The sequence below is a fragment of the Rhea pennata genome, chromosome 3 (assembly GCF_028389875.1).
Source record: "Rhea pennata isolate bPtePen1 chromosome 3, bPtePen1.pri, whole genome shotgun sequence".
NCBI classification, from domain to species: Eukaryota; Metazoa; Chordata; class Aves; order Rheiformes; family Rheidae; genus Rhea; species Rhea pennata.
Window position 1 is genome coordinate 68584881 of NC_084665.1, and position 288358 is coordinate 68873238.

At 37.3% G+C, this 288358-nt stretch overlaps 4 protein-coding genes across 10 annotated transcripts; 2 read left to right on the forward strand and 2 right to left on the reverse strand.

Annotated features, from left to right (window-relative positions):
• Positions 1-17227: 17227 nt before the first annotated feature.
• TMEM200A (transmembrane protein 200A) lies at positions 17228-73693 on the reverse strand. 5 transcript variants are annotated; one of them, XM_062570908.1, is made up of 3 exons: positions 71799-71856; positions 67559-67718; positions 17228-20401 (listed from the first exon to the last, which is right to left on the reverse strand). In XM_062570908.1, exon 3 carries the CDS (start codon positions 20383-20385, stop codon positions 18910-18912), a length of 1476 nt encoding a protein of 491 aa, XP_062426892.1. In that variant the 5' UTR covers positions 20386-20401; positions 67559-67718; positions 71799-71856; the 3' UTR covers positions 17228-18909. The 5 variants fall into 5 exon arrangements, 4 of the variants coding, with proteins under 4 accessions (XP_062426892.1, XP_062426893.1, XP_062426894.1 ...); XM_062570909.1 differs by lacking the exon at positions 71799-71856 and adding an exon at positions 67825-67851; XM_062570910.1 differs by lacking the exons at positions 67559-67718; positions 71799-71856 and adding exons at positions 59166-59281; positions 61498-61516.
• Positions 73694-107219: 33526 nt separating this feature from the next.
• On the forward strand, positions 107220-156450 carry SAMD3 (sterile alpha motif domain containing 3). Of its 3 annotated transcripts, none has more exons than XM_062572558.1 (11): positions 107220-107430; positions 114626-114731; positions 115459-115648; positions 120372-120479; positions 129765-129950; positions 130264-130348; positions 138306-138473; positions 152870-153073; positions 153465-153636; positions 155572-155654; positions 155928-156450. In XM_062572558.1, exons 2-11 carry the CDS (start codon positions 114653-114655, stop codon positions 156213-156215), a joined length of 1563 nt encoding a protein of 520 aa, XP_062428542.1. In that variant the 5' UTR covers positions 107220-107430; positions 114626-114652; the 3' UTR covers positions 156216-156450. The 3 variants fall into 3 exon arrangements, with proteins under 3 accessions (XP_062428542.1, XP_062428541.1, XP_062428543.1); XM_062572557.1 differs by having other exon boundaries at positions 107220-107393; XM_062572559.1 differs by lacking the exon at positions 120372-120479 and having other exon boundaries at positions 107220-107393.
• Positions 156451-158306: 1856 nt separating this feature from the next.
• Positions 158307-236492, reverse strand: L3MBTL3 (L3MBTL histone methyl-lysine binding protein 3). The gene is made up of 21 exons (XM_062570911.1): positions 236381-236492; positions 224308-224419; positions 221905-222064; positions 220749-220890; positions 218415-218499; positions 215981-216072; positions 213325-213429; positions 211531-211666; positions 207098-207189; positions 206383-206534; positions 198121-198197; positions 194714-194799; positions 192212-192322; positions 190457-190571; positions 187516-187618; positions 179632-179778; positions 178020-178184; positions 171362-171453; positions 164065-164228; positions 162949-163011; positions 158307-160107 (listed from the first exon to the last, which is right to left on the reverse strand). The coding sequence occupies exons 1-21, from the start codon at positions 236480-236482 to the stop codon at positions 159964-159966; spliced, it is 2445 nt and encodes an 814-aa protein (XP_062426895.1). The 5' UTR covers positions 236483-236492; the 3' UTR covers positions 158307-159963.
• Positions 236493-271707: 35215 nt separating this feature from the next.
• Positions 271708-283978, forward strand: TMEM244 (transmembrane protein 244). Its single transcript, XM_062570967.1, has 6 exons — positions 271708-271740; positions 278157-278242; positions 278804-278877; positions 281817-281942; positions 282999-283043; positions 283884-283978. Exons 1-6 carry the CDS (start codon positions 271708-271710, stop codon positions 283976-283978), a joined length of 459 nt encoding a protein of 152 aa, XP_062426951.1.
• The last annotated feature ends 4380 nt before the right edge of the window (positions 283979-288358 follow it).

The window sequence follows — 288358 nt, forward strand, 5'->3', positions numbered from 1 at the left end:
TCATGCTCAGAGAGGTTGTAGAAGTGGTACAAATGTTCAGTTGTCTGAGAAAATGTGGAAAAGGAGAGGAATAACAATTCCCCCCCCCCCTTTTTTTTCTTTGTCCAGTGTGTATTGCTTGAGATTCATGGTCAGGATGCTATAGATGCTGCCTAATCATGGTTAGCAGAACTAGCAAGTAGGGTCAGAAATTAAATAGCTAAAGTAGATCAGCATATGCATCCAGCTAAGCTATAAGGTCATCAACGTAGTAGCATAAGCAAACAGTGAAGAAGAGCAGTGAGGGAGCCTTTGAGAAAGGAACCCAATAGATCTATTCCCAAAAGACTGAAGGACATTTCACCATGGGAACTGCTGATCAATAGGCTATTGGTTGGGTAATCAGACTGTCTGTTACCCAGATCTCAGACATGACACTTCTGCCTTGACTGACAGGCTGAAGTTGGTTTCTCCCTTGAAGTTGAAGAGATCTCACCAGAATTCCTCCTTGATCTAGAAAAAGAACAATGATTGATACATGTAGAAGGGAAATTCTCTAATATTATGAAGCAGGCCACACAGCAACAGCCTAACACCCTCTTCGTGTTCCTTCGGGAAGGCTCTTAGTCATCAACAAGCTGTCAAGTTCTGCATACATTTAAAATGGAACCACTACCACTTTTAGTTAGTTACAGCAACCTCCCTCTTCACCTTTAAATCTGCATTTATTATAAAAAAAAATAGGCTTTGCTCTCTTTCCTATGACTTTTACTTCAACTAGCCTGCTGGAGCTCAGTCAGCCCAAGCTAACAGGCTGCTCACAGTGAAACTCTGTCTTGCAGGTTGTTTGCTACCAGATCCTGAAATGCTGCAGGAGCCAGGGCTCCACCAGGCAGGAAGGCAGCCCCCAACCTGCGGCTCCCTTTGGGATGTTTTTGCTGTTACAGCCCTCAAATGACACCAGTAGATTCCTTCTGTAACCAGCACGTTCTTTCATTCTTCATTTTGCAGGGAAAATCAAAATACAAATTCACATGTCCTGTAAGTTATGTTCTTAACGTTAGAACCATTTGAGTATCACTCACCCAAGAGACAGTACATACACAACCTTCTCTGCCCACAAGGGTTTTTCTGTGGTGGTGTTTTCCCAGCCCACTGAGGGCTGAAGGCTGTGTTGCCCTCTGAAGGCAGCACAGCACTTTGTGTGGACGAGGATGATATTCAGCAGCTCAGCTAGCAGCTGCTTAGGAACCGCTCTGTCAAATGCAAAGCAAGGGCGGGTTTTGGAGCCGTGCACGCAGAAAAGGCAGCCAGTGCATCTCTGCTCCACTCACGTCAGTCTCCAACCACCAACACAAGCTAAAGTGGACATTTGGCTTTTGAGCCAGGACAGAGGCAGAGCAGAGCCCCTTGTTTCCCAGGCTGTGGCCCCTTCACAGGCTGGCTATCTGCCCTGGGCATCAGGTAGCAATGTTATAGCAGCCCTTAGGATCCCATGTCTGACTCCAGGCAAAATTTAGCCCCAAAAATGTATAGCCATTAGTTTGCAGGGTTCCTGAGGGTTCTTGCATACCAGTTAGTGCTAATTTAAATACTGAGACATCCCACCTGAAAATCTGGTAAGGCCAAGGGTCTGTAGATATTTAAATGTTTTGGCTTATCTTTGCAACAGTGCAGACAGACCTACACCTGGGAGGTGAATGCTCTTGCCTTTTCCTAACTCACAAGTCAACTTTTCACACTCTTTTATATCAAAGAGAGTTTCAATAACTAAGGGATCAAGAATTCAAAGAAAGATGAGTCTTATGCAATGAGGGCATTCTCAGATTTCACCTTCTCTTCTGTTCCCTGCTCTGTGTTTTGATCTGGCACTTGCTGAATTAACTGGTCCTTAGTACAGATCTCCTTGGCAAGCAAATCCTGTCATCTGTCACTTCAAAGTGAAGAACCAGAGAAGTCTGAAACTCAGTCTTGAAATAAACATACTGCAGGTGTTACCGAAAGCCAGTTATCCACAACACAAGGAGAGCCACCATTTTTTTTTGTTATCTCTACACAGAATCACAGCAACTACACTATAAAATGAGACTGCTCTTCTCTTCTACCCTCCCTTCTTTGTTCTCTTATAAGAACACTTAAGAAAAATATAAGCAAGAACCAGGAGAAAAGGTGGTATAGTCAGTGTGTGTCTCCACACACACAAGAGGGTGTGTGGTCAATTCAGAGAGTGTCAAGCCAGGCTGTGCATTCAATTAGACATCGTGAATCCTGCCTGTCAGTGCTGTATGCAGCATTCAGCACATGCGTGCATCCCACAGCCAGAGGACAGAGATTCAGCATCACTGCTGGGATGCTTATAATTTTCTCCATAGTGGACAACAAGTATTTTTTTTCTTCAAGTGCATACAGCTCAACAAGTTCCTGTTTCCACAAGGAACCAATCTCCTGAAGCAGAGTTTTTTTTATAGCTAGCTCCAATTCTTTCTAGTCCAAGGTATTCAAAACTAGGTGAAGTCTAAAAAAAAAGAGACCACCTTAGAAAGTCTTGATATATTTTTCAAATAATTTTTAGTTGAATTTTAATTTTTCCATCACATTCTGTCTTCTGAGCATGTAGGGTGCTCACGCCACATGCTAGGAGCTTTTGAAGGCTAGAGGAGTTTAAGAATGAAGGGTTTTCTTGGGTTTGTTTTCTCCTGCAGTGAAAACACAAATTCTCACAAATGGCGAGAAAAACAGACTCATGAGAAGGCTTCAAATATTGCAAGATTTACAATTAAATCATCACAACTGGCCACATGGACGAAACAGTTATGGCAGATTGATATTTGGCTTCTGCTGTTCTCCAGGACTCTTCCCAATGGTCCTCAAGCCCCCACTTCCCGATGTAATTTCCATTTCTCTACTGGGTCACTGTCTTTGGCAGAGTCCCTTTAGCTCTGTTCTGGGTCAGCTTGTGCCTCTCATTTGGAAAGCCACTCCTCTGACAGCTTTCTTGCTTGCTCAGCAACCTGTCCGGTTTATTGTCACCAGCCTCCTACCCAGTTCAAAATCTAGGGCAGCCTAGACCTGAGGCACTTCTGCTATCTCTCAGTTTGAAATTGTCTGCTGACATTGGGTTGTTTCAGGCTAAGCATCTGCAATAACATGATGTAGCTTCACTGCTTGCCCAGGCTCGCTGCCTCGATGGGGGAGCCGCAGCAGGCGCGTGGGGTGTAGGGTGCAGAACCGCAGCTACACACAGACCTTCAGCCCTTGCAGGCTGAGGAAACATCAGATAGACCGAGTGACAGCTAATTCCATGTATGTAAGTCTTTGATATAAAAGGCAAACCAAACCCTGATGACTTGCAAGAATATGCCAGTTGAGCATGCCTCTTTTCAAGCGCCTTTCTTGGTTTCCAAGCTGTACATGTAGCTGTTGCTGCTGTCTGTCTCTGAGCTTCCGAGATAGAAAAGCCAGGCGAACCGTTCCCTTTCCTTCCTTTTTTCCTCAAGCACTTATTTTCTGACTTTAAGGGTGCCCCCTACTTTTAAATGAAAAGAAAAGGACATTGTTTCCTCCAGTCTGTAGATGGGTCCATTATTTTTGATCCTGTCTGGCAATTTTCCCTCCTTTTTTCTTGGCACTCTCCACACAAGAAGCTTCCCTCTTCTCAGCTGGCTGCCATTGCACTTCACGGCCAGCTCTGTCTGTGGCCTGCTTAGGCATTTATAGGAAAATGTGTATTGAGCTGAGCAAATGTATTGGCTGAAATGCAGAAGAGAAGGACATGAGACACTCAGAGCAGTGAGGATTTCTGTGCTCCTTCGCAAAGCAGAAAAATGCAAAAAAACCTGCTGAACTATTCTTTTATTTAATAGTTTTGTGTGGAACTAAAACTATAAATTAATCTCCATCCTCTCCTATTTTAAAATAGCCATTTTCACAGAAACTTCTAATTTTCAGTTATTCCATTTTGATATTTTACCATTTATTTCTCTTATTTTCACTCTTATTCTTCTCTGATTATTGTCTTATTTTCATCTAGTGAGTGAAGGAGAAGCAACAGCCCACATACTAAGTCAGCAAGGATGATTATACCAAATAGGAAAGCCAATACTGAAATAACCAACCTCTCTCTGTCCCCTGAGGTACGTATTTTCAGAGCTCTGGTCATACTCCAAAGATTAGGTCTCCTTTTTCCTCTTTGGTGTTTCTTACATTTATAATCAATACTGATAAAGAAGTTGAGGTCAGACTGTGGTACCAGTCCTGCACTGCCAGTGCTCTCCATGGGACCACTGGAGGAGAGAAGGTTGTTCCATAGGCAACTTCTTCATGACCGTTACTGAGTTTTGCTTTCTGTTTTTTTTTTTTTTTTCCTGGAAATCAGTGCCAGACAAGTCACTGCAAAGGCTCTAAATACTAAGCTAGCCAGTTTTCCTTTCATATGCAATATTTAAAGCAAACAAAAGTAAAAAATTTGAAAAATAATTGAAGAGTCTTCTGTCCTTTTATATGCAAATATGAGCAATACCCTGTTGTCTATACATAAAGCCTCTTTCTGTGACTACTTAGAAATATTCCCATTAACATTAGGTCTTGGTTTTATGAGTGTCCATGATAATATCGTTCAGTGCACCCAGTAGACACTGTTGATTTTAACATTTTCCAGGTGCTATGAAGCCACATTGCTTCTATTCATTCTTCTAAGAGCAAAATGGAATGATATTTGAGATTGTGCAGAGAGATCTGTAACAGGAACTATTTTGTTTCTCATTCTGCAAGTGCATTTCACGGCATCTTTGAGCGAAATTCTGAGGCTTGTGATCTCATGATAAAGTGTATACAGGGTAAGTAGAGATCCTAGCAACAGAGGTAGAATGACACACAAAAAAACGAGTGACTTAGCCATTCCTTGTAACTAAAAGCTGAAAAGGATTTGGGAAAGAAGTAGTCAGGGAGGAAATCAAAGAAGCATGAATCAGTCATATGCCTGTGGAGAGGGAGGTGGGATATTAAGAAGACCATGAGTATGAGAAGTAGTAGAATGGAGGTCCTAATATCAGCATAAAGTAGACCTGGAGGGTTGAATGCACTGTGCAATAGGAAATGCTAGGTAAGAGAGAAAGCACATCTTTTTTTTTTTCCACCCCTTATTTCCACAATTCCGTAAGTGGATGAAATGAAGTCATTTTTAATGAAAATGAGGAAAAAGAACTAATGGAGAAAACAGAGTGATGTAGTCACATGCTCTTCAGTGGAGAGTTAAAAGCGAACTAGCAGGCACGCTGCCCTGAGCGAGCTTTATGCAATAACCACAACCCTGATTTGGCTGCATTCCCTCAACTTCTCAGGGAATCTTTTCTCCAGTGAGTAACTAAGAATGCTGCTGTTCCTGCTGAAAATGAGTACAGTTTGGAAAGAATGTCCAAGCGGACAAGGTCAGGAGAGAATGTCACTTAGTTAAAGGATAAATATTGGAATGGCAAGTAGCTGAACTAGGAAGGATTTAGAGGGTCTGCTGGACAAAATAACTCCTCACTTTCTTTTCTGCTAACGCAAACATTCCCTGTGACACAAAACACAGAGTGGTGGCAGTGCTAAATAAAAAGATAATACAAACTTCATTTCCCACTAAGAGAAAACTGATTTTTTGTTGCTACAACTAGATAAACTATCCAACTACATATATGCTGTGGATGTTCATACACTTTTCAATATGTTATTTATGCTCCTTGGAGAAAGCAAATGTTATTTTCCTTTTAGATAATGTTACTGCAGTTATATATGTCCTCTGTCAGTATCACTTGTGTAGGAGAGAAAACAGATGGTTTCTTCATACTGAAAAAGGCGAATACTACATTCAAAGCTACAGAACGATGGCCACAAATAAGAAAAGGATCCTAAAGGAAATTATTGTAAATTGAAATATGCTGATTCAATGCAAGCGACAAGTTTAAGTGGAAATTAATATGATGGTTTTAGGGCCTGGGTCCTGCTAATTTTGTTGGCTGCATTCTATGATGCTGATCACCTTTTCCCAAAACATTAGCTAGAAAGGTAAGAAACTCACATTTTGATCAATGCTAAGAGACACTAACCATCCTTTATAAACAGTTGAATCATTTGTTGTCTCCAGGATTTGCTGGCGTTATGGCGGAGCACATGAAAACCTGTACCCAGTACCGATAAAAAGCATAGCATTCAAGAAAACTGATACTGAATAAAATTGAATAGAAGCTTCTTTCACCTTGGCAAGGTTCCTAATGTACCTAACGTTCCTAAGGTATAAATGTTGTTACTCTTGTTCAACTTGGCAGAATATGTGAAATAACTTAGTGGTAGTCAATTTGTTTTAGACTCTCCTATCATCACAATAGCTTTACTGTTAGCTTTAGTTATGCTTTCTGCCACTATTGGTGAGGAATGGAAAAAAATAATTTTTAAAAAAATTGCATTTATATCCTGGAGATAATCCATTTTAAATAGAACAAATGCGTATTGATGAACAGATATGGAGAAGCCTACATTTCTGTGAAGATATACTGTCATTTTAACTCCTCTGATCAGCTCCAAAAACCAGAAAAGAAATGTATTTCAGGCTATTATGTGCAGCAAAACATCAGCCACGACAAATTTCTTCAACAACATCTGTTCTACAAATAGGAAAAGCAGAGAAATCCTTATTTCAAACTGTTCGTATAATTTATCCCCCCTCTAAAATGACATATATCTAATTCTTTCAGCTGGTGATTTTTATGTCCACTCTGCCCAATGTGTTCAGAGTTCGTTCAGCATTGTATTTTTTTGACAAGAGATAAGAGTCCTTTAAAACTTCAGATAATTTCTGGATGTTCTGTGACAGAATTTCATCAGAAAGAAATTGGTTTTGAAAAATCATTTATTTTTTATTCATGTATGACACCATTTGCTTCTGCATCCTTGGAAAAAAAAGACTAGCTGAAGAGAGGAAATGAGAAACGACAATTAAAATATTGGCTACATTTGTGCTCAAAGAATGTACAGTTTAAGAGTGATTTATAACTTAAATTTTGATACTAGCAGATAGTCATTTAGGAAGAACTCCATCTGCAGACAATAAAAGCAAAATATTTTTCTAAACCAGTCCCTAGCTGTTTAGGGGGATATTCAGGTAAATGTTTTTGCAGGTTACATCTAAGCTGAGCTTTCTGGAAGCTTAGAAATGATCCCTTCATCCTTCCCATCACACTTAATCTGGATGACCTTAAATAGCTGCAGAGAATCTATCAGCTTCAGCAGACTGAATTTCACTTTTTAACAAAGTTAACATCCCCTTCAAACCTTCTGTCTCCTATTGTACCTGGTAGTTTGTGCTGAATCTATTGTTACGAAATACAAAGCTATTCTGAGATAGATAACACAAAGACTGAATGATGTTTTTTCTTTTCTATAGATGCTCTAACACGAACATTAATGTCAGCTGGACAATGCTCGTGACCTGTGTGCTGCCACGAGTGGTCAAACTTTGCTTATCCCAGTTCCTGTGGTGAAACTAATTTTAAGTGTCAGTATTATCGAAAGCCAGCTTGAACAACATTCTAGAACATAATGTTATACTGTGATTAATTATTTCTTCAGTTCAGTGAAAAACACGATCTTTCTTTCCTCAAACCAAGTTTTTAGCATGAGACAGGCTATTTTATGCCATAGAGTTCTGCAAGTAATCTTACTACCCTGCTTCCAGGCAGATGCATACATCTGCCGCTCAAATCTGAAAGCAAGGACTATGTCTGGGGCTCATTTGGCTGTTTTTTACAGACTTTTTTATCTTGCAAATCATTGTTTTATAATAAAATAGGTGCACTTGAGTGCCTTTGAAGAAGCCAAAGCCTAAATATGATGGTAGAACTTGGTTTCAGCGTACCTGAAAACACACATTTTCTTTATGATGATACTGTCAGGGAAGGGAAGAAAAGAAAGTAGAAAGGGTATATGATCACATAGAAAGCTTCACATTTACTTATTGTATTAACAAGTTTGTTCATTTCTACATAGTAAATCAAAATTCCTCAAGGTAATGATATTAGTGGAAAAAAGGGAGGAAAAAGGCTGATTGGCCTCCCTGTAAAAAAGAGCAGAAGTTATTCAGTCACAGATCTCTTGAGCGTATGCGTGGGTAATAGAGCAAAAAAAAAAAAAAAAAAAAAAAAAAAAAAGGCATGTAAATCTTGACTGGGGTATCTGCTTGTTGCAGTAAAAGAGGAATTCATTTAAATTGCCTAGAAGGGTATGTGTGTCAGGCACTGCATGGGCCAAGGGCCACTGCCCAGCAAGCCCATCCCTTATTTTATTACAAAAGTGACTTGGATGTCATTCTCCCAGTAGGTATTTCGGTTCTGGTCTCCTTCTGCTGGATTGTACGTAGTTGGTGCGACAGTATCCCATCACGCTTTGAGAAGAAAAGTTTGAATACAGACTCTACCACACCAGCTGATTTTCAGAAACAATTTTACTTTCATGCTGTCCCGTCTTGAGGCCTTGGTCTAGTATTTTCTTGCAGAGATTGGGCTCTGCAAGGCGTTTCAGCCCCAACCTTCTGAGATACCTGCCTCGAAAACGCTGAAAATGTATGTCATAGAGTCCAATAGCTCTCACTATTTCTGAGCCCCCGCACAAGTTCCACTCCCAAGAGGTCAAAGGAAAGAGTTACAATTTGCCCTCCTGTTTCTTTCATGCAAGTGCAGAAACATGTTTTAACAATCTTTTCCAGTGCATGCTAAAGGAGTGGGGTTTTTTGTTTGTTTTTTTTTTTTTGTTTGTTTGGTTTTTTTTTTGTTTTGTTTTTTTTTTTTTGTTTTTTTTTTTTTTTTGTAATAGTGTGTGGTAAGAGCAGAACTATGCTTTTAATGACCTGTTGAAGTCGGCCTCCACCAATAGCTCTCTTGCTGATGCAACAATCTTTTATGCTTGTTGAGGTATCGGCAGGCATCACCTTATTTTTAAAAAATCTGAGAGAACTTGATCACGTGTCAGCCTGCACTCTCTCACTTGGGATATTAGCCTCCTTTTCCATCGCTTTAGTCCCATTTCTAAGCCTTTGCATGTGATGATTTATATTGCAGTTGTCTACATTTAATCAGGGGTGAACTAAGGCAACCCAGTATTTTGGGCACAGGTATCATGCGCTCCCACTCGCTTTGCCCCATGCTGCTTGTCCCTGCTGAGTGACGAAAGTAGGTTTTCCAAACACAGAACTGAGTACTTCCAACCCAATTTCAGAACCACAGAGACCTTGAGATCCTGTGAGTGTGTCAGGGCCCAGGCAATGGCTAACAACGTACCTGTCTAGCTTTATACCCTTTTTGAGCTCCACATCTCCCCAAAACACACACTTTGAAGTAACATCCAATGAGTTCAAGGTACATACAGGTTAACAGAATGGGTAAGGTTGGAAGGCACCTCTGGAGGTCATCTAGTCCAATCTCCCAAAGATTTCCTGTTGCTTGTTCCACAGGGGCTTGAACCCAGGACCTTCAGCATGTAAAGCAGATGTGATAACCACTACACTATCCCTCTACCCTGACACACAGTTAGCACGGCTCTGACCCTTCATGGGTTTCACACCTGACCTATACAAGTATGCCATGATCATCATCTAGATCCAACTGAAAGCATCATGTGTGTATATATATGAATATGGATGTGTATATGTGTAAGAATTTTATATATATATAACACTCACTGTGAGGGTGACAGAGCACTGGAACGGATTTCCCAGAGAGGTTGTGGAGTCTCCTTCCCTGGAGATATTCAAGGCCCACCTGGATGCAACCCTGTCTAACATGTGCTAGGTGACCCTGCTTGAGCAGGGGGTTTGGACTAGATGATCTCCAGAAGTCCCATCCAACCTTACTGATTCTGTGATTCTATGATTCTGTGCTATATGACTTAACAATTGATTCAGATGAAATAACTTAATTCAAAAATAATCTTTTTAATATTTACTGGAACTGCAAAAGCTATACGAGGGCTTAAGAATATATTTTTCTCTATCTGCCTTAGATTTGGAACATTAACTCATTAAGCTCTACAGGTCTCAGAAGAGAAAGTAACTGACCATTGTAGATATGCAGCCGTAAGAAGCACCCATGCCTATCTTTAGAGTCAGAAGTGACACTGAATAAATGATTCACCAATAATAATAAATATCAAGTAAATTTATCTCTCTCCCCTATTTTCAGGAATGCATTTTGATTTCTACAGATCTTTTGGTCATTCATAGATACTCACTGAGAAACTGGATGTTTCAAACATGACAAGAGTAAATACAGAAAGAAAATTATAGAAAGACATTCCACATATTCACAGGACAGCAATGCCAAAACAGACATTAGAAACCACAGAGAGCCTGTTATGTTTCTCCAGAAACCATTAGACCGTAGTGCCATCCAGCATCATAACTCATCTGAGTCACGGTGACATTATGAAGAGGGGGGGAGTTTCACCACGAGCTTAAACCAGTCTGCTGCCAGAGCAGTCTGGCTCGTCCCTGCACAGATATGCCCTGAAGTAGCTCAGCTCCCTGATCCAGCTGAAAACTGAACCGTACGTATCTCGTAGCTGCTGTTGCTGCTTCTGTAACTGTTTCTGCTGAGCTTGTTTTCAGACGGTTACGTTCTTGATCTGGCTGACTACAGCTGCCTAAGGACCAAGTAGGAAAGGAGGGAGAGTCTATCCCTTACATTAGCACACAAGATTTAGTCATCTTAAGCCAAATAGGACAAATAGGAGACCACAGACTCCTAAAGCATCACTGTAAAGCAGAGTTGGTGCGGACATAAATGCCACAGAGTTCTTAACAACTTTGAGAAATGGCCTAATCTGTTCTGCCCGTGAAAGAAAAATGCAGATTAAAACAAAGTAAATGTGTAAAGGCAAAGCATGAAATCTTTGCAAAACTGCTAGTCTAGGTAACAGCGAGGCAGGTATCAACATTCTAAAGCATACAAATATTCATTCAAAAAGTCATTGGATAAGGAGCAAGTACATTTTCTTCCTTAGAAGAATGACCAAGATTGTCTTCTGTGACAATAAGCATCCTCCATTTCTGTGGTAGTTGTTATACCAATTTAAAAAGTATAGTTTAATGACAATTCAACATACACTTTATTAACTCCTAACCTCTTGTGTTCACCTGACTCCTCTACACAAGGATCAAAGAGCACTGCCTTTTAATTAAGTTAAATTAATTTAAAGCTAATGTTTTCCCTAGTTCCCATAAAGAGGTAATAATGAACACTTGTTTGCAGGAGATAATGCAACATGCTCATACCATATATCTGAGTGCTTCCTGTCTGTTAAAATGATAATGAAATTTCTGTAGGAGTGAGATGAGTTTAATTGTATTACACCCTCCACGTAATATAATAACCAATCTTCTCTGTATTCTTCATTCACGTATTTTTGTTTGATGGTATTGAAATCCTTGAAAAACTTGTGACAGTTTTCTAAGACAGTTTTATAAGACAGTAATAAAAATAAACACTGCTTGGAAGTGGACTTTTCACTGAACGCTGCTTGGAAGTGGTACAGAACATGTCAGAATGATAACTACTTCTGAAAAGAGCAAAGAAGCGCACACTGGAAGGAGTTATATGAAGTGCTTCTGCACTGTGATCATTTCCGAACTAACTGTGCTTACACAGACAAGGAAACCATGTCCCAGTGAGAGCAGTTCAGTGGAAATATATGTTCCACAGTTGCACTAAAAATGAAATTTTATGTACTGTATTAAGGAAATTATAAAAAAATGACACTGAAAATAGTATATTCCTTAATATAACTTAGTGTTGTGCTCTCACCTTGCATATTCAGTTTTGGCACAGTTTTCAGAAGTTTATTGCATGATATTTAAGGCCTCCAGAAAGTCAAAATAAGTAATTAAAAGGCTTTGGAATATTTTTGCCTAAGAGGACTGAATAAACAAGGAGAGGTATATTTGATTATTACTATATACATATGATTATTACTATTATTACTAGCAGAAAAATAAGTATTGTCTTCATATAAACACTGTCTTTGCCTTGTTTTCACCTTTGCCTTGTAAAAAACTTAATTTCCCAGAAAGACAGACTGTGAACAAATGGTGCTTGTGGCAGTTGCGCACAGATATCCCCAGACAGATTAGCCAACAGATGTCTACCACAAGCAATCACTGAAGCAAACACTGACTGGCGCTCGGTAAGCACTGGGTGTACCACAGACAAGATGCTCCTTGAAACTCAAATACTTATGAGCTGATTCAATTAACTTTAAATAAAAGGATAAGCTACTGTGGGACTTCAAGTACGGTGCTGACTTCAGGAGAATAAATTTTGATAATGGCAGGAAACCAGTTAACAAAATCAGTAAGACAAGAAGGTTGGGAATTTGACTCAAGTAAGCCTGGTGTTTTTTAAATCAACAGCATACACATATGCATTTCAAGTATGGGAAGCCTTTGAGGATAATGCCAGACCTAGCTGGATTAAGAACAACCTCACTGAAGCAAAACCAAGAAAAAACAGAAGCAAGGAAACAAACTGAAGAAAGGGATGCAACAGAGCACGCACTATGTGTGGGAATACGCTGAGAATTATTAACTCTCCTGTCCAGCTACACTTCAACCTAAAAACAAAACAAATCCCCTAAGAACATAAAAATTGAGAGCTGTATTCCATATAAATATATATATACATACTTATGCATGCATATATATATATATATATATATATATATATATATATATATATATAGCCTATGTGAACACTTTGACTCATTTTTCATCTAGGATAATTACATTAGAAATGTCCAAGGGGGAGGGAGGGAGAAGTGAAACAAAATGGCTAGTAGGAAAAGAAATCTGGAAATAGGAGATAGAAATGTGTGGAAAATGGAAGAAAGCAAGCATGAAAATGGAAGATGTGTAAAACCCCACCTGTAGGAAAGCTAAATTCAAACCCTGAATGCTCTCACAGTGGTGAGCCACATAATCTCCATTACAATATCTGGCAAAAATTGGCACTTGAAATGGGCATTGTAGCAAGGAATTTCAATAAATCTACAGAGCTGACAGGAAGAAGAAATGTATTAAAAATAGTCAACATTTTATATGTATTTATGAAATGGGAGTGGGAAGGAAGGGAGAAATAATCTGGCCACTTACAAGTCTGCTAGTATGATCCAAGCAGTATGGGAGGATTTAGAAAAAAAAATGCAAGGAACTAAAGACAAAAATGAAAATGGCATAGGATAAAATGCAGCGTGGATTTACCAAAGATAGATCATACTGCACAAAATTTATGTCTCTTTTTGAAATAATAATTTTCTAACATAATATGCAGTAGATCTCCTCTACTCTGACTTCAATAAAGCAGTACATGTGAAATTATTAGCTGATCTGGAAAAGAGAATTAGGAGAAAAAATGAGCTTGAGTATTAACCATGAAACAGGGATGTGATGAGCTGGGCTGGAAGGGGATGTGTCAAGCTTCAGGGAAGTAATTTGTGGAGTTCTTCAAGGCTCTGACACAGACCTAATCACGTAACATTTATTAACGAACTTAACAAAAATGTACATTTGTGCTAATGTGATCCTCAGACAACACTAAAGGTGCAGCCAAGTTAGCAGTTCTTCCAAGTCAGTAGTGTACTTCTGTCCCATGTTGGGTCACATCACTGAGCAGTGTGACAGCACACATGGGATTCCTTCCAGAGGAACATAACCCGGAAGATGTGAATGTGTGAAGAATCTTTTTTTTTTAAAAAAAAAAATAGTAACAAAAAACCCAGAAATATCTTTATATTTACTATAGATATCAGGTTAATCCTGGTATTATTAGTAGAAGAACAATTGGTTGTTGCAAGGAAATTAAAGTGCTGATAGACATTTCAAACTGATAAAGGAAGCATATTTATTGACAATTCATAATTAAGCTGCAGTTCTTTGCAAAAACAGTATTAATAAAAGGAAGGGTTTAGGGGGATTTGAAAATGAATTAGATATTCTTATGAATGCTATCATAAATAATAAAATTAGCCAGAATAAAAACTGACAACGTTTTTATGATTCTTCTTCATGGAAAACTTACAGTGATTATATTCTACAGTGATTTGGGCATTATCTGCCAAAATTAGAACCAAGACAACATACTAGGACATACAGTTTTTGATATAACACAATGGATTTTTATATTTCCACAAACTATTCTAAAATCAAAAGTAATGTAACTGTCAGATTTCCATTCTTTACCAGATTTGAGATTGCAATTCTGTCAGCTGTCACTCAGATAAGTGTATTAAAATGTGGGCTCTACTGAATGCATGAAGTACTCCGCTGAGGATAATTTGAAATACTGAGTCTTGAAATACAAAACAACTCAATACTGCCATATATAGAACACTGATGAAAGACCTAATAAATGTGAACTGAACGCTAAACATGTGACAGGTATGATAACTGGAATTAAACTGATTCTGAGTTTAATTTAAATGGTTTAAACAAAGAGCATGAACTTGCCCTTGAATAGCTAAATTATACTAATTGAAGCATTCCTGCTTTATAAGACATCATTTATACTGTTCAGCAGAATGTCCCATTTAGTAGGCAAATTTGTAAAAAAGGTAGTGCTGGGAAGACGAAGGCAGAGATTTCTGGAAAGAGTCAGAGAAAGACTTCTAGAAAGAAAGAACTTGTCTGTAAGATCAAAACAATCCAGAAACTCTACAAGCCAGCTACCTATAAAGCCATTCAGGGAGAAAACTTATGCTGGATGTTAAAACTGTTTCCCAAATTTCACCCAGCAGAAACTAAGGACTAGTAATGCTATAATTCGAGGATATAATTAAATCAGCTCTCAGTCAAAGCACTCTTGATATTGTGCACAAGAGCTATTTAACTGTGTAATACAGGAAGTCTCTCTCCAAAACTGGTATCCTCAAAAAATTTCATTTTCCTTCAAAACCAGACTGATGGTACCAGCTCACCTTTCCATCTTTCATACAGCCCAACGGTTAGAGCAGTCATCAGGATGCAGACCACCGCAGTAAAGTCCTTTTACTGCATGCCTGCACCTTCTCACCCATTGAGCGAGAGGCTGTTGAGCAACTAGGGTACTTGCTGGCCCTTCCACCAAACTCAGTATTGCTCCACATGCAAGAGTTCAGTTCACCACCTCACAGGGGACTAAATTAGGCTCTCTGGAGCAGGAGTTAAAATATCTACCTGGCAAGAATTTAGTCCTTGTGACTAATTCATGGAAAATACAGAAGCAATCTTGGAAGAGACAATGCAGCCCAGTCTCTCTGCACTAATCACTACAGACTCATGTTCCTTATTGCACCATTAATCTTGCCCAATAAATGAACACAGTGAAGTAGCTTTGCTAGGAGGGAGGGACAGAATATCACGTAAGTCAAAGACAGAGCTTGGTGATTAAGATGTTTACCTGAGAGATAAAAAAAAATGCATCTAATAGTCTTAGGCAGAGGAAGGAACTGAATTCTTTCGATGATTTCTTGACAAAATCACTGCATACTAAGGATGTGGTACCCTAAGATCTTCCTCTGGCCATGCTAGATTTAAGGTTTAATCCCCTCCCCTCCCCCCCCCCCCAAAAAAATAGCCTTATGGTGTGGCTATACAATTATTTTCTATGATGACAAGACAAGTTTAAAACTTCTGTCTTCAGCTTCTTTTTCAAGCTGTAGTGGTATCAGAGCAACTCATTGTGGAGCTGCATGGAGCATTATAACGAAAACAAATAAAATTCAAAAGAAAACAAAAAAAGTCTGTAAACTGAATCACAGAGGTGCAAAAGCTTCTTTGTCTGGCTCTGCAGCTAAAGAAAATTTTGGTGAAATTAAGTCCTAAATTTCAGGAGAGATTGAAGAAAGATGCCCTCTCCTCCTGCCTCAGGAACAGACTGTAGATAATATTTATGTCCTAAAGATATAGTTGAGGTTTAGGACACCCTCCGGTCCTCACCAGATCTGTACTGGCCAGCTGGATCCAACTCAGAAGGGTTCTATTTTGACTAGGTACTGCCATGGACCTTGCACCACTATATGTTATTTAATTCCCTACATGCTTTACAGAGGGTTCAGGTACCTTTGTCCTAATGTGATTTCTACCTTCTATATGTTAAGATTAGTGGCCTTTTGAATCTCTACTGGTATTTAATTCCCTACATGCTTTACAGAGGGTTCAGGTACCTTTGTCCTAATGTGATTTCTACCTTCTATATGTTAAGATTAGTGGCCTTTTGAATCTCTACTGGCTTTTCAAACTCAAGCTTGAGCAGGAAATACTCGAGTAATATGCAAGAATGCTAAGTCCTACATTTCCAGGGTAATCCCTAACCTTATGGTTGTGTATTTGGGCAGAAATTAAGTCATGGCCAACTTTTTTTTAATATTGAAACTCTGCCTGGACTTAGCACATTAGACTTTCTGTCTTATGAACCATTTGACATATATTTTTTAAATTTTGAGATCTGAAAATTACTGGAAGCAAAGTTATCACTTTTAAGTTTCCTCATGTTACTTAATATAGTTCTAAAATGTAGTAGATGGGCTTATTATTTCCAGAACATTCACTGTTATCCGAATGAAATGCTCCATTTTGAGGTAACTTAGGAAGGTTTTTGGAGCCAGTTTGTCAACAAAAGAATTTCATTGTATTGTGCTATTCTGATTTTTTTGCTCTGAGTCAGTAGCTTTACCTTGGTCTCCCAAATGGATAATATTTTTTTCTAAAGTGACTACATTTTTCAGTATCACATTATCTATGTTAAAATTAAAAACTCATGCCCTGCTATACTTACAAAAGGACTACTGCTCTCAGATATGATAGTACCCAAAAATAGTCTTTTAAGATAAGATTTAATTTAGTTATCCAGGAAAGAAAATCTTATATCATTCATTTTTAATAGTCCTTTCCATTTTTGTAAGCATACTTACCACCAAAAATAACAAGAATAGGGCGGTAGATTTCTGTATATCAAAATCATTTCAGAATACATTTCATATTACATACAAAAATTCAGTATTAGAACTATGTTAAAATCAGCCTTTACATGTATACCAACGTCACTGAAATCCATTAGTCATAACCAGATACCTAGAGGCAAGCTAGTATGTTAAACACGATGTTAAACGTAAGAACACAATGTTATGATACCTAATTATGCTTTTATATGGAGGATTTGAGATTATAGAGGAAAAACATGTCTTACAAAAGATATATAGATATACATTTTATTTCAAAAAATAGCAAATGTCTTAAGAACACAAACCAGAAAGTTATTAAAAGCTTCATAGCAAAATATTTAGCCAACTCTGTTACAATATACAGGCTTGAGGTTCTAACAAGTAACACTATGCCTCAATTCGCTGAGCAGGTAATGCTCCTGACACACAAACATCACGTACCTGAAACGTGGAGCTGAATAGATTAAAAAAAAACAGAGAGGGTATTTTTATCTTTGATCTTTCATGATCAACTGAAGTACGGTAATATTTTAACGTTTGATTCTTTTGGGGAAAAGCTATTAAAATAATTCCTGAGTATTTAGGTTAACTGACTATATCAAAGATGACAAATTAGACCAATATCCCGGTAGGTGAGCCATGCAACTAGAAGTCATACTCTCCAGCATGGCTATCATGGCAGTATCATGGCCTAAATGCCTTAATGAAATACAGGAAAACTTTCTGGTACACACATTCAGATTCTTATTTTCTTCAGTAATACCCTACAACTGCCAACTGCAAAGCTTGCTTCACTGAGAAAAACATTGTGTTAAATGTCACTTCCTTTTACCAAGCCTTGTAATGCAAATTACCATAGCTAAGCCTCCAGTAAGCCATCATGCTAATAATTATGTGAAATACCTAAGTCAAAATTTAGTTAAGGGGCTTGCACATTGTGTTAGTATAAATATTGAATCGTATGCTTTGTTTCATTATTTCAAACATAGATATATAATTATGTAACTTTTGGCTATTGTAGTTAGAGAGAATATATTCATTTTCCATTATTCTCTTCAGATTCATGTCATAATAGCATTTTACTATTCAGTACGTTTCTAAAATCATGTTGACATTCATCTTGTGCCTATGATTTTAGTTGAATCTGTATATTTGGATTTTAAAATTGCTACCAATCAAAATGCTTTAGATAACTAATCCCAGAAGGATTTTCAGATTTCTTATCCATGATAATTTTATATATGATTTCCTGGAATTACAATATTAAATTATAATGAATGTAGGAAGATTATCATACAAAGCATACTTAATAATTCACAACACTGGTATTCAGCTTGACCAATTACAATGAATTCACAACAAAGGTTTTAATTATGCCTACTTTTTTCTATCCACCCACCCAAAATGTAAACAAGTTTCTCACAATGATAATACCAAGTTGGTAGTTACCAAAATGCATCATAGGTAAACGACAACAGCTAGGAAACGGGCCTGAATTTGACAATTCCAGTACATACTCCTGCTCATTTTCTGCTCTAGACTGCAAGCACTGTTTTCAGAATCCTGCAATCAGAATAAACAGAACTTACAGATAAACAGCGTTTTTATTGTAATGCAGGCTTCTGGAATCAAATTGATAAAAAGTAACATGCTTCTATAGAACAGAAAAAATAGTGACTAGGAAAAAAAATGGAATCAGTGGTACCAAAACTCTCTGAGCAATGATAAGGTACAGTATTGCAGCTGTATGTTACTAAGACAAAAAAAAAAAACTCTTGCCATTGCGAAGATGAAGATCTCTGTTCACACAAGCCAGTTGTAATGTGCTATCAAGCATTTAGTTAAAATCAGGCTTGTACTAGTTTCACTGAAAAGGAAACACTTGTCAAAATGTTTTTTAAAAAATACAACATGATGTAAATTGTAATTTAAATATTAAAACTTTGTTTCAGAAGTTCCCCGTTTTAGGTTGTTACTCAAAAACTCATCATGTTCAAAACTCAAATTATTATGAGATCTTGATATCATAAGAAGCTTTTCCTTATTAGTGAAGTCCTTTTTGACTGCTGCTTGTGGCACCAGTAACCTATCCATTGGGTCCTCTTTGTTTTCTAATTTCATATACCCTTTACTGTTACTTCGATCCAGTCTGGGCCAGCTGGGATGTTTCCTTTGTTCAGCTTGGACAGTGAGTGTAGATGGACCTCTGTCCAGGTCCAGGGACTTCGAATGTGAAGACAGAAGATGCAAAGATGTGTTGGACCCAAACTGTTTTCTGGCAGCACCAGGTGATAAAAGCTTTCCTGTGCTTGGTCCAAGAGCCATAGAACATTTGAACTGATCAGATGGAGTGTCCACAAATGAATTATGTCGTGGCAGCATGGTGGTGACTGGTTTGTAGAATTCATTGGTATCAGTTAACGGAATGGCTAGAGAATCCATTGACAGATTTCTAGACCGACTTCTGGTGATCTCTGAGTCCTCGGTTATGTTATCTATACTGGGTTCATCAATAACACAGTTATTCAGTTTAATTACTGGTAGTGTGAAAGCACTAATAGAAGATGAAACAATGGATTTTGTTTCGCACTTTATAGAACTAGTATTTTTGTCATCTGAAGCCTTGCTGGAGTGGGGGCAAAGTCCAAAGACTGAACCAGATTGCTCAGTCAGCAAAGGTGGTAGAAGGCTAGTGGTGGTCCTATCTTCATTTAGGGTAATCTCATCTTCTTCAGCAGAACTATCCATTCTAAAACTACTCCTGAAGCCAGAGAAAGGCGCAATTGTGTTTGCAGCCAGTCGTGAGGCACATGAGCTCCCACTGGGCCTGAGTTCTCCTTCCCCCACCAAGCCACCGAAGGCACCACTCAGCTGCTTTTGTTCCTTGATTCTCAGGGTGTGGATGTCTATTACAGTGGAGTATATGTCTCTCATGTGTATGATTTTCGTTTCCTTGTCACGGTTTTCATGTAGAATGGCATTTGCACAAATAAAAATGAAGATTCCAATGCCCATAGTAAAAGGACCCAACATTTTCATCTTATCTGAGTGCACATGCTGTTCAAAGAAACGAAGTAAAATGTTTCCTTGGCTTCTCAGGGCCTGAGTTTCATTTATTGATAGATTATCTTCAGATCCTACAAGTTGCTCCTTTTGGGGCCAGTATCCAAGGATAGCCATTGCAATTCCCAAGAATGCAATAAGCACTCCCAAAACAAGGAAGAATCCTGATGGGGAATAAAGTCGGATTTTGCCTCTGACAATTACTACATCTGCTCTGGGCCGGCGTCTAACTGGTTTCTTCTCCTCAGCAGCTGGTGAAGTGGCAAGATTTACATGTTGCTGAGATCTGGCAGAGTCTTGCCTTTTTAAGGCAGCCAGTCCTGTTATGACTCCTCCAGTTGCTATCATAGTTCTATACTGTGCCCTGAAAAAAAGAAAAAAAATAGTAGAAATATTTATGCAAGCTTGTGTGTGGACACATGAATAACACTTGGTTAATATGTAGATATTTCTTGATAAGTAAAATATTTGTGACTTTTTAAAAGTTACCACATTTTAACTGTTCCATAAAATGGCAATTTTCATATGGCTTTTGAAAAAATCGGTCGAGTGTTTTAGCACTGTACATATAGGTAATAAATCTTCCATAAATGATACAGATATTAGCAGAAAGGCAGTTATCTTAGTGGTGGTATGTTAGGATTAGAGATAAAAATATTCAGAAGTTGTTGTATCTAGGTTACCTCTAAACAGATCACCAAGAAAGTTAATAACATATTATTATGAGCTTTACATTATTTAGGCACTTTAGCTAATAGCACTTTTTAAAACTTCTATGATATACAGTTATGATGAATACAGATCATTCCACATGTCCTCTTTAAGAGATTTTTCCTTGTAGATTTCAGCATGTTAATAAATATTTATTCTATCATTTAAAGCAGATTTTATTAAGCCTATTCAGTTCATCCAAGTCCCAACTACTTGCCTTTCCTAATAAAGCTAATCATAGAATCACTAAGGTTGGAAGGGACCTCTGGAGATCATCTAGTCCAAACCCCCTGCTCAGCAGGGTCACCTAGAGCATGATAGACAGGGTTGCATCCAGGTGGGCCTTGAAGATCTCCAGAGAAGGAGACTCCACAACCTCTCTGGGCAACCTGGTCCAGTGCTCCATCACTCTCACAGTGAAGAAATTCCCCCTCACGGTCAGGCAGAACTTCCTGTGCTTCAATTTCTGCCCATTGCCATATTCTTCTTCTCCTCCACTTGGTTTCTCATGGACTATAAAACATGTTCAGCTTAGTTTACCAGATAACAATTTTTCACCAATTTCAAGTTTGTCAAATCAAAACGTCATTATTTTATGCGGATTTTTTTTTCATTTTAGACTTACTTTCATAACTGGGTGCCTACTATATAGGAAACATTAATCAGCACGGGCTTAAAAAGAGGAAGTCATATTTGATTGTTCATTATGAGTAGGATTAACAAATCAAACAATAAAATTCAGGATTATTAAATTTTAGCATCTTATAATCAGACTCCAAAAGAGTTTCTGAGCTTTATTAATGATTACTAGAATGGATGTTATAAAGTATTACAGAGTACAATTAAGACACTATAAGGTATGAAAAAATTACATTCTCTTTGGTGGTCTCACTAGGCTCAGAGAGAAAGAATGGTTTACAATCTTTGCAGATAAAAGGGCTCTACTTCAAAGGTGGAGACAGTTTTACAGGAGGACAAATCTGAAGCTGGATAGGCTGAATAAAGTGAGAGGCAGAAAAGCAGAGGCAAAGTAAACTGGTGACTGCCTGTAAATTACAGATGAGCTATATTATGGTCTGAGAAACAAGCAGGAGGGCTGTGTATTTGGACATTACCATAAATTCCCAAAGATGCAGGTGCCACAACATATGTAAGAACAGAATTGATAAAAGCTGCCTATTGTGAACTTTACTATGAAATTAATGGAGAGTTTGAGATGTGGCCAAGCAGAAGCGCTAATCCAGAAAAAATGCATCCAGTGTTCATTACTGTCTGTTAAGCAGCAATTCAGATGAAAGACAGAAAGAGCAGCAACCCAAATTCCCCCTCTGCATCATCCTAATTAAAAGACAGAATGTTTCCCCTCTCTCTGTGAGAAATGGTTTTGATAAAAGTGAAGACCTGAGTAAAGACCTCAGGCATTGATGCATACATTATTTTCTGAATTTCTGAAAGGAAAATTCACAGGATTATTCCAAAATCTTAGAAACTTCAATTTTAGTTTGGGATTTTGTATTCCTAAACTCTTTGTTAATTCTCAAACTTTGTAATTAACTTTCATTTTTATGCTGTCTAGAGAATTTCAATAGTCCAAGACAACATTTTTAAATACAAAAGCTTAAAAATTTGCCAAAGAAGTTTATGTGAGATCGGTATTCTTTAAAAATAAAAACAAAACTTTCTCATGCCTATGTGCTTGAGGGCTACAAGCTTCTGCCAAAACAAAGGATCACTCTTCTGTAAAACAATGTTTTGAATCCCCATACTCAAATAAATAGGACTTACCTAACATAAAAGCTGTTGTATTTTTTTATGACTAAAGTAATTACTTGTCTCTATGAAATAAATCAATACAAATATAGCATCATTTTACTTAAATGAGTAGACCATTTACCATAACGTCTATGTTGTTCCATTATTCTTCTGCAGATTCCAGATCTTTCTGGGATAAGAAGTTTCCCTACTCATGTGGTATTTTACAGGTGGGCATAAACCCACTCAGTCCATTCTCAGAGCTGCAGAGAAACTGCGTAAGTACGTCAGGTGCTGAATCCAAGATCTGCCTAGCAGCACGGTGCTTATCACAGCTACCTGGATTGCACCAGCTGATGCAAAGGGTAAGTACAATAAGCACAAATCCACTTGCTAAGTATTTTAAACATTCTGCTAGTCTGAATTCTCCTCTAACTCTGAAAGTACAGACAAAAAAAATCTAAAAATTACATTTTGATGTATGCTTCTACAGCAAATTCTTCTCATTTGCAGACTTTACAAAAATTGCAGGAGAAACACATCTCAGTTTCATTAGTAACTGTTCTCCAGTAACTTTAAGGATGGAGAGAAAAGTGAAAGTGGGAACAAAAGTGAGATCCCTTAAGCCACCTGGCTTCTTCCTTCTAGTATTTCAAGCAAACAACAGATAGTTTCCCCATCCCATTGCTCCCCTGCCCACTTCACCTGTATCAGAACTTAAGACTCAGGAGAGAGACTCTGGCTGCAACAAGATGCTAGTATATTTTATACACAGAAAATGTCTCTTTTGTATTTGTAGAGGTAATATCAACATTATTACATCTCCTTTCCTTACAGCTTCTGTTAACAGCTGAATTTTGATCCCTTTTACATCTATAAAATCAATGATATTCACACAGACATATTTGTATAAGATGATTTCATATAGACAACTTTTCAGAAACTTTTTACAATGAAATGCATTTTAAAACGGGGAACCTTATTCCAGAAAATATTGTATTTAGAATAAAGTGTCATTGTAGATACACCTGAATTATTTTGCAAATCCGTTTACTTTCACCATACAACAGCCATATACCAGCGACAAATGCTGATTCTCAGTAATGAACTTAATGTAACAATTGCATATGGTTTTACTAAAAACTCTGAATTCAAACCTATGAACAAACCTTGGACGATTTTGACTCAGAAGTAAGGTAGGATTATGTTAAGAGCTCAGTCACAATCCTTTTTAGTGGCATTGTGAATGACACACTTGCTGTAAAATGAATCAAATAATGGTAAAATGGATGTGGAATACAGGAAAAAAGAAAGGCATAAGCCTATAATTCATTCTATAAAACATAATCATCTTGCTGATACAAAGGCACCACAGTTGTAAAGCTCCTTTTAAAGAACAAATGTTGAGTGTTTCCTTTAAAGCTTTTGACTCTCTAACCTTATAGCTGTTCTACTTGTTTTACCTTCAACAAGAGCATCAGTTCCAAAAGCTGAGATAGTTTATGGTTTTAGTTGTGAAAGAGACAGTGGCCCAGATTTACCTCTATGTTAACATTGCTTTGTGTTGGGCTGTTGTTACAAAGTGGCCCTGACACTAGCTCTGTCAGCCACTCAAATATCACCAAGAAAAGGCTGTCTCGGTACAGATCCAGTAAAGTAGCTCCTACTTGCTCTCTCCCTTACTCCCTTTTGTGACTAACCCCTAGAGTGGAAGAAGGTTCAGAGGGAGAAGTGGCCATGAAGTTCAGGAATAGCGTAGAATGCAGCTCATTAGTCCTCACTGTTGCACAGAGAACTGACTTTATCTCAACACAAAACGGGCCAGAGGGTGACCTTTTCCTGAGATAAGCAGCCACAGCCATTAATTGGACCAGGTGTAAATGTTTCTTCATGAGCGAATCAGAAGAGTGTGAATGTCTCCGTGAGAGCAGCCAGACCAACATGGAGAAGTGTGTATGTGGCTCAGTCCAATATAAATTGTAAAATCTCAAAAACCAGCAAAGGAATTTCAAAGGAGTCATGAGCTTGAGCTGGTTTCAACCACGTATTCCTTTCCGGCGACTGGAGATGCCCAGCATTGTGATGGTAAGCATATTACAGAGACTGGTGAAATCAATTACATTATTATTGTGATTAAACTGGATAAGCATGCAGTTGTATTATAATTTCAGTATATTGCTGAATCACTTTTCTAAATCAAAAATCCCATGTAATATCAAATATCTTCAAAAATAAACTTTAATATAAACTATTGTACTCCCTGTATGTATGGACTATCTAAAAGAACCTGATCACAGTGTACTGGACTCTTTAACACCTCTCCTCATTGCTAGCACAGAGAGAATGACTCAGGTTCTTGATGATTTAACTTCTTTAATAGCAAGATGTACTTTGCCTTTAATCCAGGCTGTAGGCTAAGCACAGTCCTGTACACCTGGAAGGCTTTCTAGGAGTTGCCATACAAGAAAACAACAAAAGATGGAGTAACAGGTCATTATGTGCCCCTTAATATAAAGCTAAACAGGACCAAGCAGCAGCTGCTACTACACAGACAGATTTATCTGACAGGAGCCTCAGTAGGGCCTGCAGAGGACAGTATGGCAAGGACAATTAAAAGGAGCCTGAGGAAAGTATTTGGATGAGACCTGGAAAGACATGGGGGGGGGAGGGTATGCAGCCATGAGAGGCTTCGATGAGCTGATGCCCATCTCAGAGGGTAATACTGGAATCAGAAGAAAAAAAAGTCATGCAAGAAAGAATGTGGAGCCCAGATGTAAAATAGATAATGATAAAAGAAGCATTAATCTGGGATTTGGAGTGAAACCTGCTTTTTTTCTTACATTACACTGGCCGCCCAAGTCAAGGCTGCCAGGGTGAGTGAAAGCGATTCTCTTTTACCATTTTTCCATATGGTGAAATGTTGCTCAAATGTTCAAGCAAAGAGTGTCATATTAAGAGAGAGGGTAAAAAAACAGCTTTCAGGAGAGTCTGTTGTAAGTAGCCACCAGATGTGCATTTACACAGAAAGAAATGAAGTGTTTTTCTAACCAAGTCAGGAAGTCAAACAACTCATACATCAACAAAGATTCACTCTGTGATACAAAGGTAAGACAGAGGTAAATTATCACAGAAAAACTGTAATTTAGCACATGTGGATCATAACCATTTTCTATTTTCTGTACTTGCATCAGTACATCAGGTTACTGCTGATGATCAGACGTAAATATGGCGTATTTACACCACTAACATTACGCATGTCTGGCTTTGCCAGCCTAGAGAAAGGAAAGGAGGCAGTAGGCAGGTAAGCTAGGGACCTTCCAGAGCAGTTGATATCTTCAGACAGCTGCAGAGTATGAGGCAACTTGAACAGTCTAGAAAAATCCACGGGCAGGTACAGCAGAGACCTTTTGAAGGTAGGAACCATCTACCCAAGCTAAGCAGATGCAGCGTGGGTGGGAGGTACCATGATGGGATCTGAAAAATGGCTCTGGGACCTCACTCAGTGATCAACCTAACTGTAAGAGACATGTCAACTGCAAGAACCTATTACAGACTGCAGATTTCTGTTTTAATAATAACTCAGACAACATCAGCTCTTAACACAAGAACTCTAATCTAGGCAGCCTAGAGAATCAAAGACGTGTGCAAAAGAGCAAAGATTCAGGGGAAGGAATTGGCTTTATAGCATCTTATAATGGCTCCTACTAACTTCTCTTGGTTCCACAAGCTATGAACGACTTATTTCTCTCTTCTCCTTAAGAGCGCATCATCTTAATACCTCTCTCTCTTCTCTCAAATCACTAGCATCACCTTATAAACTTTTTCTTGTCAGAGACTGTCTAACTAATAAGCATCTAATTGAGCTCTCAGCAACTGTTCTCAACTTGTAGTTAGCTTTGAAGCTTAATGTTTCTATTTCAGGAGCCTAAAACCTTATCTGATTTTTTCAACTATTTTGGTAAAGTATTTTGTAGATATTCCTTCTACCTACAACTTGGTCCTTTGAACACAATGAATTACACTGCGATCTTACATTTAATTTTAAATGTGTATCAGCAGCAAAGGTACGAAATAGCATGAAGAATATCAGAATAGTATTTCCTTAATATTAATTTGTTTTATTCTAGATGCATTACTTTGTTTGTATGAATACTTCTTTTACTAAAAAATGTAGAACATTTAGTGTTTGGAGATGACTAGAAGTTATTTACGTGGCATTATCAAGACTCTACATACTAAATCCCTGTGCTTTAGCTTTATGTAAAACAGCAAAGATCAAATCAGTTAAGTGCTGTAAGAAATCAAGTGTAACAGAACCTGAGTGATAATACCACAGCATCTCCTGTATTATTATTTCAGCTGATTAGGAAGCTTATTTCCTGTTAGTATTTATTCTTGCTAGTATTCATTAGAATTTAAGAGATATAATTCCAAATGTTAACAAGAGCCCAAATTTTAACATCTAGTAAAGTTTCCTCTATGCTTGATAAACCTGGAGTCCCAGAAATGAGAGAGGTTTAAGAGAGACTATTTACTCATAAAATATTTCTCAAAATCCAGAATGCAAATGATAACATAGTAAGAAAACTGGCAATGTAACAGGGCAAACAAATCAATATTAAGCTGTATTTGACAAAATACATCTATATTTTCCTACTGAATGATGTATAACATATACCTATGTGTAATCTATGCATAAAGACTGCCTTTTCTTGCAATTTGGTCTTTCTCAAAGGCAAAAATTTACTTTTAGAACAATTTTATAGACACCCAGGGATTAATCTTTCTGGTAGAGGTAACACAGTAACAGCCAAAGAGAGGGTAATTCCACAAGAAACAGAAAAATCATCCCAAATTACATTTCTATTTAGTTGTAGTTTCACAAGCAGCCCCCAAGTGTCTAATACATCAACAGGACTACCTTATCATGCATCTCTCTCCTCTTATCTATTCTTCAAAAAATGAGCTGACTGAACAGATTAGAAAGCAAAAGCAAGCAAGAAGCAGCTTTTATACTCGTTATTACAGATATTTTGAGTGTACCTTTAATTGACAACAGGTTAGATGAAAGCACATGAAACTAAATCTTCATAACCTCTGCCGAGGTTTTAAAGTCATGTAAGCAAAAGCCAAGGATAGAAAATTGCATGCCTGCTTAAAACATTAAAGCTTTGAAATTTCCAGCTGAAACAAACCCTTTGGATTCAAATTCCCTTTAATGTTGCCTCTTTTTAGGTTGTGGAAGGATAAGCTTAGGAACTAATCATGTTCTCTTAACCTCCTAGTTGCCAGTCAGATTACAGAAGTAGGCCAAATCATACAAACAGTTTCACAGCATAAAAAGAAAAAGGCAGGCAGTGCATGGGTCATGCAATGCAAGACCACCAGGGTTTCTTGTGACAGCAGTAGCAGAAGGTCAATAGCAGATATTAAAAACTGAGGTTTTCTGGATGCTGGTGCATCATGCAGCTGTATCAAATGATCTGTAGCTGCTTTAAAGTACTATATTAAATAGTAAAAACTTTGCACTCATAAATGGAAAACAAAAGCTTGGTATTAAGGATACATCACATTACTGTGATCAATTAATCTAAAAAATCTAAGCACCTTGGTCTGGCAGTGGTTTTCAAATCTGTACTGTACTGCTCCAAGCAATGCCACAGGGGTCCATCTGTTACCCCTAAAGAATCTAGGAAAGATACATAGGAAAGGCATATCAGCTCATTACGTAGAGACACTTCTATATAAAGTTAGATCTTTCACTGCTTTAAGGAATCCAGGTGTCTGCAAATTGTAAAAGACAGAAAACCACTGAACTAGAAAAGATCTGGAGGATGAACTAAATATACCTTAGGAACAAAAGGGAAGGAGCTTATTGTTCCACTATAGAAATTTGAATATTGAAACATAAACGAAAAAGAGAAAATGCATTTTTAAAAAACAAAACTAGGTTTTTATGAGAGTTATATAAGTCAACAGCTCTCATTTTGTTACATATTTCTGTAACTATGCTATCACATTTGCTTGGAGCATATGCAAAGATCTTTGACTATGTACAGAGAGCCACAGTTCCCTTTCAGGAAAGTGATTTTGACTCAGCTTTCACAAGTGGCAAGTAGCTGTTGAAGCTCCCTTCTTTTACTACAGGTAGAAACACCCAGATGGCAAAAACAGTATAAAGTCATTATTTTCATGTATTTGCTATACTCACACTGAATATAGCAAACCTCTGTTCGGGATCGCATTAACCATATTTAATTAGCAAGCCACAGCACTTCCTGTTCTGAGCTTTATGACTGTCTACTTCCTTGCCTTGAAGCAGGACTCTCTCAGCTTGGAAAGTTCAAGTATGATTGCGAATAAACCAGCTTCCTGATCTAGCCCTCCCCAAGCTATTATACCAAGTGTCTGCATAATGACTCAGTAGACAGGTTACCAAATTACTCTAGTTCACAAAAATTACAGCTAAAAAACCCTCCAATCCTCTACTAAAAAAAAAAAAAAAAAAAAAAAAAAAAAAAGAAAAAAAGGTAAACACACCAGTCTTATAAAATTACACTTTATTACAGTTACGTGAACCTCTTAAGGACGAATAGGACTTAATCCAAGGAGGAACAGGACTTAGTACTGCTACCTGAACTTTCACAACTGATCAGTGTAATTCCACAGTAATGCAAGCCTCTCTTTTCTTTGGAAAGCATACAGAAGTGAATTTGTAGAGTGCCACTAGATATTTCAAAGGAAATTTTGGAATATACCTTCCATGATAGCTGCCTCAGCAGGTCATAGCCCTGGTTCATTTGTGCAATGTGTACCTAAGATCGTAAGATCACTGGATAATTTAGGCTGGAAGGGGCCTCAGGAGATCTCTGGTCTAACCTCCTGCCCCAAGCTGGGTCAGCCCTGCAATCAGACCAGGTTGCTCAAGGCTTTTTCTAGTCAGGTCTAGAAAACCTCGAAGAACAGAGCTGGCATAACCTCAGTAGACAACCTGCTCCTCTGCCTGCCATCCTCATGGGGAGAAAGTATCTCCTTATACCCAGTCTGAACCCCTCTTAATGCAATTTATGCCTATTGTCTCTTGTCCTAATGCCATGCCCCACTGTGAAGAGCCTAGCTCCCAATTCTTGATGATCTCCTTATAGGTCCTAGGGGCTGCTGCTAGGCCCTCCAAAACCTTCTCTTCTCCAGGCTGAACCAGCCCAAGTTCCTAAGTCTCTCCTCATGTGGGGAGTGCTCCAGCCTTCAGCCACCTCCACAGAACTTGTTCCAGTCCATCAATGTCTTTCTTGTACTGAGAGGGGTCAAAACTGGAAGCAAGACACAAGAGAACTATCCTAACACTCTATTAATGTGAAATTCTGTTCTGAAATCACCTGCAATTTTATTTGGCTCTAAAATAACTTGAAAATATGAACAAAAAACTAACTATGGAATCTGAACTAAAAATTACAAACTCATTAATATTGATAAATATCATGGTAAGTTAAGTGAGGATGCCTGTCACTAACATTTGTGGAATATCATGATTACGTTCTTTCAATCACATAAACCAAAAATCCTTTTTGAATGCTTTTATCACTTCAAGTATTTGCCATACACATCAATTATTTCAATATGCCAGGATTAAAAGCAAGGTGAACACCAAGCAGTACAGCATAAAGATGAATGTCTGAGCTGCTTACTCTCTTTGCTATTATTTCTTCTTCAGCTTGATTCTTCCAGTGGACCAGATATTATAATTCTGTGCAAGATCAGCAACTTTCAGTATTGGCAGCATTACACAGAGCTCATTAGCCACTCACAAAAGCACAGAGCACACATGAAAGAGTGAAGAAAGTAACCTGAGTTTCTGTATTTTGCTTTATACTCTGTTCCATGACTTGGCCTAGATTTCTTCTACAAGCTCATGCCTGGCCCAGTTACACTCACTTTTAAATTTCTGCCTCCTTCAATTACATCTGTTGATATGCTTCAGTAAATTAGGTGTGAGGCTACAGGAGTTCCTGAATTTTAACAATGTAAAGCTGATGCAATAGGAGGTTGGCACCTGGTCTTATGCCTAGAATAACTTCTCAGTCATCATCCAATGAACCAACATGTTCTTTTCACCTGCCACAAAACACCCGTCTCATGCATGACGAGTATAAACCCACCTGCCTAACCATCTTTGCATTTGATTTCTAAAATTTGTGGCTACTCTACTCTAAGTAGCTCTACCATCTTAGCTCCTGTCTAAGAGGAGACACTAGGAAAGTACGAGTTCTCAGGAATGGGATATATATTTTTGGAATAATTACTGAAACTTCTGAATTCACTGTAATAAATTATCAATAAATTGAGAATTGTAACCTGTTTTCAGAAATGTACAGAGAACTTTCCAATTTGTGCATACAATTTTCTCTTCTTATACACTGATGTGTCATGTCGTGCTCCAAAATGCATTATAAAACTGGAAAAAAAAAATCAAAAGGGAGCTAAATAAAGACTGAAGAAACAAAAAGGAGAAGAAGCTTTCTAAGATTTCAAGAAAAGGTGCTTTAGAAGGGGAATAATGAATAAAGTTCTTGCACCATTTTCTTCCTAGAAGAAAACAATGGAATATACACTCAAGACAAATAAACCTGGATATATTTACGTATTTGCTTGTATTTGCCTGCATTTTCCATTTTGTTTGAATTCTTCTACTAAAAAACAGCTAGTCTTTTTTTTTATCCTAATTTGAGTAAGGTGATAGCTCTCTTTTATGACAAAAGTGACAAAATCCGTTTCTAAGCTATTTTAGCACTTTAGTTTGCATAAATCCATTTTCTAGTGAAAACTAGAACTGCAAATGGAAATAGACACTGGCTATTTATCCAAATATTCAAAATTGTTTTAGATATCTTTGTCCATTCACATTATTAGAGTTCATATTTAGTAACCAGAAAAGATTATTGGATTATTTATGTATACAGATGAAACAGACTATTTTAAATCTTTTAAGCCATACAACTTATCTGCTTGCAGTATGGATTGAAAGAAAACTTCTGTATTGAAAATAATCACTTTAGAAGCACAATCTAATGCAAAATATGCAGAAGAGGGATGTGGATGAGTATGTATTTATTCCAATTTGCCTTTTTTTTAAATTATTTTAGACATTACAAAGAATATGGAGAAGGAGTTTCTTTCAGGGGTAAGAAAATTAAAAGTTGCAAGATAATACTATAACCCAGCAACCTTAGAACTAAAATATAAAATGCACAAAAATAACAAGAATTTAGAGCCCAGCTTACACAATAGAGATCAGAGTGTAGATCCGGTATCAACCACAAGTCATGAAATAAATATTATAAATGACTCTATATTTCTCTGAAGGGTAGAATGTGTAGAAGTAGAATAAAAGGTTTGTTCTCTGTCTTTTACTGCAAAAGAAAGGTGTAACTAAACATTGTGGGCCTCAGTTTGCCAGAAGATGAATAAAATCAGTTTCCTAATAAAAACAAATATGAAATATGATCCAAGATGTTCATTTATATGCACTAGAACTTGCTTGTTCTTCAGTTCTTGCATGCAAAATCCCAAATAACTTTAGAGCAAAGCAGGCACTTGGTGTCCACATATAATCACAAACAGTGGTGCACTGGGCTACTGTTTATATTCACATTATCTAGCTCAACTAGCAATCTGTTAGCTTGAGATAATCAGAATCAAATTCTCCAGCTTAGACACACACTTAATGTAGGCGGTGACCAGCTGTCACGACATAAAACAAATGTCCTCATGTACAATACAAGCTTAATTAATCATGTAAATTATCATGTTCTAACAAGTACTACTTCCCAGTGCATAACAGTCCATTGACTATAAGATCAAGTAATATCAGGATCAAAGTGACACAGGTAGCTAAAAGAAGGCTTAAATAACTTACGTATGACATGAAATCAAAGCTATTTGCTCAACAACTAAAATGCCCCAGTAAATCTTTCTTTCTGACCAAGAAAATACTTCTTGTTCTGTAAAAAATGCATCTTCAAAATTGCAAGAGCTACCATTTTCTGTTTACCATTGGAGACCTATAACCAAGTTTTCATATACAGTCAACTACATGACAGTTTAACTCTGAAGAGCGCTTAGGTACCTACACCATGCAGTTCTACTTGGAAGTCTCAGCAGATGCCAGAGGTACAAAAAAGATGTTAAGTGCCTGACTTGGCAGAACTTTTGGTCTTTGTCAGGACCAAAAACGTGACTGTGAAAGCCTTCACAGCAGTAACTGCTTCAGTATAGTTATGGCCTTATGTTTATCTGGTCTGTCATTGCCTTTTGAAATCTTCTCTGACAACTATATTCAAAAGCGCCCTAAAAAACATAGGTCAGTTTTAGGGTGTTTTTTACACTAAAGATCTTTGTGCAAGTTAGCCTATTCTGCTGAAAAAACAGGTAAGTTAGCCCCCTTCTAAGGTCTCTGTTGCTACAATTAGCAACATAAGAGTATCTATGCTTTCTCATTTAAAGACAATTCCAGCATCTCTACACTTTCGGTGATTCAATGGCACAGGTAGACTCTCAGATATTCATATAACTACTTTCATCCACAGGGGCAAGAATGTATCATGCAACTGTGCATAACATTTAGGTTACCCTGTGTTAGTAAACCAATTAAACCAGGATATGTCATGGTTACTATTAGGGCATTGATAATGGAATGAAAATCTTCGAATCTCAGGAACCTCACAAAAAGAAGTAAATTGTTTAGTGATAGTCAGCAATAGTTTCAAGTGCTAGATACAGGAATTGCCTCTTGAAAAAACAAAGTGTAGCAAGCACTGTTTCATAGAGAATGGAAAACATAGTTCACAAAATACCACATTTGGCAAAAATAGTCAAAATTATCTTTGCCCACTGTTAGATGCCACAGAAATAAATCACTATTAAATATACAGTAAAATTCCACCATGTCTTCAATAGCACATTAGAGTGAACTAGCCAAACATCCACATGGGGGCATCATTAGAACTTTCAAGAATTCATACTGCTACTCTGGCTCTTGACAGGTAATCACAAGTACACATAAACAAAGTAGTTTCAAGTCATGAAAAACAACAAATCACTATTGCACACGTATAAAATTATGGAAATGTCAAAATCAAGGCTTAAATTCATTTATGCTGTGTAAATTATCCCTCACAAATAATTTCTTCTTTAACTGTCCGCATTACCATTTGTACTACAGTGACATATAATAACCACTCTCTTTGCACTGTAATGCCCAAAACTAGGGATACTGCAAACAGCAAGAATTTACAGGCAACCAAGTAACTTATCAATAATGCGATGCTAAGGAAATGGCATGCTGAAACACTGCGAATTACATTTACAGAATTTAGAATGGAGCTTTATGAGTAGAATTTATTTGTACAGATACATGATTTGCCTTGCAATTTTCTTTTTTTCTTTTACCCTGAACAATCCAACCTATGCTTAAATAGATAGTGGAGGGAAAACTATTGGCTGAAGTGGTTTACAGGTCTGTAAAGTCTATTCCTAAACATTTAGCATCTTTCTGCTTGAATTGTTAGAAAAAGTATCAGCAGCAACAGAAATCTGGAATGTGGAACCTCTGAAAGCAAAGGAGACTAGCGAAGTGTCCCATGCTTTTGTCCTGTTTCCCATATTGTGGGTATTCCCTTTCTGCTAAAACCGAACGATTCCTGGTTAGCACATAAATCCAATGAAACAGAGAAAAATAACTGCTTCCTATGCCACCTCCTTCTATTGTTTCCAGAAATTTCACGTTTTGTACAAAGAGAAGATTTCACATTTACCACAGAACTTTCTTTCCTAAGGTCTTGCTTTCATACAAGGTCTGTCTCTGTCACCTCAGACATCTACACTCCATCATATTGGCCTAAATTTCAAATACACAGCTTTGCCCTGGGGTCAAGGCCAACAAAATATGGCAGAACTGCTATTACTTCATTGTGCATCTATGAATCAGCATGTGCCTGTCCTAAAATTTGCAGAAAACCAGCTCCATTCAGTTATCACAGTTATGTCTGTGACACATTGATTCCATAACAGAGTCAGAGAAACAGTAGGCTGGAAGGCCTGAGAAAAATAAGAATATTCCTAATATATTAGGAAAGACAAATGGTTCTGCTAACCAAAGACTGATGACCTAGTTGTGGACAGCATATTAGTTTATCTAGCACTCAGTTTTAATGCTCTCCATTCATAAAGTCTACACACTTGTGTTTTAACATACTTGCACAACCCTGTGTAATTTAAAACAAGATACCAGTTGGCCATATCAGAACAGATGTCAACGTTGATTGATACTAGATAATACTTTAATTTAAACAAGGGATGCCAACTTTTATTAGCATGTATTATATGTTGCAATTTATTCACAAATTACTTGCAAAATCATATTTTCATTAGATCTCATTTTTTAGGTCCTCATTTAAAATGCTATTGCTGTATCATCTTACACTATTAATATTTTACTTAATTTTCTTTAGCCTGGGTCTGGTCACTGTTAATTACAAAGATATATGTCAGTTTTGTTTTAATGGAAATCTTCCTGACTTACACAAAACCAGCATAACATTGAGAATAAAGCTCTTTAAATATGCATGACTGAGGCACCAGTTTAGAACTTTCGGTTGATCTGTGATGCAAATATAGACAGCATAAACAACTAAGAGATTGTCTGTATAAGGAGTTAAAAGTCAAGAAAAGAGAAAATACAGAACCAATTTTTTTCCAGTTATATTTAGGTCTTATTGCTTTAGGGTCTTTTCAGCCATCACAGAGCACTTACTGGTATTGGTCAGCTTTTTTTGTCTAAATCTTTAACCCAATTTCTAGATGTATTGCTGATGAGCAAAGAAGGTCAGTAAAACTCTCTCATTAGACTACTGAGTAGCAACACATACATTGTGGGTCAATTAACTACCGGAAAATTATTCACTATGTGAAATAGGAAAAAGGACATAAATTGAAAATGTGGCTATAGGTTGAGCAGTAAGAAGCTTCCAGCAGTCCACCATACAGCTTTCATGTAAGAGTACAGGAAAAAGGGTAAAATACAATGTCACTAGTTAATTATTTTTAATAGAAGGCCAGCAATGCTTTATTAAATTGCTTTAAATATATTTATTTAGACAGCTAAAACAATACCTGAAAACAAAATGAAAAATATCCACACATAGTTGAGGACACTATTAGAAATTATTAAAAAATTGAGTATTCTTGCACTACAAACACCTATTTATGATTCTACTTGTCTCACACTTGCATTTAAACCAATTAACTGGGGCCTGACCTGCTGGAAAGCAGCTCTGCAGAGAAGGACCTGGGAGTGCTGGTGATGGACAAGTTGACTGTGAGCCAGCAATGTGCCCTTGTGGCCAAGAAAGCCAGTGGTCTCCTGGGGTGCATTGGGAAGACTGTTGCCAGCAGGTCAAGGGAGGTGATCCTGCCCCTCTACTCAGCCCTGGGGAGGCCTCATCTCCAGTCCTGTGTCCAGTTCTGGACTCCCCACTACAAGAGACATGGAGCTACTGGGCAGAGTCCAGTGTAGGGCTACAAAGATGATCAGAGGACAGGAGCACCTGCCCTCTGAGGAACAGCTGCAAGAGCTGGGCCTCTTCAGCCTGGGGAAGAGAAGACTGAGGGGGGATCTTATCAACGTGTACAAGTACCTGAAGGGAGGGTGTCAAGGAGACGAGGACAAACTCTTTTCAGTTGTCCCATATGACAGGACAAGAGGAAACAGGCAAAAACTGAGTGACAGGAAGTTCTGCCTGAATGCGAGGAGGAATTTCTTCCCTGTGAGAGTGACGGAGCACTGGAACAGGTTGCCCAGAGAGGTTGTGGAGTCTCCTTCTCTGGAGATCTTCAAGGTCTACCTGGATGCAACCCTGTCTAACATGTTCTAGGTGACCCTGCTTGAGCAGGGGGGGTTGGATTAGATGGGTCTCCAGAGGTCCCTTCCAACCTCACCAATTCTATGATTCTATGATACTGGAGCAACAACATCCAGACACAGGAAGCCAAATACATGAGACAGTGAAAGAACAAACACTATTTTTTCAAAAATGTGCCCAAGAATTTGCAGAGCAAATATTACAAGGAGAAAGCTCCATGCAACATGATTGTGAGCTTGACATTTGAAATAGTGGCTGATAGAGTTGCAAACATTAAGGACCACCCAGAGTGAATTAAAGAGGCAGAAGAGCAAGCAGAGAGATGAACCAGATCAGGCAACTATGTGCAAACAGCCTGGAATGTCAGAGATAGAATGTAATTTAGCCAATGCAAATGCCAAAAAATGAAGATAACAAATGAGAGCAGGCTAGGAGGCAAGTAAAAATCAAATGAACCAAATGACCTACACAAATGAGAAAGAAACATGACTGATAAGAATGAAACTGAAAGGAAAGGTAAAAGAAGCATCTCATCATGAGAATTGTTTGATGTGTAGGAAATATGTAGTCTGTGGGAGTTAACTAGTCAGATACACTTGCAGCTGCTGGCAGACTTGGAAGCTGATTGTATCCTCCTGTTTCAGCTGGAGGGTAAGATTTTACAGAACAAGAACCTCCTTTTCCTTTCACATCACATTGTTTTTCCTATAGGAACAACTATTATCTGTCCAGAGACTGAAAGGACCTTTTCCCAAACGTTTCTTTCAGGCTTTGCATTTCTTCCTCATTTTCCTTCTTCCTCAGTTTTCATTATCCTGGAACATCACTTAGACACCAGCAAGAAAACAACAATATAGACCTTGCTGCAATCCTCACAGAGGTCATGGAGCACTCTGTAATGATTCCGTATAACCAGTAATGGGTGGAAGAAGTACATAGCACTCTGAACTGTCCATAAGCACCTAAGCCTCAGACAACTATGTTAACTGGCTCCCTTGAAAAAGAGACTGGGTTACCCTAGTATATGCATGCTGCTTCTCCACTCTTTCTTGGTATCACAGGCTGTGATTAAACGCTAGGCACATCCAAACTGGGAGTGTTCCAAATTCCAGCCAACTCTGATGCTTTTGCCTTTCAAATAGTTGTGAATTTGAGAAAATGTTTACCACAAGTTTTTTGCTATTTTTCACAGCTGAGTTGCTGAGTGGGTGAAAGAATAGGTCAGAATAAAGGACATGCTGCTATAGCCCCTGAAAGCTAAATTTGGAACAGAAAGATCCAAAGATAAGATTCTTACCACGTAACAGAAATATAGTTGCAATGCAATCAGAAAATAAGATAGAACAGGCAGATATTTCTGTTGCTGTGGTATATCTTTATTTGTTATCATGCTTTATTGAGTATCTTTCAAAGACTTTCAGTCACTTTTAGATAGCAAACATGAAGACACCTAGCATTGCAGATCAACTTAAAGGTGTCTTTAGATATTTCATTTGGTCAGTGCCATCTCCATACAGTTCCATATCACATTCTTCCAAGTCATGGAAAGATATAGTAGAGCTCTGTTAGTTGCTCACTGATAACAAGTGGCAGCCTTTTGTGCCCCCTCCACAGGAAAAGCATTTCATATACCTAGGAGAAGTCAATGCCAGTACTGAACCTGCTTGTCTCTGAAGAGAAGTGCTGCCACTACATGCCTTTGCCATGACAATACACAACAGTCAGGTCATCACTGCCAGTCATGATAAAAGCAGGGACACAGAATTAGAACCACAGTGATTGATATTTGTTTGCCTTATTTAAGCTGACTGGAATCAGAAAACAGATATTCAACTGTGCTGTCTCACCCTAACTTTTCAGAACATAATCCATATACAGACTCACAATTTCAGCCAGAAACTCTCACAACCAAGAAGCAAAAATATGACCAATTTTATAGGAAGTATCTTTGTGTATTCCTGAGATAAAGGAGGCAGATCAGAATCTTAGTGGATTCTGTAACAGGTAAAATGAGTGCTTTGGGACCAGTGGGACAGATTCCTATATAAACCTTAGATTCGCCTAGAAGGAATTATTGCTTCTCTAGCTCCTACGTCACACTAAACAAGACTCCCATGTATACAGAACTTTCTTGACAAAAAATTCCCACTTATTACTAAAATCATTACAGAAACATCAGGAAGGAGTAATAGTGTTCATGATCCACTGGTATCTTAAATATCATGCTGTGTGATCCTGCTCTCAGAGGATCGGCATATGTGAGGCGATTCTAATTTTCTTTCTATCTGAAGTATGACATAAATCATGTAATTCCTAAAGCAGAACCATGATGTCACCTACCACTTTCAGAACTGCTAGGACATTCAGGCTGCAAGTCCTAAGACCTCTGTCAGCTAGACAGCAGAGGTGACCAGAAGCAGAAATATGAATGCGACATCTTACTCTAACTTTGCAACCCACAATCCATACAAGATGCAGCACCCTGCTCCTCCCCTGTTCTATTCTACTGCTGTTATACTCATGAATAAGTGCAGTGACACGTGTCCTTGGTGAGTGTCATATGGTCCTAACTGCATTATACCACAGTGTAGTACTTGTTCTGAAAAGGCATTACTGAAGAACATTGATGAAGTGCAATACGGTCAACAGAATACTTCTATGAAACCTTCAATTTTCTAGCACTTCCTGATTATCTTCTGATTTGAGCTGTATGACCCAGCTGAGCATTAACACTGATTTTTGAATTTAATTACAGACACTCTGGCTTGGAGAGCTGTGACATGCTGAAATTCAATTGAACTGGGCTTGCCCTGGCCTCCTCCTAATACACACTGTACTGATTAATCCAACCCTGTTCTGATTTTCTGCAGTGCAGGCTATGTTTATACTTCCTCAGTCCTTCGTACTGAGGAATGCTGTCCTCCATTTGCATCCCTGATTCAGCGCTGCCTAACCATATGCCCCAGATCAGCTTCTTATGCTTCTTTGAATCAGTTAGTTAGCATAGAAACCTATTGCTTTAAAACAGATATGGACAATAAGAAGATGATGAAGGAAGGGCACACAGGAACTCAGCATACATACTGGGGAAGGATTTACAGATTTAGATTTTTATAAGCTGTAACAGGAATATGTTATTCAGAACAACTTCATTCATCTATGTTTTTATTCCTATCCTTTCCCTTTGACAGCGTATGTGGTGATACTGAAGCTCAATTTTTAAGAACCTTTATTTCACTGATAATGTAACTAGGTTACATACATGCAGCATCAACTCTGATGACTGACATTAGCTGTGGATTAATGACAAATATTTATTTACTCTGCTGACTAAGCAAGGGATCAATAAGAGATGCTATTTCAAGCTAAGAATTCCTGATTCATGTTTTCGACCCACAATATCATGAACAGACTCCAGTATACCAGAACCTGCTTTTAGTCAGTATTACAATACAGTCATGTTACAGGATGTTCAGAATATACTTATAAAAATTATGTAATCAGAAGATTATCATCAGCAGAGTTTAAAACACTCTAAAAAGTTGAATATCCACTTCTCCCACACGGAATAATAGATGCATAAGAAAAGCTTAGGGAAAAATTTTGAAGAGTGATTCAGTACCTTTTTCAAAGGTTACCCAGAACCTTCATTCCAAATCAAACTTCAGCTCCTAAATTACTTAGAAGCTTTTGACACTTTTACCCTTAGGCCCTGAACCTGCAATTAAACAAAGGTTTAGCTTCAAGCATTTAAGCATTAGAGCTTCCCAGTTTCCAGCTATTAATTGGGCCAGTACTGTTTGGCTCTGATGCTACAGTATCCCAATCCTCTCTTCAGATTCCTATTTACTAATCATAACATAATTAAGTACCAATTGTTGCCCTTCCACAACAGACAGCTATTCCTTCCTCACACCTGCCTCACTCTCTGTATACATAAATTTTACAAAGAATTGTTTTTTATAGACTTCAGGCAAGCTTTCAACTGATGAATTCAGATCTTGCTATCTACAGAAATATTCTGTAAGGCTTAACTGTTTATCAGTCTTTGTTGATGGGAAAAGGAAAACCACTTTGAACAAAAATATGGAAGCCATACTGTTGGCTTTTCTAATCTGTTCTTATGGTGATGCCTGTCATTATTTTGAGACATCATCTTTGGCAATTTTCAGTCTTTATTTCAGCAGTCCAGTCTGTTTGAGATGTTGAACTGCACACAAAAAACAGACTTAAATTATGTCAAATGATGCCCAAGTTCAGGAATGGGAATGACTCCTTTAAATTATAGTAGGATTTATATAACAACAAAACATATAATGTATTTTTGTACATGTAAAAAATACTATTAATTTAGAAACAGTTAGCAAACCTACTATTAAAGACTTACCAGTCTTTTGCTGAGGGCCTTTTCTAATTATAAAGTCTTTCAATTTCTTTCTTTAAAAAACATGTTTCTTTGAAGCTCATAGCCTACCTTAAATGTGAAAAACTCCCATGTAGTAAATTACAGGGGAGGGGAAATAGAATAATGTATATTAAAGGTTCATGCAAAACATTCTTTAACATAAAATAGTAGAGTGACATATGGGCAACACCAATAGTTTCTCCAAAAGCTCTATGTCAGCTGAGTATTTAACTTGGTGATTTAGCATCAGTACTGTTAACATGCTTAGTAACAAGAATGCAGATACATAGATGTAAAACCAAAGGGATGATAAGTTGTATGTCTTTCTATTATCATATGAAGGATTACATAAGAAGTACATTATTGCATATACCGCACTTATATGTTTACACATAAATAAATGAATAAATGGTATAAACAAATTACACACGGTTTTGTTTGTTTTTCTCTATACAGGCTGCCTTGCTAAAACACTACAGCTGGCTGCTAGACATCATCTTCTACCACAGGTATCACTTCATGTTTTAAGTTTACTATTCTACTGCTTAGCATTAATTGCGATTTTTCTACACTCAAAATGAAAATATAACCCATTCTTTTACCATGTCAGGTAGAGCATTTTAACATTCAAAGTAACTTCTACAAATATAAATTCTTGCCTATTAGGTGAAAATGTCTCTTTGGGCTTTTTTTTAAAAGCTCTCTTATCAATGCTGTTCTTACAATCAAACTAAAATCTAGGGGGGAAATGTGGTTTCATCCCTTTAGCAGTGGTAAAGGTAGCATCATGCATTGCTTTAAAAATATAGGACTGGGAGGGATCGCTGGTTCGTTACTTTACAATCAAAACCCTTTTATACTCTCTATCAGTAAATCTCCTGCCCCTATTTTAAAGGTGAAGTGTTTTGTTCTCATCCCCCCATTGGAATCATTCTGCTCAATGCCTAGAAATCTTTTTCTCACTTCCAGCTCCCTTTTATTCCTGGATAGTTTACGCTCAGTTGTCTCATACATTTTTATGCTGACTTTGTCCTTCAGCTGACATATTTATCTTCTGAGCTTTCATTTTATTGGGCTAAATAAGCCAAGTTTTCCAAAACAGTTGAACTATTTTTGATTCAAGCTATATCTGTGATGTTGAAGCATCTCACTGTTGCTTCTCTTTATAATGAAATAATTTGTAAATGTACTTCCAGAATTCTTAGTAGCATTAAGCAGCCTAGATTCTACACTTTTTCCATTCTCTGAGCACTTGTTTGATTCACCACTGCATTTAAGTGCATGTTAAACTTTCAGAACATGAATATTGCAGCTGACCTTGACAGCATTGCTTATGTGCTTAACATTTGCTAAGCTAAAATTTGTTAAGCTCTATGTATTGTTGGGTTGAAGCATTACGCACTGCAACTTGCAGACTGAGACCAACGCAGCTGGAAATCAGGATTTGATGTGGCCAATACAAATAACAAGCACAAGAGCAGGTACAATGAGGACAGGCAAAGGGAAAGAATAACCTTTTCATTTGAAGCTCACTTTCAACATAAAAAATCTTATTTCTAAGGCCACTCTAACGATGTACATCATGTTCATATATGACGCCTTTGATGAAATAGAAATTAAAAAAGAGAAAATCACTGTACTGATACCAATCAATCATTGAGGGTTTTGCTCTTTGCAAAGTATATAAATTATTTCAAACAATATTATTTTTAAGCCAAAGTCTACTACAAAGAATAAATACAAAAATATTATTTGTGAAACATCATCCGATACTACAGGCTGAAAAAAATGCCCTATCCTATAGTGTACACTTGAATATTAAATTTCATTTATGCATTCATGCAACACAAAGCAAATATTCAAGTATCATGCTATTTCCTCTGCTCCTGCTTTCCCAAATTCTAAATATATATTTCTGTTTCTGAAATAATGATAATAATGGGAACAAGAGGTGGGCTGCAGCCTTTGGTCCCATCAAAAGTTGCAAGGAAACACAGAAACTGAATTAAAGTTTTGACAAACAAGTGAAGAATCAAATACTCAGTGTTAAAAGGGGGTGAATGTGTCCCAAGTGCATGGCCAGGGACTGGACCCTAATAATTTCCTGTTTATGTAGGTCTTTTCTGAAACGTAATCCTGCTGAAATTTGTACGTAAAAGATTCACACAGAGACGCTGAGGAGCTCATATAAGTAAGTACTGCAGGATCAGGCTGATTCATTTAAATGGACTGCAGGTTTTAAGATTTCGATCTAACAGTTCAGCACTGTTATTGTCTTCTGCTTTTTAGCAGTTTCAGAAGGATCTGCAATTTACTTTTTACTGAGAGGTGACTTTAATCCATATATGGATATTTCTGCAAATTCATGGTTCTGACCCTGCAAAACAGCTTTAAAAAGGCTTACATTTCTCATACTTTTTATCCCTGTGCTTGCTTCTGGGTTGTTTGGGGGGTTGAGATTTTTTCACAAGCTGCCCTATTTTTTCCTCACTTTCATCTCAATTAATTTTATTCAACTGTTTACATGTCTGACAACTGTAAAAAAAATGCAAAAAAAAGAATGTTAGGTTGCTCTTCCCACTTCCCAAATACTCAAGACACTGCGTACTAACAGCTAACACAGTAAGTAAGAAGAATATACAGATGTCTTCAGCAAACATTGACAGGCTCAAAGCCTTTTTCTACTCATATAGGTATAATTCCATAATAATGGAGAATATGCAACTTCTTATGTTCTAGGCTATCAGTCAACAACAACAATATTGTGAAAGCATAAATACAAGTGCTCAGCTGTGTAACAGAAAGAACATCGTTTCAAAATTTGGCTCCAGAAAGTTATCTAGATATAACAATTAAGCCAGCAGTAATTATTCAACTTAGTTATAAAGCAAGCAGACTCTTAATCATTTTCCAAAACTGCATTTGTAAAAACTGCATTGGTGAGTGATGGCAGTGGTACATCTAGTCTGTTATCCTCCCTCTGACTGGTAACACATGCCAGCAGCCTTGTGTTGTCAACTACAAGGCAAACCAACCTCAGGAAACAATGTCCTTCCCAAATGCCTTTCTCATAACAAAAAGTGCCTGGCTTAGTTTTTGCTAATATAGCTAGAAATGCTGTCAGTACATATCTAATCTTTTAAGCACATAAAGTTTTTGATTTCTAATACGAGAAATCTTATTTCCTTTGATTAATTTGTTTGGTTAATATAGCTTGGTTCTCATTTCTTTATCCTTTGTGAAAACAGTTCTTAAAAAACCTTCCCTTTGCCACTTCAACTTCTGCTTCTCAAAGTCTTTTGTCTCTTCCACTCCCAGTTGCCATCAGTATGAATTAGTAGTAGCTCAAGAGCTACATGGCAGACTGTAAACTCTATGGGGCAGGCACTCTGAACATGATTCCTTGTCTTCCACACTGTGTGGGAGTTGACACCTACACACAGCAGCGCAGAGACATCCCAATTGCCTCCCAAGCTGTGCGGGAGTTGGCATTTATGCAGAGCACGGTATGTATTTCACTACCGTTGTAATGTAGTAGGGTATTCCCTCACATTTTGCATTTTCTCAAGATGATAGCAAAGAACTAAGTTAATTAAATTTTGAAGTATTCTGAATTAAGACGATTTTTAGATGATTTCTGTTGCTAAAAACATTTCAGAAATTAAAGCAAATACTCAGAACTCATTTAGCTTTGAAACTAATTAGTGAATTCATTTGAAAACACAAAGCGAAGTTTTTCTTTCAGTTCTAGTCACTGAACAAAAGTGACCTCAGTGGAAGCATCCTGACTGACACTAACCAAATTCTGAGATCAGATTGTGTACTATACTCCTCAGGGGAACCCTCTTAAAACTAAGATAAACTTGCAGCCAATGAGATTTAAATGGACTCTTTGCTCTAGGCATAAACACAAATGTTTTCTTGAATCACTGCCTGAATCCAGATGCCCCAGATTAGCAAAACCGAATTCTCCTATCATTGCAGACAAAATACAGATAAAGAACCTGCTATGTACTCTTATAAATCAAATATCACATACTTAATAGAGAATCTGTTGCACAACAGGGAATTTAATTACTTTGTTTATCTGTGAACATATAGGTGAAGATATATATCTTCACATTTCAATCTTGACATTACTAATGAAAGTATAGTGTTGTGTCTGCAACTAATTTATTTTCATTTAATGTAGCAATGACTGATTAGTCTCATTTTCTGGTGTGGAGGACATCCTGTAACACAGTCAATGTTGTTTCAGAATCTTTGCATTTAATTTACTCCAAATAGAAGGCAGAGTAAAAAGATACGATTTTTCTCTCTTTCTCCTTTTTTTATCTCTGAAATTACCTGTCATGATTCAGAAGATTTTTTCAAAGATGTATGGTTAAGCAAATGCTACTCTTATTAGTGCACAATTCTCAACAGGAACTTTGCATTAGTAAAGCAAGTAAAATTTGATCTGGAAATGTCTATTAGGATAACGTCTACTATCATTTATTTAAACTAAATTAGAAAAAATATTCATGTACAATTAGAGGCCTGGCCCTACTTTTCTAAGTGCATATAAAATTATGATTGGCTTTTATGGAAGTTTTGAGTGTGCAAGGAATACAAAATAAGATTAAAGGACATTAAGTTGTTCATCTATCATGAAATAAGATTACGAATACGAGGTAACTTCACATTAGTCAAAAGACACTGGTGGTGAGATCTCTTGAATCTTGAGAATATAGATTTGCAAATGTGCTCTCATGGTATACAACAAATTTAGGTTCTTTAGTTCAATTTCTTAATTGTTTTATAAAGCATTCACTTTCACCTAGATGCCTGGGTGTTTTTCAGACATTCAACAGACATGAACAGGAATCTTGAATTCGAAACATTATTGACAGTAATAAATTAGGTTTGACAGCTTAATCACAAGACTCAGGATGGCCATGAGACTACACGGTAAAATCCTAATTATTAACATCGATTGCCAAATTTACATTGAACTTAACACAGCTAGAAGTTCACGTGTGAATGGAAAATTTATTTTATGAACATTCTGAAGCAATTTCTTTGCACAAAGGGAAGTTGTTACACAAAAATGGACACCACCACAGAGGAAAAGATGACACTTAAAATGCAAGAATGACTTTTCTGTAATAATGCGACAAAATTTTCAAAATCATAACTATTCTCTAGAGACACATGCTGAGTTTACACAACACATGCATAAACTCAGCATTCATAATTTTTAGTTGCCCCTGTGTTAGAAAATCTCATGCTCAGAACCCCTGCAGTGATACTAAAAATGGAATGATATGGAAAATTGTTTGGTCTTGAACACAAAAAACTTTTTGCTTTCTTAGCAAAATCATAACCAAGCAAAATTAGTTCTAGGTCAAGCAAAAGATTTTTTTCTGGGTGTTATTACCAGCTTCACAATATTTATTTTTATGATATTTGTATGGGAAGTTTGGAGTAAAAACATCCTTTTGAGAGGAAAAAAATCAAGAGGTTTCATTTCAAAAACACCAAAACAAACTGCACTGGTTGCTTCAACTTTTGTTTTTTAATTGTTGTTGTTGTTGTTATTTTAAGCCAAAACCACCTGCTGAATTCAGTAAGGATTCCCAAATCATTTTTTTGGAACTAAACTGCATTTTTGGCTAACAATATTCATTAGCAAGATGTTTTTCTGTAACACATCTAGTTACCCTCAATTTTAACTCAGTCCTCCTTCAAATTTTTGTCAGTCATTACATATAAAAGATGAACAAGAAACTATGCAGAAGCTCTTCTTTCATATTATTGTCAACACTGAGTCTGAGTGAAATGTTTCACACATAAAAGCGATTTTTTTAACCAAAATATTGCATGTACAGAATGACTCATAAATCACACAACTGCTGTCAAAAAAAAAAGAGAGAAAAAAAAACCTTTGCAGAGGAATGACATTCTTTCTTCTGGTTGAAAAGCACTAACTGTTTTTATGAAATGTGATTCTGATCTACACAGATCATACTGCTCATAAGGAACTTTCATACAACATGTAAACAATTCCATTTTCAGATACATGTATTACCAGCTGTCACGGAGCTGCAGCCAAGCTTGCCCCATGGTTTTCCAAATACTTCTCTTTGCTGAGGAACATCCTTTAAGCTTGCCAAGAGCTGGAAATTTGCTGCCCAAATACAGCAGATGTATTAGAAGAGCTGAAGATATTTATGGCAATAGCCAGTTATTTTCCCTTAATGTAGCCCATTGTTCTCTCCTTGAAAGCCTGGTTGCCAAAATTTTTGCATATTTCTATTTGCTGGGTTTATAAAGAATGGACTTTCAGACAGTAGCTACAACTACTCTATGGGTGATTTATTTTTTATACTTTAGTTTCAATGCAATTTTATGTCAGAAAGATATTTTTTATCCTAGAATGAGGCCCAGCCACGAAAACTTCCTCACAGGACATCAATTATGTACATGGCAGCCCTGTTGCATATCTCTCTCTCAGGCAGTCAGAGGATGACACACATGAAGATCCCGCTGCTATCTGGAGCCATTAGAAAAACATTCCTGGAACTCTTATGAAAACACCCTCTCTCTCCCCCTTCTTTGGGCTCCCAGCCCGGGATCACACCTGCAGAAGATCAGCAGAGAAGCAGAACAGATGGTGACAACAGATGCCACTCTAGACAGAGGTGAAGGGCTGTGCATGATCCTACAACTCACATCTTTCCCTCAGCCACTTCTAAATATTGTTACCAATACCTTTCAGCTCTGGCACCAGTTTTCTATACCTATGTAGCATCTGCTACATGTTAACATATAAAATACCATTCAGAATTGAGGTCAGTATCATTCACTGCTAGGGACATCATATGACCTCCAAGTGAAAGCAGTAGTAAAATTACCATATTAATTGGTGCAGAATCAGCCTATAAATTGCCAAGAATCAATACCGCAATGTGTTGAGCACTCTGGCTGTTAAGTACTCTGAAATAAATTTTTAGCCAGAGACACATCATCAGGAGAGAAAGTTGGCTACACTGAATCCTCAGACCTATACAAAGGCTCAAGAATCCTCTAACTCAGAGCAAGGTGAAGGCTTTGATGAGGCCTTCATTCCACGCTTAAAAATTAAGCATAGCTAATTAAAAAAAGATCTCTTTAAATATCTTCTGTTTGCTTTACTTGTTGCTGTAACAATTGGGAAGAATTAGAAAAGGGATATACTTGATTTTTTCTTAATTTTGTGGATCTTGTATATTTACCAATATTCTTTGTACAACAAGTTTCTTGGCTTCCAGTGTGGTCCTTTAGACTCTGTCATTTGTGTTTGTAACATAGGAAAAAAAAAAACAGAAAATAAAGACAAGAATAAATGTTTTGGGGAGGCACTCAAAACAACACCATTTGAAACTTACTACATTAGGTATAGGTTTTTAATACATGTTGTCTCCTGATATATTCTGTAGTACACAGGAAATATCTAAGTTAGAAGCACTTTAGAACTATTTGCTCTAGTCCTAACATTCAGCCATAAAATTTGCAATGGAAAAACAAAGTGTATTTGTCTTCCCTGAAAAGACTTTAAGATAACTCCATGATGCAGTATTAGTCTATTGAACTGCCAGCCAAAAGACAAAGATCAAATTCCTGTTTCCAGAGCCAAAATGACTTGGAAAGAATAAAAGCAAAGAAAAGGGCAAGCCATAGCACCTGTTTTTAGCTACGAAAATATTCTTATTAATTGATATTATAGATCAGTGATTTTCAAACTTCTACAGTTTATCTATAGACACCTAAATTCTTCCAGTACGATCTCCTGTAGCATTAATATATATACATTTCTTTTCCTTAGTCATCTTTCCCGGGTCTCTTATAAGTTGTTTACAGTCTCTCCCTTTCCAAGCCCCTTGTGTTGAAAGATCACATGATGAAAACCACAACTGGAAATTCAAGAACCAAATGGACTGTCTTTTAAAGATAAAAATGATTACAATCTTTTTAGAAGTTATTTTTTGAGGAAAAATTACAGGAAGGAAAAAAATATATATATATGTAGGTGTGTGTGTGTATGTATGTATATATACACACACACACACACATATATATAAAATCTTGTTTGTATGCCAGAAACAGTGCTTGCCTGTGTCCACATATTTTAGCAAATTCCCCTATCTTCCTTCCTTCTCATAGCCAAGTTCTATTGTCCTCATATAATAGTAAGTTCAGCTCTCCAAATCTCTTAGAGCCTTACTGAACTGTTACTGAAAGTTAATGGCCAAGTCTCACATTCACTGACTTCTAGAATACAGAAATAGGGAGTAGGGAGTTACCAAATCTCTCCCCATGCCTTTTATGTCTCTACTGTGAAATGCTTTAGCCTTCATGGTAAACTTATTTTCACTGCCACATGAATTAAATAGTCACACTTGAGTTGTGAAGCATATCTTCTGCAGAGACAGGTCCAAGTCCTCCAGGCTGACATTTCCTGAATCATGCATTCCTTGCACCCTTGGCTAGGAATCCCTTGGCAGTTTCTGGGGTAGCCACTTTCCTTCAGCCAGGACATATTTCATACCCATGTAAATGTTGGGAATGCTAAGATGGCAGTCTTCACTTGGCCAAAGCGGTAAAGGTTTGTCTTTACACAGTTCAAAATAATCATGGAAAATTTGAGATAGCAATTGTCACCCCATGAAATGCCAGGAGAAATCACCCCTCTTGGGCAGGGTGCAGATGGTCAGCAAAGCTATATTCTACATACAGATGTCTATACCTGTTTTCAGTCACCAGACCAAAGCTTCTCTCCCTTCTCTTCTTTTCTCTCCCATGTGTATTTCTCACAAGTTTTTCCAGTCAGCTAGTATGAATAAGTTGGGGTTTTTTTTTCCTTATCAGTTATTCTCTCAGGGGACATTTGGTGTAAAAAAACAGAAAGTCTAGAGTTCAGGTTGTTTTTCAGTGCAATTTAGAAGTAGAGATCTCTCTGTATTTTGACTTCTCCAGTTTAGCCTATCTTTGAAAAACAAAACAAAACAAACCACAGGGCTTTATGATAAGGTTTGAATGAATTCCAGTAGAGAAGACTTGGGTCGTCTTAGAAGGTCACCCTTTACCCTGTACAGAAAGAAGGCAGTTATGGTCCATAGGTCTGTGTCATCTCTGATTTGGGCCAAAATGTAATTTGGCTAGATCTGTAAACTGAGTGAAAGAATTCCATCTGTAGGCAAAGCAGTGCACAGAAGAACAAGTCGTAAGGGTGTACAAGTGCAAACATTTTCCTCCACAGTCTACACACCACCTAGCTCTTTGAATCTTGTGCAGAGAAGAAAACCAAAACTCTACCTTCCTTCTAGGATCACATTCTACCTTCATGTTAGCCTGCTCATTACTTTTAATGGTAGGAAAGCATATACTGGGGTGCTCACTATCATTTAATACAGAGCATTTATACTGCTTAATACTTTAAAGTTGCAATTTCTGATTCTGCAGGTTTTTGGAGGTCCACAGATTTAAGCAACTCTAAATTTCATTCGGGCAACAAGATTCACTTAAGTCAGCAGCAGAAACTACCTTTTGATCATATGATTAAGGGATAATATTATACTATCACAAATTAAGATCTCTGCAGAGTCAGAATAGGTATTCCTAATCAGAAGAAGCAGGAATCACAGGAATAAAATATCTGTAAACTAGTCTTGGGTTGGCTTTTCCATATAAAAAAATAGGAAAAAAATAGGTAATGTCTGTCTCTAAGTGATCTTCCTGATATTCATGGAATTTTTGAAATCTTATATATATATGCACACACATGTACACACACACACCCCATACATATATATATTTTATATATGTGTGTGTGTGTATATATATATAAATACACGCACACATGGAGTGTCTTTTGTAGAAATGTTCTCACTGGTTGCATCAGTGTTACTGATTAAGCCATAGTACCTGATTTATTATCTTCAATAATATCTCAGAATTCAAGATTCCATTCCACTTTTGTGGAATGGAAAAACATTTAGGCAACAGTATAAAAAATATCTGTGTACTGATATCAAAACAGTAACATCTGAAGATGAATTCTAAGAAGACAGGGCTGCAGATGTTCTACATTTAAAATCAACAGCTGCATTACAGATTATATACATTCTCTTTGGACATCTGTTGAAATGGAAAAAAAATACCCTATCCCAGCGAAGAAGATGATGCTGAACAAATCTTCCCTATAATAAAGGTATTAATACAGACATGGTATCATCAACTTAGAACTAAAATTTTGACTCATACATCAATAAGGGATAGATTTGCCACCTAGGTAATTCAAAGTGTGGTTTTATCTTCATCTCAAACAGTCACAGCCATTCTTTGACATAATCAGTACTTTGCTGGTTCAGATGACTCAATTCTGTTGCTGTGACTCCAAAGGAATATAATCACACTGCAGGAGAAATCCTGCTGTGATCTACATTCTGTTCCACATAGATGTATTGTAATAGCTCATAGAAAATCATTCTCTGGCCCTTATGGGTAGCAGGTAGTGCCTTACTACTTCTATTACAAACAATTCAAGTGGAACTGAGTGGGGCTACTCACTTGACTAAGATTCTATAGGATTCTAGGATGCAGTAAGTGTGCTCTTAAGTTTCTTAATACATTTTACAACATGTAGTATGATATAGATTATACTTGCAGAGTATCAAATCCTGAGACTTAAGAGAGGTCATACAAATAGCACATTTTCAGATGTTTCCTTTGAATGGCTTTTGTTGCTTCTGTAGAACAAAGTATCTCCTTACTCTACTTCCAGCTTTTAATCTCCCTATGTGTCTCCTTCCCATTAGGACCTGCCAGCATCTTCCTCCTTCCTCAAGTAGGATCTGTCTCTCAACTGGTCACTAAGGATTTCTGAAATCATATTGCCAAGGTTCCCTGTCCTCTCTATGGGGAAGAACTAGAGGTCTACACACCTCGCTTCCCTGTTTCCTGTAACCCTCCCTGTACTTGGGTTTGTGCACCTCTAATTCTCACCAGCCTACCTACGCTACAGGCTTTCTCATTCTTTCGTATCTAGGAGATGAATCATTTTTACTAGAAGGATTATAAGATCTGAGATAGAAGTCTGTTACACCAAAAATACTAGGAGCTGGCATCAACCAGCTTTGTGAACTACTACAATGTTTCCCATGCTGTGATCTGTGCATGACAGGTAAGCTGTAAGACATCAAACAGAGACTCATTTAAAAAAAACACAGATAAAACTATAAAGAAGATTAAGAAACACTGATATGTAGGGTATGTCCACAAGGTTACCAGAGCAGCCACTGGAGCTCTTAAGAGATTTAGCTTGTCCAGATTCAGTTCAACTAGGCTGAGTGTTGCTATCAGGGGAAGTGCCCTGACGCATGAATTCCAGTGGATTAAATGCTTTACCTGATGTGTCCAATTCCAGAACTTCTCAGAGCAGCCTTGTAGCATGAGAACACAATCAGCAGAACAGCAGAATCAGCAGATTCTGCAGGTTCCAATGGAATATACGAACACTTCATTTATCTTCATTAATGATTTATGCTAATATGCTAAAAAATAAACTGTAGCAACTGAGAAGCTGTCATGTGTCCCTGTATCTGCTGCTCCTGCAAAGGAGAAGAACCTTTGATAAGAAGGGAGACGAACAGCTGCAGAACTAACAAACCATGACAGCCAAATCCACCACCAATCTGGGATCTGAAACCAGAAGCACTGTCTAATTGGCCAAGTATCTATGCAACCTTGGGGGAGACTGAGTGGGATTGTTGAGCTCAAATTGCTGTCACTATCAATACCAGAGACTGTTTGCTTAAAGCTGACATAGATATGCCTTCAATCCTATGGTCATACCAATATTGGTTACATAATGCCAAGGTCTTCTTATGTATCCTATACTATACCTCCCATCAAATATATATATATATACCCATCCATATGGACAGGGCTTAGCCCAGTGATCCCTGGAACTGCCTAGAATTTTGGAATAGGTTTGGAATAGGTCTAACACGCAAAAGCAACCCACCCTATCATAAGAAGAAATAGAGAGGTACATAAAGGAATGTCATCATATTGAAGATAAGCCTACATTTTGTTTAGTAAATTAATTTTGGACTACCATATGCATTAATGTTTATCTGGGAAAAAAGTTCAGTGAAGAAGTATTGAAGCCAGCAAATCCTAGGGTTAATTTTCTTCTCCAGGTTTTCTGTCTATTCTTTATCTACATTTCCTCGAGCTCAGCATAACTTTCATGGTCATCTATCTCACCAGTTAGATATCTGAATGCCCACATATGTGCTTTGAAAGTACATAATAAGAGGTTAAATCTTATGTTCAAGCAACAGGAAGTTGCCATCAATTTAAATGGGACGAGAATGTTATACGTGATTCAGACTTTTTTTTCTCAGTAGTAACACCTAATGTGTGTCTTGCTGCTGTTTCAAAATAATTACTACCATAGTAAACTATTTATTTGCTTAGAGGAGACTTCGGAGGCTGTCCATTTCAAACCTTAAGAGATCTGTTCTCATTACTCATTCTTAAAATATTCACACTTCAGCAATAAAATGGCTTATTAAACATATAGGTAACAGTTATTATAGAACTTTAAATGTTGATCCTTGCATAAACCTGGAAAAAAAGGGCTCATTTTAGTGTACCCGCAGGAATTACAATAACTTCTTATTTCTATAGTGATATAATAACATACTATGTTTGCAAACCTTCTGCAGAGCACCCAATTTGTAAACATCTACCTACCTGCATAAAATCTCTTCATTTTAAGGGTCATAGAACCATTATAGTAAGTTTTTCAGATGTCCTGTACCTTACACGTAGATCAAAACTACAGTCTTGAAAAGTGAATGCAGAACTTGTCCATTAGTGAACTTAAGTTCCTAGAATTCCTTCCATTAAAATCAATGGGTTTTTTCAAGTGACTAAAGGTGCTAAAACGGGCAAGAATTCATACAACTAAGCCTGGATTACTACAGCTTTTCACCTGCCTGATTGTCACGTAGGGAAAAAAATCTGTCATTCCACAGAAGCTGACACAACTAATCTTATGTGTAATTTCATATGGTTTTACTTAACAATTTAACAGTTGATTATTTCTAAACCTATATTTTAGGGGCTTTTTGCAGGATCAGCATTTGATCACTCAGAAACAATTAACAGAAAACACACAGCCAAGAATTTATAAAGTTATTTTTAAAGTAGCCTTTCTGTGTAAACTTTCTTCCATCTTTAACTTCTGAAAATAGCTAATAAATTATTAAAGCAGGTAACATTCAGTAACAATAGTATCTGTTTGCTCATTCATCAATCAGAACCTTTCAGCATTAATGCTATACAAAACAAAACAGTCTCTGTCTCAAAGAGAAATATTTGTTTCTTAGATCTTAAACTCATTAATTTTCCTCACTTCTTTACAGTTATTTGTTCTTTTTATTGAACTAGTTAGGAAAACAAAACTTTTCCTTTGTTGTTTGCTCACCAAGCTTTGGATATTCCATAGAGACCAAAGCCTTTTCCTTCTCAAGGCACATCTGTATATATACTTCTCCCACAGTGAAATCTTGATGTAGTTCCCCTGAATTTCCCCCAAGTTTTCACTTTCTACTGCAAGGTATTGATTATCCTGGGACGTTCTTCCTGATGTTAAAGTTAGTGAAAAGCTGAATTCTCTAGTATATTTTGATGCTCATTTCAGTGAGCATACAGCACTTAAAACCCAAAGGAGGGTATGACCACAGAGCAAAATATTTTTTTCTGAATATTTTTTAAATCTAGGCTTTTTTTATGTTTCTGCAAACTAAAAGCCATATTTTGGCTTGTTCCTAGCCTTCTCTTGACACAAAGCCTGGACTCTCTTTGGTAGACTATCTGTATGCTACCATACATCTCCAAACTCTGGAAATAGGATTGGTTAGTTTCTTGCTTCTATAGAGCAAACATAAAAACTCATGCACTAGTTTTTACTGAAATCATCCTAAAATGCAATTAAAATAATATTCTGACTTTCTAGTGAAAGCCTCACATTGCCTATGTGGCTTAACAAACACTTTCTGTCCAAGAGCGATAATACAGGCCTCATCCAAAACAACCTTAACCCAGACGGAACACTAAAGTTACTACATGTGCATAGTGTAAAGCAGACCACATTTAAAAAAATATCACCAAGTAAAGGGAGATCATATAATGGGAAGAACAAGGACTTAGTTAAAATACTAGCTCCGTTTGGATTCTTACTAGTATCCTTAACTCTTCCTGCTTCTCTTTGTCTTTTGTTTCATGATTCCTTCACCTGTTCCAAAACTTGACTTTCATACAGCATTGTGCTGGATAGATTGGTTGGCTAAAGAGAAATCATTATTATCTTTAAATGTTAAAGCAGCTCTACTGAATTAAGGCATGCTAGAGGTGAGCAGTGGTATAGCTTTAGTAGAAATGGAAACGAATAAAACTTTGGGTTTATATTACTTCATTTTTACATTCAGTGAATACAGATATCTCATTAATAAACAAATAATGATTAAAGTAACTTTTATATAAAGCAAAAGCTTTTTAGATAAATATTTTGCAAAATATTTATTTTTACAACATAATTGGCATTTTTGATAACAATTACCTAAATGTTGTTTTTTGGCCTTTGAATAGAAATGGTCTTTAGAGAAGACCATAAAAAGTGTTTCCCACTTTCAAAAGAAGATGGAATTGCAGCCATGGGGCATAGTTGCATCATGCAATGAAGTGCAGTATGCTGAATTCTGAGCTAATGTTAACAAAACCCACAGCAAAGCACCTTCCAAAGGTGCCAGCTTGGGCCCTGAAAGCGCAGAAGCAGATCCTACTGGCTTGGTGCAAAATCACTTCTGTATTTCTTTTGCACAGGTGCTAGTTTCTCCAGATGGCATGATGCTGGTTAAACAACTTACTGAAATTTGTGTCATTGCAATGCATAGACAAAACCAGCTATGTTTTGAAGGGCTCTCATGAAAACTAACAGCCCTGCCCTTTGTGCACTGGCATCAGGGTTTGCCACTTCTCTGAGGAAGCTGCATCCTGAAGAAAGTGTAAGAGAAAATTACTCCCTATCTCTGTCCTCACATTTTGAGAGCCAGTGTTTCTCCACATTCACCCAAAGAGAGTAGTCTTTTAACACAGCTCTGTGTGATTGACATAGACTACTTTCTTATGAACACGTTGGTAGGTTGAATATGACACCAACAGTTTTAGAGGAACATCCACTGCAGGCCACTTGCTGTTCGGTCTGCTTTGACAGTAGCTTAGACTTCGGGGTACTGTATCAAGGTATCTTTGACTGCAAAGCCTAGTAATTAACTAAGAAATAAATATTTTGAAGTCTGTAGACTCTGTTCCTTCATCTAAATTATGTGCATTAAATGTAAATTCTTAGGTTTTCAGAAAAACTACATGGAAGTACGAACCTTGAATGTCTATTTTTAAATCACTGTGACAATTTTGATAGTCTCCATAATTAAGGCTGCCTGCTGTTCTCTGTAAAATCTGCTTTCTGTCATTAGCATTTTATTTAAAATGTAACCATTGTTATCACTCAGCTACAGTTAGACATACTCCAGAAGAACAGCTTTTGCAGTTAAAGTCAAACTGAGCATGATGAAATCTCCCATAGTTCATGGAAAAACATGCACACAGTATATAACTTGCTTTCCTTTCCCTGAGTATTATAATGAAGAAATGCTTATGAAAATCTGCCGTTCTTCAGCAGTTCTTGTCTACTCCCTGCTGATATTTTTGAAGATTACCCATCAAAGATATTTTGCTTCTTCAGGTTTTTTTCTCATACATCAATCTACATTGCATTACTGATACCTTTAGGCCACAGGAAAGATGAAATCTAGATCTAACAAAGTAGTTGTAGATTTAAACTTTTTCAAGTATTTTGCTTTAAAATATGTCTTGAGCTACAACTTTCAACGCTCAAAACTACTCTCATCTTTCAACTATGTGTTGGATATGAGAAAAACATGATGGCCTGACAGTATCTGATCCAGTAGTGGGTATAGCTTATTCTGCCATGGGCCAAAGGAATGACTGAATGACCCCTCAAAGTCCCTTCCTGTTTGATTTTCTACAATTCATAACAGTATTTTGTATCATTACAAAAGAAAGGGTTTCCTTTTCCAAGGTCCATTTAACTGACAAGTACAGTTGCCTTGTTACTTCCTTTGTAAATTCTTGTTTGTAATTTTGCCAGAATGGAGCAACCTTGGTCTTAAATTGAACGAGACATTCCTGTGCCCGAAGATTTCTTGAAAATTTCACCAGAAACAGATTGGGTGACCTCTGAATGAGGTTCAGGAGAAATATCTAGCAATGTTGATGTGAATATTTTTATTTGTTAATTGAAAAACTACAAGTCCTTACACACACATATATATTCTATGCACACTGTCAGTATAACTGGGACATGAGTTCTGTGATGACAATTTTTGTTCAGATTCTGCAATAACATGAGCAAACAGGATATACACACAAAAAAAGAATAATTATCTGTTCTGCTCGAAACTGTAAACTATCATTTAAAGAAGAAAAAATAGATCACAAAACCTTTCTTTACCCAATACAGATTTTGCAGATTAGCACACCAGTTCTCTGTTATTAACCACCCACCTAAATAAGAATGGGGATAATTCTGAGTGTTTCACACAATATTCTGTGAATATTTCCCATCCAAAATCTTCTCATACAATTTATCCTCTAAATAAAGGTATGTCAGAAAAAGAACTGTCCAATCATATTGAGCTGTGAAGCTGAAAAACAGCAAAGTTTGCTTCATGTTAAACCATGCAAATAAGACTCCAGGCCTGACCCTGGACTCTTTGTGAATACATAGGCTTTGGTAAAGTCCCTGAGGGTTCTGGAGAGCAAGGAGAGGGCAGGATGAACATTTAATTTATCCCAATTAATTACAAACATTAAATTCTAGTTCCGTTGATATTAACAGTCAAACTTCCAACGATTCTTTGAGACCACCATGCTATGTGGTATTTTGTGAAATGAATGAATATGAAGATATACTATCTCTTCTTCAACCTAACCTAGTAACCTAGCAAAAAAATAAGCAACACAGTAATTCGCTTTCTCAGTACTGTCAGCAGGTGCTATCTGTAAACTTTTTCAACTGGCTAATTAACCCATAAACATACCAAAACAGTTTTATCACAACATTGTCTTGTACTTTATATGTTCATCGTTAAAATAGCCAAAGCGTGATCTTGCTTAGAAAAAGTATATATTTCTGTTTAAACTGAGCTATTTATTAAGACAATATTTATGAGATATTAGAGGGATTTAGTGTGTTTTAAAGTATTTCATTCATAGTTATCCAGATCACATCGTCAGCTAATTTGGACCTTTTAGACAACTGTCATGTCTAACCTTTTACCTCCTAAGTCTTCCAAATTGCACACAGAAGAAAATTTGCATTTGGAATAGCCCAGTAAATCACCAAGAACAAAATATGTATGTCATAATGCCCTTCTTCCAAGAAGCCATGAACACCCCTCCTCCAAAAACATAATCCGTAGCCATCACTGCCTGAGACAATCTCCAAACCTCACATCTGAGGCTTACCAGGAGACAAGATCAACCATAGTTACTCAGCCCACCAAGGCAGCCTGTAAGAAGCACAGGCAGAAGGAAAGGCAACCCCTTAGGGCAACACTCCTACCTCCAGGGAGCCCCTCCAGGCACAGAGCTAGCAAGAGTGCTAGCCTGCTCGCCACTGTAACACAGCCAGATCACAGGGAGATTTCCCCAGGGCAGGAGGAGAGCTCCCTCACTGACTGCCCTGCCTTTGCCATAAGCCAAACCAGCCCTACAGCACAGAGGGTGTCTCCCTGCCTTCCCAGTCCAACTTGTCCTCAGAGTTTCATGGAAGTACTAAACCTTATCATCTGAAATCTCTGACGTTTGACATTGTGATGATAAAATATACTCTATAATATTTCATCACAGATTTATTCATGAAAGACGAGTCTGGCAGTTAGTCATGCAGTGGTTCTAGCACTGGTAACTCTTTCCTGAACAGTATTATTTTTCTAAACAAGCTGAGCAAGTAACTATTACCTGTTACTGGCAGGTGTCTTCTGATAGCGACCTCTTTCCTTTTCAGTCAAACTTCAAGCCAGGGGATGTAATACAAAGACCACACATGATGCTCTATCTATCAAAAGCTATGGGTAAGGTAGTCCTGATGGACTTCAGGCAATATTAGATAAAACTAGGCATGAAAATACCTACAAGAGGTTTTAAGACACGGAAGAAGTGCCCACCTTTGGGCTATTGTTCCTTAAGTTCCAAGGAGGAGTCAGGATTCATCCTTCCAGATAAACTTCTGAGAATACGGAACTCAGGCAGCAGCTCACTTTCACAGAGCAGAAGTCACAACCTTCACAGAAGTGAGGCACAGACAAGCCAGTGAGTGAGTTCACAGACTCCTCCACATTTGGAATGACATGCTAATCCTCTCTCTCCAACTATGTAGCCCTGAAGCATGCAAATTCATTCTTACAGGGAAATCAAAAACATTTATTTTTAAATCACAGAATTATAGAATGATTTATGTAGGAAGAGACCTCTAGAGGTCATCTAGACCAACCTCTTGAACAGTGCATGGCTAACTCGATTAAACACGTAATTTAGGTTAATTTTACTATAGTCTGCAAAGGAAGACAAAAGAAGAAAGATTATTAATCCAATTTATAAACAGTTCAGAAAATGCTGAAATGATCCAATCATGTATCATATGAGACACACAAATTCATATAGTTGTTCAAGCCATCAAAAATACTACCAAAGTCTTTGCGTGCAGCATTGTACATGAAACCTTGTTCAAGGCAACTGGTGGCATGTCAACTGCTTCTGAGTTCCTAGGATTTGTCTAAATTTTGCAGTCCCACAGAGAGACATCTAGCTTATCCAGACTACGCTTGTAATAGCATGAGGTTCTACCCAGGCTAACCAATCCCACTGAGAGTATCACGTAACTGCAGCCACCCATGGTGCACATATTAGCTCACATATTGAAATTTTTAGGCAAACTCACTGATATTAGTATTTTGTCACACAAATATTGCACTGAAGGCACAGAACATCTCTGGAATGTTACACCTACTTAGATACATTTGTTCCATTCACTACACGCTCCACGCAAAATCTAAATTTTATCCAAGGAGTTGCATGCTGGGGAACAGCATTCTCCCTTCAGCATCAATCTTTCCAATAGCTCTTTATCAATACACCTGGAAATACTTGCCTAAAATAAACATGTAGCCCATTATGTTAGTCAAAATAACAAGCTTACGTTACACATTTTAAACTAATAGCTTTGATGGAATTTAAATCTCTCTAGAGAAAAGTATTATTTAGCTGCAAACATATGACTACTTACTACATAGTTCTACCAAAAAATAAAAATAAAAATAATAAAAAGGGATATTTTAGGCCAGAAAAGACCTTTGTAGTCTGAATGCCACATACCTAACCACAGAAATTCACCTGTAATTTCTGCATCAAGCCTGCAGAAGAAATCAAGCCTACTTCTCCCTAAGTTAGGGCAGGTATTTTAGAAAAATAGTCTTGATTTTAAGTAAAAGACAGACAACTCAGCTCTTGAAAGCTACTCTAAGAATTAATTCTTCACACTGTCAAAATACGTCCAAGTTAAATTGTGATTTTATTTTCAGTTCAAATATTCCAGTTTCTAATACACTTTGGTGTATTAAAGTATATTCTGCCATCAAATTTGCTTCAAGTGCCAACATTCACAAAATGCTTTTACTCAGAGTATATAATACTGATTTGGTTTCATATAGAATCTTTCGTTCAAAGATCTCAGAAAAGCCTTGTGAGCATTTATGAGTGTTAATCCTCATATGAAATTCTCTCTATTTTGCAGATAAGCAAACTGCGGGAAAAGAGACTAAAGAATGTATCACCCAATGGGATGAAGATAATACTGGAATGAGGTGTATACGCATTTTTGGGAAGCCAGAATCGGGAAAGTCACACAGTATTTGTGGCAGAGCCAAGAACAAAACCTTCATCATCTGGTTCTTATGCCTGTGTTTCTTTAAGAAGACTGCTATGATTGACTATATCATTATCTAGATACCCTTGTATTAGGTTTTGGCATACAAGTCTGTACCAACAGCTAAGAAATACCCTAAAAATTTAGCTCATTTCTATTACCTTAACAGTACAAACTGTCTAGCCCGGGAATGCAAGTCTTTATATTGCTTAAACAACCGGCTATTCTCACTCCATTTGAAACAATAGGACACTTTAGGTCTAGTGAATCACAAACACTGATGTTCACAGAAAGCCCATATTCACCTTGTAAGCTATTGAAATTCTTACCTGTGGCACAGACAGTAATAACTTCACACAAGCAGTTCAGTACCCAGTGACACCATGTTAGTGGAAGAGTGCATGCTCAGCTATTTGTTTTCACATCCAAACTTGGGAAAAAGTTTTTTTTTTTTTCCTTCTGGATCACTGAACATTACTGAGTAAGTGAAAAATTTAATAGGTTTTCTTCAAAACAGACCTAATGGCTATCACAGCACATTCTGAGGGAAGCCTTATTAGGCACAGATCTCTTACCCTCACTTGAATCAGCAGGTCAGGCCATACAAAGTGGCAGAAAATTACAGCATTTCCCATCCCAGCAGAAGGGATTGAACAGCTAGAAAAAGAAAAAAAGTTAAATTTTCAGCACATTTATATAACCTTTCCTAACTCTCCCAGCTTACTGTTCAAGCATACTGGGATGTAAAGGTTATTGAAATTTTACTATTATTGTTTGAAGTGAGAAATATGGGCTTTCATGAATGGTCAGCTTTTTGCAGAATGAACATCCAACCTTCTGAGATTCACTGGCTTCAGAAAGCCTTTCATATCTGCATTGAGTCATTTTATTTAAAAAATATTTATGCTGGACTGGAAGAGACATGTTCCCCATTATGTTCCCATTAACAGTTTGAATACCACAAGTAACAAAATTGAAATTATCTGCTAGATAATTTCTAAATAATCTAACATGTCTGACTAGAATGAACTTTGAGATCAGGAAAGACTTCCATCTAATTTCTTTGATTATATTCTAATATAATGTTAAGAAAGCATATGATAGGTTAATCAAGTTAATCAAGATATGAAATAGAAGTTCATCTAACAGACTTTTTAAAATCCAAATGATAAAAAGCCTAAGTTTAAGGACATCAAAACAACAATAAAAGCAACAAAAACATTTTAATATGGCTTAGATAAACTGGAATGTCTCTTTTTGGAGAAAATACATTCTCAAAAGCTTTGGGGGTTTGCAGGATGGTAGCTTATTAACTGAAACTGTCACAGCTTTGAACTAACCTTTTAGCTCCTCTGAGTTGTTTTGCCCTATTTGTGTAATAAAGGCATGATTCACAGAAAATATCTTTGACATTTTTGGGCCATGTAAAAGCCAGCATACTGTATTTGCTAGGTCCGTGACTAGCTAGTATACCGAATTAAATCCTAATCTTATTGAAATAAATGGGAATTCTGCTTTTGATTTCTGTCATCAGGATCTCAACACACTTTCAACAGCAAGAGTCAGCAAACAGAAAGTCTCTATTTACAATGTTCTTGAGATCAAAGTAGGAAGAGAATTTTTGGCCTGCATCATCTGTAATTCTTAGTCTGTAATATCTAATCCTCCACCAGTTTTATGATATATATTAAAACACATTGAGATCAAGGAGTTAAACTGATACAAAAAGTGAGCAATGACAGCAGACAATCCAAGCCCTTATGTCTTTGCTGACTTGCTTACGTTAAACAGCTTTTGAAAATAATTTTGTAGGAGCCATTTAGTCAGCACTGTTCCTGGCTGTGTAAAGCCAAGAGAGAAGTTAATCTAAATAGTATTCTTAAGCATTTACTTCTCTGACACAGGAAAAAAACAAAAAGGGAGAAATCAAGCACAGGAGAAAAGAATGGACCTCCTACAATACGGAAAAAGAGGGAATAGAGCATTATAGGCACACAGAAAGCCTTAAGGATTTAAAAGTCTATTTCAGAGAGAAATATAAGTGAGCTGTTATCAGACCTTTTAGGTAACATCCTCTCCATAAGACTCTTAATGTGGGAATACATACTGGTATCTTGTCTGTCTGTATCTATATGATGAAGGGGTGCCTCGTGTTCACATCATAAAGTAGGGCCACAGCATTAAGGTGCTTCTAGTAATATTCATTGCAGCACTGGACACAACTACAGTCTAGAAATCTACATAAAAGGCAAATCCACTACTCTATTTTGTACATAAAGAGGGGAAACAGGTCCGTGTCCATAAATCACCCACTCTCCTCCCAAGATAATATTTAAGAAAAAGACAGGTTTTCGTAAGGAAAACAGAAATGACTGTCAGACCAGCCAGAAGAGCCATAGTAGATTCAGACAAACATCAGAATTATGCAATACTAGCTTGGCTAAAAGCATAGCCACGCTTTTTTCCATGCTCCTTCTTCGTGAACTATCTGGACAGAAGGGGGAGAGTTTCTGCACTATGAACATGTAGTGTCTGTCTTAGTAAAAATAAATAAAACCTATGCTGAGAATGAGCAATAAAAACAGTTTGACAATAAAGTACACTGGAAATGAAAACATAAGCCAAATACAAAATGGTCAACATAAGCCATTCATCAGGTTCAATTTTATCATTCTTCCCAAGCCATGACATTAATTCCTATAATCTTTTGTTTTTTCAGGCGATAAAATCCAGGATGGGTTCTTTGGCTGTTTTTCAGATCTCTGCTGTCGCTCTCATTACGTGTCTTTACAGTTTGGTCACCATGATTGATAGTTCTCCTAAAAAGTCTGTATAAAGCAAGTCATACTCAATAAAGTTCATTCTCTAGCTTTTGCACACAATGAGTTTGTTTAATTCCAGCCCCGTGACATTACACACGATGTGTATGTAAGCAATTTTAAATACTTTTAAAACAATTTCTATTGTTCTGAACTAATCTATGGTCTCAAATTATATTTCTTAAAGAAAACCTCACTGCATTCAACAGTTAGATATGTATCAGATAGAATCTGTAGACATTCCATATCACATTCGTCTCACTGACGTTCCCATTTGAGAAGTTCATTTGCTACCAAGGTGGGATTTTAGGAACAAGCTCTAGGCACCTGCCCAGAACCTCAACTTCAAGATTGAGGTCTACCAATCATGCAATGATGTACTCTGTTTTTAAAAGCTGATATTCTAACTGTTTTAAGATCTTTAACAAAAATCTTGAAAAACTGATCTTAGTGTCCTTGTCAACAACCTCTGCTATAATCCCTTCCTCCTGTCTCTCTTCCATAATGTGAACTAGCATATGTGGGCTGGAGCTTGGCTGGAACATACTCCAGGGCAAAGCATCCTGTTAGCACATCACCAAGTATATTACAGTTTAAAAGCTACATGCAAGGCAGAAGCATGGCCAAAATGCAGACTGGCAAGAAGTTGTATACGCAACCACATGACCATGCCAAGAGCAATCTTTCAGTGCAATGGAGCTGTTGACAGAGAAGTCTTTCCGCTGTGTGTTTTGCAAAAAGTATCAAAAGACACACATTCTTGGAAAACAGCATGCACAAAAGCAGACCAGATCCATTCCCTGGGGCCCTTCCAACGCTATACTTTAAAAGTCTCTGCTGTCACTGCTGAAGCCTTGATTGTTACCAGTGCCATTCTTTCTCTGCTAAACAAGTAGCCATGGCAAATGTCAACAGCTGGCCTCATCATTTCCTGTGGATTTACCAAAAGAAGAGAAAGAAAATACACAAGTTTGTTAATGTCACATGTGCTCCTAGTCACATAACATGGTAGATCCACTTGTTTACCTCCTGCTATTTAGATGAGAAGATATGTCTCCCGACTTCTCATCTAAGACTAATTTGCAAATATGTGGGGCTTTCACATACATAGTAATTGATGTCTGTGGTTGCTGGTATTGTACTGACCTCTCTTCTTCTCTACATTTTGACTTCATAGAATGATCATATTTGCAGTCCTGAAGTTGTCAAGAAATGAACCATGTCTGCCCATATAAAATTTTAAATAAAACAAAGGAAGTGTAATATACTCTGTTAGAGTCTTATGTCCACAGCATAGTCACTCAATGTGTACAGCTGCATGGAATCCAGGCAGCTAGGCACAACTCAGTAACAAGGTAACTAATATAAAATATAAAGCAATGGAAGAATCTGCACATTAACATTACTAAAATCTCCAAGCAAGAGGTCCAGACTAAAAATCTCCAAATTCCTAAATACTAGAAGAGTTTCAGCCACACACTCTTGGGAATATGGGTATTCCCAAACACAGTCTCACTCTGCGAAGGACAACATCCTCAACTAATTCCAGAGCAAATGACTCATCACAAAAATCTTCCCATCCAAATTTTCCATAACATCCACACCCTCTCTGAGGGCCACCACTCTTCCAGACTCAGTTTTTAACCAGCCTGTCTCTCTCCCTCCCCATCTGATTTCATAGCTTGCTGCACTGGACCTTCTTTCTTTTCTAATTTTTCTTCCCCTAGCTTCTTCAACTGTGCAACAAGAAGTACTGGATTAGGAAAGGAATCCTGGAACAGAATTCTGAAGTCCATCTCTTAAAAACTACATATATATAATCTGAGCTCTGTGCTGATATTGGCTTCCCAAAGGAATATTAAGCAATGTGTCAGGCCTTATTTTCAAAGCACTCAATACTCTGGATTGAAAATAACCAAAAGGTTCTTTCAAGGCTCAAACCTGAAAAACGTGACAAGCCTTGTTCTAAATGAAACTTTTTCTAGAAACAATTAGGAATATTTCCACAAAAAAAATTAAGTTTCCTCTGGGACTAGGTCAAAACTCTGGAAGTAATGACTGCAGAATCTAAGGATCATATAGACTTGACTCATTTTCTGCTATAGGTGTTCCCTTTTTGGACTTTTATTCTCTCTAACATGGAGCAAATACCTACTAACATGGATACTGACAAAAATGGCCACAAAAACAACTGTTAGCTATTCTCAAAATTCTTTGGCGAGGATAAGGAAAGCAATGAACTTCGTATATCATGAAGTTATGTCACAATACACAATGATAATGTACTTGCATGCTATGATGGCAGCCTAAGAACCTTTTATATTGGTAAAATATGTAGAAAATATTAACAGAAATACTGCTGTCTCTGGGCTCAGCCCCTCATATTCCAATTCTGATTCTGTAGTAAGTGCATCGCTTTTACAAGAATAAGAATATGTATACAATGGTATCTAGTCCTAATCTCCAGATGCTACAGGAAAAATACTAACCAAACGATAAAATCATTAAGGACTAAAATGAAAAAGAACCACAGTTATAGCTCCAATCTGTTTTCCATATCACCATTTCAACTATAAAGCCAATAACTAAGGTAATGCAAAACTACAAACCGAAATTCTGTAAAACACAACATTGCTTGTTCTAAACTAGTAAATGCTTCTGTGTGTAATATTATTGGTATGTATATTGTTTGCAGGTTTGTATTGGAAAACAGTAACTCGCATCTTTCTAATATAATACAGCCTATTGAATTTCCGCAATGTTTTGTAGGACCTTGTAGATATTCTACCATAGGCGCCACTAATGAGACCACGTACTACAAAAAAGAAAATTGAATTAGGAAAAGAATGGAAATAAACTAAGAATAGGGGCCTGCAAAGTAATTTGAAAATAATTTTCTTTTCTTCCTGGCAAAGCACAAGGCAAATACTTTGTAGGGTCATAAGGAGGGTTTGGGGAAAACAGTTTGGCAGTGAAGTGACTTTACTGCTCTAAAGTCTGTAAACTCTAATAACAGTCAAGCCTTTACTTCCACAGGAGAGTCAGTCAGGCCTCTGGAGTTCTGTCATTAATATCTGCTAGTGATTTTTGCAGCAAGCTACTATTACATTCCCAATAATTTTAACATTAACAAACTGTCATCTAGAAATTTATTTTGTGCATGAGTTTTGTGTGTGAGTGCCTCATTAGGTTACTAACACTAATACAGCAAAAACATACCAGAAGTAAAAATCTGTGCAAGTATGGTAGCTAAGCATTCACTTGAACAGAATCAACTATCAGTTATCCATCATTTTGAAGGAACAGTTCCCCTTCCACTTTATTGTGCTTATTAGTCCTTTATGAGACAACAACAGATTAGATAAATCTGTGAAGTGGTAATCTTTCGCTTCAGATTATTAGTTTGTTTGTAAAAGGAAACAATAGCTCACCTAACTTGCAAGTACTCCAGAAGGCAATAAAACACATGCTTTTAAGAGTTTCTATCTTGGTGAGCAAAGCATATTCCCCAGCTCCCTTTCTTCCTATTGTGTCAGTATTTGAACTCATTTGTTTACAGGATGTCATCTTAAGAACTGTTAAACATCATTTTGCAGGTCAGTGTATTCTGATACACCATAAAGACAAAATAAACCATGTAAAAGGAATATCAAGGAGACAAAAAATAATTTCTTCATTTTCCAGTTCATTTTCCAGAGTCAAAGGATGGGAATATCTGGAAAAAGAAGAATCAGTACATATTTGGGTCAGAATTTATTATTTGAATTTATATGGTTTAAATCATTGAGTGTAATTCAGCCTTAAAAAAATTACTTACTCTCTCTTTCTTTTCTGCCTTTTTTTCTTAATGTTTCTTTTGTCATCTATTCTTTCTTCTTTCTGTCCCTTCACTTTTTCCCTTCTTCCTTGCCTTCTTCCTTATTCCTCTTTGCCTGTTAGCTGTCATTTAACTTCTTTCTACAGAAATATATCCGTACCTTAGGTGAAAACAAGACAACTATTAAACAGACTGTAATTTATAACAAGAAGTTCACACCTGCTAAGTCTCGCACATTGTGTCAAGCTTATTCATTTGACCCTCACCTTAAACAATCCTACTGTGATAACCATGTCTCAAGGACAGCACAGTTCCATGGAACATCTCTTCTCAGTCCAGCAGGCTGCCTGGTATCTTGTAACTAAGGGCACCTAGCACAAGATCATGCAAAAAACAGAAACTAAAGACAATAAATTGTGCACATCTTGTGGTAGAGCCCCTTGCGTGTGCTCCAAGGAGTACTTCCACAGGGAAGCTCCTCAGCTGCAGCAAAATGCTGTTCTAACACATGACAACCTCAACCTTCTCCGTGACGTAACACATCAGATATGCATGTCACTACAGAGTCAACACATGACAGATTTCATATCTTAGCATGAGAAAAGGACACATAGATAGACTGTGTGTGTGTTCATGCGTATGTTTATTTAGAGAAAGGAAAAGGAATCAAGTCGATGACTAGGCTAGCACAGTCTTGCCTAAGAATCCTGCAGACTTGCATGAGTTACCACTACAAACTAATTCTTGATTATAGATTTTCCAGTGCAAGGAAAGATGGCTTAATATCCATCCTACTAAACAGGTTTAGAGCTATTCATTTATCTGCAGTTTCTCACTTGCTGAATCCTAACAAATCAAAAATAAGATGCATTTTGGTAATAGCATACAAAAAGTTAGAAACTGCAACTTATTTTTATTATAACATACCTTTTGGTGTATTTCTTGTGTACTTTGGTGTATTGTATTACACAAAGCAGGAGAGAAAACTCCATTGTTTTGGGCTGCAATTCTATACAATCAACTAGATGAATGGGCAAGGTAATGGTATAAGTGACTTTTTAAATTCAACATTTAGCAAAATGAAAGTGATAACATTAATTGGATACAAATTTGTTCAACAATAGGCAACCGATTACATATAAGCAGAGTCATTTATTCAGAATAAACACACTGAGATGGAGAATAGAAAAAAACCCTCTATTAATGTTACAACTATCACACCCAATTCAATAGAATAAGTGAAGTTTTTTAATTGCTTCCTAATTAATCTGCTTTGAAGGTGGTTTAGATTGTCAAAAATTAAAATGACTTTCAGAATTCCCTCCTTTAGTGGAAGACAGTACTGTGACTATCACTGCGAAGCTCCAGAAAGCTTTTCACTTCATATCCACTCATTAATTTCTAGGAGTAATAGGCTATCAGCACTCAAACTGTGTCAACGCTTTGGCAGCAATGTCCTTCCTACCTTACAGAAAGAATGACTTCATGGAAATATGCAGCTTCTACAAGCTCAAATTTTAATGCTCTTTTTATTAACTAATAGCACTGGGATGCTCAGCCTGCAACTGTGCTTGTGAAACAAGCTAAGATGAAGAAAGCAAATGCATATAAAAAGACTTTTCTATTCTTTGTCGCTAAACTGGTTGCAATGAAAAGTAATTTAAATTGTATTTTACATCTTTGATTTTTAAAACCTACTTAGTACATCTAAAGCTGAAGAGATAAAATTCTGGTTTCTCTGATTCAGTGAGAGTTTCAGCATTTAACTGGAGTTAGATTTAGAGTTACAGTTAAAAAAAAACAATCCAAAAAGTACCATCCTTTTTTTCTACTTAATTTGAGGAAAATGGTCATACTTCCAATGAAAGGAACAATTGACTAAAACTCCAGTAGGTTATAAATAATAACAGAATGTTAACATAAATAGATCCAAGGAAGCGAACTGACAGCTGTCTTGTGGTCTTCATAAGAATTTTCAAGAACTGAATACACAAAAAGGTCATTTTTTGCTCCCTTTTCCACTGGTCTAGCTTGGTACTATGTTTCCCGAAATCTCTGCTACGTCATTACATCCCATTGCTGCTGATCCACAGATGCCTAATTTTGGATAGATAACTCTGCTCAGCTCTGTTCCTCTCTGACACGTTTTTAGGCTCTGGAACATGGAGAAAAGGAACAATAACCTTCCACAACATGAAACAGGGAAGAGCAGTGAAGATGACTGAGAAAAGACATCTTTCTTTCTCCCCTCCTCTCTTCTGGCCATAGAATTATTTTTTAAAAGTATCAAATATTCTTTGCAGTATTTCTGTCCTGAAAAGACCACAATAAGAATACTGATACAAATGTGTTTTGTCACTGGTGCAGATAAAAGGTTACAAATAGTCCTTTGTTACAGGATATTCCTCTTATGTGGCTAGCTGTGCAAAAAAAAGAAACCTTGATCTTTAAGGAAAAGTAACTAGGTGAAATCCCAAAGTTTAAATTCTTAGATCCTAAAATAATCTTCTGGTAGAGGCAGTTACTTTTATTTATACTAAGAAAGCAATATAATCTGAATATTTTGGTACCGAATTCAGCCATTAGGTCCACTTCAGCTGCTCCCAGCAAGATTCACTTACATGAAAAGGAGTTACACATATAATCCAGTTACTGAAATCTGTCATGATGAAATGGTTAATGGTGCACCGAAATAATAATCTATTGCTGTACAGTTAGCCTTAAGTCCCAGTATGGAAGTTTAAACGATGCTTATTCTCGCAAACTCCACAAAAAATAGACACCTAAAAGCTAGTAAAACCAGTGGGTGAGATAACAGCCGTGCTAAACATCTGTTCAGTAGTTTCATTACTGCTGTTGCCAGCACTTCACCTTTCCATGCAATCTACAGTCCAGTTGTTAAGAACCTAAACACCCAAAGATTGTGTGGGTGATGTGTTACTCAATAAGGGAGGAGACTAAAAACAAGAGTACTTACAAGGAAATGTTTCACAGCAAAAGCACAGTCTAATTGAATTACTGTCTGCAAATTCCTTTTATTTCAAGTGAGTTTGGAAAACATACGCATCTGTTTTAAAATAGATATCAGCCTTCTAGAGAGATTACCAATTCTTAAGATATGTCGTTATGAGTTATTTTAAAGGCAATAATCCAGGTAGCAGCATAGGAAGCACTACAGAGATTCTGCTGGTAAAGGGGGAGCAAGCATGAACTTCCCTCAATTCTGGTATTATCAGAGCTCTTCCCATATCCTTCAATTGCAGCAGAGATCTTCATTACAAGGCTTCTGGAGAACAGACTTTTTAAGGGCATCTGCGTATAACAGTAATATGAACACTATCTCATAGGATATTCTACCTGGCCTTCAGCTGCCATTCTAGAAGTGTTCAGGATCTCCTTAGACCCTATTGGCCAGCCTCATGCTGATGTCTCAGACACTGTATGGTGTCTAAAACTGCACAAAATGCCTTTGTTTTCACAAATGAATCCTACTTTTAGTGTCTGATCTTGCAGACTGGACAGTGATTTGCAATTCTCCCTTTTTTTCAGTGTCACAAGGCCAAACATCTGTAGACTAAAAGTAATTGAGCTGTTCATAAACACAATGGCACCAGATCAAACACAGAAATCATCACTAGCCGGGATTACAGATTATCTAAACTCTTATTCTAAACTCTGAGATTATAGATTATCTGAACTCTTATTCTCATTGCATTCTCCATCACTACCACAGACAAGACTGCCAGCACACTTGTATAAAAAAATAGGAAACTCTTCATGATGGCAACCTTAGGTTTCACTTTTTCTCCCCCACACAAACACACTACACCTTTGTCTGGCTTCAGTAATTTTAACTGGAGTTCTGACTGGTGAAAGAACTGAACAAGCTACAATGAATAGCAGTCTCCTCTTGCTGTTCCCTGTATTTATTTTACTTCTTAAGCAATTTTCGCTTTTATTTCCCTCTTCTGCTTCCAGGGGGGTATGAATGAATCAAGATCATAAGTCACCTTGTGGTTGATGTGAATACCTGTGTATGGCACAGGCATTTATCTTGTATCATATGCCCAGCATCGAAGGAAATGGAAGTAGAACACATTGAAATAGAGCTTGGTCCAGCAAAGGTCCAGTAAAGCATTTAAGCCAGTAAACAGTTTCACTGAAGTTAATGGCACTATTATTATATGCAATAAATTCACACCATGGGTGATCATTAGGGATGGAAGTTGGAACTACTTACCTGCTGAAGGGTTGGCATACATTTCAGTGCTTTGTCAGAGCACGGCTTGCTTAGTCCATAATTTGCAGGATCATAATCAGAGAGACCATCTCTTACAATCTGATTACAGACCTTCCATAAAAACGAAGTTCTGTTCCAATTCCTGTAAGGTTATATTGGGCAAAACCATTTCTATACATGGAATAAAATAATCCTAGTATGCTGAACTCTTGCATCATTATTTCTTCACTAACTTTCACTTGGATAATTATTATAATTCAACAAAAGAGCAACAAGTAAACTACGTTTCTATGCCAACATACAGAAATTATTTATGATTATAAAATTATACTTGATTTTTATTTTCCAAATTATTATTTAGCATATCTTTTAGCATACACAATGTATCTTTTTCCCATGAGGATGTTTTGCTGTGCTCAAGACAAAAATCTAATTGCATGATTCATATTACTAAAAATTGTCTTATAATTATATTCTAATGAGTATTTTGCTAGAAGTACATTTACTGGTCACACGAGAAGTACATTAAAATGTTCCAAACTTAAAAGACTGTTTAGCTTCATTTCTAAATAATTCAAGTTCCATTCAATGGAAATGTAATTTTCTGCTTTAAATGTTTTTCTACTTTCTACAGAGCATTATGGAAACAATTAAAGGAAAAATGCACTATTTATTTCTATCTAGATACTTATTTGATTCCCATCATGTAGATTGAAAGAAACATCTACTTTCTACAGAGAAAGAACAGAATAGTTGCCAGTATTGATCTAGAACCAGGGTAAGCCAGAAAATACAAAAATCTTTGTTGGTGGAGTTTTACCAAACAATATAGTTCTCATGTCCTATAAGCATGATAAAGTATATGTCCACTACACTACTATGTCTCTATGTCTTATTTTGTAATTTGTTTAACACAGACACTTATTTTTACAACCACTGTATAAAATAGGCTAGCAATGGTTAATGACAATTATTCTGAAGTATCAACTAGATATAGGTATTGCAATTCCAGACTGGCAGAACTGCATACCTACTGAATACAAGTGCAAACACTAACAATGGCTATATTAAAAAGAAATTAGGTGTATGCACCTAAGCTGCTTGCAGTAGTTTTGTTTCAGAGTACACCTTACTAGTCTACCCGATGCATGATTTATTTAGCAGCGAGTTACGTCTGCATGCAAGGGAGTAAGTAGCACATCCTCCTTGTCCTCCCCATCTGCCTCTCATCCTTCCAGAGAGTCAGCACACCACCATTTTTCCTCAGAGCAAACACAAAGCGTAAGGGAAAAAAAAAGAAACAAAGAAAAAATAAAATCGAACTTTCACAGAAATAAAGCCAACGAGGAAACCTGGGGGGAGGGAAGAGCAGAAGAGGCGAGTGGGGCGAAGCTGCGGCCGGGGCAGGACTCCCAGCCAGCGGCAGCACAGAAAGTATTTCAGAGCCGAGACCAGACAAAAGAGGGTGTAGCAGCTGCGCGCAGGCAGGCAGCCTCTACACATGCCAACTGGCTCCGCTCGGGAGGCAGAAAGTCTATTTCTGGAAGAAAATAAAAATATATATCTACACAGACACACACGCCCCTATGTGCCCCCGCTCGCCCCCTCCCAAGCGCTGCCGCGAGGCAGGGCGCGCCGTCGCCGCCGCCGCCCGGGGTAACGGCTCCCGGGCGGGGCGGCGGTTAGGTCCCCCGACACACGCACACACACACACACACTTACCTGTAGCGAGGTGCGAGGTCTCAGCCGCTTGTGGGCGCAGGGAGCCGTGGGGCTGCGCGGCGCCGGCCGAGCACGGGGCTCCCGCGGCGAGGCGGCGGCTGGTTCAGGCAGTGCCCGGGCAGCGGCTCCCCTCGCCCTTCCGCAGCTCCGTCCGCGGCCACGCTCGGGCGGAGGCAGGCACGGCCGGGCGGTCACCGCCGGCCGGGGGCGGCCTCCCCCGGCTCGCCCCGAGGCGGCGGGCGGGTGCCATCGCGGAGGGCTCGCCCGAGAGCTGCGGAGGGCAGACGGGCCGTCAGGCAGCCGGCCGCCGGCGGCGTGGGCGCGAAGAAACTTTCCCGGCTGCTCGGCGCGGTGCCCACCCCGTCCGCACGGGCGACGCCCCCCGCGCGCCCTCCCGCCGCACGCCGGCAAAGTTTCACTCCGAAACCCAACGGCCGCCGCCCGGTCGCCATAGAAACCACCCCGCTGACCGGGGGCGACGGGCGGGCGGGCGCCGAGGCGCGGGGCGCCCCGCAGAGGGGGACGCGGCCCCTTCCCTACCTCGGGGCAGGGGAAGTGTCCCCGCTCCTCCGGGGCAGAGCACGGCGCAGCCCTGCCGCCTCCCCGCACCCGCTCTGCCGCCGGCGCTCGGCGGGCAGCAGATTTGTAGGGCGCCCGCCCGCTCTGCCCGCGCCGCTCGGCGCCCGGTCCCGCCCCGGCGGGCTGCCGGGCCGCGGGGCGGGCGCGAAGGAGGAGTCAGCGCGGGGGGAGCCCGGAGGCGGCGGGCGGCGCCGGTCACCCTCCCGCTCCCAGCTGGGGGCTGGGGGGCGGCGGGGCTTCGCTTCGGCCCTCAAATTGTGGGGCAGCCTCGCTTCCCTCGCCTGAGAGCTAGCCGTGGGAGCGTGCGGTGATTCACCGTGGTGATTTTTACCTCAGGGGCGGTCACACTTTTGTGATTCAGCTTTTGGGGGTGTTTTTTATTTTTGTTTATTTTTGGCTTTTTGTTTCTGTTCTGTTTCTGGGGCCAGGTACGGCCCCGTGTAGCCGCCCTGCTGCTTGCGCCCTTCCGTCGGGCAAGGGAAACCCACGGGGCAGGAGGGCTTGGGACAGCGGCAGGCTCCTGCTGCACGGGAGGGAGCTCGCCAGATTTGCGAGTCGGGCGTGACATTTGACGAAAAGGAAAAAAGAGGAAAAAAGGGAAGAGAAGACAAGAAAATGAAAAGACAAGACAAGACAAAACACACACTTCTGCCTTGACTTCTGCTACCCGCTGTTGTTGCACGCACTAAAAGCAGTTAGGATCACCGTGACTGAAAATTGGGATGCACATGATCTAGTCTGCCTATTCTTTCCATTGCCCTTGGTTTTCTGCTTGTTTCTACCCAAGAATCGGAAAATATTTACCCGAGAATCCTCAGGATTCTTTGATGTCACTTAGCAGCTATCCCTTGTTATTGACCACAGCAAAGTTGGTGGGGAAAATGGTAGAGAAGCTGTAACTGTAAAACAGCAATAAAAAGAGAAAAGCAACTCAGAAGCAGAAGTTTTCACTTGGAGGCTGGTTTTAGAATCACAGAATCATAGAATCAGTAAGGTTGGAAGGGACCTGTGGAGATCATCTAGTCCAACTTTTTTAAAATTGGTTAGACTTCAAAGTTACTATTGCCTTTTATATTACTTATCAACATTTTACCTAATGTATCACGTTAAAAAGACAGAAAAAACACTGAAATTTGCATTTGTATGTCTGAATTTATCTCAGGTGGTGCTCTTGAGACAGCAACTATGACTAACATTTTTACAGGGTTGTAGTGACTTAGAAGTTTCCATCCCTCTTGCAATACGGCTTCCAATCCTAAGTGCCTGCAGTTTCTTTCTGTGTGGTTGTGCAGGGTAGAGCATGCTGTCAGGTGTGAATGAACACGTTTTAATGATTATATTCCTGCTTGATGGCTGCAGTGGCTTCTCCATTAAATATATCCTCAGAAACCACCTTTTCCTGGTAACAAGATGTATATGCCAGCAACCTCGAATAGCAAATAGCAAATGTAACATTCTTCAGAAGTTTGAACATTGCATTTGCAGCTGTTCAGCACGTTTTGATTCAGGAAGCACAGATTAAAGTGGAAGATTTGCATCTGTTCATTCAGACTTTACTAGATCTGTAATTCAATCTATCCAACACGTAATATTTATTTGATACAAGCTAATGAGAGGCTATTCTGAAGGCAGATGTGCACTTTAGGGTCCTCAGAATACATAAAAGCCAGCTATGCATTACAGTGTAGGTGAAGAAAAGGATGATATATCTTCCCACCAAAACCCTGTCATAGTCAATGTCTTCAAAATAAGAATTCAGGAATTTTCTCTAGACTTTGTGCAAAATGTCACCTTGAAAGAGATGTGGTAACTTCATCCTCCCAAGCCATCAGTGGATCATGAAATGTAGACCGAGGGCATGCTGTTGATCGGGGCCAGTTTCACCAATGCTTTTGAACTCTCCCTGGAAAGATAAAATCCTTATGCTCAGCACATTTCAAGTAAAATGATGTGTCCAGTTCTCGCTAGAGTGACCTCTGTTCATTTTCTCTCCATCACCTTCTTTTCTAATCATATGGTCATGCTGTAAGATGTTCCTCAGGTCCCTGTGTCTCTTGGAAGTGCTGGCATTTAAAAGAGGTTCTCAGATGACTTACACACTCAAATAGCCACACACAATAAGATCCTAGGCAGGTGACAATCAGACTCAAAATGGTTTGGGGAACAGACAAAATAGACTGGGGAATTCCTTTCAGGAGCACTGCTGGATGAGAAGAATCTCTGGGACAGACTTTCGCTTGTATTTGCTATACGTGCACATAACCTACACTGCTATTGAAATACAGGATTTTATTATTTTTACACGAGCCATGAGTTATACTTCCAAAAATATGACAACCATGATTTTAAAAGTGTGGGCAACATGATCTGTGGGAGATGGCAGTGGATTATGTACCAGAGCTGCCCATCCTAGCGACAGACAGTTGGGAGGCATGTCTTGCAAACAGATGACATATGGCTTTGCTTCTTACGTATGTTGCCTAAGTTCTTTGAAAATGCTATTAGTCCATTCTTAGAGTGCCAGCTCCCTTTCTTACTTATACCAGTTTTATACTGATGGAAGTCCATTGATTTAACAGATTTACTCTGATTTATGGTGGAAAAGAAAGAAGAGAATAAGACCCAGAGGCTCTTCAAATTTCAGTCATCTACAAGTCTCTGGAGAGTTAGCCAACATCAAGACCAATATTCCAGGCTTTAAAAATCAACATTGATATTACTAATGCCCACTAAAACGTTGTAGTGTATTAATTAAAAAGGTAGCTGCTTCTGAGATTATAGCAAGAATCAGTAATTAGCCTCATGAGTAAGATCATCCCTTTTAATTTACTTAAAGGCAAGGAATACTTTTATTTGAAAGTAGGGTTATTATCCATATTATTCCAGTTTTATTTCCAACCTACATCTTTCAGTCCATGATATGAAAAGTCATTCATTTGCTATAATAAACAAGGCACTAGGTGGATTAAATATAAGCATATCTTCTGTAAATATTATGCAATTACCGAGAAGGCTGGCATTTTTAGTTCTGCCCTTTGGACAGGAAGCTTTTCTAAGATCCAGGCTCATTTCTACTTTGACTTTGGCTAGAAATTTGTCTACAGAACAGTGCCATTTAACTGTCCCATGCTATTAAGGGAGACAAACTTGAAATGTTGTGAATCTGGGACTTGAATGTAGTTGAAGGTTGAAAGGAACCTCACTGGAGGTGAAGGACTGTGGTCAAACCTGGGCAATTAGAGTGAAAACAAACTGCATCGTTAAGTTTTTAACTTTGCTAAGGCTTAATATAATGCTGTGAACCATTCATGTTACACAGCTTACCTTCCACATTATATTAGACCAAAATATTAGTCTAAACCAGTTATCTCTTTAATTCTGACGCATAAAGTAAATCTCAAATCTGTCATTTGTTCATAATGAAACAAAACTCCAGCTTTGCTCGGTGTACCCAGTGTGGATTTGGCCTTCTTAGGCAGGAAATAAGGAGGTCAAGATTTCCTTGTTAATAATAATTGACATGTTATTCAATAAGTAATAAACACGGAATGTACACTCTGCTGCAAAATATGTCTAGGTCTCTGGTTCTAGATACTTCTCCAGAAAAATACAAAATCTAAGAACTCATATCTGTACCTAAGCAAGCACAAGGGATCTGCAAATCAAAGATACAGTGGCTTAAGATTAAATCACAACCTTGTTACATGTAATCAGAAGATAGGAACTAGTAACCAAAATTCAGTCATTAAAGATCTGAATCATCTTACTGTTTTCCTGCAGGAAATGAAGTTAACAGTGTAGGTATTTCTATAGTGTAATTCTAGAACACACAAAAAGAATTCATGTTTTACTCTATTTTCTCTTCAACTGAGACAATAAAATTATTATTAAAAAGGAATGATGCAGCATAGCTCTTGTTTTAACTTATGACTTTATCACTGCCTCCTCCTCTCTATCCCTTCAAACAAAAACATCTTTCCTCGCTCTCAGAGGTTTAGAAGAGATGTCTTGCCCTGCTTCTCATCACATGCAATACTGATATGTCAGCTCCTGGCCCCTGATGCCAGCATCCATTAGCTAACTGCTAGGATGTTCAATGAGTACCTACTTTACCTACTTCTTTTTTTCTATGATGCCTTGTACACTAATACTACCAGGAGCTCATCATAAATATTAGTAAAGCTACTTCATTGGTCTATTTTCAAGACCCATGTAAACCTCTTTCTATATTGTCTAGAAAAAATTGAAAGCAGTTAGGTTGCTGCAGTGCTCAAACCATTTACTGTTCAGGTTTACCAGTACTGATTCCTGGTGTTCAACTGTCTTTACTCTGGTGGAAGTTCTTCATGGTAGACAACATCTTTTTGTTTTGTATCTGTACAACATCCAATACAGTGAGATCCTGTTTGGCAGAATTACAGTGCAAGTATTTGGTAATAGCAAAGTAAGTCAAGAAACAGAGGTCCAAGAAAATGTTTTCAGATTCATATTAAAGGAATTTGGCATTTGTCACTATCTATGTTAACATAAATTAAATAGCATTGAATGCTCTGTAATTTACTATCTATTGATTTGAATTTTATCTTGAACAGTTTCTGAAACTAATGAGAATGCAGATAGAAATCTCTGCTTCCAAGTGATTTGTGAACCGTCAATAATACTTTAGAATTCTAATTTAACTTAATTCTTTCATACTTTAGTATGGTCTATCTTTTTTAAAATGAATAGACAGACAGAAATTCAACATTCAGCTCTCCAAGTATGATGAAAACGTATTTACATTAAAAATAAGCCTTTTAAAATCTTATATTGGTAGTTTCTTTATATAGAAAAGTCGACTTTTTCTCTCTGTTCAGCACTGAGAGTATATATGGCATTTTGTACATAAGAATGTGCTGGACTATCTTGTTAAGAATTGTCTTATTAAGAATTTAAATATAAAACAAGGTTTTGAGTTGACCATGTTTTTAATCTGTCCTGAAGCAGTATCAGAAATATGGCTTTCTTAAACATGTGTTACACTGGAGTAATAAAATTTCATTATGCCTTTATTGAAGTGTTTGTCTGAACAGAAGTGTTATTATATATTATGAATACCTAGATATGCTGGAATAACCAACATAATACCATTAACTAATAAAAACACAGAAATCCTCTATCTAGAATACAACAATTATTTATTATGTACACAGAGATGAAGAAACTCTGAATAAAATGAAGAAAATTACATATATATTAACTGGAAGTCTTGTTTAATGTATGAAATAGTGAAGAAAAAAAAGGGTCTTCCATAAACTTTTTTTCTTTTCAATTTATCATTTAACTCAGTGCAATTTAAGAGTTTTGGCTTAGGTTTAACCAAAAGTTTAGGAGACTTTTCTTGAATTATTATCTTTAAACTGCAGTACTATCTTGAAAGGAAGATAGAGATTAACATGTAAAGGAAAAACACTGGTTATTGAATGATTATTATTCCTTTTTACTGTACAGCTGCAGGGCACACTTAGCCCTTCAATCCATCCTACCTATGTCTTCTCTGGTAAAGCACTGGTATCAAGAGGTATCAAGCACTGGTATCAAGTCATGGAGTGGTAGAGAAGCTGTGATAATCAACTGATCCTAGAGCTTATTTGTCTGATGAGAGATTCACTTGGAGAGTTCAAATCAAGCACAGATGCAGTCAAGGGCTGAAAGGAGAACTGAACTTTCACAAGACAGTATCAAGGTTATACTTGAGGTAATACCAACTACATGATATCTGGAAGTTTATAGCCAAGACGGACTTTGATGACAACAGCTTAATTCCTTACTGATAGTAAATTTTGAAAGTCTACATCTTTTCAGAATTAAACTGACATATAGCATAACAGGACAGAGAAAGGAAAACCAGAAAGCAAGAACCTACTTGAGTCTGTTTTTACTTGTAAGATATGCATGTTGTATAATGCTTCCTGCACTGGATATAACACTTAGCAGGAATATGTGCATAAACTTTGCAAGAAATCAAGACCAAAGCTTTTATGTCCATTATGGCAGAAGCCCTCAACAAATAAAGTACTGATGGAATAATTTTTTAAAATGTGAAGTATATAGAACACATAATCTTTTCTCAGATGATTCAGTTACTAAATTGTTTGCAGAAAACAATTTTTCTTCTTTGCTTTTAAGTGCATTGAAAGTTTTCCTGATACTTGATCATGAATCAAAACCACAGCTCTTTTGTTTGGGCTCTTTCAAGACAAGTAGGTGGGATGTTAGTACTATAGGCAGCATATTTCCTTTTTTGCATAAGGACTTGTCTCTGTATTTGGTATATTCCTTTAACATTTTAAATGCCACAGTAGTGCCAGTAAAGGAGAAGATGGCTTGCAGAACCATCTTTTCATCATGTATTTCCAAGAAGAAAAAAGGAAAACAATGTACCATGTGATTTAACACTCTAGTTCCATAACAAGAAGTTTCACCTACAAGTGCTGTCATGTGTGCTACTCATACTGTCTCTGTATAAAATTCACTGGGGACTTACAGATCAGCCAATGAAATTAGGAGCAAGTGAAGCAGAATTATCTTTGGGAAAAGTATTGTTGCTGTACAGAGGGAAAATCTCAGAAATAGAAAATTTATCATTTCTTCAAAATTCTAAATTATGTCACAGAAGTATTTCGTATGTGACATGTTATTATCAGTGCTCATTTTAGCTGTGGTGGTAGACAGTGAGTTCAGACTTCATACCATTTCATGCCATCTTTAATTCTCCTCTTTATCATTACGGAAAAAATCATGAAGCAGTAAGACACTTAGAAAAAAAAAGGCACTAAGATGCCTCTCATATGAATATTTATACCACTATCCAAATGCATCATTAAAGGAAATAACAATTAATCCTTGTATCTCCCACTTACATAGAAAAAAAAAAGACATGCCCATGTAATAAATTAAGTCTTATTAAGTCTTTCTATGGTAAAAATCTAATTAATTTCCTTCAAGTGTTACCCATTAGTTTCCTAAATATTGTTGTTTCTAGACAAAAAAGACACAAGAACTGAACAATAGTTCTGCTTCATTAAGAAAAAGTGAATGTTTTAAAAGTCTTTTGCGACATGACCAGCTATACATGTTTTGCTAAAACATGAAATTACAATGCAGCAAGTGCCTCAAAGAAGGTGTACCACTCCTATAGTGATTAGTGTTTTATCCACTGTGATTCTATACCATTACTACCCATCCTTGATTCAAGAGCTGTATCTTAACGCTTATTTTATAGAAAATACTTTGGAAAAAGATACTGATGTTCCAGGAAAAATTGCTAAAACAGTTTCAACACAGAAAACTGGCACAAAGTAAGTCACCTTTCTAGATTCCTGTTATGCTTAAAGATTGTCAAGGTAAAATTTAAGAATGCTGCGTAATAGTTAGTGGAGAAATGGAATGTATTCTGGAGGAAAAAATACGTGTTTATATTAAGTCTACTCTAATGTCTCAAGGGTCTGACTGTGTAATGATGATGCAGGTCCCCCAAGTAACTGAGTTCCACTGAGGATCTAGACAAACATTAGCTTTTATTCAAACAGTTAAATAAGGTGTGCAAAATCCTAAACATCAGATCTTCATAGAAATGTATTATAAGAAATCAGTCATAATTTCTGAGCTCTATGAAGAATACATTGTGATTTGTTATTCTATTACTTTCTGTGCCTGTTTCTGAAAGGCAAAAGTATGAATAATTCCATAACAAAGAACTGCCAAATGTGATATTGTAGCAGAATAATTGGTGACATCAGAAAATTAACATTTACTATGAGAATAATTACGAGAATTGTATTTATACCTTATCCAACATTTTTATTCGAACACAACACAAAACTACAGTCAATTTTGCTTGGTATTTCATGGACTTAATCTTGTATAAAAGATTAATCCCTGCAGATTTTATCTCAGCAGTCCTCTTGTAGTCTAGTTTTTGCTACTGCTCTTTCCCCTTTTTAAAATTCCAATGAAGATTTGAGAAGGTACTGACAGTTTATTGCTTAATTACCAGATTACATTTTTGGAGAAGAAAGATTACTATGTTTTTCATTTCTTACATTTAGGTTGTGTTGAAGCTAGTGTATGGAGTCAACGAGAAATGTTCTTAACTGGATCCCATTCCTACTCATATCAACAGCAATAATCCCTTTAAATTCAGTATCCCAAATATTTCTGTCTTACTCATATTTTGTTTGAGCCTCCTAAAAACGCTGAGTTTTCTGTCACTAAGTAAGACATTTCAAGACATACTTAATTTTAAACATGTGAATAATGCAACTTAAAAATCCATGTACTCAATTTTTTAATTGGTTTATTTCCTTTTGGACAGCATTCTCAGTGTCCTAAACCGACTCAATGAAGATTATGTGATCTTGGTGCTATATAAATAATAACAATGGAGTCTTTATCCTTATTAGAGCTCTACTAAAATATGAGAATTACATAAAAATTGCAATTTTGTAATTTTCAGAAAGCAGTTTAGCTCAGCAGTGTGGTCTGCAGAGGTTCTGTTGTGCCCTCCTCAGGAGATGCTAAGCCTAAAGGAAAAAAGACAAAGTGACTTTGTGCCAACCCTTTCATTTGGATTTAAATGAGAAAGATTTATGTACTTGCATGCCTTGTCAACACATGCAGGGCAATATGCTGTAATAGCTTATTTTTTTCCCTAGTTTGTTAGAAAATGTTTGTGTTTTTTTTTCTGATACAGGTTTTATATATAAATAGTGGGGTTTTATATATATAGTAATTATTACTTGAAAAAAAATAGTTATCAGAATTCTGACAATTTCATTTATATTCAGTCCTCAAATTAATGTAATCATTTAAAGTCTGTAAGTATTTCTGATAATCATCCAGTTTTATATTGTCTGCATTACATTTGGGCTTTCCTCCTTTCCTAGAAATTTTTCTCATATACATTTATCCTGAGTGAGTGATATTTAGTCTATGCTCTGCCAGAAATTTGTTAAAGGTCCAATACTCCACAGTGCTGGAGGACTGCAGGCAGAACAGTTGCTTCTCAGAAAACTAAAGTTTCCTGGCTATTCAAAGAGACGTTGTACTTTGTGTTATCTCAGACGTTGTCAGCATATTGAATGTCAAATTATTATTGCCATATCTGTAGGGGGAGAAGGGAAGGGTCATTATAAAACAGTTTATTAAAATGTCTGGAGTTGGATTCCTCCTGAGAAACAGAGGGCTGAAGTTCATGGAGCTCCCTTCTGGAGCTGCTAAGCATCTCTTGGGAGCTGCTGAAGATGGGTGTAGGTTACAGTGGGGAATTTGCCCAACCTAACTAAGACAGTGTGATTTCACTGATAGGAGAATCATAAAATCATAGAATCAGTAAGGTTGGAAGGGACTTCTGGAGATCATCTAGTCCAACCCCCCTGCTCAGCAGGGTGACCTAGAGCATGGTAGACATCCAAGAGGGCTTTGAATATCTCCAGGGAAGGGGACTCCACGACCTCTCTGGGCAACCTGTTCCAGTGCTCTATCACCCTCACAGTGAAGAAATTCCCCCTCATGGTCAGGCGGAGCTTCCTGTGCTTCAATTTTTGCCTATTGCCTCTTGTCCTGTCACATGGGACAACTGAAAAGAGTTTGTCCCCATCCCCTTCACACCCTCCCTTCAGATACTTGTACACATTGATAAGATCCCAGTCTTCTCTTCCCCAGGCTAAAGCGGCCCAGTTCCTCATATGGCAGGTGCTCCAGTCCTCTGATCATCTTTGTAGCCCTATGCTGGACTCTCTCCAGTAGCTCCATGTCTCTCTTGTCCTGGGGAGCCCAGAACTGGACACAGGACTCAAGATGAGGCCTCCCCAGGGCTGAGGAGAGGGGCAGGATCACCTTCCTCCACCTGCTGGCGACACTCTTCCCAATGCACCCCAGGAGACCACTGGCCTTCTTGGCCACAAGGGCACATTTCTGGCTCATGGTCAACTTGTCATCCACCAGCACTCCCAGGTCCTTCTCTGCAGAGCTGCTTTCCAGCAGGTCAGCCCCCAGCTTGTACTGGTGCTCAGGGTTATTTTTTCCCTAGGTGCAGGACCCTGCACTTGCCCTTGTTGAACCTCAGGAGGTTCCTCTCTGCCCAGCTCTCCAGCCTGTCCAGGTCTCTCTGTATGGCAGCACAGCCCCTGGGTGTATCAGCCACTCCTCCCAGCTTGGTATCATCAGCAAACTTGCCGAGGAGAATATAAAACACGGTCAAAATAAAGGTCTTAAACATTACTTAAAGTGTTTGCATTGGGTATATAGCTGCATGCTCTGCTTTCTGTCTTTACATTTCTAGTCAATGTGACATACTTGAAAATTGTCTGCCATTTTATGAGTCACAGATTCAGTGTTGCCAGTCTTTGCAGTTCTGGGACCAGTTTCTCTGTTTTTGCTCTATTTCTTGAAAGTCCAGCTGCTTGAATTAAAAGGTTATATGATTAGAGAGCCTTAAGATGAGAACAAATCTGTTTCTTACTTGAGTCTTCATTGTTGCAAAGAAAAGCCCAAACTTGTGACTTCAGTACCTCTGCAGACTCAAAACCAGAAGGTAAATAGTGGAAACTCAGCTTTTACTACTAGAGTATATCTTTAAAGTAATTAAAAATTTGGGAAGGGCAAGATTCATACAGTGAAAGTGGACATTCAGACCTGATGTGTAGCAGGTATTTTGTAGCAAATCTGCATTTGATATACTTACAATTCTTGTGTATAATTTAAAGGGAAATGTGTATATGCTTTCAATTTGTGTCTAGGAACATTAAAATCATGCTAATGTTTGAGTCTAGAACAATACACAGTCCCCAAAAGGAATGTATTCTGAACCTATTATTGATAATACAAGCTGTTATTATGTGGTTTTGTTGCTATTATTAAAAATAAGAACCTAGAATACATTTTCCAAGGTGACTGAACACTGAGGCAGGTGCCAGGAGAGGTTGTAAGCTCTCCACATCCTTGGAAATTTTCTAAACTCAACTTTATTTTGAAGCCTTTTGAGCAAAGAGTTGCACTAAATGAGCTCCAGAAGTCCCTTCCAACCTCAGTTTTTCCATGATTCTGTATTAAAGTTTTGTTGAAGGAGGGGTCAAGAAAAAGCACCCTTTCAAAGCGTTGGTGTTAAGAATGTTTGCAATGCTTAAGCAATTAAGTTTCCCCACAGGAACCGAGTAAGACATACTGTAAAGGTATAATAGTGTCACTTTTAGAGGATTGTATACTAAAGCAGATCAAATTGAACCTATTTCATAAGAGGTTTTCCTATTTATGAAAACCTAAATAGGAAGAAACCCTTTAAATTTTTATCGCAGTTTAAAAGTGCATTCTGCTCTCTGTCATTTTTGTAATCATGAGTGAGAAGCCCTTAAACAACATTTTAATTTCTGAACCAGTAACCCAGAGCACAGCAGATTGTCAGCATAGTTTGTATCAGAAAGTTGTCTTAGAAAAGACTTTAGAGGTAGCTACTATGCTGAAATGTAAAAGGAAAAATTGGGGGATAAGATAAACCTTTATATAAAGATGCCATTGAAGTAATTTTTAAAAATAAAAAAAATTCTCTCTGTTCTGCTTGAGGTAATGTAAATATATGTTAAGGATGATTTAGATTAATGTTCGTACATTTAATCTGTTGCCTATTTCCAGTAAAATTATTAGCATAAGATGCTTATGAGGCATTAAGGAAAAATAACAGTGGACCTACTAATTGATTTTTAATTTGCCATTGTTAATTATTATATAACAATCATATCATTTTACCAGTCAGCATATTTTAACAAGATTTTGTCTCAGATCTCATTTATGAATGGTTTTGTTTATGAATATTCATTTATGAATATCAAATCTGTGTAAATGGCTATTAGTATATAAATTTTATAAAGAGGAGCCTGATATCTGTAAATTTCATATGTCTCCCAGGATTTATTTTATTGACATCCTCAATGTCAATAGAAGAGGAATTATTTTCTGGAAAGTATTGATACCTTCACTGGTCAAACTGCTGGAGATGGAAAGGGACCTTATCAAAACATAGGAGAGAAGTGCTTCGAAAAAAAAAAACCCATATTCTAAAGAGCTTTTAAATTAGTTTTCCTAATGTATATTTAAATTAAAGGAGAGACTCTAGAAGGAAATGCTGTGCAGAACGAGCTTGACTACCTTAGCATATTGTTAATTGCTTCAGCACACCTGCAGAGAGCATGCAGCAGGCTGGCTGGAGCCTCCATAGATGAAGTTTGCCAAAATATCAAATCATTCTTTGTGTTGAAATGAAGCACAAGGAACTTTGTCAGTATCTGTCTGTTTATTTAAATATCTCTTCTGAAAATATCTTTTTTCTTCATGGATTGACCAAAGCTGGATAGCGTCTTCCTCAGGAGGGCAGTTCTGTTACAGTAATTTATACATAACCAGACAGTTTATTATGTACCCACTTGCACCCAAATTCTTATTGACTTCTGCGTGAATTTAGTGCACCAGATCTAAGAGGGAGGTACGGACTAGTACTTACTTTCATTTTATCTGTCAATGAATCTATTCGTGTAAATGCTTGGGATAATAACATCCCCTTTCTAGTATTTTTTCCAACACAGAAAACTACTGATGTTAACCTTGCTCTCCTAGTTAAATTCCAGCATGAATAATTGCATTTTGTCTACTGAAATTCCTTCTAGAGTTTCCAATTGTTGTAGCACTCCTGTTCTTCCCAGTAAGTGTTACATAGCATAGCTGTACACTGCTGACCAAAACATGAAAGCCTCTAGTTTTCATTCGGTCATCAGCTGTGTTTCAGCTGTACGGTTTATTTGCCAGGGGATCTGAAGCATCTCACTATTCCAATAGAGTTTTTCCCACTGAGGGAAACCTAAGCCTATAGCTTTAGTAAAAAAAATTGCTTCTGATTTATAATAAACTTTAAAATCCATCCAGATAATAATACTAACTTTGCTGGTAAAAGAAGATTAACCAGTTTAATTAGACTAAAATCCTCTCAGTAGTGATGTGTTATGTTTAAACACTTGACAATGCTGAGATTGGTTCCAGTCATGCTCACCAGGCACGTTCCCTATGGATTCCTTGTTCGTTGTGTGTCACCGTAAGCTTGGACTTTGATCTTGCAGCATTGGGGACTGCAGTGGATTGAAGACTGAGCAACAGGGACACTACAGACAGCACCACTAGGACACAAGAGCCCACTGCAAGGAGTACCTTTTTCTCCTGTATTCCTGTAACACCCACCAATGGCACAGAGGGTCCTGCTCCATGATAGGAGCGCATGAGTGATTATCGATACTAGTAGCAAACGGTGATTTTGCCTGTTCTTAAGAGCAGTACGAATATTTGCCTGATGCATTCGCATAAGTTTTATTAAAGCTGTTTCTTATCAGTTCACAGAAGAATCTCTCATATCAGAATTCCTCAGGACCATACTGAGTAATGAATTTTCATTATCAAATATAGAGGCTTGTTAATCCAAGTTTTCACACATACTATTGAGCAGAGGGGCTTGGGTTGAAAATGAGTATTGTGGCATAAAAGAGGATGAAAAGACAATACTCAAAAATGGAGGTACTAAACATAAAAAATATTACAGTAGCAATGGCATCAGGAGCAACAGAATGGTGTTTGCCCTCCGTTGTTTGGAGTAGCCATTTCTTGGATAATAGGGAACAATGTGGATTGTTAGAAGTGTGTTGGTGTCAGAAATATCCCAATTTTATGAAGTGCTTTGAAGTGTATTACAGTAGAAATTTCTCTATAAATATAGAACTCATTTATTTAAGGGAAATGAGCCTCCCATGACATTCTCAGTGCAAATCTTAGATAAGAAATAGCTGTGTGGTGCAGAAAAGGGATTTGCTGGAACACCAGTTGCACAGAAGAGCTATTCTGCATCTGTACAACATAACTCTATAGGCAACAGAAGCTTGATATTCCACCGCTGTCAGCTTTACTTAGTCTCTCACAGCTGTGCAAAATACTACCATTATCATTTGTACCTGCATTTAATAGCAAAGGTTCTGACTAGAATTTATGAATTCTGGTTAGAATAACGAAGGAATCTTCACAGATATCTTTTTCAGACTTTACACTAGCCTCATGGTGTACTGAGAGGGGATGTCAGGAGTACTGGCAAACTACCTACATTTAATCTGGGAATGACATATATGAACTCTACAAATGTGTGAACTCTGCAAATCCAAAAGCCTTTTTGTTACAAGATGTTCTGGAAGATGCTTAAAGCACTAGACTCCCTTAAACAGTTCTAGTTAGTTGACCTTTGGAGGTAGCTGAAGCCTTATCTCCATAGTATGAAGATAACTTGCTAAGAGTCTAGTCTTGGGGCACATTTGCATAGAAAAGCTTTTGTGAAACAAGGCAGGACATGAATTTTAGATTTATTTGCTCTTTTACAGACACTTTGTACATAGATACATTTATCTGGATTTGAGATCTTTACATAGTTTAGCTTAATCCTGTTCCAAAAGAATGGCACAAGGATATTCTGACTTTATGGTAGGATGTCAATATGGGGAGCTACTGCTAAACACGTATTCAGGGCCTTTAGAGCTATGACTTTTAGTAAACTTTGTTTTACTCATCACAGGAGGATTACTGAGAGAAGGGCATGATAGAATTAGGTTTTGTGCACATTATAGAACAAGGTTGGTACTTTTTCTAACTTAGATATTAGCTAACACTTTTCATCTTGAGTTAGCAAGCCAGAGTTTATCCTTTGTGAAAGCTATGGAAAAACACTGAAGGTAAATTGAAGCTAATCTTGGTCTGCTTTCCTACAGGCTAGCCTACACACATTTTTATATCAATTTAAGTTAATTGTAAGAATTCAAAATGGGTACATCAAATTTCTCAAGAGAACTTTATCAATAAAAAAATGTGTTTATAACAATACAGCTGCAAGCACCATACTGATATCCCCATTTGACTTTCCTTTGGTTTCTAAATTTAAATATCATAGTTTTCTTATCTTCTATACTCTACCTTTATTGTTTTCTCAGATTCCCTCAAAACATCTTCATCACTTTCACTGTGTGGTAACAGGGCTTACTGCAGTTGTGTAAGAATGACTATGAAATACTAAATTTCCACACCATTGATGATTCTACAGCAACTTCATGGGAAAATTCTGTGTTCCATTAAATATACCTTACATAGGTTTGAGTGTAGTTTTCAATCACACTGTTTTTATATACAACAATACAGAACCTAAGACATAATCAAGTCTCTTTATTTATACAAATAATTCCTTTGACTCCAGAAATATCACTTGCATAGGATCATAACCTTATGTTTGAAGTACATATCAAATATTAACATGTGTCTATACTGGTAAATGTCTCATTGATTTCCTGTTCACTGTTTTCTAAAGAAACACCTGGTAGTTTCCCAGTCTGAATGTTTGATTGAATTACACTGCTTTTTCCTAATCTTTGGGACTTCTAATTTATGGATTGATCCAAATCAAGCATGTATAATACTTTACCTATAGCTGCATATCTCATAAAATCAAATCTCACTTCAAAGACTTGTCCACTAGATTGCTTTTCACTGGTCTCTGAATCATGCAAGATACTCAAACAGGGATTTGTCTTTCATTCACATTTTTCAATTTGACTACTTTCCATTGAAAATGAAAGAGTCTCTTGTATTTAATGGTAAAGCAGAAAAATACATTTCCCAGAGTTGTCTGAAAGGCCCTCAGCTTGTAGGCCAAGGAGAGAAGGCTAAGAATGAAATAACTTAATATCATAATTTATGGATATTGTACAGTCGTAATCAATGCTGTATATTTCAACAAATAGGAATATAAATGGATAAAGGAGACAGGAAAGTTCATAACAGAAAAAGAACTTTATCATTTCCAAACAGATGTTTACTGAAAGAAAAAAAAAAGCTGACATTTTGCAGGGCTACAGTTTCAGAGCTTGAAAGCAGGTGTGAATGTGTTTAATGTTTCTTAATCCAAATTATCTGTAGAGATTTAGAGATGTGTACCTTTTGGCAAACCTTTTGCAAGGCTGGATGGGGTGCAATTATCCTGCTTTTGCAACAGCTGAGTCCTGATTACTGAGAGGAGAGACAAAGAAGCTGGGCAAACTTCATTTCAGTATGGTAGCAGTAACAAGGCTCTCATGCACTTCAGTGAGACTGTCATCAAGGCTTCTAATTTTAACAGCTGACCTAGTCCATATTCAGGAAAAAAAAGCTGAAGACAGTAACAATTTTCTTTAAAACGTTGAATTGAATAAATGGTAATTATATATCATACTGTAATATATATAGTTTATAAAATAAATACACATATTTAGGTCTTATTTTATTTATAGTCTACTAGACGCTTTCAGAAATTACAATACTAATTACTAAACTGTATTATGCTTAATTTGAATTAATGTTACTAGAGTTCCTCTGAATACAGTATTTTCCATTACTTCTACCCCTGAAAAATATGCAAGTACAATAAAGGTACAAAATCTATTCCATTTCATTTGAACAATAACATTTACAACATATTACACCTAATTTCTGAGTCATAGGTTTTCTGCTTGACGGAAGTATGAAAGTACACATCAATCCTGATTAAACACAACTGTAATTTCATCAGGGGATAATGCTGAAATCATAAACAGCAAGTGCACAGCTCAAGCAATCTGCAACTGGTAGCCAGTCCCTGCGACTGAGCATCAGGACTGAAATTCAGTTTGGGACTATGTTGTTATCTGTCATCTACCAAACCTCTTCCTTTTAGAACAGGAGAGTTGTCAAAGGCACAAGAAACAGCACTGACATACACTGCAAAGTTACCTTGGAAAAATGAGTGACAAAGAACACTTGACTTAGCAGGACTTTAGGATTAGTCCTAAGGTTTGAAATATAAAATAACCGATCTTGTAGTCACTAAAGAGAAATTAGTCAGCAAAATGCTGCCTAAGAACTTCACAGATGGGTTCCCAATGACTTAGCAGCAGCAGTGGTGCAAACACACTTGAAAAAGCATTAAGAATAACTGGCTGAAAGAAGTATTGGAGAAAAGAGGTTATTAGATAATTACCTTGATTTGTACCAGGAAATAGCTTGCTCACAGAACATTTTAATAAATCACCATTATCCATCTAGAATTTACAATTGTTGATTGTAAGGTGTATACACAGACAAGACAGGCCAATCAATTCACCTGAATCTGGGAAGTTAAGCAGACTGAATTATCTCAGTCCATTTACCAATGTATTTTCATATCCATTTTCCCTGCTGGAAAGGCTTTAACCTAGTTTCTTCTCTAAAGAGATGAAAACAAGTCTGTCATTTACAGTAAAGCCATGAAATCAGTGAGGATCTTATGACTAGATAAGATCCTCTATCAGCATCCTACCCAATGAGGCAGCTGCAGCTACAAGCTTCCAGAACCAGCATAGCCTGTCAGCCAGTCAGCCAATGGTCAGCCAAGGAGGTAAGCTTCCCTCTCTGCTCACTTTGGCACCATGCTGTTTGCCCTGTACCAGGTAGGCAGTGGTTGTACTTCCTGAGATGCAATCCTGACTAAATTTCTCCCTTGGTTAAGGCCAACTCATATTACCACTAACACCTTTTAACAGCTGAATATTTTTTTTCTTTCTTTTTTTTTAAGCATGCTAAAGCTGCAATTCTGCTTTCACCTGCAACAAATTCAATAAAGAGCTATGCTACCTAGAACTCCTTCTTAGGAATTTCTTTTTCCTTATTAGTGTGGATGTTTACCACACTATAACACAAATAACACACATATGTAATTTATCTTAGATACAGAGAATATCTTTAAGTTAGCACTTGTTCTGAAACAATGTGATACTTAGAAAAATTTTATTTTAGTATTAGCTTTCTAGGAGGCTGTTCTCATATGTTTTCATATCCAATGTGGTGGAACTGTACATAAAACATACATGGAATATGAGATAGATTTTCAGAAAATTACTAACTATGCTGCCACCTAGTGAATCTGTACTGTCTCTGTTAGCATCTTTGTTCATAAAGAGATTTAACTCCTTTTTTCCTTTTGCTTTGATGGTAGAAAAAGCTTTGTTTTTAAGAAGTATTTCAGTAAGATAAGAGGTTTGAAATGTATGAAGTACGTTACATTTTTTTTGTTTGTTAAACAATTGTTTAAAAAAGGCAAGTATTGTAACATCTTAGTGCTTTGAGATTGAACAATGTTTTTAACCATTAAATATTATTTTCTTTTAGGCTCATTGTATAGAATTTTGAAAAATAATAATCCTCTAGTCCAAGGTCACTGTACATATAAGCATCTGTTTTCAATCATTATGTTCTCACTAATTGTAAAATGTCACTGTTTCACCTGCTGTCCTGGGCTTGGTCTTACACTATAACTGAAATCAATGCGTTTGCCATTTGCTTTAATTGAACTGGGTTCTTGGGAAGCTGCAAGACTTAATCCATATGTTTGCCAAACTTTTTTTAATAGAAATCATCTGTCCAAGAAGCATAATGACAACGGTTTGCAAATACTTTTTTTATAAAAGGATTTTATAAATCTTGCTTGGATTGCTTGGATTTTATCTAAGAAAGTCACACATTCAGAGGGCTCTTTTTTTTTTTCTGTATGTTGTGCAAGAAAATGCTGGATGAGATGATTAATATTCAGACACAATAGCAGATAACCCACAGTGTAATCAAACTTGCTAACAGTAATTAGCATTCCATAAGGAAACCCATGGAATGGCCCCTTGTTATCTAACATTAGGCCTCTTTCCCAGATAAGTGAATGTAGCACCTGAGCAATCTTAATGCCCTATTCAAATATTAAACTATTTCCTTAAATGGCTCATCCTATACACTTATTCTCCCTACAATATCAAAATAAGCCTAGAAAAAGGAAAATATTTGATCAATTGTATAATGTGCACTTGCTTCAGAGCCATTTTTTTCATTCCTAGCCTGCAGTTAGGGTTGTCTCTTGCTTGTTCTTTGTTCTCTGTAAAATTACATTCCCCTTTTGCAGCAAGGAGTCAGCTCCAACAGCTGAGGAGGGGCTACCCTCATCCCAGGACATTCCCCAGCTTGGTAGTTAAGTTCCCATCCCCTTCAGACTGAGGAAAGACCAAAATCCAGGTCATCTATTTCCTGCATAAGTCATGGTACACTGCTGACCTGTGTTTTCCACTTAATTAAAATCACTCAGAATAAACAAGGAATAGTCCAAGCAGTGCTAAAATACTGGGAGGCTAATCCAAATTTGGATGTCTTTTACCCAGCTTATGAACTTGGTAGAGTTAGTTGCCTACCTCCCCAGACCAAGCATCATCAAAGCCTGCTTCTACATAGATGCTCAGGGAGATCTGTGGCTCACAAAAAAGCATTTTGTATTGGATATATACATTCTATAAGCAATGGAAGATTGATTGTAAGTATGTTTGCAGTAAGTTAGCACTCGGGAACAGGGGAGTAAAAGTCAGCCTGAAATTTAAGTCTGAAGCCTACAAAAGATAGGAAGTTTTATGGAATTCAGATGGAGAGAATCTGACCCAGTATTTTTCACTCTCTACAGTTTATTTCCTGAATAAATTATCACTGTGTCAAACTAAGTATTTCCATGTAACCAAAGATGCTTTTTTAGTTTCAGGGCTCTGTTATCTGCAGGTAGCCCTACTGGCCTAAATTCTTAATATTTAAATCATTCCATTATGTCCGAGTTTTTAGAGGAATAGACTATTTTGGATGCTGAAGTTGCACTCAGGCATGGTTGGATGCTGATGATCACCAACCCTGGTGACACAACACCAGCCCTTTTCTCCCCTTGTCCCTGTGTTTTCCTACACTGGCTCCTCCTTTCCCTCTTTGATTTCCCCCCTTCAAACATCTCATAATAAGCCTGCCACTCCAAATTGCTCCCTGAAACCCCACGTTGAGCCTCATCCCTGCAGTGATGGCCCTGTCCTGACAGTGCTGCAGAGCCTTTCTCGGTGCCCTCGGATGTCTTGGGGTGACCGGGCAGCACCCCGCTGCTCTGGTGAGGTGCCCCCCCCCCACCCCCGGGGTTGGAGAAGAGCCTTTTCGGGCTGAGCCTCCCCAGCGATGTGCCTGGGAGCAGCTGGGGTCCCCCCACCTGCCATTGCTCCTCGGGGTGTGCAGGGACCAGCTTTTTACCACATAACCTGACCACAGAGGCTCAACTCCCTGTTCACCATTATGAGATCTAGCACAAGTGCGGAGGAGGGCAAGACTACGAGGGGAAGAATTTAGAGGGGAATGGCAATGCCCTGTTCTGGTCGGTCTGTATTTAGATCAGACTAAGATAACTGTGAAACCCCAAAAGAAAGAAAACTTCAAGGTTAGAATTAGTCTCAATGGGAAACTGCATCTCTATCTCCCTAAGCCTGAGGAGTATTTCATTTTCTGAATCAGATGTACAATGGAGATCACAGGTACCTGTAGTCTTTAAAATCCTTTTTAGTTCCTTTTTGAAAGCATTGCAAGAGTTACGTTAGTACTCATTATATCCTAGAATTTATCCTTACCAGAAGTTTCTACTGGAAAAATTATTTTTCACTTTATCTCTGTTTAAAAATATCTGTGATATTAAGAAATATTGAAGAAAGACTTGTGAACAAAGACTGCTTTCTTCTATTCAAGTTAGCTAAAAGCAGGCCTAGGAGAATGAGCAATTCTTGTGTAGTTTGTCAAACACTATGGAAACCTTAGGTGCATAATGTAAGCTCTTCCAGTCCTGACACTTTCCAATAGGCAATTACTTGCCTTTATTTCTGGTAAGTCAGTAGCAGAATGTGGTATGTAATCCTAAATGTAGGATTATATTACATCCTGTGAGCCAAAGAAATGGTTTATAACAATAATCCCATACAGTATGATGTTCACTTCCTACTTCAGAGAGATTTTAGAAATACTTCGCACAAAAAGCTATTAATTAGCAGCAATAGCTAGGCACAAAGCCTAAGTTACTCTACATTCACTGATATCTCAATTGGCTATGATTTACTTCAGAACACTTGCACGGTAAAATGATGTTTTATTAACAGCAGTGTTTAATACAGGTATTTCCCTGGACAGATCCAATTCTGCATATCCTAAGTACCATAACTCCTAAGTACAGTGGACACCTGACTCCTCCATTATCATGGTTGTCCTTGAAATATATCTAGTGATACATATATAGTGATTTTGATCTCCCAGAATAGAGCCACACTGCTGCATAAAGCTGGTATCTTCTCTTTTTTGATCTTTCAAAAACATGATCAAATTTTATCTTAAAAGCAAGACTGCTAGCTCTTCTTCAGAGACCTGATGTTGGGATCCAGCAGCAGAATCAATAACATTTGGCCAACATTTGGTAGCCCAGCAGCAGCAGCAGGTGACTGCAAAAATTATATAAGCAAAAATTGTGGTTAGAAAGAGTTGTGATTAGCAAAACTAGCATCTTACACAGGTAAGATTAATGCCACATCAGATGCAGCCACATAAGGGAGGGGAGCTGTTCCAAAGGAAAAAATGAAGAAGCATTACATATTTTTCAGAAAGTTCCCAGACTAAGCACAATTTCCATAAACTACATTTCTCCATAGCCTAACCATACCTCTCTGTCCTGTGCCACAGTCTCCTTGGACATTGCATCTTGCCAGCAATATGGTCACACTGCATCTCCACTTCTCTGGTTCTCCAGAACCTCAGCCACTGCTGTGCTACCCAGTCTGGCTTTCAGTAGCACAGCAAATACTCTTCTTATATTCTTCTCCTATAACTTGCCAGATGCTGGATGCCTGATAAGGGTTATGTTATCATCACAAAGGACGGGCAGTGAAGTGGGAGGGGGAAGTATTTAGCCGCTACATTTTTGTACCTCTGCAGGCAGTCCTTATGTCAGAAGACACGTCATTGATCAAGAATCAGAGCAAATGCCTATTTCAAAAGGTTGAAAGGGAACACAGCAAGGTATACACTCATGTCATTCACCAGGATAGTCCCACCTGACATTCTTCAAGGATAAAAGGCCAAAGCTACCCATTCTGAAATGAAAAAGTTAGTTACTTTTTTCCTGATGTTAGAATTACAATAGAGCACTTTTATGCACAAAAGCTTTGTTTTGTATCCCTTGCAGACTTGCACAAAGTTTGCACTGAAATAAATGGAGGTACAACTTTTGAAAATTTTACAGGGTAGCAGTGACCTGAGTCTGTTACCTTACCAGTGCCTTGGTATTTGCGTACACTTTTATGCAATCAGTAACAATACTACTGAATCACTGAGTTTTGTAACCTAGCAGCCCCTACATATACACAAAGCCATTCATTTGCCCTGCTGAAATGCTGTGTTTTTGTGCTGCAAAGCCTTAAAGGGCTCTCACTACTACAGAGCTTTGCTGTGCAGTCTGTAACATTCTGGTATATATGGTCTTATGGCATTGATTAAGTTTTGAGTCCCATCTAGAACCTGGTAGACCAGAGATTCTTGTCTGCAGTCTTCTCAGAGCTTTGCTTTGCATGGTAAAGAGGCTCTGTCTCTTAGGTGACTGTTGTCCATGCTGATCTTGGAATCATCTCCATACTGCAGCACCTCAGTAGTTTTTTCTCCAAACCACAGGCAGACAAAAGTGTCTGGTAAATAATACCTAGTCCATCACCACGTAATAGTAAACAGAAGGCAACCAGTGCTGAACATGCTTGGAAGACTGGATTGGATCTTTTCTTGTGGCCCCACATTGCAAGGTATATACAAGCTAGACATGACTTGGCTAAGCCAACACTATAGTGACAGCTTTGTAAAGACCACTGCTATGAAGTTTGTTCAAAAGAACACTCACCTCTTTCCAGAAAGCAAGGAGATGGTGGGCTCTACATAAGCTGTGCTGCTGGTCTATATGGTATACCTTCAATTTGAGAGTACTTTCAACTGCAGAGAAAGCATTTTAACAGAAACTGACACCTAGTCAACCCCAGGAGAGCAGAGGCCACATGGATAAACTAACCAGTCGGTCCTGTGAGGATGCGAGGCAGCACAACAGCCAGAAGATTGCCAGAACAGCAGACTGCAAATCAGCAGAAGCGTATATGAACTTAGAGTTCTGTGAAATTGGTATTCCTTCAGACAGTCATTAGAGAAACAGTACTCCTTCCCAAATGTTAACAAACATGTCGTATGAGCAGTGTGCAGAATCAGAGCTTAGTGCAACTAATGATACTGTTCCCAATCAGTTTAAGCTGATCTAACTCCAGATTGTCATGGTCCTCCCACCCCCCCACACATATTCCCAACACCTTCCTTGCATCAGCACTACTGCTCATGCAACTACATGCTTAGCTCATTTAAGGGGGAGAAGTAAAAAATAATCACTTTCTTGGTAGATTTTAGCTAGATCAGGTTCCTGAAAAGGTTCAAAGCATATTTACAAGAGAATGAATGCTGACACATGCAAGGGAGTATGAACATACAGCAGAGGCAATAGGAAGAAAAACATCCAGGAGCTGATCAGCTTAAGTTGCCGTAGACCTATATCCTGAACAATTTCACATGAAAGAACCCTAGAAAGAAAGCTGTGGGCTCTACTTATGCAGTTTTTCCTCCATGGTATATTAATTTGGACAGATTTATTTCTTGCAAGTTGCTTGCAGCTATTGACCGAGAGTGGAAAAATGCACTTGCAAAGGGATTACACTCACTGTTGTTAGTCTTCATAAACTGGGCTAGTTCAAGTGAAAGAGTTGTCCTTAAAAATCACCACCACATTTTAAAAGCCATATAAACTTAACTAGTGCCTCAGAATTAGAGGGTTCAAACTATCAAAAGATTTTTAAGAGCATACTAACCATAAGCATCTGGAACCAGTAGTTTGTTTTTTGCTTCTTAACAAATAGATTATCTTCTTGACATGTGTTACAGTTTTCACTGCTGTTCCTGTCATATCCAATTGTGAAGTTGACTGTACTCAACAGATCAAAGGACAAAAATATTTGTTTCTGCTCTGCCCAGGAGAACTGAACTTCATGGGTTAAAGAACATTTAAACCATGTACAAATGATTAAAAAAAAAACAACAAAGCCTTATGTTCTAAAGATCCTTCCTCATCTATTTTGCTAAAAAAAAATATGTCCTAGATCATATATTAAGTAGCAGAAATTGTTTCCAAGATGTGAGACTAGCAGAAATCTTTGATTAATATTTTGTAACTATGGTTTTTAGACTTTGAACAAGAGATTAGTAATAACTCAATAAGTGGAGATGGCAAAACCTGATAATAAAACTCAAAAGAATGAAAATTTGCCTATGAAAGCAAGTGGTAAATTTAGAAACCTGTTTGTAATAAAATATTTGTTAAAACAGCATAGTTATGGTTGTCTCCAGCAAAAGACAAAGAAAAGAATAAGCTATTGGTTTAAACATTTACCCTCCCAGTATCTCAGAACTGGCTGAGTTTGATTTGAGAAAATACTCTGTATGCAAACTCAAATATCAAGGCTTAAAACAACTTACCTCATGACAATTTTTGCTTTAAATTTAGTAATGAATTTCTAAATATGGATATGTTAAGGGGATTATCATCAACATTAACTAAACTGTCCACAGGACGGAAAAAAAGAGCAGAGGTTTGTAGGCAATTTATAACTTTGTCAATTTAGACATTCTGTCATTGAGACAGAAAAGGCCCATCTTAAATACCAAGACTATCATCCTGCCAAATATCAGATCATCTTCTTTTAATGACTACTTCATTGCAAGTTTATTTTCTGAAGTAGTCATCAGGATTTTACAGTTATATGTATTTTTTGACTTGGAATAAATTTAATTCCTCCTTCAGCTGATTTTAATGTAAGGTATATTTTGGGCTAGACATTATATATGTACATTTTTTTTCCTCACATAGAATTACTAGAATAGGTTTGTGAAATGTTTATTAAATATGCTATCCTTTGGCTGAAGGTGAATCAGAAATTCTGAGAAGCTAGTAACTCAAAATTGTAAAAACACATGAACGTTTAGAAGTATAATCTAGTAACAACATATTGTTTTGACTGAAGTTGATGTCTTAGTATGCATATAAATAAATGAATGAATAATAGCAGCCCACTGAGACTATAGCAAACACAGTTAATGCATAACTTTGCATGGAATTAGGAAAATGTCAGTCATTGAGATGATAACTGGCAAGTGTCCTGCATTCAAAGCTTTATCAAGCTGACAGATGGCTTAGTTAACATTTTCTTTTGACAGTCTACTGGACCAGTTCCCATGACCCACCAGTAATATGGTGTGAATAAATATAGCTAAATCTATTGCTACAGATATAGCTTTAACTATAGCTACTGATGTAACTATAGAACTAATTTCCATTCTTTTAAGCAACAGCTTATGTTTCTCTTATTGAAGGAGCATAAATTAAAAGAAAGCTCCAATCTGGGAATATTTAAAGCTTCTGTATTTTAAAAGTTAGATCTTCTCTCTCTGCTTACTTAGTAGTGTAATTATCAGCACAATCCTGCAGATATAGGAGTACCAAATTTATGCCACAGCCAGATTAGTTGCGTTCTGATGCAGATTATTCCAGTATGTTGAACATTTCAAATAAAAGGGAAAAAAAATTTCCTCATAGAAATGTTGATTGCAACTGCCATAATCTCACCCAGAGGTGAACCACTTCACCATCACTTCAAGCTGTTACACTCTTAACTCTGAGACAAATTATTGTGGCATAAAATCCCTAGTTTTGAAATGGGCACCCAGGATTCCTATACATTGAATATATTGTGTCAGGTATCAAAAGATAGGATCTGCATGGACCAAGCTTAAAACAAGCAGAAACTGGCATTGCTGCTCAAAGAAGAAATGCTGTGCTCCCATTCCCTTGATGCCTTCTTCTGGTCTTCATATTGTTCCTGATCAGACTGGGATAGCCCACTCAGAACATCCCCTCAAGCAGTTTAGTCATCTGGCCCTGGGAGCCACTCCAGTTTGTCACAGCAGAGCCTGAGTACATATACTGTTATCCTGCTAATAATGAGATCTTCCTTACAACCCCAGAGAAGCCCACACCAAAGTCTCCTGGGGGAAGGACAATGCATAGGTCAATGATGGAAATCAAAGCTGGCCTCTGTGACAGGCAGATCCTACAGTTTGACCAGTAGGTAGCCACAGCCTTCCCTTCTCTTCGCTTCCTCCAGATCAATGTCATCTAAATGTATCTCTCTAGAGGTGTCTTGTGGTCCTAAGAAAGTATATGCCAAGGCCAAAACTGTGATTGACAATTTTCCTAGTAACTACAAACATCAGAGCTATTGACATGTCTTAACACCCAGAGTTGCCTGCACAGGCAAGACTGATATCCTTGTATTTGTCATCAGCTACCATGCAGAACAATTGCATGTTTAGACCCACTGCTTCTCCCATCAAACAGCAGAAACCAGCCCAACCAGGCACCACTGTGGCCTGCAGTCAGGCTGCATGAGCCCACAGCCCAGGAGCTGTGAGAAGCCAAACGGGAGCAATGGCAATACAGAGCTATTCCACAAGTTGCACGGGGCATGGCCATGGGGACTGAAACGTAGATTTAGTCTTATTTGTGCCATGGAGACTATGTGATTTTACTTCAGTGTTGCCACATTAGAAACCAAAGTCTCAGCTGTAATAAAAAATAGCTCATGATAGTAATTTTTAAGATACGAGAATAGTCTGCTACAGACAATATTTGGGCTACCATGGCACATCCTGTCCTTCGCTTTCTTCTCTAATACAAACCTGTCTGAAACCTGCATAGCAGAGTATGGCTTCATTTCCTGCTTCAGCAAAGCTGGATGCAGAGCATGTATTTTTGCTAATTGGCAGTGGCAGTAGCAAGGAAGATTTCATCAGAAACATTCTATTTTATGCACTATTTATAAAATAAAGGGTGATTTTCTGCCAAGAGAGAATCCAGCAGGCAGGTACAAGAAACTAAGCTATTTTTTCTCACTCTCAAGTCTGTAGAGCCCAGCAGTTTATTATTGCTGTCATTTTCAAAAGACATAAGGGTTCCCTTCAACCATATTTTGTCTCTACAATGTCAGAGCTGGAGGAAAACAGCTAGCACTGTTCACTAACAATAAAAACTGTAATAAAAAAGCTGCTACCTCCTGCTTATGTTGAATAAGGCTGTTAGCTCAAACACTTTATGATGCGCTGTGATATTTTTTATTATTCTGGTTTTCCATAAAATTTGATAGCCGTTTCATCAAAACTAATAATACATTTAAGACATGTTTGGGACAAATGAGCACATCAACATTCTTGGAAATAACACAGCTTTTTAAAGAAAGGTTTTGTTGTGCATTCTTCTTCTATCTTCTGAACATTATGAGTTGTTCTTCTAACTCGGTTTAGTCACCAGTCACTGGCATTTTTGTTCATATTATTTCAGTCCCTAGACTAGGGTCAAATTCCATTTTCTCGCTCACCCAAAACATCCTTTGGCTTCAATTGTTTTGCTTTATCCTTCCAAATATAAAACAACAGGCAGTTACTTCTAAAAATTCTTACTGCAGATAAGACTATGTAACAATATTATGTACACGCATAGAGACACAGGCAGTGGGGTGGATGTTCAGCTGCTCCTTTCCTAAACTTTGCTATCTGTGCAGAAAGGAAAGTTGAGGTGTTTGGGAAGCAGTTCCTAAACTAATGCAGTTTATAGCTCACTATTTTAAAGTTATACAGAATTAGAAGTGAACTTACTTTCATACTCACAATCCTGACAGGAACATGCCTTATAAAAATATTAATGAAAAGTTGTTTATTCTTTTGGAAGTTTGGTGTAATTCTTTAATGTCATGACATCCTAAGAGTCAAAATGTGGAATGTAGTTAATTATTTCCTCTGAATAAACCTGAAGTTGCTGACAACTTTGCAAAACAAGTGAAACTATGCCTCACATCTTTATGAACATTTACAAAAATGATAAAATGAATGTGATAGAAACATTGCTGTAGGGTAGCATTTGAAACCTCATTTAGCATTCATTGTGCTGTTCTTTGATTGTCTTAATTACACTTTTTAATTACCTAAGTAACAACAGTCAGCATTGATTATTTTAAGCCCTTTAAGGTATAGCTGAGTTTTAGATATTTCATAAACTTTAAGGCTAGGATACATTCAACCATCTAATCGTAACATCTGTATGTCACTGGCAGTTTAGAACATGGACACCATTTAGCTGACTCGAGATGAAGCAACTTAAAAGATAAGGCAATCCTAAAGTTGCAAGATTTCCAACACAAAAATAGAGGCCCTGATAAATTCTCAGGGCGCTGTTGAAGGCTGCAGGTCCAGCTGTGCCTTCCCTGCTCAGTGCCAGCCGTTAGGAGGAAGGCTGCTGAGCTCTCCTCACCTTCACTCCAGCATGCTAGCTGCAGGGCAAACTGTAGCAACAACAGACCGTGCAACCCAACCCTATATTCTGCAGAGGAACAGACTCTTTTCCAGGCACAGAAAATCTGTCCTGTGCTGTGTCCCTGCGCTGTGCAGCCCTGGCATGGAACCACGGGCCAGCACAACTGAGCCCCATCACTACAGCACCCCAGGCCTCACACTGCAGCAGGAGAGAGATTCAAGGAGATTTTGTGGCTCTTATTAAAGACCCTAAACTCCCAACTATAATTCAGCATGAACATATGAAAAAAACATCTGTCTGCCTTACACTTGCAAATCTTGTGTTGCTTTTAATATGAGGAATTCTAAATACTAGCCATATAAAGAATCCAGGTTGCGTGGTAATGCTGATTTCCCTCTTCCCCTCTCACCTATTGTTAAAGATTATCTCATCTGCATCAATATGGAAATGAAACCTATGTGCCCACCTTTAGCACATCAGCAGTGTCCAACAGCTTAGATTAAACTAATAACAAAGGAGATTTAAGCGCCTGAATTTGTATTAAAGTGGCCAAGGGAAATGAATGTGATTTCTTTCACTGACTCTGTGACTGGGAGAAACAAGCTGCTAAGCAGTAGCAACACACAGCTGAAGCAGTAACTTCCTAAATGACTGCCCCAGCCATTTCAGCTGCAAACACGTAAAAGTAGCCTGAACATAGGCTGCAGTTCAGCCTAAAGACTGGATTTGTTCCACGCTGAATTTGAATTTGATGAACAACCAGTTTTCATAAGACTGAGCCTGAGCAAACAACAGCAGCAACATGACCACTGAAAAGGGGGATAAGCTGTGGTGCTACACGGTGACAGGACTCCTGGAGCAGCACAGGATGGACCAGATGAAATGTCAGAAGATGCCAGAGCCACGCCAGGCCCCAACCTGCAGGATGCCCTGCTTTTCCTCCTTCTCCCCTTGCCAATATGATCTGGAACTCATTTGGCCTCTAGAGCTGGGGTCAGATATACTGTAAAATCAGCTGTGGCAACTTAGGCTATCACTCCTAGTATGCTACCAGGTCCCTGACTCATAGCTAAATTGACCCCAAGGAACACCCAAACACTTCCTCATCTGTGTCAGGGCACAACCAAACAGCTTGGGTTTAACAGCTTTCCCACACAGAAACAATAAGCAGCAGAAGGAAATAGTTCACATGAGGGCAGCTTCCCCCCAAATGAATGTTTGTCTAAATCCTTATTAAAATCAGGCAGTAGTTGGTATCCAACACGGATACCAAAAAGAAGTCTTAACCTCTAATAGCTTATTTCCATCTTTGCATCACCCCCTCCCTTTCACCAGCACGTATATTTGTGTGGTTGTATGATGAACCAGACAGGGGTCAGACCTGACATGTTCTTTGGTTTTAGTGTCAGTCCCCTGATCTGGCTCACATGTTCACAAAGTGCTTGCGTTGGCATAAGGATGGGCACATCACAGTGTCACAAATGCTAAAAACAATTTTAAATATTAATCTAGACTGTATTTAACAGCTACATTTGTTAACATCTTACAATATATTCCTGAATAATAATATATTTAGTAATCAATACAGTGAAACACAGCAGTAACAAATCCCAGATAGTTTACTTTATATAAGTTAGAAAAGTTACGTTTTTTTAATTGAATCTTGGATGTTCAGGGAAATGTTTGTTCTACTCTTTCATTCAAATAGAAAAATTAAAAGTAATTTTAATAGGTTTTGTTGCATTCTGATTACAAATGCTATGATTTTATAGTGTCCATAAATACCTATTTAAGCCTGCTTGCCTATTTTATACTGCTGCATCCATAGAAGCTTATTAACACATGTTTCTGGCAACTAAATGCACTAGGTGTGCGTGTTTGTTTTGGTACAATCCCAAGGATAATGCAAATGTGAAAACAATGGCTGGGAATACCAATACAACAACGTTGTTGTGTATTTATGGACGGAAAAAATATTTTAAAAGGAACTTCCCTGCTTTCTTGCAGAGAAAGATTGAATTCAGAATATGGCAACATTGACTTTGTGTCACAGAAGCAATTCGGTGCCGTATACTGTGTAGAAAAGTGCCTGGGACAGGTTGTTATTTCCTATTCTGATTTTTTAAATTCTTGATTTTGGCAGAGGCATCCAATGTTGCAAAGATTGGGGGAGGGGAGAGGAGAGAGGAGGAGATTTTGATGTATTGCTTATCCTTGACTACTGAACCATGTGAACATGGCCAGTTTAGGAATCACTATAAGCAGTCAATCAAATTTGGAAAACTTTGGAAAAAGCTTTTTATCCATAGTAATAATCAATACTACTTTTTTTTTTTTTAAGTGTGCTTTTTAGTGAATTACACAGATATGAAGAAATGAAATATGGGAACATCTATCTTTTTTTTAAAACTGTAGCAATGTGAAATTTATCCATCTCAATATTGGTATGCGAGTATATCAGCTAAAGTTGTAATACTTTGTATTTTGTATTTTCAAGACAGAAAGCATGGGTTTTTGTGTTTGGCCAGTGAATATAAATAGATACAAATGACCTGAAGCGGATGTTGCTGTTTGGGGTATGTATTTACTTAAATTTATTAGCATTTTAATGGAGAAATGATGTTTTGACATTAACACTCCACTTAAGACACATTCAGAAGAACTTCACACCTTTCTTGGTGCTGTGTTACTTCAGTCTGCAATTCAGACAAGATCACAGTCAGAAAAGAAAAATATGTTTATAAACTGCATAGGTTTAGGAAACACAGAATGAGTGAAACAAAGCTCAGTCAGTGAACCCTTACATTTTCTCACATACACCATAACCGCTTATAACTGAATCATGAAATTGATTTTTTTTTAGCTCTTTTGAAAAACATTGTATTTAACTAATTCACCATAGAAACTTAAAACTATGTGGTTGTTTTCTACACAGTTTCTACCAATCTTTGCCCAGGAGAGAGGCATTTACTTTCTCTTTAGATTCTCACGCACACCCACACACACCCCTGCCACAATCCCAGTCCATTCTGTAATGCTACAGTCATAAAGCATATTTACAAATCCCTGTTCAGCCTGATTTAAAGCAGGGATTTATGTGCAGCTTTGCTGTATCCTATGTGCTAACCAAGAAGCATTGTGGCAATCTGAAGTGAGTCTTTCAGTCTGAGGAGCTCCACTTTACATAAATAATTCAGTGATTCAGAAAAATACAGATTACAGCAATCAACGGGAATGTAGGATAACTAACTGACAGATCGCCAGTCCAAGGATATAATCTCAGTATATCCTTAGATTTAGAAAGTTATACCATTGTCACGAGAACAAATTATTATATTCAATGTATATATATATAGGTTTTACATGTGGAGTTTGGGTTTTTTTGGAGGCATCATAAATTAGCCGTTGTAGAAAAAGGGGAGGGAGAGGGGGGGAAAGCAGCATGAAGCAGTCCTCTGAGATGACTGTGCGAATCCTTTTACCTATGTCATGGTTACACTATCACGTCAAAAATAGCAATGGGAACATGCAGATGTTGGAAGTTTCCCCGTCCACTATTTCCATCCTACAGATGGAGGTTATTGATTATCTTTCCATTGGTAGTTAGTTTCCATTAGACTAAACTTGTTGTACCAGATATGAAGTGTTTAACATGACTTTTTAAACTGGGTAAGATGCGACAGCAGTAACACACAAGCAGCGGGCAATAATGAACAGTTTGCTGCGGTAATGGCCACATCCTGATAAACTGCCTGTGTGTGCCCTAAACCTCAATGAGTTATGTAAATGAAATTACCCTGTGGGATTTTGGATAAATAATGCATTACTTATTTCATCCTTAATAAAAGCCTGCACACAAAGAGTTTGCGACAATGTAAGCCATCAGTTAAACTGCTGCTTGAAGGCCTATGAGACAGCCAATTTTATTCCTACCATGCAGATTAATCCTACAAAACTCACCTGGCTTAACATGCCAACACAGCTCCCTAACATAATAGTCTGTGACTGACTCGATCAGTCATTATGCCTAGCACAAAACACAAAACGTGCGTCATGGCACACGTTAAAACTTAATTATTCCTCACAGTCTCCGTACACTCCCGATGCGTACTGGAGGAGGAATGCTGTCAGCAGTAACTCTGCAATTCAGCACTCCTCCGTTACACCAAAACAGTAATCCAGAAACGGTGGGAAGCAACGGGTTTCGGTTAGCAGCGGAATCTGTTCTTCCACTCTGAAATTCCCCAAATAGGTAAACAGGGAAGGAATGTTAACTTGCAGCGCCTCTTAAGGCCACAAACTAAACAGACATAGATGTCTTTCTGCTGTTCCCTGTCGGGGGGAGTGAGAGGAAGCAGGTAAGACTACTTAAGAACCACGATATTAAACTTCAATCCCTGGACACACGCAAACGGCCACCGGCTGACCAGCGACCGTTTACCGTCTGGGTTTTAAACGTTCAAACCACCAACAGACCAACGGCTCAAAGCCTGCCCCTCCCCCGCTGCCAGGCTGCGCTCTCGCGCCCCCGGCCCTGCCGCGGGGCAGCACGGGAAGGGGGGGCGGCGGCGGCGGCGGCGGCGGCTGCCGCCTCACCGCCCCGGGCCGCCCCGGCCGCCCCCTGCAGGCGGGGAGCGAGGCGGGTGGAGGGAGCGCTGCTGCGGGGCTGGGCCGTCGCCTCGGCCGCCGCCGCTGGCTTCGCCCGCCGGAGCGGCCATGAGCTGCGCGCTGGGCCGAGCCGGGCCGGGCCGGGCCGGGCCGGGCCGGGCTGGGCTGGGGGCTGCGGCTCCGGCTCTGTGGTGAGGAGTCAGTAACGCTCGTGTCTGCCGTTTTAAACCCTGTGCAGCCATTCTGTAGATCTGGAGGAAGAAGTCCGACCACATTAGGTGTGTTTTATGTCGGTCTTGTGTGGCACAACAGAAGGTATGTAGCTGCAGTGGTGCAAAAACTCGCCGGAGGCGCCTACTGAAGTAAAATGTCGCTGCTTCTGGGAGGGGAGAGGTCTCTGTTGTTGTACTACAAATTGATACGATGAGTTGATTAGATTTGCTTTCCTTACGCTGCAAGAAAAATTAACTTTCGGGGATACCTGGTTAATTGCTACCCGGATCTAATTTAGTTCTATAAATTAAAAACATAGGCTGTCTCCGGATTCATTTGGGAATGCCCATCAGGAAATTCAGGAAGAAATTCTCCAGTGTTGTAGGCACGCTGGCTTAAGTTGCAAAGTCCGTACCAAAAACTGCCCCATCAGTAAGGTAGCGTTTGAGGCAGGTTGGACCCTGATGTTAATGATGGGAGATGTGAGTGATGTAGAATATTGCCTGAAGTTTGGTGGGAATTCAGATCTGATACAGTGCTGTAGACCTGCCTGGGATATTTTGCATGATCTTAGTCCCAATAAGAGAAGAGCAAGGTTGGGAAGTCCTTAGCGCAGGAAGGAACAAGGATGCTTGTTTCTCCACTGTAGGATTTACTAGCGTTACTAATTCAGGAGAGCTCTGTGCCCAACAGGACACTCATTTCAGCTTTAAAAAAAACAGGAAGCGGAGGAATAAAAAGTTGTGTGTGTGTGTGTATATATATCAAATAGTATATATTTTGATAACTCAGTTCTCTGATGCCATTCATAACGTAACAGCACAGAGAGTTGTGTTGGCACTGGGAATGGGCAAGTACCCAGGAATATGCATTGTAGCAGTAATTGCTTTCTGTAGAGTGTTTTAACCTGAGAACGTTTAGGGGTAGCCTGTGTCAGAAGATCCTTTTGTCTTTACTCAAAAACACGTGAAGATGTAGTCCTCTGAAGAGGTTTGGTAGTCACATTAAAGTAGCTTTATAATTGAAAGTTATATTCAAAGTGTGATATGATGTAAAGTAGGAATTAGGAAACCTATTATTTCAAACCTGTAGCAATCTTTATATTTCCCAGTTAAGCAGTGATCACCTAAAAAAGACTCTGTGGACGAGTTCTTACTCATTGGCCATACTGATGATGTTTACACTTGCCTCATGTTCAGTTTAGTCTTTTTCCAATGTCTTTCCTGAAACATTCATTCCTTCTCTATCCTGCCAATTCATTCAAATGGTCAAAAGCCAGGATTGCTGACTGGTAAACATTTCTGGATATAGCTAACGGTTCATTTTGAGATTGATAGGGGCCATGTCTGATGATGGCATGTTTCACAGAGATTAATGGACACCCTTCTGAGTGAAAGCTCAAATCCTGACTTTAGGCAAGATTGGATTGCTGCTAGGTAAATTCTTACATTGATCTAAGACTCCTTGCTTAAAACAGATGCTCAACTATTTGGTGCAACCACTGTAAATCTAGAAGGCTAACGTAAGTAAGGAGTTCTGAGGGACAAATCATCCTAGATGTTTTCTTCACTCTAAAGTGTATGTTAACTCTGTTGTGTTGTATTTCTTTCTCGCTTGGATCTCTGACTTAATGGTTTAAAACATTGGTGGGAAACCTTACTCTGATGAGTGCAGAGTATAATACAGAATAAGAACAATTAAAGCAAGTGAACAAAATTCAAGTACTATATTTAGAACGTTTTTTCTGCACTTTATCTACCAAATTCTTAAGTGCTGTGTAGATTGCTTATTTACCTGGAGACCATGTAAATGCAGTATGTCATGTTGTTCTGCATGATGGCCTCAACTTAGGTCATAGGTCAGCTACAAAAGGCTGCTTGAGAATATACAGCGTTTTCTGGTTGTTACTGCAGTGACTAAAATGATTTCTGTCTCCAGCCTTCTTCTTAGGAGCAACAGAGAGCAGCTATGTCAAATAGTAGCACCTTTGAGGATCTGCCAACTGAACTAATCATAAATTGCCCCCATCCCTTTTTCATCAGAATAGACCTGGTATACAGTTATTTTAAGCTAACCTTAACTGTTTTTGTAAGGTCACTTTAATTATCTGCTGGTTCAGCTTTGAACTGGTTTCTGACTTTAAATAATGGAGGAAGCAAGTAATAGAATTTTGCATCAGTCCTCCTTCGAAGTAATTAGTCTGGTTGTTATGAGTATTCTGTATTTCCTTAGTGTGCAAAAATCTGAGCTCAGTACCGTGTGGGTCAGGTTTTATTTTTCAGTTTTATTCACCAGGAAACCTTGAATGGGCTTTAATGGGAATGAGAGTAACCTTGCAGGAAGCAGAGGCAACAGAATTCACACAAAACAGTTTGCAGGAAGGGAGATGGGTGCACTTCTCATTTTCTTGGAGAGGAGTAAGCAAATGTTCCATTAAGATAGGAATCTTTATTGTTATGATGTGTTCTTTATCTGTATGCCTGCTAGATGGATCTTGGGATGTGGTTCCACCATTTATTTTCACCCAGCTGCCCTGAAAGCTGGTTAAAAGAGGTTGATCTGTCAATAAACCCTCATACCAAAAAATTGTGTTTTCAGCTGCTTCTGCTCCCTGAACTGCTGATTCCACGGCCAATGGCCAGGTGCAAAGAAGGCGGGGGGGGGGGGGGGGGGGAAGACTAAGACAGCGGTTTTGGACTACCCTGGAAGCACCCTGGAGGGCTTCTAGAGTTGTCTGCACTGCTCAGTGACAGGAACTGGAATCCTCTGCTAAGTCAATAAATAGGGAAATGATCAGAAGTAGTACTGGTCCTGGTGAAAGGTTCCTACTTCTGTTTGGGGAAAAAGCAAAGTCACTGATCTGACTTGCAAGAAGAAATAAATGGCTTGCTTCCTTAGTTTTCTGAAGCAGTCCCCGTGTTGTACTGAAGACTTTCAGCCTGATTGTTTTTTCTGTGATGTATATGAGATTTTATTCTGGTGGTTCATTAATTTTTAATCTTCATTTATTTTTGTTTACTCTATATCCAGTACCTCGTGTTTTTAATTTGGTGCGGTTTTATTCAGGTTGAATATAAGTGTTTGATTTCACAGTGGCTTAATTTATGCAAGTTGCTTTCTTAGAAAATAAGAGGACTTTTTTTTTTTTGTATCTTACTATTACTACTATTACTGTATTATTGCACAGCTTGTTTACTGTTATCAGTGATAGGAAGGACAGAGTCTGGTCAGTATGAGTGTTACATTGCCTTAAAATAAAGTCAAATTAAGTTTCTTTCCTTGCTTTCAAATTACCAAATAGTCTGTACAATTATAATAGAACTTGGCATTTGTGTGGAACCCTCTCTCTAAAGTGGGATAGCTTTCTTTCCAGTACCAGTTTCAATTGTACAGATGAAAATGTTTTTAAAGAAGCTCATATGGGAAAAGCACAGATACTAGAAACTGCATATATAACCAGAAGTAAATGTTTTAGGGAAAGTTGATTTTTATATAATAATCTTTAGAGTTAATCCTGCAGCAATGGAATGTGTCTTGATAAGCTCAGTAGACCAACATGTTCAGTAGCATTGATATTCCCCTTAACTTGGATCAAGATTTAAAAGGGCAGTCTGGCTTGTTCTTTTGGAAACAACTTTTAATGTAGGACCTGTTTCTCTTTATCTACTTCTGACTATTGTGTGTGCCTATTTTCTTCTCTGATCTTCCTGTGTAGCCCTACTGTTGCTTTTCTGTACATTTTTCCCGATCTTGCAGGTTTTTTGGTCTTACTTTACCGTAGCGTGGAAATAAGAACTGAAACGTGCACTTTGAGATCTACTCCTGCATTGATACTGGAATCTTCTTTCCCTTCCCTCATGTTGCTTCATTCTCAACAGTGTCTTGTAAGCATTCAGGGGAATGCTTTGTGGTAGTGTTTGCCTCATATATGTCAGCTCTCAGCTGTGGGCATTTTCTTTTTTGGGGGGGGGAGGAGGAGGAGGGAAGGGAGGTGGCTTTTTCTTCATGTATTCCCCTATGCATTACTGAAAAGGTTGGTGGAGAACTGATGTTCTTTTCATAGTAAGTCAGCACTGTATTCAGGATGACAGATTTTTATCTTCTATAAAGCAGCTTGAGTGTATTTTTTAATTATTTAAAAAAGGTAGCAAGTGGAAAGAAAATATTGAAGTTTCTGTAATGCCTACAAAGATTAAAAGCAAGTTATGATAGCATTAAAAGTATACACAGAGGATACTTTGGTTATCTCTTTAGTATACCCTAATTCCTACTTATCACTCTTGAAACTTTGAGACCTGGCCCCTTACAAAATGTGCCATGTAGCGGTTGCATATGGATATGCACACATCACATTCCTCACCTTGGTATTGCACTGCACTAAATTTTAATTCTGACCTCAGTGACAGCGCAGAGGCCAATGTATCTGTATGCTGTGATGCCATAGGCTCTTTCTCACAAGTGAGTGTGTGAGGCAGATATAATAACTAACCTTCCCTGCAAAAAGTGTTTTGACGTATAGCATCCTTCATTCAGAAGTGTCACTTAATATTGATGACAGCTCATTATATCTTCTGCTAAAACAGGCTGTATGGGAAATTAGTGCACCTGCACTATGGAACTATGCTGGTTAGGAATCTTATCTCTATATACTGTTCAGTCAACTACATCAGCAGAAATCTGTAGTGTAGATGGATCATTAGCTTGAGCTGATTTAAAAAAAAAAAAAGATTTTAATCCCTCAGCCTTGAAGGATTTTACACTAAAAGCAGGGGTTGTCCTAACTCATCCTAGGCGCATTGATAAAATATTGGTTAAGTCCTATAATAGTCTTTAGAATATGTGTTTGAAGAAATGGGTCCTAGTGGTTTGTTGTATTTATTAGCAGGCAGCAATTCCTCACACTTAGAACTATTTTGAATTTCACTTGAACTTATGCTGTGAATTGCTACAATGCTGTTTTTAAAATGTAGCCTTTACTTTTTTTCTGCGTTTTAAGAGTTGATTGAAGAATTTAAATATTCTTGTGCTTGTACTATGCCAAGCACAGTGACCGCACAGGGTAGTCTTTTGATATTACTATGATAATTAGGTTTAATAATAAAGACCAATATTGGTATCCATGCTCAATCTTTCTAGTCTCGGTAATGCTGGTAGAAGACTGTTGGGCTCTTTCTCCAGCTCTTCTACCCAGAGTGTGTTTGCAAGTAAGTGAAATCACTTTGAGAAATGCCTTGAAGTATTTGTGTAGTGACCTTAGTTTATATCATCTGTTTTTCTGCACCAACCTACAAACTGTCATTACTTCCCTCCCCCTGAAGTGTACAGCCTGCATTTCTGCGTGCAAATGAACATTCTGCTGCAGAGGTAGCAACGCAGTGATGATATGTACGATGCATGTTATTTTGCCTGCATATAGTTTGCTTGATAGTATTTGAAATCTTGGTATCTACATGACTGCTTTAACATGACCTAGTCTAGGATGCCAGTCGTCTTATAGAATGAAGCAGTGACCTTTCTGCCATTTTAATGCGTCTCTCTGTACTTTTACACTGCTTCGTTGGTAAGGCAAGTATCTTTTTGCTTTGCATTCTGTTTTATCTTTCAAGCTTTTGAACATCTTTTTGTCCTACTCTTCCCAAGGAAGTAAGAAGTGTGAGGGGAAGGTGTGATTTTTAATTTACACCAGAGTTCTTGGCAAATAATGACTTTTCACACCCTGTTATTGCTGCTTAGCCTGGGGGAGGAGTTATATGGCTACTGTTGTCATATCAAATTAAATCCACTCGTATAATTCAGAAAGAGATACCTCTTCCTTTAACCCTTTTAAGTTGCTGAAGTGTATTAGCACAAGAGCACAATCTGAAGTGCATCTATTTTGGTGGTCTGTGTTATTGAAGGGTGAAAACCAGAAATGGTTTCATATGCGGATGGTGCGCTTTTTTATTTATTTGTATTGTGGTGCTCCTGATGAGCTTTGTGTGGGTGAATTCTCATGCTCACTTGGAGTTCACTGTCGGCTCGGAGTATGTGTGTGGCTGTATCTTGAACAAGGAAATACTTGGCCAACAATGCCAGATAGTCATGCTCTCATCTGAAAAACTTGCTTGAATTATTTTCTCTCATATTTACTCTGGATTGCCAGCATAGGAGTATTTGATGTTCCTATAGCTCATTTATATACTGGAGCTGAATCACATTAATATGAAGATCACTTGTGGGAAGAGGTTACTGCTGTAAAGGAGTTGGTAGAGTAGGAGGACCTTTCTGTTTACAAGTAATCCTCTCTTTAAGAAATTGCTGATGATTTTTGCATGTTGGGATTTTTTGGTTACTTCCCAGCCTGAAAAAAGTATAGGAATCTGTTAACGGTAAGGGTGAATTTTTATCTTTCTATCAAACTTGTAGCTCTTCAGGGCCTGTAGTGAAGCGAAATGCCCTGCTTTCTATATTGCCTGTACTGTCTACTAAATTTGAAGCAGCATGCAGTTGTGTGAATGAGGAGGAAGGGAGAAGATGAATACGGAACTAGGTTTAAGCTGGCATTGAGTGGTGTGTGATTTATTCTCATCACAGTTCAAGTCTTTCAGGGAAGGAGTCTGTTAACACCTGGAGCTGAAGGAATTTGGTAAATTGAGCAGAGGTCTCTCTGAGCTGCATCCTGTGAGGTGCTGAGTTCCTTCAGCACCTTGAACTGAGGTGCCCAGTGTGGACCATCTCCATCCACTCATGTCCTTCCATGGTGTTTGGTACAGGGATGGTTTGAGCCTGAAGAATGTAACTAGCATAGGTTGTTCCCTCCTCTTCCTTTTCCAGAGTCTTTTGTTGCCCCTAGTTGTTGTAATTGAGAGTTAAGCAGTTGCTTGACTAGCAGCTTGATGGAGCAGGGAGAGTTAATGTGCTTGATTTACTATAAACAAATATGTGACAGACTCTTACCTATTTTTTTTTCCCTTTCTGTAAAATGTCAACCATTTCCTGACGATCCTGGTGGTGGTGAATTTCACACCTTTTTCTTCTCTGTGTGGAAACCTGGGTGTTAATGGTACTGGAGCAGGTCGTGTTTTATAAGGAATGAGGCTGTCTCTTAGAACAGAGGGAAAGCAGAAAAAGGAGAGGAGGTGAAGGAAGAAGGGTCTAAGAAAACTGCTACATGCAAAAGGCATTAGGTTGATTATTTCTCATTAGTTTTATTCAGAGCATATAAGTATAACAGTATTTGCAAGAGTATTTCTTTTTTACAAGATTTTTGAGTTCAGTTAAGAGCTCAGCATAAAAATAATCCTCTTTCATTTCACAGTGAAATTTGTCTTTACAACGCCTGAAGATGGAAAGTTGGTCAGTTGATCAAGTCTGCAGCTGGTTGAGACAGAGAAATTTAGGAGAATTAGTTCCTAAGTTTCGTGGTAAGCATTTTTATTGTTCATATATGTTTTTAAAAAACTTTTTTCTATGATTCTTATTGACATCACCTACCTTGTTCTGGGGTGTGTAAATGTAGATCAACTTACAGCTTGCGTAGAAATTTATTAGGAAGAGAACTGACAGACCTGACAAATCAAAGTAAGTGTGCAGATTTATTATGAAGTTTGTGAGAAATGCTGAAGGGAAGATTAAGTCTGTATGTAAACAGGCACACCTTTTAGAAACAGAACTGGCAGTTTAACAGGCTGCGACTGGGCCTATTTTATATTGTATACATCTTAAAATAATGCATCTGTAGTATGTAAATGTTTTCTATCTGAATATGTAAACACTCTACAAAAAAGTGCATGAGAAAACTGTTATGAGAGCATGGTATTCTATGCATTCTCTTAAAAAAATTTGCTTTCTGTCATTAACAAAATAGTATTACGTTGTGATCTAAGCAAAGTCTGATTTAAAGCATTAAAATTGTCACTTCATTGCTTCTGTATATTTCAGGCTTTCCAGTAGCAAAATGACAGGTATCTGGCCAGTGACCGAAACTCCTGGCACTAGTTTGGAAAGGACAGTATGACAAATGATCTTTTTTTAACAGTTGAACAGCAGTACAAAATTTCTTTTTACCTTTGACTTGCCCTCCATTGACATATAGCTATAATTACAGTAAAGTAACTTCATAGTTATAATCTTATCCCCTTCAATCTTCAGAAGAAGAAGTAAGTGGAGCAGCTCTTCTGTCTCTTAATGATCGCATGGTGCAGCAGCTGGTAAAGAAGATTGGGCACCAGGCAGTGCTAATGGACCTGATTAATAAATACCAACAACAAAAAAGTGGGCTACAATCCCTTACATACTACTGTGAAACAGCTTCTCCAAAATTCCCAGAAGCAATCAGTGGGTGAGTTTGTACATCATGCAGAAAATACCAGTCTGAGTATAGCTGTATTCTTTTCTTGGCATTTTGAAACTGGTGTTTAGTAGCTCTACTGTAAGTTGTAACTGTTTTTACATTTTGAATGATCTCTGGCAACATGTTAAATGCAAAATGCAATTATTACCCTGTGGTTTCAGAAACACCAATGTTTCTGAACAGTACTGTTCATTTAAACTGCCCTTCACTTCCAGTTCTAGGATCTGGTTTTAATTTGCATGAAGCATCATCAGACTTTTCATTACTATGGCTGGAATGTTCTACATTTGCTGTATTAAAATTTTGAGACATCTATTTTTAAATGTTGTAACATCACAAACCTTGGAGTAAAATCATGATTTAGCTAGAGAGGGTGTTTGTAGCATGGACATATTTAAATACAGTCTTCCAAACGAAACTTTCTGAATGTGATCAAGCTTTAAGCATTTGATCATCAGTGTGGGGTGCTCAACAGTGGACTAGATAGATTTTAGAAAACAGTTCCCACAGAGTGTGTCTTTATTGCGCATGTTCCAGCTCTTGGTTGAACAGAGTTTTTTTTTTTGTTTGTTTGTTTGTTTGTTTGTTTTTTCCCTCCATTTGGGTATATTGTAAGCCATGCTGGACTTTAGTTTGGACATCTTCGGTGAGAATAGAGGTTTGGGGCTATTACTGAGTTCTCCTCTGGGCCCAAGATGCCTAGAGATTGCCTTCATATGAAAATAGCATTTTGCACCCATTGCAGGCTCATTCCCTTCCCAATTTTGAAGGAAGGGACTATAACATTAAGCCTGCATTAGTATGTAGTAACAGTCCAGTAGAAGTAGATAAGTAGATCATTTACTGTAGCATTTACTTTCATCCAAAAGGAATCCAGTTTGTGTGCTCTGAGATGACTCCACAGTGCCAGCTGAAGAGTGGTAAATGGTGATGATTGGGTTATCTAATCACTAATGAGAAGAGCTAAAATACTTCAATAGACACATTTTTCCATCCTTGAGTCTCAAAAATGTTTCTGAAACCACTCAGAAAATGATCCTATGCTGAAGGAGAGAAGGAGAGGCCAGGAAGAAGAGGATGTCATTGAATGTATGTTTTATCACAGACTTTAATTATGCAATCACAGCCAGTCCTGATTCTTTGCACAGGGGTCCTACCTCACTTGTTTTGTAGGAAGCTTGTTTGGAGGTAGAGCAGGAGTCTTTATGTAAAGGAGACTACTGTTTTTGGGCCCCCTCCTTCATTCAAAGTACAGTAGGTGCATAGTGGTTGCAGTAGGGGATTTCAGAACAAGAAAACATGTTCTTAAGTTAAGGTAGTTTGAATACTGCTTTGAATGTTTGGATTTCATCCTTGACTTTGTCAGTGATGTCTGGCTAGACTGCTTCTCAGCTATGATTGCTTGCTATGCACTGCTTATGTCCTGCAAGGCAGGCCTTATTGTCTCATAAAGAACATTCAATTGCAGTGGTGTTGAGGGCACAGTTTTTTTGAGAGTTTGTGCAGATTCTAAAAAAATCAAATGCTAGAAATCTCAAATGTTAATCAGTATAACTTACCTTAAAATCAGTATAACTTACCTTAAAATCAGTATAACTTACCTTAAAATCAGTATAACTTACCTTAAAATCAGTATAACTTACCTTAAAATCAGTATAACTTACCTTAAAATCAGTATAACTTACCTTAAAATCAGTATAACTTACCTTAAAATCAGTATAACTTACCTTAAAATCTTTCAGTAGCTAGTCTTTATGCCTAAAAAGTAGATACTAATATTCCTTTATCATCTTATTCTTACAGGGAATTCAGATAAAATAAGCTGCTTTTTGTGAAATGTTTTCTGTGGTAGAGTCAAGAACCACGTAATAAAACTCTTGAGCGTGTTTAAGAAATCCGTATGGTCACATATGAGGAAAAAAAAACAAGATATTGAATAGCTGGTTTCTCCCTAGAATGAGGCAAAGCCCCCATGGTAAAAATAGTATTTAATTAGGAAACTAAAGGCTATATCCAAATATGCTGGCAGCTGTAACTGTCATTTTCTATCTCTAGAGTACTTGTGTTAATGATGTTCTCTGAAAGTGTTTTTGTCTGTACAGTACATCTTTATCTTGAACAAAAATCCTTTAAGAATAATTTCCTTTGACCTAATTCAGGGACTTGTGATTAGAATAATACGTGTGACACTTTGTTTTGAAGCAATGTTTCTTTTGTTTGTTTTTTGTAAGTTGCTTGTGACATAGAGGACCAGAGTATGTGACACAATATATTGTGAATCTGTGAATTTTTAGTTAAGTGAGTTCACATACTTACTGTTCCTTACTGATACTAGGCTGGATTGTGATCTTTGTTGCATGAGCAAATCCCGTACTCTCAGGTTTATTGTTGGTAGCACCCATAGATAGCTGGGTGGTCCCACAGCAGTGCAAGATGATTGTTAGTCTGAGCTGCCACAGTTCTTGCCTTCAGCTGCCTGTTACTAACCGTTCTCTGGTGGCACATGAATTCAGCTGAAACCTTTTTTGTTTTGGCAGAACTGTTTTTCAGTTGTGTCAGTTCCCAAAACTAGCTCGTGCTGAGTGAGTACCAGTGTCAAGATAGAGGAGGGAGAGCTCAGCAAAAGGGATAGGGGAGTAAGCAACGTAGAAGCCTCCATGCAGATCAGCTGAAGTTGCTGAGGTGATTACAAGGAGATGTTAGCAGTATTTTGTATTTCTGATGTGCTTGCTGGCACACTCCTGACTCCTCTTTATCCACATCTTTATCCTGTTGTCTTTAGCGTGTCTTCTAACAGTATCTGAGTTGTACTTAGCTCACCTCTCTGTTAGGGACAAAAATAAAGTTGTTGATCAGACGTAGTGCAGCAAGTGAACACTTTCTGTATAGAAGTAATGGACTTGTGAGGGAACGCTATATGTGACTTACATCTCCAACAGTTTGGAGCAGGATATGGAAATAGCATCTTGGATCTGTCACAGAAAAGGTTGAAGTGTTTTGGGTCATGCAGTGGAACCTGTGCACATGAGGAGCTTGTGTGAAGAAATTACCAAGTAAATACCAGGATGCTTCCAACTTCCAAGTCTGATTGCAGCTGGAAACCACATAGAGAACATAATTGCATTTTTCTGCTATAATTAGGTAGCTGAAAAAAGTGTGTGGGCAAAACTGAGAGGCATACTGATTCAGAAAAAGAGGAAACTCCTTAAAACATGGCAAACACCAGTGTCACTTCCAGTTACAGGCTTCTGTATGTTTGTATGTCTGTATGTAAGTATGACTGAAGTGGAATGCTTTCTAAAGTGACTCTTCAGAGTCAAAACTCTAAAGTTTTTTGAGTTCAGAAGTTCTGTGTAGATGAGGTACAGAAAGGAAGGTGTACCATCTTCAGAAAAAATTGCTGGAGTCATAATTTGTGGAAGACTCAGTTCTTCAGTTTGTTTGTACTTCCTTAAGCCAGGCTCATGAAAGTCTCAAAAAAGACTTCAGCAGCAGTGCTTAAAGAGGGAAACTTCTGATAATGTCACCTGGATGGCCTCATAAAGAATATTTTTAATGCTACTTCCTAATAAGAGGTTCAGCTAGAGCCTGGGGAGTAATCTGTGAAGTTTGGTAGAGTGAAGTGAATCTGTCTGTCAATCAGCCTTGACAGGCATCTGTTTGTACCTAATGTGCTAACATTGAACAACACCTGTAATCATATTCCCTGTTCCTAGGCCCTCAGGGAATACAGCTTTAGTTTTTGAATGGGAAAGCCCTATCTATTACAATGAAAATTAAAAATCCAGGGAAGAATGGAGTCCATAGTACTGGAGCCCCCAGCATCTAACTACCAAAGTTATCAGCTTCATCTGTCTCTCCCATTATCTGTAGATCAAAAACTAGTTGATGACTGCCATAAATTCTTGGCAGCATTACAATTGCCCCTATCTTAGCTCTCTTTCTCCCCAGAGCAGTGTGAAAATGTGGATATCCTATAACAGAAGGAAAAGAAATAACAGGAAAGTGAGGAAGGAGAGAGGTGCACATGCAGATTCATTGTACAGTGCACATCAGTGGTTTGGAGTGGGGATTCCTTGAACATCAGCAAAGTGGGTATCCAGAGATTTTGGTATGAGTGATGAACTGGAGTTAAGAAATACCAGAAAAGAGAAAGAAGAAGAGGCCAGGTAGCATCCAGGGCTCATATAGAGTAGTGGAAGGAATGCAAAGTTGACTCGAAGGTTCAAAATGGGTTTGGCTTTCATTTGAAAAAATAACCTCCCCCAATAAATAAATAAAAATAAACAGTATTCATAGCTCTGGCTGAATAGAAGCTGCTTACAATACCCTGAGAATCTTTTTTTCCACTGTTTTGTATTGTAATGGTTGGTTAGTTATTTCTGGACATTATAAGATGCTAGGCAACGAAGATGGCAGTTATCCCACACCCTCAAGAAAATGCCAAATGTTTATTTTCCTGGGTTTTGTAACAGTGTGGTAATTAAAATATCACTAGGCAATATTGTTTATGCTTTTCCTTTCATCTTCTCTGAATTTGATAATTGAACTGATTAAGTTAAGGCACATCAGCATCATGTAAAATCATGATTATTCAAAATGTCTTTTTTTTTACCTTTTCTATTTCTGCTACTGATATTTTTAGAATATTAAAATCTCTCTTTTGTACAAGCTGCACAAAACTTCCCAATGAAAATCCTTCTTCTTTCAGGATTACTGACAAACAGATGTTTAGTTCTTTTGGTCCTGTGGAGCAGAGAAGTATCTTTGATCAACTAGTCCTTCCTCATTGTCACTTGAAGAAAGTGTTGAAGCAGAAGTGAGTTCATAATGTACTTACGAAGTTATGTCCTTCTCAAAATGTAGACAGAACATTTCTTTTTCCTCTGTTAAGACTAATTAGATATTTTATGCTGCCAGAACTAATTTATTTTTGTCAAAAAAGTGATCTGCTCTATGCCTAAATATTGGAGACCAAGCACCAGATGTAGATGTAATTAGAAAACAGCGAGAATTGAAGCATGCTAGGATTCAACTGAATTAATGGTCAGAGCAAATGGCCAGTCCTCATTTGTTTCCCTTTGCAGAGGGCAAGATACAGGCTTATACTTACTGGTCAAGTTTTTTAAAATCTTTTTTTTACAGATGATTTTTCACTATTAATCTGGCAAATTAATCATTACAGTGGGATATGACTTTAACAAATTGTGTGCTCAAGGTGCTTTAAATATAGCACTTAAGACGGTAGGCATGCTGATTCCCTTGGCGCATTTAAATATTTTCTTTGTGTATCAAAATCCAGCTTAAAAGCCGGATACAAGACAAGTTTTATTTTTCTATTTTGAAGCTGAGCAGTTGGTGCTGGTGTTCAGGGAGAGTTGTTTCTCTACTTGCAAGACAATTATTTTGTTGTTTGTGAAGCTTTGCTTATCGTTCCCACCACCACCACCACCCTGCTCCACTTGACTGACGGCCTCACTATTCTGAGATAAAGGGTAGTCTTTCTGTGAAACAGGTGTGTTCACTTAAGAAAAAGGAGGTAGGGATAAAACTCTCCTAGCGTAGAGAAAAGGGCATAGTAAATGACCTAGTTAACATTTTATTAACAAAAAGTTCTGCTATCATCTTCTTTTAGAGAAGAACAAAATAAAATAAACTCCCCACCCCCCCACATTCTCTCAGCACTGCTACCTATGAAACAAGCCTAAATCATTGAAACCCTTGGAATAAACCATTAAAATGTTCTTACAGTGATGGTTTCTAGCCTGTTCTTCTAATGGATGCTTATTTTTAATTAATGATGAGTAATTTGCCTTGTGCTGTATAAAGAGTTTTAAATGGGTTGTGTGAATCAGTGTAACCCAGAATAGCCCGGCTTTAGGAAATGTTCTCAGTACATAGCTTTCAAAGGTCTGTAATGGCCTGTTAAGGGAAAGGGACTGCAAAGGAGAAATGTAAATTCACCTTGGGGCAAAGAAGCCTAAAAGGAGATGAGTTTTCTGTAAATGGAAGTACCCCTTCTCTGTGAAGAAATAGGTGCTCTGACAGTCTGTGGAGCTGAGATGTTTTACACTCCTGAAGACCTGGGTAAATTTTATGAGGGGTTCTCTTTAAAAGTCACATGAGAAGCTGGCAAATGTCTTTCTCTGAAATAGCTGTTTTAACTAGCTGATTAAGACTGAAGATGGAACTGAACATCCCTTTCATCTGTTAATTGCATCTGTTAATTGCTGCACTAGGTTATTTCTAGTTAAGTACTATTTTTGGAGATGAATGCTGTTGATTAGAAATAGCAATGACTTGACCCACGGATAAAAGCTGTGTTAGAATTTAGGCTGGGTATTTTTTTTTCCTACAATACTCATTTATTGCATTTTTGGCAACAAATGGAAAATTTAATACTATATATGCTTGAGGAGTTTGTTGGCTATAAGCAAGTTGCCAAGGACTGAACAAGATGTTTGTTTTAGAAATTTGATTATGGGAATAGAAAAAGTTACTTGGACTCTAATTATAGATAAGAATCATATAAGCACTTAAGACATTCTGGTCAACCAGTAGGATTAGTTTAAATTTACAGTTCAAATTATTGATCTGTGACCATGGTTACACTTGTAGCCTGTTTCCCCCATCTGAAAAGACCCCTACAACTTCAACTGTAACTGCAGCTTCAATAACTGGTATGGTTTTGCTTGGAATGAATTGATGGGTGCTTTTATGGATTACTGTTGCTGGCTAATTGGGTTGCAGTTGTTCTGTAACTTAGCTGTGCAGATAGTCCTTAATAACTGTCTTAAAAATACACTCTGTAATACTCAGTAATACTGAAGAGAGATAATTGAAGATTTTTTTAAAAACAAAAATGAAAAATAAGAACGTAGCAATCATATGATTTTTATTTTGATTATATTGAAAGGTCACCAAATTGCATTGTGCATATGAATAAGCAGGATGAGGTTTGGATGTCACCTCAGTAGAATATTCTTTTTACTAACAGGTATAGAAGTAGAAGTGGCAGTCTTTTTGTTAATCTCTCAAAATAAAGGTTAATCTTGTAGCATTACTTTCCTATGAAAACAACAACATACTATAGAAGGGATAATTTAACACATTTCCATATGCCTGTTTTTCTGTATTGAAGTACTAGCAGTTTCATGGCTGCCAGGAGCCATGAAACTTACCTTGTTTAGCTTGTTGCTAAGACAGCAGCTGTCATTACTTGTAAATACCTGATGCTGCTGTGAAAACCCAACCTTTTTATTGGTCTGTATGTTCTGTCTGCATTTTTTCAAGGTGTTTGTTTATCAGACGGCATGAATAACATATCTCTTTTCCAGTGTTTCCAAGATGTTAGTCCAGCTAATTTCCTTAAAGAGTGATGTCCTGATACAGTTTTATTTGTACACTTATTCTTTCCATAAAAATGTGTTCTGTTGTTTCTCAGGATGTTGTGCCACAGACTCGCTGTCTGAATGCCTTGAAGTAATTTGGTTAGGGCAGGTTTATACACACAAGCAGTACAGCAGACCTTCTGTCTAGCCTTGACAACTTTCTGCTGGTCTATTTGCTGTGAATCTGGGAGGTGTTGTCAGTGTTCAGCTGAACCTGGGCCAGTTAAGGATAGATATTTGTGAGTTAGGCCTTTGCAAGCATTGACAATATATTGGTGCTGGTACCCACGCAGATTTGGGCTGATAGCAAGAACAGTGGATTGCAATAAATTTGGTTCCAGTCTCCAAAAAATTTAGGTACTGACCTATGTGGTTTGAATACTGTCATTCACTCATTTGCTTATTGGAGATGGTTTGTCTGCTGAAAGCCTCGTTGAGGTCAGGTGCCTACCAGCATACACCAGTGCAACATTTGAACTCGTAATGCCTGATTGATAGGAAGTCACAGACTGCACAGCTGAGAGCATGCAACTGCCTATTATGTAGCTATACCTGAAGTATGTCATAATTTTAATGAGTCATTCTGCTAATGATGTTCGTAGAGCTGCTTCCTTTACTTCCACATTACCCATACATAGACACTGTTGGTCTGTGTTTAATGTGTTAGAAACACATTAATGCTTGTGCTGAAAAATTGTATGTTGGTCAGTTATTTCACATGATTTTGTTCCTTTCAGGCAAAATAATAAGTATTACTTTTATATATACAGACACACATAAACACACACTCACACTTACATTTGTTGCATATGTGTCTGTATACACAACACTCTGGAAAGACAGAGTCTCCTGGACGGTGCCTGTTTTCATATAACTTAGAGTTTCTTCATTTCTGTGCAGCGCCTTTCTTCCTGTTGATGTCATCAGAATTATTTCTAATAATGTGGTGACTCTTTTTCTGACTAGTTCATGTAAACATGAAAAACAGCCATAATAAACCATGCTAAGTTTCTGACAGTGATCAGTAGTGGGAGCTGTCTTTCTGTAGTGTTTAAAAGTACAGACATCAGCTGCTTCCTCTGATACACTCTTCCAGCAGCTAATGTTTAGGAATTCCGGAATCCTAAATTGTATTCAACCCATCATATTTCAGTGGTTGATTAATTTTTCTTCCATGAGTTTGTCTAAATGTTTTTGAAGTTGTTTATTGTTTCAGGAGTAGACTCCACAATTGGATTATGTATCATAATGGAAAAATAATTTCTTTTTGGTTATTTTAACATGATTTCTGATCGTTTAATCTCATTTGCTCTTCCATCTTCACAGAAACAGTTATATGTACAGTTATATCTATGAGGTTTTTTAATTCTGGTTTTGGATTTATGTAGCTACTCTTTTTTACATGAGAACTTCATGTCTCTTATAGCATCAGGAAGCTTGAAAATACTAACTTTAAATACTGAAAAACTAGAAGACTTACAGTAATCTTTTCTCTGTGCTTATTGCCTCAGTATTTAGGAGGTCAAGATAACTTGTCTCATGATTTTGGAATGCTTGAGGTCAGTAGTGCTGAATTTACCTATATGATGCTGTGGGTCTTTCACAGAAGTTTGCAGAAAAAAATCCTGAAACTGCTACCTAAATCTCCTTTCTTCTGTAACAGAGATAATCAAATCTTCCAAATGACCTGCAGGAGATGCTCACTACGTCATATTGTTAAGGTCTAGCAAAGTCACAAAAAACAAACAAAAATACATAAAATCCTTTGGATCCAGTATAACACATTTTACATGAGTGAATGCAAATAAACTCTTGTTTGTGTAAAATGACCTGATTTAGATGGCAATTCTGTCAGGCAGAATGCACATGGAGCATTTTCTCTTCTCCTGTCTGTAACCTACAGCTGCTGTACTGAAATGATACTGAAGTGTGTGCAGAGTCTTTGCTTATGAAATGTAACTCCTAAGAATTTAAACTGTCAAAAAGCCTTGACGGTCTTTAGAAGAAGGGTGTGTTTGCATCTAAGTATCATGTCATAAACTTTCTTTAAAGCTGATTAACTTTGTTCATAACTTCTTGCTCATACTGAGCATGATGAAATCTACAGCAAGGATGTTGCAGAAAAAGCTAAAACTGAAACTACTCTGGAAGAAACATATTACGTTGTGTTTTTCAACTCCAGTGTCCTAGGTCTTGGTGAAGTTAAGCCTGCTGCAGGTAGCTTTTTGCTCAGTCAAAAGAATGCCTACCCTTATGTTCAGTGGTAACTGGAAAAAAAAATTATCAAATATTAGGTAGATGGCAAATTCAAGGTCTGGGGTATGACTGGGAAAAACTTCATTTGAGCTGGAAAGCAGGAAATGGCAATAAAGCCTTTTCTTTCTTAGATCTACAGGAGTGGACTTTTTTTCTAACTTATAATACTTGCAACTGGGATATTACATGTGTAGTGACAGTAATCAACTTGATAATACTGTGGGCATCTCTTGCTGATGATTGGTGCGAGTACGTGAAAGGCTAGACGAGCATGAATCTGTTGAGGCTCCGGTCGCGCGTTTTTCTTTTTATCTGGACGAACTGAAGATAGGTACCCATTGATGTCAGCATGGTTCTGCTTAGCTGTGATGTCCTTCGTGTAACTGAGACTTGGACTGATACAAGATGCAGCAATGATGTCATAAACTCATGGACTTTACTAAAATAGGCAAACAGTGAGAAAAGCATGTGACACAAAGCTTGTTTATATGTATGTTCAGTTGACCTTTAAGCCACGTATATTTTTAAAGAGCAGCATATGAACAAAATTGACACAGAAAAACAGGCATGATCAGGGGCTTAAAAATGACAAATTCTTATAACCTCATATTTGAACCTGTTTTTAAGTCCCTGCTGCACTTTGCACAACTATATTGATGGAGCTACCTGTACTGATGCCAAGATTGTTCCTAAAACTTGTTCCTGTGTTAACTCACCATTCATCTCCAGTGCAGTCTAAAACCTTTATTGAATAGTCTGGGTAGCACCACAGCTGTGTAAACTCTACCTCTTTTTGCCATAAGACAAGATATCCCTAAGGATTCCAGGGGTTATATAGTTCGTATGGGGGTGTGTGTGCTTTTTTTTTGGTGGTGGTGGGGTCCAATTAAAGGAGACAAATAGCTCAGTCCATAATGGCATTATTTTATGGTTGTTTGTCTCAGAAAACACACTGTGCCTGAACAGTGTCAGGCTGTGGTGGAGCCAAAGAAAGCTACAGCTGTGTGAAACAGTGCTGTTCATAGTATAGAGAGTAAGGTGGTCATCTACAGAGGCTGAGTGGTTGGAAGTTCCATAATTAATTAAAGTCCCTGCTGGTGAGATGCTTCTTTGGATGCAGTGGTGTATGGCAGCTAAAGAGACCATCCTGACTTTGCACTGCTGTTTTTCTGGTCTCATAGTGAGCCAGTTTGGGGACCTAAATGGTAGGGAGATTAAACCTAGAAGGAAAATGAAGAGTTTTGTTACCATGACTCCTCGAAGTAACTTGTTGCAGGATTAGAGGATTTGTAGTACCAGTAAGAAAGGGGCAGAAACATGTGGCAGTGGGGCAGACCAGGACTGCTACATTTGGAAGCAGCAACACCCCGTACCTTGGATCTGATTGATCAAGCAGCAGCAGCGAGTATCTCTTTAACAGTGAGGAAAGGTTTAGTAACCTGCCTTCTGGATTTTTAATTTTTTCTGTGTGTTAGAAGCAGACTCTATTTGTTTGGTTCCAAATCTCTAATGGTAATATCCTCCTCCACAAGCAAGGAAAGTCTTGACTATATGCATATATCGTAGTGAATGTACGGTTTAGTTAAACTGTTCTCTTAGTTAAACAAGTTTGCATATGAGTATTCCTGGAGATGAAGTTTATCATGGAGTTGTCTCTTTTCAAACAAACTTGTATTTCATTTTAAAATATTATTGCACACATTTAACATTACTACCCAACAGTGATGACTTCAGCAAAACCTAGTGAAATATTTGATCTCCAAGGAGATTAGAAAAATTTTTCAGATCTTATTTGGATAGCGAGGAAATACTTTCTTTATTGGGTAAGGTTAAAGAGAAATTTGAAGAGTGAAATGGAATTTGGAGTACTGTTTTGTACTGGCAAATACAAAGGGACTGGTGGAGGGGAGAATTTCCATGTTGTCATGGCTGTTAGCCATCCTAGCTGTAAGAAAATTTTGTTCTCTTCAAGTAACTGACTGTACTTGTTTGGAAACTTTACTTGTAGGTGAGTCAGTAGAGGGAAACTGTAGAGTGTCCTATATGTCTAAGCTTGTTGAAACTGAACCTACCAAACCTCACCACTTTTTAAAGTGGTACTGAAACTATCAAACCTTGCTACTTTTTTAAGTAACAGTTGCCTCACTGGTATTAGCAAGAACAGGAATTTCTGCTGTTCTGCTACAAATTACTGTATGTTTTAAACTAGCTGTCCATTTTCAAGCTAGTTAAATGATAGCTTATTGAAAATCATATGTTATAATTAGAAGTCTGTGTGTTACATCACTTCAATTAGTAAAGGTGCTGAAAGCAGAGGATTCAAACTTCTAGACTGCACGACTCCTTATTGATGCTACATTGAAGATCTGTGCTTTATTTGTATAGGAGGGACTTCCAAGTGATTTCAGAATCTGTTTTTTCCACTTGTGTATTAATTTATCATCCAAGAAGTACATGAGAATGTGATGTGTGTGATTTTAGTATAATTCTTCCTTCTTCTGAAACTGCTGAATATTAATAGAAGCTTATTGCAGTATGCATCTACTATTAACCATCTCTGTCTCATAAAGTAAGTTGGGCTTGCAGAGACACTGGCCCTGACTTTTGGTACCTATTTTGCATAGGCAAAACTACAGTGCTGTGAGTACCACTACTACTATTAATATATGTGAGAACGAGATGAGAGTACCTGAATTACTTTTTCGGCGCTGCATCACAGTTGGCAGTAGTTGCTGGGGTTAGTGCAGTTTATATCATGGATTTTACTAGCCTGCAAGCTACATAAGACACCAAGGTGATGTGGCAGGCATAACCAGGCCAACAAGGTTAGGAGTTATAAGCTAATTTGCACAAGAAGAAATTGAGGCTATAACTGTGGTTATACCCATACTCCCAAAGGAGCTGTCTCCAAGTTGTGTAACAGTCTTTCAAATGGTGTAAACCAAGCTCTTTTCCCGTTGATGTTGCAGTGGATTTTTCTAGCCCAAGGATTTTGGCTACTGTGGGTTTTTCTTTACACTGTTGTCTGAAAGACAGCGAAACTTCTCAATGAAGACCACCTTAGATCTATGCTAAACTCTTATTTTTATAGCTGGATTTTGATTATAGTCTACTCCAGAGAGCTTTGGAAGTGAAAACTTGTGTGCATTGACCTAACTGAAGTCTGGCAGTATTTTCCTCCATAACTTTTGTAGAATCAAAGGCTAGTTCAGCTTTGAAGAGACTCTGGAGGTTGTCTAGTCCAACCATACATCTTTGGGTGGGAATTTTCCCTACCAGTAAGGCAATTGCCATAGTTACTGGCATCTACAAAGTATATGTCTGAAGTTAGTAACTGTCTTAATTTCATTTGTGGTTATTGGAGAGAAGTAAACCTGGGCATCTGATCTAATTTAGATGTCTTCTGATTGTTCTACCATCCTTCAGTAACGTATAGGTCTCCTCAGTGAGTGTAAAGGGAGTCCAGATGATTAATTCGGAAAGAGATATGCAGTGTACGTGTCTGCATTTGTCATCTATAAAGATAATGTTATAATAAAAATTACCTTTTTAAAAGGCTGCCTATCATTTCCAAATTGCTCTTTGCAATAAGCATAAACTGCAGTGCTACAGAAATCCTGTTAGGTATATGGTTTAGGTGTCTTTGGCACCTTCCATTTGCAATGTCTTTATCATGTCTAGACTACTACTGACTGGGAAGCTGGCCAGTGTTCTGGGGGCCACGCCACCCTTTGGATAGTTCTTGATTGATTTACAGTTCACTGTATGTGAAAGAACCTTGTGTTCCTTCAGAATTCAGATTTGACTGCCTCTCAGGAGGAGAGAGACACGGTTAGTGGTGACTTCCTGTCTTCCCTGGCTTCACACCAGCTGGGGTGCGACATTTGTAAATACTGTTGATGGCTTTTCTTGAGGCTGGAGCTGTGGGTACTTAGGAGGCTATTTCTGCTTTGTTTCCAGTCATTGTATTGATTAATGCCCTTTTCTGTATGTTATGCCCCCTTTGGGGGGGGACAACAGTCTTATACTAATGTCTTATATAATATTTTTTTAATGTAAGCTGTTAAGTAATCTGCTAGTAAATTAGCAGAACTCCTAGGAAACACATTATTAAAAAAAAAAAAGACAATTGTTTTGCAATGATAGCAAGTCTCCAGTGGCTTCCTCTGTATTCTGACTGCTGTTTTCACATAATGGCCACCCTTCAGCACTTTGTAAAGTCCAGTGATTATAACACTTCACATCTGACATCTGTTTTTAACCCTATGTTTTCTAATTGCAGCCCTTGTGATATTTTCATGTGCAAACCAAGAGAGCAAGCCCCAAAACACCAGTCCCTTGAATCCACATAGCAGTAACTTTACTATATGTTACATTTTTGCTTTTTTTTCCCAGTTGTGCTTGCATTCCCATACAAGAAGAATGTGATCACTGATTGTGTAATCTTTCTTTTACAGAAAAAAACTAAAATCTTTTTCTACAAGATACAAGACGTTACAGTGGACAAGTTCTTATGCTTTGCCAGACTTTCCTTATGATGTCAAATATGTATTAGCAGAAAAAAAATGCCCTGATCACAGTATGAGAATAAGGATTATTGAACTTTTGCAAGCAGACATGACAAAATACTTAGAAGGATCACTGTAAGTAACGAGTGTTAGATTCATTTGCGGGAGGTATTCTGATTGGCTGCAGAATTTTTCAAATGACTATAAAACTATTCTCTAACATGCTTGCTTAAATAGAAGAAGCTAAAAGCCTGAAACCTGTTAAGTCAATAGGAAGACATGCAAACCTTGAAGCTGTTCCTTTGCTCTTTGGAGGGAAATAGTTGTCTTAGAAGTATTTCTCAAAGATATTTTTTTGGTTTAGTGTATATCAGTATAGACTTCAGACAGTGGCAGATACTGTCTAGAATATCAATTTTTTTTTAATGTCTCCATCTCCATTGAACAGGTACCCAAACAGTCAACAGTATAACATTGTTGTCAGTGCTTTGCTGCAGACATACCCATTCCTTGATGAAGATGGAAATGGCTTTGTAAGTATTATAAATAGTACCTTATCATGAAAATTCCTAAAATACTTTTTTTCATGTAATTCATCACAAGGAAGTAGCTTAGTTCAGAGAAAAAAAATACTGGTTTTTATATTCTGGCTTTACTCAGAGCTGTAAGCTTCACTCAGAAGTTTGCCAAATCACATTCTTATTTCATTGAATTAATTAAAGATTAATCCCCCTCCTCAAAGTCACTGTGAGATCATGCAGGGCCATACAAAATACTTTTGAAAATGTTCATGGTTATTTATTGGGTACAGTTTATCTCTAGCTTGATTTCCACCCCACCCCCGTCAATCCTCTGGATAAAGCTGAGTAAATGTGATTGTTAGAAAGAGAGGAAGAGGAGGAAAGAAAAGCCTGTAGAAAATTGTGTGAGGAAGGAATGAGTGCTAACATATGACTGATGTTCCTGCGATGCATTATGATCACTTGTGTGTTGGATTTGCTATCTAGCTACATCATGTACTAATACTACTATTTTAGTTGTGACAGGAATCAAGAGCATAATAAAAATACTGTTGTAAAAGTCTGGTTGGGATCTTGCTGGGGACATACCAGAAAGCAGTGGAAGCTGACTCTTACATTTGAACTAAATTTTTCACTCCCGTGACATGTCTATGCAGAATACATACCTATGGCCTCAGAGGGATAGTGTTTACTGTTTGATTTCACATCATTGCTTTGCCATGTGATGCTTTTTAGCATCTTGTAAAAGCTTGTGAGAGAGGGGATTGTTAGCTTTAAACATATATAAATATACATCTTGTGTGCGATTTACTACAGAAAGAAAATGATTTTGAGAATAAAAAAAAAAAAAAGAGGATTAAGTGGTGGATGTTCCAGTTCTCCTTTGAGCCCAGGCATTGTAAAAAGGAAGTGAATGAAAAAAGTAAACACATCTCAGAAAAGGGGACAGAAAACAAGGATCTGAGAGCTACTGTCCATGCTTTTCCTTCAAAATATCTTTCTGAATACCCCAGCGGCAGTCCCATGCCTGGGTTTGGGGGTAATGTTATGGCTTTATTTGGCGTCATTTGTGAAGACTAGCCGGAGTGCAATTCTGGATGTTTCCAAAGACCCTTTTACAGCCTTTCAGTTTTAAAAACTTTTTTTTTAAACCAAAGCTCTTAAGAACTTTTCAGTAGGTTTTCATTGCAGCAAAAACAGACTTAGTGAAACTTCCTATGAAACCATTTTTGGGGAAATAGTTCATTGCTTTCCACCTTGGTCCAGGAAGTGGTTCTGGCAAAAATTATCTGGGAAGTCATATGATGGGGCAGAGACTTCAGAATTGTTTTCTTTATCTTTTGATATTTCATTCACACTTAACTACAAGGGATATCTAGAAGAAACTACCATAAGTAAGCAAGGAAGCTGGAATTAGTAGTTTGCAGTATTGCTAGTCTGATATGTTCATGAGCTAGTCTCTCTCCATTTCCTGGACAATTATACTAAAGGTGCATATCTGTATACTTAACTTTGGAAGAAGAGGGGAGGATTAGTTATCATTTTTGTTGGACCTACTGTTAGACGTTCCTTTCTTCCTTGACAATCAAGAAGGCTGGAATATATTTTCATTTTTCAAATATGAAATACTTGTATGTCACAATAGCTGAGGCTTAAAACAAAACCAACAATGCATGCATAACTACTTGGCATGAGATTTGCTGTAAAACTGAATTGGCAATTCTGGTTTCATAATACCTTTAGGAAAGAAAGAAAAACAAAAAATGCGATAGCCAACCACCATTCTTTCATCTTTTTTCAGAGGAACTGTCTTTAGCAGCTCAAACAAGTGAAGTTTTTGCAAGTATACTTCTTTTAAAATTGCCTGGGACTAACATAGGAATATAAGAATTGCTGCTTGTTGTTCATAGTAACAGTACTGAATCAGGGTCCTGTAAGACATGTAAAATATCTGTTGAAGAGTTTTGAATGCCTTAGACTTGTTTATCCATAATCCCTGAAGAGTTACCTGTTACTACAATTTCAAGTACACTGAAATAATCTAAGAAAAGTATAGTCAATAAAATAATTCAAGGTGAAGCAGAAAGTCGATTATTTGAGGACTGATAGCTGAAATTAGAAGAGGAAAATTGCAAAACTAGAGTGATATTTTAAGGATTAGTGCTATTTATATTAGCATTTGAATGCTTGGGCTATGGAGAGCATATGCTGTCTGTTTATACCCACACTGCTGGTTATATCCATTTTGTTGAGCTTCAGACATCTGCACCTGAGTTGCTTTTCTGAACTTTTGATATACTTAATGGAAGACATGAACTTCTAGAAATGCAATTCATATAATCTAGGTTAGGTGTCTACCTTCAGAAGAGAGGAACAGCACTCTGTCTGACAATTCTTGTTTATTTTTGTGAACTACAAACAGCACCTGGGGTAGCTAGCTGTGGACAGTAGATATCTGTATTTGGTAAGACGAACCTCTCCATTTGGCATGTTAGAAGGCTGGATAAAGGAACGCACTAAGCATGGCAATTCAAAGGGGTGGGCCTCTGGGGAAAAACAGACAACAGGAGTGGTAGATTAGTGAAATTATTTCTGTCTATTTAGAGTACTGATGTGTTTTCAAGAATGCTGACTTAATTTCTTGGCATAGGTACAAGAGAAAAAAAAAATACAGCCATGCATTTCATAAAACAGTACAAAAACAAAAGGACTGAACATAGTTTGAAGTAATTGCAGCCTTGTGTTCTCTCTGGCACACTGCAGTCCTTGGGTATTTTTCCCCTTCCACTGTACAAAATGCTTTACTGTATTGTTACATAGATTCATTTATTGTTCTTTTTACTCCTTAACTTTGCTATATTGTGGCTCCTAAATTCAGTTAAACTCTGCATCCACTCTTAAAGGCTGAGCACTTGCTTTCATTTTGGGGTGGAAGAATTCTGAAAACCAGACTAGGTAAGTTCAGCCATAATGTCTGCTGGAATCTGCAGAAGGCTCAAGTAGTACTTCTTAATGCAACACACTGAGTAGGTTTGTCCACAGGTTTTTTATTTCTTTGTTTTTTTAACTCACAAGCCTAATAATTTAGAGCCTTTCACCACGAGTGAACTTTTGCACTTTTCTTGCAGTATTTGCATGGAAATGAAATAACATGGAAATTTGGAAAGGAGAAAAGATCTGCTCAGAAACTTAGAGCAAAAAGACCCCATCAGTGCCTCTGAATTCATACCAGTGAAACTGTGTTTTCATGCCAGGAACACATTCCATTGCAAAACCTTTTGAACATTCCATTTTTTCAAAATAATTTACACTTTAGAACCCCAAATTCTTATGTAAATGAACAATATATGTATTGTATAGAAGTTTAGTCTCACGTTATCAGTCTCATACTATTGCAAGGAGATGTGATTAAAGGCCTAGTGTTTCAAGATTTATTGGTAGATTAACCATAATTCTATTTTCTTTGTTAAAAGATTTTCAGATCAATTTTACAGTAGGGAAGAATACGGTTCTGTGCTATTGCCCCTTTAAAAAGGATATCTAATGCAATACAGTCTGGATGATTATAATGATCCTAAAAAACAGCTTTAAATAAAGTTAATAATAAGATACTTATGTACTATAAAATTTAAAATGAGGTTATTTACTAAGTCATTCTAGTAGCAGGAATTATGAAATAATTATTGAAAACCTAAATAATAATAAATCAATTTAAATACAAAACTTTACCTCAATCAGAAGCACTTGGAATGAAATGAATCTACTCACCCCCTTTCAAGATTAGCTTTTGCAAAGAGTTACTTTAGAGTTATTTTTTAATAATTTTTCCCATAGTATTTCCTTCTACTTGAAAAACAATGTTACGCTGGAGTAACATGCACAGCATTTAAAAACCTGTTTAGTCATAGAATAGATTATTAGATTTTCTGTTCTCTAATGTAACCAAAACAATAGTTATAAGTAGTTCCAGAAAAATAAGATTTTTATAAAGAGCAAAGATCATAAAGGGAGGCCTAGATATTGAAAAAGAGATTTCATATGCTTGAAGCCTACTGAACTTTTGATAAGAAATACTCGCATTTGTTTCATTTGGACTTTATTTTCATTCATTGCATTTTGTTGATAGGTAAAGCATTTTTCAAAGTCATTCTATATATATATATAGAGAGAGAGAGAGAGAAAACAATCAGTACAGTGGAAAAATCAATACAATGCAAAAACTACAAAAATAAATAAACACCAAGAAAAGGTAGCACTGATAATCTAGTAAGGAAATTAAAACAGATATAACTAAAGCCACAATAACAGCTGATACATGTAAGCCTGGAGCTGTGAGTTCTATTTTTATTGGTGGTTGCCTGGAACAATTTTTTTTGTCTTTTTTTAATAAGAAAATAGATTTTCATATATATATTTAAAAGCTTCATATAATATATATAAAATAATGTTATAGCTTATTCTCTTTCCCTCTATGTGTGTACACATACACATGCGTATGTACTCTTTCTGTATGTAGAGAGTAAGAGCAAAAGAAAGCTATGAAACAGCCTTAAAACATTTCTCTTCATTTGAATAATTTATGGAGATGACAATGTAGGGATACAAGTGGACTTTAAAATCTCTTTGTGGTGTTCCTACTGGGTAAAACAGGCACTTCAGAAGGTGGTTCTGCTACAATAATAGATCAGGAAAGTGCTAACAGATGTTATTTTTAAAGTTGCTGTGGTTCAGAAATTAAAATTTTGGAAGGTTTAGTCTGAAAGAAGGATAGACTTTGTCTTTTTTTCCTAAATGGAGATTTCTTAAACGATCTTCTGTTTCCAAAGCTGATCTCTGTACGAAGGCACTGCCACGCTTGAAGTGTGGCCCAAAAGAAAGGTACAGGTAGAAGGCAAAGTGCAGCTTCTTCCTCGTGGTTGCAGCAGTCACAACAGAACTGTTTGCCAGTAGGTTTCTTGATGATTTGCAAGATACTATTGTATTTATATTCCCTACTTTACAAGGGTTACAACCATTTGAAAACTGTCACTGACCTTATTTCATTTCATTTCAGCCAGCATGTAGAAAATTGTAGAATTTCAAGAAGTAGTTTTATGAGGAAGGTAAAAAGAGGGAGTCTAGCAAGTTCTTGCTCCGGTATAAACCATTCTATAGAGCTCACTGTTACTACACATTAATGCCCTGAAACCTAGAATCATGTTGTTGACGTTCTTGATTATGTAACTTGTTGAATACAAAATGATTATTCTCTAGTAAATTACTCTTTTTAATCTGCCTATAATCCTTTCCCTGCTATGTCCTACACATGGACTAATCCTTGTCCTCCCCTTATAAGCACTGTAAATCTTTTTTTTTTTCCTTTTTTTTTTTTTTTGTATTCATAGACAATAAAGGTAGCTCAAAAAATGGCAATGAAATCTTTGCAAACATCCTTTTAGAAGATGTATTATGTGCTGGGGAAACCAGATAAATGTATGTAGTAGTAGTCTCATGCAGTAAGTATGTGAGAAGGGACTTGAATAAGCTGATGAGAATCCTGCTGCAGAAATAAATTTAGTTAAAACTCTTTAATTTGTATGAGGACAGGAGGATGAAACAGCTAAATGGTTTTGAACTTTGAGAGATATTTATAGCTCTGTATAGGTGTCAACATATTCTTTCATATGGAAGAACAAACTAAAATGTCTCCTAGGCAAACAAAGATGATTTTTCAAAATAAACACTGTACAAAGCCCAACTAAAAGAATATTAAGTTGTCAACTGTAAATGGGATGATCATGTTTTACAATATTCTAACATTTGTTGAACATTTCAGAGAAGTGTGTGTGTGTGGTTTTTTTTTTTTTTTTTTTTTTTTTTTTTTTTTTACTGCTTTAAAGAATAAAGATACTCCATTTTTTTTCCCCCAGGCATACAATGCTGGGGTATTTGCATCAAAATATGAATACTTAGGGTCAGAATTTTAAAGGTATTTAAGAATCTAAGGGTTTAAGCAGATATCAGGTGGGATTTTCAAAATGTTGTTACTTGACTGCTTTTGAAAATGTTAGGCAAGTCTGGCCCTAACACTCAAGTTGAGGCTGTAAATACCCTTGTGAGAAGACTGAACGAACAGTTTGTTCTTTTATTTCTAATCTTTTAAGTTCAGATTGGTGAGTATATCACTTTCATTCTGCCCGAAGGGAAGTCAGAAGTTTATGTACTAGGAATACAGGTGGGTTTGTTTCTTTTGCAGTTCTCAGATGTTCAGATATCATAACTGGTGAGAAGATAGTTCTGTAAAAGACCATAGATGGGTGGCAGAAGCTGCCAAACTGGGAAGGGCACATCTGCCTTGACTGGCCCAAGTCAGTCCAAGAAAAGGTGAGGCTAAAGCCGCAGGAGCTATATTCTCATATATCTTCAGCTGCCACTCTTCACCATTAGGGTAGCTTTTGCTCATAGGACCAAGGACCAGTTTCCCAGAGTTGGCTAGTACTCCTGGGAGGTGGGAGCTGTGGTAGTTTCAGCAGGGGAATGACAGAACCGCACTACGTTAATTAATTTTCTGTGGAGCAAACCTGCCATCCGTATCTCATGGGTGAGTAAGGCTGGCATGGCAGACTGCCACTACAAAGAAAGATACTGTGCTGATTGGTGTAAAACAGGGTTTAATAAAAATAGACTGAAGTTGACACTTGAAATAATGTGACCATGACTAATAAAGGATGCTATTTCAGTACAAAAACTCGAGTAATCATTCTTCTGTTTATATTGTGGTTTAGGTTAGTATGTTAGTAAGTATAGGCTCAGCTTGGATTGGAGTCAATTTGAGAAAATGAGGGAACAGTTATTTGAATAACTCTTGCTAGTTTCTGTCATTTACAGTCACTCTTCTGTTTAATATCTCCACCCACATGTTGAAAAACCCTCAATAACTGAAATAAAATCAGATGCTTTTAAGGATCTCACAAAACATTTTCAATATTCACAATTACAGGTTTTGCCTGCAAAACTGTTTAATAGTATTTGTTTAGTAACTACTTCCCAGTTTGTCTGTAGTTATCTCTGTTGGTTCCTTCCATGAGATACACAGCTGGGTATTGCTGGTGAAAGCCATTCTGTCTGTAAGGATGTACAAGAGTTGCTACCCATCCATCCAGCTGTCAGAAGTAGCACCTTGATTTTTTGGTTCCCAGGTGGAAAAGATACAAGTGTAATAGAAGCAATGGGACCATATACACTACAGCTCTTGGCTACCACGTGGTGATGAGTGACTCCATTAAATAGGGACTGCATCCAGTTGTAGTGTAGAACTGCCTTAAAGTTATGATTTACACTCCTTGAAGAGTCTCACAAACACTAGGACCTACTTAATTGATTCTCTTAATTTAGTAGCTTTAAGTTCAGTTTAATAATACACTTGATCTAGTGTAACTGCAGGCTCCCAGCAAAAGGGGATCTTTCCTGCTTCCTTGTATTAGATCTAACAATTGTACAACCAGTCACATCCTGTCACTGATGGAGAGGAAAAAAAGCATTAGTTTTCTGTGGTATCAGTGAGCTGATCTGATTCACCATACAGTTTCATGACCTGATGTCATGAAGGAAGTATGCAAAATTAAGGGTGAGGAAAGGAAAGTAAACAGCAGTTTCACTGACAGTGCTGGTTAGACTGGATACAGCTGACATTTACATTAAATTACCTTAGTCCTTAACTGTGCAAGTGCCACTAGCCCCTCTCTTTAGTTGCCACAGAGTGATATAACCATGGGTACCTATGTTTCCATCTGACCTTGTGCCACCAGTGAGCTGATGCCATCTAACAGATTGCTTCCCATCAAGTGGAAAAATGCTTCTTTTCGAAGTAGAGTTAGATAAAAGGAAGTGACCTGCCTTGGGAATGGTGCAAATTTTGGAAGGTGCTAATAATGACAGTTTTTTTTTTTCTTTATTTTTTTCTCCCCCCCCCCTTCCCCCCCCCATGCAGTTGCTGTGGAAACGAGCCCTTAAGGATCGCTTCAAATACGTGCGGAGACCCATTGAAGATGATGAGCAAGTTCTGAGGAACAAATGCAAATTTGGCCACAGGCGAGGACAGACCAGGAAATCTTTATCTGCTGAAAACAAACATGTTGACATGCAACTGCAGATAGAGGTAAGATTTCTAGTGCTTGTTTGAATTCTGTGCCTTCTAACTTTTGCTGTTGCCAATAAGTTGCTCCCCAGTAAAAAGGAGCATAAAGTGATCTAATCCCATTTAAGCTTAATGGTTTGTTCTATTAGAATGAAAGAGGCCAGGCCCTAGACCATTTCCGTTCTGGAGAACTGAATGTCAACAATGGAGTTAAACTTGATAATGTGACGCCCTACATATTTGTTGTCATTTTTACTTGTTGCCAGTCAGATGTAAAATTCTGTTTTTCCTTTTTAAATGCAGTGTACCCATTCTACTTCCAATTAGAATGAAAAATAGAGAACTACATCTAAGGGATGAAATATCTGTACAAGTAACAACCCAAAGTCATATTTGAGCTAGTATTAAAAAAGAAAAAAAAAAGTCATATATATCATACTGTCACATTTTTTTGGTATATTAAAAACAGTTTGTGTTGATGTGTGTTATACAGGAAGTGCATGTATACATTCATTAAGTGTCTCTGTGTATTTTCCTTTAGTTTGAGAATTCTGTAGAGGTATTACTGTCCAGTGAGTGTTTTGAAACATACTAATTAATTTATATGCTTTCATAAATGCATTAAGGTTTCAATTATGCTTTACCAACTCTCTTCCTACTTTTTTCAGTGCTGCAATTAAAATACGGTATAATTTAAGCAATTTTAAGAATATGATATTTAATCAGGTATTCAATGTCAGTTTACATATATCCGTCCTTCTAACTGTTTACAAATATATGGCTGTTTTTAGGGGAGCAAAACTGTATTTCTGCTTAATGCATTTCTAAGTCATACTCCTCTGTTTGCAGATACCTGTAGTTTTCTATCAAAAAAGCATGCAGCTTTTTTAAAAGCTTTAGCATACTCTATTTATCCCCTTGTTATTAATGTATATAGGAATAAACAACTCTCCCTCTTTTTGCCTGCTGTAATTGAAAGGTTTACGAAATGCATGAAATAAGAAATGTTTAATTTGAGTGTAATGCAGTAACATACAGTAAAGGAGAAACCATAGGCTGCCCTTTCCATGCATGTATTAAGTCACTCATCTTTTACTTGCTAATGCTTGGAAATGGCGAATTCTTTTTTTTTTTTTTTTTTTTTTTTTTTTTTTTTTTTTTTTTTTGTCGTATCAGCTAGTTGAGAAGAGGTTGGCAGTGATCCTGTAGGAACTGCATGCTATTTCCTTTTACTGTACAGTAGGTGCAACTGCACCGCTCTGTGTGTCTGCACTGTAAATTAAGAATCACCATTCCTTTTACTGCACTGCCCAAACAATTACTAGCCATCTCTTGCTTGTTTAAGAAACTGAAAAGTAAGTACATTCCATCTCTTCTAGAGTCCTAAGCATTTCCTACTGGCCTTAATGTTACAAGTGAATAAGAGTTAAGCTGGAAGGAGGTGAAGGAATGCTGAGATCTCCCCTGAACAAGCTACTTCCCTTTTCTCATTTTTCCTGTATGCTAAACAGCAGGGAAATACAAGTGTAAGAACTTAACACTTGTGAAGCCTATTAAGGAAAGTTTAGGAAGGGTTCGCAGAAAACTGAGGAAATTGTGTCTTTCTTAGCTTTAAATGTGTTACTCCATTGAAACTGGATGAGTTTGGCCTGAATCCTAAGTTTTGTCATTAAAAATTGCAAATGTGCACAGCTGAACAAATTGTTTGTTTAGCATGGAGTTTGTTTAGTGTGAGTTTTGTCTTTTGTATTTTTAGGAACAGACAGACACCTTTCTGCTTGTCCTTGGCACTGACTATGTTGTGTAAGTTTGAACTGCTAAACAAAGTCTTAACCTCAGAAAATAAATACTTAGTCTGGAAGCCAAAGCCACAGGCAAAACCAAGTAACACTCAAATTATCATTAGCCAAATCCCTTTGCCTTCATCCCTTTCCGAAGGCTGGAAGAACAGATCGATTGTGTGGGCTAGAAGCCAGCCCATCAGGGTTATTTAAGCTAAAAGGTTGGGAAATGAATTCCAAGTTAAGGAGACCCTCAAACAACCAGTCAAGGACCCCTGGCTCCTTTGTATCTCCACACATACTGAGAGAGATTCTCCCTTAGACCGGCAGACATAGAACATTTAAGGCGTTATAGGTCAAAGCCAACTGGCAAACAGAGCAGACAAAAGAGCACATCTGTTCCAAATATGTGACCTACTTACCCACCACATAGCTGATTTCTGTGTTGAGGTCTAGTTTCTGAACAGTTGTAACTCATGTGACACACTTTGTGATGGTATAATTTTGAATTGTTAGTATTGAGATTTATAAGAAGGTTTTGCTCTTTTCTACTGATAGGAAATGCATCTCTAGTATAGCTGGCATTTGTTTTTACATGAAAAGAATAATATTGCAAATACTACTGACAAAATCCTTGACCATCATGTAAAAAAACCCAGTTGCTTTTACTAACTGTAGTGTTCTGGGATGTTCCCAGGACCACAGATGATATTTGCCCCTTGGTCAGTTCAGGCTCTCCTACCTGCCAGGAGGCATGCTCCTCTGAATGCAGCATAAGTGCTCTCTGCCTCCCCCCCCCCCCCCCCCCCCCCCCCCCCGAGGGCATTGCTTCCAGAGAACAACTAGCAGGGACAGCGTCCTGCTTTCTCTTCCTATAAAACATCTGCTGATGTGTTGCTTGTTACAGAGCACTATGTTCAAGCAGGGTTAACGAGCAGACTAGCTTCAAAGTTCTTTGCACTGCATTTGCATTGCAAGAAAGTTATTAAGCAAGTGCAATGCCCAGGACCGTTAGTATATAGACCTCTGCTGAAGGTGTCTGTCACTGGAGTCCTGAGGAAGGAATAGCTTGGAATGATACTCTACAAATATTAATCAAGTTGAAACATGTCTGTACTGTGCCTGGCATACACATTAATGAGAGCCTCTCTATCCAGGGATATTCAAAACTTTTCAGGAAAGCCTCCTTAATTAGTAAAGTGTCTGCAAGGGAAAGGAAGATCTTCCCTCAGTCATTTCCCACAGTTGGGCAAATACCTTGGATCTGTGGTAACCCAGAAGAGAGCACTTTGTAATGATAATAATCTTGATCTGCTGCAAACAGGGCAAGTATTCTCTAAGAGAGGGGGTGATTACACTGTGAAAATAAACAAGAAGTAAAAACCAGTCTCCCTGCTGCAGCCATAGTAAGAACTGCTGCCAAGGCTGTCATCCAGTGATTAATCTCCTTGTTCATTTCTTAGCATCAAAAAGGTATGATAAAGCCCTTCCTCTGCCCTAAGGAATTATTGGACTTAGTCCCTCAGACTAGCCAGTTGTCACAGGAGAAACCTAGACTAGGAGGATCATGAGAGAGGAAGATAGAAGGAATGGGATAATTGGACACTTAATCTGCATGTTTGGCCAGAGGATTTCCAAAAAGCAGTGATGGGAAAGGGAAGTGTAGCAAGAACTGTTGACTGGCCTCTGTAAGATGAGGCTATGTGGTTCAAACACCAGTTTAGTCTGCCTCTACCACTACAAAGGTAGTGACCAAAGACCAGTGTCCTTTTCAAAACTTCAGAATTTTGGACTCATGTCAGTCTTGAACTGAAAAATGAAGATTACTCACAGCTGTGGTTTGTTTGGTTGTTTTTTCCCTATTGGAAGCTCAGAATGTTGGATGAAGTGGACAGATGCACCTATGACATAATGGGTGATGCAGCTAAGCTAACAGTGTTGTCCATGCAAAGTGTAATTTCATGATGAGTTCAGTTAACTGAAGATAGACATTAAGATGCCCTTAGATGTCCTATGTGGCCTCTAGCTGCCAATCTAGAAGATTATGGGCCTTCCATAGGTCCTGTGTCGTCCAGGGATGTTTGGGATACCCTTAGAACATCTCAAATGTCACTAAATATCTGTACCTATGCAACTGTATCAAGCTCCTTCTATCCATTCTGGCTGCTGTCTGAAAAGAAAATGTCAGCATAGGCACTATCTAAAGATGTCTTAAGTTATGTGAATTTTAAGTGGGTGTAACAGGCTGGGAGAGCCGTAATCTTAAACAGAAACATAGATGTTGAGTACAGTCCCTTTGCTGATGCCTCTAATTTCTTATATCCCATGACTGCCAGTTGGTGAGGTTGTCAGGGCTTCTCTGAAGCTGTCATGCAACAGGTAAATTTGGAGTTAGGTGTGAAAAGACAGAATAGGCTCTGACAAGATGTTGCTTAAGATAGTAGTGGATACTTGCAAGTAACTGGTCATATTGCCACATGCAGCAGAGCTGGAAATAACATCATGAAAACTTACAAAAGGGGTGCCAACAGGCTGTCTCCTTTCCCTGACTATGGGATGTAGATAAGAAATATTCTGATAAGTACTTAGAAAGTACTTAAGCAGAAGAATTCTCCAGAAACTTAAACTCATAAAGTTGGACATGATATTTTTTCTGTATAGGAAGATAACCAGGGACGTTGAAAGAGGTGAAGGTGTAAATCCTCTGTTAAGAGGAACAGATGAGAATCTGAGGAGACCTTTGGTCCAATAGCCAGCTAAGTGGGAACTGAGGTGTGGCACCATATGTGCCTCTTTTGGTGCTAGCATGCAGCACAAGAGTGGTGAAGCAACTGAGACCATTCTTGCCTAAGGCTGAGATTCACTTTGATGAGAATCTAGGATAGAACCTGCCTCAAAGAGAATGGATGGACCTCCTGGCTTAAGCGATCACATGGAAGGAGGTTTTAGAAAGACAGCACGATGGTCTTCCTGAATTTGGCCAAAATCTGCATTAAGATCACCTTGGGTGACTGGAGGCAGAATCAACAATCAGGCCAGGAAAACTTACTTGCACAAAGTACCTGATCCTGATTGCCTTTACCCCTTCCTCAAACAGTCTGTTACCTAGTGCTGTGATTAGACTGATAACAAGCTGGGAGTCTGCTTGAACTTCTGGGGTTGGTCTTAGGGCTGAGTGTGAGGAGACAAATCATGATGAGGAAAGTTGCTGCTTTTTGGTGCTTTGAAGATGCCTGCCCTGTGGGCTTTATGCTCACTGTGATCTGGAAATTGAAGCAATGCTTTGGAAAGAAGAAAACAGAGTTAGGAGATTACAAGTGGGAAAAGAGGAGGGGGGAAAAAAGTGCATCAACAAGGGAACAGGTAAACCAAATGTCCATAAAAATCTTAAAAGATTAACTTCTTAGGCATGAAATACAGAAATTCTGTTGGCTCAGCTATATGGTTGAGGGGTGCTATTGAGAGGTACAGCATTAGCACCCATTTGTATTGTGCATGCTGTGTGCAGGGGAAACAGGAGCAATATGCCCCTTTTCTCTAATGCTGTGAAAGTTAAAAGTCTCCAAATAGAGTGCCTAGGCACAGCCAAAATATGCATTTGTAAGGATGGAAAATCCACAATGTTTCTGGGCAATCTGTTCCAGTGTTTGACCACCATCACAGTGATAAAAGGTTTTTTCCTCTTATATTCAGATGAAATTTCCTGTGAATCAGTTTATGCCCATTGCCTCTGTCCTGTCACTGAGCAGCATTGCAAAGAGCCTGGCCCCATCTTCTTTATATCCTCCTGTCAGATATTTATACACATAAGATCCTCCTGAGCCATCTCTTCCCCAGGCTAAACAGCCCCAGCTCTCTTCAGTCTCTTGTTTACCATCAGATTCTTCAGGTGCTTAATCATCTTCATGGGCCTTCACTGGATGTGTTCCAGCAGATCCATGTCTCTTCTTTTGGGGAGCCCAGAATTGTAACCAGCACTAGAGATGTGTCCTCACTAGTGCTGAGTAAAGGGAAAGGGTCACCTCCCTCAACCTGCTGACAGCATTCTGCCCGATGCAGCCTGGGATACTGTTGGGTTTCTTTGCCATAAAAGCATAGTGCTGGCCCATATTAAACTTGCTGTGCACCAGGACCCCCGGGTCTTCTGCAGAACTGATTTCCAGCTGATCAGCCCACAGCCTGTATTAGTGCATGGGCTTATTTCTTCTCAGGTGCCAGACTTTATGCCTTTGTTGAATTTCATGAGGTTCTCCTCTGCCCATTTCTCCAGCCTGTCGAGATCATTCTGAATGGCAGTACAACAGTCTGGTTTATCAGCCAGTCTTCTGTTTTGTGTCATCTGCAAACTTGCTGAGGGTGCACTCAGTCCTATCATCTAGGTCATTAATTAAATGAGTTTATTATATTGTAATATTAATTAGTATTAATTAGGTTAAACATAGTGGCTGGCTTCCAGCTGGATTTTGTGCCACTGATCACAACCCTCTGAGCCTGGTACTTCAGCCAATTTTCGGTCCACTGCACTGTCCACTTCCCTAGTTCATACTTCATTAACTTGTTTAGGGGATGTTATGGGAAACAATGTCAAAAGCCTTGTTCAGTTGAGATAACTAACATCCACTGTTGTCCCCTCATTCACCAAGCTTGTAATCTCATTATAGAAGGCTACCAGGTTGGTTAAGCATGATTTCACCTTGTAAATCCATGCTGACTACTGCCAGTCACCTTCTTGTCTTTCTTGTGTCTGGAAATGGTATCCAGGATTAGTTGTTCTGTTGCCTTCCCAGGGACTGAGGTGAGGCTGACTGGCCTCTAGCTGGAGTTAGCGGTGACATCTGCTTTCTTCCAGTCCTCCGGAACCTCCCCCAGTTGCCGTGACCTTTCAAAGATAGTTGATCCTCTCAATGACATTAGCCCACTCTCATGGCACCCTATCCAGTCACATGGACTTGGATTTGTTGGGTTTGTCCAGCTTGTTTAAAGGTTCCCTAACTTGATTCTCTTCCACCAAGGGTACGTTGTCTTTGCTTCTGACTTTCCCTGTAGTCTCAGGAGCCTGGGATTCCTGAAGGCTGGCCTTGCCAGGGAAGACCAAGCCAAAGAAGAGATTGTGTACCTTAGCCTCTTCTGTGTCTTTTGTCACCAGGGCCTCTGCCCCATTCAGCAGTGGGCCTACATTTTCCCTACTCTTATTTTGCTAGTTATGTACTTGTAGAAGCCCTTCTTGGTGCCCTTCACATCCTTCGCCAGATGGCCTTTGGCTTTCCTAATGCCATCCCTGCACAATTTGATAGTGTCTCTTCCTTCTGGATCCCATGTCCCTGCTTCCAGCTCTTGTAACTTCATTTTTATGTTTTAATTTTGTCAGGAGCTCCTTGTTCATCCATGCAGGCCTACTGCCACCTTTAGTTGATTTCCTGCCCATTGGGATGAACCACTGCTTGGAGGAAATGATCCTTAAACATCAACCAGCTCTTCTGGGTTCTGGGTTGGATTCTTTCAAGCAGATCTGTGACCAGGCCAGTTTGCTCTCCTGAAGACCAGGGTTGTGATCCTATCTTTTGTCCCACACTTCATCTTGCAGGAGCCTAACTAAACTTTACCATCTCATGGTCATTGCAGCCAAGGCTGCTCGCAACCTTCACATTCCTAACCAGTTCTCCCTTGTTTGTAAACATGAGGTCCAGCAGAGCATCTCTCCTTGTCAGCTGCTCAATCACCTGTATTTAGAAGTTGTCATCAGTGTACTCCAGAAACCTCCTGGTTTAATTGTGCCCTGCTGTGTTGCTCTTCCAGCAGGTATCAAGGAGGTTACAAATATGTCCCCTGTTGCCGTCAGCTGTTGCACGTGAACCTATCAGAAGGGCTAAGAGCCTTGTCAGGACCATCCCTTAGGCTATGATCTAGATTACACAGACCTACAGTGCCAGATATCTTCTGCTTACCTCTTCATTTTCTTTCCACAACCTTTTGACTTTTTTTTTCTCTATTCTGCAATATTTCTCATGAGCTTGTGACAAAAAGTGAATTTCTGGCTTTACCTTAGAACTCCAGGAGTGAGGAAACGGGCTCATCTACTGTTGGTAAAGAACAGATGCTCTAGACTGTCTGCAGTAGCTTGTTTTTTAAAGGAGTTGAGGTATACTGTCATGTTTGTTCCAGAAAAGAGATTTTTTTTAATTAAACCTTTATTATTAAGAAGGGAAACTCACTAAATTATTCACTCAGGATGCCCACTGTCAAATCAGAGAAATAGAAAAACAGTTAAAGATCACTAACTAATGTTCTCCTTACAAGGCAAATGGATGTTACTTGCTACATTATTGAAGTCTGGGTAGAGGAAGTCGAGTGGGTAACCTCAGGAATGAAGGATTCTTCATTTGAAGGGCTAGACATTTTTTTTCAGCTTCCTCCTGCACACATGTTTATTGGTTAGCATTACCTTTTTTGGGGACATTGGGATAGGACATCTTTAGTAATGATCTGGCCTCAGTCTAGACAGGATTGCTTTTCTGCAGTTTATTGAAATAACTGAGGTTCAGCCTGATTTTCACAATTTTCCTGGAATATTGTTGTGCTGTAACTAGCTCTCTTGATTTGATGGTTAACATAGAGGGGATCTAGAGTCCTCTCTAAATCGGAATGTGCTAGCCTGATATACCAGTTCTGTTAGCAGCTCTCTATACCCTATTTGTTCCTGTCCACACCAGCAAAGTCAAAAATTAACTTAAAAGATTGCACTTAATCATTCTCCAACAAGATTTAAAATATATGTAAAATGGTATCTCACAGAGAGAATTTCTTTCCCCTAAAAGAAGGCCACCTTTTCATTTACTTTTAAAAAAAATCACCTTGTTCACAAACTAAAAACTAAAAGAAAAAAAAACTTAAAAGCATTCTAAGTGAATTGTGCAGTTAGGTGCAATTGAGTTAATGTTTATTTATTGCACTTCACTGGAAAACAAGGCAAATTTGCAGAATAGGAAGGAGGTTTGAGGGTGAAAACTCAGTTATAAACCAGTTGTGCACAGAACACATTTTCCTGCAAGTGCAACTTTTTTTATTTTTTAGTAGAAACAAAAACTTCTTTTGATGTTAAAGTAAAATTCAAGTGATGCCAAATTTTCCAGTTCTATCAAAAACCTTCAGCTTGTGTTTGAATAAAACTATACTTAGAAATAATGAAAAAGCATAAATCAGAAAGCTTTTTCCCTTCAGACTTTTAGCAAAGTTGAATATGAAGATTTCTACTCACCCCCAAACATCTATAAATTTAGTATTCTTTTACTCCACAATGATTTTTTTGCCAAAGACAATCCCTGCCATTAGGCTTAATGTACCAATGAGATCCCACTGCTCTGTTCTGCTCTTGATTAATAAATATATGCTGCTTGCATTAAATCAATTGGAATTAAAAACATGTAATGATGCAGCACACCTGTCCTCTCGATTATCAGCTAATCTGCATTTATGTGGCACTGCATATTAGTGTTGCATAAATATATGCAGCACTATATTATTCCAGTATATTGTTATATAATCCTACAGCTGTCCAGAGACAGAAGAAGTAAGTACTTAAATATAAAAGTCACAGACCTGTCACTGTATTAAAGCCACTGTATACAGGGACAGAGAGTCCCCAGAAGCATAGCAGCTTTGGTCTTCAGTGCTAACCCTACAGCTCTGCATTCTTTTGATCTGTTGTTACAAGAAATAGTCTGCACCCTCCTAATGTTTTACATCTTGCTTAACCATCCCCTTGCTCTAATATGCATAAACTTGGAAATATTTGTTAAGCTTCTACAGCACTTTAATAAACAAGAAGTAATCTCTGAAATAGCTGCTTTAATGAGGCCAGCAGAAAACTCTCATTAATTGGTATCCAAAAGGTGCCAGTACAGACTTTGTAGATTGTTCTTACTGTACTGAAATATTAAGATACATTTTATGGCTGGGTGTGTATGTATATCTATATATTGTACTAGTTTAAACAAGCTATGTTAAAGAGCTTAAAGTTTATAACTAACAAAACCATTCATCAGCCTGGACATGCAGCTTACTGTTAATGCTTACAAAAATGTAATATAGAGTCATTCAGCTAATTATTAATGTAATTAACTAAACTAGCTCTTGAGGACAGAGCAGACTGTCTGGAAAGTCCATTGACCTATATCTGTGTTTGCCTTGACAAGGAAGGTGGAGATAAGATGGAGTAAAGGTCACAACTTACTCTCCTCGGCATTTGTTTCCAAGCAACAGTCTGTGGTTATACTGCACCACATTGAGTTTGTTTTACTTTGCTGCCTCTGCAAGTAAGTAGCTGAAGGTGACTGCCTCTCCGCAAATGAGCTATTGCGCTTCAGGTCAGGTGGCTAAACAACTTCCTGCTCTACAGGCAGGAGTCTCGGAAGCAGACCCACAGAAGAGAGAGAAGTCGGTAGCAGTAAAGCTGTTTGGAGTTGGAGATTTCAAACTGGCTCTTGCCCCGAGTAGAAAATATAAATCTAATAAATCCGCAAAAAGGCCCATTCATAGATGTGTGACTACTGGAATGGCAAGGAGTCAGTAACCAACGTAAATCAGGTAGTAGAAAATACCAAATACTGATGCAGGGAGCTAGTGGCGATGACAATATGATAGCAGCAAAACCTCCCAAGTTCAGACTGTTACTGGTCTGCTGGAGGTTTAGCAGAATAGCAGAATTGCTTCTTCCTTTGCATTTTTCTGGACACATTCTTGACTTGGCAAACAAAATCAAATTAGGAGGCCACAGCATATTTAAAAAAGATAGCCTTCAAATTGTTGTGACTATTAAAATTTGTTGAGTAAGGGCAGATTGGAATATGAGTCTGGATTAAGGAAGCATATCAAGTTAAAATGCAGAACTGATTTCTTAATTATTCTATAGATAGACAAGTTTTTCTTTGAACAGTTGTGGACATTCCTCACAACTGGAAGACTAAGATCACATTGCTTAAAAAGGGTAAGTAGAATAATTTGATAAGCCTTTCAACCTGGTAGTAATACTCAGTAATAATGCAGGAGTTTATATGTGGCTCTTACTGAAGAATTATGTGGCTCTTACTGAAGAATTAATGGAAGGTAATTAACATCAGTCAGCTTGGGCTCGTGGAAAATAGAACCTGTCAAGACTACCTTGTAACCTCATTTGGAAAAAAGTTTGCCTGATGAAGGTAAGCACTGATGTAGCTGGCTTTGCAAAGCATTTTTATTTGATCAATATTTTGATTTAAAAAAAAAAGGAATGTCAGAATATTAACAGTTGTAACAATTGGATATATGAATGCAAGTGTTACCAGAGAATTATCACTAAGAATAACTCCTTCTAGTGGTTTCTTTCAAAGTGGTTTCCTTGATTCTTAGCTAAATGATCTCTGCCTGATCTCAGGCATTGGTTAGAAAGACAAGAAAGCTGGAAAACCTAAACAGCAGGGGGGATGAAAAAGAGACATCCTTCAAAAAGCCGAACCTGTGTCCAAAGGAGGCAAATAGGAATAAAATAGATAAATCTGAGGAAACTAAATGCAAAAAATAAAGGAAAGGAGGCCCCAAACAGTTTGAGGAACTGTTTACAATGAAATCTTAAAGCTGATTGTAAAGGCTTTTTCAGACAGGTTGGAAGCAAGATGCCTGCCACAGCTAAGGTGGAATGCTCAAGGTAACTCTTCAGGTTATAGAAGTACTCAGAGAACGAAGGCTACATCAGAAAAACCAGACAGATTTTTTTGCCTGGGTTCTCAGATGAATTTGAGAGACCTTGCTGGAACCTTTCCTGAGACGCAATGTCAGGGGATCTGTCTTAGACTAAGTCATTAAAATGAACAGTAACAAATTCCCAGAATCAAATGATATTTGTGGAGATTTCCAGAGGAGTTGAAAGATAAAGTAGCCAAATTTCTAATTGTGATGTGCAACTTCTCATAAAACATATTACTAGAGAAGTGGAGGTAGCCAATTTTATGCCATTTTTAAAAAAGTTTCAGGGAAGTGCTAGGGAACATATTGACCAAAAAACCTACCATCTTTACTGGCCAAATTGGCAAGAACTGTAATGCAGCCTCAAGAGATGAATTTATTGGGAAAAAAATCAACAAAGTTTCTGTAAACAAAAGTCATGCTTCATAAATTTTTAGTTCTTTGAAGTAATCAGCAACCGTGAGGATAAGGGAAATCCAGCTGATATAATTTACTTGAAGTTTAGAAGAGATTTCATCACACGCTTTTCAAAGGCTCTTAAAGGATATAATCTGACAGGGTAAGAAGGAAGGTCCTTGCATAGATAAATAGTTAAAAGATAGGAAGAAAGGAGGGGGCAGGAGTGGTTAGTTTTTACAGTGAAAGATTATTAGTGTCTAGTTTACGCAGTTCATTGTATTTCTAAATGATGTGCCAAATAGTCTACTGACTACGTTTGCTGATGGAGCTAAGAGTAATAAAGACAAGGGCTCACTGAAGAATTGCAGAAGAACCTCATGCTACTGAGTGACAGGGCAAGAAAACCAGCAGATAATATTCAGTGTTGATAGATGTAAAATAAGGCACAAGTGGATGACTCAATTCTAACAACGTTTACAATGATGGGCTCTGAGCTGAATATTACCATTCACAAATGAAATCTTTGTATCATGCCAAAGAAATTTTGGCACAGTGCTTTGCAGCAGCCTGAAAATACATACTGAATATTCAGAATTATTTAGGAAAGAAGCTTTCAGAGAGCACATTTTTCCATTGTGTGTTCCTCTGGTGAACCAGAATCTTGACTAGTGTTTGCAGTGTTAGTGCGCCCATCTCATAAAGGCCCTAATAAAATAAGAAAAATTTTAAAGATAGTAACAAGGAAACTTGAAAGTATGGAACAGCTTTTATATGTGGAACAAATAAACAACTTAGCCTCTTTTGGCTAGAGAAGTGACTGAGGACTAACTGTGACATATCTGTGTAACTATGATGGCAAAAAAAAAAAAAAAAAAAAAAAAAAAAGAGAGAGAGAGAAGGCAAACCAAAGAAGGCAGTTAAAATGTTGAACTTAATGCAGAATGTTGTAAAAGCTAAAGTACTATGTGGGTTTAGGAAGTGACTGAAAGAAGAAAATCTTCTGAAGGCTCCTAAATATAAGAATATAACCCCTGGTCTAGGAAGTCCATCAGCCTGGTTCAGCAGAGTCTTGACAGTGCTCTGGGGAGGTGCAACTTCAGGCTAGTCCTGTTTTTGTGCTTTACCAAGGCACCTGCCATCAGCCAGTTACAGCAGGGTATTGGACTAAATCCTCTGACCCACTACGTTCCTCCTTGTGTGGTGAGAAAGACGACAGACGCCTGCTCTAGAGGGGCACAAGCAGACATTGCTGTTTGCTTGTGCCCGTTGAAAAGAATGTTGTGGACTGTTGTGGAATGTTGTGGATACAGCACCATCCAGGAAAGGACCATGTGAAAACCTGTGGGGGTCATGGTGGATAGCCGTCCTACGTTCAGGGTTGATTTTCTTCTGTGCTACCAAAGGTTATTGAAATCCACGTTTATATAGTAGGAGAAACACTTTTTTTTTTTTTTAAAGCCCATCTAGTGCAACCATTTTTGGAATACTTCATTCACAATTTTAATACAGACAGATGAATTAAATCTGAAAGTCTGTTTGCACATAGGGACACTGCAGAGCAGTTCTGGATGTTGTATGTTGTGCAGCTTTCTGGGATGCAGACGGAAGTCTCTCAGCAGGCTCTGGCTTTGGCCCTTGGGCCCCCACTGGCACGGATGACAGCTGCATCAGTGATACAGTCATGGGAAATGTTACTGTAAATGCATCCCGAGAGTGGTAATTGGACTAATGCTGCTTCTCTGTATTTTCTCAACTTATTTCACAGACAAATTCCCTGCTTCCTTTGACAGAAACTAAACAGTGCCGGGCAACTGCCACTGATGTAGTGCTTTGGATGGCAACCTCTCTTAGTATACTATTACTGTTGTTGGAATTCTAGAAGGGACAACGAGATAATTTCAGGCAAATTATTAGTTGTATCTTCAAGCATGAAATAACTTTTTGAAGACACCAACAGCAAAATTATTTAAATAATGATTTTTGTTAAGAGTTTTCTTCACTTCTGACTTGAAAATGTCTCTTAATTCAACTAGTGTTCTTGGGGTGTACTTCAGTTGCAGGAATGTGAGTTAGTTGTCATACTGTGAGACAACCTGTATGAGTAAGAAGAAAATAACTATTTCTCTTAGCAGTACAGCAGTAATGCTGCTAAAGAAGTAATAGTGGGTCATCATTAGAACTACCTATAAATTTTCAATAAACCACAATTAGGAAACCAGACACAGGCATAGGAATTTCACAAATATCCTCAGTTATTTAATCTGAACTTGGGAGACTTCACTGAGAGGTAGAGCAGTATGTGAAAACAGATTTATGTAGCTATTAGAATATCAGGTGAGTTCACAAGGGCTATACTGAGGCTATGCTGCAGGTCCCTTCTGCTGAACTTGACTGCACTTGATCTACTACTACCCAAGTGAAGTACAGTAAGTATTAAACATCCATATCAAATCACACAGGTCCTACATCAGACAGAAAAGATAACTGATCTGTTACATTCTATCCTTGATTTGTTGATAGGAAGAATCTGTTTATCTTGATGGCCGAGTGATGGATGTACACATTAACTGGCTTAAGCAAGAATACATGAAAACTCAGAGGAACTGGAAAGAAGTTGATAACAGAATGAATGTGACTATAGAAATACGGAGAAAGATGATCAGTGATAAGGCACCTTTAAAAGAGATTCTCAGACTATTTCCTTTCTTAACATGCCCTTATCAGGTAACAGCTGGTTTTAATAATGGCATTAAATTCTATGATACAAGTATGACATAAGTGTGGGTGCCTATTTTACTGTATGTTGTAGTAAAGTATCCATCAATATTGTTCTTTTTAATATAACCCGAATTTCTGCTGCTAACCCCACTTCAGAAGATTCAACAGTTGTGTATTAAATATGTCACACACAACGGAAGTGGATTATTTAAAATACTTTGATGATACTTGATACATTTCTTCCCCGTTTTGAAAAGAAAGAAAACCATCTCCTCCAGTTTATAATCTTATTTTACTCAGCTAGTCTTATCCCATCTTCAAAGCATGCATCTCATTAGCTATTTTCAGTTTTGGTTTTGAGGAGTGCAATAATACCCATTTTTTCTTTTTCTGTTAGCTTTTTAGGGAGTTCCAGCTTCTCACACACATGGACATTTATAAGAAAACAGTTGAGATTTTGGAGACTTATTCAGAAAACATATTATCTTTCTATGTGGTGAGGAGTAATCCAGTTAACATTATGCTGCAAGAAAATCTGAAACTGCACACTGAGGAGGACATTCTGAAATGTCAGTACAAATCTTCTACACACTGTTTGTCTGAATTTTGTAGCAGCTAATTGCTCTTACTACTATAACTCAACCAGCTCCAATTTTACTGCAGAAACATTTTAACATTTCACAGTTGCTTGAAAAACATGTACTAATAATGGGAAAACATTAAGAGTAAAAGCTAATAAATTAGAGGGCAAATCAACTGAGTAAGTTAGATACTGAAACTATTTCTTTCTATTGAATAAATAAAAATGTAGGTTTGATAAAGTTAACAACTGCCCTGAAAGAAGTATTGCTAAATGAGTAAATTACTTATTTCTAGGTATGCAAAGTTTTGCTTATTTTCAGAAAATCCATGGAGAAAACTCATCTTCTATTTCAGAAAGAGAAAGAGTCCTGAAAAAAAGAGACTGCTTCCTTTAAAAAGGGAAGTATTGTTCCTAAGGTTAAAATCTTGATCCCAGTGAAATACTGGAAAAAGTAATTATGTACCGCTAATTCTATTTCAAGTACTCTGTCTCTGCAGAGACATATTTCAGGGATAAATGCACAAAGTATTACTGAAAGCATAAAACCTCTTGAAAGCAGTTATCTATCATACTAAGATGTCAGAGGGAGCGTGTACCTGCTGCCACTCCACAGCTTTCAGGCTCAGAAGTCTGGGGAGTGCCATCGTGCAGCGACAGCATGTTTCTCTTTATTCTTCCTGAATTGCCACTCTGGATCCCTGCTCAAGAGCTAAGCTCTGCGAGAAGTACTCCTTAGACTGCTACTTTCTCTCAAACATAACACCGGGATGTCAAATCAAATGTAGTATGCTCTGAATATGTGCATTTCCTATAGGAGTTTCACCCATTTTACTACCAAGCTGTTTCTTACTGAAGTGGCCAGTTTACGTTATGATACTGAGTGAGTTTTCGTTCTTACAAACTTACTTACAAAGATGAGTGCTCAATCACCCACAGTAGATAAAAAGCGCCAATGAATGATTTGTTCAGAAAACCTTTTTGGACTTACTTTCTACTTGTACTTTTGGCCTTAGAAAGCAATGGATTTATATACGTGCATACAGGTTTTCATGGGTTTTTTTGCTCTTACATAGTATGTCCACAAGGATCCTATTGGAAGTATGAATTCTTAAGTCACAAGGTCATTAATTTGTTGCGTTTTCTGATGAGTAACTTGGCTTTGGGTATATGTGCTGTTGATGAAAGGATGGTAGGTTACAGACAGGTACTGTTAATAGCTTCATGACGCTTAAGAGTATGTATGTGACACTAAATTATTCCAAAGCCGTCCTGCCCCCTCTAGCTCAGCTTTCCTTCTGCACCACTGACTCCCCCATTGCCTTTACCTTCCTTCATCTGCAATAGGAGGCCTGCAGGCAGGTTGGCCTCTCCCTTCTCCCCCTGGCAGCAGCTGGTGTTTCCACAGCCACTGCTGGAGCAGCGCATGCTTGCTGCTTCAGTGGCGCCACTGGTTACTGGTATGCAAGAGCCTGTCCTGTGAGTGGTAGCCAGTACCACATCCTGGGAGCTCCTACAGCACCAGCTCGTACTGCAGCCTTTGCTGCAGGGTGAAGCCCTCTGGCAACAGGGCTCGCCAGAGATTATGGGGGAGAGAGCGCGGTTTGGGGAACCCAGCAAGCAAACTCCACTAGAAACCACCCAAAGGCCTACTTACGTCTGAGATATAGATAAATGTAATCGGAGTACTGGGTAGCAGCATGTCATGAATGGTTTGAATGCTACTGCTCACTACAAGCTGGGGCACCTAAACTTTTACTTACAGTACAATCTGCTCTTCCAAATAGATTGAACAACAGTTCTGCTGCTGAGCTGTTAACTATTTTCTAAGCCACAACCTGCTTGGTTTTTATTTCCAGGCTGATACTGTAGTGTCAGAATGGTTCCATTTGTAATTCAGTAGAAACCCTTGCCTTTTTGACAGATATGAAGATGACTGCTGCATGTATACTTCTGCCAGATGTCTTTGGAGATGATTCCAGTCTGTTTGCTGTGGTGAATGAGGAGGTAGGAGACAGCGCCCCAGCAACCCTGGGGGGGGGGGGGGGGGTCTCTTCCTCATATGAGTGAGTTGCCTGAGCGCATCACTGGCCTTTTGGTGGCTCAGTTTAGTTCCTGGAAAAGGGATGACGTTAGCCTGCATTCTGTGTAATATATTCATTTCAATACTAGCTTAATTCAAAGCACTGTTACTAAGCTTGCTTAATTAATTATCTGAACTGTTGCAATTTATAATCGAGTCACAAAAGTGATGCTGTGATTTTTTTTTTTTAATTGCAGGTGAAGGTGGTAACACCAGTGTTGAAAGTAAAAAATCCCTTCAATGTGAGTTTGTGCGAGTTTGCTCTGTACATGGAAAACGAAGAGCTAACCCAGCTCGATGACTGCACCATGGCTCTGGCAGCTTTGGTGGCTGCATTTCATGTGTTTGATATCCCATGTCCAAAGGGAATCCACAGAACACTGAACTTCCTGGAGTCTCTGGTCTTTGAGATGAGAGATTCACCATCCCTCCCAGCCCAGGTGAAGGGAGGACTGGAGCTACCTAAACATCCCAGTATTTCATAGTGCACACAACACCTGCCACAGCAGCGTTTGACGTTGTCACAAGTAATCCTGTCGTTGTGAAGATAAATCTCTCATTCTTTCTGGTGAAAGCGGATTAATAACTAACTCAGTTGTGTTTTGTAATGCTTTTTATTGTATTGACTCCTTATTTTTAAATTTAAAACCTGAGCATTTTCATTATTTTAAATGGAAATTCTATAGCAATATTAGCATTAGAATAAAATTTTATAGTTTACAGCATGTGTTTGGTACTATTTTTCCAAATGGAGCATTTTCCAAATTCAGATCACATTTTGACTGTCAGTTTAAAAAAAAAAAAAACTTGCGAATTAAGTTAAGCACTCTGCTGCTTCAGCTGTTAATACATTTAATGTTTTGAAGTGACGCAAAGATTTGTATGTTGCCACCATTTCACTACATTATGCTCATTGAAAGTGTGCTGTAATAATTTCTTGCACTTCAAACTGGTGGGCCTGCTTTTTAATTGCAGGATGGTGCACTTTTGCTATTTTCTCCATGCACAAAACTTGAACATCTTGAATTTACTAAGTAAGAATTCTAAGATGAGCTCTCAAAGCATCAAGGTTGAGTTTATCTGGGATGCGGTCCTGTGCCTTTAACTGCAGTTTTGGTACTAGGGAAAGAACTACTCATTTCTCTGAATTTGTTAAACTGTTGAATTTCTTGTCTGCCCACATGGAACAGAGGTCACATCCTCTCTTCTGTAGCCTCCTCTTGTCCCTAACACAGCCTTTTTTAACTCCTTGAACCTTGAGGGCTGGAGATCCCGGAGGTTACAGCCTGAGAATGACGGGCTTCAGACAAGTTTGATGATGATGGGCAGTAGAAGCAGCCAGCAAACTTTACTTGAGCTACTGCATTAATTACTCTATGCAGAAACAAAAAGGACTTTTTATTTAAAGTCTGTTCAATCTCTTCCCAGTCCCCAAAACATCCATGTAGGCAAAGCAGTAACCGTGGTCATCTCTGCTCTAATTTTAAACACACACACACCTTGCAAGATCACAGAAGTTTTGTTAAAGCCTGGTTGTGCAGGGCTCAGTCCAATGCTGAGATTACAGTAGGAGTAGGAGAAAATGCTGTGTTTAAAGGTGAGACTTCCTTGCTGAAGTTTTAGCATCTTTCACTTGGCTCCCATGCAACCCACAGTGGCCCCTGAACATACAATTGCTGCGCTACCTCCAACACAAGATTCAAAATCCAACCAATTGCTATTTTAAAGATTCAGTAGGTTTTTCTGAGTACTTTGAGAAAGAAACCTAATTTGTTAGGTGTAATCTCTAACACAAGCTGCTATGCTCTGTTAATACAAAAGAGGAATTCAGTAGAGTACATAATTCTGCATGTCTTCACTATTGTTAATAGCTGCATGAGTAATTTTAAAAGGGTGCTATCATTTAACAGAGGTTTATTCTGCATTTTTAAAATAGTATTAATTGGAACCCATTTCTTAAACCACAGTACGTTGTAAGTAGGTACACAAAAAGTAACTGTAGCAGCCCGTCTCTTTGTTGGGTCTCACTGAAGGGCTAGTTCAGCCTCCTGGTTTCCAGTCTGGCAGAGGTGCTCAGGCTCTTCACTGGACAGAAACACCCACCAGGGTTCACTGGTCCACAAGGGAAACCCCCTGGAAGCCTGACTGCGTATGGGGGGAAGAGCATTGGGAAGAGATGCCTGTGGCTACAGAGCCACCATGGAGGAGAGAGACACACACAAGCTGAGGGTTCAGGAAATGAACTACTTCAAAGGAAGAAAGAAAATTTGACATTTTAGTACCTGCATGAGCAACTCCCGCTGTCACCAGTGACAAAATCTAGGACCGGAAATGGGATTCTGACTGTTACAGCAAGTGGCCTGTGAGCCTTAGAAGTGTCAGGAAAGAAGAGAGAGCAGTAGCTAAGCTGCTTTTTTTAAAAAACATACTCAAATTGAACTACAGTGAGGAATTACAACACCACACCACCCTCTCAAACAGCAGGATTCATCTGTGAGAATCCTAGGCATCCACAAATGTAACAGACATCTCCAATTCAGATTTTATTTGTATTGTCATACAATAAGAGTGCAATCTGAATGTACAAATTTTAAACAAAATGTAAAAATATTTATGCAACGCTATGGAAGGAAATTAACAGAGCAATGCAACTCACTTCATACTCACCCTGTTTTACCTCATATTATGGCAAGTACCAGTCACCTAAGTGATCTGGAAAGGGCACACAGAGTTCTAGAAATCTTAAAGAACTCCAGCCGAAGAAGCCAGCAAAACTATGGGAAGATTTAAAATTCTCTGAGCTCTGTGCAACAGAAATGCTCTGTTTGTTCGTAGCTCTTAAGGCCAAGCACTTGCCCACCTCAGCACTAAGGAGAGGGTTTCCAGAAAACCTGATCCAACACTTCTCCCTCTTGTGGAAGTGAAATTCTGGAACAATCCTCAGCATACAGGTAGCTAGGCTTTCTCCAATTTAAAGTGCATCCGGTTTACATCTTATGTATATATACCAAGTGCAACAACTATTCCTGACAAACAGTTAAACGAAAGAAGGGTGCCTCACCTAAGTACCTGCTGGTGGAACCTGCAGCGTTGATTGATGAACTGGTGAGGTTCATGCCTTTTACCTAGGATGTGCTTAGGCACTATATGCATTTAAGTATCCCTTTCCTCCTTACTTTGTCTTTCCCTATACTATGCCTTATTTATTTATTTATCACAGATTTTCAAACTAGGAAGTAGAGAGTTAATTCTCCCACCTTTGAGAAAACAAGCATATGTTGAGCACAAAGACAGAACAACTGTCCAAGTTTTAGCACACAGTTTTCTCTACTGTTGCAGTAACTCTTGTTAATATTCTTACCTCAAAATATATGCATTTTCCTTCACGTACTGAAGGGCTGTAGCAGGCTCTCATGTTAAAAGGCTGGGACTCTGTTGTGCAGCATGAACAGAAAGTCTTCTATGAAGTCAAACTTTATTTTTCAGTTGCAGCCTTCTCTATACTGATCTTTTGGTAGAATACATTAAAGATGCTGGTGGAAAAACTCACATAACATTTTTGTAATCGTGCAAAAGTAAAAACATTCAGTTATCAAAAATGCATTGTAATTTCAACCCCCAACAAGGTTTTCTTTTTTGTTTTATTACAAGCAGACAGACAGTTTTATAATCTGTAAAGTTATATGCTGTAGCATAAAGTGTCACGTATGTAACATTAAGTAAGTGTTTCATTTTTAAATTATGGCACAAATTCATATTAGCCATAACAGTCTCATCTGGCTAGCTGTAGCCTCATTTTTGGCTAACTAGTTTTTATTTTGATAGTACGAAGTAAAAGCTACTGAAAAGAAAAATGGGTACATGAAGTAGAATTCAAGAATTCTTAGAAAATATTAACATTCCCTCATATAATACAGCATAAATAATTCATGAAGGTTTTCTTGATGTCCAGAGAAAGTCAGGGATCCTAACCATCCATGGAAAATTAGCGCCATTAGTTTGGTAAATAAGACTAGCTGACTTGGTTGTTATACAGTAACTCCTTAAAAGCTTGAGCACTTCCCAGGATTCAGATGTGTCCTCACTCCAGGAGAACATAAATAGTCCACCAGTGCTGAACCTACTTTTCTTCTTTTCTGAGTCATTATTCAACATTTCTTGTGAGTCTTTGTGCTTTGAATAAAACATGAGCTCCAGTGGAGAAAGCTGGCTTGTACATATTTTCCATTATCTTCAAAGTTCATTGTGTGAGTTTTTCTCTGCAGCTTTGAACATCAGAATGGAATTAAAGATTTTCAGGGCTGGTCCCAGTTTAATGCTCATTATTTTGACTATATCTGATTGGGTCATTAGCAGAAATGCTTCTCCATCAATTTGCTTAAAAAAAAAATACAACTATCAATAAAACTCAGAGTGCAGCAACAGAGATGTTTCAGATAATATGAAAATAATTTTCAAGCAATTTCAGACTAGGTGTACAGGAATGGCTGAATACAAATACTTTCATACTTCATGATAGTTTAGTTTTGAACCTTTTAGACAGATGAGCTAGTTCAAAACAAGAGGATGACAATCTTCTTTCTGTTGGAAAAAAACTGTTTGGCTAATCTTTGTCTAACCACCTTTTATTTTCATACTGACAGTAAGAAGTAAAAGCTAGTAAAGAGTATAATGGGTACATGAAGTAGAATTCAGTTGTACTGCAACACAATCACTCTTTTTAACCTCTCAGTTTCTCCTTTTATGCAAGCCTTCAGAGGAAAGCTGCTGCATTTAACATATAACCAAAGAACTGAAGCTCTCTTCAGCTCCTTTTCTTCATGAAGTAACAAAGAATTAAAATTAATTTGTGGTCCCCAATGTAAATAAGGAATTGAGTAGGTAAAACTGCCTCTTAAACACAGACAAAACTTTTGAAAACACTAAACATTTTTCTAGTGTTATTCTCTACGAGTGTTATCTTACTAAACACAACTAGTGATTATTTTCTTGTAAACAAATCACTGTGTTGGCAGCAGACAGTGTAAAGCATAAACATGAAGAGCCACAAGGCAAAGCCCTAATTTAAAAGGATTTTCATTTTACTAGGGCAAATAATTCTGTGTAAACATCAGGTCACTTAGTTATCTGTAGTAAGTTTTCACCGTCACATAGGCAAGACAGTTTGGCCTAAAATTCAACTGTGGTGCACTGCTTAGGCTTAAAGAAACTAATCTGAGATGTAAACAGTGTAACTAATTTCCTGTAAGACTGGTACAAAGACTTTCAGAATCAGATAAGCTGCAAAGGAAGTAACGAAGTACAACACAGCACTCTTAATTTGAGAAACACTGCAGTGAGAACAGGATCACACAGCTACCACAATTACTTTCTACTCATTTTGTGCAAAGCCTAACTGGGTGGGCTCAAAACCGAAAGTATGGTAACGTGCGGGTGCCCATCTTTTTGCAACATCTTAATATAAGCAGAAGGGCCAGGGTTCGTTTTCACAGCAGCAGAAGCTTGACCCAACACCTTCCACTTACGGAAAGGTCTTTCATTACAAGCCAGATAGGGAATTAAAGTCTTTCAGGCGCCTTTGTCAGAGTTACAGTAACAGTATAAGCACCGGACATAAGAAACAGGGCAGGACTCCATAACGTAATGGTTAAGGCATTTACCTGGAACTGTGGAGAAATAAATCGGTGATTCAATGACTAGGTCAATGTATATCTAAACATTAACTGGGAAATGAAAGGGAAACCCCTAGCTGTACTCTTATCCTGCTTCCTTGCCTACAAACACTGAGCTATAAAGTAAAAGACCAGAAATACCTAACAGTTGGATGGTTTTTTTTGTATCTGTTTCTGGTTTTAAGAGATTAGGCATCTATAATTCTTGGGCTATGTCTATAGTAATAAACAATGACTGTATTAGTAAACAGTGTCAGAGAATGGTCCCTGGGATGGTTTTGGCACAGGCCAACTGATCCTCTCTGAAACAATTTCTAGGCCTGTTTTGGGAAGCTTGCATGGTAAGAGACCATTTCCAATAGATAGTCTGTATCTATGTTAAACATACCGATGAGGCCATGCCAGCTGGCCTCACTGTGACAGAACGTGCTAGCGTGCTAGCTTTTATCAATCTTTATTCACCGGAGAGACTCCCTAAACGACACAGGGTCTGAGTTCGGCCTGGATCCTGCCACAACTGCAAAACACCTAAAAGCTGAGCAAGTGTAAAATGCCCAGAGATGCAGCCTGTCAGTTCTTTGATACACCACTGTAATGGTCACTACAAAGTCTTAAGCACAGCCTGAAAACCTTTGTCACGTAAGAGGGTTACCTGGCTCTCTAGCATCTGTACACGTTTTCTTCAGGAGGTGCATTTACCTCCTCAAGTCTAAGTACCACAATTACTCTACACTTGAAAGGTTGGTTGACTTGAGCTATTTCAGGATCATATTCTGCCTGCTCAGGTGCTCTGGCTGCGGTAGGCACCTGAACCCTCGGCACTCTGACAATTTCCGACCAAATAGTCTTCTTGAAGCTAACAAGCCCTTGAGGGAAGAAGGGGGAACAACTAGGCTTAAAAAGATCTACTATACCTAAAATCCCTATCACTTCCCAGGGACAACTTTGGCACAACAAGCTTTTCAGATACCAGAAATGCATGTTTGGGGTGTTCCCAAAGTAAGTATATACTCCCTTGAACCTAGTGAGAAGCATTCAGATATTCTTATTTCCTGCTTATTCAAATCATAGTTGCAGACTGGCTATAGCAGGAGGAAGAACTTCAAGAGTTAGGTGTGATTAGAGAAGATGCAGAGTTTTAACTCTGCAACTCAGGTAGTTAACTTCAACAACTGTTCTGTTTTCTTTTTTTCTTACGAACATCCTATGAAACAAACCATGTACTTAAAAAAAAATTCCTCAAACTAGATTAAGAAAGAGCATTAGGAAGTGAGGAAGTTCTTTCTCTTCTATGATTAGTTCTAAGTAATTTAAGTTGCAGCGACAAAGCTAAATGAACACACAGGAGAGCTGGTTGACACTTATCTGGTTTCATGTTTCATATTCCATGATACGCAAAACAACCTAATCTTCCAGACATTTATTTCTGACTTTAAACATATGCTTCATGTATATACATAATTTATATGTATTTTCAATGATAAAATAAAATTAATTTTCCACTAAGCTTTGTATTCTATGTTTGCTTTTAATAAAATTCACCCACCTCATCTTTAAACACCTTGCCATGCTCTTCACATCCTGGTAAACTCCGTATGAATTCAGACACCTGCCACCAAAGAATACAATGAAAGCTTTTGTAAGACCAGTGTTTTTTTCAAAATGGTCTTAAGAAAGACTGGCAAGCATTAAAGCAAAGGTTTTTAACTCTTGTTTTTGCAACTTCAATTTAGGTGTTCCACCCTCTTCTATCAAAGCATGCAGTCATGCAGCTGGATACCTAAGGACAGGATTCACAGAATCAACAAACTGAAGGAGCACCTGCCATCCTAGTTCACAAGACATCTAAGAGTATGATACAGCTAACTCCCTCAAAAACATTCTGTTTTTTATATCTAGTTCAGTTCCAGAGCCATGAATCCTCTCTTGGTGAGTTACTTCTTATAAACAGAAATGGCTGCTGCCTTCCTCTCCTTTACTCCTTCTAGCACAGAGATTAACCTTTATCAAAGCTCCTATTTCTTCTTCCTCTCATTAGAGGAGCTCTGACTGCAGAAATGTGCTTTAATCATAGGTACTTCTGATCAGGGACTAAACTCTGACTATCCAAGCCTTTCTACACTTACACAGTTACAAGTCTCTGATCTTGAAATTAGGCATCATTGTCTGCCCATACTCATACTATTCCTCTTCATACTAGACTCCCACCCTCCAAAACAGTGTGCACGTCCAAACTACACATGAAGTGTAAGGCCAGCAAGGGCTAGCCCATAAACTGTACCTGGGAAACGTTTGTGAGGATGCTAGATGTTACCAGTACAGACATACCCTGAGTATCTAATCTGTTGGGTTTATCAATTTTTTCCCCTCTCTAATCCCAAATATGTATGTATGTGTGTGCACACACTCGCACACACACACACACACACATTTATTTGTGTCTATCTATCTGTCTATCTATGAAGGAATCCTTACTGCTTGCAGGGCTGGATGGCAGCTGCACAGGCATTTTGAGGATCAGTTATGTTAAGTCTGGCTGACTAATCCTCTGAGTACCTATGCATCATTGGTATTACTACTTATGGCATTAACCTAAAGCTCTGAATCAACCATGAAAATTCAAAGGCAGTGGGAGTGAGATAGAACATATGGGGGAACCTACCTCATCTGTACTCCATTTAGAAACTTTACTGGCTGGGATCCCAGCAACACTTGGAAGGAGCTTGCTCTGTTGTTCCCAGCGCAAGGGTAGGCCAGGGATTTGCAACTTAGAAGACGCAACAACTGGTTGAGGAACAAGCCCCTGGGTACTGGGTTCTTCAACATCTGCAGAGAGTTCAAGTAAGCATTAAATCCATCAGTCAGTGATGAAATCAGTTGCAGTAAAATCTTTCATTTCTGTTGATGTATTCAGGCCTCCTTGCAAAAACTGTACAGCTTTGCTTACAACAGAATTTAAGTAGTAGTGTGATTTCCTCTTCCACTAGTATGACTGTGAATATACTGGGTCTATACAAATGTAACTATTCTTGCCTGGAAAAACTTTTCCAACACAACACAATTCAATGCCAGCGCAACACAATTCAATGCCAACACAACTGTCACAGGTCATATAATTTTAAGTATTTTGGTAAAATACATCACACCCACTGCTGCTTACACAGCAGAACAAAAGCTAACTTAATTCCAAGGCTGAGCTATTATAATTTCATCAAAACTAGCACTACACTGCTACAAAATTCCAAGGGTGAATCAGTTGTACAGCCCACGCAGCATTTATGCCTCATCCATAACAAGACATTTTTCAGTACTTCTGAGCAAAAAACACAAATGTCTGCAAATTCCCTGCTCCCACTTTAAATGAATGTTTTATATGGAAAACAACATTTAACTCTTCCCTGCTGCTACTGGGCTTTCTGCAAGGCCATTCCCTGTTTTAACACACTTATCTGTAACGCCAGGAAGGAGACTGTCATCCCACCTGCCTCAAACGTAATGTACAGGTGGGAGGACAGCTACAGCTGTTGCTGCTGCTGTCTGGAGAGCAGTAGCAGTTGCGGATGTGTGTAGGAGGAAAGTGTGAAGAAGCATGTCTCGAATGATGTCAACCTGCATAAGACATATACGTTCATTTACAGCAGGTCTGTGTTTCTATTGGAAATGCAAAAGCAACATGCTTGTTATGATCTCAGACTTGAATGCTTCCCAATTGCTGAATAAAATTATGAAAAACCTCTGGAGTTAATTTCTGAATGAAAACAGCCTACACAGAATCTGTATCTAATATTCCTTTCTAACATGACTTCACACAATCACCCACTCTCTGGGCTATTCTTGTTTGGATTACTCACTTCTATAATAGCTCCATTCTGTTTTCATTTTTGGGAAGTTGCTGTTCATTGTTCTCTCTCTTCTTACTGTTATAGTCTTTATATGTTTTATATGTAGTCTTTATATGACAACTAGAGCACAAATTCATATTACAGATTTCTGCCAGCTCAGGGGGACCAGTCTAGAACACCCAATGTGGCCAAATACAGGATTTATCTGCATTTGTGTTTTAGTTCAAGCTAGGAGTATTTGAAGTGACTCTCCTCACTTTCCCCACATTGGTGCACTGCATGAAGCAGTTTGAGAATGCAAGTTGGATTTATTTAGGATGAAAATCAAACCAGAATTAAGTTCCAAGAGCACATTCAATGTGCCCCAAACACTACTGGGCATTCAGTGCATGTCATGAGTAAAGCTCAAGAAGTAAACTGCCTGAAATGCAGATAATGTGTACATTAATCATCAGCACTATGTATTTCACTTCACACATCTGTTTCTACCTGGTCATACTACTTGCTAATGCAAAAGAACCCAATGCAGCACAGCTGTCTGCTATGGTAGACTTGGGTAAAACAGCAGAACTGCATTTTCATGCATTAAGCATAAAGTTTCTTTTGTGTTGGGGGAGAGAAGAGGAAGGAAAATGATGCTCTGGTAAAAATACCAGCACTGTAGGCATAGCAGGTACTAGGAAATCACTCTGCCACTACAATATATAGGTTATTCTATGCTGTAAAGCCATCTTGAAACTAGTTTCAACTATCTAGTTTAAGCACCTGCACCTACCTGTAAAGCTGAGAAAGGCCTCTCCAGAAATCCTGCAACAAACCAACTTTCTTCACTATGAGTTTGTACTCTTCTACACCAGTTCTGTCATCTTATCTGAACCAATCTACTTCAACTCAAGCTCACACCACTTTGCAGCATGTGTTTTTCACTTCTCAGACTCTCTTCTGCTCCAGCCTCTACCTCTCTTTCCAGATAATTTTGCTGATTTTTCCCAAGAGAAAAATGAAAAAAATGCAATTCCCTGTCAGTTTGATCTGCCTTTTCTTATCACTTAATTAACCCAGTCCTTCTCTGCTCTTCCATATACCGAAGATTTTTGTGCTCATCTCTTCCCCCAACCTTGCTCCAAGGATCCCACTTCATCAAACTCCTTCTTGTAACTACCTTTAACTCTCACTCTTCTCTAGATCCTTTCCTCCAGTCTTTCCTATCAATCTCTTCCCACTATCATGCCTGTTGCTCCAATCTATAACCCTCAGCATCATCTCAATTCAAACCTTAGTTCTCTCCAAGCTCACTGAACCAATATACTTCAGTCTCTCCCATCATTAAAAAAATATTTTTGAGTTCGATTGCCTCTTCAATTTTTGTACTATTACTTCCTTTCTCCCATTCACCTCTATATGGCATCATCAAATGAGCACAGGATTTCTCCTCCAGTTCCACCCTAGCTTCTGCCCCTTTCACTTGAAATTATGCTTATCTGAGTCCATATTGCGTTCTTCTAACTCAAATATTGATCTTTTTCCATCTGATCTATCATGCTTTTTTTTTTTTTTTTTTTTTTTTATCATCTCAACACTCCTTTTTATAGTCTTGTCATTACCCAGTTTCAGTGATTCACCTTGTTCTAGCCTGCACCTCTAAATGGTCCTATGGCTTTGTCTTTGAAAAATCTTCCTTCCTCTACCCAGCCTGCATTAGTAGGAGCTCCACAAAGTCTCTTTAATGATCTCAACTTTATCTTTGACAGCTTTACTGACAGATTCTCTCAACTCAAACACTTACCTCTACTTCAGACAACTCCCAAATCTCTGTCCCAGAACTATCTTCTTTGGTCTAGCTGAAAGTCTTTATCACTCCAAACTCCAGAGTACAAAACCAGAACTCAGTCCTCTGCATTGCATCCTCTCCCGTGTCTTCACTCCATCACTCATGACCTTTATTTGTTCTTCAAATCAGATCACACTCAAGGCTCTCACACACACACACAAGCTACAGTTATTCTTTCTGAATTTTCACTGGCTAACTTTCTTCTTCATCTATGTAGCTGTAACTCTCCTCCAGGATGTAATGACACGTAACAATTACTGCAACATCCTGTCCTCTAGCTTATACAAGTACAGTCTCTCCAAAATGCTGCACACAACTCTTTTCAGAGCTTTCTCTTGGGTTCTTCTGTCCATCTTAAATTTTTGTTACTTTCAAGATCTAGCCTCACTTTATATTCAACATTCATTATTCAAAAGTTGACTCCTAGTCCAATTAGTCGGAATTGTCAGCCTACTGATTAGAATTTTAAATAAAATCCTCATTTTTTTCTGCAGTATCATACTCATACTCTCAGAATTGATTCCCTTAAATATCTGCACTTTCCTGCTGTCCTTCCAAAAGCTCCTTAGAGCTCCTACTACTTCTAAAAATCTCCGTGACAAAAAAGTCATGAGGCAGCATGCATGCTGAATGAAAAGTCTATTTTACTGAGAAATACTTTTGTCATTGTTTTCTTGAATCCCCTATCCTTATCCCCCTGATATTTTCTTTCTAAAAAAAGTCTTGGATTTGAAAATTAAAGTTTATTAGGCTTTTTTTTTGTTCTCCAGTTGCAACGCATGTAATACATTGATATTGTAGCGTAAGTAACAGACAATAATATTATATGAAGAAAATTCCAAGCAAACTGCACTCCTAGCATTTCTGCAGGTGTAGAAAGACGTATACCTAAGAGTGTATCAGAACAGGCAGTAATGACAGCTAAAATATTCTCTTTCTTCCATAGCAGTTGTAGTTTATAGCTTTGTCAAATTCTAACTGTTCTGTCCCACGCTGCGATTTTTTTCAAAACTTCAGCAAACACAGTTCAGCTGGTTATGAATGAGATTAGCATCAGATTAGCAGCTAATAAGTTCACTAAAGTGACATTTCCTAATGCTGAACCTTGTCCTCCATCTATTCAATCAAGAGCTGTAGTAATTGACATGAAAAGGTATTCAGTGCCTAATGCCTTGCGGATCTGGACAAAAATGCCTCTGTTTATCAACAGAGTCTTATCTGCCTCACATACTAAACTGCACAAAATGAGTATGAAAAGTGTTAACTTACGCAACAAGAAGAAGCAGGGTTAAAAAACCAACTCCACAGCAGGTGCAATCACATCCTTGGCAAGGAGTTTAGGTTTAGCTGGGGTAACTTCTTGCAGAAGACAGTGCAAAAGGCAGTATTTTGCCTTCAATCTATGCCTATAACATTAGACTTCCGAGTTTCTGCATAAAAAGCACCCCCCATCTCATGGTCTTGTCTTCCTCACTTTGCAAGCCTTGGTTTCAATGGAAAGGGAATCTCTGCACGCCAGATAAAACATACTCCAAAATAAACTCTCGATCTGTACATTCAAGAGAACAGGACTTTGGGGTGCACCGTGCAGCTAGCTGCAGCATGGAGCTACAGCTTTCTTGCACCAGAGGAAGAGAGAAGAAACAAAATTTTTGCTAGCACTAGGCAAGATAGCAGAAATAGATGCAATAAGTTTACCATTTTAATCGTAATCACTGTCCTCCACTGATGTTTCTTTCAGTTTCAGTCCACCTGTTCCTACATTATTCTTAATACTTAACTGCCTTGTCATCCTTCTCCCTGAAATATCTGTACTTCTTACTTCACCTCTGTCTTCTTAGGTACCTTCCAGTAAAATGTAATTTAAATTTACAGAAGCTAAATGGCAAATACTCTTTGGCATTAACAAGAAACACTAACACTATTCGTGCCCCCTCTATGTTCTAGATCAGACCTTCAAACACAGGATTTGTGTCCATACAAAAGCTAGTATAAAAGGGCTCTGATTTCAGTGGAGCTCATTGACTCTAAATAATCTTTCTCCAAAAGAGGAAAACAGAAGCACAGTACGTGTCTTCTAGAGTATCAGTAGAAAAACAGACAAATGAGCATGGCAAAAATATGTCAGAGAATCATAATGTAAGAGACATGCAGAAAAAACAGGGCAACAAGCTCAGCTAGTCCACAGGAGTCTGCCCAATTGAAACTACTTAAGCTAGAGCTTTCTGTGGCTACGATAGCACAAACTCAGAGATCAACTCCCAATCTAAAGTTTCGGTACTATGCCACATTTACATGAATAACGCCCCAAGTTAATATATATATATTTAAATGAGGTTAAAAGAATCACTCTGTAAACAACAAAGTAAGAAAGTTTTCTGGTTTTACAAATCTAATTCTGCAGGACTCCACAGGAAAATGCATCCTAAGTATTAAGTAGAACTTGTTGATGAAACTACATGAATTTGGTCAATATTGAGTTCTGCCAGAATCTAAATGCTTTACAAAATGAGGCCAGTTTTCTTAGAATTAAGAAAAAAAATGAAGAATTTAAAACATTCTGAACTATTTGTACTTCAAAATTTTTGTACTGTGTTACATAATGCAAAGTCAACATTGAAAGAGTATGTTTCTATTCTGCTGAAACAAAATACTTAAAATGACCAAAACCAATTTTTCTTTTCATTTGCTTTAGAGAGATTCTTTTATTTTCTCCAGAAATCTGAACTGCAGCACACTTCAAAATACCTTCACAATATGGATTTCTAAAATCTTTGCATAGCTCTTGTACTAGATAGATTCTTTCCTACTTTACACAGTCTTCACAGTACCTCTCACATCTATTTAAAAAGCGCTGGCAGACAAGCATTGTTTTAAGATAAAGTAGGTGTATCAGGGGTTAATAATTAGAACTAAAATACTGCCTTATATTTGTGTGATGTTTGTGTCAGGCTCTGTTAGTCCAGAGGAATTTTCAGGGTTTAATGAAGATGATCTTCTTTAAAATTTAAGGCAGCCCTTAAAGAACTACAATTACTGAAGCCTTCTTTAAGATTCCTGACAAAAGTCTTATGCATTTTGTGTATTGTACAATTAACCACTGAAGAAAAATATAAAAAGTTCAGGAATTAAACTACGAAATTAAAACCACCTAGCTTCTCATTGCTCCTGTATGAATTGACATACTGCATCAAAAACTGCACTGAAACAATGCACTGTAAATAATGCACACAGTAACTAAGTAGTCTGACATACGGAGTCTCACACATGGAAAGTAATTACTCAGAACTGCGATGCTTTGTTTTTGCTCTGTATTCTTTTTGAGTAACAAGGACAAAAATGAATAATGAACAGTTACCTTGAACTATCAAACCAGGTCAGTGAACAGTCAAGAGTTTTGACACAGCAATAACATAATCATACAGAATCACAGAACTAAAGAAACATCTACATTGGAAGGGACCTCTGGAGATCATCTGACCCAACTTTCTGTTAGAGCAGGGCATTAGATTAACTTGTCCAGAGTACCTGGTAACTTGGTATCTTGACAAGCTGTCTTGTCAAGTCAAGTCCTAAATATTTCCAGCAGAATACATCTACTACTTCTCTGGGCAGCCTATTCCAACTGTTCACATGGTGAAGAATTTTTTCTCATATCCAGACAGAATTTCCACTGAAGCAACTTGTATCTACTGCCTCTTGTCCTGCCATCATACATCCTTGAGAAGAGAGTACTTCCATCTTCTCTGTAAATACCTCTGAGTTATCAGAAGACTGTAAGCCGCTCTTCCCAAGCTTTCTCTTCTCTAGGCTAAACAAAATAAATTTTCAATCTTTCTTCATGTATCAATTTTTTCAACAACTTTGGGTAGAATAAGCCACCTTAACTTTGCATTATGACTCCAGTGTCTGAACTCTGCATCTTTAATTTTCCTTTCATTGAAGCTTTTGAAGCAATGAATTAATTTTATACCTGTACAGCTCTCTTTGGCTTAATCGCCTGTTTTTAAATCCAGAGGAAAAGATAATCTTGAAATGAAACTTTTATACCAGTATTCAATTTACATTCACCTTTACAGCTCTGAAAAGTTCTTAGCAAATCCTCTGTTGATTACAAGATAAAGAAACAAAGGGGTAAAAGTGCTTCTGTCAAAAGATTTTTGGAGGCAAACAGTGAATGTGGAAAGTAAGCTGCAGTGCACTTTCCACAAAAAATTAAAAAGATTATCATATTCCTTTAGATCTGCAGATTTTAGAACCAGACAAATGAAGTATTGCCAAGTTACCTTTCATTTCATTTGAAATGAGTAGCTTATTTTCCATCTCCTCTTCTTCACACTCTTTGTTCTTTATGGAGTCCTTTGTTTGTTGCACTCCACTGAGGAAAACAAGATGTTCATTTTATATTATATCATAAAAATCACTAAGCATGATAAAGTCTCTTGCTAATTATGCAATATTGTTACTAACACTGAAGAATTCCCACACAATGAAGGCTGTATCATCATAAAAAAAAATTAGAGGATCTAATTTCTAACTTACACAGATGGCAACACACCTCTTGACATGCATTTTATAGTAAAGTTCAAAAGCAGTACAAATTAAACATGAGTCAGATCAACATACTTGAGTTCACAGCTAGAAAAAAAAATATATATAAGGCAGTGGATGAGTCTGCAGCAGAGTACGGAAGACTGAAAAAACACTGTATTTGCATATGCTGCATTTCCTACAAAAGCTCACCGGTTAACCAGGCATGTTTCAGGAGCCATGTTAAGCAACATCTATTCCTTTTTTACTGTCAATCTTCATCTCCACCCTATTCCAAATCTTGCACTGTACCAGCACATCATTGTACAATTGTTAGGGGTCTCACTCATTTTTTTTTCCTCTTGTTACTTCTTATCCAGCTGATAAAGTAGCTGTCCTTGCCTGCTGACTGTTGCTGCTCCCTCAGCTTTGCCAGACCAAATATCTGCACTGAGGGAAGACCCTCCCTTTTAATAGGGAAGAGAAGTGAGAAGAAGGAAACTGCTTAAAAAAGAAAATGGTATTTTCATCCTAGTTCTAGTCCATCGGAAGTTTCAATTCAAACTCTGTCTTCAGAAGCTATTTCCAACCAGGTTTCTTGCAAAATGAAGCTTTTGTAAACTTGCTGATATTATGTGTATATTTATTCCCTTCTCTCCTTAATACTTGAGAACACATTGACCAATTCTGACTAAACCATCACAGATGCAAAGGTCTCACAGATATGAGGTAGATAATACACATTTTGTAAAAATAGCCACCAGACACAGAGACCTTAAAGTCAACACTAAAACAAAGCCCACTACATGAACTCATGCCTTATTAGATACCAGAGAAACTATCAACAAGATGATCTTTAAAAATGCCCCAAACCTGGATAAAAAGCCTGAACTAGAGCTAACATCTTATTAGACAAGATTAGCCAATCTCATCACATAAACTCACAAAAGAAACAGGCCTGTTTAATTCTATTACTTATACATACAATCTATTAAATATGAGTAAACATTTAGGCAATAAATCAGGCAGGAACTGTAGTTCCCTGATATCAGCATAAGTATGTAAGATACACTACAAATGGTGCAAAATGAACACCACAGATCAGAAATCTAGCCTCCTTAGTATTTGACATGACACAAATGGTATTACAGACATAGCTAATGGAATAAGTGTAACAAGTCTGTCTTCTTTTGGCATGACTAACTTCTTTACAGTATCTTTCTCAGAAATACCACTTACATTTATTTACTGAAAAAATATTTTTCTAACCCCCAAATATGAAATCTTTTGAAACATGATGTGTGCAATTAATTCTGGAGCCAAAGCAAATGATAAATGTGATTCAACATTAAAAAACTTGTGAGGAAACACCCACTTTCATATTTTCTCGAGGACAACTTTCATAGAAACATACATCCAGAAATTTTGCCTCACTAGTTAAATATAGGATTATATCACAAATTGAAAGGTTTAGGGGATGAGGGGGAAGATAAATCGATTTTTCTTTTATAAGCTAGCACCATTTGATCCCCAAGACTGTGTAATCATCCTCTTAATTGTAAGTATTTCCAGAGTGTAATATCAATTACAGTGAAATTCCCCATCCACTGTGAAGACGCACAGCCCCTCTATCTTGAATTTTAATCTCAGGAACAGGCTGCAGTTTTTTATGCACATACTTTTGCAAACTGATTTTCTAGCATGAATGAACATTTGCAGGCATACATATCTGTTACTGGTGGGAAGGGTAAGGAGAAAAAGAAGGCAAAGGCAAAGGAGAACTGGAAATTAGCTTTCTAAGCACCACTTAGATTTAACACAACACATTAAATCTTGTGGTTGGTTGTATAGGTAGTTGGTTCTTCAACCAAGTACTTCTGTGAAACAAAAGATTACGTGGAACATGAAGACTTACACACTGCATTAAAGTCAAACGCAATTCAATCCATACTAGGAGCTCAGCAGCTAAAGAGCACACAAGTATGCATATCTGTGACTTCAATTATGCACATGTACTTTGAATACACATCTAAAAAGATCCACTGGGTATTGCAATAACCAGATGCTCAATATTTAATAACTCTAGCAGTTCATATACTCCGGAATGTTGTGACGCCCATGTTTCACGCCTTTTTAAAAGGAATTTTATTCAGCTGAAGGTTCTCTCCAATTGTGCTGGAACTCACAAGGAATGTGAAAGCTGGAGCATGAAATTCAGATAGGCATCAGTGTAGTCAAACAGATCAAACACAAACTGCAGAGCCTTTGGGTACCTCAAAGTTGGCAGAAGGTTGTTACTATCTGATTGAGATTGACTAAACACAGTGAACAGATAATTCGCTATTTCAGGGTGTCATAAAAATAGCACTCTCTAAAAAAATGAAAGATCAAATAAATTGTCCGTTAATTAAGTTTTAAGAGAAATTTGTAAAGTCAGTGTTTATTTTTAAAAAAGGAGGATTTATTAGAACTATGATTAAAACAATGAAAGACAACTATCTTACATACATTTAAGAACTACTTAGGAAACTGGCTTTTTTTCCCCCCTGTTTATATTCACTTGAATATGACTAATGACATAGAAATTATTTTCATAGCACAGTGAGAATACATCATAGAGGAGTTCTTCAGATTTTTTATTGTTATGTCCATAAACATGCTGGGAAAAGAAAAGTTTCTACTTCTTCTGAAGCAGCTATTTTAAACTAATTTAAAAGCTTGTTATTTTTTTCTTAGCTATATTCCATATTCCTTAAATGCAATCATAGTTTAAGGAGAATTTGAACATATAATTTCACTGGCTGCATGATCTACTATGAAGAATCATACCTGAGATTAAAAACATTATTATTGATAAAATATTAATTCCACTTGATATTCTTCATAGTATTTTCTCTGGAAAAGTTATAGTAATTACTTCAAAAATACGTTCTTATTCTACGGATTCCACCTATTCAAACACTGTCTGAAAACACAGATAAGGTAAGTTTAGTCTCATGCTAAATTTTAGTGCTTCTTCTGTAATTTAAATTTCTTTTAAAAATATTCTTCCCAAATAAAGAAAAATTTTGTTTTATAATTTTGCAAACTAAGAATTGTTTGTCACTCTTCAACTGCTAAATGTCATGAAAAGTTTGTTCACCATTCTAGCTCTATACACAGTAAATTACAGAAGTATGTATTACTCAGTACTTTTCCCCCATAGCTAATTATTGCTATCAGGGGAAAAAAAAACAAGGAGTAAAAAAATAAACTGTTTGTATTCTTTCTTATTTGTTAGTTAGCTTCTTAAGAAGATACAGAATTATTTTATTCCTCTTCTGAACTACGATACTTCCTCCATCATGATTATGATTTATATAAATGTGAAGTATGAATAAGCTTGCTGGTTGTCTTTGTAAACCATTGGCTGATCTGAATCATGCTAATCTAACATCTTCACTGATGAACAATTCTAGCCTACAGGAAGACATTGCTATCACACAGTAGAACATTCTCCAAAGAATTCACAGTATCAATGCCTGAAACATTCCCTGAAGATATTCTTTCTGCTGAGGAATTACAAATTAATTCAGTTTCATCTCTTTCTTAGGAAAGCTTGCTCTTTCTATCATGTGCAGGAAGACTCTGATCTCACCCCCACAAGAATCTGCTCAGTAAAATCTGGAACTGGCATTGAAGCTGGCTATAAATTTCTCCAGGAAAGTTCCTGACCATAAGGCAGATAAATTGTTCAAGATTCATGACCATTTGAGGATGGGATTTTGTATCCAATTCAGATAATAGTGGATGTTATCTTTTGTACCTCTGCAATCCCAAATAAGTGACAAGTAGTTTAGCTTTAGAAAAGAGTTTCAGATGAGGAGGATATGGTAAGACTGTATTTCTTCTATCCCTCTCCTTTTCTCCAGGGCATATTTTTTTTTCTTTTTTTAGATTAGATAAAGGCCAATCTTATATTTACGACCTCCTTATCTGACATATTTGGATGAGATGCAGCATTAGGTGATGACAGATCTCACCATTATGAAGTATGAAATCAGTGTGGAGATGTATCTGAAAGTGGTAGATACCGTTCATTTTTTTTTCCTGAATTAGTCCTGGATAACCTAGGCTAAATCTTGAGCTACTCTGCAGAACAAGCATAATCTCTGCACCTGTTCCAAGTCTGGTTTAAACTGATGCCACCAACTGTAAAATAATCTTCTATGTCTTTGTGTAATGGTTACACAATGGGTGACTATTATAGTTACCAGGTACTACTTTAACGCATATTATAAAATGTAAATCCTAAGGAACTTCCACTACCAAATAATCTAGAATTAACTTGGAAAGCTAACCATTCTTTCAACCCAGTTAGGCCTTTTTTTTTTTTTTTTGGTCATACAGACCCTCTCCAGGCACAGTGACCTTGATCATCACAGAAAATGACCAAACTGAAGAACTTAAGCTCTCTGTAGACATAGAGGCTCATACTTGCAGGAAATTTCTTTCTATTCTATTTCTATTTTAGAATCATAGATTTTTCAGTATTCAGAAATGAAGTAGGTGATTTCTGGAAAGTCTTATATGCAAAGCTGAGACGAGCCTACCATGACTCCTCATACCACACAATGCTTGAATTTAGCACACTTTTCTGCTCATGCCCCTTGCAGCAGTATCATCTATAATCTTAAAAGATACAATCTAATTCGTCTTACTCAAACAAATTGCTTGAAGACAACTGCAACTGTACACACACAGGGAATGCAGAATGTCTGTAGGGATCCTACTCTGGGCAGTAGGAATACTGAAACGGTATTTGGAACTAACAACACCTCAGTTAACTGCTAGATCTGAGCTTCCAGTTCGGCTGTTTCAAAAGAACTAATGTGACCTTAAGTGCTACAAAAAGAGTAGCAGCACAGAAGACATTTTCTTCCTGTCCATGGCATTTCAGAGACTGACATGGACCAATAAGTATAATTCTGAAGTTCACATTCTAAAAAGGAGTATTTTAAAAAAATTGGTAATAGGTATACAAAGGTCATCTAAAGGCTAAATAAAGGCTTCCATTCTGGGGAGAAAGTATCAGGTGCTTAAGTATCCTTTTGTGAATATGGAGAAAGCAGAGAAATTACAGACCAACTACAAGTTGGATGCCAAGCCTATTCAAATGAACAATTGGGTATATGTTTTAACAATTTGTTGGAACACATCATGAAGGAGAGCAGTGGATTATCCATATGTCTGCAATGTTTTTATGCAGGAGGTATTAGGACCAACAGAAAGGTAACTATGAGATTTAACTACCAGACTAAACAGCAGTCAATTCAGGTAATATAATGCAGGGTTGCTGGTCAGACTACATTTTTTTTTCTTAAATGTTAAACATTCAGGTTCTTCCAGAGAAGACAGAAATACACATACAGCTTTGTGCATCTGGCAGAGACAAAATGCTACTTGCATTATATAAAATTATTGTATCTTATTCAATAAATTACATATATTGTGTATTTATGTAATTAATATTTTTTTCATTGAAACTGATGGGAAAATAAAGAATAGATTTTCAATTACTGCTACATAGCTTTTGAGATTTTTTTTTAGGAATACATTTTTTATGGAAGAAAGGAATTGCTGACTAGATCAAAGTTTCAGGAGATTTAATTGCTTCTTAATTAAGCAGCAAGTTTCAATCTTTGAACTTTACTGTGAGGTATTTACCCTAGAAATTTAACTGTCCAAAGTCTCTCAAGGCACTTGCCATTAACAGTAACACTTACAGTTCATATATTATGAACATATGATAGTACTGTTAATATAAAGATATAATAAATTATGTTTCTTGTTCTAGGGTGCCTTACTTCTATTTCTGTAGGAAAACAACCAATAGAACAATGCACTGATACTGCAATTAATTTAAAATGTAGGCAACTCTATTCCCTCATGTAAGTCCTTGAAAACACTGAAGAGTATCTGCTAATTTCAAAGATAGCTCAAAGACAGCCACAAATACAGCTTTCCAATACTGGTCCAGAAACTATCCCATGCCATTCTTTTGTTAAAAAATACTCCAAAACTTAAGAGTTAAGTAATTACTCACTTTTAAATGTATGTACATACTCCCAAACATAAACTAACATATTTGTAAAGAGAGGCAGGGAAATCCCAGGTCTAAACTTCCAGTAATTTCTCTGTCTTGGAGTATTTTTCTTTTCCTCTCTGATTTGCATTATTTATTTCTTGCATACACTGCGACACCATTTCTCTTCCTCCCTATTTCTAATATAAAGACAAGTGAAGAACTTTATGCCTTTCCTCACTGCTTCCAAGAGTTCCACTAATAGATCACTGTACTGTACTGTGCGATAAGTTGCATTTTATGTTGACAGTCTCCAAACAACCCATACTTTGAAAGGAATTGATAGTTACCCAGATGGCTTCTTTTCTTTCACATCACATAATAGGGGCTTCCTGCAAGGAGATTTACTTTCTGGATCTTCCTGCTTAATCATTTCTGACACAGACTTCCCAGATGATCGATTATGAGTTGGAGATTTCACGCCTATATGATCAGGACTAGGGCATTTTCTATTGCTGTTTAAAACAAATGATCACAATGTTTAAAGCTGAGTTGAACAGCAGCTGAGGTGCTGTTCAACTTATTTTCTCTGTTGGTAAAGATTTATTAGTGTAATTAAAGAACTGTAAGCTATAAGAATTTTTTTTAATTATATAAGTTTCTCACTTGCCACAAACAAAATCATATACCAGGGATTTTCAGAAATAACAACACTGAACTCCTGTTTCTCTTTAAGTCAAAGGTAAAACTAGGTAATTTAAAAGGAACAGAATTTGACCAATAGAATTTTTGATAATAAACTATTCACCTCAAAGGTTTGTAACACACACACACACACACACACACACACACACACACACACACAAACTACAGCATCATTTCCTTCCTATCCCTTCTCTCCTTCTCATAATATACATTCATATATCTAGGACTCTTTAAAAATGCTACACAATCTCTCAGTTTGGACAATGAAAAAAACAGTAATTGATGCTGTCCGTATCACAGAGGATACTGATGAAACTGTTTCTGGCTTCATTGGGAATATGTTCAGGTTAATTGTCAGAGGATAATTAATACACCTTTGATTTCTACAATTCTACACTTGCAGGAATAATCAATTCAGGTAGTGCTCTTTAATAGCTGGATATTTTGTTTCTAAAGCATAGAGCTGAAATTCTCTCCAAGAATGTAATTTAAAATACTAAAAATATGAATAATATTGAAAATACATAGTCATTACAGTGGAAACTGGTAACATCTTCAATATAAGCACTCACACTATGACACACATTAATGTAGGCCTTGAAAAGAATGAAAAGCTCCTCTTCTCTTCCTTTTCTTCTAAAATTCTCCAGTATCCCCTCCCAACCCAAAATAAGCACAGAAGTCAGTATCAAAGATTTCTAATAGAAAATTATCTCTGAAAAGCCTCTTGGTATCACTTCCATTATTTTGCACTAGTGTTCCTTCTAGAAGCATTACTTACAGAATGTTACAGTACTGTTCTTGCAAAACTTATTTCTGGTAATTCGATTTCCTGCTCCCACAACAACAACGTTTACAATGGCTATTCTTTGAAGAGCAACATTCATATATATATACTCATGTCAGTAAGGCTGCCCCAGCAAACAACAGAAAGAAATGAATCATTTTCTTAAGTGAAATCAACCAGCAAAAAATCCGTTTGAAATTGTAATTTACCACCTAGTAGTCCACAGAGTTAGGAGAAATGAAGTTCTTGTTAAATCATACATAATAAGATCTGTATCAATCTTTGTCAGCTCAGTGACCTTTTCTATGAGCACTGATAAAATCACCCCTTCCCCATAAATGAAAATTCAGATAAATAGACAGGCCCTTCTGAATCTATTGAACTCTTACACCACAATGAATTATTTTACAGAGCACTGAAATAAACAGTTGTATTGCTGTTAGCAGAGATATTGCTCTGATTGTAATTACCTGGTAACAGGAGAGGTGGATCTTTCGCTATCTTCCACTTTCCTGCTTCTTGGGCCAGGATTCATTGCAGGCATCTCCCCACTCAACCGATCAGGTAAGAGGCTTTCTTTGTTCAAGTTGATCTCAGAATACGGACAGCTGACTGCACTGGAATTTGAGGCACGGAAATGTCTCCTTATTTTCAGTCACTTTACAGACTTCACTCAGTTCAATTAAAGTACATTACAAACCAGTTTTATAGAAGCAGGTGGAATCAGACAGCATACATAAAATAAGAAAATATGCAACAGTGTTGTAATACATAAAAGCGTTATGAAGTACACTAATGAAAATCCTCAACCTGAATGTTTTTTCATGTTTTCTTTTGCAGCAATATACATAAGAAGTTATATTAGTTTGTATTACAGAATACATTCTGGAAAATTGTCCGATGAATGTTCAGTAATTTACTTTTTATCAGTAATTTACTTTTTAAGATACATGTGTGCTCTCTCACACATTAACAAAATTCCAAGAGACAACCAATGGCCACAGACTGAAACACAGAAAATTCTATCTGAATGTAAGAAAAAAAAATAATTGTGAGGATAGTCAAACACTGGAGCAGATTGCCCAAAGAGGTTGTGGAATCTCCATCTTTAGAGACATTCAAAACCTGATTGAACATGGTCCTGGGAAACCTACTCTGACTGACCCTGCTTTACAGGTTGGACCAGATGATCTCCAGAAGTCCTTTCCTACCTCAACTATTCTGTGATCAGGTATTTTACACATAATATACAGAATGCCTTTGACTATACCCACCTCCCTTTAAATAACCAAATTACACTCCTGTGGTTATCTGTCCTGTAAAGAAACATATTTCTATTATGTAATGTCCACAAAGAAACTGGACTGTATTGCAAGGGTGCAATGTGAGGTATGTTGTACTTAATGCAATATCACCAAATCTCATTTGCAAAGAAAAAGCATTCATTGCACTCTTTCCTACACTCCCCATTTCACTGCACTCAAGCTAGTGAAGAAGAGAACCTGACATAGTGCTTTTAAGATGGCTTCTAAATATTATTCTAATAAATGTGGAAATTGTACCTCCCAAAATCAGAAAACTTGCTCTTCCACAAGTTAGGATAGAAAATGACAGCAACCCAAAACACACCGTACTGAACTAGCAAAGAACGCTATGTAATGCTCAGATGATTAGTCTGGCTAAATACTCACCTCACACTTCTAAGATAATGCCCCAAGTTCTGAAAGGTATACATATTCCATGACAGTGATCAACAATATACTAAATTTTCAAATCTAGGGGAAGCTATATTAAGCACAATGCTCTACTTGTAGCTGATCAGCTATGACATATAAAATTATGCTTTCCTAGGCATGTATGTTATTACATGGAGTTCTACAACAGTAAAATGCAAGAAAACACCAACTGGGATTTTGCTTATTCTCCTTTCAAGAATATAACTATCTGCCCTTTCACAAATCATTGTAATATTTCATTTGCTTCACCAATCGTTACACATTAGATTTTCAAACAAAACTAATATGAACAGCAATCTACCTTGCCAGCAATATGCCTGCCACTTCCGATTAAAAAAAAAAAAAAAAAAAAAACTTTCATTGTTGTGTTTATTTTACATAGCACAGCATGAAAACAAGGCCTTTTATACAAATAGAGAGTACATTCTCCTTCTCATTTGCCCATGAAGCTCTGGAAGTACAGTGAGTATGAATCAACTCCTACTATGAAGTCGGACTAGTAACAGTAACCTTAATTTTGGTCATACCAATGTAAGTAATAAGTTGGTAGAAAATCAGATGTACCTCAGCACTAGTGTAATAAAGAGAAAATTCCTTAAAGCTATAGAAGCCAACTCAGTCTGTCCTTGCTGGAGTTATCTAGACAAGATTCAAATAGTATGTCTGATTCTTTTTCCAGCTGGTTCATTTGAAAACATTACAATATCAACATTAAAAAAAAATATACACACACAAATATATATACACACATATATAGCTTTGCTGAACTTGAATTACAGAGGAAAAACACTAGTTCTGCTTTTCTAATCATGATGAGATCCCTATTTAACGCCTTTCCAAGCAGACGGCTTTCCACAGCAGTCTGTGCAGTGCAACTGACACAGAACGTTCCCCAAGCAACCTATGAAAACAGGACAGGCAGCTTTGCCTCCTTCTGAGGGACTGGACAGCAGTCCCAGCACCTCCTCTGAATTCTTTAGGCACTGAAGTCTTTTGGTACAGGAACTTCATAGCAGAATTTTAAACAGCCTCGTAAGATACAGCCAAAAGGGTGTCTGGACTACACTTGAAATACAGGATTTCTTTTTTATGAAATAGTTTAAGATTTGGAACAGAATATACAAAGAAAAATGTTACCTGGAGCATTTAACTTTTATTTCTAATTTCTATTAAGCAGAATTTTGCATTTTTAGATTTTTTATATCCTTCTACTTACATTTATTTTTCTACCAACTGGGTTTGTCTGTCTTAAGATAGTGTCTGTGAGACATTTTAAAAGAACAAAAGAACATGAATTAATGCATGGGGAAGAAATGAGGGAGACTAGGAAAGACAGAAAGGTCTTCTACAGCCTCGATTCTTTATATTGCTGCATCTATCACAATGATGTCTCTTTTCCCTTTCAAATGAACGAAATAGGCTCCTATTCAGAAAAAGAATTCGAGAGGCTGATGCCAGCAAGATTTAAGTACTTGCTTTGACAAGCTAGTACCATTGTGATAAAACAAAGTTATCAGAAACTCAGGAATATATTGTTTAATACCAGTTTTCCTATCGCTACAGGCAAAGCATGTAATCTTCTTTCGAATTTCTATGCTCACAGTTAGAGGTCCTCTCAGGAAAACACTATAAAATAATTTCATATTTAACTTCAGTTGCGTATTATTAAACAAGCCTTACATTACAATGAAAACTGACAATACAATTTCAGCTCCTAGCTGAAATCTTCTATTTACCAATACTATTATCATGTTTTAAATTACAAAATAAGAAAAAAAGCCTCAAAACTCAGTCCTTCACTAGAACTTCCTTGTTTATATACTGCCTTCTTCTTTAGTACTTCAGAAAAGCAGATGTTGAATGCCAGTCAATATCAGCCAATAACAGCTATAATATTAACAATGCTTTAGAGCACTAGACTTCTTATGAGTTTCTTTGTAGTTAATCACTCAAGTTACTGTATCTTGTTCAAAAATCTCCCTAACAGTTCTTTGACGTTACTATTACTTAGGGCAACAAAAAGAATCCTCGTGATTTCCACTGTCAGTTTTGCTTCAACAAAATACAGCATGTATGAACTTGTGTATGAGCTGGTGGCTTCAGATCAATCCGTAAATCCTTCTGAACCTCAATGCCTTCAGCCTTCAGTTCAGTTTAATTTGTCTACTACAAAGAACAAAAGATTAATCTTGTTACTCCTACATAATAGAAGTGTTTGATTTATGCAGAGTTTAAGTTTTAGAGACAACTCATCACAAGGACTCAAAAGTTTTGATGCATAGGTTGTTCAAAAATTACATTAGGATTTTTAACTATTCTCTCAATTTACAACCGGATTTCTGCTCCAGATTTTGGGTTGTCTTAACCCACCATGTTGAAAATGCTGAGGTTCAGAAGCCAGTTTTCAAAATGATCAGATATCCTTAACTTAGAGGCGCCAACATCTGTCAGAAAAACAGGGAGTACGTCAAGAGGAAGGAACAGCAGCAGACACCTAATTTGAAACCTCGTCCGACTGAGCGGTAAACATTCCAGCTCTGCTTTGCAGCTCTGAATTCGGTTCAGTGTGATAGAGGTACTCGATTATCATCTGAGCTGCTTTAGTAGGTTCAGCCCTTGTTTAAGTAAACAAATACCCACGTTAACAAAAGCCTCCACACAGGACAGTAATCAGCTCAGTGATGAATATGCAAAACAACATGGCAATTAAGCTATCTGCCATACACTTTTCATCCTACCGAAACAGCAGTGGAGTGAAAGCTCACAATACACGTGCCTATATTGCAGCTTTCTGTGGGGAGAGTGTCAAGGGGATGGGGCCAAACTCTTTTCAGTTGTCCCGTGTGACAGGACAAGAGGCAATGGGCAGAAACTGAAGCACAGGAAGTTCCGCCTGACCGTGAGGGGGAATTTCTTAACTGTGAGAGTGACGGAGCACTGGACCAGGTTGCCCAGAGAGGTCGTGGAGTCTCCTTCTCTGGAGATCTTCAAGGCCCACCTGGACGCAACCCTGTCTACCATGCTCTAGGTGACCCTGCTTGAGCAGTGGGGTTGGACTAGATGATCTCCAGAGGTCCCTCCCAACCTTACTGATTCTATGATTCTACTCTTTCCAGCCTCCTTTACAGTCTGAGTGAAAAATTACATTATAAAATAATGTTTTTGAGGAACCAAAAATGTAAAGCCAATACACTGATTGTATTTTGAACGTAAAGCCAATATACTTTATATAACATTCCAAAGAGTTCCTGACCTCATGGGCCCAGGACTTTGAAGTCAATAGGCACTTTCCAGAATTACTCGATGGAACAAAAGTATAAAAGTAGTATATCCCATTTGTAGCTCCTTTGCAATTGCCCTTCAATTACTCTCAAGACACAAATCACTCTAGCAAACACTGAACCAACCAGTGGAACACAGTGCAGACCTAAGGCTTCCAGCGCTTCTATTGACACCATGTTCTTAAAATATAGCTTCTACTTTGGCACATTCAGATCTCCAGAAGACACTAACTTATTCAGCTACATAACCTATGGAAAGTTTCTGGTAAAATGACCTCTAAGCTTACACCTTGTTGCCTAAATTCAGTAAATAATTTATTTCTTTCCATGTTTATTTGATGGCAAAAACAGATCTCCAATTAATACAGAATTACAGAGTCACTAGTTAAACATAGTACCACACAAATTTTAGCTTGTATTCTTTCTCAATGTTTACACTATTATTTAGATTGTCTACAATACCGTACACACAAATTCCATGGAAAGTGCAACAGTTGAGGACCGCTGCTGTAAAGCAGTTTTGATGTTAATTCATGGAGAGTTAACTCAAAGCACTAACAAACTTTACAGCTGACCACTTTACATGACAGCTCAGATTTGAAAATTATTGCATGTATCAGATAAGCATACAATTCACCGTCTGTCATTAATATGCAGGTAATCTGCATTACACTACCTACTTGCAAACCAGTCGCATAGTTTCAACTGCCCAGCACAAAATCCTGTATCAAGTGGTGACAGCAAGCCATCATTAACATTAACGTTTCCAAAAAGTAAATGCTTTAATGCCATCAAATAATTAATCACCCATGGTTTTCCTCTGGTTCCTAAGGAACAAGCTTTCAGTATTATTTCAGAACTGTTTAGCATTGTAAATTATCATCTTGCTGGCACATACGCCTTTATGCTGTAGATAGATATTGTATCTCACCACGAAAAAAGGAAAAGAGATAAGCGTGTTTAAATATATTTCAAGGCTGCCAAAATAAAAGAGCCAGAAGACTGCAACTTGACATGGATAACTGCTGCAATTTCAAAATGTCTTTGTTTATTTAGAAAGAAAGTGATGGTAAAGTTTCAGAATTTTGGGGGTAACCTGGACTCTCAAACCTATAGACTCCACACAAATAACAAATCTCATCTTCCTCAGAACTATTCAAGAAAAAAAAAAAAAAAAAAAAAGCAGGATAGGGAACAAACCAACAGAGTTAGTGAATAAGATATTTGCAGTGTTAATATATCTGCTATGAAACAGCAAATTCTTAGAGCAACAAAACCTCTCTGGTTATATTTTTATCCTCCAGAACTATACATCAATGTAAATAACAGGATTGCTAAGACTAAAGTGAAAATTGAATATAATAGATTGCAATGACTCTTTTTACTCAATGTTCAGGATTAGTAATTATAACAACTTTAAATAGCATGGAAAAATCTAGTTATAAAAGCAGAGGATACATGAACTAACCAGACATCTATCTCTCACTCATCCTATCACTGCAAAACATTAAAATATTTAGTATCAAATTTATTTATAGGTAAGAACATAAATGAAAAACTTTCTGATGCATTTACTTACTATTTTTTAAAATTATTTTAAGTTTCAACCTTTGGCTAAGACTGCGGTATGTTCACATGATTACAGGCAATTGAGATGGCATGTGTTAAGAAATTAATGCCCTGAATTTGAAGTTACTACCTTACGGATCAGATGCATCAATAAGTCATACAAGACTCAGGCTACTGGAATATGAAATAAAATGGATTTCAGCTAACCAACAAGGAAGCTTTTTAGGCAAGTCTGTTTTACTTAACATTTGCTTTGGACTAACAACATGAATGCAGTAGGTTACCAAAAGTACTAACTTGACTGCTTAAGGAGTTATCTTACCAACTGAGTACAACAAAACTTCTCAAAAGGGAAGACAGAAAAACTGAAAAAAAATATTCAAAGGAAAAAGGAACATGGATAGAAAAAGACAGAAGGAAATAGGTGAGAATAATCAGAAAGATGGTAAAGTGGCATACTGTGTTACGAGAGAAAGAAGAAACAACACAGTCCACATGACACTGGTTTTGCCCCCGGAGCTATCCTAGCCACACCCTCTCCTGGAGATAAAGCTTGTACTAGCATTAGGAGTTCTGCCACTTAACACAAACACAGTGCCTTAGGCTATACATAGGAAAGAATTGCTTGCAGTAAAAAAAAAGCCCTTTGCACATTAAACAGCTATACAGATTTGCTGGCAGTTACTTTTTTATGGATGTGTAATGACTTTAGCCAATGCTGATACACCAGCAAAACTTTATAGCGTAATTCCGGCCACCAGGAAATAATCCTGCCACCAAAAAATGTTAAAAGATTACAGTGTTACTTGCTTAATAGTACACTTAACAACATGAATAGGAAAACTCTCTACCAAAGGGCAAGCCTTTAGTCATGTGAGAGCAGAAGGCACAAAGTGCCATAATGTTAGTGATCCTATAACTGTTTAATGGAAAAATTCCAAGAAAACTTCTGGAATCTGTAATTTGCAAAAGGTTATAGGATAATTTTTATGGTATTTAATTCTCAACCTAACATGTTAATTGTATCCCCCTTTTTGGAATATTCAGGATTCATCTTACACTGTAAATATTTGAAAAATAATAAAATATAAAATTAGTAAATGTTTCCCAGTTGTTCTCTCACTCTTTCTACATCCCCTCCATTCCATTCTCCCATGCTACTGCTCTCCCTATATCAACTCTCGTTCAGCAGAGGCTGGGTTGTCCATGTTTCTGTATTTCATTTCAGAAAGGTGTTCAACAGAAGCGTATTTAGCAACATCAAATATATATTAAGTCATTCAGGCTTCATTCAGGAGCATGTGAATTGGAATTTACTTTTTAACACTCTTCCAAGACAACAAACAGATTCTCATCCTCACCAACAGAATAAGAGAAACACATCCAAGTTATAATAAAATTAGCACCCTCATCATTTCAAAAGGTACAAAAGTTACTGCATTACACATATTTGTATCATTTTCCAATCCAAACAGTAAGCTGAGCAATCCCTATAGGAACAAAATACAGAGTAGCCGAATGTACTGACTGTAACAAAAAATGATATTTAGCACAACTTATCTGGACACATCTTCGTGAAATGAAATTAGAGATTGCTTATGTTTATTTCAGCATGCTCACCATGGCAACTGAAATGATAGAATATTTAGTTCTAGAAGATTTTTACTTTTTTCCAATTTGCATCTGTTTTCTTGCAAACCACAATTAAACAAAGATGTGCACACATGACTCAACTGAAAGAATAAAACCACAGTTTTATAGCACATACCTATGATGACCAATATGTCTTGCTCTTTTAATGTGCCCAACTCCTTTACATCCTGCTGTGGGACACCCTCCATGCTCTAGAGCTTCCACTAACTCCAAGGGACCTGCATGTCAGGGGGAAATTATGCAGGAAATTAAAAAAAGACACCAAAATTTTGAAAGTTATATAAATATGCAGATATACCAGAGCATCATATAAAACATGAAGAAGAAATAAGTAAACATCTAATTTTAAAGTACTTTAAAAATGCATTTTGCAAAGGCATGATGGAGATTAACACAGCCCAATCTGCTGGAGAAATGCAACCATTCTGTGTGAGTAAACCTCTACAGAAAAGTTGTGTCTATATAAAGAATGTAAATCTTAGAGGAACTGTATTACTTAGAATTTCTCTCATATTAACTGACCTGTAGCTGGAATTGGGTTGTTTTGCAAAAGCACAAAGTCACCCTGCTGTGCCAGAAGACAGCCATCTGTTTTTAATTGGTACTGACATTCTGCATTCTTAGCTTGAGTTTTCCAATAAACAAGAGGTGAAAACAAACGTTGAAAGTAATATTAAAAAGAACAAGTGATCAGGACATTTTTGAGACTTCTAGTCCTCTGAATTTGCCTATCTAATTTTCATCAACTGATAACAATGACCACTGTAGAGACATTAAGCATTTAACTGCCAAAATTAGCTTTGACACTCAAGCAAATAGACTCCATTGCTTCACAGGAAGTGAGAGAGAGCATATGAAACTGAAAAGCACAGCTCCAGCGCACGTGAAGTGTCTCTAATCCTGGTTTTACTTTAAAAGTACATAAACTTGCATCTCCCCAAACATAATGATATTGACCTAAAAAGACATATATTAATAAATTCTCCTAGATGAAAGATATATTCTTGCTCTTCACTTAACAAATTCAAATAAGATTTCTAAAAATGTCATACTAAAGATACTACACTGGCTTGAACTAGCCATCCGTCTTTATGCACCAAATTAATGTTAATGTCACTGAGAAATGTTATTAAAATCAACACAAATACATAGCTCTCAATTCCCTATTTGTTATTGAAAAGGTCGTAATCCATTGCAACCACTTCACTACATCTTAAAATGAAATACTACAAATACATAAATATTGGAGACATAACAACATTACGATGAATGCTGTAAATAAATACTACTAAGCTGTGTAGAGTTCACAAAAAGCTTTTGGTGTTAAAGACAAGGATGTGGTCCAGATCCCTATAAAGACTGTTTTACTGACTGAGGAACAAAACTGAGAAGTATTTTCTTCCTTCTTTCTGATACCATTTCAGAAGACATCAAATGACCTTTCACTTCCCTGTAAACAATGCATTTTTACAGTATTCTATATTCTATCAGGTATACTATATACTACAGTAATTATACAAAGCCATACAAAGGCAGGCTTTGAATATCTCCAGAGAAGGAGACTCCACAACCTCTCTGGGCAACCTGGTCCAGTGCTCCGTCACTCTCACAGGGAAGAAATTCCCCCTCACGGTCAGGCGGAACTTCCTGTGCTTCAATTTCTGCCCATTGCCTCTTGTCCTGTCACACCGGACAACTGAAAAGAGTTTGGCCCTGTCCCTCTGACACCCTCCCTTCAGGTACTTACACACATTGTTAAGATCCCCCCTCAGTCTCCTCTTCTCCAGGCTAAAGAGGCCCAGGAATATTGTATTCAGTAATCACTCAATTTTAATAGAATTCCTGTACTGAATAATTCTTTTTCTATTTATAAAATGGTCATTTTTTTTCCTGTCATGCTGTCAATCTTCCTTTATCTAACTAAACTAATAGCAAAATGTCACTTTCACCTCTGTTCCCAGTCACATTCTAGAAGAGATGCACAGTGGTTCCTATGCCATCACCTAGAGAAGTTGACACACTGTCCGTGATGGACATCTGTAGTTTTATTCTTTTAATATCTCCAACAAATGAAGTTATGTATTTTATACTCACACCTATGTTAAAGTTGGTTTTTTTTCGATCACAGAAGTTAGAAATATCACAACCTTAGTTCAGTTTCTAGTTATTTATGTCATCACATACTAGTTTTCCCCACTGGACTCTTCCCTTGTTCAATACATGACATGCACATCTTAAATTAAGACACAGACATTCAGCATTTGTTTTCCTCCTCATTTTTCACTTTCTGCTTTGGCACTTACAGCACCTTATTCAGACTCTGCTTTGAAGGCAGAATGATCAAATTCCTAATGGGCAGTCATGACTAATGGACTACTGGAGCACTCCGAAAACTAATGAATATATGCTGATCATATTCTTGACAAGAAACATATTTTTCTTGACATTTTACAGATGCTGAGCTGAGGTACAGAGACCTTCAGGTAACCCATGTACACTTTTTATATATGCCTTATCTGAGTTTTTATATTCAAAGTATTTAGCATTGCTCAGCATTTCCTATTTTCACAGCTCTTTCTGACCACAGTCACAGCAGAGAACACTCAGCACTTGTGCAAACCATACCTCAGAGTCTCAAGTCAATTACTCATAAAATAAACCCCAAACCAGCACTTAATTAAAAAAAATCACCTGTTTAAAGTTTGGCTGAAGTGATTTCACTAACATTATCTAGAAGCACAACAGCATAGGCAAGGATATCTTAACCATGAAATAGTCTCCTCCTCCTGCAACTTCCAGTCTCATTTACGACAGACCTCCCACTTCAGTGAATAAAACAAATCCCCAGAGACAGCAAGCTGATAAAAACAATACTAGAATTGGTACCAGGCTTCTATCAGATTTATCTTCAACATGGGCAGCATTATCTCCTCTTTGCTCAACTAAAGAAGAAAAGGAACTTAGTTGCTTCTGCAGATTTGACACTACTTGTACGGAGTGCCTTCTCCGTGCAGCTGCCTTTTAATATCATTATATTATACTATGATTTCTCTTACTAAGTGGAGGCTGAAGAGGGTGTCCAGTTTTTGCACACCAGCCTGCAGGATGGATATCAGGACTATCTACATCAGTCCAATAATCATAAATACTATCCCAGCCATCAAAATGGACCTAAAAGTAAAAAAGAGAATAATGCATTTTAATTCAGAAAAATTATCTCTAAAATCATTTTCCCTGAGTAATCTCTAGAAATTATAGACTCTAATGCCATCTCCTTCACACAAGCTACTATAAGGAAACTATGAATGTTACACAGAAAAGGCACATAAATTAGATTCTGGGCCAGGCATATACTCACTGAAGTCAAAGCTTAAGTATCATTTTCTGGTTTATTGTGTCTTACATCATAAGGCTCAAACCCCAGGAGTAAAGCAGGAAAACTTCAGTGTTCACATATTAACAGTAACACTTAAATTAAGCACGGAATTCTACTTTTTTTTTCTTCTTAAAGAAATTTAAGCATTTTAGAATCCACTATTTAAATGTGATTTAACGTAGCAGTAAGCGAAGGCCTAAAAAATGTGGCATTTATCCAAAAACAAAAAAAATTCCAACACATTGGTAACAATCTTACTAAAATCAAGATAAGGATAATACAGGATAAGGAGTTGCAATTGAAGAGAAAATGAACTATGTAACTTCACAGAAAGCAACCAGTATGTGCTATACATCTTTTTCTTTTTTCCAGACCAAAGCTGAAGATCTTCAGTTCTTATTCGATCTCTGTGCTTGTAAATAGTGAAGCTCTTTCAGGCATGTGTTTATGAATGTACACCCATGTACATACAAACAGAGGTCTTTCAACAAAAACTATAAAGTCAATTAAATTACTACCCAAGAAATTACAAATCATGTTATTTTAATAAATTACTGGAGTGTTTTCTTGACATGTCCAACTTAATGTTTAGGTAAAAAATGTGTAGGCGTGAAGTTATTATTTCATATAACTTCCTACCACTGGCTAATTCAGATTCAAAAAATGAAACGTCAGCTGTGTTTACTGCTTCTAATACCAGGTACACTAATAAACCTCTACAAACTGCAAACATAAATATCCTTCATATCCATTTAACTAGATACCTGGAATCTGCCTCCCTTCTAACAGTTAAGGACTTCAAAGAGTAAACTTCAAAGAGTATTTGTAAAATAAACTAAAAATAATTCAAGTATGTGACTTCTCAAAAACTGTATTTCTTAAAAATACATTATCTGAAATTAATCCCATCTAGCATCTAGAATTAATACAGAGTTCAGAATTGCAGAAGTCACTGACAAGGCACAGAAAATGTTTTTATATCTCCCTTCAGTTTTTGTAGTCGCAGTAATAGAGACAGATTCTACTCCATTAATCCAGCCCCAAAATGTTATAGGTCCTAACACAAAAATCAGAGTAGCCCTCTGACACTTAGTGTTAAATCATCATATTTTTTGGTCAAACAGACAGTTGTTTTACTTCAATGATTCCCAAGGCAATTTCCCAACATATTCAACTCTCTGTTCTCTAACAACCTACATCAGCACATGTTATAGACTAAGGGAAGAGAAGGACCCCTTTCAAAGGAGTAGGGGGACTCTTTTCAAAGGAGTATATACATATTAATTAGTGAAAAGGATGAGCAAAGGCTTAACAGAGCACAACAATGTGACTCAGGCTTGGAAAACTTAATTCTGCAACTACAGGATTTTGTTTTTAAGAAGCACTTATCAAGCACTCACATACGACAATTCAAAAAGACAGAAAAAAAACTTACTTTTATTCTATGGTCATCTGTATCTACAATAGTTGCTACTCTGATAAATACTGGATTTCTCTTGTCAACCACTTCAAGCTTCATACTTTTCTGAAAGCCATGAGAAGGCTTCTGGAAGAGAAGAATAAGAACAACTAAGTGAAACAAAAGAAAACCTAATCCCTGCAATTGCACAGTATATAAATTCTATACAAAATTTCCTGCCTTCACTTTCTCAAATGTGCCCTTCTTCCCCAACAAATCAAAACATAAAAAGATAATTAAAACCACTGTTATTATACTAGAGAAATAAGTAGTTAGTTTGGGATTCCAGCTTCAAGCCTTTCATGCAGGTAAGTAAGGTAGGCTCTTCATTTTAAATCAGTTGTTTTTTCCTAAATCCTCTAGAAAGTTTTTCTGGGGATTTTGGACTCCGGCCAACAGTTTCAATGAAGTACTAAATGAAGCATTAAGTACCAGCAGCCTGAAATTTATATGAAATTATTAATAGGAAAGTGTTCTTAGTATGTGTTTTCTCATTCTGGATGATTATATACCCTTTCTCAGTCTCCTACTGAAAACGTAACTAATTCACAGTATAACAGCATTTTATAGAACTGTCACATAGCCTTAATACGGCTAATTTATAGGGACCTAATACATGTTTGTAATATTATTTTGGCAAAAAAAGATGGCTATGTTAGGAAAATTACATTTCATCTTTGCTATATAAAGCTATAAAATCAAAAGCAAAATTTCATTTAATTTCAAATGAATATATGTGTAATAATAGTGATCTTTCTGATTTTAGACTTCTAATAACCTTTCTGTCCCTCTAAGACTTTTTATCATGATGTTCCAGAACACCAATGCTTTCTCCTCAGCTGCTGTGTAAGAACTCTTAATTTCTTTCACAATAAAATGTAGGATACCGACCGTCTCAGGCATATTTCACCCAAAGATCCAACACAATTCATTAGCATTTTACTCCAATAAAATCTATTTCCCTTTGTTTATCAAATTATCATTATTACGGTTACAACTATATTAGTAAAGAAAGCAGGTAAAGGACTGTTCTCTGGCTGTGAAACCAAATGGCAGAGCACAGTTGGCACCCATACAGTAAAGTTCTCCTCCTCCTCCCTTCCCCAAACCAGAGGGCCTTGTTAAAACTACCTTTTGGGAATGGTCTGAGGGCCACAATAATCCCTAAACTATACCAGCCATGATCTGTTAGAATGGTTTCTGGAACAGTTTGACAAGCCACGCTAGCCAGCACTCTCCCAGTTTAACAGTGCCAATGCCTATACCATGTTCCTACCTAGTTTCCCAGTACAGGCACAGCCAGGCAGGCTTTGCTGCATGGAAGAGCCTGTGGGCCACCTGGTGAGGCATCCCTATCCCTACACCCTGTGGGGTAGGAGTCCCTGAACAGCACACACAGAAATTAAAACATTTTTCTCTCAGAGAAAAATAGAAGATTTGATTCTAGCTATCCAGTTTTCTAGTTCAAGGTCACAGCCCTCCCCTTTTTTTTCAAGGACTATACACTTCTCAGATATACCCAAATGCCTTCCCAGTTGTTGCTTTGAGTATTCTGGTTGAGAACGTAACACTGAGACATGTTCTTAAATAGGAAGCATTGTGGAGCAGTGAACTCTACGTCAATAGTAAAGTTCAGTGAGTTACTGACCTGGAATTGCAACAAGCACCACATTTCTGCTTTCGCTAACACAGGTCTTAGCAGAATGTTATTTAGAATTAGTGACCCTAACCAAAAAAGCTCACACAAACCAACTCAGAATGTTCTATGACAGGGGAAGAGCTACTGCTATCTGGTGTCAGCTTCTAACAGCGACACTTTCAGTGTTATTGATCAATCCACTTTCCTCACTGAAATCCTAAGAGCTCACTGTCAGAAACATCACTGAAAGGGACTAGCAGGTAGAAAAGCAACAGAAGAGGGTGGTTCCTCAGACAAATCACAGGTAAGTTGGGATGCTGTCTCTGGGTGCTATCCACATATCCTATTCACAAGCTTACAAAAGTAGTCTGCTAAAGGATGTTAAATATGAACCCCCTCTTGGCTACTGCCCGAGACAATGGACTACCTGGACAACTACACAGACCATCTATAGTCATTTTCACATTCTCACTGCATTTGTAACACGATTTAAAAAGTAAAGATAGAAATACTTATGATTAAGATAAGTTATCATGACTCAGCAGCTACTTCATTATTTCTAATAACTAGACAATAATTCCCCAAATAATTACATTAGTTAGTAACAGTAATATTTCATAACATTTAATTCCATTTATAACAATTAAAACAATAGTAATTTATAATAACAACCATCATCTGATTTCTAACAGTGAAGTGCGGACTTGCATAAAAATAAACCACCTATTATGCAACTGAATACACTTGGAATCATAAGAAAATTGTATATGCATTCTCTTATTAAACTAATTAATCACATACACTTAAACACCATGAGAAAAATATAAGCACTTTCTCACCACTTTAAAAGCTCTTGCGGGTGCAGGTAAGGAACTGGTTTCTTCCAAATATTTCTCCCAAGAAAAATGTTTAGCATGTGGGTAATCTGGCACAAAAGAAATGTTAGCAAAATTAAACAATGTGATATAAATAATAAAAAGTAATACATAATTCACAATATGACTAACACTTTTATAATACTGATTTCTGCTTCAGATTTGTAAAGTAATTACAACACATGTGATTTTAAATTCTCTGGCACATCCACCACGTAAGCTAAAAAAAACCCAATAATCTTCTCATATACAATATAGAGCAGCAAACAGGAAAAAAAAAGCCATGATTGTTTTGGATTTAAGAAAGTAAGCAATGTGGACTTGTAAAATCCATCTATGTCATTCAAGAAATTCATTCAAGTGCTATAACTGCAATCCTCTATTTTATAGACAGTAATTTAGTGGCAAACACAGTTTAATCAATGATAACTTTGTACCACCTTACAGTGCACCTATCTTTTAATATTTTAGTGAATTCATTTTAACCAAATTTCTAAAAATAGTCTAGACATTCATAGTAATTTACACACATCAAAGAAAATGTTGTCATCTCAGAAAATGAATTTACTGTTTTCATGCATACAAACATTATATGCAAGAAACCCAAAGACAGCTTTGCTTTTGAAGAATAGACAGTCCTTCACCTTTTACCTGCACTAGTTTAACTATTTGATTTATAATCTAGAATTGAATGAAAGCAATTCTTAAAGCCATCAAAAGGGATTTTGCTGAATAACAGGCTGTAATTAACTTTCTGACAGACTGCACATGTGCTCTGTAAGTCAATGGCCTCAAGATGTTTCATGACTTCCCAAGATTGCTGGGCACTAGAATTTCTGTCAAAGTTGATTTAACCCATTTAAATTTTCCACATTGTCAAGGCCATGAACAGCAGTTTCTGCAACAATTCAGAGCTTACAGTCCTCACCTTAAATCTTCACCTTCATCATTAAGCTGTGATTATTTGGTCAAACTGTAGAGCTGACCAACTTGTTTTTTATCTATTTCAGATATCTACAGTTCTAAATAGGAATGTGTAGCTGTGATACTGACAGCAGGGTAGGGACTACATTCTTCCCTATTACATGACTGGAAGGGCTTTCAATACAGTTCCTGGCATGCCTCAGCTAAAACGCAGACCCAGATTTACTTTTAAATAAAGCTGAAGCTCTCAAAATGAAATCGTATTATTGGCACTTAAAATACAACAAGAAGTATTTTTCTCAATAAAAATCCTGGAAATAATGAAGTTGTAGGGAAGGGAGGAAAGCAAGCTCGTACCTTTTGAGCAATGGCAGACTTCACAAACCATTTCCCTTTATACCTCCCTACAAATATTTTGATGGAGCCCTACACAGTCGTACAGCCAGGTAGCATTTTATGCTAATAAACAAAACTGACTGATTTTCAGTTATTTCTGTTAGTCGTGCATACTGCAGACAGGCCACAGAAGATTACACACCTCTGCTTCTTCATGCATGAGCATTGCTCAGACTCCGTCACTGCTCCATCCAATGAAGATGCAGATTCTTCCAACTTAATGGTGACCTCCCTGCATGGGCCAGTCTTTCTTTTCTAAACATCCCCTCATCCACGTCTAAGCTATCTCTATATCACTCTCCTGACTGAAATGTTGCTATGCAAAACAAATCTCAGCTTTCCTTATGTTCTTTCTCAAGAAAGTCAAGTGTTTTTCTTAAATGCTAACCAAACTGACTGCTTACGTATGTACTCAAAACTATCTAGAAAGTCAAGCAAAAGTTCCTTTTCATTTTATTATTTTTTCTCAGTGAAATTCCTATCTTTACCTAAGAAGTTAATTTGCTGAACATACTATTTTCTACCTGTTAGCCAAGTCTTTATGATAAATAATACATATCACTCTTTGCAGCAAACAGATCTTTGTGGAATACAAATGTCTCTTACATACAGAATTGAAGAATGATTGTTTCCTTTTAAAGTTTTCACTGTTGTGAGCATGAAAACACTGATGAAGACTTTGAATATGAACTTCAGTCTCATATAACTTTGATCAGTCAATGCTTTTTTATTTTCTTTCATAAAACACTAGTTTTATCTTTTTTTTCCTTTCAAAAGGCCTTTTTGCTTTGCTATTGCATCCCCCGCTGTATCAAAATTCTCTATTTCTTATGTGTGAGTGCCTGTCTTCCAAACTCCAGCTGAGCTTACACAACTATATTATTTCAACTAGATATGGAAAATAACAAGAAAATGAATACAAATAAAACAGCTATTTATAGTTTCAAAAGTATTTTAAGATAACATAAGCCTGCATTTCTAAGAGAAACAGTTGTGCTTCCCAACCACTTGTTCCTGCTCACTGTGACAGAATTATTTGGATGGTCCTGCAGTGATTCAGTCAGAAAATTTATCTGGCTAAAAATTAGTCCAGGAATAAAAAGCACATATGAAAACTTCAGCACCAGTGGCTGCTTATATCATCTCAAACCTTATGTAAACCATATGCAGCTTCTGGGGAACAATATATTGTAAACTTCAGCACATAAATGTTCTGAAGGACAAACAATTACTAAAGTAGTACTATGACAGCCAGCGTGACCACTATTAGGTGGGACATGAACTATACAACATTCTCAAGTTTTCTTACTAGACTCTGACCTGGTTCTATTGCTCTTTCAAAAATAATTTACTTATGCCTGAAAGTTCTATGAGCAATAAAGGCCCAAGATTTAAAGTCAGGCAGGAGGTATTTTCACGTAGCTTTGTTCTATACTACTTCCACATAATTGTCTTCCTTATCCCTTGCCACAGACAGCATTCAGTTAAACCAGTTATACATAACTCCTGAAAAAATGGTGGTATTCTTACAATTAGTACAATCTCATTCTTCTGTTTCATCTCTCTCTCGTTTCCCTCCCTTCCTAAGAGCCTTTATAAATTTGACTCTTTGATCACGTAAGACAATCTTCTCATTTACCCATTATCTTGCATATCTGGTTCACAGGAAGGTGTTTTTCTTATGCAACAGTCTCACAAGCCTGCAACTGATTCTAACAGCGTTTTCATGATGTAAGTCGTCAAATATGTGGATATACTCAGCCCAAAATACAGACTTTTTCAGATTTCAAGAGGTGTTTTTCATCATCAATGTATGTCTCCACTGAAGCAACATACCTCTGTGCACCTAAAATCTAATGTCTATTGTACCTCTAATTTCAATATGGTAAGTCTTAAAAAAAAACCAATTCAGTACTCTCCAAATCCCAAATCTTACTTAAAGAAAGAAAAATTCATGAGAGGTAATATGAAGTTCATTGTTAAGTTTTAGTCAGTGTTGCTAGCTGGCTACAATTTCCTTAATTCTTTCAGATGTATAATATGGTACAAACCTGGTGGGGTGATGAGAGTTCTTTTATGCTCTTTACACCATCCAACAGGATGAATATGTGGGCTAGCTGCCTCACACCTGGTGGAGGAAGAAAAAAGGGACTGAAAATGCACTTCTTCAGGCATCCTGCTTTGCTTAAAAAAAAACACAAAAAGATTTAACAAATTGCAAATAACCTATGACATCTTCATCTTAGACATAAACTGTAAATGAGTATTTGAACACATTTAACACAGACTTATTACCACCTGAACAAGCATAAAGCTTTTTTACAACTTCACTAAAAGATCAATAAAACAAGTCTATTAAGTCAGTATTAGACCTCCACTGAGAAACTCTAATGCTGGACCTGAAAAAATCAGATTTAGAGATTCTTAGTAAAAACATGTTAACTGCTTGTAAAAACACAGTAATCCAATCAGAGAGCTGGGGTTGTGCAATGCCAAGACCCAAATTTTGAACTGAAAGTTTAAAGACCTGGATTAGTGATCTGAGTTGCACCTAGAGGCAGTTAGAAATTAATGCATAACTGCAATACAATCTCAATAACAAGCAAAAATTCAAAATCAGCTTCTGAGAGGTCTGTATTAAGTGGTAGGTATTTTACCACAACCCAAGCAGCACATGATCAAAGTACAAATCAGAGAGAAATAGTCAATGGACTCCGTGAATAGGAATAAAATACCATTTTAGGCCCCAAACTGCCTGCCTGGACTAGTTAGAGTCCAGGACTAACTAGTGATCCAGAAGTGTAAACTGCCCTATAAAGATGGATTGAATTCTCTCAATGCATGGGAGCAATAACTTCCTGCAGCATTTTCTGAGTCATGCGGATTAAATTTGACACTAAATGCACTAAATGTTGTTACCTATGGTATGCAACAAAAACCACAGAAGGCTAAAGGAGGCTGAGTAAGCCGCAGTTGGCATGTGCTGGTATCTATCTGAAATCACTTTCACTAAGCTCAGTGGTTTAGTTAGGTTCTGCTTAGAAGAAAGTATCACTGGATGCTGGCTATCAAGTTCTGTTAGCAGCACACAGAAAAATCCCAAACATGGCAAAAATATAGTCGGTATAAAAACATATGAGAAAAAAACTGCTTAAACATTCAGTACAATACTAGAAAACACAGAAAGTAAGACTGCCCTATAGAAGTGAAAAACACTCGCTCCACTATGACACAGGCACCATCCCTATGTCCTCATCGATACTTAATGACTGTAAGCAGCCTGGAGCTTATTCATTTCACAGCCACACTGAGGCCAACAAACCACGTATGGAGGAAGTCAATATTACCATGCTTTGACATGGCTAAGAGACCACAGCACATCACACCACATCTGTCAATACATAAGGCATATAACTATATCCTATTGGTTGGGTCACCTAGGAAGGATCCATGGACACTGGTCTCTACTTTGATTATATACTTCATATTCAACAATCATTAAACAAATTACTGAAACACTCACTGTCATCCAGTTTCTATTTAATCCTGCTCTGAAGCCAATATCTAAACTGTTAGACTGAAGATGCTTATGTATTTTCTCCCCTCTTCTCCAGCCCAGGAGTTGCTAACATAAAATACCTGAACAGCAGCTTTGCTTACCCTGATAGCTGTAACAGAATCAGTATTTGTATCTACCTGTAAAGTAGTAGCATGCTTGCTAGAGGTTCATGTGCCATTAGCTCCCTTAATTAGCAATATTAATTTGTATTTTAAAGAACATCACAGGTTGATAACCTGTAATATCTAGGAGAGTGCAAAGAATTGTGCATGACAGAAGAATGGCACAGTGAAAATAAATTACCCGGCATTCTGATGTCTTAACACTCAAATCAAACCTTGAACATAAAAACCTTTTTAAGAATTGCAAAAGGAAACACAGCACATAAAAGACTGTAGAATGAATCTTGGGCTAATATCACATCGCAGTTTTGAACCTGTGCTGCATAAAGGAAAAACAAAGCACTTCATACACAGAATTCGTAAAATAATACTGCACTTCAATAATACCTGAGAATCACTTTTATACAACATCTGAAATTCAGCAGAGATATATTTAAACTACAAAAATGCAAGTTTGGAGTCTCAGAACTGCTGTCTCACAGCAAGCATTCTTCCAGCCTTGTATTTAAAAGGAGTCAAACACTAATGCTGAAAAATATTAGGCTGCCTAGTGCAATTATTTTGTAGCTTTATATATTAGGAACAGCTGTGCTAGTGCTTCTTCAAAAATAATGTCAAACAAATCAATTTCTAGAGAATAAAGCCTATCCTCGATAGGCTCTCTAGGGACTCTAACAACAGCTAAGGATCCAACTCGCAGTAAGTATATCACCCTTTTTTTCTACTACAATATATATAGCTATATTGTATGTATCTTTTATTTATACAGGATCACACCAGGTACTTTCTAAACCACTTCAATTACCATTAATAAAAGGAAGCAGAACGACTTCTGTGATAACTCTGCATTGCTAAAGCTCAGCATTCCAACTCCTTCAAAAAGCTTTGCCCTAAACATATCAGAGAAAAGGTGAATGTTTCATGCTCCCTCCTTCCTTTTCCTATCTCTTTACAGCAACTATAAATATAAGCTAAAGAACAAAGGGGACAGTAGACCGTATAGGCATTTCTCTTCTCTATCCATCTCAAAATTAGAATTTTACATGACAGGGTTTTACATGGACAAAGTATCTTTCCTTATTGGAAGGTCATCCTCCTAGTTTCTGAAATGTTTTGGGAGTAAAGTCCACAAATTATTTTCAAAAGACTTGCAAATTACATTTAGGAACAAGACCCATGTCCATGAGTCAACATGTTATTACCAATATTATACTTACATAACAAGTAAGAAGTGAAAAATGCTTGTCAGGACAATCCTGTTGAATGAATTTCATTTGTTTTGCTTTCTGAAGCATATAATTTGAACACATATTCTTATAAAATTCTGAACAGTAAATGCCACTGCACACACTTCTGTTCTTGAAGAAGAATCAAGAAGAAGCAGGTGACCCAAGTCTGTCACAATAAAAGATGCACTACTAGAAGATGCTCAGACATTACAGTGAATTGCAATGAATGCTACACAGAACAGCACTACAAAGTAACACTGTAAAACACCTCTAACATTTTGACGAACTTTATAAGAAAAACCTGATCATTACAGACAAGATTATAAGAAGCTTTGGCAACCAAGGGACCCTCATAAAAGAAAAGAAAATGCCTTGTTCCAGCAAAACAGTCAATCTTTACATATTGATTTGTACAGCCTTCAAGCTTCTAACAGTCCGTTTAACAATAAAAAGTAGAGATTTAAATTAAAATTATCATACTCTAGTTCGTGTTCAGGGACAATCATATCTAGTTTTGAGAAACAACTGTAATCTGTTAGATTAAGCCTAAGACTTGTAAACTGGAACATTAAGGCCTACTCTCACCTTTCACAATCAGTTTGCATCATCCTCCAGCTCCGAATTATACTTACTTCAAAAGAGAACAGAGATTAACCAGTTCACACACTTCCGAAAAATACGATCAATAATGAATACCGAAGATGCTTACAGGCTGAGAAAGGTTATTCACCAGGAGTCTCACCAGGAGCTGAAGAATTTTGCATCTACAAATCTGCCTACCTCTGGCACACAGGGAGCAACACTACATTTTGTACAGTAGTGGAGTTGTGACAAAGACACTCTCAACTAATAGAGCAAGATTGTAAAAGCCACACAATTTATTTCACTTATAAACCACTCTGTCATGTGAGAGCATTCAGACAAAAAAAAGAAATCTATTATCCATACTGGAAACTGAAGTTAATCTAAAGAAGCTTACACAGACTGAAAAACAGCAAGAGACAGCTGAACCCTAACAGTACTACACAGAGGGACCGATCAAAATTCAGCTCTGCTAAGTTAAAGACAGTTTAACAACAACTTATAAAAGCTATCAAAGTGGAACAGAATGACGTGAGGTAAAGGCTAGGAAGAAGTTCCAGAAGGCTAGGAAGCTGTTCACAGCTTTCCACAGTTAAAAAAGCTAAGGGTAGCTGAGCATGTAGAGCATGTCCGACTAATAGGAGTCAGCTAGGAAAGAAGAATTAATAATTTTTCTATTGCTCAGTTCCAACTGTCCTGTTAATTTTCCCCCAAAATTTGTTTCATATATATAGCTCATTAATTAAATTCAGATTATCAGGAGAGACAGATGATAATGCTAGTTGTTGAAAGAATGAGTATTTAATTCTTTTAGAAAAATGTTTCCCCAACTGGTCTCCATCTGAAGATTTGAACAGAATTTTGATTTAGTAACTAGGATTTTTTTCCAAACAAGCTAAACGTGTTATACTCATTTTTTGTTTTAAAATAATTTCTAATTTCTCCCTCTTGGAAAAATAATTTAATTCAATATTCTTGATTATCACTTTATTAAATGCAGATACAATTTCTTTATCTACATTTGTAGATAAAATGTTTGTAATTAAAATGTTATCAAAAATGACATATGCATTAAAAAAGTAAATAATAATTATGCCTTAAGAATGCTACTTGTACCACTTACTGATTGTGAGTACATGCAAGTCTAGCTGTACACAAAAAAGAAGAAAAAAGGAAAGAAAAAGAATATAGAAACCATCCTATAGCCCCATCTAGTGCATGAGTGAGAATACTTCATCATTACTAAGTACAAAGCTGGTAGTACTCTAGGCCAGAACGTCCTAAAAATCATGGTGCATTATGTCATGGTACATGTCCACAGCTGATCTTGCTGCATTACAGTGTTTTGAGTTCGAAATCTGATAGTAAGACAAGTGCCCAGCAGTTTGCAAGAAATTTAGAGGCTGAGAGCCACATAGCAGTCCATTATCCCTTTAGTCTAGTTAAAATTAGCACGTACTATGATTCATACTGCTTTTACATTTTGTCTTCTTTTTAGGCATAATGTAGCCCCTTCAAAAAGACCATTCCTTTCCAAAGAGAGAGTGAAGTTAATTGTCTCAAAAAAGAAATAAGCAGTGCACTACTTGTAAAGACTTTGGTATTAGCAAAGTAACAGATGACAGTGCAGAGGAGAGCTGACCTCTTATTTACACTTGCACCAACATGCTGTCTGTTCCAAAACTCATACAGGAAAGAAATGATTCAGATAATCAAAAGCTGATTTATCTTCACAAGGAGCTTCAGAAATCATTTTTCTACGCAAGGCAGACTTTATAGGTTGCTGAGTGAAGCATGGGGCATCATACATTCTCCCACTCCTGGTAAACTGGTCCCAACAGCTGACTGCAAGCACATTTTCTGCAGATGAAGTTCAGACCAAGCAGTGAATTAGGGCACAGCCTTGTGACCTGGTGAGTTTGGGTAACAGCCAGCAGACTGGGCTGCAACACGCTCAGCATTGCCACCATTCAACTGCTCCTGACGGCTAGCGATAGCAAGGTAGCAAAGCTTCACCTAAGTGTTCGAGTTTTGCCACAGAAAAATTAGGAAGCTCAGGCAAAGTTTGTCTTAAACATGTGTGCTTGTAAACAAAACAGATTTAGGAGAATATAGAACTGAAAACCAGCTTGGACCTACAGTTAATTCATAGTATAGACATACCCAAAGGAATTTGTAGTATTAATCTTTGTCTATCTCAACATATGGTGAGACTGCTCATTCAAAAAACATCCTAAAGTCACGTTCTCAAATGTTATTGCTGATTTCCAGATTTAGTCCAAGTTTAAGCATATTTGGAAACTCCACTCAGAGGGAGTATCTGTGGTTCTCAAAGAAGCATTACTTGTTCCATCAAAAAAGATGTGACAGAGAGAAAGGACCACAAGGCTTGTACAGATGAGATGTTTTAAATCTGTCAATTTTGTTCACTTTTCTTCCCTCTAAAAGCCATTATCAATGGACAATTTAATGGGATTTATGATACACTGAAACCATCATCACCATGTGTTAAAGAGCTCTAGTAACAACTAATTCTAGCTAGAGTACTTATTTTCAACCATTAATGTATTTTCTAATGCTCAGTCAAGTCAGGGAAGTTCAGGCTGAAAGCATGAAGCTTAAAAAACCTTAGGTGACGGTAATTTATTCCTGCTGCTTCAAATTCAGTAAAATTGGTCCACTGTCTTTCAGCCCACAAACAAGAATGAATTTTTATATTCAACAGAAAAATTCAATCTACCCAACTTGGCTAAATCACAAAAGGTAAAGAAAGGTACTTGTTTGAAAATAAACAACTACATACACCGAATATATCACTTTTCCTTATTGAATTCATCATAATTTGGAGAGTCACACTCACTCACAGGTGCAGGAAAAATGGAAGGGCAACTACTTTGTACAATCCCAACAGAACTTTTCAGATTTAGCTACAGATGACAACTGGTAGGTGCAAAACTTGCACACTCAAGGTATTTGAAGGGCATTTTAAAATTTCATTTCAGGTATTTTAAAATGTAAGTGGGGTGCATTCAGGACAATAGTATTTTCAGGCTCTCTTTTGGTAGAACATTTCACTACTATTTCTGTTTGCTATTCTTTTCTTTTGTTTTCTTTCCTTCCTCCTCTATTCAATCCTGTTCTCAATTAAGACTATATAAAGAGATAGGCCACGTGACTCAAGAATTTAATTTTCATACACAGTATTTCTAGCAGCAGCATCTTACTCCTTCTGAAAAGGTACTTTTAGAATTCACTAAGAGAATAAAGCTTCAGCTTGGCTTCAATATAAGCACAGCTCTACTGATTTTTTAAAAATCTAAATATTTTTCACTTCAATTTTCCCTTATCTTTTAGAAACATGTTACTTTACTTATTTTACATACAAAATTCAGAAATTCTATTTCAGAATAATATGAGAGTAAAAATTTAAAGTCTGATTATGTACTTATAGACTGCTTTTCTCTCTTCTGAAAAGACTAGCGGGTTGAATTCCTGTTGACATGGGCATATTAACGTAGCTGAAATTCAGCATATGGCTGCTCTACACAGTGCAATGTTTTGCAGAAGTATGGTACCTCTGAAGAAACTAGCTACAGATTGTATCACATGCATTCATTTGCCTCAAAAGCCCTGCATAAATTCTGTTTTCATTATTAATTAAAAGCATAACAGTTATTTAAGTGAGTATTTAAGTATCAGGAAATTCAGAGTATCTTTTACAAGTTTCCAGTCTTGCTGATCTGTAGAGGAAACAAGCTATGTGTTAATGATTTCATCACAGAAATAATCACTAATCCTTCCAGTCTTTGTTTTGCATGGTCTATCACCTCACTACTCAAATCTCAAACTCACTGAAATGCCTGCTTACCACTGTATCGGTAATTTATTTTTCCTACAGCTTATTTGTCATGAGGCCTTTACAATTATTATCTCCACAAAGTTTTAAAGTAACACAACAGCTTCACACCATGATCATTAACACAGCACCTAAGAATTCAAATATATATCAAGTACACTTTCTTTGTCATTTTTTGTTTACAGGTAGAGCTATATACATTGCAATGATGGCACCCAAGATGTAGGCTTAGAACTTTTTAGCTGTTCTACAGTAAGTTACTCTTCAAAGAAGGTATTACCTTGCTCTTAATGATTGGTCAATACAAGGCACAAAGGCAAAACCAGACCTGCACTGTGATATCCAAAGCCTGAATGCCCTTCATGATCTTTATGCTCATAAAGTGTCCTGCTGCATTCACTGAATTTTCAAAATAGGTGCATAAAGCACTCCAACCTTATAACACGCATCTCCAATACAGGTCGGGGGCCAGGATATACTGAGAAACACTGAACACGAAAGACTAACACAAAGTTCTGCTACTATCCTAAAGCCTTATAGAAGGCAATTAAGATTCAGTCTAAACAACGTGATGGATCCCGAGGATGAAAAAACACCTTTCTTTAAATCCAAAACTAAATGCAAGTCTAAGTATAAACACAATCATTGTCGTAGTGCATATTCTTCAGAAATGCTGCATAGTTAAAGTGAGAAATTACTCCACAACTTGATATAGGATCACATTGAAAGTAAACACTTATTTCACTTATTTGTGACAAACTCCAGAATTTTTTCATAAAGCCTGACATACACACCAGATTTCTCCAGTCTGCCATCAAGACACACTCTGGTGGCCATGCTTATAAATCTAGCAAAAGGTGATACAGTGACTGTACGCACAGATGTAAAGTATCACCAAAAACACTGCTTTAAAGCTAATACACTTCTGATACAGCTCACTAGAATGCAAAACAAAAACATCGTACCAATAGTCATAACTCTCATCCCAGTTGTCAAAATGAACCAGAAAACGATTGTCCACCATGTCTGTTACCGTAGCAACACAAATGAAAGTAGGGTTCTTTTTGTCTACAGCTTCAAGCTTCATTCCCACTCGAAATCCCGATGGAATCACTGTCTATATAGAGAAAGACATTTAATTAAGGATAAATACTATAAAATCAGAAATCTCCCTAATGTCCACAATCAATACATTTATGTCATTTCTAAATTTCCCAGTTAGCTGCCCCAACAAAATGGCAGGAGCCTAATTAGTTGACATGAGAAATGTTCAACCATAGAGACAGATTCAAGGCTTATGAAATAAAAAAGCCCTGAACATGTTGCTAAAATTGAAAAGTGTTGGTTTTGACTGTCTCAGATGCTCCTTCTGAAAGACTGTACCTGTTCTACAACACTGTGGTGTGAGACACAGTAATAATAAAAATCATTAAAGTTATTTAATGTACTGTTTCTAGATGTGTCAGGCTAGATGCTTACACAAATTAGCAAAACAAATTAACGGATCAGAATTTCAGAGGTGAACCAATACAAAGATTATTAATGAATTTATTGTAGTTTAAGATAAAAATGTATACAAGGTTTCAAGCCTGCAATTACTGAACTCGATTTTAAGTTCACTACCATACATGTGAGCCCACTTGCAACTTTCCACACTATCAGTAACAAACAAGTACTTACCACATTCTGGTTTTCAAACAGAGATTTAGGAGCAGCTTGAGCCTTGCATGCCTTTAGATACGCAGGCCAACTAAATTCCTCTTCCTTGTATCCTAAATAAGGGCCATAAAAGAAGAACAAACAATAAAACAGGCATGAGGCACAAGGTGCATATAAGTGTGTTGATCATAATTAATAAAAATGTTTTTCCATCTATTTCTGAACTATTTTTTACATTTTCAAAACTGAAAAGTATCACGTACTGTCAATTAGTATTTTCATTTCATATAAACTACACAGGGAAAATTCATTTTAATTACTAATTTTACTCCACTATAAACTTAAGACTTTGAGGGAGCCCTCTCTTTCATTATCAGGAACTGAAGCATGACATACTGTAGAGCAGCTTACAGAGTTCTAAATAAAGTTGATGAGACTTCTATTTTTATTCGGGCATTTGATACTAGAAAAAGGAATCATGTTTTAAAGAACATTTAGGGCCTGTTGAGATTCCTTACAAAAATACTATGCTTTCCTAAGCTATAGATTATTAGCTTTTTATACGTGCCTAGGACTGAAATTTGGGCTGTTCCTAATTTTCATCTAGGAGGAAGAATAGTAGCCATATGAATAAAGCGCTAGGCAGGACTTCAGGAGATTTCAGCTCAGTTTCAATGTTAGCTTCAAAACAAGCTGGGGAGCAGTTCTTACAAAATTATCACTCTATCCCTGATCTCACAGTCCTGACCTCACAGGACCTAAGGAGGTCCTCAAGGAGGTCTTCAAGGGTCCTCAAGAATGAAACAACTTCAAGTGAAAGCGTAGAAACCGAAATCTGCAATTCTACCAGATATCAAACATCACAATCTCAGTAAATTTTATGTTATAACCTCCCTCCCTCCCAGGAAATTTCTCCAAGCTGCACAAACTACAATTCATATGTCTCCTTCCCAAGAAAATCACATCTCACCATCCCTCTTCCCTGTACCACATAGGGACCAACTATCCTTTGTCTGACAGTCTGATAGAAAAACCATGCCCCAACTCAAAGCAACTACTCTCAAACAGCTTTGCAGGCTGTTCTTTCTATTTTAGAACAAAGGGTCTACAGGCCTGAAAGCTTTTCCAACTGTGCCAATCAGTCTAACATGAGAAATTCCCTCTTCCTAAAAACTTTGCTCTGCTGTGTCCTCAGGATATCACCAATACAGCATCACTAGCTATAAAACAGACTTCCCAGGTGGTATCAAAATAGTTGCTTACACCATCCATGTCCCAGAGTCTCTTATGCAAAATATACCCGTTTGCCTAACATATTTACACTGTAAACTACTCCCTACACACACTTTCTGTATTTTTTGGTTTATGCATTCATGCAACATTTGGAAAAAGTATGATTTTCTGTTTACTACCAGGTTCTTCAGGGAAAAAAATTCATAAAATAATGAATTACATAAAATAATTCACATCAAACCACTTATACTACTGATCATTAAAGAAATGTTAAGAGTTGTAAGCATGCAGTCTTCTTCCTTTATTCTCCTCTTAAATAATAATTATAAGAATATCTATTTTAGTTCCTATGTTACAATCCAGTAAAAGATGGCCAAAAATACTACCAGTTTCAGTGAGTGACTTCCTTAACTATTGAATTATGTTACCTCTTGACTATTTGAAGTGCTAATCAAAAATGCCATAGACAACAACTCTGTTTAACCTTCCGAGAATCTTTTGTTTTCTTAGGTACTATTAGTAAAGAACCCTTTACTTCACTTTCTACATCTGCTTTTCTCAATTTTCATTCTAAGTATTAGCTAAAACTAATCCAAATTAATCCTCAATTCCTAACAAATATACTTTTCTTTGTATTTCAATGCCTCTTGTTTTGATACACTACTGCTGTAGACCAACTGAATCCATTCTTATAGAAGTGTGATACTCCTACAGTGCTTGTTCCGGTCTGTTAAACATCACGAATCACCCCTATGGGAAAGGTATCTTAAAAACCAATAAAACTCAAAGTTTTTTTTACTTCAGTTAATTTCACCCTAATATTTGCATTGATGCAAGAATCTACACTCAGTTTACAATATATTCATATTGTTACAGTATTCTTTTGCAAGGCAGCGTAGCAACTAAAACCTCAGTCTCCCATGTCTCAGTGGAGTGTCAGAACTATTTTCAAGCCTGTAACATCTTTACAAGCATGCACACACATCCATCCTCTTTCTGCGTATTTCATTTATACATAATGAAAGATAACCTCCTTTGCATGCAAAATGAATACATTTTCTGAAACACTTTTTTTTTTCTTTCTGCAAAACGATTTTATTTTGCAGCTCCACTCTCTCCTGGTGACCTCACCAACTTGTCTGCTGGAGACCAAGTTGCAGGTCTGATGCCTCTGTTGCCATGAGAATGGGAAACACCCACTGTGAGCCTGTCTGACAGCAAGGGACTGAGAATAACCTATCCCTTCCATTTTAATAAATAAGGATACAGAAACAGGGAGTCAATAACTGAGCACAAAAGTCCTTCTGGAGAGTATCCTGCCCATGATCTTCTCCTGTAAAATCAGGACACTTCAGTCCATGCTTGCACAATCAACTACATCAGCACTGCGTGAAAGAAAGACTACGGTAGCATCTGTTCATCTCTCCGGCAATATATTACTGATTCTTATTTCTTCTCCATCTCAGGTGTAAGCTAGGGTTTCACTGGGAGAGTGGATAAAGTCCCATGAGTGTAAGCAGGTTTCAGCAATCTCACCATACTATATCAGTGATGAAACAGATAAACAGTGAGGTGAAGGAGATAATCTATGCAGTGGGCACAGTATTTTGCTGAATTTGGAGAAAAATACCAGGGAATACCTAAGGGCTGGAATGTCTTCATGGTAGTGAGATTACATAGCTGTGCAGAAAGGACAACCAGATTTCTGATTATTACTTTCATATATCCTTATAAGTTTTCTCCCTCAACACCTCTGATAGACTCTGTGACTTTCCTAAGAAAAAAATCTACCTGCTGCTCCAGGGTGGTGAAAAAATAAACCAAAGAACAGTTTTCTCACCAATTTAAAACTAGAAGAAAATTTTCATAAAACTGACTTGGAGAAAGATTTTAGCTTTCCTCCAGCAGCAGTAATTTAAGCTTTTTAAACAGCCATTTAAGATGGAAAAGATGACAAACCTGCAATACAGATTCAAAACTTCCTAAGCATGCTGCAATAACATCAATAATTCTATGTAAACTGGAGACTACTCACTCACCATATACAAGTTACTACTTCAGGGAGGGCAGCCTTTTGAGAAATTCTGATTTACATCCAAGAAATCACTACTTCTACACAACCAATTACTCCAAACCATGTTCCAATGAAAAGTCACATATTGCAGCAGTAGCACGGAGTGCTCTTGCCCTGTAGCCACAGTGGAGCTTGTGGAGTACTCAGAAGAGCAACACGTGCTCCTTCATATTCCCACAAGGTTCAACTGCAAAAATGCTATCCTCACCCCAGCTGACAGATCCGCTGCCAACACACTTTCAGTGGCTTTACTCTCATTTTCCACAACCAAGTACTTATATCCACAGTTTTATAATTCTCCATAAATCAGCCTGTACATTCATACTTTTGTAGTCTTTTTAAATCGTATTATCCTACTTCTATTATTCAAGTCAAAATACCATATTCATTTATTTTTCACTCTCCTGTCTGACTTGATCCCTTCATCTCTGTATGCTCCCTTCCTACCCCAAAAGAGAGCCCATTTATCCTTTTTGAAACGCTAGTTTCACACAGATGCCCTCTCTTTATCTGCCAAAATAAAATGATTCCCTAGTCTGAAATAGAATAATTAGGCAAGCATATTACACATATTTCAACACCTAGATCATTTACATAAACTATGATCAAATTACATTTTCACGCTGTAATCTGTAATCTTATCCTTTATCGGCTCTCCTTATCTGTTAGCTCCTCTTTTTGTCTCTATTCCAAGCTTACTCTTTGTAGTAAGAGCACAATCTTTATTAGTCTGTGTCAATACATTAAGAATAATGTTGTTAACAGGTAATAATGAGCATGTCCTAAGACTGCCCACTAAGGGATTCTCAGCTGCTTGTGTGACCTCAGTTTGAGCATCAGTACATTACTGTTTTATTGCAAAGAAGGATTTATTTGGGGTCTAGGTTTGTTGCTTAACTTTCTTTTATAATGCCTTATTAATGGTTCTTCTGGTTAATTTGTTGTGAATTTTTGCTGAACAGAAAAGGCAGGATTTCAAGCTCCAGATTTTAGTGAGACTTAAAGTAGAGTATAATATGGGACGTTCCAGTGCTCTGTCTCAAATAAGAAAAAAGTTTCTGACAAAAAAGAAAGAAATCATAGCATTACATAGACAGTCTCCATTTCAGAACTATTAAAAATGTGCACATCTCAGACTGAACAATACCTTTAGGTGGATGAAGTTTGTGACCTGTTTTCTCGCACCATCCAACAGGATGAATATCTGAAGAATCAGCATTCACCCAGAAATCGTAACAATCTGGGTATCCATCAAAATGGAGTCGTATTCTGTAGCCGCAAACCTAACAGCAAGAACATACAAAACAATACTACATTTTAAGATGTTCTCCCTACATATTAACAGTTTCTGTTAGGTATTAAATACATCAACAGTATGCTTTCTTTCAGTCAGCCTTTTACTTTTGCTCCTACCAAAACTGGATGAATAAATTCACATGATAAAAAGGGAAGAACAAAATGCTAAGTGAATTTCAATCTCAGTGTCTCCTTATCTGGTGAAAAGCATTAAGTAAGAGTCGCATATTGACATTAGTATTCCAAAATTTGAGAACTGTTTAATCCAACATCAGAATAAAACAGAAACCCTATGGAAGAGCATGGATACATCAGATACAATCACAGAGAAGGCACAGATGATGAGACTTTCAAGCTTTACTGACTAATCAATATGCGAGAGAGCACTGCTAGAACTCCTAGGCAGACTGTGTTCTACAAGCTCTCCAGAGAAACAGTGAGAGATGTTATTTAAGATTAAATGCCAGTGAAGAATGGGGATATCCCCAAAAACATTTTTCCATGAAATAGCAAATTAACTACCAAAAGGAAGGGAAAATAAGAGACAGTCTCTCAACACTGTATAGAGTTCTCCATATCTTACTGACTAGCGAATGTCAGAACTTTTAGCAGTGAAAACCTCTTTGACATCAAAAACTCACCATATTTCATATTTAACTGACGCTCTGACATAACTTACAGTTTACCTCCTCAGAATTATGTGGAGTTCAGGCCATCCTGCCATAAAATATGAGCTGTCACTTAGTGCCAAGCACAAGTGCACAGGAAATACTGATCTACTGATATATTATCCTCATAACAGTGAAACAGACATCCACAGAGAGGGAATGTGACTAGAGGCCGTGAAGAGATTCAGAAATGTGAAGGCAAAAGCTTAAACTATAAAGAATACAATTACAGCTGCATAGAATAAAAACGACATAGAGTACCTACCTATTCCTGTTTCCCTATTTTAATTTATAAAACAAAATCAACAAAATCAAAAATGTATCCTCAGTAAACGTATGTAAAAACTAATGTAAGGCATGTTTAAAAGATATCCAAAGTGCAAATAGAAACCTGAGTTCTCAGTTATTAAAAGCAAAGAAACTACTCATAAAATAAATTACTTCATGAACTGCAGCACAAAGACAAACTCAGTTTATGTTGTATACTAACTTGTAGAACTTGCCAATACACACAATTTCTCAGGCAATGAGTCTGAAAAAACTGTAACACATTTGTAACACAAAAGAAGCGTTAGGTATTTGTATCAACAAATGGAACACATGTAAATATTATAATAAAACTACATAAACTCTATAAAAACTATAGGTCTATAGGTAGTCATAGTTACATTCTTTCTACTTAATTTCTCTTTTAAATATAGATTTAATCAAAACTACAGGATTACAGAAAAACTCGTATCATCTAACTAGCGTAATTCTGTTTTCTCTAGTCGCCTACATTAAATGTATGTAAATAGTCATTGCTGTATGGTACTAGACATAACCTTTGTGTATTTCTGAAGCAGACCTCTTCCTAGACAGAATTTCTCTCTACTTGTTATGGAATAAACAACACCTTCAACTGTTGCTGTTCCAGTTTAATTTGTTCTGTAATCTTACGCCACATCTGTTCTCAGCTTCACACTCCTGCAGCTTACCTCAGCCACCGTCAGAATACAGTATATTGACTGGTGCTCTGGATCCACACCTTCCAGTTTCATTCCTACTTTGAATCCATTTTTGTTGTATGGAAAAGACTGGTACTGGAATGGAAAAAAACAGTTTCAATACTTTTGAAAGTATGCTCAAGAAAGATAAACTACTCCTGTAAGGTAAATAGCAATGATTAAATACTATTCATATTTCTGAAAGAACTAATAAATCACTAAATTAATAAATAACTTCCACACTTTTTAAAACAGTTCAAGAGGTCTTTATGACTGTTTGAAAAACAGATAGATACCAGAATACCTTAGAACCTGAGGGTGCCGAAGAAAATTATGAAATTTAAGAAAAAAATTACCCATGGAGAAAACATGATTTGCCCTAAACTTTTTTGACTAATTACCAATAAAATATTTTAATAAGATAATTATTATTTTTTCAGTCTGTACAGTGACACCATGATGTCTTCTTAGTGATTATAATTACTATAATGATCAGAAAAATGCTGCATTTTTCATTTTCACTTCTACTTCACAGGCCATCAAAGATGAACTGCAAAGCAGAAAAACAAAAGACTCTTTGTGTATAAGGATGGCTTCTTTAATACCATTTTCTCCTCTATATGTTGGCTCAAGATTAGCTATTTTCTCCAGAAACACTTTTGCATCACTGGAACATCACTAGTATCACACTACATAGAACTCATAACAGTATCTTTCAAAAAATAATTAAAAAGTGAAAAAGTGAAAATAGAAAGGATGTTTTCAAACAGCAGGCACCAGCTACCCATGTATCATGTTCCCGGTCTTCAGTGCGGGGGGAGAAAGATTAGAAAAAAAAATTCAATAAAGCTGAAGAGGGTTCCTTGGGTATTACTAAATTCACAGCGAGTTTAGACAGGTTTTTTTACATCTCAAACAATTACAGACAAAGCATGGGAGAAGCATCATATATGCTCCTCCCACTCTTATGTCTCCCTTATGCCCCTATCTTTGATAGTGAGATACAGAATACTAGTCTAACTCTCTTCTGTATTTATAAAGAGAATTAAATGCTGACATCATTTTTTATGCTTCTGATGCCAATGATCCCAATAGTTTAGTCATAGTTCTCGTCTAAATTTAGACAGAAGGCTTTAACAATAACGTTTTGTACAAAAAGACTACATGTATCAGCTAATAAAATGTGAATTATAGTTACAACAATAAACAATCCCTTCATCTAAATATTTGGAAGAGAAATAAATGTAAGAAAATTTGTGCCTAAATATCCAAATTTTGCTTGGAAACTAATACAGAAAATCCCAAAGAGAGGATGTATTTCACCTAAATTTTGCTATCTGAAAGCTATATGTGCTATCCAGTCACCTGCACTATCTCTGTAGTCAATGGAAAGAGAAAGGTATCTAGGAGTGCTCACTCTTTTGAAAGGAAGGGAACTCTCTGATGGCTTCAGCTACAGCTGATCTAACAGCAAAATAAACCCAAGGAAGAAAAATGCAGGGCATAACATATAAGCAAGAATATGCAGACAAGAGAAAGGGAAATGACCTGCTATTAGATGTGTAACCACACTTCTAAGCTCTTACGTAAAAATAGGCTGAATCTATTATGGAACTTCAGACAGGTACAGCAACAGTTGTTAAATCTACATTCCAGATAGAGACACTACTTAGCAGGATATTTTTGTCAAATTTTCAACCAATGTATAGCAGAGCACATATAATAAACAATGGCCAGGTATCTGCATGTCTTTATTTTCTTTTTATTCCAGACATTGCAGCCTTAGTCCTTTACTTTGCTTTTATAATTAGTTTTGAATCTCAGTAATGTTTGGAAGCACCATGCATGCACATAAGCTGAAAAACTGATTCCTGCATGAAAGTTTTAATAGTCTCAGCATAAAACAAACAAAAACAAAGGCATGCATGAGACTCTATATAAAGGACAGATCTATCAAAAACAACTGCAAAAACTGTTAGAACTATATATAGCAGACATATAGCAGCTGAGACATTCACACGTTTTGCCAGATTTTGCATGAGAGGACAGCATGGAAGCTCTGTGGATTTGTATATAGAGTTCTCTTCCAAGCAAGAGACAGCGACAAGAGAAAGCACTGAAATGAGAAACGACATAGGCTACCACAGCAGAAAAAGGACCACTGAGAGCTGATGATCGGACATTCAATCAGATGATAGGCAAAACAAATCAGCATCTGATATAGCAAAAGATGTTACATCAACAAGAGTTGCAAAAAGACAGGTAATATAATCAAACCAACTAGTCAAATGATGATGTTTGTATCGCCTTTCTAAACATATTTAAAGAGATCTGAAGGTATGCATCAGACTTCTAGCTTCAGAGATTAGAAGGAAAGGCTAAAAATTCCAGATTTTGTGAAGTAGCCACTTTCTGTAATCTCAATTCATAGTATTCATCTGCAGTCATAGAATTCATTAAAAAAGCAAAGATAAGATATGAAGAATATGTATGAAGTAAATTGATGACTACTGATGGATAGCATTATTTTAGTCTGATAGGTCCTCCTCAAGAGAAGTGTAAAATCTCCAAAATTATTTTTAAATTAATTTCCCTGGAAATTACATTATCTCACATGGTTGAAGGATTTCAATTTCAAAAGTCAAACCTCTTTAAAAAGCTTAGTTGGTACTGCAACAGCTTTTTCTTCCTCCAGATAGGATGCCCAACACCATGCTTGCTTTCCTTTAGAGGGTACAGCTGTAAAAAAGCACACAATATCAGAAGAATTATCTAATTGTCGATTTCTCCAGTAATTAAAACAAACATTTTAAAATTTAGAGCATACCTATCTCAAATCTACATTTTACTAAATGCATTCATGGTACTTCTCAGGATTTATTTCAGAAGAACAACAGGTCTATAGGTTTAATGGTACCACAAACATAAAAGTTTGTAGAGGATGGTTTCTATCAGTTCGTATCTTGGTTAGTAACAAAAAATGCTCTTTTAGGTGACCAGAACAACTTATGAGACCTTGCCCTCTGTCCGTTTTCCCTTACTACTCTGAAAATAAATAAATAAATAAATAAATGAAGTTCTTGCATGTGAAGCAATACACAAAAAACCAAGACTAAACAGAAGATCAGTCCAAACCAAATAAAGTAACTCAGTATTTTAAGAAGTTTCTTCAGAAAAAAAAAATGAATTCCAATTCAGGAAAGTGTTTTCAATCAGACAGCAGTTAGGATGGGTTTAGGAGATTCTTTAATCATGGTTGAATTCTCTATTCTTTGATTGTATTCAGAATGTTTCTAACCATATGCATCACTTCATACTTTGATGTTTTCAGCTGGAAAGACAAAGATTTAACAGTAATTTCTTCCAATCGCCACCAGCACTTTCCTTTTTCCATTATTTCAATATTGTAAAATGGAAACCTCTGATTTGAAGTTTGTTCCTGTAGTATCAAACTCTAGACTTGCTCACGAATTATTATATTGACTGTAGTCCATCTTAAGGACATATAAGTAACAGTTCTTACACTTTGAAAATAAGGGACTAACTGCACTAGCAAAAGCCCATGTAGGCTTGTTGTGAGGTTATCCATACTTCATTTCTATTTGCTTTTGTACAGCTCAACTCTGTTTTCCTGACTGTTGTCTAAAATTTCTCCTCTGTACATACAGGTTATCATTTCAGACTGGGAGCTCACGCAGTCATGCTGAGTTCTCATGATGCAAAATATGATGCTGACCTGATCCTGACTGAAAGCTATTCATAGGAGAAATCAACCACTTAAGTAACAGTCTGGCTATCTAAGCATTTCTGTCCTAAACATGCACCGTACCAACAGTGATGCTAGACCCTCCTAAAAAACACTAGTAATTGAACCAAAAGATAATAAAATTAATAAATCACAGGGATTGCTTAACACTACTAAAACATTCATTTTATTTGTTATTTACTCAGTTTTAAACTATGCTATTTAAAAGATGTGTTGCTCAGCACAGTAATATGCACTGATGTGCTTGCTTCTGAATATAAATCAGTTTTTTGCATCAAATCTCTTCTGCTGAAATGACACTTTCCCAAATAAATGAAAGAAAGAGATATCTGTACAGATATTTTTTTGGTGGACAGCAGCTATTCCCACAGAGCATCAGCTGTATGTTTGTATCACAAACACTTTACATGGTCTTTTGTAAAGAAACAACTGTAGAAATAATACTTAAATTTCAGGATTAATTCTGTGTAAGCAGCATCTTCCATAACATTTTAAGCACTGCACCTTCAGTCAGCATTTCATCTGCCTATCACATAGCAAAGCTAGTTGGATCTGTGTTGCTTAGTGGACAGGCAGCTACTACTACAGGATGTTAGCAGTAACAGCTCCCAGTCTACCATAAGAAATATCTTAAAGGGCCATATGTAGGTTATGGTTGGTGTACCACTGAGGAATAACAGCTGCTGATTCTCTGAATCGTCCTAAAAATATCTATCATACAAGTAGCTTGAAAAAACAGCACTCATTTAAAATATGTTTTATTATGCTGCTTCATGCAGTATATTTCCCTTTAGACTGATTATAGCAATTATTCCTAAGCAGTTCCATAAAAGTATCTATTTCCAGCTCACACTGTAGATACAAAATTGATCCCTAAGGAAACAAAAGTAAACTTTCATTTCTGCTTAATATACGCCTTTCAAAAGCTGGGAATTCAATGGGCCTTATTCCCTTTAATATCAGGGCTCTTTAGAGGGATGAAAAAAGTCAAAAATGTACATCAATTACATTTACACGTACCACTTGCTTCTTCAAACTGCCAGAGGTACATAAGCTGGCTTTTTGTAAATGTAATCAATCTCCAAGTGATGGGTTTTTTTCCCCAAAGTTTTCACTTGGCTCTTTCAGTTCTTCAGTCCTCTTAACATATCTGCTATAAATAGTACCAGTAGAATATTTTTACACAATCGACTAAAATGTAATCAAGAGAGGATACAAATTCAATGACATAACACTGGCAATTCACAGTAAAAAGATGGATAGCCATAAACATAAATAAGCGATACTTGAGATTTTGTTTCATAATCTAACTTACTTTGTTTCAAAACTGTTATTTCCCCTTTTCTTTTTCTTCTGGCTCGCTGTGAGACTCTTAAGATCCTTCCTTCATGTCTGTCCTCCTAAATTAAAAGAAGAGTACAATAATCTCCTTAGTTTAGAAGTCTAATACAGTTAAAATGGAGATGCCCACAGTTTAACTTTGTCTTCATTTAAATGGCTACTGACGTAGCTCTCCAGTATCTCAAATAAGCCGGTAGATGTTTAATGGTAAATACAGAATCAATGACAAATCACTCCCAACATGGTGAAAATGACAAACACCTGGCACTCAGCCAGCTAGTCCTGCCTAAGTTGAGGCATTCAAATCATGAAGCCTTCAGCAGGCATGGATGTGCTGCAGATAACTAGCACTATGTTTGTAATCATGTATTCATGCTTCCAAAATAATTTAAAAGAAAATCTCTTGCAGTTTTAGTCTTTTTTTTAATGTACAGCTGCTTTATTAAATATAAAATGACATCGATCCTTCTTACTTATTGTTTACCAGTTTTGTTAACACTGATTAATACTCATGAGTACTCATTTGGGAGGGCAGAGGTGCAAAGACAAAGAAGCTGTCCCCTGGCTTTTACCTAAGACCTTGTTATACGGACAACTATGAATTCCCTTCTAACAACTTGAGTTGCCTTTTGTCTTGGACAATTCCTTAAGTGCAGTGCTCTCCCCTTCTGCCTGTGCTTCTCCCAATAGCTTTGACACTTTCAGGAAAAAATATATATATATATAATGGGAAGGTACAATGATAGGTTTATTTGTTGTAAAATGAAGTATAATTCCAAAAGGGAAAAAACAAAATGTACTCTAAAGCCCATTAAATTTCAGCAAAAAACAAAATTAAACCACAGTCCATTTCTCATGTTTTCAGTTGGCCTTTTCACTCCTTTAATAAACACTCCAGTGATATCACAGTGATAGATCTCTGCATATATATCCTACAACAGGTTTAAGAAAACACCTGTATAAATTGGTAGCCGGCTAGAGGTCAAATCACCCAGAGTGTTCTGCAATACTAAAAAAAAAAAAAAAAAAAGTAAAAAAAAAAAAAAAAGGTCTTGGATACTGTATATGCTACTTCTAGGTCAGAAAAACAAATAACTGTGGAGGGCTCCAGCAAAGATGTGTCAAGCTCAGGTGAAATTTTTCTCCCAAATGCCAGCAAATTTTTCTAGGTAGCAACTGTCATCAGAAGCTAGAATATGTCAAAAGTATTATAGAGCAAGCAGGACAATGACAGCAGAAGTCACATGTATTTTCTTAAAGTGAGAAAGAAAAACCTTGGAAGTTAGGTTATTCATCTTTGTAAACATGCTCAGTTCAAACTTTATTGCATTGACATAATTCAAGCATCAAGGAACTGAAAAGGCCAAGCTTGTATCAATGCAGGACCATCAGATCAACAAGCAGGTCAGTGATACGATGCATATCAAGAAAGTGCCAAAGCAATCAAGAAGACGTGACATAGTTTTAAGAAAAAGCAAATACTGTGTTTTAAATGACTAAGGTACAGTACTGGAGATCAAGACAGGAAATAATTGACCCATTTTTATTATTGTTTGTATCAGGATGTTAAACTATCATTTAAAAACACATTCTGAAAATATGCATGTTTTTCAGACACTGTCACCCAGGCTCACCTATCATTCATTGCGTGAGGAAGACTTTGGGCAAAATTTTTAACAGCAGGATACTTTGATATGCTTTATTTGATTTTATGTGTTTCAATATCTCTACAATTACCCATAGCAAATGTGGTAATCATTGCTTGCTGGAAGACCAGAAAGCAAGCAGTTACGCTCCTTCCTGAATCAAAAAAGTCCTGTTAACTGAAAGGAGATGAAAACCAATATAGATCATTGGCTGTTTTCTTTAAAGCAATTTAAATTAAGAAAATCAAATTTATGTTCTCTTTAACTTAGTTTTCTTTGTAAATCAATTATTGGCCTATAGTCATTTATTAATGTGCAGCCTGACAAAGTAACAATTTTAAGGAAATACGTACTCTTATTTTTCTGTGTTCAAGTCATAACAAGTCTAGGTTAGTATCATCTTTCCATTAAACTCCTTTTGGTCTCTTCTTAAAAAAAGACAGAGAAGAGGTAAAAAGCAGCTCAGATGAGTTATCAATAATTATTATTTAGCAATAAGGGAGAATTACACTGGTAAGTGAACCAACTGTTTATTGTGGCTTTTTTAAATGCAGTTACTTCATTGCTTTGTAGAGTGATGTGCAAGTGCCACAGAGACAGCAATATAAGGCAAAACTCCCACTAAACATATTTGCAGAAATGGATTTATGATGCATACTAACAGTTTCATCAGACTTCTCTTTCTTCTCTCCATTATCCTTGGACTCTTCTTTGAAAAGTAACTTTGTTTTTCTCTTCCTAATGCCTTTAGAATCGTCTTCACCATTGCATTCCATATTGGGCTTTTCCTCCTTTGGTTCTCTACTACAAGATAACACAATGACATAAAGCCAGTATCATTTTACTTCCTACATCCACAAAACAAGTGAAAAACAAGTAAATCTGAAGGTCAAGTGTCTGTAGGTCCCAGGACATCATTCAAAATATAGTCCTAGATATTTTACTGAAAATGACATCTGTCAAAAAAATTAGGGTGGAAGATGTACAATAGCAACCGCAAAAAGAAAGCTGTCAGCCTACACTGAACAAGTTCTGCATATTTTAAACCACGTGTCTTTCCCATGTACCATCAAACCTCATGGAGAAGCAAACTGAGAAATATTTAGGACTGCAGGGCAGTTTTAAGAAAGGAAAGAAGAGGTAGTTATTAAGACTGATAAATCCAATTAGAGAAAGCTGGTATGAGACTGTAAATTGCTAAACAAGCAACCGTAACAGACAGCTTCAAAGCAATTAACCAAAAATAAGGCAAAAGCACAAAGCCATAGATGTTAAAAATTGCCATAATGCAATAAACAATACAGAATGTACATACTAACACAAATCTTCATTTGCAGGGAGATGAACTGCACTAGCTGAAAGAAAAGGAACTGAAAAATTACAGCATGTTCATGTTTCCACTCACTGTCATCTATGATACAGCTTTTATACTTAATTATAATTAACTTACCACAGTAACTATCTCATTACTGATTATCTTAATTTCAATGATTATGAAACAGGGTGGGAGTCTGACACTGATTCATGCATCCCATAGACTAAGTGTTTCATTGCTTATATTTGACAGTAGAACATAGTGCTTTCTGTGTAAAACAGACCGCCTCCAACATCCGTATAAGACAAAAAACAAAGGTTTCGTATTCTGTAATACATTCACTCCAAAATCAGCCAAAGAACATTATAACTGGTGTAGACTCATGAAAACATGCCCACTTAGTATCTCCCTTTGCCCCACCATTACTGCTTTATCCCACCACTTTTATCTCATGCTGCATTTATGCCAAATTCTTTGTGTCTATGCTTTATAATTGCACCTACTTGTTTTTTATTTGCTGGGCACATTTCTGGCTGCAAAATTTCCCTTCAGGAACAAATTCTTCTATGGTACCATAGCGGTAACAGTTTTCACAGAAAACAAGTCCATCCACTTTTGCAGCTTCCTTCAACTTTGTGGGGATCCCTGTCTTTTCTGAAAAGGCTGAACAATGAAAAAAGTAACTTCACTTAGGTAGAGGTGACACATTTCCAACCATCCTCAGCAGGCCTTGCCAAACAAAGAGAAAGCTGAACTCATGCCATTCTTATCAGAATGAAGAATGAGAATTAGTGTCCATATGGGGTCAGTATTCCACAAATAAGTCACGTCTACTGATTTCATGTTTCTGTCATCACTGGAACAGAAAGGATATTAACAGTTTCATGTTGCCAATCACTGAAGGAGTGAGTTTTGTCAAAGGCACCAACTTTATCATCCCATGTCCTGCTGACATGCTTGACTTTTGACCTATATTAGAGTCATTTGGGAAAACGGTTTTGCAGTACTTATCTTTTAATAGGTGAACTTATTTCTAGAAGTAAATCCTTGATTACATTCTATTATCTTTTACCTCAGCAGCTAATGTTCAACATACCTGAAATCTATTATAAATAAAAATCACTAATTGCTAGCAAACAGATTTCCAAATACTAGCTTAAGTTACTCACTCATCCCAAACTATGATTCCCCACAAGCAGCGTGTAGCTGAGGAGAGAATTGTTTCTCTTCCTCACAGGGAAGTACGTAGTACACCATAAAGTTCTCTAGTTTGCTATAGACTTTTAAATTCAATTTGATTCACCCCAGAAAGGCCAATTTCAAGTCACAAACTATCTCTTTTGATTGAGTGCTGAACTGTCTTTCAAAATGGCATCAAATAAACTTTTCTGTTTGCAAAATATTTCCACTAAGAGAATCTATCATTTTTGTGTTACATTTTACAGTCCAGTGTCATGAGCGGTTCAAAACAACCATTTCCTCTCACAACTGAAATTTCTAACAATATTTTTATCTTTGGGGACTCATAAATTAATAAATGACAGTGTAAGACATTACTGGTGATTAATACGTAAGATACCAAAAACACATTAATTCAGGAGCATATTTTTTTTCACATTTACCACACTCAGGATGAAACTGTTTTACTGCAGTTAACTGTGATCTCACAGATTAAAGAGAGCATCTACCCTGCAGCACATTCTACTATTACATATTGTTCACATCCTCGTCCCAGATTTGAATGTTGAATCTTTGGAAAAACTATCAGTAACCCAAAGACCTACAGAACAGAGTAGCTGTAGTCTGAAATCTTGAACCTCACAGGTAAGTCCAAACTACCTTCCCACTGGTAGAAAATTTTTACTCATTCACAAAAATAACATGAAAATTAAGGCTTAATGGTGGGGGAATAGCAGAGAAAACCTTCCACTGATTTTGCTTATTTTCTTTGTGGAAAGTTACTGGTAGTTATTAAACTGAAATTCTGAGAGCCTGTTTTTCAAAGTTTTGGAATACATATTAAAAACAAGATTGATAAAATCTAACATCAACAAAGACAAAAACTAGATAGCTGTACATAGTCACAAAAACAGCTGTTATATACTCTTGCATGCTACTCCATCATTGCTGGAGTCATTATATCAAAAATATTTTACATGATTTATCACCATGTAAACCAACTTCCTCTTGACAAAAAAGGTATTTTCTTGTATCAGTATTATAAATCCAGAAAACACAGCATCTCATGTAGCATGTTGTTTTGTAGACAGATACTAAATACTATTTGGATTTTACCTTTCAAAAGATAAATGTATGTGGCTATTATAAGCTAATTTTATCACTGTAAAAAAGCATAGTCAGCATGAGCAAAGGAACAGTGCAGACCTACATTGACATTGATGACAGCAGTTGAAAAGTAAACTATTGTTTGATTTGACATAGTATTTAACATAATATTTTATGTGATGGCTGTCTAAAATCCACAGTGCTTTGGGCATAAATTAACCGTAGGCAGCTAGTGAAGTCTATGAGCAGTCTGGAGAACTAGCTCAACAAAAATAATGTCTAAAAAATAGGAATAATTTAACTAGAGTAAGAAATTGGCTACTTTTCAAATTCAATAAAACATAACAGGAAAATATTAAACCTAAACTTAGAAAAATTTACTGTTAGTGTTAGAAAAATATGGCTATAATTCGACTTCAGATGTTTAACAGTGCAAGTATTCCCTTTTAACTTAAAGCACATTTGTTGATACTTACACCCTAAAAAACAGGTAACATTATCAGGAACACCCTGTGTATTAAGCGAGTAATGTTTTTCAAATTTACGGGATAATCTTTAAGAGAAATTGATATAATAAAAAAAAATAGTCTACCACAGAAAATGTCAAGTCTCTTACTGACCTTCTTGAGCAGTTGGCACCATCCAAGTTGTGGTAGCAGTTGCCTTCTTAACACTTTCCATCTCAGTTTCATCTGTAATCACTTCCAGAGCTCCAAATTCATTCACTCTAAACTGATAAAACAAAACAAATGGCATAAAGTACAGCAAAAATTTCCTAGTGCTCTATTAGGACCTCTTCTTCTATAAACCCAAGTAGCTTTTACATGGAATCCTCACTGTATTATCCAATTGTTTAGTGCTTCTACTCATCCCCAAAGAATAGAAAATACGCCTTTCTTGTTTCTGTAAAGCAAAATGCAAGCTCATTTTGTTATCTAAAAATATTATTTTAAATAGATATTGATATAGATGCATCCACACACATATATAGATCAATATGCAGCTTTAACACAAGAACAGAAAAATCAGTAGCAAATTTCTGGGAAAATCAACCAACAATATGTTTCTCATTGCCAGCAAAATAATGCACTCCCATCACTGAGTATTTTTGTCAAAGAAAAGGGAACTGAAAGGCAAATGCAAGCGTTTCACAGAATATATAAATTTCAGGATCCTCCAAAAGTACAGTAGTCCTCTGCTGTAAAGTGTACATAAACAAACATCCCAAGGCAGCTTATGAACTGTTTAATTACATACTGAATGTGATATTACTGTCAGCCAGAATCAAGGCTCAACAATATCCCACATGCTGTGTTTACACAGGATCACTGAGAGTTATACCCATCCTGCTGCCAGCAGCAAAGCATCTTCCAAATGCCATAATAATTACAGTGCTACCAGAGGAAAATAAACTTCAGCTTCCCAGTCACTACTTTTGTAGGCCCATCTGGTTATACAGGTTGAACTAAAGGCAATATTTTATCCAGGATATTCTACTTTAAAGTAAAGCAGTGTAACTCTTAGAGCTTTATCACAGAGGACAGTTCTCTGGTAGTGAGGTGCTATGACCAAAGGAGATCAACAGGAATAATTACGTCAGAGAAGAGTCTTTCAAAGCTTCTCTGTACTCACCTGCTAGAATATTCTTTGGAAGCAGCAGCATGAAGAATATTTCTGTTTCTCTAACCAGGCAATTTTAAATTGGGAAAATGAGAAGAAGAACAATTGCCTGACATTATATTCATCTTCTCTGTGCCTCAGGAGACTCTAGGATGAATCATTTCCACTCACTTTGGACTACTGTGCTACGTTACGGAAAATAAACCACCCTCAGTGTATGCAAGGACGAGCTTCATTACTTATGTATCAGTCAGAAGTGGGTTTTCACTAACAGTCCTTCCAATTTCAGCATTCAGAAAGTTTCACTAGGTCCTAAGAAATCCTCGCAGCTAAGAAGTAACAAACTGAAAGGAGGAAGAGGAAGAAGAGGAGGACCTCACACGGTCATATGACTTCTGAAGCCAAGATTTTTATTTATAATCTATTACACTCACAACACATCTGCACGTGCGTACAAATGGTCAATCTATCCATCTAGACTGAAAGACCGTAAGCTCAGCTTTGAAAGGCAACCAAATGCAACACGTGCTCAGATTCAGGTTTGCAGACAGATATTAACACTGTTCCATGCAAAGAAAAGAGGTGGAGTTATTATTCAGAAGAGAATCCCTGCCTCTTACAATTGACTGTTATGTACTCAATTTGTCTCCTCTTTTTGCTCTACTGTTTTTTGCTATTTGTGCTTTGTTTGCTGTCTCTGAAATAGGTAGGTACTAGAGACAAAGCCTGTGTTGTTTTTTTAAGAGATCTAATTGCTGGTTCAGTAAGCAGACTGTTAGTACACACTAAAATATTGTGCTGCATCTGGTGACGTATCAGCTGACAAGTGTTCATGGAGGTTATTAATCTGCTTGAAAGTACAGTCTTCTGTACCTTTATATAACATCAGCCAGAACAAGCATACACCAGTGTATTTTTGAACAGTCCAATGAACACCTGAACTATTTTTGAGTGATCTGATCAATGCTAAGCTCTTACACTAACACACATTCATTCTTCACTAAGACCTCCTGTAATACATAATAATGTCACCCTAGCCAGCTCTGCTAGTGGTCTGACTTGCCTTTTGACCAACCAGGCCATCAAACTTCAGAGAGCTGATGCACAGGTATCAAACAATTAAACACAGATGACTGTAGAGATCACTGCTCCTAGTTGCCCTTTTACTTGAGGTGGTTCACGGTAGAGATGGTCTAACTGTGAAAGAAACAGCTCTTTAACAGGCCATGATGTTGGAACACTTTCTGCTGTCCAAGCACCCAGAAGAATGTGACAAGACTTTTAGGCTAATTGCTAAGCCTCATTTCCCTAACTCCTGATTTAACTTACAGCTTTGCCTCTGTGAGCGTCAGAAGGTGATAGGAAAAATGCAGAAGTTAGAGCAGCCATACTCTGGTTTAGTTGGGGAGGCAAAGCACCAAAAACTTACGACATAAGTTAACTGCTTAAAAATAGAATAAATGAAGGTACAGAGCAATATGCAGCACGAAGACACTACAGAGTAAGAGTTGCTGAAACGATGTGCCAACTACCTTCTACTATGGGAAACATGATTAAAAAAAGATTTATATTAATGGTATTTGTTATGTGTCAATGAAAAAAAATAGTATTTATATAAATCTGTTGGACTGAGAACTTAAAAAAATAAGCAGAAATGTCTCTCACTAGATTTCCTCTATTTTTGTCAATTCAAGCCAAAATATAACAAGATCAATCCTTCCTATAAGCTTCATATATTTCTCTAGGTGTTTTGACAGTTTGGAAGTTCCAAGCAGGCAATACAGACAGGGAGAAGGTACCATTTAGCTGAAGACCTACCAGCAGCTTTGAAAGATGTAAAAATTTGTTTGTCAGGAAATCCTTTAAGTAAATATATAAATACATATACAAATACACACTGCAAGAGATTTTCAGTGTTATCTTTGGCCTAACCTGCCCTGATCAAAGCCAACAGTAAAATTCCTGTTGCTAGAAACAAAGTGACATCATTTCCAAGTACTTTTAAATAATCTCACGAAGAAGCTTTATTTTTGTCTCTACCACGTTTAAAAGGAAATAAATTATAAAGGTTGCTGAGTATGAATTTAATTCACTTGACTTTTGCCAAACACCTATTTACAAAGTTTAAGTGGCTTGTTATGAAGATGATGCTCTATCTCATCCAATGGAGTCAAAAATCCTAAAAATAGGAAGGCAAGGAAGAAGAGAAAGCAACCTCAACAGCCTTCACGAGCAAACCTACAGTAAGATAAACAAAAATAAAAATAGCATTTAGATAGAAATTTTCACTTTTGAAGTTATGTAGCAGTGAGCTGCAACAGCAAAAATACACACTTCCAGGTTATTAAAGTGCTTTTAGTTTAGCACAAAAATATCATGAACTGAGTTGGCAGGATGAACACAACTCTTACTGGCTAAATACGCAACATAAAACTTACTGAACTGCCGTTCAGTAACTGCTGTTTAACCGTTTCAACAAGGATCAAAGGGGTATTAAACCACAACTTCCATCTCAGCATTACTAGATTCCATCTGTCCAGAGTTGAGATATATTTTCACATCCCCTGGAAACAATCCCCTGATATACCAGGACTTCAGCTTCTATGAGTGTCAACTTAACCCCAGAACATTTTGGTGTCCACTCAACAAATAAATCAAGAACAAACTGAGGAAAATCAAGGTTTAAATAAATAAAGATCAAACACTCCAAATACTTCCTGAACCATTTCTGTCTGTCTACATGCTAAATTCTTCTTCAGGCATCAGAATTACTAGCAGTAAACAATTTTTAGTAATTAAAATTGGATTAGAATTTACACAGGACTGAAATAGGTTTCTTAAGTCACTGACAGCAAACCTTTCTTTATTGCAGGTACCAGTAGCATATGGAACTATTTCATAAATGCTTCAACTGCAACTCAGAAGTAGTCAGACTTTTTATTACCAGTACTTCTAACAAAAGCCCATTCCAGAATCTTTCTTGCAAAACCTTCTTTCAGCTTCCCATTTACATTTATTTGTATTCCGTTTACACCTACTTTTCTTAAGTCAAAATTACTCTGTAAACAGCTTTTCTTTTCCCTAGTGCTTAGTCTGTAGATAAAACATCTGAAGAAAGGAGTTATGCACCCTCGACCTTCATTTTACACAACTAATTCCTTCTACTTCCTTTCATGAAAATGGTGCTCTATTCTCTTGATTGGCTTGTCCTTCTCTGCCCGCTACGGGCTGTGCTCAACTGTGGAAATTCACCTTCTCTCAACAAAAGAGACTAGAACCCAAGTAAGCATTACCATGTAGGTGGACTTCCCCCATCTCTGACTTCCCCATCTTCTCCAGTGGCTTTAATACAATTTTTCTTCTAATGAAAGTTCTTTGCTTTACCATGAAGCTTGGGAGGCATTTTGTAGTTTTATTTAGGGAATTAGTATGTTAAAGAGACTTTGCGTTATCTTGCTCAAGAGTTCATAAAAGTATTCAATGCATTTGTGACTCAATGTGAGATAAAAATAAATTTGTAAACAATGAGAAGATTCTACCATATTGCAGATTAATTCTTAGAAACTCAAACCTATAGGGAAAAAAATACATGTGATCCAATTTTAAATTAAGTCCATACCACTGCAAGTGTCTAATTCAGAGGAACAAAGACCAGACTATTTCAGTTTAGTATTACTTCTACCCTTTTAGGAGTGTACAAGATCTCACCAGTATCCACAGAGATCAAATCAGAATAAAAGCTATCACTGTTTTCCACAAGGTAAGAATATTACTTAGGAGAGAAGATAGAAAGTAAAAGGAAGAAAATGGGAAAAATAGTTGAAATGCAAAAAGAGAAAAAAGAGGAAAAAAAACATCTTAATGCACAGCTATAAAATAAATTACAAAATATAGCAAACAGTACCATCTACTGGTCAAAATTAGGACAAAGTGTCTATAGCAATAAATACAACTGTTATTGCACTCTGAGAATATCTTTGGGAATAAAACTTATGTTGACCACACAACAGTACGACTGTGGACTAGTTCAGATGAATCAGCAAAATTAATGCTATCCAAAACATAGGTATGTTCTTCATGCACATGAAGTAATTAAATTTAACTTACACAGCAATCTGTCAAAGGGACCACACCTGGGAATCCAGGGATGCAATCCAAAGAACTATACTCAGATCTCCGGCTAGCAAAGAAATATTATCACTCCTGATATTAATCACAAACCCTAATGATTTCAGTGGGACTGTTCATAGGAATTAAAGCCCGTTTAAGCATCTTACAGCTACTTCTCTCTTTAAAGCACAGGAATCACCTGTAGACACTTTATGTCCAATCACATTCTACTACATTCAAAACTATTTTTTTAAATATTATTTAGGTTGAATAAGTTTGTAAATACCATAACTTGTCCATTCAACCATTCTGCTTTTTGTGTGCATGATACAATCTTTACGTCAGATCAGATACTATTTTTTCCACAGAACCCCTGCCTCAGGCACGGGCTGGATAGCATTCAGAAAATGAGGCAGCTGTTGGGTATTTTTATACTCTCTCTTCAACCAGTAGAGCCTGTCTTATTTACTTTACACTATCTGAAAGTAGAATGACTGTTTATTTTCTCTATTGGAAAAAAATGAAATAACGAAGAGCATGTATCTGAAAAAGCTATAGACACTCTAATAATTACTGTTACACGGCAGTGCGAAGTAATTCCTGAAACAAAACCTCTGTTCTCAGCCTTTTACAAAAGAGAAAAAAAACACATATTTTTCTAGCTCTTAATCATTCTGACAACTCTCCTCCCAGTTTATTTCAAGGCACTTAGCAAGTATGTGAACTCTGAAGCTTGCCTAGTTACAAAACTTTGATTCTTTCAATTATAAATAAGATTAAGAAAATGAGCCCCTGTACCTTGCTATTTCCTTTCTTTAACCAGCATCCAGCAGGCACACTCACGCTCTGACAAGTATGACAAAAAACAAACAACTTAATTAGGATCCAAGGCTATTTAGGGCTCCCTGAATCATAATCAACAGAGATTAAATTTCAAATCAAGATCAATGGCAGCCCAGATCCCCTATGACTGGAACCATTCACTTCTGACAGGATGCTCTCAACAAGAAAGTCAAATACTTCTATCAATCTTCAACTGATTTTAAGATGCTTCAGTAACATTGCAATAGGCTAATCCTGAAGTAACAAAAAGAGCAGGTAACAATCTGCACCCAAAAGAAAAGATTTTTGCTGTTTGGATAGACACAATTAGGAAAAGATTGAAAGGGTTACTATCAAATTACAATCTTCCAAGTAAGCAGAAAGAGTCTCTTATCACATCTAAACTGAAAGCTTAGGTATCATCAGCAAACACTTCCTCAGCAAGAGAAACTTGTATTTTCCCAACAAACCACTGATAACCTCAGTTTTCTCTGTATCAAACTTTAGGTACTTTATCCTTAGATATTCCCTAGTCTCTTTAAATTTTCTCCTCTTCAGAGTACTCAAGAGCTATCTTAGTACCAGAGGCCATCTCAGTAAATCTCTCTCCACTGCAAACTCAGTCTGCTTTACTATTCTCATCTGACTAGAAGCAAATGACTATTGACTGGAAAATTTGACTAGAAGTGACTACCTGACTTCCATAAGGTAACACAGAAATCAGTGGAAGAGTGTCAGAAGTCAAGGTCTCCCAACTGCCAAGACTATGCTTATTGATCCAGACCTCAATTACAGAGCATCTCTGGCTCCAAATTATTCCAGTGAGATTTTTTCTAAATACTAGACATTACTATCTCCAGAGGGAACCCAAACAAATGACAAATAAAAAAGGAATGGCTACCTGCCAACATGCTGGTTTAAGTGACTTGTTCAGTACCACACAGGAAGACTGTGGTAGAAGGAAGCATAGAACTAAGCTTTCCTGTGTGGGATTTACCTGAATTAACCACAAAACTTCTTTTTCTTCCTGAAAAGTGCTGCCTAGATCTTTACAAGGCTTCCACCATCTACCGATCAGGCCAAAGAGAACCACTATTTAGTAAATTAAATCATCACGTTTTAATCCTATTTCTTCTGTGGTAAAATAGCATGTGATCACGTAACTAAAGACCGTAACATTCACACATATGACGATGCACAATTAAAGATCAAAGGCAAACTTAATTCTGTCATTTCTTAACTAGACTTTGTAGACTTAGCATTTTAAATAAAATTTTCTTTTTGTTCTTTTTTTAAATAAAAGGGTAAGGTTTTAACCAAATATCTATGGCAATGAAGATTAAACTACAACAGAAGAAAGTTAAGTGTTCCATGTTGGAAAAGACTGAGCCAGTAGGTTCATCTATTGGAGCTTGCATGTGGTCAGAGAATATCTAATCTGCCTTGCTTCCCTGCATTCCCTCTCCTCAGCTTCCCTGGAGAGATTCAATCTTCATTTCTAAATAATGTCTTCTTGGTGAAGGTAGCAATTTAACTGCTTCCTGGTAGATGATGTTTCCTGAGAAACTCTCATGGCCTCTCCCTCAGGAGAGAAATGGCTCCCCAGATTACAAGTGTAGCACCTGCATGACATCAGGACTGGCTTTACACTGAGGAAGTGTTGTATTTAGTTATTTTCTGAAACTCCATCAGTATTTCTGCTCTACAACCATGTGAGAAAAAGTAAGTTGTTTTCAAGATGATTATCTCAAGCTAACTTGAATGGAATTTTAGGAGACCAGGGAAAAGATGCACTTTACTGTTTTGGGTTGTTGCACATGTGCATTCAAAAATATAGCACTCTGAATCACAGTCACCTTTTTTACAACTTGAATGAAAATACTTAGCATTGCTTCTTTTAACTGACCACTATTCTACAGTTCATGTTCTACTATTATATTTGGTTTTCTCCTACACTAGCTGCCCAACTTTATTTTCAGCTTATCATTAAATTTATTTGTATCCTTTTCTCAATTTAATCACAATTTGCAAGATGGAAACAATGAGCAAAATTCTGTCCCTACAGTATATGACAGTTCACTTTCAAAACCCAAGGACTAGAAAACAAACTCATACAGAAGTATTTCATAACCTTCTGTCACCATGGTAGGAAGTGACTATACATTATTACAGCTTTTCCAATTTAATGAACATATTTAAATCCTGAAGTAATGGTGTTTCTGCCTGAATTCAGCACAGGCATTTCGAGAAAAAAAAAAGGAAAAGAGTATTTCACATTTATATTCACACCATGCAGAAGTAACTAGTAAGCACTGATGTATTTCAGATGAGTATGTATTACTTAGTCTACCACATAACAGCATTCTGTAATTTGTGAACTATTTTAAACTCTACTGGAATTCAAGCTGTTTTGCTTAAACATCTTGAGAAAACTCCTAATATACAATACTAGCATTTTCTGTTTCAGTCTTGGGTGCATCCTACAACACATGTACAATTTCTAATTCTCCCTGTCCCCTGTATAATTTAAAGTTCTAGGATTTTCCATAAATACTCAATATTTATCTGGCACACAGTATGCTCCAAGTAGCATGCTAGAAATATTAACTATTTTAAGACTTTTTGACGATGTAGACATAGAAGCTCATGGCATGGCTAAGAACAAAAGCTTGATACCTGACTCTGACTCCTCCCCGGTACAAGGAAGACAAGGACCTACTGCAGCAAGTCCAGCAAAGGGTCACAAAGACAATTAAGGGACTGCAGCATCTGTCACATGAGGAAAGGCTGAGAGAGCTAAGATTGTTCAGTCTAGAAAAAGATGGCTCAGGAGGATCTTACCAATGTGTATAAATATCTGAAGGGAGGGTGCAAAGAGGATGAGGCCAGACTTTTCTCAGTGGTGCCCAGCAACAGGACAAGCGGCAATGGGCGCAAACTGAAACACAGGAAATTCCATCTGAATGTAAGAAAAAAAAAATTCATTGTGGTTGAACACCAGAGCAGGTTGCGCAGAGGTTGTGGAGTCTCCATCCTTCGAGATATTCAAAACCCAACTGAACACAGTTCTGGGCAACCTGCTCTAGCTGATCCTGTTCTGAGCAGGGGGATTGGATCAGATGATCTCCAGAGGTCCCTTCCAACCTCAAAAATTCTTAAATTCTGTGATCTATATATGTGTCCAGTCTTTTACTGACTCCTAATAGTTCCCTGGTCTAGTAGGTTAACTCTTCAATGTTAGAAAATATTTTTCCTTGAATCAGTTTCAGAATGGTTCCATTTCAATTTCATTGAGCATCTCTTTAGTCTTGCATTATTACAAAAAAAAAAAAAAAAAAAAAAAAAAAAAAAAAAACAGAATGAGCTTCCTGGACCTTCTCTGTGCCTTTCATTATTCTGTATACATTATCATCTCACCTCTGACTGTCTCCTTTCTAAAGCCTGGACCAAAGAAAGACTCCGTCCAAAAAACAGAGAAATACCTGTTCGTGTACAAATAAAAATCAGTTGGCCACAAGAACAACCTTAAAATAAAGGACATAGTTAAGAATCTTCTTATGTAATTTCTTTAAGTTACCCTGAGCTGCACCTCCTAGTCCTTTCACTCTCTTTATATGGAAGTTTACCCATTCCTCTAGTAATTTATAGCCCACTCTTTGCTTCTTTTTTTTTTTTTTTTGACATAGGACAACTAGAACTGAACAAAACATGTACTAGTGATTTATTTTCTTGCATTGCTCCCTTCTCTATTCCTCAAACATTTCAATATTATGTTTGCCTTTCATATAATATGGCTTATTAAAATAAAAAAAGGAATTTTAAAAGCCTGAACTTATTAAAAGACACAAGAAATGGTTGAAGATGTGAAGTCTGATGCCAACCTTCACAGCAGCAACCATGAGATGGTGAAGTTTGAAATCTTGAGATATCCTGAAAACTGAGCAAGATGAATACCAGAACAATGACACTGAACATCAGGAGAGCAGAGTTTGACTTGTTCGGAAATCTGTTTGGCAGTATGACATAGGAGGCTGCCCTAAAGGGTAAAGGGACCCAGAGATCTGGAGATCTGGTTATCTCCAGGCACAACTTCCTCACAGTACAAAAACAGTCCATGCCAATGTGCAAGAAGTCAAGTAAATGTGGATGAAGGCCACCACAGATAAACAGGAAACCTCTAGTTCAAATGGAAAAAGAAATATGCAGAAGATAAAAGCAGGTAATGGCAATAGAGAGAATGTATATAGAAATATTGCCCCAGAAAACAGTGATGAAACTAGGAAATCCAAAGCTCAGTTGGAGTTGAAACAAGAGAAGGGCAATGAGAACAGCATCTATATGTACATCGGCAGCAAAAGCAAATTTATCAGTGATATCAAATTAGAGGGAGTGGCTGACAGACCAGAGGGCAGGACTGATATTCAGAGGGTCCTCTGGCTGAAGAAATGGGCTAGTAAGACCTCATGAAGTTCAACAAAAGCAAATGTGAAGTCCTACACTGAGGACAAAATAATCCCATGCAACAGTACAAGCTGAAGGCTGACTAGCTGAAAGTGGCTTTGTAGGAATGGACCTGAAGATCTTGGTAGACAAGATGAACATGTGCCTGCAATGTGCACTTGTGGCAAAAAAGGCCAGATGCATCCTGGGAATTCAGCACTGGTGAGACCATATATAGAGTGCTATTTCTAGTCCAAGAGAGACACAGACATTCTGGAGCAAATCCAGTGGTTGCCCCTCAAAACAAACCGAGGCTGAAGCACGTGGCATACAAGGAGAGACTAAGGGTTTGCTCAGTCTTAAGAACATAAGGAGAAATCCTACTGCTGTCTTCAACTACTTAATGGTAGGATATAAAGAGGATGGAGCTAGGTTCTTCTTGGAGGTGTAACTCAAAAGGACAAGAGGCACAAGTTGCAAAAGGAGAAATTCCAATTAAGTAACAACAGAAAGAAGAACTTTACTATGAAACTAGTCAAACTCTTGAACAGGTTGCCCAGAGACTTTGTGCAATCTCTATCCCTGGAGGTAACCAATCTTTACGGCACATTGCCTTGAGTAACCTGATCTAAATTGGCCCTATTCTAAGTGAGGGATCAGACCAGATAGTGTCCTGTTGTCTTTTCCCTCCCCCCAAATTATTCTGTGATTCTAGTCTATAATTCTGACATTCTAAAAAAGACACTTGCAACTGTCTTAACCTGTCTTGAATCAATTTTGTGATTCTTCAACAACATAAATTATACTACACACCAAGGTATATAAAAATTCCTTAAAAATCACAATTCTTTTTTAAATTAATATGTGAGATTTTATTTAAAAATTAAACTATGAGAAGACCTCATCAGTATTAGTATAATGGAATCATATGAAAATACTGACTTCAACTAATGGCAAATAAGTACAAGAAAGTCTAAAAATATAGCTTTGATATTAGAGTTAAAATAGCTGAATACCTTCTGAGGACACTGAAAAAAGGCATCAGTTAATAAACTTTTTATTTTAATACATTAAAATATATTACTTTCATATATTTAATAATATATTATTAAAATATAATACAGAAATAATACATAAAATATTTTGAAAATAAAAAATTGTTGTAATTTACTTCAGTCACAAGATATCCAGTTTGAAAACTGAAGTTAAAGCATTATCCCAGTATTATTCCAGTTTCTAAAATAAGCCAACCTCAGAAGCACTCACATTATTCATATTTCAAGTCATCTACATGACAAAGGTACAAAAAATAAATTATTTTTAGGCAAAGGAGGACTATGAATAGGAGATCATAAGTGTCAGTGATTTTAAAAGATTTTTAGTGAGAGTGTTGTATTTTAAGAGGACTGATTTTTCACACTTAACTTCTGAGACATCTTGGATTTTGTGCACTTTATTACTTCCATCTTTACAGTGAGGCAGTGCTAATTTATGTCTTCCTACAGGGATGACTGTTGTCTTTGACAGCACCAGAAACTGAATCCAAACACTCTAGAACTAAAAGCTAACAGGCTACAGTCTCTTAACTCAGAACTGCATGTTTTGCTCATAAAAGCAGATACCTACACACTGACTTGTTAAATACATTCTCTTTGTATTTATAGTTTTTATTTAACTTATTAAAAAAAATACATATCTTACCTTTAGATCACTTCCAGGCAAAGTACCTATCCCATCTTTCCAGTCCATAGCACTAAATACATCAAACTCTTGCCCATTCCCACTAGAGGCAGATTCATTCATGATGCATGTACTAAAAAAAGATAAAAAATAAAAAGGCTTTATCTGAAAATTGAAGTAGTTTAATGATCAAATCACTGGACATCTCTTCAAATGCACTTTGAAATGCACAGACTATTACAAATCCCTCAAGACACTGATAATGTACACATCTAATCACAATGTTATTAAAAACTAATGTAATAAAAACAACAGCAAATCTTTTGAAAAACTTAGAAAATACTATCTATTTTACACACTACTCATTAGTGAGGCTGAACTGGAGAGAAAAAAATATCAAACTGCAAATAGATTGACATTGGGCAAACACATTCTACATACACGTAAGAAAAACTTATGTTCTGGAGAATGTAAGACAAGGACACATGTCTATAATAAATACATTAAAAACTAACTGGTTTTCCTTAGTATCTGGTAATACGCTTCATTCCAGTTCAAATTAAAACTTGAAACTGAGTTTGAAAGTCTTTCTTTTTCACTGTCTGACTCAGAACACACGAATATTCCTTGTTTGGCAACATATAGTTTCACCAAATATTTGCTATTTACTTGTAAAATGTATTTATATATAGACACAAGCATATATACTCAAGAGAAACAGCTTTTTTGGAAGACTTGGTTTTATTGGTCCTTCTGCTTCACCACAGTGAAAGCAGAGGAGAAAATACATGTTTACCATCAGAAATAGCAGATTTGGACATCTTTCTCTGTTATAAAAATGTATCTCCAATCATCTGCACAAGCAACAAAATTATTCAACATTTGCCACTGTTTACTGGCTGTGACCCAAATCCTGTCACTATCAAAAAGATGACATCAGTTGTGCTGAACTGTAGCAGCCATTTGTGACCATCATCAAGTTCGTTCTTTCTACTTTTTACAAAGCCAGTAATCTTTAAATTTGTGGGCTGGCACCTATTTTAGTATTTGTTCAATATGAAGTCTGACTCAATTATTCTCCTTGTTAAGGTCTGCTGTACTATGCCTAGCAGTTGAAACCACCTGTAGCAAAACAATGTTGCCTTCAGTTTGTGAACTATCACCAAAAGCAAATTTCACCAAGTTTTCTTTTCAAATTTAATTATCTTTGAACTTTTTAAACAAATACTTTCCAAGCCTCATATTCAGCCTGCACACTGCTTGCAAACTTTCGCTGCAAAACATCAGAATTTGAAATTCAAATAGGCAGGTAGTTTCCCCTGTTGTTTGATCTTGTTTTCTAAAATCTAATTCTTTTATCTCTAAAAGTTCCACACGCAAAATCCGTTCTCTTCCAGTATTTCTTAATATTTTCTGAATATCTGGAATTTCTCCAAAGAAAGATTGAGTGAAATGTGTTCACTCATTTATGACAGAAAAAGATGCAGAAGCAAGCTCAGATATACCAGTGGTTTTTGAATTAAAGTTAAGAAAATGCTTAATTAACTCTGCTGTGTGAAAAATATTCAACTTTCTAGTTTTTCATTAGAAAAATTATACCGATCAGTTGAGTACCTCCATTATAGACAGTCACTACTCTGCTTTTGTTTGCAGTGTGAATTCCTTTTTATTTCTGTATGATTTCTTCCTCATTTATAGCAGAATTCTGAAGTCCTTATTACCCTGAGCAATATCTTAATCCATTAGTACTTTTTTCACAATACATTTCCTAAACATTGTAAACAACATGACAGAAGCAGAATCTCAATCAGTAACCACTGCTGATAGTGCAGGCTTCTGCATCCCTCTTCATTTTGTACGACAGGTGGGGTTCAGAGATGGGAGAAATAGTTACCTGTGCCTATAGAAGGCTTTTTGACAAAACTTTATATATTTCACAAAAGAAATATGAAGTAAGAACAAAACTGAATCTTTCCTATCTCTCAGTATTTGTCTATGTAAACGTATTGTAAACCCTACTGCCAATGCACAAAAATTCACTTTTAATATACCAGTAAATTTAATCAAATTTAGTGCAAACTGAGGAATTCCCAAACCCATACAACTTACCTTCTAAAATCTTTCCCAAGAAAAAATCCGTCACTCCACCTTATAGCACCTCCTGAAATTCAACCTGGATAATCTCTATTTGACTCAAGAACGTAGCAGACTTGAGCTCTAGAATGTCCTAAGAATCCAATCTTCAACACCCTAACACACCAACGTAGGTAAGTTTACAATGAACTAAACCGCAACATCACAGCAGACACGTAGGCATCCACTCAGAAACACAAGACCTACCTAACTGCTAAGGACTAGCTGAAAAACTTGATTTAGCCAAAAATCCAAGAATTTTTAAGGACAGAAGAGATGTTTAAGCACACTGCTGTAATGTGTTCCCCATGATCAGTCTGACTAAGCAAATACAAAGTGTCATTCTGTATTATATGACGTTTTTAAGTAATCTTAAATTACTACTCTAGTTAGGGGACACCGCATTCAACAAATCTATGGTTTATTTATTATTAGAAAAAATATGTTCTAATGGCTTACGTAGAAAGAATGATTTAAAAAAAAAAAAAAAAGAGGAAGAGACTTTGAAGGCTGTGGGGAAATGCTTCCTTGCAGTGGTCGCTGTCCCACAGAGTGAGAAGTGGCAGACAGCTGCTATATCACATTTTGGAGTTTGAGATAGTGCTTCTTGCATTATATGAATATTTTGTAACAAAATCACTTGCAAAAAAAAAAGAGAGAGAGAGAGAGAGAGAGAGAGAAAGGGAAACTTACAGCCTAGACTACTTACGCAGGATGTAAGTTGTGAAAGTCAAAATAAAACACTGATAACAGAATGGTACAGTGCACATTTCTCTCAAGAAAACCACACAAATTTTAACTTAATTGCACCTAACAAAGGTTTCATCAGGTAATAATGAGCAGCAATGGTGCATTATGTTGTTTGATAAGGTGTTCTTGCTTTCTTTCCAAAAATTAACTCAACAGCAAAGGTATAATTTTTACTTTCACCTACTGGTCCACTTCTGCAGCCTTCCAAACTGTTCTGTGCGGGGATGAAAAGGTAATGGGGTAATACACACTGGGATAAATTTATCAAAAGCAGCTATATTTAACAAAGTATTGATTTACAGCTTTGCTAAGTTTGAACAGATGAAAGATCAAGGTTGCTAGGCTAATAACAGTAAGGAGGCTAATAACAGTAAGGAGGAAGAAACAGACCAATTAAATTACTATAGCACTGAAGAATTAAAAAAGGAGGAAATCATTATAGTATCTACATCTAAATCACAGAACAAAGAAAACTACTGAATGTTTTATCTACTCATTTTCATCTTTAAAGCTCTGCTGTGGTTCTTTGAACTGGTATAACTCTTTTTATAATAATGCCTTTTGCTATCATACACAATTCAAGAAATACAGTAAAAATACTAAATAAATGTGGGGCCAAACAACTACAGTACTGTGCCTATGCCTATTGCTGAATGCAATCTGACGGGAAGGTAAAGGCACAAAGTAAGAACTTGGAACATTCATATTCCAAAAGCCTGATCCAAAATCCACTATTAGGGACATAACTGCATCTCAGTCTTCACAGTCATAAGCTGTAACATATATAGAGGGGTGTTTTAAAGCTGTGTGTTGCATTTTCATATTTCAACATTAACTTTGTTTTAGACATATTTAATAAATGTATTAAAATAAACAATCACATAAAATAAGATTAGATACATCTTTTAGAAACACATTAATTTTTATCAACTGGCTCAACAATAAACGAATCCCTCACAGACCTGATACCTAATGAAAATAAAAGCATTAAAAATTAGATAATTTCATCTGGTGGAAGATTCTCTATTTAAAGATTTAAAGCTAAGAAATAGAGGAGAATATGCCAATTAAACCTACAAGTATTTTTTGAAATAATTACAGGGTTATGTGCTGAGTATGTCAAAAAGTAGTAATAGAAGGATTTTTTCTTTCAGACAGTGCTTTAAAGAATTACCTCACACCCACCCAAGTTTTGAAAACCTAAGATGCCATCTGTGAAATGTGCAAGGTAGCAGTACATAAAATTTCTCACCAGAGTGGCCCCAATTATCAATATGGGGTCACTCGACAGCAAAAAGAGATTTCAGAACTAAAGCCATTAGACAGTACTACTAAATCAGCAGAACCTGCCTGTGAATAATCATGTGTATTCATTTTTGCATTCTAGTGTACTTTTATTTTACTTCTTAGTATTTCTGAAAACACCAGGACAGGAGTGCCCAGTAGAGTCGCTACAGGAGAGTACAGGCCTGTGCCTGGTCCCATCTCCAACTAACAACCTCTTGTTAGCAAAGAGAAAAACAGGGCAAACAGAGCCAGAAGCAGTCTAAACAAATGGTGCAAAATGTGAGCTCAGAGGATCAGAGGGACAAATATGGAAGGTGATGTCTTCAGAGATCCTAGATACAGTCCCTGTTCATCAAAAACATACATGGAGCTGTGAGATGCTAGTGCTAATAGAGGTTCAGAAACAAAGGAATAGAGTAGGCTTGAGATAAACTTTCTGTCCTAATATTGCAGATAATTGTTTTGGTCAGGTCTTAGGAGGAGACTGCTTAGTGTAGCTTTTGCAGGCTAAAGCAACACAGGTGGGAAATTCATAACATACACAGAAAATGAAGTGGATCCGATGGCAGAATTCAGTCTATCAGAGCAGCAAATGCAGTACTCTAGCTTCTAGACAGTAAAGGATGAGTACTGAGTGGACGGATACTCAGCTTCATCTTTATTCTCTTTACCATAGAAGAAAGTGAAAAGTATCAGGGCTGAATCACGATACATTCCTAAGCCACACAAAGGAAACTACCCTTCACAACCTAGGCTCTCTTTTCTATTTTAGATAGACTTTGTATTATTAAGCTAGCTTAATAATGACACTGAAAGCAAAGCAAAACTTAAACCATCTGTTGTGCAGAATTGCAGTACAAGGAAAAAAGACTTACTTCCTATTCACTGTAAATCTACCATGGTGAGTCCAGTTTTCCTTCTCAATTGTCTGGTTTGAGCCATATATACCGCGTACTTGTCTCTCTCCTCCACTTAATCTTTTTGCACCTGATTATTTACTTAAAGAAAAACAATCACAGTGCAGAAAACGGTAAAATGCTTTGAGGTTATAAACCACATTTTAATATACACTTTGTTTCATACCTATTTAATGTATTTGTATTGCAAGAAGTATCTGCTGATTACACATTTCCTTTTAAATCTCATTTTTCATACTGTAGTTCAAAAATATTTTCCTAGTTTTGCAATTTTTCTATTCTGTGTATTCGAGAGCTGTTTGAGCAATGTAAATTTCACTATTTTGCCTGCTACTGGTGAAGTTTGTTACAAAGAAGTTATTTTAAAGATGAGATGTATAGGCTGGCATTGTAGTCACAAAGGACCTAAATTTAAAATTCTTTGCCATTCTTAACACTTGTAGCAGTAAATGAACAAGACTTCATACTGAAGACATCTCTCAAATTTTTTCTTATTTTAGCTGTTGCTACTTTTTTTCTCTGCTAGAGTTTCCAGGGGCACTGCGTATGTCTGTTCCTGCTTTCCAGTAGATCAGCTTTTCCTCACAGAAAGAATCTGGCCACACGCACATTACCAAACTCACTATCTATTCTCTGATGACAGTAATTCTGCACTACTGCTATAGAAGGTTTATGATGTTTTTGTCTGAATCTGGTCTCTGCCAGCAAGCTAACATTGGTGTTGCTGGACCACTGCTAGAAACTGGGTAACAAAGTTACCCACAGCCTTCATCTACTATGTCATTTTCAAATATTCACAGAATGCCCTAATAACAACACTTATCTAATTCCAAAGCTATCGAACCATCTAATGAAATTTATCACTAACTTTTATCTTGTTAAAAAAGAACTTATATCTTAGAAAAAATACTTTCTCTGAAACACTTTAATTACTTGTATATTTTGTTACTGCCTATGCAGTTCTGAATGCAGGTTTAAGTTAATCAGACAGTAAGACTTGAGTAAAACAACTCTGATATTCCATTTCACAGTTTCTCTTAATGTTTTGAACCAGCCACCGAAAGTTACAGAAAACTTCTGCCTTTTTTTCCACTTATGCCTCTAGCCCTCCCCTGTGCAGACACCTCTTTGAGAAGAACTGTGCTGCGTCAGATCTTCACACTGAATTTCACCTCACCTATTTGGAATCACTATTTTTAAAGAGAAGTTAGCTCCTAAGTTAATTCACTGTACATCTAAATATTACTTTTGTTTGATTCATCATACCTTCCTTTTTCTGCTTGGTCTTACCAACTTCCATGTGGTCCTCTGTCTTCAAATAATTAATTCAAGTTTTTATAATTAAGCATACTCAGCAGGTTACGGCATTTATGCTTTTCCTTCTTTCAATTTCATAAAGAGCTCCTATTTCCCATCATGATGAGTAGTCCTACTCTTCCAGTGGTAATAAACTATGACTGTGTACACACTATCACTTGTCTTTGATAAACTCTTTTTATATAATCACTGGTTCCCCACACCCATCACTTAAATTCTATCATCCTACTTACTAGCAGTATTAAAAAAGATGAAGAGTAAATGGAATAACACACAAAAGGTCAACAACCCCTCTGTTCTCTCTTCACAGAAGAGGTGATGCTCAGTAAAACTGAACAAGTCAGAGGACGAGCATTCATCACATAAGTTATCAGAACTATTAAAAGCAACACTCTAGACAAATTTACTGAACTGAAACAACATAAAATATATTCCGAGAAGGTAAATTGATGCAAAATTAACAATTTCTCAATTCACAGCAAAAATCATCCAATAAAACGATTGCTTCTAATACTTATCTGTCAGTTTCCTTCATTAAAACATCAACTAGACCATAGTCAAAGCTGCTGACGTCACACTAAGGAAAACCGATTACCTTGCACCATCAAGATTTAAATAGAGTGCTTTACTGCCTTCAACCACTAGTTTCAGTGAGGTTCTCCCTTACAGATGTTAATCATATAAGCTTCTGGGAAAGAGGTAATTCCCTTGGTAAAAAGAATCAGTTTCCTAAACAGCTTTTAATTTTTTACTAAGAAAACTCTGTAATGATTTTGAACACGGACAATTTCCTAAAGCAACAGAAATTGAAATTTTCATATCTTAGTTTTATTTACACACTTACCACCTTATTTTTAGCACTCACTATAGTGTTGACTCTTAAGCAGAAACCAAAACTAGAAACGATCAGTCTAACTATCCAAGGGAAATACAGAAAATAAACTTAATGCCAGTCGAAAAAATAACTCGCTATGTTTAATTATATAGCTCATCTACAATATACTTTTAAGCACAGGCAATTAAAAAAAAAAGTTATGAAAAAAAAACTATTGGAGGAGACTAGTGCATCCTGAAGGGCCTAATTTCCAGGAAGTATTACTCACGGGCCTCAAAATCATGCTCTCTGTTCAAGTTGGGCAAATCACAGCAACAAAACGCCACCACACTCAACATGCAGGCTCTGAGCTGCGCACCGAGGAGCAGGAGAAACGTGCCTCTGCCCAGCGCCGCCTCCCCCCGCAGCCGGCCGAGGGCCGGCACCAACATCCGAGGGGCGCCCGAGGTGAGGCCGGCGGGCGGACGGGCGCCGCCCGGCGCCGGCTGCCCGCGGCCTACCAGCAGAGGTCCCTCCTTGGCCAGTTTTTGTGGCGTGTTTTGCTGCACTTGAAACTTTCTAGAGAAATACCGAGCTCAGGTCCGTATCTTCGGAAAACTAGGGCAGAAATCAAGAAGACAAAAGCGTTCGCGGGCACCTTCCCGGCGTCCCGACGGCCGCAGAGCTGCCAGCCCTCACGGAGGCTCCGCGGCGGGCGGGCCGGCGCGGGGGAGCGCGAGAAAAGCGGTTCTGAAGTTGGTTCCGTTTCACTCCTGATTTTTTATTTTTTATTTTTTTTTTAATGGAACCAAACGGGTTGGGGGTGGGGGGTATGAGGCTCCGTCCCTCTGAGGGTGCCGCGGTGGAGGAGCCGGGCAGAGCGGGCGCGCAGCGGTGCCTGTGAGCGCCGGGTGAGTGGGGGGGGTGGGAGAGGAACTGGGTGTTTAAGTGTTCCTGAGGAAGTTGCACAACTAGAGAGGGACTCTGCTTGTTTACCGGGTCCTTTTTTTTTAAGAAAAATATATATATATATTTTCCCACCCTCCTGCAGACGGGGACGGGATCCGGGAAAGGGAGCTCGTCCCCGAGTGTAAGAAAAAAAAAAAAACATTTTTTTTAATACCTTCGGCTAGCTCATCCCCTCCCCCAGCGAGGGGAGGGGGCGAGCTCTCTTTCTTTTTTTAATTTTCTAGGGGACTGCGGGGATTTGCTCCTCGGCCGCTCGCCGCCTATCTCCAGGCATCCGTCGGCAGAGAAATGACCCCCCCCCCCCCCCGCTCCTCCTCTTCAGTGAGGGAGGAGGCGGGGGGGGGGGGGGGTAAATTTCGCTTCCCCCGAGGGCTCACCCCCGCCCGCCCCTGCTCGGTAGCGCATACCCACAGCCTCAGCCTCCAGCGCCGGCTCGGGAGCACCCAGCCCCGCTCTACAACTTTTTTTCTCTCACGCTCTCTTGTGAGTCCGCTCCGACGAGTAAAGGCGGGGTGGGGGGGGGGAAGGGAGGGAATAAATAAATAAATAAATAAAATAAAAATAAAATAAACGGGGCGAGAGGGGAGGGCTTCAGCGCGGCCGCGCAACGCCGCCGCTCGGCGCCCCAACCGACTTTCCGCAACGCTCGCTGCCTCCCGCGGCGCGCGGGCGGGCGGGCGCGCGCGGACCGACGGACGCTCGCGCGGCAGGAGCGCCTGCCCCCCCCCCCCCCCCGCGCGCCCGCCCGCCCGCGCGCGCCGCGCCGCTCCCCTCCCCCCGCCAAAAAACACAGCGCCTCGCGCGCGTTAGCGAGAACAAGTGTGTCCATATCCTGTTGTTAGCGTGCACCGGCTGCACGGGGGGCATGTGCGTGTGTGCGTTTGGCGTGGGGGGGGGGGGACACGCACGCACCACCCTCCCCGTATCTACAGTCCAGGCAAGTTGGAGGAAAGCCGTATGCGAATCTCCCTGCCGTGCCTCTGCTCTGCTCACCCCACCCCCCGCTCCGCAAAAATATGCACACACGTGTGCGCGCGCCTAATGCACCTCTCGGGCACCGCGGGGCCATCCTCCGGCTAAAGCCCCGCGAGACAGATCCGCGCGGGCCGCGGAGAGTGACAGGAGGCAGCCCCGCCGCCGGCCGCGCACAGCCGCGGAGCAGGCAGGAGCCATTCCCCACCCTCCTCGCATGTCTACCGCAGAGTGAGGCGCACGCACCATACACAGGCAGGAACTGAGCACTCAAGCAAAAGACTTTTTCGCCTCTTAAAAAAAAATCTAGGAGCTTTTTTTTTCTTAGTGTGTGTATGTGTGTGCAAACTTTCCCCAAAATGGCGGAAATTTGGAGATGATTATATTTTAAATATCTCTCTCACACACAATCACACAAAGTGCAGGAGCGACGGAAAATACAAACTCTCTCCGCTGCGCGTTTGCATAGGCCTTCGCACAAGGGGGCTGACTTACTACACGGCACATTCAACCGGTATATCCCGGCAGCCGCCACCTCTCGCCGCTTCCGACTGAAAAAAAAAAAGGAGGCAAAAAAAAAAAAAAGAAAAAAAGAAAAAAGAAAAAGAAAGAAAAACGGGGCTCTTTTTTTTCTTTCTTTTTTTTTCACACCCCTCTCCGCTGCGCATTGCCCGCACTTCTCTGCTTTGCTTTAGCGTGCGCGGAACAAAGACCTGGGGAAGGGGGGGGGCACTGATCGCGGCAAGCTCCCCCTCCCTCCCTCCGTCTCTCTCACACACACACGCGCGCACGCACATTCATGCACGCACACACACACACACACACGAGACACGCGCGCGCGCACACGCGCGCCCGCCGGCGGCCGCGGCACCCCCAACCACATTGTTCCCAGCAGCGCTGCCGGCCCCCCCCCCCCCCCCCCCGAAGTGTCATTAAATAGAGCCAACTGACAGGCTCATTGGTGGGGCAAGTCTGCAAAATGTCTCTCCCCTTCCCTTCCCCCTCCCTGCGGAACACCCTCCCCCCCCCCCAAAAAAAGCCGACATCCCCCCCGCCAAAACACGCATCTCCACAGCTCCCTCCCCCCATATATATATCCATATATATATGTATATACACATACGTGCGCGCGTGTGTATAAATATCTATACAACACACATATATATATATACATGTACTCCCTTCATGTGTTTGGGAAGAGGAAAAGAAATACGAGGCACCTCTCTCTTTCTTTTGTTCCTCTTTCACACTCATGCACTTATTATTTAGTGCGCTCCCCGGTGCCCCAGCCGCTCCCCAGCCACTTGCGAGTCACTTGCCCACTTTCCCCAGCATTAACTTCCATCCTCGCTGCGAGAGGTGGTGGGGGAGAGGCCCCCCTCCCCTTCCCCGGCTCCGTTTCGTAAGGGAGGCAGAGGAGGTGCGTCTCTCCCTTTATCTCCCGCGCTCTCCCTAACTTTCATCTTCGCCCAGCGGCGGGCGGGGGCACCGAAAACCATCACCAGCCTCTCCCGTGGCAGCTCCCCTAAGCGGGCTGCGGATCAGATCGCAACCAGCCGCTCCTTACCCCCCCAAAATCCTCTCTCTCTTTTTCTCCGTCTCTCGAGTAGTCCTGACAAATATGGTCCAGGGCTGCGGGCACAAGTGAGCATGCGCCCGCCGAGGCAGGGCTGGGGAAAGGGGAAACTGCCGCCGCCGCCGCCGCCGCCGCCGCGCCTCGCTCTTCCTCCCCGCGCCCGCATCATCATCACCATCACCGCCGCTACCCCCCAGGAAAAAAAAAAATAACACACACACACACACACACACACACCCGCCAACAACAGCTCCTCCGCCGGAGGTGCAGCATCTCCCCCCGATTCCGTGCCGACGCTGGAGGAATAATAAGGAAGGCGTATGCAGCAGCAGCTTCTACGCTTTTTCTTTTCTTTTTTTTCTTTTCTTTTCTTTTTCCTTTGGAGAAGGAAATCTCTTATTTTTTCTTGCAAAAATAATACATTGCGCTTTTCGCTCTCAGCGGGGAGGCTCTGCTCATAGGCAGTCCCTCCGGGTGAAACCGGTGCGATGGGCGCTGGGAGACTGTAAGCACCGCCGTGGGCCCCGTCAATTCAACGAAACCCCTGTAGCCCTAAGTATAGTACAGGACGGCAGGTACGCACCAATAATTAAAGCGCTGATCCTGCAGGCTGCTCAGGACGAGTGGACCTTTGCAACTTTCAGTGAGATTTCACACTCGGGTGAAGGTCCGAGACCTGACGGCGGCACGTGCAGAACCAGGCTCACTCTGCACTCGCGAGCAATACAGTTAACTCAGCACTCACATTCTCCTTACAATGGGCCTCATCTAATTTAAAGCCTAGCCAGTTTACAAATTAAAAGTAACTTCATATGTGCCACCTGCCTGAGTTCTCACCATCGTTCCTCTGCATTCACAAAGAAAAGCACTATTTTTAGCAATTCTTTTCTTTCACTTCAGAAAACAATAAAAACTGAAGGCCTTTCCTATTTTATGGGGTTGACTAGAGTGGACTTCCTTCACTTACAAGAAGGTCTGCTATGCAAAACAACATTAAAGAAAATACCCAAGGCCTAACTAGACTGGGCACGAGGGAGGAAGGAGGCTTGCAATCAACAGTACACACAATACTTTCAACACACACATATAAACACTTCAATATGCACCTTATATAAAAAGCAACATAGACTATAATCTTAATTATGCTAACCCTAAATACTTTTTCAGAACAAAGAACATCTTATCTCCCTTATATGCCCCTGTCCTTAAGGGAAAAATTAGCAAAGTAAATTTTCAATTGTTAATAGTTTGGTATGTTATTATGCATATCTTAAAATAACCCTCACATTTTATCTATCTTTTGTTAATCCCAGTGACTGATCAACATCCAAACTCCCCTTTGATTTTGTATGCATTTCCTTCTACAATTACAGTGAAAACTTAGGGCCCAAATCATTGGAAAGGAATAATAATAAATATAACCCAGAATAAGTATCACCACTGAATTTTAACAGAAATAAATATGTGACAAAAATGCTCACTCACAAAGTCAGAATAGTTAGTGAAAACATTTATACAAAAGAGCAAATACAACCATTTTACTATTGTAGATATATTGTATTACAGTAGTATCCCAATGTCTGGGACAGCATCATACTACACACAATATAGAGAGAGGCAGTCCTTGTTTGACAAGAGGACTTCCCTGACTCAACTTCCATTTGCTAAAGAATTTGTTTAAGAATATGTATTAAAATATTTAAGAATCAAACTTGACAATGCTCATTCCTTAAGCTATGCACATGCTCAAATAGTTTAGACATGACTTTACTTTTACTGTACTGTCTTGAGAATTTCTATTTATTTAAATTTCGTTCTCTTACAATGGTGAAACCAAGCTCATGTATATGTGTTTGCAGGATTGGTGCCTAAGTGTATTGCATAATAGTTATTTTAGGATTAACATTTCTCACACCCATTCAGCTCAAATGGCATTGCATATAGGCAGCAATTTCCATCAATGAACATATGTTCCTGACAAACTAATTACAGAAAACAATATTAACCTAATTGTAATAATTAGCAATAACATACATTTAAACTGTTCTAAAACACAGATCCAAAAACTAGTAAAGGATGAGGAAATTCCTACTTTCATACAGTGAACTCTTAGTTGAGGAAATTTATGGGCTAGAAACAAAGAAGAAACTGCAACTGAAGTCATTCAGTGCTTTTCTGAAAATCATTTCCCAATGTTATTGAAATGTTTTTATGCAGATGGTTGCCAAATAACTAGATTATTCTATTGTAGCATTGAATTAGCAGGGTTCTGCAAAAGGCGTTTAAAGAATGGCAGAATTTGGTAGTATTTCAAACACTTTTTAGGACACTGAACCTGTACCGCCTATTTCTCCAGATGACGTTGAGGTTTTTGGGGAGGGTGTACATAACCTGTTAGGGTGATGCATCTCTAACTGATCTATGCGAAGAATACGGATGATGAGTTGTCTGCCATATTTTATTTATGCTTGAAAGGTTTTGTCCCTTTTCCTTTGAAAATCGTGAAAGGAAACATAAAATTTGTAGGAAAATCTTATATTCTAATCCATCTAATCTATTTACAGAAGTCATAGGAGTGTAGCGCCTGACAGAAACTAACTATACAGACTAAAAAGCTCTTGGAAAGATAGGCATTGGAAGTCAGAACTGAAATCAAGTATTTGAACTGCAGCATAGCTATTTTACTGGATCAGTAGTTTCAAATGGATAGCTCTTTGATTAAAGTAAAAAGACCTGGGAAATTAATAAACGTTCCTTCCCATTCTCTATCTCTTCTTCGATCCTTGCCCTAATCGTATTCTGGCAGTTTGTGGTGTGTAATAAACCCATTATTTTGTCAATAAAAATTTATTGAGTAAAAATACATTAAACGTTATTTAAATACACTCGTTGAACATACTTCTGTTACCATTTTTTATAACACAAGAAATCCATCTGTATCCCAAAGACAGAGAATTTTGAGCACTTGTTTTCTGTATGTGAGTATGGCGTTTAATATGATTTTGGCAGTATGTTTAATGACAGTTTTTTAGAGTAGCTAAATTTGGTCTCTCTGTGAATATTCTTGTAACTCATTGAATAGGTGTTTGTGCTGTAGCCAAATACTGATTATTCTTCTAAGAACATGTGCACAAACATCCATATACATGGCTTCCAAATCCATAATCTTAAATACCATTCAAGATGGTGAGAAGAAAGAAATTTACATCACAGATAAAACTTGCATGTAAGGCTTATAGCATCATCTGATCTAATGGCTCCTCAGCAAATATCTAAAAATGAACTGAGAAGATGAGGATCATTATTTACATTTTACCAAATTACTTACAACTTTTGGCATCTTGACCTTTGGAATGCAGACTAAGATGCCTTAGAGATGACCTCTTTTTACAAAAATAGTCAGCACATGCCTTCTTATTGCCCTTCATCTAGCAACCCATGCAGCTCATTGTGTGACCTTTCTCACCAGTGACACAGTCATCAGTCTGCTGCACAACTCTTTCCTGACCCAAACCAGGAAGGTTTGAGGATAATCACTGGCAAAAACATGTTTTGTATTATGCTATGTAAAACTTCAAGCCAGGAAAATAGAGGTGCCAAAGTTTTAAGAAATTGCAGATAAGGAAGGACAGTGATGTGCCTTGCTTATCTGTTAAGAAAAACAGGCAAACTGCAGTCCCTGGCAATTCCAGTTCCACTGAAAATGCCCTCTCCCCCTTCCATGGCATTTGGTGACCTCACAGACATGAAGAAATAAAGGCTGGTCCACTATCAGCAGAAACCTGATGTGGAATATTCAAGGACAGTAGGTTATTTTCTTTACCACTAATCCCAGAATAATTTTCAGTGTTATTCAGAAACCACACTAAAGTGGAGAATTAGTAGTACTTATTATCTCCCAGATCTGAGTGTGTGCCCTGGCCACATGCCAATCCCACACCAGAGTGAGACTCAGGCATGTAACAGTCCTTTTCCTTGGAAAGGAAACTTGAGCATGAGAACTCAAACTGCAGAGGTCTCCAGCCAGGTTTCAGCCCAATATGCAGCTGCACTCTCGATGTAGTCTTGGAGAGCCAGTGTCTAGAGACTAGGAGTTTAAATACATTTTAAAGTAGGTGTTGATTTCATCAAGATTGCAAAGACTGGACAGATTGCAAAGATTTCTACTAGTGGTCTTCAAAGAAATTCAAAGGCAGATACAGAAATTATGGGATCGCACCTGCAGAAGTGACACCAGAGCAGAGTTGCCTCTGAAAAGTTTGGGAAGCACTAGATTAGATTAATGAGATATCAAAGCAGAAAAAATCATTTGCAAGAGTTGGTAAAATGGAAGTTAGATCTACAACAGGAATATTGATGAGGGCTCTAGAGGTAGGAAAAGGCTGAAGTTAAGAAGCTTGGATATGCAGGTTGGGCATTTAGCAATGGCTTAAAGAGCTGGCAAAAGCTTGAACCAGTAGAAGGAAGCAGAAGAGAGCAGGCAGACCTGAGGAAGGGATAGTCTAGGCTGGTAGGAAGGAGGGGCACAAAGGTACAGTAAAGAGATTGCACAATCTAGAATAGATGACAGGCCAAACGAAGCCGGTAAAGGTCCTGTGAGAAGGGAATAGGTGGGGAGTAGTAAAAGAGAAACTTAACATAGAAGAGGTATGGAAAGGGACAAATAGAGTGTTGAGGGGGGGGGCAAAAAAAGGAAAAGGGGAAGGAAGCGAGAGGAATGTGTGTCAGGAAAATCTGTCATAGCCGTAGAATTACGATCTTTAAAAATGCAGTTTAGGAGATGAGGGTTGAAGGGACAATAATGAGCAACATCTTACTTTGGGTGGGGAAGACAGCGATTACCACAAGGCACTTTTCAACATGGAGCTCTGTTCCTGTGTGCTGTTTTCTAAGATGAGCAGGCACATGCTGCCTATAAAGGCCACTATCGTTTCCCTTTAGCAAAAAGCTTTCCTTCCAGCTGTAAGATTACAACTGTCTTGCAGCAGAGCATTACACTGGCAAGCCTGTTCAAGCTGGTTACTCAAGACTTGTCATGCAAAAGTTAGTAGTCACTCTGAGAACTAATACTGTATTTTTAAATATCTGCAAAGAAGGAAAGTTGCTGCAGCACAGGAACAGGAACAGACATCATTCTTAGGAAAAGAACCTGAACGAGTAAGAGTTGCAGCCTGCAGTCCTTACACAGAAAACATTCTGTTGTAATAGGCAACAAATGAAGGGGTTATTTTAATAATTGTTGGTAGTTTCTACATCTATCCCTGCTCCTGAAAAATAGCTGAAAATGAATAGCTCATCCTATGGGTCTGGCCGGATGGCAAAGTCTGTCCGTACAGGGAAAGAAGGAGGAAGTCCTATCTCAGGCCCCTAGAACATTGGCAAGAGGATATAAGCTCTAACTTGCTCTCCATGAGGAGCAATAAAGTAGTTCTTAGAGCCAAATGACTCAAACACATCGTGACTTATTGACCCACAACTACATGTGGATGTTCCTAGTAAAATATAAATTGGTCCAGCAGTAGAGAAAAGAATTGTGAATTTTGCTTGCACTATATATAAGATCAGATGACTTTAAGTATACATGCAGATTTTTCTCCTGTTATTTTCAATCCTTCTTATCTAATAATTTGTTATAATTAGTAAATAAACTACTCTCTGTTTTAAAAAAGGTATTGATGATGTAAGACAGATTACACCTAAAAGGCAGTAAATGCTTGATGTACATGGGATAATTCACAGATCTCAGCCTAAGTGAACAGATTTCTCCTTGAAATGAGCGGGTAAAGCAAAAGCCTGAACACTAAAGACAACAGAAAGAAAACAGAAGTGTGGCTAGGCTGTAGCAAACATTGAATTAAGCTTTTTTGGACATTGACAAGAGGTTTTCCTCATGTGAGAATTCAGAATTAGGGTTTCAGCAAAACAGGTATCCACTGGGCCTACAAAATGTGACTGCAATAAAAGCAATAGACAAAGCATCGTCTGTTAGCTGTTAGACCCAACATCCAATGTAGAACAACAAGAAGTACTTCCTTTATAACATTTTCCCAGTGATGTAGTATCACATGGACATGCAGCAACAGCATTTCACTATGCATTAATAGGGCCTGTTTCTGAGATTGACAACAAACGGATTACTCAGAATGAGAGAAATTCATATTCCATTCACCAATCCTGAGTCATCCATCAGACCTCGTGGAGTCTCCTCATAGAGTTCCCAGGCTGGAATAGGGGGCATTGTTGCCATATAGCAGCTACCATCCATTGAAATACGTGAATTTAAATAATGGCCTCACTTAAGTAATAGGGTGTTTTCATTCTTGACTTCTAAGCAATGTGCTAACCTCTCATGCTAGGAAATCAATTTGCCAAAATATCATTTATTATCTAGAAAATATTGAAGAATTATTGAAGAATGTGAACAAGTATTCTTAGAAAAATAATTATTGATAGATCTCAAGGTCTGAAAAATGCATTTGAATGGAGAATTCAGTCTCCTGACTACCAAAACAAAGCAGGTAAGGTATTCTTTTTGCTCTGAGTACAAAACTGTTATGTTAGTTGTGTATACAGACATCATTGTTCATGCAAGAATCCACTCATTACGCTGGTTTTCATTTATAGTTTGCCACAAGATGATTTGATTACAGTGTCCAGTGATATGAGAACTGATGAATACTAAGTGTTCAGGAGGAATCAAACCTAGTAAAGATACTTTTCCTTAAACAAATTCAAATGTTCAATTTCATATGTTCTATGGCAAGCTTTACTTAACACTCACTTATTGAGTACACCTAGTTTCTTACCTGTTTCTTACTGAATTCTTTGCAAATTGAAAAACCTCTGTGGCTTAAATTTAAAAAGAAGATGTTGTGGTGTGAAAACAAACCATATAATCATTATAATACTATATCAGAAAGCATTATATATCTACCCGATTTTACCTAACATCCAAATATGTAAACTGGAAAAATTAAAATTAAGTTAAAATTGAAAGACTGTTTCATTTACAGTGCACAAATACTGTATTTGGGGATGTTGGCAAATTCTCAGGGAACAGGTAAATTTTAAGCATCCAAGAAAGCACAGAAGAACTTTAAGATTTTTTGGCTATAAAAGGGAAATAGACTTTTTGGCACCAAGGGGAACATATCTTCCCCTTTCATCACGAATCTGGGCAAGCATGTAAGTAACTAGTAATTTCATAAATATTTGATTGCTCTGAAAGCACCATGCATATTCTTATTTTATTCACAAAGTAATCACATTGACAGCTGTGATTATGATGTACAAAGATACTGGTAGTGCATAGACCTCACCTATTCACAACAGCGAACTTCAGGCATCTCTGTTACATGCAGAATTTGGAGCTGAGGCTTTTTATAAAAGTCAGTGGAGTGAAGAATGCTCCCTAGAGTGGGATTCAAACATATAAATGAGAGGTTTATTGCCTTTAATTAACTACATGATAAATTTAGCTACATGTCTAACATTATAGACTATGTGAATACTTGAAGACAGTTTTGAGTCCAGCAGCTTTTGGCAAAACCTGTCTCCTGCATGATGGTGATGCTCTCTTTCCATTCCTAGTATTTCTGTCCCTACCCGTCTAGGATGAGGTAGCTCTGAGCACCATCCAATGAAAAAGAGCTATCACCTAAAGCTATCACCTAAGTCCATCTGAATGAGGAAGAAGAGTCTAAAATTACAGTTTTATATCTATATCTATATACACACACACGTACATATATATACACACACGTGCATGTACTGAAAGACTGAATCAATCTTTTTTGCAAGTAACAGGGTTGCTCTTCTGTATGGAATCTAAGCCAAGTTTCAGCTGGGAACAAATAATTGAGTTATATAAGTACCCATAAAAATAGACTGACCCACATCTATAACAACAGGATTACATTATAGTAAAATGGTATTTATTGTATAATTTCCCTAAAGCAGAAAGCACCTATGTAAATGCATTTATTCCAGCAAAGCCATATAATATTTGATCTACATTATGCTTCCCCAGAGTTCTGCATGGTTTACATGCATGTGAGCCAGAACACGAATATTTTGCCTTTCTGGTACAATGCCAGTGTGCAGAGAAGATGGATATCCTGTTCTGAATATCATGATCTGTATTTGCATCCGAAGACTGAGCAAAATCAGAAAAAAAGTAGCTGCATACAAAAAAACAGTGTTAAGTAAAATCATGATTTATTATTTCTCCAATAGGCCACAGCACTGTACAGTTTTGTTTACATTACTACAACCCATCAGAATAGAGCTGTAGTGAGCACAGTTCTGCACACATCAGGGAATCTGCAGCTGCAGATCTGAATAGGATAGGAAACATTATATAAACTTACTGCACATGCTGCTTCTCCAGCTGTAATAGCTAATATGTCAAGACACGCTTATAGAAACAGACGCATGCATATGCGCATCACAGACAAGATAGGTGCTCAGCTGGAATTCAAACCAATACGCGCTTAACAACTGTTGTCCCCACCCTCTTGCACAGCTTGCAAATGCACAACCTGCCATTATATATTCCAAATAATTTAAATTCTCATTCTCTTTAAAGCTAAAAGTCAGAAGTATGAGATGAGATGGTTAACTGTGAAAATTTGATATTTCACAATACTTACAGACTGAAAAATCAGTTCCCAAACCAATAGCATACATGTAATAAGAACACCTTTCTTTAGCTACCATTCCTTGTGCTCAAAAACCAACTTAGAAATGCTTACAGGCTAGCTAATTCAGAACTGATTTTCCTCCAGAGAAGACCATAATCTACGCTGAAGTAATGAATATTTCCATGCCAATTTCTACCTTTAATTCTTAGCTATATTTTCTATAACATTATTTTTTAGATTTTTTTTAAAATATAAGAATTTAGTAATAGAGAGACTATATCTCTCTAATATTCTTACAAGTGGAAAGATAAATGATGACAGAAGCTAAGCATGGAAAATTTCAGTTTAAACTATTTCAATAAGTAATGAAAGACTGAAAACAGGGCTTTAGAATGAAAATCATTTCTAATCTTGTTGTATTTGCCACCTGTTCAACTGTCATACAAGGTTTATAAGATACGGGTGTGTTTCTGAAGCAGATATATACACATAGATCTGACTGCTCAACTGGCAAAATATAAACTAACAGATCAAGTACAGTATAGAAAGAGCAAATACATTTTCTGCAGTGGTTAGCCACTGTACCTTTAACACTGATGCAGAAGTAGCCACTTAAGGCAAACTTAGGTTCCAGTTGCTACTTAAGCTTGGCTGAAAGATAGCTCCATTTCAGGGAGCATTGACTCAAGTCTCAGCTGAGTCTGTCAATAAGAGCAATAACTAACTGTTCTCTGTGATATAGAGCCCAGTGCTCTGAAAATTAATCAAGACTACAAGGTCATATTGCACTGGTCATTGAAGAACTATCAGAATAGTTTTTACTGGATGGTATTCTAACATGGACTAAATTCAAGAAATCTACATTAAGAATTTGAGATGGAATCTGCATAATAAATGATGAGTTCTCCAGCTAGCACATATGATCAGACGGTCCACATATTGCTAAAAAGAACAGTAAATCATCACAGCATTTCAGATGCCCTAATATGTCAGAAAATAATTTTGACTTTCTGAAGTAATGGCAATGCTATACACAAGACAGCGTTAATGCCTTGAACAATATGCTTTATTCTCTATGTGTTTGCATGTGATTGCAGCATTGTGGTCATCATACACGTTTTTCAAGCTTGGGGAAATTAAAAATCAGAAGATAAAACATACATACAAACCCGTGCCACGACTGGTCAGCCACAAGTGCACTGAAGCCAATAGGACATTAATTCCCAGTGGGAACTAAACTTGTGAATCTTTTAGACTATTATGAAAATTTTGCCCGTGTCTGAAAATAATATAAAGGTTTTGGAGTGAAAACTTATTGGGTTTAATGGACCTTGTGTTTATGCAGTGGAACTTCAGGAGGTGAAAATGCCTCTAATACTATGAATGTTAAGAAAAAGTAGTATTTTTCATTTTGCACATATGCTGGGCAACTTTTCATCAGAAAAGACTGATATATATGACAAAAAGGAAGCTATGTAAATTAAAGCAGCTAAACCAAGTGATAATAATAATTCTACCAGTCTGATAAGTGTAGCCTTCTCTACAGAATACTTACAGTGAACACTACGGGTTCATCTGTTCTTATGTATGTCTTTCCTGCTGGAATCAAAAGCTTTGCAAAGTCTTAATTTACAACTTTCTAAGAGGGAACATTTCAAAAGGTAAGCAGTAAGCAAAGTAAGAATTCTATTAGCAGATTCAGTTTACCAAGGTATAATGTTCTCTGCACTAATTTAAAATTTATCTGCAATTAATCCTATATCTAGCAACTGGAAAACAGAAGAAATTTTGTTCGAAAGCACATTTTTCAATTGCAGAAGAGAGGAATTCAATTGCTTAGTCCTTGATCAAGGTCTCAGATAGATGTTTGCTTTTTTTTTTTTTTTTTTTTTAAGCTGGCCATTTAACAGCAGGGACATTAGGCTGCAGATCACATAATAAAATTTCATTTCCTTGGCCCTCTCTTTTCTCAGCTTCTGAACATTCTGGGGCTCTCTATCAACTCAAATGTTCCTTTGCTCATCATTCTTAGAAGTACACCCAGTGCTGGCAATATAGCGATATGCCAGCCCAGGCAACTGAACTTGCAGTGACTTTGCACAACTGTGCAGCATTTAAGAGCAGCTGAGGTTCCTCTGCGCTGTGGAATGCACAGCTGGGAGATTTCCTGAGCTCCAGTGACAACTCCTGTCCCCAGTCATCCACCCTATTCACTCCAATACCGACATAACTGGAGGAGAACTTACAGCAGCTATGGTCTTAAAGGGAAAATTTAAGAAGTATATCATTCTACCTTGGTAGAATGGCCACAAATGGCCAATAGCTCACTGGAATTGAGGAAGTAAGTAATGCTTTAAAGACTTCTCTTTTTGACTTCTGAGCCTAGCTTTTGCACTGCAGATTATCTGCTAAGTAATTATTCTCAGTACGCGGACTGATGAACAAAAAAATAGTTCTTGAAATGCCAGCTGACAAAAATAATTCCTTCCTGGGAAATCAGAACATCCCCCTCTCCCCTGTGGCAATCCAGACTCACACTGTGTTGACTGTGGTAGCACCATATGAGAAGGAGTCAAGTGGGACATTTTACAGTAACATACAGTGGATGTGGGAGTCATTAGCTTATTTGAAATTTTGAATTATCACATTCAGATATACAGAGTTAAAAAATAGCTTAACAATTGGCAATTCTGATCTTCAACGTGAGAAAATGTATCATTTTATCAAGATGATAATAGATAATATAGACTGAAAACTTAAAAAAAATGCTGAAATCTGACCTGTCTAGAATTGACTAACTGCAAAGCAACATAGAATTAGGTGAGTGAGGAAAACTCTAAATTAAAGTAGAGGGCAACCTTATAATTATTATTTATATAAGTATGGAATATATAATGTATTCTCCCATGTATCACATATGCTTTGTAATTTTGCAAACTAATGGAAAGGCGAGCCTTAGGCTTGAGCAGTTCTGTGAGAATGGTAATATACATTTGAAGGAACATTTTTTATGCATACATTTTTGTTTGAATACTCTTCACCTTCATAAACACACAGCTTGAAGTTGCTTCAAGGTTTGGCATCTTAGAAATTATTCCACTAGAGACAGTGTTTGTAACTGTAGGTATTATGATTGGATATGATAGCACAATCTATAATTAAGATGTCCTAACATTTCCCTCTCTAAGATCCTACTTTTAGTTGCTTGTAACTTTGCCAAATAGGTTTTGGGCTGAAATTTTCTTGCCAGATGCTTTCCTTAGTCTGATTATTTTCTTGTTTGCTTCCTAATTTTTAGACAAGATAATTTAGGCCTTTATAAGAACAAGGCTAGACAAAAAGTGTGTTATGTTGCACATGTTGAAAATATTGTGCTTTTTTTTTTGAATTTTAAAAGTTTTACTGTCTGCAATTACTGGAGTAAAAATATTAAATAAAAGTAAAAATATTGGCAGGATTGAGGGCTTTGTGCTAGGGAAATATTTCTGCTGTCCTTCTAAAAATCTACCCAAATTTGAAATTTCTATTTTGCAAGGGTTCAGAAAAGACTTGCTAGAGATTTAGCTGAGAAATCTGAAGAGTTTGTCTGCTATGGACATACTGAGGGCTACACAAATGTAATTCTTCCTGTGATTACAGCTCTATACCGTTTCAGGCCAAGCACCACAAAGTGTTCTTCCAGTGCCTCTCAGGGGTCTTTCCGTTGACAGAATGCAAAGGTAAAAACAAATTAATCTGAATGCGGTGTGGACAAAAGACTGATTTAGGAGTTGGTGAGTATATACAGGGAGAAAGAAATGGAAGGATTATGATGAGATAGAGAGTGGGACTATCAACTGCCATGTGTATATGCAAGAGGCAAGGACTGGGAGCTTGCGTGAAAGAACAGGCTTAGAGAAGGACAAACAAGATAGATGAAGGAAGAGAACTGAGATTAGCTGAGTAAAGAGATCAGGACAAATAGGCAAGTGAAGACAAAGAGGACGTTTAGATGAGCATTTCAGGGAGTGGGGCTGAAACTGAAGACTAGAGAAAGCAGGGATTATAGATAGTGCAAGAGGGCTCATTCGAAGTCTGGGAGTTGATAAGCAGAAGGTGAATTTGGTTGAGTAACAAGTCAGGAATTGGAGATATGGTAAAAGGGGTAAAGGAGATTGTGAATAAGGGCCAAACAGAACATTAAAACAACATTTTAAAGCTGCAATGTCAAGCATTTAACACATAGGAAAGGCCAACATTAACAATGCCTTTGAAACCTTAATTTGAACCCTTGGGCACAAGTGTGATGATACACTATTATGGCATGATAATACACTATTTCTTCTACAAAAACTCACCCTCACTCAGTGAATCCCATTAAGAAATCTCCTCTGGATTTCCACAGGATTATAAATTGAAGGAGATTACAAAACATCTGCTTCATTGGCTCTAGCAGTCAAAAGGTGTGAAAGATATTAAGCAAAGTATTGCTAGAAGGAAAGCCAGCTGAATGGAGATGCAGAAAATTAGATTCTATCTTTGCCTTTGGAAGACTTCTCATATGATATTGAACAAATAATTTTAATCTAACTTTTCCAGATGGTCACTAAGAATGTATTTTCAGATGCCTACCTGAGATCTGAGATCTATTTTGAAATAGTGTTGACTAATCACAGCTGCATACGAATTCAGCTGGAACTATGCTTCAGATATAGTGACTTGAAAATCAGGTCCGTGGCACCTTGAATTGGACACTGAATATTTCAAAATAATTTTGACTTCAAGCTATCATCTTCCCATTTTAGAACACAGACAATGTTTCTCACCTTAAACTGTTCTTTGGGTCCAGCTGTCCATCAAAATAGAGAAACATACTTTAAGTTGCTTATTTCATTTCAAGTTGAGTATCTCAATGAGCAGTTATGCTATTTAAGCAAAACTACAACGATTTGTCTGTTTTAACTTGAACATTCAGCTCAGTCCTACAGGGCTTCTGGCACTTTGCTGGTTAGCTTGTGATTCTTCTCACACAAGGGGTCAACTAGGTTCTTGAATTAAATGCATAAGGAGAAAAGGACAATAGTAATGGAATGAGAAAACCATTGTAGCTTGTATTTACTGAATTAAATCCTACGTAGTCAGCTTTGTAACTAAAACAGAACCTCCACTTTTGGATAGAAAACAAAGAACACTTTGGAGTTACAGTAAAATATCTTGTAGACAAATTAATTTCAGTGGAACAATAGTCTGAAGTGTTGCATTCATTTTATTTTCAAAGTCAGGAAATCCAGACTGTGATTCTTAGACACCCAAGTAGAGTTTATTGAATGACAGCTAATGTAGGAAGATACAGAGCCAAAAAACTGGCATAGAAAAGGAAGATTTTTTGTAGTAGTGTGGGAGGATGAAGCTCAGAAGAGTGTTTTATATCTTTCAGTGACTCAGATAAGTAGTACATATTCATCTGAGAGCCTAATAGCAGAACACCTTGCCACTAACTCTATGTCACTTCCCAGGCTAGAAGACTGAAAGCAAAGGGTTACAAAGGGAAAAACATAAGCATGCTTCGTTCAGCTAAAATCAAACTGAGAGGGCACTCTTAATCTTGGAGTGATGTTTACAGCTCATGAGCTTATAATTAAAAGAAAATAACCCAATTTGCTAATGGTAGGATTGGAGATAGCAGAACAAAATTTAAATGTATTTTTACTCAAAGTATTGAGAACTGAAAACTTAAATTAGAACCTGTTCCATCCCTGCATTTGCTGAATATGTGGGCCTTTTTTTTTTTTTTTTCTGACATGCATACTTTGGCACCTTGCATTAAAGGGTCTAATATCAATTCTACCTGAACCAAACTTCCAAATTACTTTGTAGTAGACAAAGAGAGAATATAGAGAATATAGAGTATTATTCACCCTTTTAACTGAAAACTACTGACAGGTGCCCAGGAAGGCTGAAGTCTCCTGCATTCCACGAATAAAGTCTATAGGAAAAACAAGCAAACTCCAGAGTCCCTCTTGTATTCTTTCTATTCTTTTAACATATTTTATAACACATTCTTTCCCTTCTAAATGTTCATTTACTAATAAGTGGGTTTTGCTATTTTAATGTAAATGTTGATGTACGTACACTTTCTGGTCACAGGAAAAGATAGCAATCCTTTACAGAAAAATGACCTCAGCCTTCCAGGCCATGACAATGTTCTTGCATTTGGATTACTGATCCAAAATATTACATAAGTCTTCTGTAAGCAATTTTCCTTTGAGCAGGACCATGCCTTGTACTGAGAACAAGATAATGAGCTAATATAATATCTTAGATTATAATCTGAGACACTCAAGACCTTTTAGATGTTTGTTTAAAACCTTGAAACCATAAAGAAAGAATTTAATATAAGAACTGGTTCCCTTTACTTTCTGCATAAGAGAGAAACCTATGAAGAGGCTGAACTTTTATGAGTCATTCACTTTTCAAGGAAAAAGCCGTGAGTGTTTATCCAGATTCATGCTCCGGATTTTTGGCTAAAAAAATATGAAAACACTGGTTTCAACATTCTAATAAGGGAAACGTGCAAGTATTAGCAGGTGTAATTTTTTATGTTTTCACAGTCTGCAATCAAAATGAGCTATTAGATCCTGTAGTCATATCTCCAATGTAATACAAACTATTAGGTTTCACCGAGATCTCTTACTGTATTATATTCAGTATTAAGCTATTAAGTTAGATAAATAAGGTTTCAATGCACAGAAGAATAAGAGATTCTTTAGTCACAGTGTCAGACAACAGGACACCTAAGGTGACACCCATGTCCAAGGTCACAGCCAGAGCAGAAGATTCAGTAAGTGATGCAATCCTAGAAGATGATGTACACTACAGAGGAAGGAAAAGTCCTCACAAATACTTTGCAAATCTGATGTGGAAGAAATTCCTTTCCATGCCCAAATCTGGTGATCAGTGAAAATCTGAGTATGTGAGGAGGACACAATAATCAGGAATCTAAAAGGTAAAATTCTCTGCACCACCTTAAAGCATTAGTTCATTCTGTGTGAGGTCCCATATCTACCTGAACTTGGTCTCTGTTACTTCGGAGGAATGTTAAAATGTTAAAAACCTTGCAATAACTTGCTTACATGTTGCTAATTGTTCATGAGCCAGAAAACTGCCTTATTGACTCTTGCCAGTGAATAACTAATGGCCATACATATGAGATCTAATTGTAATGATTGTTGTACTGCTCAGCTGTAAGCTTTATAAGCATGCTAAGGGCACGGTCTACAATATGCTTGACACCTGTGAAAGATGGGGATAGAGAGTGTAGTTCACTAGACACAGACTTAGAGGGAACTGCACACCTACTTAGCCAGCCCAGCAGACCTACTAGTTTTTTTTTTTTTTTTTTTTTTTTTTTTTTCCAAAGGAGCTGTATTAAAGGACATCATCTTGGAGTGAATCTTGCTTAGAGTTCTGATAAGTGTCTTAAGCCTTCCACACAGTTTTAAATATTGTCAATTTGCAACACCAATAAAATTAAATCAGCACCTGAACCCCAATTTTCTCCTTGATGGCATCAGTAAGCTAAAAATGTGTCAAAAATATATCCTATAACAGAATTGCAAGCTTATTTCCATAAGAAAATGATGGTACAACTGCTGATCCTTTGCCTTCAAGAACTGCTGAATCTGAAACACACTAATTCACAGAGTAACCAGGTTATGACTCAAGTGAAAACTCAGATCCCAAATGGAAACTGAAGATAGATATCAACATTAGTTAATGTCACAGTAGAAATACTATTATATTTATGTATCTCTGTTAATGTAAGAAAGTACAGCTATGGCAAGCAAGATATTTATTTATGTCTTATTTCTGCTTTTAAATGAGATCTCTGATTTTTTTCTGACTGGTGTTGTCAAATCAATGCATAATAGAAGATTATACTACCAGGCCTATGCCAATTATTTTTAATAAAGGATCACAATATATTTTCTTGCATATCGATAACAACTGTAAAGTGGTACTGTTGTGAAACTGATAAAGTAGATTAACGTGCTTTAAAAAGTGTCCAAAATAGCACTTCTGAAAAGAAATTTGCAGCAGCTACTTAGAAAAGCCATCCACTGCTGCAAATTATGAAGGAAAAGGAAAGGAATACATTATAAAAGGTCCTGACTATAACCGAGACTCTGTGTGGACTAGTTGATGCAAACCTCTCTAGATCAGAGATTTGTGGCACTTGAAGGCCCTGTAAAATGTGTGCATTTACACGCGCCCTGTAGAACCGGGCACAGGTAAAATAGGATTTGAATTTTCAAGTCTCTTTTGTCTTCATCAGTATGTGTTTCCCACTACTTCTTAAGTATCATGGAACATATCTGGTACCTAAAGCTGAACGATGGGCCTAAAATCCTGCATTTTTGCTATATGATGTGAAGTTAAAAGATTTACTATAACAAAACACGATTTAGACAAGCAAACAGCAATAAATATTATATTTACTTACTTTAAGTGCTTTCAGTACCTAAGGTTGAAGAGCCATGTCTTCCTCTGGTATAATTCCACGGGTTTCAATGGAATCACGGAAGGATAAATTTGATGCAATATGTTCACCTGGTCACCTAGCAAACAGTAGATATATTTCCTTTGTGTAAGAGTCTGCATACAATCAGTTTGCCATCTAGTGGCAACTATTTTGAACACAGACAGTAATTTTAAACTGTATGTTATTTTAAAAATCAATGCGCATTCAATCACCCAAGGAGTATAAAGATATTGACTATTATGTAAAAACTATTTTAAAGCCTACAAAAGTAACTTTGTTTACCCAGCATTGTCATAGCAGCACTGTATAATCCAACAGGGAAAGTTTCCTGACTCAAGCTGACCATTTAATGCGAAAACATTTACAATTGTGATAACATTTTCTGTACAGACTGACTGGATATATATCACCTGTGGCATTTTGTGTCAAGGAAGATGGACCAGAATAATGATAGTCAGCCATTTTTTAATTCACACATCTCCCAACAAAAGCACTTTTATCACTGAAAATTTTTACATGGCAGAACCGTGGCCCTACCTCAGTAGCCTCAGTGTCTCAGTAGCCTCAGTGAACAGAAGCAGCTCATGTGGGAAAAGTAAAGATATGGCCAAGTCAGATTGTTTGTATTAAGGTTATGAGTTACTAATAGAAAAAACAGTCACAGTTAGCAACCACATTCCATACCTCATAACCCAGAGCAGCTACTAGATCTGCTCAGGAAACGCAAAAAAAGATGTATTTTGATGATGCATAGCCTGGTAGCACTTATGTGCTTATGTAACTGTGTTTCTTTTCTCTACTTTTAATGCTAATTTGGCTATTCTTAAGAGTAACTGGAGACTTATCTACCTATAGGACTTAAATGATCTTTGTTACTATAGTATTTATTGCTTCACTATTATTACCATCATGACAGGAAATGTATCTGACATAGGAAAATGCTGTTACCTTATCAAACAGCTAAACGTCTCATAGCTTTGAATTCCTAGTGGCAAGGACTTCTGATCTTCCTTCTGCAGAAACAGCTCTGTAAGTTTTCATAGTAAGTTTAAAAACTTTAAAATCAATGTCAGAATACAATGTCCCTAGTCCTATTTTGAAAACAGTAAAAAAAAAAAAAAAAAAAGAGAGAGAGAGAGAGAAGAGAAAAAAAGAGTCCTGCATGAATAAATGCATGACTAAATTCTACTGGGAACCAATTCCATAATCATGGAGATGAAATACTTGTGAGCCAATGGATGCCAACTGGTCTAGAAGACATGCCAAATATCTAGCAGTATCTAATCTCAGTGAATGACAGGAACCAAAGGATGACAAAAGGTCAGAAAGGACCACACGTCCACCAATCTTGGAAGCATCCTTACTTGGCAGAGGAATCTCAAAGAAACTGAAAACCTGAGCAAGGTGATGTGAAAAATTGGATTCAAAGAAGATTTAGAATGCTGAAATTTGTCTTAGGATGTCATTAGCTTTTATACTTTAGAAAGCCAGTCAATAATGAATTCTACCAAATTGAAGCTGTATTAAAGATCTGCTGAAATACATTTTAGAGATATCATAAATAAAATATTTTTTATTTTCCTGACAAAGATCACTTGGCTCTAATGTCAGAGGAGGAATAAAGAAAAAATTTGTTTAGATGAGAGAATATGTCAAGTTTCTCAGCTTAATAATACGTGTGCTTATATTGTATTAGTCAAAAACAAATATACAGAGATTCCTTTGAGTTACTGAAGATGTCTGTATTCAGCCTCATATTTGGTGATCACTGACAAATGCTTAATTCCATTAAAATATATTTTTGCCCCTGTTCCCAGCACAGCTATGATACAGTGACCTACATTCTCTTTTGGGCCAGGAATCCCGGTCACAAGAGTTAATTAAAGTTCTAATGACAGGGTCAACAGGGTCAAGTGAATGAGTTTGTATATATGTAATTAGGGCAGAACAGAAGATAATGGAGCTCAACAGGTGTAACTGAGAGCAGAAACCCTCTGCTGTATTAGAGTACTTGACCTGAAGTTTCTAAATTGCTTCTGGAGAGAAAAGTTAGGAAAAATATCTCTTTACTTGTCAACAGAGGAGAGTTTTCACGAGAAAATGGACAACGTCCCCGTACCATCTTTACAATCATTTTCAAACACACTGAATCCAAGAATGCAAATAACAGTATTGATTCAACACCATGCATTTTTGTTTTCTAGGTACAGGCAGTGCAGCCATGAATGTACAAAAATAAATGTGAATGAAAAACATTGTAGATGAGAATCCATCCTGGATGGGGTTTATTCTACATCAGTTCAGTTTTATAATTTCTGTGTTTTCTCACATTAAAACAGTGAGTTCAAACTAGGGAATGTGAATAACAAAAATCATTAATTTGTCACACTTAAAGCTAATAAGAAAAGACATACTTTATCCTGCCTTCACTATACAGGTGTCTTTTGTTCACAGGCTTTTTGTTTATCAATCACTTTCCTTAAATACCAATAAAAAGCAAAAGTGCACTACATGAATAGGACAAAATAAATGCAGAATAACTTTCTACGCAATCCTTAGAACACAACTTAAAAGAACTTAGGTCAGCTTGTTTAGATTCCCACTTAGGAAAGCAAAAGGAAACATGTTAATACAGAACTCTCTTGGTATTCTTTCCAAAAAGTCTTCCATCTAGCAGTCCCCCAGCAGTATATTAATATATTTATGATAGGTATTGGCAGGGTAAATTTCTTTCTACTACCTTGCCAGTGCTTGAATCAGCCCTTTAAGCAGAAGATACACCTCTAGGAATGAGAAAGGAGTATAGTTTCTATGCCCAATCAATTCCAATCTCTCTTCCGAGAGTGCCAGGAAGAGATGGTTAATTAGTGCAATGTATTGCTTTGCTGGGGACACTTGCATTCTAGGAACGAAAATGAGACCTTAGGTCATTGCATATAGACTCTACAGCTACATCTATATTCTATATACTCCATAAATTCAGCAGTGACAGAGAACATTCTTGGGCACAGAAATGGGACTGTGTGTATATATATATATATATATATATATGTATATGCATATGTATATATATATGTATATAGAATTAAACCACAGAATGGTTGCTGGAAAGATGCTTGTCCATGCCAACTAGTACTATTTCAAACAATTTTTAGGCATGATTCAGGAGCTAGCACAGGCCAGAGATTATTCCTAATAGGCAGTTTGCATGCAGCCACCCTGTTTTGGAGATTAAGAGAATTTTGTGGAATAGACACTGATCATTTCATGCCATTTAACACAAGATCATTCCCAGCACTTTTATTTTACTATTACACACCTAGTGTTACCCCGTGGTAGCAGCTTTCACTTAACATGAAACAACTGCAGAGGATTTAATTCAACATAGAATGGATTTGAACTTTCCATCGTTATGTCCAACGCTTTATATTGAGTTTGTTTGCTTTAAAGCTTTGTCTACTTCAGAGGTTTCTGGACACATGTATAAATATAAAATTAGTATTTGAATCAATTATAAAATAGAATCTCATAAACTGTTCAACCACTCCAAGATCACCTATTATGTCCTCTCAGATAGATTTTTTTTTAAATCTCTTTCAAATGCCAGAAAAACAGGTTTAGTAGAAACAGTTTGGCAATCCACTTCTCAGTTTTTGTGAGCCTAAACCTAAACATTTTTTTCTGTGCTTTATTGCAGTCATGAAAAATTCCCACTAACAGCAATGGAGTTGCCAGAATATCTTCAAAATTTGGGTTTGTGCTAATCAGTGTATTAGGCTTCACAGCAGAAAAGCCAAATATTGATTTTTTAAATACAGATAATTAAACTTGGTTCTTAGTCACATAGTAAGGCCAGGATGGAAAGTTTACATTACTGCCATTGTGTTATATCCTTTCTCTGGATAAACAGAAGACTTAATTTCCAGTTCTATCAATTCCACGCCATTTACAAACAATAAAATTAATTTCTACGTTTAAATAAATAAAGCCTATTAAACTGGTTCCTCTGCCAATACTTTCAGGCTCTACATTGAAATTGTTCATAAAACCAGCGGGGCCAGATAACAAAACAAAAGATGTTGTTTACCGTTTTTGCTATTAATTAAGCCAACTCCTTAGATACAAATAGCTTATTGAGGTTAATTAGCTCTAAAAGAATCCAAATCATTTGTCACTTACAAATGATAAAGAATGATAAAATTTTGAGCTAAATTTAATTCTTTTAGTACCATGAACATTTTAAAGTTCATGAGTTTTTACACCAAAATCCAAGGAGACAACTTTTCAGGACCTGAAATTCCACAAAATTTACCTCTTGTTTAATCCATTACATTGAAATCACTTTTATATGATATCATCAGGAAGGAGGCAAAAGCACGTTGTTAAAAGCAATCCAACAAAACTTGGAACCAGTAGACTGATTAACCAAGAGAACATTCCTGCTTCCACTTAATTCTCAAATTTCCAGTCCCTTAAAATATTTCCACCTGCAACGCAGGTTAAAGATGCAAAGAACCTATTTGCTTTAATTCTCATGGAAGTACAGGCTAGATATACTAGAATTCTGTCTCTTCCTGTATGGGAGCCAAGCTGTCACATTAAGGATATGCAATGCATTTAGGATCAGCATCAAAATATGTATGGGTTGTGTCTTTCATAGGATACAATTAGGCTATACTCGCTGAAGTTATAATACATTCTAGAGTCAAATAAAATCTAATGATTTTTTCTTTGAAAAAAAAGCATTTTTTCAAGTTCTCTCCACTTCACTGACAGAGTCTTAGAGTCACTGTAGTTAAAGAACAAAAACACTGGCCAATATATTTTTTTCCAAGCTCTTCTTGGCTAGTACACTATTTAAATATAGTTCCTCCCTATCAGCAGATGGAGACAGAGTACACAAGTTTTGATGTCATCACCCTTCAGTGAACTAAGAATTTATCATCATAGAATGTAGACTGTATCCATTTGGTTGATCTTTGTATTTTCTTAAAAATTCCAGGATAATGAACAAATATACTTTGAGTTTTAATCATTTCTCTGATTTTAGGTCTTTCAAGTTTTTTAGAATTACATAACAAATGTGGGGCTCTGAGGTTAGCTCTGTATCTCGGGGCACAGTGTGCTGGAGAGCACACCATCAGCATAACAGCAACACAAATCATGTAGTACCTTCCATGAGCAATATTCATGTAATATTGCTGCATGATATCATTCTACAAATTACTATTAATTATTTTTGTAATGGCATTAGACTACATCATAAATTGTGGGCTTAAATGGGAGCATTCTAAAAAAAGCCCATAAGTAATAAGCTTAGGAGCAAACTAAGCATGAAGCTTTCATTAAAATTTCTCATAGTTCATCACTGCAAACTGACTTTTTGTTTTGGTTCAGGTAGCAGATAGGAACTGGGTAGTGCTTGGGTAGTGCTAAGTGCCCTTATGGGATACCAGCTGCTTAAAAGAGATACTGTCCTATACAAATGTCCTTAATTCCACTTTCAAAGGCCTTTCTGGCTGTTCTCCATTGCAGTTGCTTTTGTGTAATTGTCTGCGGTTGTGCTTTTGTCACCATTTATAAGTCTTGTATATACATAACAATATGAAGAACATGGATAGGTACAGCTGCATCCCAAATAAAGGTATTCATTAACCATTCTCAAACACGTGAGGTTAAGGTATCTATATACTACCAATATAACTGTTTCTTGGGTGTTTCCATAAAGCAGAACAGCACACACTCCATGGGTTCAAAAGTAATGGAGTCTTGCCTCATATCCTTACAAACTATATGTAGCCCAAAGCTTCAGAAAATAGCCTGTATTTGAAATTAGGGCTAGTTGAAACCAAAATAGATCATTTATTTCAATGTGAATTAAAACACGTCTTCTGCCTACCACTGCTGAACAGTGGCTGTCATATAGCCTATAGTTGAATTAGTGGAAAAGAATTCAAAGAGAGAAATAAGAGATAACAAAAGTGGTTATTCCATTACCTCAACATTTTGCTAACACCACCACAATATCTCTTCCACTAACATTCACTACTGAGTGATTTAAGCAGTATTTTGGATCACACAGAGCTTCTGCCCCTCCCAATTTTGATCTATTCCTGTTCTCTGTGTTATCACAATTCTGTTGCTTTCATACTGGAAGTAAGGACACTATAGAAGTATTATTCTTTTTCTCAGCATATTTAAAATTTACAGTTTTGCAATAGGAATGGGAGGAACCTCTTAGTCTCTTCAAAAATTCCATGCCTGCAGCTTACATTACATTACATTTCAGACTTGCTGACTCTGGTTCTAGCCTCTAACTTTGGTTAAATTGACTCTTTGTGAACAAATTAGTGAATGGAAACTCTTAACAATACTCTTAGATTAATGCAATTCATTATTAATTATCTTGCTACTTGTAGTTACTGAAAAAGTTTATGTGAATTAATTTTATGTCATGGTTATTTTCAGCTGATATTTTAGGGCAGATAGCCCTCAGAATAGTTCTTAACTGATGCACATTTTTTTGTGCTAGCACTCTGTACGGGAAGGAATTTTATACAATACTACCAGTAATTTCCCTGACGATATTTCCAATCTGGAACTATCCAATCTATGAGCCAAAACTCTTGTTTGCTGAGCAAAGACTATGTTTTAAAGCAGATAATATTAATTTTGTATGATTTAAAAGACATAAACACCTAATGATACTTGCACAGATTATATAACGCCTTGTACCATCTAATTTTTTTCAAATAGCATGGTATACTGAGTCATAATGTGTCTGGAAAAAAAGTCAAAACTGAATCCACTTAAGGAACTGCTCAGTTGAAGTTGGACCTGCTCTAAAGCATGCTAAATTTCATTCAGTTGAAGGAACAAAATGGGATTCAGGAAAAGGAGAAGACTCGTAAAACAAGTCTGGTATTTTTAAACCTAATTATGCCTGATTCAATGTGAATTATACTTAATGTAATAAAGTGACAGTCAGAAAAAAAATGCTAATGAAGGACAGTGTGAAGAATGTACCCTTCCTCATTTATAGTCAATAGAATTAATGTTATGAAACATATAACTAATTAAAGTAGGAAATTATAATAACCTAAGGAACTGTGATCAAATGAGTGCTGCAAAAAGCAAAGAGAAGGCAGAAAATATTATTCATAGTCTTGTCTCTAAACGGTCAAATTATATTATTGACATGCTTTGGCTGACTGTAGTTAACCCAAGTATGATCATTTAATGAGCTGGTAGGATTTTGTTTGGTCTTCAGCAGCTTACAGTTGGCTCACAGATGGCTTCAGTCTCAGTTCAGTTTAATCCAATAAACTTGCCTCACTCTGTCCTATACTCACCTATAAGAGTGCCTTTTGGGTGAAAAACAGCTGCTTCTTCCTGCTGATATTGGCATTAGGAATATAGCAACATCATTTCCTTTACTCATCATGTGTCCATGGCTCTGAAGGTCAAAACGGCTGAAACCAAGGTAAAGGGAATTGAGCTTGTATAGCACCGTATGTCACTGGATAGTATTTAGCGTATTAGATAGCTATTGACGATCTTGAAAAAGCAGTTGCATTCATTCTTACAAAATATTCTTCAATGTTCTATTCCTAAATAATGAAATAAACAGGCACCTCTTACTATAGTGCTGGTAGTTAAATACTGCAGAGTACATTTTATATAAAGGATTTCAAAATATATAACGTAGTTCCATTTAAAAGATTTAATTCTTAAAAGTGTCTAATAAAATCCTGTATTTAAGTACAACAGTTCTTGTACAACAAATTCTTTGTTTAAGTTATTTTAATATACAATAGATTACTCTGTAGTTTTTTAACTTGTGTTTTTCACATTGCAATCTTAGAGGGGTTAAAAAGGGAAACAAAGGGAGAATTAATGTATTTTGAAATTTAAAAAGTATATACATTTAAATTTCAGGGGAAAGGTCAAATAAAAATGAAGTAGAATACAACTGGAAACATTTCAAAGGTTTTTAATTTTTGTGTTGTTCTTTTACTAGCATATTCTAGGTACTGGGTTGCATGCATTTCTTTAGCTTACTTGACTAAGCAAAGTATGTTATAGCTAATACATCACTACATCCCTAAGACAGGGCTTAAGAATATTCTGGATACAAAGGGAAAAATTTTGGTCCTTTGAAGTCAATGAAAGTTTGTCACTGACTTCAAGGGAGGCTAGGAATTCACTTACTGTAATTAAAGGTCAACATGCCATCAGCTCACAGCCTTCCTTCAGGTCAGTTCTTTCCCCTCTTATCTTTTTCATTACAGTACAATCTACATCTAGAGTAGACTTAAAGGAGGGGCAGCAGATAAAGGAGAATTCCATGAAACGTGCATCTCTTTAGAAAAACTGAATGAAAATGATTCTTACCAAAAATGTGCCAAATATTAAACTTGCAATGTTTAGAGGTACACGTGGGTGTGGTGGGAGGCGGGTGGAGGAAGTGTGGCATGGCTACTAGACTTGCACATGACATTGTAGGCAATGAACATTAAAATGGCCATTGAATACAGTCTGGAAAAGAATCAATCAGATGGGTTATTTGACCAATTTTCACTTAGAATAAGACAAAAAAAGTAGAAATAGAAAACCTGTACTAACCCCTCAGACTAAGCACGTCAAAGGGGGATTAATCATTCTTCATTTTTTTTTTTGCTTTGCTTTGGTGTAGAGAAAGCAAAGCAGAATAAGAGACTGTGCTGAACATTTACTTATTGACAAATATCAATTTGTATAGCCATGATGGATTTCTCTCCTATTGCAATAGAAACTAAAGCCCCTGGCAGTTGTGGGAGATGGATACAGTGATGCACTTTTACTTTTCAGTAATCAGCAATATAAAAATTATGGAAAAGTAGTTTGCTAAATTCAGAGTGCCCATACTTCTGTAAGAGTAGGACAGTTCTGTAAATGTATTATCCATATTCAACCACTCAAAGAACAAAGGCCAGAAGTGAACATTAGCTATATTAGAGAGAAGCCTCATCCAAAGGCATCTGATCTTGCTTTGAAGAATCTGTTATTTCCAAAGGTACTCTGTTCCATTGGGAATCCTTCACTGTTAAAAATGTCCTTTACTTATCTTTTGAATTTGTCTAGCTATAACTTCCAGTCACTTACCTCTTGTGGCTTTTCTGATAGGTTAAAGAGTCCTTAAGTACCTGATATTTTCTGCCTGTGAAGGTACTTATCCACCATAATCAAATCAGTCCTCAGGGCTAAACAGATTGACCTCTTTAGATGTGTAGTGCTAGTGACAAAAAGAAACTTCTAGTCAGCAACTCTCTTTTGTGGCTCTTCTTTGCACCATCTTCATTTCTTGACATACCTTAAAAAGACCCAAAATTGGATGCCACTTTATCTTCCCAGTGTTGCATTTAGAAGTAATACTTCTTACTTCTACTCATCTATTCATATTCTTCCACCTCAAAAATCAAAGCTTTAAGGGCTTATTATGTATCACAGCATTGCAAGAGCAGCTCAAGAAAATGAGCTAGCATGAGCTGTCCATCTATAGCCCCTTTCAGAGTCTCTGCATCCTTGAATAAAGGCTCTTTTTTCATTAGTGTTTGGTGGGTCAGCTTTTATCAGTATACAACAAACTAAATCAAAATGAAAATTGTATTTTAGAACTGGTTTAAGTTTTACTTTTTTTACCCCAATCTTGACTGGAAATCTAGCTTTATTTGAAAATGAGATCTTCTAAAAAAATACTCTGTATCTTTACTTTTTTTTTTATTCAGCAACTTTGAATCATTTGTCAAGAACATTACCCAATTGTATTCTCAAAATTCCCAACCAGGGTGAGTGCACGGAACTACTCAGTAATGGATTTTGATAAGAATTCTTGAGTAATAGTAAATAAATAAAAAGCTCAGATCCCTTTCAAACTTTGCAAGACAGAAATGATTTTTGAAATATTGGGGTTTTTTATTGCCTTCCGTTAGTTTTATTTTTTCTCCAAATAATTCTTCTTCCTTCTTTGTTATAAATATCCAGTTATTATTTTCCCCCACCTTGGTCCATGTAACCAACTTAACATATGTGATTCCTTTCACTCTTCTTCAGAAATCAGTCCTACCAGTTCTTACTTACTTTTTTCTTAGATGCATTCCACTTGTAAATATGTTATCACCAGTCAAAGAAACAAACACTGTCTTCTTTGATTTTGATACAATTCTTCACTGTATGCAGTCTGTAATTTCTGCATGCCATCATAATACTGTGAAAAACTGTACCTAGTTCCCTATATTCTACAACTCCTTTTATGTAAGAATGCTTTTCATAAACTTGCTTCTGAATTAGTATCTTGTTTTTGGAGTATTTCATCATCTCAGTCTTCATTTTTCCATTTTAAATCTTTTGATAAACATGGACAAGAAGTCCTATAAAGTGTCAAGACTTCAAATGCTCAATGTCAGCTCAATTCAATGGAAATTGGATGGATGTCAATGGAAATTCAGCATGGAATCTTGCAAGATGTCCACAAAAATTTGCAGGTGTAAGACCCATAATTGTAGGCAGAAGTATATTTAGTTAATAACAGAATTACAGTACTTATGCTCCCCTTAGATCAGTATTGCATTATGACATTGCTCTTAAGACAATGCAAACCTGTCACAGCCACTTTCAGTCTAAATCATGTGGTGCAATTCAGCAAAATTTTAAAACAGTTAATACATGAGAAAGTTGGTTTGCAATTCTAATAATCTCTTTTCAGAGAGAAAATAAAGAACTAGAAAAAATGCAAAGAAAAGCAACAATGGCAGTCACTGGTATGTTATGGATTTCATATTTGGAGAGATTTAAACAGGCTAGAACTCTTAGGAGAGAGGTGTTTAAGATGAACTCTCTTTTGAACATGGTCTGGAACCCAGGTCTCACCTCTTACCAGATGAGTGATCAATCCACTGAGTGAGACAATCATTCTTTTTGCCTCTCCATGATTTTTTAATAACTTCAAACAAAGTAAAACTAAATGAAGAGAACAGATGGCCATGCTTAACCTTTTTCTCCTTCTCCTTCCATGTAACTTACAGTATCTGGGACACAAAATATTTCTTTGTTAGTAGATGATGTAAAATTTGAATTCTTCTGGCAGGAGAGGTTATCAAACTCAGGATACTGACATCTTGAGTGGATGCTATACAAACCCAACTACTAGATTCTGGAGAAAACATTCAATTTTTTTGCCACTTTGCTTTTACTTTGAAATGGAAGATTAGGGAGAGACATATAAAACCTGAAGCCGGATACAGAATACAGATGAATGGTTCTGCTAAAGAATTTTTGGTAACTGAGGCACTAGACTGCCTAGATCAGGAGACTGGAATGCTCATGATGATCTTACCACAAGCCATTGGGATAATAGTATCATTTCTGCTGTGGGGAATACTGATGTTGATAACTATCCATGTTCTGTCTTTCACTTAAGAAGATTACTACAAAGAGAAATGATACTTACTACTGTTGTCTATGACATGTCTGAAAAGACAAAAATACAGTAAAAAGGGGCTTCTTACTACATTTTTAGTTTTGCTGAACCTCAGGTATACAGAATTGTGAAAAATAACTAGGAAGAAAGTACCATTGTAGTATGGTATCTTTTTTTCAGCATACCTTCATATCTTATACTAAAAGCTGCTCCAGCTAAAACGAGGACGCATAGAATCATTAAAAAATACAGTGTGAAATACAGCATGTCTTACATGCTATCAGCTTCAAGTAAAGAAACGTATGTGAAAAGAACAGCTGCACAAAATGAAAGCTTAAGAAGAATACTCAGGTAAAGAATGGAAGACTAAAGAAAAATAGTAACAGAGAAAGAGTGGAAGACTAATAGAAGATGAAGCAAAACAACAAATACACGGATGACAAGGGATGGCAAAAGATGCAGAGCTTTCCATAGGAAGGAGTATTTTGCAGTAGTTTCCCGGTCCTTAAGTGTACAGGAAGCACTCCAAGAGGAAAGCTGGACATGAGAGAATAGGATGAATTTCCCATGGTATACATACTCTAAGTAAACTAGGTAAAGTGTAACACGCAAGCCTGAGCCTAGATAGTCAAAAACTTCGTTTAACATTTATGCTGGAACATCAACACCGCATTTCCAATAAAAACTATAATGGATTAGGTTGAAGATCTTACCAGTTGAGTCAGGTAAACACACATTCGCAGTTTTCGGCTACCTGATGGCCAATCTGAAGAAAGAAATTTTTTAATTATTACATATGTTTTACATGGGCTGAGAATTCAAACAACAGTCTACTCTTAAAAAAGAAACTGAAATGCTTTCATATCAAAAAGTAAAGTACTAAGAAGTGATTTAGCCACACATCCTTCCAAAGTAAAGCTGAATGCAGTAAAAAATTAAAGATGTACAATATGAAACTGGTAGCAATTCTCTTTGCAGTCATTGTCTTTCTCATAGTCACATTCTATCTATATTCTTGCTGAGGAAAGTAAAGAGTAGAAAATACAGGATGCAGGCGATAAGCAAAGAAGAGCATGAGGCAATAAAGAACGAAGCAGGCATTAAAAATAGCAATAACAGACACAGAGACAAAAGAAATTAAGAAAGAGGAAAGGAAAAAATAGGGTATGATAGAGTACTATCTAGAGTGAGAAAATAAGACAATACAGAGTCTACAGAAAAGAAAAAAATACTGATTTTGCTAACCTTTCTACCAGACTTTAGTAAGCATATTTGACTTTATGTTCTTGTTTAAGTAAGCACACAATACACCAAAGCAGCTGCTCCAATCTGATGTATAGAGATCCCAGGTACTGATGTCACATGTTTGCTTAAAAAAATAAGTAAAAGTCCAAATTGGTATCTTGAATGTCATTATGTCATCACAGAAAAAACAGAAATTAAAGTATTAGGCATAAACAAGATTCTACTATTATTATCAGAACATATTAACCTTCAATATATAATTTTACATTATACCTGTAGGAATTAATACATGTCTTAAAGGCCTGCATAATTCAGGAAGCTACCTTAAATAATCAGAGATGTGGGAATCATGCTTCACTTAAAAGGATCTCAAGGCATTTTATAAACATTATCATGTTAAGTCTCTGTGCATTGTTTCTAAACCATCAGTTTAGAAATTAAGACATTGAAATAGAATGAAAGAAATAATGATACCAAGATAGCTTTGGAAATGTAACTTCTTAGTATAATTCTCTATATTATGTATCTTTTTTCTAAGAAAACACCCAGTCTTTGATCATTAGCCAGTTGTTGCTCTCTGAAACTCATATTTTACATATTTTATACATATTTTATTTTTTCAATTTAGAGTTGGAATTTATTTAGAATAAATTAACAAACAATTAAACTTTAAAAAATATTTAACAGTCCCCATTACTCGCTTAAGAAGTTGCCTGTATCTTTCCCTTTGAAAGTAAGCACTAGGGTCACATGTTTTCTAAAACCTGGGAAATTTAATTACTGTTTGCGATTTTTACATTTTATTTGTATATAATTTCAACATAATTACAGGTTGGGCATTTCTCTAAAGTTAATAGTGAGGCTTAGTTAAGCATCTGGACAATCTTAAATTCCCAAGTCCTACAACTGCGAAGAATGGGGCTTCTCATTGCTCACTCAGAAGCCATACACATTCAACAGCTAAGTAATGAGTGTACAACAGAAACAAAGAACTGCGTATTATATCCCACATTAGGAGCTGAAATGTGCTTTAAACAACTTCTGTGTAATCAGCAACAGCAAAAATTCCATCTAAATACATTTTTTAAAATGCTTTTTCAAATTATGATACGATAGAAATCTGGTATTATTTTTTGACTATTATTTACCTAACCCAAATACGGCACTAGGTTTAACTCTGCTTTTCCCTTTTATAGGTAGTGCTGGTGAACCTGTTGATATGCATGGTAGTTTTCTATGCTGTGTACTATGTAATCCTATCTGTCTGCTTCGCAGCATTCAAGTAAGATTTCTTTGCTTCAGTCTAATATGATTGTGTAATAGAACTGGATAGATAAAATATTGATTCTGTAGCCCAATAGAGAAGGCATCCAGACTGGAAGCATCCTGTCTCAGTTATTCTATGAGCATTTTCAAACTCCGTTCAATTGTTGCCACTGAATCTCCATTTAAATGCACAAACTAGCAAACAGCTACTCAAAATTAATATAAAATGCTGATTCTACTATGCTTCCTTGCACTTACACCACTTGAATAAAGGAACGTGAGAGAAAAGATGATGTGAAAGAAGAAAAGATTTTATAGTCAATAAAAAAGACAAATTATCTTCCCTTAGGAACTTACTAATTAGCATGTATAGTGCCAGATATGTCTTAAATAAAAGTGGCGATGATAGACACTATGTGCAAGGGCAAGACCATGACATATAACGAAATGCAGAAAGCTTGTAAAAGCCCAGGATACTCCATTTTAAATCTTATTTTAAAACACATGTGATGTGTCATATAACTACTAAGACCTGACTGAAAATTTTTGGCTAAACTTATTCATTTTATTTCCACAGGATCAAAATGTTAGATGGTTTGGCACCTTTTGATTTTAAGACAAATCCCTCATGGATTAACCCATACTATTTAGGTAATTTGTTTCTCTGATTCTATTTAAGTTTGTTTATCTGGATGTAAACTTGCATTCCTCATGGATAGTATTTTAAAGCCTTTTCAGTAATGCTAATGTTTTCAGTATTTTAACTGTACTGTATTTAAATGTTAATTCATATTCCCCATATTTCTCATTAAGGTATTGCTACTTATCATTCTAGTGATTCTTAGGCATTTCCTTGAGTTGTTCTTTTAATTTTGCATCATTTTGAAGAAAATGTGCTGCTCTACAAGGATGCTTCATTTTCATTATAAAACAATTATCTATTCTCTGTAAAGTTCCTCCACAAAGTTGTAAAATTTAAATTCATAATGTAGAAAATTTCTCATGATCCATGTTGGGTCCAGAATCTTACGTGATGTTATAAATAGTAGATCCATATTCCACGAATAAAAATTTTGCTTGGCAATGCCTGAATATACTCATCATTAAAATGTCAGGGTTTGATAGTAGTTCTAATACAAATCCTGCATTTTTGACTGAAGACTTTAAAACATACTTGCTTTTCAAAACTGTCATCTCCAGAAAATTACATGCATAAGTGAAGCTTTATCAGATTTGTAATCTATTTCACAAAAGCAAATCACGTCATCTGGAATTAAAAATGCTCAAAAGTAATTATCTAGAACAACAGGATAAAAAGGAGAACAAAAATGCATGAATACTTTTAGAGTTCCAGTGCTGCTTTCAGACGAAAAAAGAACATTTCAGTTGTAGTAATGGAAAAAAAAATTAAATCGTATTCTATTAGAACTATTTTTTAGGGCCATAATGTAATTACTGTATCTCAAAATGACTTTTTTTTCAAAACTATATCTGATGGTTTGATGTAGCATGCTTACAACGTGTTGAAAACAGTAACTAGATCATGCATCTGGTTAGTACTGCATCCTTCTCTCTGTCCACCTGATGAGATAATGTGAAATAGCAAAACATAATAGGAACCGTTTAAAGTCAATGGACGCTAAAATATAAGTAAGCTCTCTATATGATGTTGCAAATAAGAATTAGCTTACTCAGGGTCTCACTCATGCCTGTGAAAAACAGAATTATGTTTTTCAAAGATAACTTAAAAATAGAAGTCTCAGGTCAGAAATGAGGTATTGTTACCGGCCAAATTTTGTAGAAAAGTCTGCAGACCATCTGTCTGCGCTAAGCATATTCACTAAATTATAAAACCATTGGGAAAATTTAAAGGGATACTACCATCATGAAATCTAGTAAATGAAAAAAAAAAATAAATGCATTGTCAAGCACTACATTTTTTAAAGTGCCTTCTAATTTCCTAACCTCCTGTGGTTTTACAGATATATGCTTCTTATTTTTTTACTTTTTTTTTAAACTGCTGGTGAGAGCTCCACAAAAAGAACAGTAGGAACTAACTAACTGACTCTATAAAGAAAATAACTTTGAAAGGCATAATCTGCTGCCAAATGTATAAATTAAATACAGTGAAAAAATAATAATGTTCTCTCTACTTTCAGCTGAAGGAATCTTAGGTATTACGCTACTGCAACAGTAGAAAAATAAACAATCCAGTGTGTGACTTTTATATGCCTTTATTTTTTAAAAAAAGAACAAAATGTATTTATATTGAAAATTCTATGAATTTTAAAGGCACAATTACAGTCTGTTATACAAGCTGTTGATCACAAGAATTCAGGACTATAGATAGAATGAACCTTACGTGTCTTTCATTCAGTCCCCTGCTATCTCATATAGTCACATAGTATAAAGCTTTTGACCAAATAATGAAATTTTTCCCTAAAATAGTGTTTGATTCCATTATCCATACCAGCAAGGAAACAAACTGAAAGCTAAGCACCAGACTTCGACAGCACTGTCAAAGAACACACATAAATTACCCCCATGATGTTCTTCCTCCTTCCCAGTTTAGCTCCTCTGTGCCTTTCTAGACTGTTTTCACTATGGAGGCATGGCTTGGCAGCGCCATAACTTCTCCAGAATTATGCCCAGTATCAGTGGGAAGCTGTCATTGCAGGCTGACAGCATACTATGGCTCATTATGTTCCAGAGAAGGTGCAGTAGAGGGAACAGAAATGGACTGTTTCATCACTGCGAGAAGGAACTTGGTTGACCAGATACTTTATACTTAGCCATAGTCTCTTTTGGCAGTGTAATTTAGGCATTATCCCTTTTCAGGTAATCCTCATTCATGGATTAACATAACACAGAGGTGGTGGCTAAATATCAGGCACAAGATAGTGACAGTATGGTAGCTGGGCCAGCTATGCTAACAGTGCTGAGAAAAGTCAGACTTCTGGTTTTTTTATCACATTAACATGAGATCCATAAGGATGATGTAAGCTCACCTTGTAGGTTCTCTGTTCCATTTCCCCATTATGTCCTTTCTGCCCTCACATCGTTTCCTCATCCCTTTCTCCTTCCAGAATATGCACATACATATACACATACATACATACATATACATATGTATGATGCAATTAAAGGGGTTGGGATGTACTTTCTGGACATAACCCCTTAACCACACAATGATGTTTTGGAAGAGAAAAAAATTGATGTAGATCAATATCAATCATACTATTCAATGTCATATGCAAAGAGTATGGACAGTCTCTTACATAAAATTTCCATACCATTTCTCCCCTAGGCTATATGTACAGCATTGGTCATCACTCTGTTAATCCTCAGGTTTTTGCACAAAATATGAAATATTTTAAAGCTATAAACAAATCAGGACACAACTCAAGCAGATTTTTGCAGTAAAATTAGAAACTAGCTTTATAATGAAAACATTAGTGTAATATTTGATCTTGTCAAAAATAATCTACTTTACCTCAGGAGATTTTAACTTCCTATTGCCATTACTTCTGAATATAAGAATGAGCATCATGAAATTGTGCTTACTATGAATATGCTATTCTGATTTACAGTTCTTCTGATATCATTGGAAATAACTTTCTTCATTTGTGGTCTGCTGTTTGCCCTGATTGTGGAAGAATGGGTTTGGGATTATGCTGTAACAGTTACTATTATTCATATCATCGTAACTTCAATTGGTAAGTAGGATTACTACTACATATATGCACAATACCGTAAATTGAAGAGACTTATTACTGGACTAATCTTACCATTTTTCTCAAATAAACTTAATATATCTCAAATTTTCATCCATTTGAATCATGTACTTGTTTAAACTCTGCCATGTGAAACATTACTCTTTGTTGTAGCATTAACAAAATAAAATTTTCTTTTAAAAATTTAAGAATTTTAGTTTGTAAGGAGACAGTTAATGTCTAAAAGATCAAGCCTAGATATAACTTCAACATCTCAGGCATGTTCTTCTCTAAAACAAGAAATTAATAGTTGTCCATGTCCTGACACTTTAACGCCCACTCGTAATACCTCAGCTGTAGTTTGGAGTATGAGACTTGCTTCAGCAAACCTAATTCAAAACCTAATTCAAACTGTTTAAGTTAGATCACTCCAACTAGTGAGGAAAAAGCATTTTACCTATTGAAGTACTTTTTTTTTTCCTGAAACTCTTCCCCTTTGCCCAAAAGAAAAAAAAATATTTGGCTGCTGTAAACCAAGGCTCCTCATCAGTTTTTGCCAGCACCTGGTAACCTTCCCCCTCCTCTCATGCTGTTTAACAGAATGCTGCTGTGGCTGATCAGGAAACATATTTTAACCCTATCCCTGCCAGAGCTGTGTGAGGATCTTCTCTCCTATAACAGTATAACATTAATATTGTTACTCTAGAGTTCAGGAAGAGCAAAGATTTCAAATTAGGGCTATCGCCTCCACTACATAATAATTCACCTTTCTTTTTTAATGCTTTATCCATTTCTGTTTTAGCAGTTTAGGTAGAAAGGGATTCCCCAGTTCCCATGAGAAGTTATGCTAGAGACTGTAAAGATTAGTTTATCTTAAAAGATTAAGCACAGTTCCTTAGGACCTAAATAGCACAAGCTCAGGACCTAAATAGGAGTTTGTAATTTCAGTTAAGCTAAAGCACATAATTTATAAAGTATAACTAACTAGATATTTTACAATATAATTTGTCTTCCTTCTTAATGTTTAAAAACGTAACAGTTCTTTCCCTCTCCTTCCAGTTGCATCTGAATTCCCTCTGATGTTACACTGGTGGCTGGCATTAGGTATAATTAAATTCTTTAAAATTTAATTTGTTAGACTGTATGTATAAAATTAGTCTCTAGTCTCAATACTTTGAGAATTGCCAGTATTAAAGAAGAAATATATGCTTTTGAGTTATTCTTCTTTTAAGGGGACAGGCCAGTAATTCAGGGGTAACATCTGATGTGCCTTAATCAGTCTTCTATTTTAGGACCAGAACATGCTCATTTTACTTACGTTAATTTTGCTAATAAAAAGCAGATTTGCTTATGCAGTTGAAATAAGCCACATTTAAGTCCTGCCTAATCAAACCACCCATCTCACCTAATTCAGGTATCAAAAAGACACTTGTCCAAACCAGTCATTCTCGGTACCCTTAATAATCAATGGAGAAAAATAGGCACCTTCAGAGGCAATTTGTGTCAATATTACATGCAGCCATCTCTGATTTAAGTGAACGGCAAATCTTTACTTTTGAATGTTTAATTTTCTGTAAAATTAAAAGTATGTCCCTCTGCTGGAATATATTATCTTGGGAAATAGTTAAGGGAGAAAATGGTGTCATTCTTTCTTTTATGGTGGGTAATAAGGATTGCCAGCTGTAGTAAATTCCTAAACGATGGAGACAGGCAAATAAATTCCCTGTCCTGAGACTAGTTTTGCATGAATTGGAACCTGTACTTTTATGGCTGGCTAAAGGCTGGGGCAAAAAGTATAAGGAAACAGGCTACTTTTAAAAAATCAAAGACAAAAAGAAGTACTGCTTAGAGTTTCATAGAAAAGAACAAATACTGCTTAAATCCCTGTAACATTTGTATTCTACTACATAACTTAATGCAGAACAATCATGTATTTCCTTTCAGGATCTGGCCTAATTTCAATGATTTGTGGAGGACAGATTTTGGCATATTGTTTGTTCAAAGACAACTTCATTTACCCAGTTCTGGATGATTTTTGAAAAAGCACAATTTGAACTTGCATTAAATCATTTCTGTGATTTAATTAACAATGTAATTAAAACAAAGCAAGACTCTGTCTAACTATAAGGCTAATATTTAGCTTACTGGACCTTTTTATCTTTACATTTGTTTATAAAATCAGTGTAATCACTTTTAGCTTTTCGTATGCATATTTCCATTAAGCAAATGACTACATACACTGTCTGTTTCTTAAAAACAAGCAAGCCATAAGGACAAGAGCAATGATGCAGCACTCTTGCAAAAACCTAAAAGGAAGAGAAAAAACAAGTTTGAAGTTAGTGATTTCAGATTGCTTTTTATCTATTGTACTTTATGAACTTCTGACTGTAACTTAAGCTGGAATCCGGCCTCTCATAAGGGCTGCAAAAAGAAACTTTAAAGTCACCCAGCTGGCATAAATCACTGTAGCTTTATAGCAGTTTTTACTAGCAACCCCCAGGAAAGAAGACTCCTTGAATCCTTGAATAGCTCTGTATGTCTGTCCATCTCAAAGCTCTCAGTGCAAAAGATGCGTAAGTTGAGAGCAGGCAGACTAACAATCAGCAATGTTCGGTTGATTCCCCCAGCTTCCAGGGATGCTACAGACAAGTTTTTGCTACAATAGCTTCAGGCTATTCTAACTTTCATTAATGATCCATTTATGATCTGACTGTGCCAGAACGAGGAAATGCAAATGTTGCCTACAGACACTTTTTCACATATTCCTTTCTTTCTCCTCCAGCTGCATATGGTGAATCACAAAGAGCTAGTTTATAGATTGTGGTAATTACACACACACACGCATGTGCACACGTGCACACACACAATAGTGACACATAGTAACTTTTTATCTATTTAACTATAATGAATCGCCGAATTGCTAGAAGGCAATTTCATCTTAAATATAATGTTAGAGATTGGATTTTAACTGCAGTTTGCATGAAGACTGGGTTCATGCTTGCACAGTAGTGCTAAACATTGAATTTGCCTTATTCTTACTTGACAGATAATGCCTCTAAAGAATCTGTCTCCCATTGATCTAATCAAAGACTTTAAAATTAATTGCAACTTTTTATAATTTCATGCAATTTCAATATTTAAAATACACAATGAGAAGCACATTTACGAAGACTCCTTAAAGTATGAATTTGTCTTTCATGAAAGTTAGATAAGTAATTTTAGAGACAAATCGGGCATATAAATCAACAACATTGAATAGACTGAAACTTTAAGTTCAGTAAAAGTAAATAAAGTATAACATGTTGTCTACTGAAGTCAACAGAGGCAATTCTGCAGAATCAATTAACTGACCAACAATGGTCATTGAATTGAACCATGGATAATTTTTAGTTTGCTGGATTTGTATCTCCATAAATATTAGTGTGCAAATAATTGACTCATACTATGTATTTGAAAGATGTCCGCATATTTCTTCTAGATTTGTTTCAGTTCAGAACTATGTGTTTCAGTTCAGAAAAATGGATGGGAAATAAATACTGTTTAATGTTAATTCATGTATCTGTATTAGTCCATATATAACTTGTGTGTGGGTAGTGTGCCATGTGGCACAGAACATTAGTGGATTAGATACAAAGTTAATCCATAGGTGGAACAAGTTTCTATTTTTAAACTGGCAGGCTTTTACACAAAGGGTGTTAGCCTAGCTGCAGCTTGCAATCGTTCTGTTGCCCAGTCCTGACATTTTAAACTTTTGTTTTTTATTTAAAATCTTAAATCAGCAGGAAGAAATACTTTAAAACTAATATGAAGTGTATTTTATCCCCAGGATTTCTCTAAAGCACATACAACTAGGCCAGTGCTAGAAAAACGATCACAGTAAGAACTCTGTGGAGAATTAAAAACATTAGTCTTTCTGATAAAAAGTCATTAGATTTTTAATGCAAACTTTCAGATATGGAATGATGTGACAATTTCAGTATATTTCTGTTTCTTCATCTTTTTCTTTACTTTTATGTTGAGCATCAATGATAGATGATAAAAATAATGTTTGAACTGTGGCCAAATCTCATATTATTCAAATACATTTCTATCACCTAAGCAATTTAAGACATATCTGTGTGGGCATTACTTGGCTAGAAGGCCTAAGAGGTAATATGTAGAAATTAGTCAGTACTACATAATACACCCAAACGGTATTTTTCAACATGATAAACCTGCCTATTTCTGGAACAATAAAGAAGTGATCCACTTGAGCAAGTTGGATGTGATCAATTGGTAACAGTCAAGACACAGGCAGGAAAGAAGAGCTGCTGGAGGCAAAGAAGAACATTCTGTATGTTTCACAACAGAATTGCCAAAGTCTACAAGAAAAAAAACACTACTGAATATAAAAAACAATTGGGTAAAGTAACAGCTGGGACATAAAAGTAACAAGTCTGTTTGAAAAAAAAAGGAACAGTGAAAGCAGGAAAAGAGAAGACAGGAACAGACAAGACCAGTGAAAGAAGAATTTGTAGACTGAATCTGTCACACTGGAGATACACAACTTGAGTGCAAGTTATGCATCATGATCTATTTTTCTTGGTCCTGCTGTGTTTTTATCTAAGCCCATACATGTATACAAGATTCAAGGAAAGGTGATCTCTGTAATTTGCAACTTTATGCTTGCAGTCCCAGACCCAGAGCTTTGAGAATTCTTTGTTTTCTGACTCAAGCAGGTATAGAAATACTGTCCAGCTGAATTGGTATGGGTTCAGTGGGTTCATTATCTAGTCCCTTTTGACACAGTTAGCATTCATGAGTTTGCACAGGTCATAAAAGGCCTGGAAAAATTTTATTATAGGCAGAAGGAGAATTTATCCATTTCAGCTCTGACAGGCAGAACTTGCAGGGAGGAAAGTTAGAAGTTGCAAACATTAGGTATAGAATGAATGGAAAAATACACAAATGCCATACAATAACAATACCACATTTAGAGTAATTTCAAACCTTTTTTTTCAGAGACCTGCATTCCCTTTCATCATATCCAACCATTTACTGGGACACATTAATTCTCAGTTCAGCCCTCTCTCTAAATGGCTCTGTGTTCATTCATCTTCCAAATGGTGTAGTGTCTTACTTGCAACACAGAATGTGAGTGAAATACACTTTTTGGAAATTCTAAGCATAGATTCCTGTATTAGCAGCACTGTCTTCAATGAAATGTCAAAGTGCAAATCACTTCAGAAAGTTGTTCTGGGAACAACAAACTGACTCAACCATGTAAAGAACCAGCCAAATATCAAATGATGCAGTACAGACAATGTAATTAATTTTAGTTGGAATTTTCCTGAAAATATAAACTTAAATACTTATCATTTTCTAGTGAAGTAAAGAACTGGTTATTCAGACTTAAACCATCATTTGTCCACCTTTTAAAAACCAACATTTCTGTCTCCAACGTTTAAGACTTTAGCTTTGTATCCAAATTTAAAAAAGCAAGCAAAACAAAAAGCTATAGTACCTGTTATTTCTGTGCTCCTAAAAATACCAAAAACTGCTGCACCAATAAATATGAAAAACAACCTGAATAATAATAAAAAACAGCCATGAGCAGATGAGTCACCTGAGTTTGCCATCCTCTAAATTGGATATTCATGCACAGAATTCCTATGGTCCAGACTCTTGTCTGGAAATACCCATTCCTGATCAGGTAAGCTTTGTTAAACAGAGGAAAGACACGAATGCCCTACACATTCTTCATTCCACATTCTGGTATGTATGCTGTCACACCATAAAGTTAGGTCCTTGTTAATCTCCACAGGTATTTAAAGAGTTATTTAAATATTTTGTATCTTCCAAATGTGACTTACTTAGAATATTTCTTGGCTTAAGATCCCATGTAATGATCCATCTGCTCAGTAATGGCTAATACTCTAATCTCCCCTTTTTGTGAGCTAATCGCAACCCCAGACAGCATGCACTCTTTCATTAGATGTCAGAGAGGATAAAGGTCTTAGCAATGACTTCAAAATTTGATGATGTAATTAATACCTTTATTACTGGCTTTAAACCTTTTAGTGCTAGACTATGATTTTAAGACACAGCCCTCTATCCCAAATTCTCCTCTGCTCAGGAAAAAGAATATAGATCCCCTTAGAATGGTGAATCTCTCTTTAGACACACATGGATAATTATGCTTGTGCTGTAGCCCTGTAGGGCAGGCAGGCTCTGTGACTGACTTAAACCCTACTCCATCAATTCTCCAATTCAGAGGGCCAAATAAGTACCTTGCTTCCTCCTTGTACTCTTGGGTTTCCTCCATCTTTCCCATGTAAGCCAGGATGTCATGCAGCTGTAGCTGGCATTGACTTGGACTGGGGATCTGGGAATCAATAGTAGAAACCAAACATTGAACAATCTGAACCTGAGGAAAGCCC

Bases quoted from the DNA above. Each gene is read 5' to 3' on its own strand.
- TMEM244 (XM_062570967.1), top strand. From the start codon at position 271,708: ATGGCTCTGAAGGTCAAAACGGCTGAAACCAAG. The intron at 278,243-278,803 runs GTAAGATTTCTT...TTATTTCCACAG, and splicing joins GTCTGCTTCGCAGCATTCAA to GATCAAAATGTTAGATGGTT. The intron at 281,943-282,998 runs GTAAGTAGGATT...CTCTCCTTCCAG, and splicing joins TATCATCGTAACTTCAATTG to TTGCATCTGAATTCCCTCTG.
- SAMD3 (XM_062572558.1), top strand. From the start codon at position 114,653: ATGGAAAGTTGGTCAGTTGATCAAGTCTGCAGCTGGTTGAGACAGAGA. The intron at 138,474-152,869 runs GTAAGATTTCTA...ATTTGTTGATAG, and splicing joins ACATGCAACTGCAGATAGAG to GAAGAATCTGTTTATCTTGA. The intron at 153,074-153,464 runs GTAACAGCTGGT...TTTTTCTGTTAG, and splicing joins TCTTAACATGCCCTTATCAG to CTTTTTAGGGAGTTCCAGCT.
- L3MBTL3 (XM_062570911.1), bottom strand. From the start codon at position 236,482: ATGAATGAATCTGCCTCTAGTGGGAATGGGCAAGAGTTTGATGTATTT. The intron at 216,073-218,414 runs GTAAGTTAGATT...GCTTTTTTACAG, and splicing joins AATAACAGTTTTGAAACAAA to CTGTACCCTCTAAAGGAAAG. The intron at 179,779-187,515 runs GTATGTGCTATA...CTCAAATTCCAG, and splicing joins AGACATATTGGTCATCATAG to TGCAGTCAGCTGTCCGTATT.
- TMEM200A (XM_062570907.1), bottom strand. From the start codon at position 20,385: ATGATAGCAACTGGAGGAGTCATAACAGGACTGGCTGCCTTAAAAAGG.